Genomic DNA, 248,811 nt, shown 5'->3' with positions numbered 1-248,811 from the left:
CCATAAATAACACAACCAACATGAAAGTGTTTTAAATTTCAATTCATTACATATTTTATGCAATTACATGCTGGAAGACATGCATATGATAAAGCTTGATTTAGTATACATGTCGTAATGGAGACCCTGTAATTTTTCATGAGCTATGTCATCATGTTATATTAAAACAAAAATCTTCACTAAAAAAAGTCAGAATAATACTTGTTCATACATTAATAAATCGCTTACTAAATATATCAGTGTTGTTATCTTCGTAACTTGTTGATTAAGTTCCTTCCTTTACATAACAAACGATAGAATATCGAAGGACATCATTGAATAGTAGTTTCAGCGTAAATATGATTGATGCAGCATCTAGCCTTTCCCCATTTCGTATGGGATTTTATGAAAGATCTTAGCGAAACTTCCAGGTGTAAATAATCACACCAATCTACAGTTGGTAGAATTTACGTTATATCGTCTCTGAATCTTGAGGCCATAACACACCATAATACAGGCCATTGTTACATTCCCTGTGCCTTTTCATTAAGTTGTGGTACATATCGATCAGGAACAGTTAGCAGGTCATATACATATTACAAGCTCGACATAATTATTTGCTACATTTTGCGTTATTTTCGACTGCTCTGTTTTTAAAGGCATTCATCAAAAATATTCATGTTCATATACAAGTATTTACTCTTTCATCAGACAAAATTTATCATTTTTAGTAGTCTTTCTCTCAATATTTACTTTACCATGTTACGTGATTGCCTTTCCAACTGTTTATTTTACCATGTAACGGGATAACCTTTCTCACCTTTTCTCACCTTTATAATCCCTATTAATCGAATAATTTGATAAAATATTTTGAACTGAAATGAAATAACCTGTCATAATGTTTACTTTACCAGATTTCGGGATAACCTGTCTCAATGCTAACTCGACCAGGATACGGGATTGCCTGTCTCAATGTTTACTTTACCAGGTTATGGGATTGCCTTTCTCAATGTTTACTTTACCAGGTTACGGGATTGCCTTTCTCAATGTTTACTTTGCCAGGCTACGGGATTGCCTTTCTCAATGTTTACTTTACAAGGTTACGGGAATGCCTTTCTAAATGTTTACTTTACCAGGTTACGTGATTGGCTTTCTCAATGTTTACTTTACCAGGTTACGGGATTGCCTTTCTCAATGTTTACTTAACCAGGTTACGGGATTGCCTTTCTCAATGTTTACTTTACCAGGTTACGGAATAGCCTTTCTCAATGTTTACTTTACCAGATTACGGGATTGCCATTCTCAATGTTTACTTTACCAGGTTACGGAAAAGGCTTTCTCAATGTTTACTTTGTCAGGCTACGGGATTGCCTTTCTCAATGTTTACTTTACCAGGTTACGGGATTGCCTTTCTCAATGTTTACTTTACCAGGTCACGGGAATGCCTTTCTCAATGTTTACTTTACCAGGTTACGGGATTGCCTTTCTCAATGTTTACTTTACCAGGTTACGGAATAGCCTTTCTCAATATTTACTTTACCAGGTTACGGGATTGCCTTTCTCAATGTTTACTTTACCAGGTTACGGAATGGCCTTTCTCAATGTTTACTTTACCAGGTTACGGAATAGCCTTTCTCAATGTTTACTTTATAAGGTTACGGGATTGCCTTTCTCAATATTTACTTTACCAGATTACGAGAATGCCTTTCTTAATTTTTTACCAGGTTACGGGATTGCCTTTCTCAATGGTTACCTTGCCAAGTTAAGGGATATCTTTTCTCAATGTTTACTTTACCAGGTTACCGGATAGCCTTTCTCAATGTTTACTTTACAAGGTTACGGGATTGCCTTTCTCAATGTTTACTTAAACAGGTTACGGGATAGCCTTTCTCAATGTTTACTTTACCAGGTTACGGGAATGCCTTTCTCAATGTTTACTTTACCAGGTTACGGGATTGCCTTTCTCAATGTTTACTTTACCAGGTTACGGAAAAGGCTTTCTCAATGTTTACTTTACCAGGTTACGGGATTGCCTTTCTCAATGTTTACTTTTACCAGGTTACGGAAAAGGCTTTCTCAATGTTTACTTTACCAGGTTATGGGATGGCCTTTCTCGATGTTTACTTTACCAGTTTACGGAAAAGGCTTTCTCAATGTTTACTTTACCAGGTTACGGAAAAGGCTTTCTCAATGTTAACTTTACCAGGTTACGGAAAAGGCTTTCTCAATGTTTATTTTACCAGGTTACGGGATGGCCTTTCTCAATATTTACTTTACCAGGTTACGGGATGGCCTTTCTCAATATTTACTTTACCAGGTTACGGGATTGCCTTTCTTAATGTTTACTTTGCCAAGTTAAGGAATTCCCTTTCTCAATGTTTATTTTACCAGGTCACGGGATTGCCTTTCTCAATGTTTACTTTACCAGGTTACGGGATTGCCTTTCCCAATATTTACTTTACCAGGTTACGGGATTGCCTTTCTCAATATTTACTTTACCAGGTTACGGGAATGCCTTTCTCAATGTTTATTTTGCCAAGTTAAGGGATTCCCTTTCTCAATGTTTATTTTACCAGGTCACGGGATTGCCTTTCTCAATGTTTACTTAAACAGGTTACGGGATAGTCTTTCTCAATGTTTACTGTACCAGGTTACGGGATAGCCTTTCGCAATGTTTACTTTACCAGGTTACGGAATAGCCTTTCTCAATGCTTACTTTATCAGGTTACGGAATTGCCTTTCTCAATATTTACTTTACCAGATTACGGGAATGCCTTTCTTAATTTTTTTACCAGGTTACGGGATTGCCTTTCTCAATGGTTACCTTGCCAAGTTAAGGGATATCTTTTCTCAATGTTTACTTTACCAGGTTACCGGATAGCCTTTCTCAATGTTTACTTTACAAGGTTACGGGATTGCCTTTCTCAATGTTTACTTCAACAGGTTACGGGATAACCTTTTTCAATGTTTAATTTGCTAGGTTACGGGAATGCCTTTCTCAATGTTTGCTTTACCAGGTTACGGGATGGCCTTTCTCAATGTTTACCTTACCAGGTTACAGAAAAGGCTTTCTCAATGTTAACTTTACCAGGTTACGGGATTGCCTTTCTCAATGTTTACTTTACCATGTTACGGGAATGCCTTTCACAATGATTATTTTACCAGGTTACGGAATAGCCTTTCTCAATATTTACTTTACCAGGTTACGGGATTGCCTTTCTCAATGTTTACTTTACCAGGTTACGGAATGGCCTTTCTCAATGTTTTCTTTACCAGGTTACGGAATAGCCTTTCTCAATGTTTACTTTATAAGGTTACGGGATTGCCTTTCTCAATATTTACTTTACCAGGTTACGGGATTGCCTTTCTCATTTTTTTACCAGGTTAAGGGATTGCCTTTCTCAATGGTTACCTTGCCAAGTTAAGGGATATCTTTTCTCAATGTTTACTTTACCAGGTTACCGGATAGCCTTTCTCAATGTTTACTTTACAAGGTTACGGGATTGCCTTTCTCAATGTTTACTTCAACAGGTTACGGGATAGCCTTTTTCAATGTTTACTTTGCTAGGTTACGGGAATGCCTTTCTCAATGTTTGCTTTACCAGGTTACGGGATGGCCTTTCTCAATGTTTACCTTACCAGGTTACAGAAAAGGCTTTCTCAATGTTAACTTTACCAGGTTACGGGATTGCCTTTCTCAATGTTTACTTTACCAGGTTACGGAAAAGGCTTTCTCAATGTCTACTTTACCAGGTTATTGGATGGCCTTTCTCGATGTTTACTTTACCAGTTTACGGAAAAGGCTTTCTCAATGTTTTAACCAGGTTACGGAATAGCCTTTCTCAATGTTTACTTTACCAGGTTACGGAAAAGGCTTTCTCAATGTTTACTTTACCAGGTTACGGGATTGCCTTTCTCAATGTTTACTTTACCAGGTTACGGAATTGCCTTTCTCAATGTTTACTTTACCAGGTTACGGGATTGCCTTTCTCAATGATTACTTTGCCAAGTTAAGGGATACCCTTTCTCAATGTGTACTTTACCAGATTACGGAATTGCCTTTCTCAATGTTTACTTTACCAGGTTACGGGATTGCCTTTCTCAATGTTTACTTTACCAGGTTACGGGATTGCCTTTCTCAATATTTACTTTACCAGGTTACGGGATTGCCTTTCTCAATGTTTACTTTGCCAAGTTAAGGGATTCCCTTTCTCAATGTTTATTTTACCAGGTCACGGGATTGCCTTTCTCAATGTTTACTTAAACAGGTTACCGGATAGTCTTTTTCATTGTTTACTGTACCAGGTTACGGGATTGCCTTTCTCAATATTTACTTTACCAGGTTACGGGATTGCCTTTCTCAATGTTTACTTTACCAGGTTACGGAATTGCCTTTCTCAATATTTACTTTACCAGATTACGGGAATGCCTTTCTTAATTTTTTTTACCAGGTTACGGGATTGCCTTTCTCAATGGTTACCTTGCCAAGTTAAGGGATATCTTTTCTCAATGTTTACTTTACCAGGTTACAGGATAGCCTTTCTCAATGTTTACTTTACAAGGTTACGGGATTGCCTTTCTCAATGTTTACTTAAACAGGTTACGGGATAGCCTTTTTTCAATGTTTACTTTGCTAGGTTACGGGAATGCCTTTCTCAATGTTTTAACCAGGTTACGGAATAGCCTTTCTCAATGTTTACTTTACCAGGTTACGGAAAAGGCTTTCTCAATGTTTACTTTACCAGGTTACGGGATTGCCTTTCTCAATGTTTACTTTACCAGGTTACGGGATTGCCTTTCTCAATGTTTACTTTACCAGGTTACGGAATAGCCTTTCTCAATATTTACTTAACCAGGTTACGGGATTGCCTTTCTCAATGTTTACTTTACCAGGTTACGGAATGGCCTTTCTCAATGTTTTCTTTACCAGGTTACGGAATAGCCTTTCTCAATGTTTACTTTATAAGGTTACGGGATTGCCTTTCTCAATATTTACTTTACCAGGTTACGGGAATGCCTTTCTCAATTTTTTTACCAGGTTACGGGATTGCCTTTCTCAATGGTTACTTTGCCAAGTTAAGGGATATCCTTTCTCAATGTTTACTTTACCAGGTTACCGATGGGATAGCCTTTCTCAATGTTTACTTTACAAGGTTACGGGATTGCCTTTCTCAATGTTTACTTTAACAGGTTACGGGATAGCCTTTTTCAATGTTTACTTTGCTGGGTTTACGGGAATGCCTTTCTCAATGTTTACTTTACCAGGTTACGGGATGGCCTTTCTCAATGTTTACTTTACCAGGTTACAGAAAAGGCTTTCTCAATGTTAACTTTACCAGGTTACGGGATTGCCTTTCTCAATGTTTACTTTACCAGGTTACGGAAAAGGCTTTCTCAATGTTTACTTTACCAGGTTATGGGATGGCCTTTCTCGATGTTTACTTTACCAGTTTACGGAAAAGGCTTTCTCAATGTTTACTTTACCAGGTTACGGAAAAGGCTTTCTCAATGTTAACTTTACCAGGTTACGGAAAAGGCTTTCTCAATGTTTATTTTACCAGGTTACGGGATGGCCTTTCTCAATATTTACTTTACCAGGTTACGGGATGGCCTTTCTCAATATTTACTTTACCAGGTTACGGGATTGCCTTTCTTAATGTTTACTTTGCCAAGTTAAGGGATACCCTTTCTCAATGTTTACTTTACCAGGTTACGGAATTGCCTTTCTCAATGTTTACTTTACCAGGTTACGGAATTGCCTTTCTCAATGTTTACTTTACCAGGTTACGGGATTGCCTTTCTCAATGTTTACTTTACCAGGTTACGGGAATGCCTTTCTCAATGTTTACTTTGCCAAGTTAAGGGATTCCCTTTCTCAATGTTTATTTTACCAGGTCACGGGATTGCCTTTCTCAATGTTTACTTAAACAGGTTACGGGATAGTCTTTCTCAATGTTTACTGTACCAGGTTACGGGATAGCCTTTCGCAATGTTTACTTTACCAGGTTACGGAATTGCCTTTCTCAATGTTTACTTTACCAGGTTACGGAATTGCCTTTCTCAATATTTACTTTACCAGATTACGGGAATGCCTTTCTTAATTTTTTTACCAGGTTACGGGATTGCCTTTCTCAATGGTTACCTTGCCAAGTTAAGGGATATCTTTTCTCAATGTTTACTTTACCAGGTTACCGGATAGCCTTTCTCAATGTTTACTTTACAAGGTTACGGGATTGCCTTTCTCAATGTTTACTTAAACAGGTTACGGGATAGCCTTTTTCAATGTTTATTTTGCTAGGTTACGGGAATGCCTTTCTCAATGTTTACTTTACCAGGTTACGGGATGGCCTTTCTCAATGTTTACTTTACCAGGTTACAGAAAAGGCTTTCTCAATGTTAACTTTACCAGGTTACGGGATTGCCTTTCTCAATGTTTACTTTACCAGGTTACGGAAAAGGCTTTCTCAATGTTTACTTTACCAGGTTATTGGATGGCCTTTCTCGATGTTTACTTTACCAGTTTACGGAAAAGGCTTTCTCAATGTTTACTTTACCAGGTTACGGAAAAGGCTTTCTCAATGTTTACTTTACCAGGTTACGGGATTGACTTTCTCAATGTTTACTTTACCAGGTTATGGAAAAGGCTTTCTCAATGTTTACTTTACCAGGTTACGGAAAAGGCTTTCTCAATGTTTATTTTACCAGGTTACGGGATGGCCTTTCTCAATATTTACTTTACCAGGTTACGGGATTGCCTTTCTTAATGTTTACTTTGCCAAGTTAAGGGATTCCCTTTCTCAATGTTTATTTTACCAGGTCACGGGATTGCCTTTCTCAATGTTTACTTTACCAGGTTCCGGAAAAGGCTTTCTCAATATTTACTTTACCAGGTTACGGGATTGCCTTTCTCAATATTTACTTTACCAGGTTACGGGAATGCCTTTCTCAATGTTTATTTTGCCAAGTTAAGGGATTCCCTTTCTCAATGTTTATTTTACCAGGTCACGGGATTGCCTTTCTCAATGTTTACTTAAACAGGTTACGGGATAGTCTTTCTCAATGTTTACTGTACCAGGTTACGGGATAGCCTTTCGCAATGTTTACTTTACCAGGTTACGTGAATGCCTTTCTCAATGCTTACTTTATCAGGTTACGGGATTGCCTTTCTCAATATTTACTTTTCCAAGTTACGGGATTTTGATTAAAAAGGTTGATTAGTTAGATAAATGTTTCTCAACAAAGACTTTGGAAAAAAATCAGGCCTTTATGAGGTTGCAAATAGGTATACACTAAGGTTTGATAAGAAATATGTACATATTAGCATATCAAGTCATGCGTATGGATATCAAGGTACGTTTATGATACTATGTATATTTTTTTCAATTTGCAATGATTTCTAGATTAATATTTTTCTGGTAAAACATTTTACTGATCAATGACCATGTGGTTATCTGTATGTGTATATGTGTATTTGTTTCAATACATTGTAGAATGCGTTCATTATCAAAGGGGCACAACTCTATTTTTCATGACAAGATTAATTTATCTCTTATATTTCTACCTAGAGGATAATAATTTCTGAATAATTTCTGAACAAAATTGTGTATTTATAAATAAATAGTTAATTAGCATATGATTCACGATAGGATTCAAATGATAGAAAAACGAGTTAAAAGACAAGAAAAGTAAAGAAATATAATTAATCAACTTCTAACTTCAAAATCTTCTAAGCGCATTTCTATATACCTATCGATGTTTTAGCAGACTACGAGTACACGTGCTCGTTTAAGAGGTATCAGAGGGGTATTCTCTACTTATATATTATTGTCTTCTTTTGAGGGCACTATGCTCTTATAGTGTTGTCGAGGAATGGCATAGTATCCGAGCCGGAAGCTTGCCAGCGAATATCGCAAATAGCGACAGCGACGTCATTTTTGTCAATGTGACGTACGTAACAAAAAGCGCGCCAAACCATAGGCCTGGGTCTATGGCTAGATAGTGCCTGGGGACGGAACCAATGAAAACGCGAGCAAAAGTCGCGTTATGAACTAAGTATTAGTTCTTCGCTCTTTTGCAGTTTTTGTGTGGAATGGAGTATACATTTCTACTGTAGTAGTATGTTTTTATTTTGGAAAGGAGAAGCAGCAGTAGTTTGAACATTGTAAAACATTGAATAAGATTTACCTGGTGATCATCCAGGTGCGTAGAAGTACATAGCCTAATTTTAGAAAAAAAACAAGCATAAATTTACGTGTTCTCCTTTCAATATGTATTTTTGTCGAAACTGTACATATTTAAAACAAAGTTAAGTGAGGATAACTTCATAAGGATCATCGATGTTTAGTTTGTAGAGCATTCATAAAAACACAATGTGACTAAAAGAACCCATGAAATGTTAAAATGTACGCAAGTAGCTCAGCGCTGCCAAACTGGTATCTTTCAAGAGAAATATGACTTGAGAGAACTCAACGATATCAACGAGCCACAATGCTATTAAAAGAACAAACTACATTATTGTATTGTAAGAGCATACGATTTATCAATGTGAGTGAGCGTACAATGTATTAATATAAGAACATAGTTTCACATATATGAAGATCGCGTCACCATTTAGTTCTCTATGAGACATTAATTTTAATGTCTACGCTTTATATATTGTAGATTGTAAATATGTAAAGCCGCTAATGCTTAATGTTGTTGCTTTCACCAATAATATTTTCAAAAAAATATTTTTTATATGTTTTATAACCACTTCAAACCAAGACATTTCAATGATTTTGTAAATGTTCTACATAAATCATCTTCAGGCCAGCCACCATTTTCATAACATGGAACAATTTGGTTTCTTCTTATCCTGTCAAGCTTGTTGTTCAATCACACAGTTTGCAAACAAAATGACTTTCATAACCTGATGACGTTGAAAAATAGTGACATCAATGCTTATAATTAATTTTTCATACTATTTCACAGTATAAAACATGTTTAGACGTATGATTCCATTGATTCTCTAATGGATTATTTTTTGTATAAATCAATACGCAATGTTGACGTCTCTATTGTAACGTCGGGTTTTCGGATTTTTTCTTCATAGTATATGAAAAAAAAGGGTCTGCCAATTAGAAAGTCGGATATAGTATGAAAACAAATAAAAACTAATTATATGAATTTGAAAGGAATTCGCATTTTAAAATGAGTTTTAAAAAGTATATTACTATCAGGCTTAGGTTTAATTAGAAAACAAGTGTATTAACTATTAAACTTTTGACTACTGTTTTTTACCATTGTACTTATAGACCATGTACGAATGATCAATTATTGCACCTCTTTAATGTGATCAGGGTAGTTCCGATCTGGTATCAAACTTACATCACTAGTCATTTCAAATATCTTTGCTATCTATAATCATCGCTTTGCATTTTTCTACCAACAACAAATGCATACTCTTTGTAACCCATACCCTTAGCATTATGAATTCCAGCATTCCTATTAGCAAATAGGTTTGCTATATATATATATATATATACATCGTTTGGAAAAAAACCTCAAACCCTTCCAGGAAATCCCGAACAGAACTTTACCCAACACATTCGGAATAACCTTGACACGAGACTACCAAAACGGTGAGCGATGTGTCAGACTGGAGAAAACCCTGACTAGTATTAAAGCATCACTTTTACACTTTCTAACTTGATTGAAAATCTTAAAGACATGTTAATTCTCATTTAGTTGATGGTACACGTCAAAAAATATGTAAATTTAAATATAAAACAATATTTACATATAGCCTAGCAACCACGGTATTCGTTGTCACCACCTTTATTCTGACTAAATCCAAAACAGGTGATTGATCTTCATTTTGACTGTGTATAACAACATATTCACTTATAGGTGCTGACGCACTCCAAAAATATGTTCGTTACCAACTGCGTTCATATAACCGTATTCGCATTCAAAGTGAAAATAAATCCTTAAAGCTAACAAAGCAAGTGAAAAAGCATGCATTTGAAATTAAAAAAAAATATAATGATTTTTTTTCAAAAATTGATTCTTAGATATCCCCAGTTATGACAGTGTCGTATCCAAGGAAGTGGCAGCAATTTTTCTTTTCCTCTACTTAGTAACCTTCACTGGCCAACCTCTCTATAAAGCACGGGACTTGACACACGTGCGTCATTCTAAACATATCTTGTCTCAGATACACATGCCCCGATATTGCAAATAACAATGTCAAATTGAAAGTAAACACTGCACTCACCTGACAAATTGTCCTTGAAGTATTACATGAATGACTTTATTATCAGCATGATCCCAAAATAGGCCAAATACGAGCTAATAAAACACACTAAGGTTTACACGTATATCGACACGTGTGTGTCCTTGGTACTTGTCGCTCGTTCGGGACAGGTACGTAGTCACGTGTACATCGTCAGCTGAGTGCATCGAGTAAGGTGATATACGTGGAGATATGTATACGGAATATTGTTTGGATTTTTATTCACTTTTGTTGAAATTTTTTAGAAACATCTAAATGACAGCTTATAGGAGTTGACATGTTTTCTTGCTAAAACAAGCCCCTACAGTTTTACAGGTATCGTGGCTTTGTTTACCTATTTCTAAGTGATACACAGTGGACTGCTAGGTGTATATGTACATAACTGAGCGCACATGTCGATTCACGCGCTTTATATAGGGGTCGGTGAGTCGTCGGATTGTAAAACAAAAATGGCTGTCCTTGACAGGGGAATGTCTCATAAACGATTCTTGAAATACAAGTATATACTTATTTTTTTTTAATCACTGTAATAATTTTTAACTTGCATTGTCAGCTTTAAGAAATGAATATGGAAATATGTTCTTATCTTTTATTTTTAATAGATCTTTAAGCAGTGACACTTTTTAATAATTGTTTGCATTATTATCATGGCTATTCAGGTTAACCGATTAGATACTTTTATTTCAACTCTAAGGGATCCTGCAGGTAGAGCGTAAGAATTGTATCTGCTGCCCCTATTGAATGATGGTAAAAGGCGATTAAATTAGTGATCTTATCTTTTTTTCTTTCTACATTATTTTCTTATTCCAAACGTCTCCCTTGACACCACCTCACTTTTGACATTTGGTTGAGAAGTCGCCCCTTTGAGGAAGGCGTTGGGTTCTGTCCCCTAGCGGAGTCACACCATGGTCTTTAAAAGTGGTAGTTTTTACTCCTGTTTAGCACTCAGCATAAAGAGAGTGGGACGACTGGTTGTCAGTATAATGTGACCGGATGGGGTTTGTTGCTTGGTGTCTTCGGCGGCATGCTTCCGTGATATAGCACTATAAAAGGGCGACAGTTGCACTATAGAAGAAGACACAACACGAACATACCACAGTCTCCTAAAACACACGCTAAGCACTGCATACATGGGAGGTCGTCCTTACATTAACCTGGATGTTAATAAGACGTTAATTAATCAAACAAACAAACAAATGAATATACCTTTTGTTGACTTTAAGTCAGTAAATAAAACTCGAAGACATTAAATCTATGTGTTTTCTTTATTACATTAACCAGATTAACCAAATACGAATTTATGGACGGATTGTCAGTTCTCATTGTAAAAAGGCACTTCTAAAATTAAATGATTTCTCGACAACCTACATATAAAGTACCCTGTGACAACTAAGATTGGTAATATGTAACTTTATTATACCTCAAGTGAGAATCCTGCTTTCTGATTGGTCGAGAGATATTTGGTAATTTACACTATCACACGGCAGGTAACATTAGAACAATAGGAAACAATAGACACGTTCGTAGCAACCCCCTAGCAACGGGTGATAGTGTATTTTTGACAGTGCAAAATATTAACCGCTCGAAAAAGATGTGCACTCGTTTTTTTCCCGACGCGCCTCGGGTGACAGTGATATCCTCGGGGTGACACTAGGCACTGTCACCCTCTAATGCAGGTAGTATTGGTATAATATATACATGTAACACAGTTTCCTTGTTTTACTTTTTTATTATGTTTTCTAAAAAGGAATAGAAAGTTGATATGGTGTCAACCTAGCCGAGGCTTTACCCTTGACAAACTGCACTTAAACAGTTAGCATTAAATAAGTACTCCGAAAATACGCATACGGTAATAAGCTTTAGTCGTCATTTGCATTCACTACATCGTATATAATGGCCGAATGTATGATTTATCACTATCTAAATGATATTGATTATTTTCGTTCAGGAAAATAACGCGTAGTTTCTATGCAAAATGTTGATGTTCAACATCAACAAGTGGTCTCCTATACGTATATCTATTTAATTTTGTTAAAACTATTATACACGGATTTAAGTTTCTCCGTCAATTTTATATTACTCACTCAATAAGACCAATTCAATGACAAAGAGCACGAACTCATACACGAAGTAGCTCTTGTCGTACCGCCGTGCTAATGTTATGATACATAAATCATAACACTAACTAGTCATTTTACAGAATACTATAATGAAAGGTAGTCTATGTTTTCAATGATAATATTCATAAAATCGTAAAAATGTTTAAAAAATAGACAAAGGTCACTAGACATCGCTTTCAAAGTGTTGTAAGTAAAAGACTGTGTTAATTATTCATAAGACTTGTTATTTCTTATTATGTGAAAATTAATGATTGAAAAATAAAACCATTTTTGATATTTCCGTTACATCAACACATTTTGTAAAAGCTTCAATAAATAAAAAATAGAAATAAAAGAATATTGAAAAGAGGGAAAAACCACTTTTAAAGCTATTATATTTTGCCACATAAAAAGATTCTTTATTAAAATAAAGATACTGAAATAAAAACGACCCGTGAGAGAAAATTATGGAATCAAGACAACGAAAACAAATGAAAATATCAGAATAAAATGTAAATTTAAGATGCTCTAAGTCTGATAAATAGTATTTTGTCTCTATCAAAAATAGGAGCTGACGAATAAGTACCTTTTTAAGTTTTAAAAGTTACCTACTTTACACCATTACCGCTATTGAAAAGATTGAGCTTCTTTACTACGAGAGAAAATATCCCATATATTGTGCTGATATAGCGGTTGTTATTCTGCGGCACTATGCCCTATATAGAATGAAGTAGTGATTGCACATGCATCAAAAGCAAAATAAAATATTTTATATTACTTTTGTGTTAATTAGACATATATAATCACGATTAAACACCAATTATTGTTCAAATAATGAGTATCGTTTATGTTCTGTCGGTGGTGGAGCATCTTTCATAAAAGTTACAAACTTTACCGCCTTTTTGATGTTGTTCTTGTAATCCATACAGATACAATATACCGTATATTGATACCATTGAAAGTCAGGTGACGATACTAGAAACAAAGTTGATATGAATTCCAGATTTCAACGCCATAATGCTTTCAAAATAATGAAACGAATTAGACTTTTAGTAGTATGTTTCTCTTTGTGATCCAGCACTGCATAGTTTTACTGTATTTAACACGTGTTTTCTCAGTTTGCATATGTGGCCCATTCAATACCTTTAATATCAGTTTGGCTTTTTTGGAGGTCTTTTTTGTTTTGAGAGTTCCCCGAACTGGAATTACTGAAAACAAAAACAAAAGCACAACTATCAATGAATTATTCTAACATCAGACACAACCATTTTTGAAATTTTAGTCATTTTGACTATCATAGGCTCCATCCCTCTTGATAAGACAATTTATTGGATATAATAACAAAATGTAAACTCGGACAAATTATGAAAATTGTCATAGTTACTATTCAGCACCTTATATTTTGTTCAGGATAATTATTGAGAGTATGGTCGATATAAACTGAAAATTATGCTCATATACATATTAAAAATGTACCATTTTGGGTAGCGTACCCATTCGAGTAGAGTCACGTGTTATTTAATTGATCAAAATAGTACTTTCGTGTTCATCGTCAAATATTTTATGAATTTTTTCAAAACATCCATACCCAGGCTTAAGCTTCTCCAGTTGTTGAAATGGGCATTTCCAGTGAAATCTGCAAGAAGGGTAAACTTATTGTTTTTGATGAACACCTCCCATCGGAGATTGTTTTCCTCTCCCAATACTAAATAGTTGGGGGCTGTATGTTGAACACCCCCCTCAATACGGACCCCGGGTAAAAGTTCAGTAGTGGTGTTCGTCGATCTTCTAAACAAGATCCGACTGATGTACGATTTCCTCCTTCGGCCGGACCCGGAAAAGGTGTAACCTATACTGACAGACTCGCCTGAAATATGACAAGAAAAGGAACTTTCATAATACGTGTGTTAAGAGATATGCTTCTCTACATAATTTATAAGAATCATCAGCACATGTGTGAGCCCGAAAAAAAACTTTATATAAATGACTGACACGGCGATGCCATGTCGACTAAAAAAAGGTCTACTTCTCATTCGCCTTTGTGTTGCTGAAATCAAATCAAATAATGTTTTGGTATCTTATAATTAGACTAAAGAACAAAAAAGGAAACAAAAAATGTCATGTCCCCTTCTTCAGTTGAAAACACAAGAAAAACGAATGTACCGGTATCTGGATTCCTTGTCAGGTTGTACATTGTAGTTGTGTCTACAATCGGAGGTCCAGGGTTCTTAAAGCAGAGCGGCTTATCTACACCATTAACGGAGACCAGCGTGTAACCTGTAAACCAATACAAAATATATAGTTATACAAATAGAGGACAATCTGATCAAAAAAGTTATTGGAATAAATACACGTATAGCAAATGCCAAAACGGAACAAATGCTTAATTAGGCAATTATGAAAAACAAGAGGCGAAAGGGCCTTAACGGTCATCTGACTACCTTGGCAATAGTAAATTCAATTTCATATGGTGTCACTTTGTCAGGACCATGTCAGGATCATTTTCAATTTCTTTCAACAAATTTTCTTTCAAACAAGCGGCCAAAGGGCCTTAACATGTAGGAAGTTAATTAGATATAGTGTCACGGTAGCCATCTTCGATTTGGGATCAACCAGAGATGTAACAATTTCGGATCGACCCGAAAAATAACAACACTTTGTCGGGACCATGTCAGGATCATTTCATTCAAGTTTCAGCCAAATCGCACCGGTAGAACTTGAGAAGAAGTTCAAAATGTGTTTTCAAGATGGCGGCCATCTTGGATTTCGGATCGACCCGAAAAATAACAACACTTTGTCGGGACCATGTCAGGATCATTTCATGCAAGTTTCAGCCTAATCGCACCGGTAGAACTTGAGAAGAAGTTCAAAATGTATTTTCAAGATGGCGGCTGTGGCGGCCATCTTGGATTTCGGATCGACCCGAAAAATAACAACACTTTGTCGGGACCATGTCAGGATCATTTCATGCAAGTTTCAGCCTAATCGCACCGGTAGAACTTGAGAAGAAGTTCAAAATGTGTTTTCAAGATGGCGGCTTTGGCGGCCATCTTGGATTTCGGATCGACCCAAAAAATAACAACATTTTGTCGGGACCATGTCAGGATCATTTCATGCAAGTTTCAGCCAAATCGCACCGGTAGAACTTGAGAAGAAGTTCAAAATGTGTTTTCAAGATGGCGGCTGTGGCGGCCATCTTGGATTTCGGATCGACCCGAAAAATAACAACACTTTGTCGGGACCATGTCAGGATCATTTCATGCAAGTTTCAGCCTAATCGCACCGGTAGAACTTGAGAAGAAGTTCAAAATGTGTTTTCAAGATGGCGGCTTTGGCGGCCATCTTGGATTTCGGATCGACCCGAAAAATAACAACACTTTGTCGGGACCATGTCAGGATCATTTCATGCAAGTTTCAGCCTAATTGCACCGGTAGAACTTGAGAAGAAGTTCAAAATGTGTTTTCAAGATGGCGGCTTTGGCGGCCATCTTGGATTTCGGATCGACCCGAAAAATAACAACACTTTGTCGGGACCATGGCAGGATCATTTCATGCAAGTTTCAGCCAAATCGCACTGGTAGAACTTGAGAAGAAGTTCAAAATGTGAAAAGTTAACGCACGGCGCACGGCGGACGGCGGACGGCGGACGGCGCACGGCGCACGGCGCACGGCGGACGACGACGGACGAAACATGACGACTATAGGTCATCCTGACCCTTCGGGTCAGATGACCTAAAATCATCTAGTTTTTTTTACCAGATTTGTTGATGCCATTCTAATTAGTGGGAATTTCAATGATTGAAATTTCGTTTCTCTCCTTTAAACTCTGTTTCCATTCCTATGTTAAAGGCTCAGGGTTTGAGAGAAAAAGTAAATCAAACCATGTTCGTATAGCCTTAAAGTCCCGAGGGTCAGCACAACTATTTATATTTTACCCCCGCCATATTGTACTTTTTATTACAGTTATATCCAGGTCTCAGTTTTTAAAAAAAATCAGCCCTAGGTATGGCCCTCAAACTGAACAGAGGGTCAGTCAAACCGTTTGTACAATTTTGATTCCCTAACCGAAACTAAAATTACCTATGAAACATCAGACATATGCGTTGATGTATTTAAAAATGCATTGATATCAACACAACCATCTTCTTTTGGTCATATCCTTCAGTAATTCGAAAAGCTAATGCATTACATTGTAATACCTAAGTTCCATGACCTTCTATATTATCAAAATTATGATACGGTGGTATCCGCAAATCGAATTGTCAATCATTTTCACACCCTTAAATATTGATAATCTGATACTATCAATCATTCCGTCAAAGCATTACAACACAAAATTGTAAATTCACCCATGCGAGACTCACCTGACGCCTTAATCCTGCTCCGAAGCAGTTTTCTGCTGAGCGGTGCTCTTGTTGTGAGTTGAGTGGAGCCGACGGTAGGAGAACTATGCGTTGTCGTTGATGAAGGAGAAACACTCGGGGTTGCTGTTTGTTGAACTATTCGAGTAGTTGTTGGTTGGAATACCCCTGTGGTAGTAGGTAGGCCTGTGCTGGTGGGTTGGGTCGTGGTAGGCTGCGGTACTCTAGTTGTCGTTGTGTGGTGTGCTCCCATTGTGGATGGCTGCCTCGCTGTTGTGGTGATAGAATGGCGTGTGCCAGTCGTTGTAGATTGTGGAATGGTGCCTGTCGTTGATGTGAAGAGACGTAATGACGGCATAATGGGGGGTAATTGTGGACGCAGGTACGAGAATACGGTATCGAGATCGGAATCAATATCCATAGACGACAGGGTATCAATGCGTTGCGGCCTCGGCCGCCGCCGTCTACTGAACTTTGCTCGTCGTGATCCTGAATCTGAAGAAACCAGTCATCTATACAGTATAAAGCATTACATAACAGCATCGTGAAATATCATGACGGAATTCAAAGGCTAAAATAAGATTGATTTTCTCCCGAATGGATCTGGTGTGAAGGAACCAATTATAAACATGACTGATTTTTAACATAGACTATACATTACGAGGTATCGAACCACGATCCACTTGACCACATTTCTAAGAATGCCCAAGTTTAGTAATTCCAACCGAACTAAAGGAAATAATCTATTTGTTTTGTTTGGTTCAAAACTATTTCTGTTATCAAAGAAAAAATATGAAGTTTTTACGAACATCTTATATCTATCCTTTGTTATCATGCTAAATCCGACTTTCTGCTTGGAAAATTATTTTCCTTCAATAAAATAAACAATCCGAGAATGGCGCAACACCCGACGTTATCGTGACTTCACAATAGAGATATCAACATTGCGTATTGATTTGAAAATCCCTTGGAAAATCAAAGGAATCATATGTTTAAACGTACACGTATATCATTTTATCTAATAAAGTAGTTTGAAAATTGATCATAAGCACTGATGTCACTATTTTTAATTTAATCGGACTATAAAAATCTTTGTAACCTTTTGTGTGAAAACACTGATACGCTATGCGGGTTAACATAGTTTGCCAACAAAATTTAAACAAAAGTCATGAATAGACTCTTGTCAAAAGTCCAGATTAGTATAATTTACTCATTTATTTAATTAATATTTCATATGATAATTTCATTCGATATCGAAAGGGTGATGTTAGAATGAAAACATTTTAATATGTGCTGATAATCGTCTTGTTTCAGACATAGGAAATGAGGAATACACAGTTAAAGAATTCAGGTAAACTGAAAACGTGCATGAATTATGGAAATTGGTCTACACATGGATTGGCTTCATTTTTACATACTTTGTTTTCCGCTATTCATGTGCCTGCTTGTTATGTTCTTGTTATTACATATGATTCATAAGTAATGCATTTTATATATGTTTGTTGTTAACTTTTTACATTTTAATGTTTTGTTTTTTATGCCTAACGATAAATATAAATGTAATTTATTCAGCCTTAATTTTTATTTATAACATCATCATTATGTTTTAAATTAATATTTATCCTTTGCTTAGCTGATTGTGATCTTTGCCTGCAAATCGTATATATTATTCCTCTTAGGTACTAGGTATGATGCTATATAACATAATACTTGTCGCCATGATAGCTCATATTAGCTATGTGTGTTTATGTATTAGTTGTTAATTATATGCGACTCTAGACATCATTGTATTGTATCTTATGATACTCAATTGGCATACTGTCTTGCACAACGAAATCACTAATCTAACGAAGAGAGATAAATAGGATATCTCCATACATTGAAGGTACACTGAGACATCTCTACCCGAGGAGTAGATTCACGACTGTTTAACCCGAGGCTTGCTAAGAATTAGACTGTCATGAATCTCCTCCGAGGGTAGAGATTTTAAGCAGGGAATGATCCTTTTTCTGCCCCTGAAATCCCTCTCCAACCCCCCAACCCCCCCCCCTAAAAAACACCTACATACCTGTTTTCCAAAAAGAAAAAACGAAGACAAATTTTGATGTACATGTACTAACTTCAAAGAAATATATTATTAACATACAATCTATCAAAAGCATTTAAATATAGTCATTTGTATGGGTAAGCATCAATAGTCATTTTTATGGGTAAGCATCAACGAAATATGATTAGGTAGGTTGTTGACTTCCGAATGGGATTATCATTAGGTCAAAGTTCACGCGCGTAAAGCATGCGTCCGAGGTGATATGGATTATCAAATTGAACTGTGCAGATTAATGTTTATTTGCATATGGTGTTTTACAACTTCCGGTCTATCATGCGAAACTGTTTTAAGCGTGCAGACTGCCTTTCCCTGGATTAACCAGAGAAATCTTCATCAGAAGTGCAGATATCCCTGTCTGATGGGGTAGAATATAAAATCTGAATTACTGATTCCGGTCAGTATACAGATTCAGCAACAAGGCTACCTATAACATACATGACACTGCGAGATTGTCACTCCCACACCCCCGATAACGGAATGTTAGATTACATCGTACTAATTATGGCTGTTGTATGATTAATCATTGATGTTATAAGCTTGCTAAATGCACTTACTTAATCGTCTACCAGGTGTGTTGTAGGTAGGGCGCGACGGAGGCGGAGCAACGCCCTGTGACCCATATACTCGTCCTCTGGAAGATAACTTCGGCTGTGGAGATAACATATGACTTATGGTATCCTCTTCCAATGCTGTAAAGTTACAAATATATACATTGCCAATTATGTTCACAAAGAGATTGATTTAAGTTAACAAGTCAAGATGATAAAGAAATTTCTACCACAGCGACGATTTCGGTTGGTCAGCGCGAGGCTTGACCTGGATAAATTTGACTACCAAATGAGTGAAATGGCAATCACTTTCTTGAAAATTATTTATCAAATATGAATTGTGTTTTTAAAAAACGTTTCAATATTTAGCATACAAAACTGTATTTATATTAGTCAGAAGAAACAATACAAACTGGTGAGACCCTATTCTGTATTTGCACATCACAGAATTATCTGCCCTTGCGACTAGGTATCGATTGTGGAGTCATATGTTTGCGAGTCATATATTTCGGAGAAAAATGACGCGAATTCTGCTCACAATAATGACGTCACAATGGATTCCTACTCGTAAGGGAGGAAATTCTGCGATACACAAAGACGGAATAAAATAATGATTACAACATAACGTTATATCATGTAATATTGTTTATGTCAGTCGCATATCCCGTCATTGCATATTAGTTATCTTCATTGCTGTAGGTATCGTTTATTATATATATCATTATTTAATGAAAGAATCTGTCGTCGTTTGCTACGAAAATTGTAAATTTACTCTGGCAAACACATGACGTCATAATCAATATCTACCCGTAAGAGCAGATAACTATGTTGTATAAAAAGACAGAATTGAATGGAGTTTTAAAAAATGTCCGTTTGTAAAACAGGCATAAGTCAGGGATAAGATTATTTTATATACGTCCCTTTCAGAGACACTGCGCGGTATTAGGACGACGCCTTGAAAACATCATTTACTTGTTTTCCCATTCTTCACAGGTTTATTCCGTGCTTATTAGGGGAAACATGCGCTAGACAATTACGTGACGTCATCAATACATCCAGCCTAACATGTATTGTCGATTACGTCATCAATTTTGACGCATAACGAAGTTCTTTTGTTAATGGTGCGTTGAAAATTCTGGACAGTAACTGAAATGTCATAATTTTTGTTGGAAATATGGGAAAAAAGAATTTTCATGGATATGTAAGGTGGACAAGGATATCTCAACCCCCGTGAAAGATTTTGGCCGCCAATCCTATTTAAGACTCAGGTTGACAATCTAAAATCTTTCACTCGGGTTGAGTTATCCATGTCCACTTGACATATCCATGTTAGATTCTATTAATCTTTGTCAGAGATAACGATGAGAAGGGTAGCAAAAACAGCAAGCTAATGATTTTCTGAAGTCTTCAAAATTATAAATCTCATTTTATATTTACCTTAACAAAAATCTCAAGTCGTTTTGGTACGGTACATTGTGCACTTGTGCTTTTGTAAGAATTAAAATGTTACACTGGTTTGTGATGTTTGAATTTCAGATCATCCTTTGATATACCGGTACCTTCAGTTAATAGCTAGTGAGAAATTTGTACATTAACTCACCTAGTTCATCGTCCACAACTTCTACCGGAGACACCTGTAGTTCGTCAGGTAGAGTAACAACCATAGATGTAAACTGTGTCACAAAATGGTACTGAAACGGTAGACATGTATCGAATGTAAACTGAGTCACAAAATGGTACTGAAACAGTAGATATACATTATAAATATTTGTACTATCGCGATAATGTAATGTAGAAGTCAGAGTAATGGTTGATAAACAATTTAGATATATCAACTTTAAATCAGTGATTATATAAACATTAAAGTATCAGGAAATTGTATGACTTGACAACGTTCCAAAACGTTACTGACACTAACAATACCGGTATATTGCTGGCATATTGTGTTATTGCAGGTCGAGTTATGTAAATGTGACTTTGCCGAGATAAGTATGCTTACTAGTCGAGTTATAACACGACTTATTGAAGTCGAGCAGTCAAGTTTTAACACGATTTATTGAGATGTCTATATCCTAGACAGTTGACCTACCTTATTACCACAAGATTCATGAAAGTCAGTCACTGTAGTGTAAGCCGACTTTCCAATATCAACATGTCGATAAGTTGTGTTAACTCGTCTTACCGACATCAAAATCTTAACCAATTGTATCATAAACCGACTGGTCGACTTAATTATCCTGCCAAAATCAAGTTATCGTAAAGGGACCTACAATAACACCATGACAGAATATACAACGGAATGTAAAAGCAGTAATGATAACAGCTATTGGTTCCACTAGTCAACATGGGAGTAATATTTTTGTTGTAAAATATATAAGTTACAATATGCATTTTATAAAGATAACATGAAGGTAATTTATACCTTTAAGGCCATTTCAGTGATGTTCTGTTTAAATTCCTCCTGAGATTGTTCATCAGTCGCAGCCTCCATTTGTCGAGTCCACTGTTTTATCGTGAGGTAGGCCCAGAGTTTCTCTGTGATATCAATAATATCCGAGTCTTGGATGATATCTAAGTTTGTGGTGATGGCACTGTCGGGCACCACGAAGTCCACCGGACCATTGGCACCAACACCTCTGATACGGGGCTGTAGGTCAATCACGTTCTCGCCTGTCATCTTTCCAGCAATGACTACCTCTGACCCAGAGTGATAATATTCACCCACATCACAAAATAGGATACCTCGAATAGGCCTATCATTGCTCAGGTATTCATATGTTACGTCTTTTAGAACGACCGTTGATACTTCAGAATAAAAATTAGATATTTGCAGACTTGCATCTGAATCCTCATATATTCTCCTACCGAAGCCGTTGTTCTGTACTGCCATTCGTTTAACCAAGTTAAAGTCGGCATTTTGGCCAAATGCTAGTGAGAAAACAGGTACCTGGTCCTCATTCCGTTGTGCTACTCTTGATAATATCCGTGAGGGATCGGTTTCTCCACTTGTGGGCTCACCATCTGTCAGGAAAATAATGACAGCAGATCGATTTCTATCAGCCCGGGATTCCAACAGCGATATCCCTTCTAGCATGGCAGCCTGGATATTTGTCCCTGGTGACAGAATATATACACATATGTACATACCTTTGTTAATTATTACTGAAAACCAACTTATTCTCCCGCGCGATTGTATTTCACGTATATCGCGGACGATCAAAACTCATGAAGGAAGACGGCTAATTTCCAATCAGACTCTAAAGTATCTTTTACTTTAGACATTGTCAAGCAAATATACTAGGTTAACTATGAAATTTTGTAAAATATTTACAGTCAGTGATGAATTGATAGTATAAACCCCATTGATTTCAACCTAAGGATACTAAGTATTATTTTTCGATAAATTGAGTATGTCACGTGCAGTTTGGAGCCACGCGAATGAATATGTATATGATGATCCGCATCAGAAACTGTTAGTATTTTCAGTACCGATCGTACGACCGAAGAACATTTTGAACACATACATGAACGTTTGTTAATACAAATGTAGAGAAGTTAAATTGTTTATTTTGCTACCTTATCCCTTTCAGCAATGCTTTCGCGCATATGATAAATGTAAAATGTTGTACAATGTACAGTTTTTCACATTCCGATGACGTGGCAATGTTTACATCTTATGTCAGCAACACTGTGTCACAGACGCCGTGTCACAACTATGTTAAATATCCTGCCACGCTATGAACTTTGGAAGTGTGGGTAATCACACTACGTAAACGTCTAAAATCAAGTTGAATTGCACTGTGGAGGTTGTTTTTACATCAGATAAATAAAAAGACTTATTTTTCATCTGACGGAACTGATTTTATTTGTATGTTCATTGATGAATTGATTGGCGGGAACGCCCTCGACTTCGAGAGGCTGTTGCAAATGCCTGTCAGAGCAAAACGATATAATTCGATTTCAATCTTTAAAATGTCATAAACACTAAATATGGTAAATATTGAGCTATCAAAATAACAGTTAAGACTGTAAATATACGATGGACTGTTTCATGGACCAATTCGCTTTTCATTCCAAGTATCATCTACCCTACTCAACTTCGTCCTTCCAAAAAGGCCACCAGAAAGGTACTTTAACCTTAAAAATAATAATAAAACTCACCGCCATTCGCGCGTATCCTATCCACATATTGTTTTGCATTTTGAATATATTCTTCAGATGCCGGCAATAAATCTTCCCCTAGCCATCTACTTATTCTGCTGTCAAACGATATGATGTTGAAATTGTCTTCTGGGTTCATCTCGTTCAGAATAGTAGCCATAGCTTCTTTCAATTGCCGTATTTTCGTACCACTCATTGATCCGCTTTTGTCAAGAACGAAGACGATGTCTTTTGGTCTCGGTTCGAGACCACTTGGGGCGAAGAAATGAACGAAGTAACCATTGACTAACTGCAAAAATACAATCACTACAGTATTTAGTCTTAATGTCATAAATGGGACAAAGAAGTAATTCTAACAGTGTTGTCTGGATAATGGCGAATTTTCGAGACGATCTGCACTTTGTTTAAGACACAAAAAGAACTAATTGAATGTATTATGGACGGTAACGGATGTTCACAGAACATACAGACACATTACAGGGACAATGAAGATGTGTATTGTCTGGATAATCCCTTCGATGTCGGTATAATTAGTTGTTTATCTAATAAAAGCCATATTAAAATGGTGTGCAGTTTAATTATAAATTAGAGATATATATAATTTATAAAAATGTATATATCATTTTTATGTAAGTACATTATATGAGATATCATATATGAGATATCATTTTTATGTAAGTACAGTATATGAGATACTTCATGTTAATAGTAATACATATTTATCCTACAACTGGCTCACATACTGACCGAGAAATACTGCCAGATAAACTTGTGCTTATCAGTCAATACGAAATGCTTTATCCGTCAATACGATCAAGTGAATTTATACCACATTTGAAGGAACATTTGTAAAGTAATTCTTTGATGGAAATTATTGTTTTTTGTGTATTTTTATATTGTGTCAGTGATATTACATACTGAATATAATTACTGATACTGTTTGCGAATGCGCTTATATATTTCCTAAGGTAACGTTAGTATAAAGGAAAGCCAAGATGACTCGGCGAGTCCTAAGTCTTTCCTAGGCACCAAAATAAACATTGTATTGTAAGAAATTAACCATGTATTATATATAAACCATGTATTATATATAAATATTATCTGTACGCGGGAGATCATACTTACTAGTACATCTCCTCCATCGCTATGTCGCTCTACATCGTATGAGACCCTGAACTGACCATCTATGCCCATTGGAGTCTGTTGTTCCAGAGATGGCTGGTATCGTATGTGAACATTACGGTCAGATAGACGCTCAATGACCGCCAGATCGTTTGTAGCTTTAATAAAAATCGATAATGAAACATGGCTTTTTAAAGTTAAATTTAAGTATCTATTCCCATTTTTTGTTAGAATGCAATTAAAATGCAGATTAATTAATGTTGACATGCCCCCTCCGCAAAAAAAGAAGATAAAAACAATGTTTAAAAAAATCAACACAGCAGACAAAATAGTTTACTAACACTGCAACTGTAAGAGTTGATTACACCGAAAGTATATACTTACAACTAGTGTCGATACTGTTGAGTAAGTCATTCGTGATTGGAGGTACTTTGAGATCAGTTATCGCCCTTGACTCAAAGATGTCTACATCTACGCGCAGGTCCGCCACGGGTTCTCCTGGTTTAACGTATATCACGTGATTGTAGGCACTCAACTTCCGCTGTAACATTTCCTGATAGCGAAGTTCAAATGTGATTTTTTCCTCTGCCGCTACGTTTACATCAATGTTGAACATGTTTGTTTCCCTTGGCCTACAATAATAAAGCGTGCAATTCTTATGACATATTCTATACAATTGCTTTATATAAGAATTTTAATTTCACATCAAATTTTAATAGACGAAACATTTTTTTTACTGGATTGATTAATATGCTCGTTCAATATTGTATGCGCTTATTTTGAATATTAACAAGCACCCGTTGTCATAATCTATCATTTTTCACGTAAACTGATCGTACCAGTTGATTTCATGCATAACTAATTACTTTGCAGCATTCCTGGGTGTTTATACTTACCTGACAGCTATATGGGCCGCTGTTCTCCCCTGTGATACCGCCTTGTCGTACTCTTGACGGGCCACTTCCTTTGTCTTAACCTCGCCAGTGTAACTCTGGTTCCTCACAGTTCTGAATACATAATATCAATAATACACAAATCACCTTTTACAAATTTTAACCACGAAGTAACATCATTTTGCATCTCATTAACCGTATACCAATGGAATTACGACTTGATACTGAACTCTTGATACGACTATGCACTTACAATGTAAAGTAAGTGATGGAAGCTTCATTACGGAGAGTGACACAACTGTGTACTTACAATATAAATTTAGTGATGAAGGCTTCAGTAGGGAGAGTGATAACAGAACTGTATACTTACAACGTAAGGTTAGTGATGAAAGCTTCATTACTAAGAGTGATACAACTGTATACTTACAATGTAAAGTAAGTGATGGAAGCTTCATTACGGAGAGTGACACAACTGTGTACTTACAATGTAAAGTTAGTGATGAAGGCTTCATTAGGGAGAGTGATAACAGGACTGTATACTTACAATGTAAAGTTTGTGATGAAGACTTCATTACGGTGAGTGATACAACTGTGTACTTACAATGTAAAGTTAGTGATGAAGGCTTCATTACGGAGAGTGATAACAGGACTGTATACTTACAATGTAAAGTTTGTGATGAAGACTTCATTACGGTGATTGATACAACTGTGTACTTACAATGTAAAGTTAGAGATGAAGGCTTCAGTAGGGAGAGTGATAACAGGACTGTATACTTACAATGTAAAGTTAGTGATGAAGGCTTCATTACGGAGAGTGATAACAGGACTGTTTACTTACAATTTAAAGTTTGTGGTGAAGACTTCATTACGGTGAGTGATACAACTGTGTACTTACAATGTAAAGTTAGTGATGAAGGCTTCATTACGGTGAGTGATAAACTGTGTACTTACAATGTAAGGTTAATGATGAAGGCTTCAGTAGGGAGAGTGATAACAGGACTGTATACTTACAATGTAAAGTTTGTGATGAAGACTTCATTACGGTGATTGATACAACTGTGTACTTACAATGTAAAGTTAGTGATGAAGGCTTCAGTAGGGAGAGTGATAACAGGACTGTATACTTACAATGTAAAGTTTGTGATGAAGACTTCATTACGGTGAGTGATACAACTGTGTACTTACAATGTAAAGTTAGTGATGAAGGCTTCAGTAGGGAGAGTGATAACAGGACTGTTTACTTACAATTTAAAGTTTGTGGTGAAGACTTCATTACGGTGAGTGATACAACTGTGTACTTACAATGTAAAGTTAGTGATGAAGGCTTCATTACGGTGAGTGATAACAGGACTGTATACTTACAATGTAAAGTTTGTGATGAAGACTTCATTACGGAGAGTGATAACAGGACTGTATACTTACAATGTAAAGTTAGTGATGAAGGCTTCATTACGGTGAGTGATAACAGGACTGTATACTTACAATGTAAAGTTTGTGATGAAGACTTCATTACGGTGATTGATACAACTGTGAACTTACAATGTAAAGTTAGTGATGAAGGCTTCAGTAGGGAGAGTGATAACAGGACTGTTTACTTACAATGTAAGGTTAGTGATGAAGACTTCAGTAGGGAGAGTGATAACAGGACTGTTTACTTACAATGTAAGGTTAATGATGAAGGCTTCAGTAGGGAGAGTGATAACAGGACTGTTTACTTACAATGTTAGTGATACGATTGTATATTTACAATGTAAAATTGGTGATGAAGGTTTCGTTAGGGAGAGTGATACGACTGTATGTACTTACAATGTAAAGTTTGTGATGATGACTTCATTAGGGAGTGATTATACGACTACACATGTATGTACTTACAATGTAAAATTAGTGATGAAGGCTTCATTAGGGAGAGTGACTTCAAATGTAGTCTGATGAGCCTGATTGGACGGATTGACGATCTTACTGGTAACAAGCGTAGTGGCGAATCTGTATCGGATGTCAGACTTGATGTGAAGGTAGTAGATCTTTGGTCCGACGTGGTGGTCAACAAGGTTAAGGTCAAGGTCAAGGTCAAGATCAGGGATAATTGGACCTCCTGATACCTAAAATTACCCATTATCTAATAAATAAGATTTTTCATATCATTGTCAACATCTTTCTGACGATACTTGAAAGCTACAAATTGTTGTTTATTGTTATTAAATTCTAATATTTATGATAATACTAATCTCAGAACTGAATCATTCGGTAACTGACTTGCTACTTTACATTCGGCTTACAGCATGACCGTGGATATGGGAATATGTTTGCATGTGCTCGAGAATGCAATGTTCAACACTCTTTGAACTAGGCCTGGTAGCATTGGTTAGCTTCCTTCTTAGACAATAATTGTAGTGGAATCTGTAATTTCTTTTCCATCTTCGACGTTTCATTATATGGAGAAAAAAATTGTAATGTTTTATAACACAAACTTTATTAACAATAAACCGTCATATTTAAATTCAATATCATGTTTTCTAGTTTTGTGTTTCATTACTCTTATCTTACAGGCTTGCCATGATGTAATATTTGCATTAAAACTGATTAAAATTTATTAAAATAACATTTATGCAGACAGTTACTTTAGCATTTGTCCTTCCCAATGTTTAATTTGATCGGAAGGATACCCTGATATGCACTAGTGGTGATTAATGCATCATGTGACAGAATACTGGATTCTGATTGGCTTCACACATGGATACTAATTGCAATATTGATGTGGCATGCTATTTGATGTAAATATATTGTGATGGTGCTATAACATAACGACATCATATAACGTTGTGCTTCGACCAAGACGTCCATCGTACAGATTGTGTTGTACGAGGAAGAAAACACTTCTACAGAAGATACTTTACTAGCCCAATATTTATCTACTTTTCTACTGTTTAGTTAATAAACTAAATTTCGTTTAAAGAAACATGTTTTTGAGATAATTTTTGTAATATAACCACGTTTAATAACATGCTGTGGAAAAGATGATGGCTTTAAAAGGTTTCCTTTGGGGTGTTTCTTTTACGATGAATTGTTAAAGGTCCCATACGCATGTCACGGAGATGTACCATTATGGCATGGTCTAGAGGGCACTATTACCTCATAACATTGTTTCATCATGGAATAGTCTCATCGCCTTCGGCTCGGGCTCTATTCTATCCCTCGAAAATACTATGACGCCATAGTGACCTCGTATCCAGGCCATGATAAATGAATAATAATCATTCGCACTCATTTATTTTAAGATTCCTATACAAACAAATGACGTATGTGTGACCACCCATTAAACTCCATCATAGTCACTTCCAAGCCCGTGTAATGGAAACGAAGGAGGAGATAACACTATGTTACCATAAAGCCTCGAGTAGAGGTTTTAACCTGACTTTAAATCTCGATTTTAAACAACCAAACCATGTCCACATATTACTGAAATTCAAATCCAGAATACTTCTTATCTACTTTTGATAATACTTCTTATCAAATAAGTACTGTTTTAGCTGCTGGAGTATGCGACACAGGTATGGTCACCGCTGCTATAAAAAGTCCAAATATAACAATTGAAAATGTCAAACGAAGGGCAACTAAATGTGTTGACTCTATTGAAAATATCACCTTAATAAAGCAGGACTTACAAGCTCACAGTATAAGCGTAAATGAAATATGAGGTTGAGGTATATAAAATTCTTAATGATATTTTTATACTTACAAACACTCTGTCATGCAATTAAAAAAATTCATGAAACTATTGCCAATGTCCGAAACTTGACCGGTAATTTAGCAGTAAGTAAATACATATTATAAAATTCTTCATTATAATAAACCGTTATTTATTCCAAAGTCAAATCAACAGTATTGGTATCCGTCATGCGAATTACCAAAATTCGATATTGTCTAAATCGTTTGTTTTTCTATGCCTCGATATATTGAACATGTGTTATTGTCAAGTTCAGAGAATTTTATAAATTTGTTTTTGTTTTATTTCTGAAGTGATTTTTGTAACATCTAACTTTGTCATTGTTACATGTACCGTGCTTGTTCGTTTGATATCTTGATCATGGGGAAATATCCCTGATTGCATGGTAAAATCATATTTATTAATTTCTATTTTGTTCATTTCTAGACATACATAAATATAACTATATATATATGTATGTACACATATGCAAGGTAACGTTTTGTGCCGTCTTGTTTTGTTCAATACGATGAATATTGAATAAAAAAAAAAATAAAAAATTTAATTCATTAATATGTTCGATGTCAAAATTAGGAATGACAAGCTTCATTTATTGATATTTATTATCCATTGATGGTTAGTTAAAACGAAATGATGGCGACACATAATTTGTTGATGGTATTTGGAAAGGATCATTATCAATATCATTATATCACAAAAGAACGCCATGATATCTATGCAAATAGCAATGATGATTTTTTGTAAAACTTTAATGTCCGGGAGAGATATGTTTTACTGTTAGTTATGGATATCAAATGATAATGTATTTTAACTTTCACTTGCCACAGATCTGTGTATTCCAAATAAAGGCGCGATTTGTTACTTTTTGAAATAGGAATAAATAACGTAATTTATGTTTATGTAAGTACAGAAAAAATACAACATTGCCGTATTTATAACAAATATGAAAAATCAATTAAAATGGGAGTCTAACTTTGCAATGCTTTCCGATAAATCTAATTTTTGACGTATTTCATAGCGTAATTTAAAAAAAAAGCATATAATTGTAAGTTAAAACATAAGCTTATATACAAACTAAAACATTCCAAACGCAAATTAAATATCCATACTGTAAGTTATCATTTTATAAGGAATTCTGTCATTTTTGCTTATCGACACGTGTATAATTATGTTAATGTATTATGATAAATATCTGCTATCTATAGATATTCACTACATATATCAGCTATCTTTGAAATACCCTTAATTATACAATGCCATGGTTTTTTTTGTTCAGAGCGATAATTGTTTAACTGAATATAATTTCCAAAGACATTATTTTTTCTATGAAATCTGTATAGGAAAAATATCACACTGTATTGTAATGTAAAGAAGAACATTATATGTATGTATAGTAATTAATGAATAACTAAATTATATCCAAAATATATCATTTTTTAGGAAATATCTTAAGAAATATTAACATTATACTATATTGTAATGTACATAGTATGTGTATGAATATATAGTCAGCATTACATAACAACATTGTATCCCTTGTATCCCAAAGATATAATTTATAAAAGTATTAGCACAACACTATATTTTAATGCAATTAGTATGAATATGTAGTAAGAAATGTATAACTTAATTGTACCTACCGTCTGACAAAGGATGGCCAATGTTCCTATCAGGATACGCAGTGGTAAAGACTTTATTCGCTGCATTTTGATTTCCTTCTGAGGACAGACTGACGAATCCTCAGTATTTATACGCTATCCACACCATGGTGTTGATTTAAGAGCACAAGATCAAAGCCAACATTTGGAAAACCCGCGGAAAATCCCAGGAAATTCAAAACAGAAATGTGTGTAAACAAGTATGACCTTGACTTGATTCTCAGCGTCAGTACCAAAACATTGAGCGATGAGTCACCCTTAGGGAGGGAGAATATCCCGTCTATTTCCCAATTTACTCTAGTATAACCCTGATTACCTACGGTTTCATACAAAATAGTTCCAGATGTTTGGAAGTAAGAGATAGAGTCTGGATTTGTCTCTATATTTGATTGCAGTGTATTATAGTTAGTAGTGCATAAATTAAACTAAATGTATTCGTTTTCATATTTATGATTTTGCCTTATGATAGCAATATAAATGGAATTTTTTGTTTTTTTCTTTCTTTAATTTCAATCCCAACTAACCGAGGAGGGCAGGATTTACAAGTTCAGACGCATTTTTGGATCCGAAGTAGACAAGGATTTCATGAAAAGTGCCAAAAAATCTTAACTAAATAAATAAGTGTTTCAGTAATCGACTCCATGATCAGGTGTGAAAATAATTTTATTAGAGTGAAATAAGAAAACTTCTTCTAATGTTTCCCATGTTACAAAAACAGTCTACATCGACAGCTGACACGGATGTAATATTTATGTTTTTTTTATAATTTCAAAAGATAGCATGCTGTTGTGAAAAAGATTTTCCAAAAATATATATAAAGATATATATTCGCAGTTAGTAAATGCATTTTTTATCTGACATTGGAAATTGATCTTCATTCATTGGCTTCTAAAGTCTAGCAATCATCAACGCAATTGCTATGTTAACGTTATTGCGCCAGTGGAAAAACATGTCAATCATTAAAATAAATTATATCATGTATACGAAGTTGTAAATGAAATTATTTGAACGAGACTTCAAACGCCATACACGCAATAGGTCAATTTGGTGTAAGGATTCCTCAGTTCTACTAATAATCTAGGCATAATGATAATAACATGTTGATATAAATAAACTATGCATGCGTACACGGAGGAGGTCGTGGGTTTCTCCAAACCTGGGGCGGGTTACTCTGTAAATAGGTCAGTCGTGCAACAAGAACATTATTAGGTACAGAAAATTGAAGCTTTGTTATAGGCTATGTACCATAAAATTTCACTGTAAAATATGAATTCCGTCTTTAAGACATTAGAAAGTTATCTTCCTTTCGGAAAGGAATCGATTTTGACGTCATGATTTTGTGAGAGAAATTCACGTCTAGTTATCTGAAAAAAATATGTCTTACCGCTCACAAATTGATTTGCCAGTAGCCTTCTTTAAAAATATATCAGTAATGATTAATAAGTCTCAGAATAAAAAAAACACGCTACCCTTACCCCTGCATTTTGAGGTTCCAAATGCATTTTCAGCCATTTTTGCTAATTTTAACCCTTTAAAGAAAAAGTTCTGGTATTACTTTCATCAATATTTTGTCTATCAATAGGGAAAGGGTCGTTCTTTCACTTTTTTGCCCCATAATTTTCTTGTTATTTTTCAATATTTCGGAGTAAAAAATTAACGTGCTCAAATTACAATCAAATTTGAAAAATGAAGTAACAGAAGTGTATCTTTCACACATTAGTTGATGCTCAATGTTTCAATTAGCACGTATGTAGTAAAGATTTGCAGCAAAAATTAGCTCGATACAGCAAAATATATTGGCGTAGTGATGATTTTAGTAAAAACTATTTGAGGTAAAAAAAAAAGAGGTAAAATTATGGCTCTACTCAAAGCAGAATAAGAGGGGGGGGGACACAGCAGAATAAGAGACACATCATGAAAATGTCCGCCAAATGGGCCATTTCTTAAAGATGCTTCACCGCTGACAAATGGTATTTTTTCACTATCAAAACAGGAGCAGACGATTTAGTATTTTTCTTCAGTTACAAAAGTTACTTACTTTACATCATTACTACCATTGAAAAGTTTGAGCTTCTAATTTTCCTTCAAGTTAAAAATATGAAAAATAATTAATTGCATCCCGAAATAAATTCCGTGGCACTATATTCTTTATAGAATGAAGTACTGATTGCGTATGCACCAAAGGCAAGACAAATTATTTTATATTATTTTTGTGTTAATTTGACATATATATACGCACCAACACCAATTGTTCAAAATGTTCAAATGATGAATTTTATTTTAGCACTGTCGGCTGTGGAGCATCTTTACAATCCCCGTTTAAAAAATCTACTAAAAATGGAAATCTGATTGTTTGACCGAATTTGTAACTGGCAACTTGCTACAGATATTGAAAAATTGCATTTGTAAATCTCATTAATTCTTTGATCTTTGTCGAAATGAGACTTCAACTGGACTGAAGCCTCAGAAGAATATATCCGTAACTGTACCCATGATCATCGGAATGAGGGTATTATTACCCGGGTTAATATAATCGTAATAATATAATTATTATAATTTCTTATTCGGATTTGATTTGCTTTTGTTGCCATGAGCTCCTGTTGAATAGTAAGGAGTATGTTGATAACCCGGAAAAACAACAATTTACAATAATGATTTGTATCGTGTGACAAAGAGATAGGGGACACTGAGGCTACCACATCCGTCATATGTCTTTATAATTAAACAAAATGTTATAAGAGATATTCGAAATGGCTCTTCAGCATGTGACAAGATACAAAAATATAACAAACGAACTAGTAATGAACGTAGTATGGTGGTTGTATGGTAAGTACAATGTCTCTTAGAACTAGAACATTTCTTAGACGTATTTGGTAGATAGTAGGTTATCTTAAGTGGAGATATGCGTTTAATGACAGAATAATGATTTATCTAAAATGTGAAATATAGGATCAAGTCGTAAGGATATTTGTATTTAGTATTAATACAACAATAATAATAACAAACAACGCGTACTTACAATAACTAAACAAACAATAATAACAACAACAAACAAACAATAACAACAACAAACAACGCGTATATAAAATAACTAAACAAACAATAACAACAACAAACAACGCGTACCTAAAATAACTAAACAAACAACTAAAACAACAAACAACGCGTACTTACAATAACTAAACAAACAGTAATACCAACAACAAACAAACAATAACAACAACAAACAACGCGTACCTAAAATAACTAAACAAATAATAACAACAACAAACAACGCGTACTTACAATATAGCTAACCAATGGGTTGACGTCTAATGTATCGTTTAGGTTACATTTTTATGTCATTATTACAAAAATCTAATGCATTAGTTGACATATTTAATAAAAGATGACATAAAAAGTGAGTTTGTCATAAAAATTTGATGTGATGCATTCTGATTTTTAACCATAATACCCGAAGGAATAACAGCTTGAATAACGTATGTAGTCATGTAGCAAAACAATTACGCTATTCTACATGAAAGGAAGGGTTATTGTTTGGACAAACACTTATTAACCCTATGGGTTTTAGGAATGCTACTTAGTACACGTAGTCATGCTAGAGTTGCTATCATCAACACTTGTATAGTTTTAGCTAGCTACACTAATGTAGGTGATCATAATTAAAGAGGTTAAACAACAGTTGAATGATAAAAGCTTCAAAAGGCACGAGCTTTAACATATAAACATAATTTAGTCAGGGTGGAAAATGAGCACTTGCTGTGATGTTCCCTATATTACAACAATAGAATTCTACATGGACAGCTGACAGCAAGGCCATGATTTCAAAAAGATTAGATTATGATGTGATAAAAAAAGTATGGTTTTTACAAAAAAGGCTGTTTCCTGTTACATCCGGATATTGTTTTTATCTTTTTTTTTGTTATCTTAAATTAGTGTATAAATGTGTGTGTTAAGTATTTATGTCAATCATACAAAAATACGTATTCGGAACAAAATTGCAAAGTAAGTTATTTGGACACGACTTTGTAAGATATGCACGCAGTACGTTAATTAGGTGTAAGGAATCTTCAGTTCTACTAGTAATTTGTGCATAATGATCATAACACCTTTTGAAGTAAATAAGATGTGCACGTAATACAAGTGTGTAAATGGGGAACATACGTGCAGAGGAGGTCGTGGGTTTCTCCAAACCGGAGGTGGGGTTACTCTGTAAATAGGTCAGTCATGTATCAAGCGATGAATAGGTACAGAAATTTGAAGCTTCCATCAATGTGATGGAAAAACTAGTATGCACTATACATCATTCACTGTAAAAAGTATTCCCTCTTTGTACATTACAAAGGTATCTCCCTTGGAGGATGGTACCGATTCTATTATTTTGCACAATCTCATAAACACACCATGTCACAACCGTTACCTACCTGTAAGAGCAATTTAAAGACTCTTTAAGTCCTACTAAGGGTGAAACTATGTCTGTTACTATAACCGTTAAAATATAATTAATATAAATGAGTTTTTAAAAGTATCGACGACAGTTCATACTCTAATTTGGTTTGCTTTGTTTAGTTTGGAAAAAGAAATATTGAGAATAGGGAAAGAAAATACCGATATATGATAACCACTTGCTTCGAATGACACAGAGATAGGATCCATTTTTAGGCTACCACATCGGTCATATTTCTTTGATAGAGATTTTCGAAATAACTCTTTGTGATATCACACACCGTGATTGAACGGTCCTGATGGTGTAAATAATACTGTAAATATGCATTAATTCAAACAACCGTACATGATAATATTCTCGTTTGTTATAACCTCACACATCGCATGTGAAATATATAAAATTACAACATGTACTAATCATCACAATATAATGGTGTTACGTTAAGTACACGATATTCATTTTTTTTAGAACTATGACATTTACTAGACGTATTTCGTAGTTGGTTGGTTATACTAAGTGGAGATGTAAGCTTTATGACTAAATACTGTTTATCTAAAATGCGAAATAAAGGGTCAAGACAGTCATCAGTGTATTTGTGTTTAATAGCAATACAATTGTTACAACAACAATAAACGCGTACTTACAATAACTAAATAAACAATAACAACAACATTAACACTAACCAATGCATTTGTGAAGTACTGCCATTGTTAAATTGATTTGATGAAAATGGTTCACACTAACATCAAAAACGTTCATCTGCCGTAAAATGACAAAAAATGATGTGACGTTACATTCGAATAACAGCGTATATAATACAATCAATGATAAAGCAAAGCAGATACATGATAAAACGTAAAATTAAGAGAACATGAGAATAATGAGTTTTTAAGAACGCTAGTTGGTGACAGAGTATGCGTGAAACGCTTTCACCAAAAGCGTAACTCGGTCTCAGCTCGGTAGGTATACATAATCATTTACAGTTGTTACAGTTACGGTGAAGGTTGCAAGTTCCACAGAAGTTCAGTTTGGACGACCCAACAATCCATAGTAGTACTAAACACAACTGGTACTGTTATCTCACTTATCCCTCCAGGCTTCTGTACCTTCAGTGAAAGAGTTGATCTATCAGAAGGTAGATTGGAATTCTGAGTATTGCTGATGGTACCGATGATTGGGAGAGCTGAAAAATTATATTATGAAGGTTTGCCTTGAGGAAAATATAAATGAAAAGTATTGTTCTAAGAATACATATTCAAATTGGTTTTTCTATGCAAGTGTAATGCCTATTATGATTCTTGTCAATTGTATTAATAGACCAGATGAATTTGAGAATATATTTCCCATCATCACTTTTAACTTGTAGAGCACGTGTTGGTGTTATTGACGTTAAAAACCATATCATATAACTAAGGGTTTTTTCCCTTCAAATTATTAATTGTACAACAGTCTTAACATTTATAAATAAGCAGTACTTAAGTCTGGAATTATGTCAACAAGCTATTTAATATTAGGGCTAATGAAGCCAAACTTACCAAGTAGTCCATCGATATTTTCAGACACATGTTCTGTGAAATTTAAAGCCACGACCAGACTGTCGTTATTAAGTGACGTCAATTCCAGTTTGATCCCCGAGCCGTGACCTCCTTGGATGTATGTATGATATGTAGAGGAGTTCCAGTCCTGTGTTGAACCATCGTGAGTTATGTGAGTTGGAGATATCTCTGTTACGGTGTTCGCATCAATCGTCACGTTGATAATCCTTGTTTCATTTTGCGAGTGTACAAACCCAACAATAACCAAAGCCCCTGAAATCATTGAACACTACTAAAACTACATCAATATAACAATATAAATGAAACATATCGCATAATATGAAATTCCAAGTCTGCCAAAATTTAGAAATAGAGAAAAGGACACCAAGATAAATTTTGAAATAAAACATGTTTTCCCTGTCACATTATATCTAAATTACCATGATTTAAAATTCATGAATAATAGAGAACGACCGATACTAATTACAGGTTCCATGCGTTATTGGTCTCTATACAGGTTTAAGAATGCGTGAATCATCCAATACTTGACTTTTCATTTCAAAAGAAGTGACTTTTGCCTTTGAAATTTAGTTTGTCAGTGTAAAAAACTCAATTGAATTTAAAATAGCACGCCATGGCTACAAAATGACATGAGCGAGAGTTTTCTTTTTTTTCTTCAAACGTCTGAATGCAGATGATTTGGAATAGTTATCTAATAAATGCAATGATATTACTCGAAATTACGAAAAATAGAACATACTACCTTCGTTTATTTCAGACTTACAGTTGTTTTATTAAGGTATTTGTCTCTCATGCTTAGTTTAAAAGTACTTATACCTACCCGTATCTTTATCCCGTAATAGGGTGTGCGGTTTCGTAACATCCACTTGACGTGGGTTCTGTACACACAACGCTGAATCTATACCTCTGACGCTGACAACTGTATATCCTGTTCAAAAACATGTTAATTATTAGACACTTGTGACACAATCTAACCATCCAATTAAAACATTTTAATAAACTGCAAATACATACAACATATCCTGTAAATTGTGAAGCTAAATATCTTTGCCGTAAACAATATATTATCTTACACTCACCTGTGTAATCCCTCTCCGGTGATGTGTTTCGATGTGGTGTTGTAGTGACGGGTAATTGTGTGGTGCTGGATGAGGGTGTTGTTGAATGTGGAGTTGTGGTGACGGGTAATTGTGTGTTGCTGGATGGAGGTGTGGCTGAATGAGGTGTTGTGGTGACGGGTAATTGTGTGGTGCTGGATGGAGGTGTTGTTGAATTAGGTGTTGTGGTGACGGGTAATTGTGTGGTGCTGGATGGAGGTGTTGTTGAATGTGGTGTTGTGGTGACGGGTAATTGTGTGGTGCTGGATGGAGGTGTTGTTGAATGTGGTGTTGTAGTGACGGGTAATTGTGTGGTGCTGGATGAGGGTGTTGTTGAATGTGGAGTTGTGGTGACGGGTAATTGTGTGTTGCTGGATGGAGGTGTGGCTGAATGAGGTGTTGTGGTAACGGGTAATTGTGTGGTGCTGGATGGAGGTGTTGTTGAATGAGGTGTTGTGGTGACGGGTAATTGTGTGGTGCTGGATGGAGGTGTTGTTGAATGAGGTGTTGTGGTGCTGGATGGAGGTGTTGTTGAATGAGGTGTTGTGGTGCTGTGCGGTTGTGTGGTGCTCTGTGGTTGTGCAGTGTTCAATGGTGGTGTTGTTGTTTGCTGCATTAATGTTGTCATTGGAATTCTGATTGACGACATGGTGATTCCTATGGAGCCAGCTGAGGACATTCCGGAACCAATGTTACCACCAGATCCTGATCTAATACCACCTGATCCTAGCCCCGATAGACCAGGGAAGGAGGGCGCTGGTGGTGCCCCATGTGCCTGTCCAATCATATGACTGCCAATACTCGCTGAAACAGAGTAACATCAATGATATTAATATGATATTTCGCTTATATAAGATATAAGATTGTATTTTTGTTAACTATTAGTAAATAGCCATATTTTGTTTTAATGCACCAGTACATACTGTACCATTTTTTTAATTTGTGGATGATCGGTTTCGCCTGTCCCATATAATTCAAAATAACGATGTAATTTTATCATATAACTACTATATCGATAGAAATATAATATTGCTTTTGGCTCGAATAGAATTAAATATTGTCGTATTCTCATTATCTACATTAATGTAATTGAATATTTTGTGTAATCAGGTTATGTTGGAGAACTAACTTTACATGTCTAAGTTGTATATGACATCTTATGAAATTAGTCTACAATTATCTTTATAAATCCGACTGTTTATATAATAAAAGTCTATATGAAGGGAGCATGTCATATTAATAAATTAAGCTGCCTGTATTTACAAACAACAGTGAAATGAACTTACTTCTCCGAGACATAGAGGGTGCGGACTGGATTTTCGACATTACTGAATTCCCATGTTGGACTGGGAATGATGCCGGCATGGGAAAATTTTGGAAGCTTAAAACATTCATTTCATCCGATTCTATAATAAAACAGAGATGTGTTGATATCCCGCAATTTCATTTCTATATTCAGATTTGACAATATTATATATCTGAATCAATGAATGAGGCATAGAGTCTATCTCGATAATACCTACAAACTGACACTGTTACACTCTATAGCCAGTATGAGTGGAAGTAACAAATGCTTAAAAATATTTGATATTGAGTTAATGGCAGCATTCTAATTGTTTGTAAAACGCCATAATATCTCTTGTTATGATGCATAGAAATACCAGAAAGGTCGAGAACATATTTGCTAAGCAATACAATATTAAATCTGAAAAAATATTTACGAGTCGTATCCGGAAGTAGATCTACAGGTGAGGATTTTAGTTTGTCTGGCAGCGATACCACCATGGAGGTAAATGGCGTCACAAAGTTGTACTGTAAAATAAGCAATGTTATTATATATTATTTGACATAAAAATAGATAAACAGGAGATATCATAGTATTTTGATAAATAAATGTTACTGTACTGTCTTTTGGAAAGTTACTTCGTATTAATTATAAGGATATGATTAGGTTTTTTTTGGACGATAGAGAATACAATCTAGAGCGAAAAAAAGCTCGTTATCGATCAGCTTTATAATCGACAAGAACATCAATTATAATATCACAAGTACATAATATTTCAGTACCTGTAAAGCCATATCTACTACATGCTGCTTCAGATCTTCTTGCTCCGTCTCGTTAGTCGATGCGTCCATCTGTTGAATCTGTTGTTTGATAGTGAGATAGGCCCACATTTTCTCTGTGATTGAGTATATATCTGTATTCTGTGTGACATTGAGGTTTGTCACGCCGTGTGATGGTACATCGAATATTACCTGTCCATTAGAGTCGGTGGCGATCACGTTAGGGTGTATATCATACGTCATCACGCTTGTCAGCTTACCAGCTACAACCACCTCTGTTCCTTCAAACATGTGAGGAACTACAGTTGTGGTCAATGTTGTTTTGTCTACAGAGCCAGGTAGATAATTAAATGTAACATTTTGTAAGAGAACTGCTGAAATTTCAGAGTAAAAGTCTGATATTTGAAGAGCAGCATCCGAATCCTCATAAATTTTGCGTCCAAATCCGTTATTTTGCGCGGCAAGTCTTTTGATAAAGTTGTAATCTGCCCCTCTACCAAATGCAAGTGCGAAAATAGGTATGCTTTCGTTGTTGAATGTGTGGACATCCTTCAGTATAAGGTCCGGGTTTGTTTGACCAACAGACGGCTGTCCATCAGTGAGAAATATAAGCACGGGTGCTCTGGTGTCGTCCGTCCTGTCACCTAGCAAGGTAACTCCCTTCCTCAGAGCACCATCAATGTTGGTACCTGGTAAATAAAGAAACAAATACCTCCCTTGAACGTTTGTGGAATAGGATAGATAATAATAATAATAATATATGTTATTAATGTATTACACATTTTTACACAACATAGAATAAGATAACAGGTTTTGCGACAAAAGTAGAACTTTAACAGGGTGGATCTAAATAATTACCAAGTGATAAATTCTTTCAAAATTATATGCATTATTAGTTTATGTGATGCCTTTCTGTATGCCAAAATACAACTCTTCTCCCACAGGAGATAAGAATTATACGACCAATAAGATTTTTTACAAAGGCCAAATTAGAAAATCATCTAGGGATACTTCACCTGTATTGGGTATACTGACCTCCTCCTGCGTACGTGTTATTGACGTAAGATGTTGCTCGTTTAATATTCGTGGCATTGGCTGGAACAAGTTTTTCGCTCGTTTCCCAAGAGTAGACACCAGAACTGAATGTGATGATATTCAATCTATCGTCGGGTTGTATCTGTGATAAAATGGTATTCATAGCCTCTATCATCTGTACCATTTTCCTTCCGCCCATAGAGCCGCTTATATCGAGTATAAAAACAACATCCTTTGGTTTGGGTGGCAAACCGCTCGGAGCGAAATAGTGAACAAAATATCCATCGACCATCTGAAAATAAAGTGCACATTAGTATCAATACATTTACTTAAACGGAATGAATAAATGTATTTTTTATCTTATTTTTAGTTTTCGATATAAATCATGCAGCTCTGCTGCCTGTAAGTGCGTTCTTTGATTAAATCTGATTGATGTTGTTTTACAAGGTTTCAAAAATAATCTGAAGGCCTTTCACAGAAAGCCAATAGATTTTAATATTCTATTGAGTCCGTTTATTTTTACAAATTATATGGCAACGACATTTTAACAGTTTGACAACCGATCATGCACAGATGTTTGCGTAGTACTCTAAATGAAGTTCTCTTTAAGATTACTTCGGTTGTCTTTCTTTCTTCATATTTCAAACGAGCTTTTTTACAGTTACATTTGTGCACTTTAGTAAGGTACTTTGTTGCAACTTACTAAGAGATCACCACCGTCAAAGTCCCTGTCGATGTCGTATTTGACCTTAAACTGAACGTCCAGTCCGGTGGAGCCGCCCAGTTCTACCTGGGTTTTAAGAGTGGGGCGAAACAAGATGTGAGCACGGTCGGCGGACGGACGGGTAATCGTTATAGCAGCATCTGCATCTATGGAGAAGAGTGGAGAATACGAACATGTAAATTCTCAACATCCATAGAGAAGATGGAAGGAATGGATTAGGCACTACATACTAGTCGAAAAGGTAAAATGAAAAAAGAAAATATGAAAAAATACATCAGCCGATTACAAGTAACTACTTTTAATCAATTTTATTGTATAAGTAACCTTTATTCTTATTTTCTACCACAATCGGTGCTGTTATTCAACTCTCAGGGTATCAGATAAGCAATGCAGCTGTTGATTAACAATTTGTTTATACAACACGTGCTACAACCACTCGTTGTGTAACCTCTATTTAAACAGTGGATGAAATGTTGTATCTAAATCCAGATACATTGTGTAGATGTTTTAATTCATATCTATTTCTGATATTTAAAGCACTTCTGGTATTTTCATTCATCGGAAAAACGACGTTGCTACAGATAATGCACGTGATATTTCGTTATTTTAGTACATTAGTAAAATTCGAGATACTTGATATTACGTGTTTGATATTTCCAATCAATACGTTATAGTAAATCAACTTTCTTATTAATTATTAGCGGTTATTAATTTTCGCGAATTCGAATATATAAAAGTTCGAAAATTATCATTAACGGATTTAAGTCTCGGTAAGGTACTTATTCGGATTGCAAATTCGACACAGTAAATCGCATGCGAAGGCAAATTAGTTTACATTATGTATCTCTATAACATATGTCCTTATTTAATTCATACGAGTTACCTTTCTGATCCTTTATCGTGAACAAATCGCTTTTGATAGGTGGAATCCGGAGATTAGTGATGTTTCTAGATTCATTAATGTCCACCTCTATGCTAAGATCTGCCACGGGCTCCCCTGGTTTGATATAAATCACGTGATTGTAGGCACTCAACTTCCGCTGTAAAAATTCTTGGTAATGAAGCTCGAAGGTTACTTTTTGCTCCGCAGCCACATTGATTTGGATGTTGAACGTATTTGTCTCCCTTGGTCTGTGATCATAAACATTACATGTGTATGAAACTAAGCATGATTTGTTCTCCTACATCAGCATTTCAAATTTTAATAGAATTGCTTAAAGATAATCTGTCATTATACATAAAAATCAAACAAAATGGGAAAAAGGAATTGATAGTTTCAAAATACCGAAGTTTATTACAAAAACTGTGACTTAAGAACTACATGTTTTTATAATTACTCTTTTATCACTCAAGTATATGTGAGAGTTAGCTCCCCTTGTCGTTGATATCAATTTTAATACTTTTTTTTGTGTTCATCATAATCCTTAAAACTAATATTATGGATTGATTAGAAGTTAAATTTAAAAATGTTAAAAAAAGAAGAAAGTACATATTAACAAATAACATTACATAATATGTAACAACTGAATTTATTAGAAGTAAGAAAGCATTTATATCATATTTGTAATAGAATGTCAGAATAGGTGATACGGAGTAGTCTCCCTTCTACCGATTTTTTATATTAGAGTTGTCTCCCCTTACCTGACATATTATATGCACAATGTAAATTAATTATTTGAAATTACAAATATCAATTTATTTTGAATGGATATGAATGATTGAGAGGTAATTATAATTAAATGATGGAATATATCTGTAAATACTGTGAAAGCGGTGAAAGTTTGTGTTCAAGGTTAGAATAATCTATTTATATATGGAAATTTGTGTGCAGGTCCTTCTGTGAAAGGAACATAATGTTATTTATCACAGGGGGCCAACTCAATGAAAATGGATGTTGTCATACATTTTTTTTTTGTATTTGGAGGATGGACTGATGAGTATATATGACAGTCATGTGATTTTTTTTCCAAAAATACGAGATTTGAAAAATTATTAAAAAATCGGGATATTTAGGCCTACTATAAAATATTCTCTGTTTTATAGTAGGCCTAAATATCCCGATTTTTTAATAATTTTTCAAATCTCGTATTTTTTTTAAAAAATCACATGACTGTCATATATACTCATCAGTCCATCCTCCAAATACAAAAAAAATGTATGACAACATCCATTTTCATTGAGTTGGCCACCTGTGTTATTTATATGTCTATTGAATAATTTTATTTTATTTTTCCAAAAAAAAAAAAAAAAAAAATCATGATTTGTTATCAGATCATATACTACTTTTATGGCAGAAAATTAAAGAGACGCGTTCAAACATTGAACTTTGCTACATTGAAATACCATTTAAACATTAATCTGGACAGAGAATTCCATAAAGCGCGCTAGCACTTGATGTTGGATTTGCCTCTGTCCAGTTGGGATTCATTTTGGCTATGGATGCCAACTGAAAGACGTTCAAAGCTTATAATTACATTTGGTTACAATTTTATGGTGAAATAACAAGGTATTTTGCATCTATATTTATTTAATCATTCATTATTCTCAAGGACGGAACAGCCAATGGCCGTTTTCCGTGATCGATGGCACGACAATTGTGAAGTCACAAATATAATGACGACATATATATTAAGCGATTGAAGTTCATATCATATATGACTGCCAATTTCGCTAAATAAAGTACACATAGTGGGACTCCGGTGAAAATGTGAAAATAACTATATGAACCAACATGTAGGTATACTAACAAAGACAATGGCCTATTAATATCCTCTGAAAACTAAATTGAACGTCTTACAATGATAAGAAAGACGTAACAGTTATTAAAAACGACGATATTTGATGTTTAGATGTTTTTAAAGCGTTAATATACTATTTGAAAGATTTTCATAAAACTGATGCAGTATCCAACGGAACATATTATCATGTTCAATATTGTTTATTAGCCATTTCTCCCTTTGGTTGCACTTTCATTTGATGCATCTTCCTGTATTTCGGATATGCTGTATAATTCATATGTAATTTAAAACAATTTGAAACCAGAATTTGACACTTAATTCCATTTGAAAGTTATTTACGTACTTGACAGAGATGTGGGCTGCCGACTTGCCCTGACTTCTGTCACGTTCATACACCTGCTTGGCTTCTTCCTTTGTCGTAACGTTACCAACGTATACCTCCTTCCCGACAGTTCTGAAAACATCAAAAAAGTTAAACATGTTGTAATCTATAACAAATACCAACTAATAGACATACATGTTATATAAGACTAGCGTTATTATTACGATATATGAAGATTTGAGTTCCCGGAGGATTTGCCTAAAACGGTAATGACTTAGGCAGATTATATAGAATATAACAATCGACTTTCCTTCAATCATTTTTCTAAGGAAAATCTACTGGGCGTTATCACCTATTTAATTACAGAAAGTGATATGTTTAATTGAACATTCCGATCGACTGCAAAATCATTAAAAACACTTACAGTGTAAAGTTCGAAATGAAAGCCTCGTTTGGAAGTGTGACGTCAAATGTTGATTCATGAGCTGTAAGATCAGAGTTCGCTACCTTACTGGTAACGACTGTGGTAGCAAACCTGTATCTGACGTCAGACTTGACATGTAGGTAGTAGATCCTCGGCCTCTGTAATAAACATAGCATAGACAGTGATACATAACTTTGAAGCATGTGATATATATCATACTTCAAGACCTCGTTATAGTCGTATATAACTCCCCATATACATGGGTGTCACAGTGATTTTTCCTTTTATCCCAGATACATTATGATATGCTAAGACAAACTGCTGGTCAGGAATTATATTAAAGTCCTCAATACAACTTTTGATAGATAGAAACACATATTGACTTGATATGAAAGAGAGGAGACTATCCTGGTTATCTGGTAAAACTAGTTACAGATGATGTATTGACTGTGATAAATTATTCAGTCCCCTGGGGTAAATCTGGCCATACATATATGGAAATTTTCTTCATTTATATATACATAATGCACTTAATTTCACGCAGCTGAAATTTACAAATCCTGTTATAATATCAATAACTCCTTCCTAATTATCTATTTTCTTATTTGCATATTTATTGCAATTCTGTTCTATTTTTAGTGACGGTTTTGAGGTGTTTCTCATCATTATTATTTTTAATCACCGTTTTATCTAGAAGGACAAAATATCATAAAGTATAATACATTGTGCGACACCATTTCTCTTTGAAGAATACATTTGATGATTTAATTGTCCTATTCATCTATATAATACGTCGCTCACAATAATTTAGAAAATCCATCGAGTCTTTTTGTGTGTTTCTTCCACTATTTTGATGGTTAATATATGTATGTAAATATTATTTTCGGTAAACTTGTTTAATACTTAAATTGTATCTATTTGCGATAACAATATTTCCGCAAATCCCTTACGTGTAATAATTGTAATACATGATATGAAAAAAAAATTATACATAAACATGTGTAGGCTTGTTTTCTGGCTACATACATACCTATAAAACGTTATGATTTATTATAAAACATTATTTACACTATAACAGTTAACTGGAGGTCACGTAAACCACAAACGGTATTTAAACTGTCAAACTTGACAGACACCACCTGTATGTAACTCCCCCCAAATATACAGAAGGATTACTCTAATGAAACCAATCGAATTTAATTTTTATAATGATTAAATTTACAAATTTTATATTCATTAGCCATTCACATTTTTTAAATATTTTTTTTTTACTATTACTATTTCGATTGACATTTAAAAATGTTTTCCGTTATCAAGTTCTTTGGTTTGATCTAGAAGGCCACACTATCTTATAAAAGAAGAAACAACTTTGTGCGACATTTCTTTTATGAAAAAGGTTATTACATGTCTATAAATCTCCCTTGTATCCCAACATGTTTGTTTATTCAGTGTAACAAACAGTAAACATTTCATGAATATAATCTTAATCTAAATTAAAAAAAATATATATATTAGGTATGAATATCGCTTAATGTAGAAATATAAGGGAGGAGAAAATAACTTCGACAAGCAGCACATATTTAAAACATTTTGTTTTCGATTTAACATTTATGTTTCAATTTTAACTACATTAATATGCAAAAGTTATAACAAACATAAATTCTATCTTATATTCTGTCCGCGAAATCTTTTTAAATCAAACATGCTTTAAAACATGTTCTTTTTTTCTTTTACAGATTAATATACATGAAATATTCAATCTGACCTACCTTTGTTTGAGCTTCGATCTTGCTGAGAACAATAAAACAGACTAGGATACTTAGATATAGATGCATCGTCCTGTTGAAGTATAGTGGATAGTTGTATGTGTGTGGGTCTAGAGTTACCTGTCGGTATATATATACACCGACAGGTACATTCATAGGACATGCCTCTGTACTAAAATAGTCTTACCTGGAAAATCTCTGACGTTCTATTGGTCACGATGTTTCTATTCCTTTGAAATTAAACCTGATTTGCATGTTTCCAAAACATTATTACGAATTATATCATTATCATTTTACCGGTAACATAAAAGAACCAAATACATTTATAATAAGTCCTTATTTATGTAATTATGCTAAAACTACAACAGATCATAATGAAGGGAGGAAAAATACTGAGTAACGCCCGCATGCTTTCTCTACAAGCTCACTACACTTCATAATATCTTTCTATGTAAAGAAGAATAATATTTTCAAAGCATATCAGAATATGTGTTCCAGATCGTGTTGGGATGGTTGACAGCGCGTACCATACAGTACCATACTAGTCTTTTTAATAAAGATGGAAGAGTTTTTTTTTGTTTAGTCGTGATAAAATTGTTTGGCAATAATTTTTTTCTTGACGCGCCAATATGATATTTTGCGAAGGCAAGTGACTTTATGAATTTAAACAATTAGCTTTGTTCGAGTGCATGTACGCCACAACAGATGATGCGCTTACAAATCTATCCTCGGGACACCCCACAAAATAACCGTTAACCACTTCTCACCTACATGGATGATTATATATCTGAATAAGATTGATCATGGCAAAGTTGTGTACTAAATAAACACCTTCTCTGAGTATACAGGTCTTTAAATTGTACAATATTGCGTCTACTAAAATTAGATCTAAGTTAGCTTTAACAAATGTTCAGTCATATTATCACATACATAAAACAAATAACGTAATATATATACAGGAAGAGGGTTAAATAATGAACCATTTAGAAATGGATAATATGTATTAATGTACTTATATTTACAATTTACATAATCATGCTTTAGAAATATTAGTATATTATAACGATGCCCAAACAGGCGGGTATATGTTAACGTTGTTGCTATGAAACAATCACTTTGGCTGGAAATAAAATAGAATGACACAAATAATTGCGAGTGATGAGATGGCGTGACGCCATTTTACTATTCTTTGATTTAAATTTCCATGTGAATAACGTACATTGATTTATATCAGTTAATCCACAATTTGGCATTAATGGAATTTTTTCCCTATCAATTCATAATTATGTTGCATCGTTTTGAAAGTTTCTAAGGTTCTTCATGCAGATACACATCAATGTTTCTGGTCACTTTTCCCGCGAATGTCTAGAATATCGTTAATAATGTTTTGTTTTGTAGATTAAAATTCAATACAATTACAAGTATCTGATACTTATATCATAAGACAAGTATTTTTATATTATATTTGTTATATTTATTATACAAGAACAGACGCTGGGAAGAACACGTTTTGATATGTTTTATCACCTGTATATCAGCATAATTGAGATCAATAAATCATTAGATTATATTTATCCCCGTCATTTCATTTCATTGCTGTCGATGCCGATGCACATTCGATATCGATTTTGCAAACAAACTTAATTATGACACGAATGGGTTCAGAGAGTATGTTATGAGGTTAATGTGTACGTGATAAATGGGTCACTGATATATTCATATATGGATAGATGTTCCTATTGTTTTGCATGGAGAATATCATCACAAATTAAAAACAAACTCTTCTGTAAAAATGCATTGTTTATGTTCCATTAATTCCAATAATAATTCTCTATATATAAAGAATAATTCATGTTTGCAAGGCAATTTAAATGAGGTGAAAGCCACAGTTAAAGCACGATTTTTATGATTTGCGAAAAAAATAAATACAGGTGATACAATTGTAAATTGTGAGGACACGTGTGCCTACAACACACGTACCGTCTATCGATGGAATGATGATTTGAAAAATCAGTTTTTGGAAAATTTGGAATTTCATATAACGGAAATTAATAACTCGGTGCTTATTGAAGCTATTGTTATACAAGAAATTATTGATAATCGTGTCCATACACTAAAGCAAGAGATTGCTAATGTTATGTCACATCTACGTCTCGACTCGCTTGCGTCAGCGGTTCACCCAGAACGTGCAAGTGTAGCAGGGCGTGGTAACTGTGTTTTTGAATACACAAATACGTGTACACATAAGACAAGCCATGGTTTGATGTTGAACTAAAAAACAAATGGTATGTGTAGCGAAATGCTTTACGTGACTTCAATATCTGTAAATCACATAATAATCTAAGAAAAATAGGCAATATATAAGAATAGAAGGGGATATGTTGGATAACTTAAGGAAATATAACAATTTTATAAGAAGTTTGCAAAGCAAAAAAGATCGGGACCTCAAATTGTTCATATGATTATTTTAAAGAATTATCAGAAGTTGATGTCAAAAGTGCTGACGATAGTAATTCCAATAATGATCCTGCATTGTATGGTGATAATGAAAATGAATACGATAAACCAGTATACGAGGAATTAGATTTTGAAATTTCTATTGATGAAATCTCTAGAGCAATTCAATCATTGAAATGTGGTAAAGCTCACGGGATGGATGGTATTTTAAATGAATGTTTATTATCCAGGGAAACTTTACTTTTACCGGCACTCTGTTCTTTATTCAATAACATTTTAAATTCGGGATATTTCCCGGCTGAATAATCTAGAGCTGTAATCACTCCGGTACACAAAAAAGGAGATAAATCAAATCCTAGCAATTTCAGAGGTATACGCCTATTAAGTTGTCTTGGTAAACTTTTTACATCGATATTGAATCGGAGATTGCTGAAATGGAGTGAATCCTACGACGTTTTATCAGATGCTCAATTTGTATTTCGTCCTGGAAAGAGTACAATTGATGCTATATTTGCGTTACATTCAATAATTACAAAGTCTTTTAGCAATAACAAACGTTTATACTGTTGTTTTGTTGACTTTCAAAAAGCGTTCGATCGTGTAGATCGTATACTTTTATGGTTTAAATTATCAAAGTTAGGAATACGAGGGCAACTCCTCAAATTGATTAAATCCTTATGTGGGCATGTGAAATCATGTGTAAGTCTTAAGGGTAAAATCTTATCTCAGATTTTTTATAACAAAATCGGTCTCTTTCAAGGAGATTTTCTCTCCCCAATACTTTTTTCTTTATATGTTAATGATTTTGAATCCTTCTTCATATCTCATTGTAATTCGCAATATGATTTTCAACATCTGAGTTTATTTCTGATGCTTTATACTGACGATATGGTGTTATTTTCGGAGAGATAACCTAGGAAGGTACTCTAATAAGTGGAAACTAGCTGTTGATATAGAAAAGACAAAAGTTATTGTTTTCCGAAAAGTTGGTGCTGTACATGCTAACGAGAAATGGACATATCAAGGCAGTGATCTTGTTTGTGTTAATGAATTCATATATTTAGGATTATGTTTGAAATTCAATAATAAATTTCAAAGTATCCAAAGCCAATTATCAAATCAAGGCCGCAAAGCCATATTTGCCCTCTTTAAAAAATCTAAAAATATGAAATTAAATATTGAAACTATGCTTCATCTTTTTGATACATATGTAGGGAGTATCTTAAACTATGGTTGTGAAATATGGCAAAAGCAAATGACATTGAAAAGGTTCATACTCATTTTTGCAAACAAATACTTAACGTTAAAAAATCTACACCAATAATAGGATTTACTGTGAGTTAGGACGATATCCATTGGAATATTACAGGAAATTTAGAATTATCAAATATTGGTTTTAATTAATTAATTCACAAAATTGCATCTTAAAGCGATCATATGAATTCCTTAGAAATGGTAACACAAGGAATTGTTTTAATTGGGTCACTTCTGTTAAAAATGAACTTTTTTCACTTGGTTTGGGATATGTTTGGGAAAACCAGCAAATGTATGCAAATAGTAGTAATAACATTTTGCCATTGATAAAGCTTAGAATGTTTTATCAAGCCCAAGAACATTTACATTCCTTATTGGAGGCATCTCCAAAATGTCATATATATAAATATGTTGTTGATAATATTACCTTGCCTTTTTATCTCACGAAATATATTGATAAACGGTATAGAGTTTGTCTTACCAAGTTGCGTTTATCTTCACACTGTTTAACTATTGAAGCTGGTAGATATAATAATACTCCAAGATTGAGACGTTTTTGTAGTATGTGTGATTCAAGAGAAATTAAAGACGAATATCCTTTATCCTTCAATGTAACAAATATAATAATGTCAGAAAAAAATATTAAGAGTTACTACTGGAAAAACCCATCTGTATTTAAATTAATTGAGTTATTAAGAAGAAAAATATAAAGGAGTTATGCTCATTAGGAAAATATATATACGAGGCAACAAAACTAAGAAATCTATTCAAGTTATTGACTGATATTAATCATTATAATTCATTTATAAGATAATAATACATGTTGTTGTTTTATAGAAAAAGTATATTGCACGGTTATTTTTAGATAACGTTATCGTCGACGTTAACAAAACGCTTAGCGTTTACCTGGCGCTTTGAAACAAACGCTTTTTTTCATGACCTTAGTTTGAAGCGTAACCACAAAAAAGGTGACAGACGACGTTGATTGTTTAGGCAAGGACGTATATGAGAAGGATAAGTCACACTGGGTTTTGGGGAAGTCCAAGGCAGGCGCTTTTGTGTTTGTGCACTGACCGTGACGTTGGGGCGACGACTGATTTTCCTTTGATATCCGCCGGCGCAGCCTTTGATGTAGCTTGCGGGTGCGATGGTTACCGTCTTACTTTCTGAAGCGGGGCCGTCATTTCATGAGCTGTCGATCTTTTTTAAACGAAAAATTTAAGACATATCCTCTAAATATGATGAATTCCTTAGAAATGGTAACACAAGGAATTGTTTTAATTGGGTCACTTCTGTTAAAAATGAACTTTTTTCACTTGGTTTGGGATATGTTTGGGAAAACCAGCAAATGTATGCAAATAGTAGTAATAACATTTTGCCATTGATAAAGCTTAGAATGTTTTATCAAGCCCAAGAACATTTACATTCCTTATTGGAGGCATCTCCAAAATGTCATATATATAAAATATGTTGTTGATAATATTACCTTGCCTTTTTATCTCACGAAATATATTGATAAACGGTATAGAGTTTGTCTTACCAAGTTGCGTTTATCTTCACACTGTTTAACTATTGAAGCTGGTAGATATAATAATACTCCAAGATTGAGACGTTTTTGTAGTATGTGTGATTCAAGAGAAATTAAAGACGAATATCCTTTATCCTTCAATGTAACAAATATAATAATGTCAGAAAAAAATATTAAGAGTTACTACTGGAAAAACCCATCTGTATTTAAATTAATTGAGTTATTAAGAAGAAAAATATAAAGGAGTTATGCTCATTAGGAAAATATATATACGAGGCAACAAAACTAAGAAATATTCAAGTTATTGACTGATATTAATCATTATAATTCATTTATAAGATAATAATACATGTTGTAACTATACATGTATATTACATTCTCTATATGATATTTTTTGATATACAAGATGCAAAAAAAGTACATTTACGACGATTGTCAATTTCATCTTCAGGTTCCTTTTATATGAACCCAATGGGCAAGCAGGCATTGTTTCTTTAGAAATACCATGTTTGTTTAAAGGCCCACTACCTTTCCGAAACGGCTTTTAATTTTTAAAATGGGAATGTAAAACAAGATCAATAATTTTGTAAAGTCTTAATAATTATTAACTTACCGTTAATACTACATTTATCATCACCTTCTGAACGATTTGATTAAAATAAATAAAATGTTTAATTTCATAACGCGGGTCGTATTATGTTTTCCACCGCCGTCCTTAATACCGCGCGGTAGTTGACTATCACTGCGCCAGACGGCAAAACAGCGAATGGACTCGCCACTGTTTTCATATATTACGCAGGAAATCTTGCACATGTTTGGTGTCGTAACCTTATTATAGGTCATCGGTATGCATTTTCTGATGTTATTAATGTTCTTTAAGAAACCTTTATATTTTGCTCCGGAAAGGTTTTGGACCTTTAAAGAAAAATAGCTCTTGAGAACAAGCTATACTGAAAAGAATACCTATACACTGACGGCATAGAGCTGAAGGTCATATAGGATGTTATTTCCATTTAATTCCATGATTTTTTCCCCATTTTGTTCACTTATCTTTTAGATGTAATCATATCTGTGCATTTTAACTAAAAGTGACTATTTTTCGCAAGTGCATTCGTTTATTTCGTCATATAATTGTAAAGCATTGTGCGCATGAAATACTAGTATCTTATTGGCTACATGAACTTTTGATAAACATGATAAACATTTTTGTTGTGGTTACTTTACTGTGGTGCCATCTTTTTATTTTGCTTGAAGTATAGTTGAAAAAAGTAACTACTACTATGAAACAGTTCCCTATTTCTGTGCATTAGTTTTGTAAATATTCCATCGGAAAAGGTAACTATTCCACAGTTGAAGATGAAGCTTATATCTGATGAACAAGTCTTAAAAAGCAAGTTGTCAGCATAGATTTGTTTAATTCGAAAGAGACATCAAGTATGACATCAGCATCTTTCGATCGATTTGGTCCATAATCCATGAGAAAATCAACAATCAATAAAACACATGAGTTTCAAAACTAGAGTTTTTCTATCTTAAAGATTGTATTGAATACAAAGATATTGTTTTACAGTATTTTCAATATGCGTAAATTTCGTGTAATCAGGAATTTTAATGAATAATAGATTAAATGTAATGCTATTTCTATAAGTCAGTTAAAGGGAAATAACCTCAACAATGAATATGAATGTTCATATGTAAGACATGATACGTATATGTGAGACTTATTACTAGGTAAGACACTGGGTTTTAATGATTTTTAATTGATTCAATATTTATAGTAAGGATAATTGATACCAAAAGCTATCAAAAATGAAATGAATAAAAACACATAAAAGAACAAACACACCAACAAAACGCACAAGACCAAAATCATCCATATTAAATGCTCCATCATACACACCATACCTCCAATTCATCTATATTTAATAAAAAAAAAATCAATACAACCATTTTTTCATTGACATATAAAGAACTCCTATAAAGAATTATGTAATTGGGTGGTATTGAACAAAACTCTGTCTCGCAAAAGAATCCTGTTTTTAATTTCAGTTCTACAATGTCATTAGTTTCTGTCATATTTTTTTTCCTTTTCATACTTGAAAGGGGTTTTGACGATGCCAACGAAAATGATATATAATAGCTTCTTCTTTGTGTTTTTTATGAGAGTCATAATGCAAGCTCTTATCGAGCTCATATAATGCATCATGAAAAGATATCGAAGTTTAAAAAGATGATATAGATTTACATTTATCTGGACTTGTCGCATAGTGATACAATTAAGAATTGAATCTTGGTTTAGTCGATTTCATGGGATGATGAATTGCGTTGCTCTTGAAACAATTTGAATGAACTGTGAAGCAGTTCATGTTGAATTTCTTTCAAGACCAACTTAATTCATCACCCCATGGGATCGACCAAAGTAAGATTCAATCCTTATACATCATTGTATTTCAATTCAATCGTATAAGTTTTTGTGATTTTTTTTTATAAACGATTATATTACATTATATTTGTCATTTTACTTTGCTGTTGAAACAACTTGAAACATATTGCGCATGTTTTTAGATGTATTAATAACCCCCTTTGATATCTTCTATACATTTCAATATGTACAACAGCTGAGATATTCAGTTTATACAATCTGCTGGTTATTCCACGCAATTATCGTATCATTTTGTATCAAATTGTGATGCAGATATTGACTTTTGTTATTTTCATCAGGCCATCGACTAGAATGCAGGAACATATATTCATAAGTAATGATTTAATATAAAACAATTGATTAAAATGCATTTGTTTTTTAATACTTTATAACGAATCAAAGTATATTTGTTTGTCTCTAACATCTAGATTATTTAAATAAATTACTGCCCAATATAAAGGTATCTAGAAGTATGCGTACGGCACGATGGCGCCTAGTTCCTATCAACTAATTCGTAAACCATTGCGACCCAAATGAAATCCGTTCAAATCTACCAAAACTGTCTGGTGAATACTCAATCAATACTAAGTATGAAATATAGAGTCAACACACTGACACATCAGGTTTCAACGATAGTTTGTTTATCAAATTGTAGTCATAGCACACCATTATGACATTATTTAGTGGTTAATGATAACGTAATAATTGGTGGGATGACACTATGAAAATAAGAGTATTGTTTAAAATTTCAACCAAACAAAAATATCAATATCAGTACAGTCATTATAACGTATTTTGGATATAACCTTATATTACACGTGTGTATAGTTCGTAATAAATAACATTTATGAAATGTCTTGTTAAATAGGAAATCACGGAAGTCATAAAGTAAAATCTCATATGAAACACAAAAACTTGATGATTTTTAGCAGCATCCTTTTTCATTAAGTTATAATTCAATCGTCGAAGTGTAATACAGACAATCGAGCGGAGACAATAATTTTCTCACACAGTCCTAAAAGGTTGACGCTATCTCGTTACATAGCGTAACAATATACCATGTAGATCAGCACGATGAAGGACACTTGTTCCGGGTTATACTTTAGTAGTGACCTATGCAAAACACGTTTTATGGACAAAGTCAAACGGATTATGTCAAACCTACCTTGTGACCACCTCTATACAGACCACTAGCTTAATAAGATGATAAGACCACTTTGTCAGGGTCACAAATGATCAATTTCAACCAAAAATTCTCTAATATGTATAATTATTTGGTCCCTTAGATGGTCTTTATAGACAGGTTTTACTGTCCACTCCGTGGAATCGTATGTAACAGTGAGTCATGTGATTGTGACGTCACAAAGGTTCACGTTCAATTTCGCGCTAGCTTTACAGATCTCGGATCAAGCACGTCATAGACTTTGCTCTGTGTGCTTGACAGTTGTTTTTATCAAATAGAGGAAGAACACGACAAATGTATTTGAATAAAAGGCTGTATATAGATCTAATTATTAAAAAAAATGGTGATGGTGATCAACAAATGTTATTTTGCACTCGGCCTTTGGCCTCGTGCAATATAACATTTTTATTACCATTACCTCGGGTTAAATATTATGAGCTTGGGCACAGTAACCCATGAAATATTTGTATAATATATTATTATAATAGAATTAGTATGTTTTGTGCAATTCTCTGTCAGAAAAAAATTAACCTCCACATACTTTGTTCATCATAAAAAAATGCGATTTTGTGGTATCTTATGCCAGTGTTAATTTCATTTATATGCTCACAAAAAGTATTTCCATATAACATCTTATCACATAATCCGTCTGATATTTAGTCAGTTCGCCCGTGAAATTTTAGCATAATCCACTAGTGTAATATAAAATGGATCTTTTTTCATTTGCTGGAAATTCATTTTGATGTCAAGACAGAAACAATAATACGATGTTAAGAAAATATGACATTAGGATTTCGCAGGACAAATAGGCAGCCTCCGTAATACACATTTTGACGTGAAATTCTTCGAAATGTTGGTTGTTGTAGTTATATAATAAAAAGTTGTTTTTTTTTGTTCATTGATATGAGATGTTATGGAACTCGTCTCGAAGCTTTAACTTGGTTCGCCAAGGTAAAAAAAAAAACAAAAAAAAACGTCGTTTCATAAAATGTCATATGAAATAAACCCCTATTTAAGATTATATATATACATTTACGTTTTAGGTCTTTATATTTATCGATCAAGAACGACAGAAATCTAGCTATAAGGATTTCAAGTGTTTAATAATACTCTCTATATGCATTATAACATTAGACATTTCTTTTGATACACAAATGTGACATCAATCATGGCGGTCATTTACTCTCTCGGGCAAACAAAATTTAACAATTTAATACTTTTACTTTCAAACATGCAAATTCATTTAATGATAATATAATAGTTTGATATAGAAACATCGATAGTGAAGTTTTCACCGGAATACCTTGCGCAACACTCCTCATATTATGCTCAAATCACTCTTGCAACTATGTAAGTTTTATATGATACGGTCCATTCTGTATTGCATAGTTTTGCACCACATGACCATGTTAAGTATGGGCTATACCAAATACGATGTTATAACATCACATCCAAACAATAATTTGACGTATAAGTTAATCATTAACAATCATTAACTGAGAAAAAAGCAACTATCAATTGATTAACATACAATGACGTTAGGCCTATAGCTTGATTAATACAGATGACACAAATATTGAACTACATACGAATCGGAAAATACGAAAAAAACTCAGGCCAGTCTGCACCGACATGAAAACAAACATTCAATTCATGTATTATAGACTAATCGATTCACTCTGCTAACATCCTCCACTTTAGTTCCATCACCAAGAAAAAATATTTTGATTCTGAAATCACAAATCTGGAATTCAAGTACAGGACAGAATTTAAAACAAACAAACAAAAGTCCAGAGTTAATGTCACACAATTGGTGTCAACATCCAAGGAAGTGTAGACCTGACCACCCAACAGTTCATTATAGAACTCCTCTCTACTGGCATCGTCATCTGTCTAATACTCCCTAGCTTCTTAGTCAGTAGTGACAGCTCCTTAATGTCATTGTTTGGTAACGTATTCAGCGTTGGACTAACTTTAAGTGTACCACTTATCGGAAGAGCTGGAAAAATCAATAAATTAAATTTATTCAATAATATACGTAATAGTTATAAATCAATTGACCATGAAATTTCATGATGAAATAAGATGCAATAGACGATAGAACCGTTATGTATATGATTTTTTGTGTCGAAATGTACATCGGAAAGCACGATGTAAATATTGTTGGTCAAAAATAAGACTCAGGCCAGCATTTTTTGGACAATATGATGAAATATAACTTCAAAGAATTTATGAGGTGTAGTTATGGAAGAAACATTTGTAAATTAAAAGTATACGTAAAAAATTACCGAGAGAACCGTCGATGTTTTGTGATGAATTGTCGGTAAAATTCATCTTGACAACGAGTCTATTGTTGTTAAGTGATGTCACTTCCAGTAAAACCCCTGACCCTTGACCTCCATGTACGTATGTGTAGAATGTGTTTGAGGTCCAGTGCTGTCTTACGCCGTTTTGAAGGATATGAGTTGGGAATAGTTTTATCACTGTGGCGGAAGCAATGGTAAGGTCAGTGATACGTGTCGACCCCTTAGAGCGTGCAAAACCAATATTTACACTTGTACCTGAAAATATATAATAAAATTTATGCATTATTTAATTCAGAATTTAATGTACACAAATGTACTTCTACATTATTTGATATATACCCAATAATAGCATTTGTGTGTTTATACTTTAACGTAATATACCATTTAACGTATAGGTCCATTGCTTGTTGCAAACCTTACATTTAAACGAGTACCTGTTAATATATAAAGGATAATTTTGTAACCAACAATTACATGGGTACCTGTTTTTGTAATATTGGGAAAACTATTATAAAAAATGGCAAATAAAAATAACTTACTGAATTGCTGTATTTATAAAATATTTTGAATTATTTTGACGATGAATCTCCATTGTCAAATTTTTAATTCAATGATTTAGAGTTTACATATATGTATATTTACCGGTATCTTTATCCCTGAACAGTGTATACCGTTTCGTGACGTCAGCCTGGCCAGGGATCTGTATACACAGTGGTAACTCTATGCCTTTTACTCCCACTAGGATGTAGCCTGAAAAAGTTATATGTAAATAATAAATTACATCTTATCTCATTAATTATTTAATTATTTTCATTTTGAAAAAAAAACATCTTCCTTTCATATTAAATCCAACTTTCTGATAGACCAATGTTTTGTCTTTATACCTATTTGAAAACCAAGTTGGATAATGGCGCAAAAATCCGATGTTATCGTGACGCAACCAACATTTTGTTTTATTAACCAACCCGCAGAAATAAAACAGTGATATCAATGCTTAAATGTTACATAACATAACATTTCTTATAAGATTCTGTAATTGAGAATTTAGTGTTCATATGTTTTGTTACAATCGAGTGGTGTATATTATATATATATATAATATGAAAAGCTCCCATGATATTTACTGAACCTTTGCGTTAGTGATAAAGTAAAATACAGTCTGGTAAATTTATTTCAAGATTGGAGATACCATAAATAGCGTTAACATACTCACCTGAAGTACTTCCGTGATGTGGTGTTGTATGTTTCATGTTGTTGCTGTTACTGCCGACATCAGCCGCAACGTTAGCAACTTTGGCAACTGCAGGAAAATCTGCAACTTTAGGAGCAAATTCCACGCTCTTAGCGTTGAACTGGCGAACGGGCGTTGAAGATGGCCTTCTCCTCCGACTGATTGGCGATCCTAAACGTCCTGTGAACGTACCAACTGCAAAAAAACCAGTCATTCGTATGCAAACTTCAGGTTTATCAGTGGCAACTGTAGTTAAAATTCATTGCGAAAGAAAGTTTCATTTTCAATATCACGATACCCATATAAATACACTTATGTTTATATATCTAATTTGCATTCCAACAATGCATTGATAAACCTTAAATCTAGTATACATCAGAGCTAAACACTGATTTATCGGGTTAATGAAGCAGAATCGTCGACATTAAAAATGAAATCATGATTAAAATTTCGAGAGAGTAGTGATTAAAACATACATTTTCGACGGCGTAGCGATGAGCGAATGCCGCCACCCAATGAACGAGGTGTGGCTGCCATTTGACTGATTTGTCGTACACCTTGACCAGAAAATGGCGGTGGAACAGATTCTGAAAAATACAAAAATTAAAATGATATAAAATATCATAACATGGCGTAATCTTTCGCTATGCTGGATTATATTTGACTGATGATGAAAAAATACGCAAATTATAAAGTCAGAAAAAAATTATACCAGAAAGCAATTGAAAAGAAAATAATGCTGACTAGATAAGTATTTTTAAAAAGACGATGTGATGTTAATTATGAAACAGAAAGGATATTTACAAAATCATTAGTTCCAATGCTGCCTCCTTTTGAAATAATTGAATATCAGCTTGAATTTGCTGTATATAGAAGATATATAGTAATCATCACTTATTATTATTATAAAACAAACACATGACTTTGATTTTGAATTGCAAAATAAAAACTGTACATAAATACCGTGACCAAAATTTAACTACAAATCATAATCATCTTTTATCTTTTATATTCATTAGATTATTCTTTTTTAAGGATGTACACCTCTGAGAAGTCAAAATTTTCTTGTATTAAACTTTTTTTCTCATATGGATTTTTGGAAAAAGGAGTTCGTACCATAAAAGAAAATGGAAGAAAAAACATATGTCCGTGTGCTCGTTTTTGAGCTTTTGTCACTCAAAGATACCTAGTTGACAAAATATTGGATTTTATGGGAATTTTGCCGTTTTGACCATATAAGATAGAGATTAAAGCCATAATTTCTGAATGAGGTGTTTGATATGTATGAATGTTTGTAGAATTCATTTTCTAGTAGTCTTCTTTAAAAATATACCAGTTTTGATCAATTAGACTAATATTTTTTCTCAGAATAACAACATATGCTACCCCTACCCCTTAATTTTGTGCTACAAAATGCACCATTTTCAGCCATTTTTGCCAAATTTAACCCTTTATAGAAAAAGTTCTGGTATTAAACTTTTGTTATTATTTTGCATATCAATAGGGAAACGGTTGTTCTTTCTAAATCAGGAAGAAAAATTGGGGGTCCGTGTGCTTACTTTTTTGCCCCATTTGAATTTTTGTTATTTTTCAGTATTTTAGAGTAAAAAATAAAAGTGCCCAAATTACCATTAAATGTAAAAATAAAGTCACAAAAGTGTATTGTTTCACATATTAATGCTCAATATTTTAATTACTACGAACCTAGTAACGATTTGCAGCAAATTTTAACTAAATACAGCTAAAAATGCTGGCGCAGTAATGATTTAAGTAAAAACAATTTCAGTAAAAAATGTTAAAACTGTGGCTCTACTTGAAGCGAAAAAAATCTTAAAATCCCCGTTTAAAAAAATCTACTAAAAATAGAAATGTAATTTTTTGACAAAATTTGCATCTGGCAACTTGCTACAGATACTGATAAATTATATTTGAAAATCTCATAACTTCTTTGATCTATGTTGAAACGAGACTTCAATGGGACTGAAACCTCAGAAGAATACATCCTTAACATATTTGAAGCATTCATTGGAATAATGACTCGATTTACCTATTTGTAAAAACAATTAACTTTCAAATTTAAAATTTCATCAAGATTTTAATAAACAACACGAAATCTACCTGGCGTGTCCGGAAGTAGATCAACAGGTGAGGATTTTAGTTTGTCTGGGAGAGAAACCACCATGGATGTATAAGGAGTGACAAAGTTGTACTGTAAAATAAACAAATGTACGTGAGTATTGTTACATGCTTCATTTTCACCAATAAACGGACAACAATTATAATACCAGTTTCCTATAACCATATTTTACTTTTGTCCTTAATATAACGAAAATAGTTTATTGCATATGAAGCCATCCAGTCTTTTTATCTCATGGGAATGAAAGAAATTTACTAAAGTCTGAAAAAATGATTAACTACGTACCAGTAAAGCCATGTTAATTGTTTTCTGCTTCAGCTTCTCTTGTTCTGTCTTGTCTGTGGAGGCATCTATCTGCTGTATCCATTGTTTTATAGTAAGGTATGCCCATATATGTTCTGTGACGTAGAACACCTCAGCATTCCGTGCGGGACTGAGACGTACCACCCCATCCGTAGGGACATCCAGAGACACTAACCCATTTAAGTCCGTGGCGATAACATTTGGGTGAATATTATACGCCATTTTGTCGGTCATTTTGCCTGCTACAATGATTTCGGTGCCCTGGAACATATTGGGGACTACAGTCCTTGTCAATGTACCATCAACCACAGAGCCGGGGAGGTATTTAAATGTAACGTTTTGTAAGAGAACTGCTGAGATCTCAGAGTAAAAGTCTGATATTTGAATTGCAGCATCCGAATCCTCATAAATCTTGCGTCCAAAGCCGTTATTTTGCGCAGCTAGTCTTTTAATGAAATTATAATCTGCATTTCGGCCAAATGCAAGAGAAAAAATAGGAATGTCATCCTCGTTGAATATATGGACATTTTTCAGTATTTTCTCGGGATCTCGCTGTCTAATAGTAGGTTTCCCATCAGTAAGAAATACCAGGACCGGAGCTCTAGTCTTGTTCCTTCGATTGGTCAACAGATCGATCCCTCTTTCAAGTGCACCCTCGATGTTTGTTCCTGAGACACAATTCAAAAAATATATACACATATTACCAATTGATTAAGGAGCTTGAAATAAATCGTTATGGTATAAACTCCTTATTTATTGTCTTCCCGTTGTCATTAGAATCATATTGAATAATGGAAATTAGTGAGATATAAATATGTAAAAATGCTACATCAGGAAGACAAGAATAAAAGATAAAGAATAAGCGTCTTTGCTTCTTCAACGACACTAGGTGTAAAATTGTAGGTCAAATCGAGGTCAAGTTACAAATTGAAAATCAATAAGTTAATACAGCATCAGAAAACCACGACACTACAATATTTATAACAGACTGTTGAACATACCTCCTCTGAGTCTATAAAGGAAACACGACTATGTCCTGATAAAATCTAATTTCAACCATGCATTAGATTTCTTTAAATCTTCAATGACTCGTATCGCTTTGGAAGCAATTGCAATGTATTTATTTCAATATAAAGATAGCGAAATAGATTACTTCAAATTGTATTATAATAACAATAAAATCATATCCATAACATATTTTTTACCTCCTGCTGCGGTAGTCTTTTGAACATAGTTCATGGCTCTTTGAATATTATTTGGTGTAGCTAGAACTAATTGTTCGTTGTTTTCCCAAAGATGGTTTGTGGAACTAAACGTTATAATATTCAATCTGTCTTCAGGCTGTATTGCGGATAAAATCGTTGACATGGCTTGTTTTAATTGAGGTAGTTTTCTCCAGCGCATGGATCCACTTTTATCTAATACGAATACTAAATCCTTTGGCTTTGGTGGCAACCCACTCGGAGCAAAGAAATGAACAAAATATCCATTCACCATCTGAAATAGATATAAAATGAAAAAATAAGATATTGAAGTGAAATATAACCTTTTCATCAATGGTAAACTTGTCCACCATTTGTGGAGAAATAGATAAAGAATACATAATATATTGATACGAACGTAAAGTTATATAAAAAACACTTCAGGGAGTAATCTACATTAATTTCAAATGAAAATGATTGATAATGGTCTTTTCTTAACTTTCTAAAATTTGTACATTTTTTATCATTTTTCAGTCAACTTACTAAGAGATCTCCGCCGTCAAAGTTCCTGTCGATATCGTATTTGACCTTAAAGTGAACGTCCAATCCGTTGGAGCCGCCTAGTTCTGTCTGGGTATTAAGACTGGGTCGAAACAAGATGTGTGCACTACTTGCCGACGGACGTGTTATTGTTATAGCAGCATCGGCCTCTAACAATAACAACGGAAATATAAACTTATAAATTTATTAGTTTAAACTATCAGCATATAAAGCGTAAAGGGGGTTAATGATCAATGGTCAAAATTGAAAGAACATGTAAACCATTATTACTTCCAAATTGTTCATAGGTTTTCACAATATGATTACATGGATTCATTATTTGGGCTTCAATGTACAAGGATTCCTATTTTAAATATCTCGTTACGAAGTTTTCCGCTGATGTAAAATTGATATTATAAAACATTATCCCAACCGAAGATATATAAACAAATTACCTTTCTGATCCTTTATAGTGAACAAATCACTTTTGATCGGTGGAATCCGGAGATTTGTGATGTTTCTAGATTCGTTAATGTCCACCTCTATGCTAAGGTCTGCCACGGGCTCCCCGGGTTTGATGAAGATCACATGATTGTAGGCACTCAACTTCCGCTGAAGGAGTTCCTCATAACGTAACTGGAAGGTTACCTTGGTGTTAGCAGCGACGTTGATTCGAATGTTGAATGTATTGGTCTCCCTTGGTCTGAAGAAAGAAATTTTTCATGTGAATGTCCCAGTAAATTGTCTGGAAAATGGAACGTTTCAGTAGCAACAATAAACAATCCGTCACAAATCTGACGTGTTTATGAGTTAAAATTAATAAATTGTTTGTAATTTGGATGCGTCTAAGATTGTTTTAACATTTCTAAGAGCATGATTAAATCACAAATTGATAAAAGAATGTAATGGACAGTTAATTTTTCCATCACATGATCTCATGCTATCAGTTTAACAGCTATTGCTTACTTGGCAGAGATGATAGCAGCTGATTTGCCCAGACTCCTATCACGTTCAAAAACCTCTTTGGCTTCCTCCTTCGTCGTAACATTGCCAACGTATACTTCCCTTCCGACAGTTCTAACAAAATAAAATTATCTACTATGATATATTATACACTGTATATAAATTATATATGATAAGTTGACAGCGTCCGGAGATTTTGTTTATTTTATTATTATTGTTTTTAAAGTTAACATCTGCATTTTGCATTTAGTGAGTGTTATCTCTAAATCGATGCATACAAATACTCCCTAATTAAATTTAATTCGCTGTAAACATTTGTCGAAAAAATTATAAACCACCAAATGGCCTAATATGTTGCAAATCAAAAATGTTTTTAATATGGTATCATGCTTACAATGTAAAGTTAGAAATAAAAGCCTCGTTCGGAAGTGTGACGTCAAATGTTGATTCACGAGCGGTACTGTCAGAGTTCGCTACCTTACTGGTAACGACTGTGGTAGCAAACCTGTATCTGACGTCAGACTTGACATGTAGGTAGTAGATCCTCGGCCTCTGAAAATAATGACAAGAATATTCACGTAAATTGAGGACTATTTACCTCTGCTACATTTAACACGATTTTTGTTTAATTTGTAGATGTGAACCATCGTGTGGTTTTGGTGACATCAAATAGTTCATAAAAGTGATATAATGAATCAGGCGCCTGTCATACCGTACCTTATACATACAGGTAGGGCTACAGTTATAGCAGGTATTACGGGACATGTCAACAGGCATTGTTCGGGTTATATGCGTGTGTGCGTTTCATTTTAATTGTTTTGTGTTTGCTTTGATTATATTTATTCACATTTGCGCTGATTTTCTTAAAGCAAATAATTAGAAAAGTATTTTTACGTTATAGAAATAATATAATATATATATGTAAATATATGTTTATAAATTTAGATATAAGGCTCCAATGTAAAGGTAACAAATTAATGTCAAACAACACTTACTTTATATCATAAATCTAACAACATTATATATATTATCTGTTCAAAACCTACATATTTTAACGCTAAAGGATTGCTTTATATTTTGATATTTTACATCTAATATTCACAAGAACAGTTTTTACTTACATTATAGATATCTACGCTGTAAGTCTAGACTAATCATATCACAGGTACGGGCTATAAATTATATCTTACCTTGGTCTGAGACTCGACCCTACCGAGGAGGACAATACATATGATAACGCTGTAGCACAGACGCATGTTCTTCACTGTTCTGTTAATGTATGTATGCTACTTGTACAGTAGGCTCTCGCTATATATACACATCTGACTTCAGGTAAATCCTCTTGTCTTACCTGGAAAATCTGTGACGTTCAGTCGGTCACGAAGTATTATTAATTCTGTCAAAACAATATTCTAATTTACATTCTTCGAGGAATTACATCAATGTTAGTAAAGTATTAAGGACTATTTCTGCGAACAAAATTTAACCAATGTCTTAGATGACGTTGTATTTGGTTCTAATTTTTCAAACTACATGACTTTTACTTATCATTACCACAAAAACTATGAATAGTCAAAATATAAAACAACCATATTACGATGGAAAGCACATTAATTATTTCAAATAGTTTCAACACATCCCCACCTCAAAACTGTATAACATCACTCAAAGCTCCCCGGTGATACATGTATCGGTCATTGTTATTAAAGGACATTTAGTTATCATTATTCAGTTTAATCCTGCTAAAAAGCGATTTGCCGGTTATCTTCAACAAAAATGCGCGTCACTTCCAGATGCGATCAACGGTATTATATAGAACAAGATTTCAAACGAACATTTTGTAAGTATATATTGGAAGCTGAAGGTTTCAATCAAAATCTGCACAAACTTAAGTATGCTTGTCTATTTTTTGCTTATTACAGAGTTATCTGTCCTTGAGATCAGGTATTGATTTTGACGTACTATATGTTTGCGAGCGTAACGTCATACTTTTCGGAGAAAACGACGTGAACTGCGGCTTACTGCGCTCACAAATTAATGACGTTACAATCGATACTTACCCGCAAGTGAGCTAACTCTGTGATATACAAAGTTTGAATATATGATTTGCACGATATGCATCTCAGTTCCTAATTTATCGCCAATATCTATGTCACAAAATTCATCGAGGGCAATATATCTCAGCTGAAGCTGTGTAACTAATCAAGTTTCAAACTCAGAGCTTTTTCTTGGTAATATTGGTAGTTTCACAACGGAGATGACGTCATTGTGATATATTTCGATTGAAAGGATGAAATCCAAAGATGCAGAATAATTTTCCAAATATAAATTTATTAAATTTAACTATTCCTAGAAGTCGGTAGGCGATTTCCGGAGTATCTGAAAATCGACCCGTGCCGTCCAAGCTCTAGACCCTAACTGGTTGCAAAGTATAACACGTAAGATTGCATTAGGAATTGACACAAAAGATTTGACATTCACTACTCGTCTCACTGGTCAGTGGTCTTAAGCTTGCAAGTGGACTAATTAGCGTGTCCATTGTCCTGGGGATACGTGTCATATCTGGTTTGACCAGTGTTCTTTATATAGTTGTACTAGTAGATTTATACCACACGGTATATAGATATAATTACTACAGAGCTGACAACAATAAATCAAAGATTTACGAATAACAATATCAAAAGTAAATGAATTTATCATATAATTTCAGTACAATATTATTACACAATATAAAAAATAATTTAGCGAAAGTTTGTAGTTAAAAGTTTCGAATAACATAATAATCGAATGAACATAAATTTTTAATAAGCACTTTTTCCCTATGAAAGTATGTTTGTCTTTTTTTTATCTCTGAAAAAGTCTTATCTTACAACATCCTTCGCCTCATAGAGAGAGATGGTTTATTTCAACGTTCTTGAAACGGTGTCGATATTTTCGAGTATTAGTGTTTACAGTGGTAGAACTAGATTATAAAAAATAACTTCAGGCCCTATTGTCATACCGCTGGTACGGAAGCCCTTATGACAGCTCCTCCGGGTTATTCTCATACCAAATGCTATCATTTTCCAGGAATGCCGTCCTTTTTAAATGCAAGCCATGTGTTTGTTTTCATGTTTCTATTTTCATCCTTTTTCATTAAGCGTTATTTGATTGGTCCTGACTGGCCAATCGGACGATATGAATGCTATTCCAGTGTAGGTAGGCAGTATACCATATGAGAGCTACCAACGTGCTCTGGACACTGAAGGAAGCAGTTCGATATACAGGTAAGTCATGATGTTGGACTATATGAAGAAGTTAGTATATGTTTCTTGGAAAGTTTTAAAGTAAAACTATATCCTTAACATAAATGTGAGAAAATTAAATAATTATGACTTTTTTAATTAATTATCACATGTGCATTTGTTGTACTAGTTATTTTAGCTACATATGTATTTTTCAAGGACATAGAAGGTCACCATTCCATCATTGGATTTCAAGGTTATTGAGTTAAGCATAAGTGTTTTAGAGATGTAAATTTTCTATGCAGAACTTTCGGAAGGAAATACTAGAGAACCCATGGACAATCCTGAAACCAAGCCCAAGTCGTGGTACCTAATGTCTGTCCAGTGTAAATTGTGTATATATTTATGATTTTTCATATATGGACAGGAAGTCCAACAATATATCAGGAAAGGTAACAAATAGGAACCTGTCTCGTTTGGGCCATATGACCTTGACCGAACTTTGATCTTTGGGCAACGTACGTCCATGCATTTCCCGACCTGTTACAAATGGCGTCCATGTAGGGACTGTTTGTGGTGATTTCTGGATTACCTGTGATTTGTGGACCATCCAACTGTAGATACAGTAGCTACTATATATGTTCCGGAAAAAAAAATTCAATTTTGTTTACTTATATGTGTGTGTGATTTTGAGTGAACCTTTTATGATAGACTGATTATTTGGAAGCTGGTATACATATTGGTGTGAATTTATCGTTGTGGTAGGTAAAAAACTCCAGATATCAATACATAACAAAACAGAAAATGATATTTACTGATTTTGAATTAATTTTATACTTATATTGAAATTTTGTTCAGATTTTGAACTTTGACCTTTGTGAAAGTTGGATCATTATAGTGTCTCAATACTTTATTGAAATCCATTCTATTTTCTTAGTTGTGTGTCATGTAGGAAATAGGTGGATTCGGTGACCTTTTTCATTTAAAAAAAATATAAACTTGCAAATATGTTTGGAGATTAACTGATTTAATTCTTAATAGTTTTCTAGTATTTACAATCATTTTGTTATACATAAGTTACTGTTAGTTGTCAGTAATCCTTTAGGCCTGTCGATTTTTCTTTGAAATTGATCTGCTCAGGACACTTTAACTAATGAGTCAGTAACTTTCCAATTAGGACTTTTAGGTTTTTTTTTCATGTAAGTAGTTAATTCATAAGTTGAATTTAGTATAAATACTTTGTAATGTTTGTGGCTTCCCCGTGCACGACATTTGACATTTACACTTTAACAAATTGACAGATTTTTTTTTTGATTTTTTTTTTAAACTTGTTGAAATTTGACGAAATGTGTGCAATTTGTTCCTGGTTACGGATTTCATAGCCTTTGGGTGTCTTCTCATTCATATCACACCACAGTAGGTGCGAAGGTATGCATTAACTTGACAGGATAATTGAATCGTTTGTTTGTATACATTCATTATACTATATTGTGACTAGCCATATCGTCAAATTAGACCATGGATTTCTCACCGGATGACATTTCCGCTATATGCGACTATTTTAAGGAATTGGTATAAAGCCTACTACCACATCAAAAGATCAGTTTGATAAGTGGCTGACAACTTTTAGGAGTGATGGTACGAAATCGAAGATAAAGTCAGAAGTGGATGGAGCGGTAGGTGGCGCACCTGCAGATAGAGTAGGAGTCCAGACCATCGTAACTCATCATAAACCCAGAATATCCCCATTCTCTGGTTACTTAGGCGAGAAAAATGGCCAGAACCATATGAGATTTATGAAGTACAATGTCTACGTCAGTACGCATCGTTTTCTCCAGACAACATTATTGGAGCAGTACGGCGGTCGCTGAAGGCTGATGCGGCCGGAGTGGTCCGAAGGGTTGACATCCAGATCCTACTAGATAAGATGAACAGTGTATATGGGATAGTGGAAGTAACCCTTGCTTGAGAACTTTTACAGTGTGTCCCAAGTTGTAGGCGAAACAATGGAGTTGTAGATTGGAGGAACTGATAACAGCCCGAGCAATATCAATGGGTGAAGTGCAAGCTTCCGGCACTGGTGATATACTGAGATCAAAATTCTGGAAAGGATTGAGGCAGAGCCTGTGGGATGTGTCTGGACATTAATTTGATAACATTATGGATCATGATTCTATGATAATAGCCAATAGACAGATGGAATTGGACTATGCAGCGGGGACAAAGAATGAATAAAGACAAGAAGAGAAGTAAATACCACAAGAAGAGAAGTAGTCTAATTTCCAAAATCATAGGAAACCACAACAGAGGTGGGAAAACCAACAAACTCGACAAGGAGATGGTGAAATTCCCAGAAGGATAACGCTTGGTGGAGATGTGGTCAAGTGAAACATTTTAAGGTGGGATGTTAGACCATTCCAGACACCCTGGATGATGTGTAAATCCCAGAATACAAAATTGGTAGGGGAAACGAATGAAGTTGTAGTCACAGTATCAGGTGTAGATATCTGAGCATTATTGGACAATTGATCTACGGTATCCACCTTTTACAGAACATACATACAGGACTTAGAACTGCATGAACTTAGAGAGTCATTAGACATTGAATGTGCTTGCGGTACTTCATTACCATATTTGGGGTTTGTGGAGACAGAAATATGTAGGTTACCGGGTATGGATGTAGATAGCTCTTTACTATGATTATTGTTAGTCGTTATAATCTTCATGTACCAGTTCTGTTGGGAACACACATTTTGATACCGTCCATATTAGGCACATTATATAACTAGTTTTTGTTTCCGTGTACCTTAAAATTGCCAGGATGCCCAACATTTGTAATAGAAGATACATTGGCACTGGAGGACGATTAATTGAAAATCAATTAAACATTTATGAGAGAAAAAGCAAAGCGGGTTAAGATTTGACCTTTGTACAGTTTTCTCTTTGTTCATGCATTTGTAAGTATTGGCATAATACAATGTACATAATAGTTTCTTTTTGAAAATTTATTTGTTCATAGCAGGCCATCTTTACTACAAAATTTTCAGTTTGTTGAAATCTACGAAGGCCATCAAGCAGCCATTTTAAATTTAGTTAGCCCAAACGTTACACAGCAGATCTCGATAAAATGGAGGGTCATCGAACGAAATTAGACAATACCCTACATTCATCCAGCTTAATTGTACAAAAAACAGGGACGGATGGACAATCTGATAACTCTATATCCAGTGCAGTGTTCCAGTGGATGTTACCGATAAGGATAATAATCCCTAGATTATAGAGAATGGGCTACCATAGGACACATGTAGGTCGATGTAGAGACTTGAGTATATCCCTGACAAACACCCAACGTGGAATGTCTTTACTGTTACAGTAAGAATATTTGAAAATGAACTCTAAGGACTATGCAAGCTACAATGTACCAGGTTATCTCAAACTTTATTTAAATTGCTTACTAATGTATAATGCTGTATGATAACTTCATGTATTAAAGTCTATTGTTTGACTATCAAATAGACATAATATAGCTTTGATTAAAACGCTTACAGAACTAGTTTTTGTTCACTGCGAAAGGTGTTTACTAAGATTTGTACAATATATAAAAGAAAGAAAGAAATACATATCATATTGTACAAACGCTTTTCTTTATACTCTATGTATAGCTTTTCTTTATACTCTATGTATAACTTATTCATTTTATGTGGTTATTATCATTTCCTAACAAAGTGCACGTGCACTCTTAATCCAGGCCTTTTTTTAAAACGCAAATTAAAAAGAAGATATTCGTTAAAATACTATTGATATTTATGAAAACTGGGCAATCGAAAAATAGATATATCCCTATTTTTACATTGCATCGTTATTTTTAAAAAAAAAAAAAAAAAAAAAAAAAAACCCAACATGTTAAGTCATATAAGAAAGAAGAGGAAACAGCAAACATGGATTTTATGTTTTATTAAAAATATTAACAACTCATTCAGGACATGTTTACGCCCATTACATGAATATGATAACAACAGAGACAAACGATTACTCTCTAGCGCACAAATCAATGGAATATACGTTGATGTATATATAATGCACGTACATATGCACGTCCAAACCGGAAGGACCTCACATAAAACTCAATGGTATAGATTACATCGACCGGACATTCTCACATATCACCTAGACAACAGTCGCTCAGTCTCACTATCTTCTATATCACTCGGTGGTGGCACCACTAGAGGGACCAAGGGGCTACCAGGGGTATGCATGATTATATATCATCTATATATATATATACATAAATATTTGTTGTTCTGTTTTGAGGGATATGAACCTATTTATCTTAAGTAAAAGTCCGAAACGTTATCGGAACTACTGATAGGATATATAAATTGTAAATTACAAGGTGAAACACAAATTTCATGTTAATTACGAAATACAATGCATACAATAACCTGCTTAAGGTAATTTATCATAACATATGACCTTTTGATAATATGTTTACATGGCGCACTGCCGTCATTATGTATATTAGCTCCATGTACATAACCACAAGGAATGACATGCGAATTCTGTTTTACTCTGATTACAATCACAAAGCACAGGAGAGCTAATTATAACTTTACAGTTAAACCTGATGAAACGGAAGGCAAATCATATACCATACAATCCAACCTTATACATGTACATGACTATCATTTATGTAACTAACTCTAACCATTCATTAGTTTTATAAGGAGATAAATGCAATAAAACAATTAGTGATTTCATCATTTGGCACTTATGGTATGCACGAACACCTACTGGATAAATCTATTACGTGACAGTGTGAAATGCACGTGGAATCTATTAATACTCGCACAAAAACACACTTTCAGATGAAGAGTAAGGTATTCTAACTTTTAATATAATGACCATCACCTAAACCTGGCAGGACCCATTCATTCTATTGCTTTCAATTCAACAATCGTTTCATACGCTCCAATTGTATTAGTCTATGAACGTCATATATCCATATATTGTAAAAAAATGTTATACACCACCAAGACATAACAATAGATCATGACAATCACTTTTTGCCACGATATTTCAACAATACAAATGTGCATATCGAACCAGGTGACTAAAACGATGACTTTATGATATCATATACTACTTGTTAAAAGAGTAATCAAGTAAACCACAGTTCTGGTCTGATTATAGCTTGCAACAACCGAGAAGCGATTTATGTATTCAATATTTATAAAACTTATATAGACAATTCAATAACACCGTAATAATACGACTTAATTGGAAAATCATACTTTGGGTTTGCAAACGCCTTTATGTTAAACTTTAAAGTGACGAAAAATGATTAATATTTACGTAAGAAGGCTATGGTAGAATACCTTTCTGTTACATGGTAAGTTAACAAAGTGGTTACGTTTTCAAACGTACTAAAATAACCTTTCTAACAGAAACATATCTATTTATAAATGACTTTTAGTAACCTCAGAAGAAAGTATTTTGAGATCATCGATTGATTCTACATATACAAAATATCTAAAATATACAAGGAACCATCACTAAGGATATTTGATGAATGACAGTGATGTACTAATGAAAGAAATGGAATGTTACCCGCTTTGTAGTAGATCTAACAGTGACTATTCTAGTGTCCAACACTTAACAGAAGTGATGGCCATGGGTACTAGGAAGATGACCATGGATACTAGGAAGAAAGATTGAGGACTTAGTAACGTGAAGAATCCGAAACAACTTATCTCCAGGTTACATTGTAGCCATATAGATCATAACGAATATTGTTTCCATGGTGTGAAAATGGTGATATTTGGCTTTAATAGAAATAGGAAATACTTGCATGCAATGCCGTCTTCAATTACCGCAAAAGTATTCTAAAGTAATGGGTCAATCATTGAAAATGAACATCCACACAATACACAGATTTATTTGAATGTTTTACATTGTTATAAATGTACTTTTATTGATCTTATCTATCATTTGTCGGTTAATCGTCAAACATATTCAAGTAGATCTTTAAAATTCTGATATTATTACGAAATTATAGTTCATATGGGAAATTGATTAATTTTTTACGATATAAATACATGTAAATATACATATCATACCATGAATAATTAGTTTAACATCTCGTCATTCATGTAATTCCAAACTCAACTACAATTCATCTACAGGTAAACTTCTACAATCACTGACCTTGATAGTTGTTTATATATATCCCGATCAGTGGAAGACATAGTAAGTGCATACACCAATCTCAGTAATTATTTTGCACAACCAGATCGAGATGGGTATGTTCAACTTCAAATTGCTGAAATTCCTCGATCCAAAACAATTCTCGGGTGATATCACTAATATAAAACACAGTGTTAAGGTCCTGCCGAGAGGGTAAGTATGCAAAAGAAGATTTTATCTTAATGTTTATAGTTGATACGATTTTACTCTATTACTAAAATCCTGTTGATGATTTTTTGTCCTTCGGACATATTTGATATAAAGACGATAATCAGTTTGGAAGAATCTACAGATTTAACCGGGAATATTTGATGTTAAACACAATACAGAGTAAAAATATTACTATACTATGGTATACTGTAGTATGACTGTGACCATATAGTCCTTTTTAAATCCCAGGTTGAACACGCAATAACGGTAGGGCGACAAGACTCGTAGTGTCGGATATAAGGTGGCGCCTGTGGACTGTAGAACATGTTACTACCGACGTACACAGCGAAGACATTTAGTCACACACGGGGTCAAAGTTCGAACTGTTGTAACCAGGGGTGGTTGAAAATATCACAGATAGCTAAGAAACTAACCTACAATAAATAAATATTAGTTTGCAACAAATTTAAATACACGTACATACCTTTTAATAAAGAAATAATTCCAAATACAGTTTAAGTAATATTTACTTTATAAGAAATAAGTTTGTTTTATGAATCTTACAATCATCTGTTCATATCATAAACATTACAATAGTTAGAATGCTGAGTAATATCTTTTGAAATTTTCAAATTGGAAACATCTATATTCCCCTTTTATGGTCGTAAAGACAACCTTTGTAGTTGCAAAATCTAAGATATATATTTAATTTAAAACAGGAGACCATTTGAATATTCCTACCTGAAAATAATAGTCCGGTTTATCCGAATGAATGGTATTGCCACACCGTCTTCATACCCCTAGGATCAAAACAAAAATAAAACAATCAGTCCCAGCATCATTTCTTAGATCTGTCTTCCATTCTCCATGTATAGTTTTCTGTGATACATGTAGCTATCACGTTACAAGTAACAACCTACGGCAATGAACGCATGGATCTACTAACGACGTTAATAATTCTAACATTGAAACTATAATCAAATAATATTTCACTAGAACAATGCAAAGCATTCGGAGAGAAAGGGTGCGGCTCTCAGTAACAGTGTTAAATAATCACGTGACATCTAACAATCTCACCAAACCGAGATTCCAAGCAACCAGAGAAAGTAGAGAGTCCAATAGATCATTTGTATAAATTCTATTACAGAGTTACCTCCCTTACAGGTAATCGCCAATTGTGATGTCATTATTTTATGAGCGAAAATCTCGTTATTTTCTCTAAAAAGCTTGACATTAAGCTTGTAATGCAAACAAATGACGTCACAATCAATCCCTACAAGCAAGGACAGATAAATCTGTAATACGTAAATAAGGAATATGTATCTTTTAAGTATGCATTTGCAAACATAATACCAATTTAAGCATTTCAAGAGTGTTGGAAACTGCATCCTTTAAAGGACATGGGATCTTTAAAGGACATGGGATATACTCATATTCCTTATTTATGCTGATGGTTTTCTTCACCGTCGATACATATGTACTATGCTGAACGTCTATTCAGAGTGGACTCTCTACTTGAAATGTTAACAGATGATATGGACATGATCAGCTTTGAAAATATGAGTATTTTGAATGTATATTAATTAATCTAATCTATCTATGCTTTTATGGTTCTATTTCAACTGAAACATACATATGATTAACAGGTGAAGATAACTATCAATCTTTATAAAAACCTGCGTTAATAGAACAATATATCTATGTAATGATTCGCATGAAGACGCCTGTTAAGGCAGTAAGGCCTAGCGACGAAGTCTGGTGTTTCCTCTTCTCTATGCAATGCTATATAGAACCTCATTCTGCACGTTGTTTCGCGGATGAAATGTACGTTAGGGAACCACAAACCTTTTTGATATGTTAACCTATGCTATCATGATATCTTAGCATCATTTTAAAGCTAACATATGTTAGTGCCTGATATAGTGTTTCATAAGGTAAATCCATATTGAAAGAATAGAAACACGTAAATATGGTAGTTAAAGATAAGAGTAATAAACCAATAAGCCTATGCTCCCACGTTCTTTTATGTTCCAAAGACTTGTGAATTTCGCTCATTTAAAAGTAAATATTCCTAGTTCTATAACTTTGCTGATTTCCCTATAATTAATAATGTAGTCTACATCTTTGATTATACTTTGAAATTGGATTCATGTAGCACAAAAAATATTTCTGACTTATGCGCACCATTATTTTCTTCCGCAAAGAGATTTACAATTGAAACCAGCCTATCTGAGGCACAACACATACACAGTATAAATATAATGGTGTATGATATCAGGTTAATTTGGCTACAAACGAAATGCAGGTGTGAAATAAGTTTTGTTTATGTATCTGCATATTACAGAACCATGTGCTCTTGCGGGTAGGTATTGATTATGACGTCATTTAAAAAAAATGATGTGAATTTCGCTCACAATATGATGGCATCACAATGGATACCTACCCGCAAGTGAAGTAACTCTATAATATACAAAGACGGAATAAAGAAGCATTAGTTGTATGATATATGCCCGACTGTAATGACGGATTAATGTTTTAGTAATAATAGGTGATGTTTAATGGTTGATGCAAATGAATAAATAGGAGGGTTATTTTAATTGTGCATGGAACATGCATGACTTAGGGCATATCCATGTATGTTAGTGGTATGAAGTCAGAATACAGACAGTGTAGCGTTAATTGGATAAATCTATTCATGCAATTATTTACATTCGTTTTGCTGAAATGAGAATAAATGAAATATTAACAACCAATATACGTTTGTGGTTTTTCAATATATTTACATCTATACGATAACTAATACGCTACGACCAGATAACATTCAGCACAGTGAATGTTTTTTCAGACAGTAGAAACTGAATTAGTAATATTAAGTTTCAATTGACTTTATATACTTTTTAACTAACAGTAAATATTGTTTTCAAAATTAATATGCATCATGATAATAATTACATACCAATGAATAATATTGCATTGGAGGCAAAAAGCCAACATCAGAATAGAACGAAAGGTAAAACAGGAACATATATTAGATAAATAAAACACATCACAGGAAGCAAAATATGGAGTGAGCTGAATTTAGGAAAAATTTAGAAAGTGAAAGTTTGGGAAACAATGGAACTGAGCCATGCTAAAGAATACAGACATGTTTCTGTGAGAACTGGTATAAAGAGAGTGTAGAAACGTAGATTAGGAGAGAGAGAGAGAGAGAAAGTGAGAAAGAGAGAGAATGAGAGAGAGAGAGAGAGAGTAATAGAGAGATAGAGTAGCTTAAAACGCAATAACCTGTTTTCGCTATTTTTCTTAGGGAGGAGCCGATGTGATAGGCGTGCACAGTATTTATTCTTCTTTGAACGGGGGTACAGGAAGTGACGTGCTACAGACAGGATGTGCGACAAACCACTGAAACAATGGACTACTTTACCAGGAGCATGCTCAGACGACTGAAGGTGCATGTCACGTGGTTTGTGTGGCAGAAGAGGCGAAGAGTGAGTCGAAGAGATGTCCATAGACTCAGAAGTAGTTAGTCCTACAGAGCAAAAGTGTAGTCAATATAGACTAACAGGCGCTTAGCGCTGTCTGTAGAAGCTGTCGTCCAATATATTACATATATGGCTTACATATTGTCAAACTTAGTTTGTCAAAAACAAATCCTCTCCCTTATCATTTGACGCGCACATATATTACACTAGGTTTTAGATTACAAACATATTTCTTCTCTCTGCTTAACTAGTTTAGAGATCTTATGTTGTCCATTGCAACCATTTAACACCTAGCTTAATATCCTTATGACTAGTGTTTTTTCCTTACTCATCTTAAATAGGACATATTGTCCATTTCACTTGTTATAACATTTATAGTCCATCACCTTAAAGGCCCATTACCTCTCCGGAGCAAAATATAAAAGTTTCTTAAAAAACATTAATAACATCAGAAAAAAGCGTACCGATGACCTAAAATAAGGTTACGACACCAAACATATGCAAGATTTCCTGCGTAATATATGAAAACAGTGGAGAGTCAATTCGCTGTTTTGCCGTCTGGCGCAGTGATAGTCAACTACCGCCCGGTATTTAGGACGACGGCGGGAAACATAATACGACCCGCGTTATGAAAATAAACATTTTATTTATTTTAATCAAATCGTTCAGAAGGTGATGATAAATGTAGTATTAACGGAAAGTTAATAATTTTTGTGACTCTACAAAATTATCGATCTTGTTTTACATTCCCATTTTAAAAATTTAAAGACGTTTCGGAAACGTAGTGGGCCTTTAAGGAGTTTCCATAAATTTCGTCCATTTGATAATCCTAGCATACACATATCGTCCGTTATAAATTTGTATCAGTGGTTTGTTTACAAACATAACTCAATGTTATAAATATATCATTAACTCCTAATATCTCAACGGAATCATTCACTAGTATGAACAAATAAATACAAACTATCAACTCTTTTGTAGCATAGAACTTAGTCAAAATATTAGTACAGAAACAAAAAAAAGTGTTTTAACAGTAGTTTATTCAGTGAGAACCACATAACTCAACATTGTAGTGATTACAACACGACACAACACCTATAGTGACAACGGTAACTTACTGTCGACATCCGTCAAAGCCCCTAAGGACCTTCTCCGACCGCCTAGCCCATCATTTTTACCACCCTAAATAACAAATCGCCATTGGTGACATATGCAAAATGTAGCTGCTGGAATCGTTGATATATAAGATGCTGATTATGATTGTTATATATCTATTTTAAAAACAACAGCAAAATAGAACTTTGAATCTCTTGTATTGATGGTAGTGTTAATATCGGTACTCGTTCTAACGGTTGAATTATTTCTAAAAGTTATCTCCCTTTAAACACATCTACAACAATTATTCACCAGGAGCTTTTATTTACCTTGTATTATTCACCAGGAGCTTTTATTTACCTTGTACTGTTTACTAGGGGAGTCCCTGCTGCCTCTCGACTGAGCAGGTGACCCAGTACGTATGGTGTTCTGTGACGATCTCACAGTAGGTGGCAGTACCGTAGGTTTCGGAAGTTCTACACCGGTTGTATTGTCATGCTCACGTAATGGATACCAGTGAGGGAGATTGTCAAGGAATCCAGGTACTTGAAAATGAAAATTAGGCAGATTAGAAATATCTATACAATATTTAGCTATATATATTTATATTATCAGAACTTTGACAAAGCTCTCGCTGTGGGTAAAATGTTTTTCATATATATACCAAACTGAATGTCTCCATGCACATGTTTAGGAAGATAGAGTCTGGCCATAATTTTTTTTCATTACTTTTAATACCATTTTAGCAATCATTTTTGAACTGAAAACATATGTTATGAGTGCAAAACTTTATTAATATTTTATTAGAAAACGCAGCAAGTAAGGCACATGCTCCCAAGTGTAAATGATTTACAGCCGGGACTGAGGATGGGTCGCCTAAGAGCGAAATATTACTATTGCTTAAACACCTACCCGACAGGTCAATGATCACCTCCCCCAGGAAGTCGTTAGCTTTGAACCTATCATAATCCCACACGGTGATTTCTAGTGTCTTGTATTGGAGCTCTTCTCTGTGGAGGTCCTGGAAAACCACCGTCTGGTACCACTCCGGGCATAGTGTCTTAGATATGTGTTTCGTCCGCCGCTTGTTTTCAGCACTGTAACAAAACACTATTATTTAAAACAACAACCAACGAACAATACAAGAAAGTCAATAGGATTTATTTAAATTACGCAATAGTTTAGTGTGCCCAAGACACGAAAATAAGGCAATTACTATGGAATTTCCACCTTGCCTTTATATCAAAAAGGGAGAACACATATTTTTTGAGGAACAAGTTTTCGCGATATAAGTAATGTTGCGAGAAAACGAAAAATATAACCGTTTATATTGTATGATAAAACCCAGTGATGAAACGTGTGCTCTAAAGTGTCGTTCATATGAACATGTAACCATTCATGAAATAATGCTACTTACCATCGTCCAGGGAGAAGGTAAACTTTGACGAAAGGATCCGAAAGTCCGTTCATGTCCTGTGATATTAGGTTTTTGGCCGCAATAATGTGTATACTGAGAGTGCTGTCCAAATCGTCGTGACTCAACTGTAGCTGTTTAGGTATACGATAAATGCATTAGTTATCAAAAGGTTTTTACGAATTTATGAAATCATATAACTATACATAAAATTACAAATGCAGGTACACCACGTAACGTTTGCGAATGTATATGCAAATATTTGTATAGTTTACGTCTCTACAGTAAAGTTTTTTGTAGTGCTTTAACTATTTCTTTCTTAAATATTATTAATATATCAATCAATACAATACCTGAATATCACCCATCGTTCTTTCTTTTTCGAACACAGGCTGTAAAATAAAAGGTCATTTATTAGTTATTTATATCGCACAGTATAAAATAATTCACTCGTTCAAGTATACATGTTTCAGCGATACATTAAAATTCAAGCATAAAAATTCCTTCAACTGTTTTTTGTTGTCTCTTTGTTATAAATACAAAGAGGTTCGAAATCGAAACACATGCGTATCAAAAGCAAATCTTTTTACTTTCATTTAATTGGCAATATAATACATCCAAATAAAAACAATATAAACCCCCTTTCTAATCATATGCTAATCAAACAAAAACGATTATTTATTTAAACCTGATGTAAGTCTATATACCTGTATCACATCCTCCTCTATCGGCGGCTCTATGGGCTTTGGAGCCTGTAATAACAAAAACTGATGTAGTTAATTTATATTATCATTTGTTTGTATTTACCACTTGTTCGGTAAAACACATTCAGCCTACCCCAAGTATATCAAGGACTTCGTACATCATGTAGACAAAGGCCATTCATACTCTATAAACCAATACTTATTTGATGTTGCTGCATCATCAGGTAGAATTGAATACTCAACATGTATCACTTTCACAAAAATTGATGGTAGGAATCAAATGTTGATGATAGATTCACCGAACCAAAAAATCACAAACGGAATATCAAATTCAAGGTTCTGAACTTACCACCATTAGCACCGGTCGTTCCTTCTCCGTCGTAGAGTTAAGCAGACCCGGCTTCCGTTCTCTGTCTGTTCCAGTTCTCTCTGTACCGGTTAAGATGCTTGCCTGTCTTTCTCTGTCAGTACCGGTTATGATGCTTGCCTGTCTTTCCCTGTCCGTACTAGTTACAATGCTTGCCTGCCGTTCCCGTTCAGTACTGCCAGGGAGATTGGACTGTCGCTGTCGGTCCGATGACGTTGAGGTAGGATCAGAGCGAGGTGAACTACACGGCGAAGACATACTTGGTGTAAGGAACTCGGGCTGTGAAGAGGAGGCGGACCCAGCGGGAGAATCTTTCTCCTGTATACCCTCCAACTGAGCCGCTAACTGTTTAGGGTCTACACCGTGGTTAGACTTTATACACTTTTCTGAAATTAACATAATAAATCGTATACACCATGGTTAGACTTTACACACATTTCTGAAATTAATATCATAAAACTTAGTGTCAGAATTCAGACTTCTATCTTAAAAACTATTCAAAGAAATTATTTGTAATTAGTAAAACACTTGATCTTTCAAAATATATGATATCTTACAATATTGTTGGATATCCATTTTTTATCATACGAAATTAATAGCTTTAATGACAATCCATTAGCAGGTATGTCTTTTCACAAACGTCACATTGGCAGCATAATACATAAATAGTAAAATATTCTTTCGTGTTTGAAAAATACTATATCTTACCGAAGTTAATATGATAAATCGACTTAAAATTTAAAAAAATCGCAACAGTCCATTCTATTCAATAAACATTTTCGAGATACATCACTGCAAGCAGGTCACGATGTCGGTGACTGGTTCCAAATTTAAATTCATATTTTCACAATTGTTTTTGATATTGACGAAGGAATTGTTTCCACCAAAATTTAATTTTTATCCTTTCGTTGGCTACACTAACCGTATACGTCGTCAGGTACGAACTCCAAATTATCGTAGGATGAATGACAACTTCCGGGGTCTGTCTCCTTGGTAACTAACCTCGGACTCCTGTAAATGTAACCAGTATATAATGTTACCGACGATCCGGCATACTTTCCATTGATTGGTATATTATTATGGTCATAAACATCGTTGTTATTTTGCAAATCAATGCTTTACCCCCTGCAAGAAGTCTTTGCAAAGAGGTCTGTAAAGCTAAAGTATAAATTTATTAACCTCATATTCAATATACAGCATCAACGTCTCTCATGTGACGTTACGTGCTTTTGTTTGTGACAATCTTGCGTGTGGGACATAGTACACACCAATTCGGCATCTGTTTGTTTAGATGACGATGTCACATACAGTGTAGACGGACAGTAATTTCACATTTGACGTCAATTTGATATAGTTCAGTAGTAATTAAATTCCATATGTATCACTTTTTGATATCTCGTATTTATAGTTGTAACATTTTTGGAAATTATAGTGGCAAAAAAAGAATTATTCACTACTTAAATAGTATACACCAGGAGGAGATTCACGACAGTATAATCCTCGGCAAGCCTTGGGTAAGACAGTCGTGGATACCCTCTTGGGTACAGATTTCTCTATCCTATCGTCAAAGAAATGAAAGATCATAATCTTTAATCTTAATCTTTATACTTACGGTCGTACCACCAGCTCTATCTCGCCATTTGGCTGACCAATGATTTGCTGAACTTCCTCGTACGTTTTATATGTCAACTCGATACCATTCCATTCCACTATCTGGTCCCCTGTAAAATGCAATATGACCATGCATGAAGATCTGTTCTACTTAAATTGTATTAGACTTTAATTTAGTTATCCTATGTAAAAGATCATTAGAATTATGCTTCTATATTGATTTTAAGTCAAACAATGTTTTCTCTCAAAAGTAAAACAGTGTTGAAAATGTGGAATATGAAAGCATAAAAATACCATAATACAGGTCATTTAACATACAATATAATCCTAGAGCTGTTCAACTTTTATGTCACGTCCCCTTTGCATTATATGGGTAGTTAATCTACCATCTACCTACCCTTTCGTGCAGTTGTTTAGTGACACCCCTTGTCATCATAAAGTACTACCCCCATACCTCCCTCCATTTTTATCAATGAATAGTTAATCAACCTACCTTCCTGAAGCTCTCCGTGCAGTTGTTCGGCTACGCCCCCTGGGTATATGGCCGTAACGTAAGCTCCCACCTCATTAGTCCAGGGCATCGTTTTACCGCCAACGATTTTCATCCCTATCCCATTACCTGCTTCAACGCAATACCACGTGATAAATCAGTTATGGTGGAGACAAAACATAACTTACATACATACGACCTTAAATTACATGACTATGAAAAAGCTAACACTGTATCTCGGAATATTCACAACCCGTGGGTGGACTAATAGAATCTTACATGGGTCTGTGAAGTGGACAGGGATATCTCAACCCGAGTGAAAGATTTTGGCCGGTCAACCCGAAGCTTGCCGAGGGTTGACTGCCAAAACCTTTCACGAGGAACGCGCCGCAGTTACGCCTCATGTATTGATGACGTCATGCTAACATCCCCCTGAGTAAGATAGAAATATCTTTTCCCTAGCAACCACGAGATATCCCTGTGAAGTATGGAGAATACTAAATCTACGTCGTCAATTTCATTGTCTATTGATTACCGCGGAAAATACGAACTACATGCACAATTGGTTCAAAAACTTAATAAATAAAATGTCTCAATTGAAAAAAAAACCATAGTCAATATAATGAGTCTTAACTCCATTGTTTTCCTTTACAAAAAACAAGGATTAATTCCTAAGGAACCCTAAGCAAAGTAGCAATGCAATTCATAAAGGAATACAAAGTATTTTTATGTGCTGAAAAAACAATTTGTATAGATGGCTAGAGCACGTTTATCTTAAGTACAGGTTCGTCATATGTAAATTCAGCATCATACAATCGTTTTCGCGAAATATAACATTGCGGAGCACATTCTATCGATCACACTTCCTTAATCAAAGGACAAATGAAATACTGAGCTTACTTATGCCGTTGACATGGCAACCATCGACGTTTATACGTCCATGTAACTACATGTAACAAACACAAAACGTAATATTGGAGTTGTAGATTAGGCTGTTAAATATACCTTATCTGGCAGCCAGCTTTCCTAAGAGCAATATAGCAATACCAACATAGCAAATTATATAACCATTCTGTGATGGAAGTGCCATGTTCTACAAAATGCGTTAGAGCTCTGGCAGTGTATCTATGTTTTCAGGAGCGACAAAACACATAATCAATATCGCACAAGACCTACACTTCATTCAGCGATCGGCCCTATCTCAACAATTCCTACCCTATCCTTTGCGCCAGGAATGTGTTTTCTTACTCCGTATTAACTGATAAAGAAGTTATACTGTATATCATTATCACATCACACGATTTTAATAATAAACGCCTAAAAACACGTTCAACACTCATTACGAAAAAGCAAGTGATAAACAACATGTTGTTAACCTATTTCCAATATCGCCGGAATCAAGAAATAGAAAGCGTGTCATTACATATCAAGTATCTTACAAAATCTTCTCCAACCGACATCCATAACAATAAGCAACCTCTTTTAAAATATATCCACCCAATACTGACACTTAGTGTTTCAACCTTGTAAAACATTAGAAACCTAAGTCTTATTATATCAATTTGTAAGATACTAAAATGTGTTAGTAAGGATATTGGGGAATGATATACGTCGTTGTCACACACAAGGCGAGTACCTACCTTTGATAGACCTATCTTTCGGATCTCTGGTCAGCAATATTCGCTTGGTCGGGAAATCGTACTTCTTTGGCTGAGATGGCTTTAACTGTAATAGAAGAAGTATTTGTCCCACTAAACCAAATTGTTTATCCGAATTAATCGTAACATAACTTCAGTTAGCAGTCTAATGACGACGGAACAAATTTTAAAGATAAATGTTCACTATTTATTAGTTTATTTACTGTTCAGAAAGTTATAAACAGAGTAAACGTATTCATTTTTCTTATAAATTGTTTAAAGATAAATGTTCACTATTTATTAGTTTATTTACTGTTCAGAAAGTTATAAACAGAGTAAACGTATTCATTTTTCTTATAAATTGTATATTGTGTATATGCGACGAAACTTGTTAAAGTATTTTCACAACAAGCACAAAACTAATTTATCTAAAATTTAGAAATGAGTAGCTACGTAATTCTTTAAAATTTCCTATTTACATCGAACCTTTTGCAACATGGTTTAGTCGGTTTGGTTTTATTTTGGACAAAGGACAATTTAATTATTATCTCATTAAAGTAAATTTCAGAGTCATCGAAGCGCTAATAACAGAGAATGCAACACAAACGGCATTAAGCGTACATCATTGGTTAAGATGAACATTATTTTAATTTGAAACCAAATTGTTTATCCGATTTAACGATACAGAAACGATACATCAACATTGTTGTCAAACTGCTTTTATTTTAAATAAGTATTATATGTCTCAATACACTCACATCAGACATAAACTAAACACGTTCTTTTTATAAGTCTTTTATATAACATATAACTTTTCCACTGAACATTAAGTATCCTTACCGGTTTCTTCCTCTCCAGCTGCTTTAGAATGGTGACGCCACCTTCCATCATGTGTTTCATGATCGGTTCATCGGCATCTACACTGTTGTCACTCTCAGCTCTGTAGATCGCATTCATCAAATCTACAAGGTAAACCATCAATTTGCGTCATACCATACCTATATTTCAACGGAACAGCGAACGCGTATACTATATATCAAACGCTGAATCACGTTGATTTATGTCATAATTGAAATTTTGTTGACAATCGTAACTATGGTTACTTTATTATTATCAAACTTAAAACATGAATAGACTAACCATCCACGCCTCCGGTGAAGTTGAACTCAGCAGAAACGGGTCTACTCCCGGAACCGATGTCGTGAATAATCTTACGTGACCTGGCTTTGACGTCATCAAGTAATGGCATGGCTGGAGTAGGATCGCTCGGCGGGCTTGCCTCGGTGTCAGAAAATGTGTCTTTAGTTTGATACCCAATGTCCACTGTTCGGGCGGAATGGAGCTCTGGTAGTGTCACACTGCTAGACATGACAGGGTCCCGTATAGGATCAGACTTTCGGAAGTAGTCAGGTTGTTGGATTGTAGGCTTAAACGCATGCGGGTCATCAATGTTACCACTATAAAGAAAAGGACTAGAATAAGCGGAATGCATTTCCTCTACACGACTTCTACGGGAGGTTTCCTGTTTATGTGCTAAGTATTCAGTGGAACTATAATTCGCCTGTTGTTGGAAGTTATCCCACGACCCTTTATCATCATCTAGACGTTTACTTGGATAGTCGAACTCACTTTCCTCGTCGTCCTCTAATGGTTTAATGATTCCAGTAGGTATAGGCCGAGTAGCGGGGTAGGAGTAACCTGCAGTGCGTGGAAGATCATCGTAACTGTGGGCCATAGCATGACCGGTAGTACGGGTCAGGTTAAGTAACTCTGCCTGAAGTCGAGAGGTCTCTTCAAGTTGTTTCTTCCTCTTTTCAATTTCATTCTGCAGTTCTTGTTTTCTGTCCTCCCGAACTTTCATTTCTTCGTCGACTCCAAAGCATGATGGGGAACGAGAAGCCTTCTTCACTTTTTGTGGAATGTGTGACTCTGACCGACTTTTTGATTTTGTTCCAGGAAGAGTGGACTGTTGAGCTTTCGCTCCTTTAGACTCGTCATACGAACCATCGAAAAACATTTTTGCATAAGCTGAAGGTTTAATTTTCTTGTAACGCGCATTTGATACAGGTTCCGAACGTATACTTTCGTTGTCACTCAGCCCTGATTGAGAACTATCGTCCGTTATATATTTCATGTGGGTTTGTTCTGAAGAAGCTGACTTCCCTTTAGATTGGAAATCGGATTCGACGTCTTTGTCTTCCTTGATAGGCGAAAACTTTGATATCATAGGATCAGACGTCTGTCGTTTGTGTCGTGAACGCCTAGGTAACACCTGAGGTGAGGAACGCGCAGACTGAAGCGGTGAAGTGCCGCGCTTTTTACCATTTGATCCTACGGAGGTTTTATTTGTCCTTTGCTGCATAGATCTCTTTAATTGGGATTTGGCATATTCTGAACTTAATTTCAGTTCTCCTATCTGAAGTTGAAGAGCTCTGATTTCTTCAAACTCTTCAATCCTTCTTCGTCTGCCTTCAGTTGCTTTTCGAAGTTCGTCCTGCAGTCGCTTTTTAAGTGACTTCATGGCCTGGGTGATCGGAACACCGTATATGTTAATCATTGAGTCAATCATTTCATCAGTCTCCTCCCTATCTTTGCTCCTTTGGTCGTTCCGTTCGGACACACCCACTGCACCTATCAGAATGTCTTTATCTAGAGGTATATTGGCTTTCACTACCTTCATGGGCTTTTCTTTAGAGGAATCTCCCGCCGTAATGTAGTTACCATTCCGCTTATCCATGGAAGCTGGTTTATCAAGGTCATTCATTCGTGTGTGACCTTTATGGTGATGATTCGTCCACATTGCCACTTCAAAATCATCCTCATTCATGGATTCGTCGCTGGTGGATGACGGTGTTCCGTATCCTGTCCGCTTCCGTCGGTTTTCAGATCTGACGTGCGTGTGATGTTTCCTTGACGACGATGTTTGGCTCTTCTGTTTAGAACTGCTGGAGGCTTCCTCACCTGTAGGGATCGGAGGTAATTTCCGCCTTGTCTTCTTTGTTTCTTGAGACGACACCTATAAATTATAAACATGAGCTATACATACATCAGTTCATCATCTCAGTTTATTCCAGATGAAAAAAGTAATCCATGGTGAAACTTACAATAAATTTGTACATACATTTGCACTATAAACATGTTGCTAAATAAACGCCGTATGTGATAATAGCAGAGAATGGCACAAAATGTATTACTTCATAAAAATAGGCCAGCGACATTAACGGTCATCTGAGGTTAGGAACATACGTGGAAGAAGATATGGATACATCCATCGGTTCCCAAATGTCAGTACAATATATACAAATGTTCATAGTATTAAATCACACTGCTATAACGCGAACTGGCATTTCTCGAATAAACCCGATTCATCGAGCTTATCGCATGTATAAAGTATTTATCATCCGTGGGAAAACAAGAAAACCTAGATCAATGAATCTCACAATTATTGGAGTTTTTTTTAATCATGATCCTCCAAGCAGTGAAAACTATTTGATCTTACCATTTTTCAGAGAAATTATATTGATATTTCTTTTCCCATTTTATCGCTTCGCCCCACATGTCATTGAAGATCGATAGGCCCAATTTGTGAATAATTTTCAAATGTACTGATAATTAGAGCCAGGGTACTCTACATACACATAGCGGAAAAAACAAATGATGCAGAAACACAATTAACCCTATATTAAATTATAGTATTGTTTTATCCCTCCACTTCCAATGGAACGCAGTGCCCGTGGCATTCATCTTATCGTAAAGAAAGGACCTAAAAAACCTTCCACGAACGGTCACAAGACGTTTGACTGACGACTACGGACAAAAAGCGATTAGAATAAATCCCTTGAAACTCACTTACATCGCACTTGCATTATGATTGTTGATATATAAAAAAACGCTGAGTGCTTTGCCATAGCTACCATGATATATAATAACAACTGACGGTCAAAAAAGTACATTGTACACTCGTACAATGAATTTTGTAACAAAGTAAATATCTTGTTTAGTCAAATCACTCCACAATGTCATAACAGTAGCAGAACTATATAGGCTACAGCACTGATTTATTCAGATTGGTATTAAACTACGACGACTATATCATATTTATGGTTTATAAATTAGGAAATATATATAATATACCCATATTTAGAAAGATGAAATATTTTTGAACTGTTGATAGCTAGCATAAATAGACATAATTGTAATTTTAACATCACCTTATCATAGATGTTTGAGATATAAATGTTACACATAGGAACACATTAATTCGACAAATCATCTCTACAATGATAGAAACTCTATAATACAAATATCAATAAGTGACGGCTGTACAGACAATATCAGCAGTATATGATGGTAAGATGCAACCATTTTACCTGCTCAAATTTCTTGATTTTGTCCTTGACCTTCGACTCGGCCAAAGATTTCTCCTCAAAGGACTTACTGAGGTGTGGCAATCGTTTAGATGGAATGGGTTTTTCATACGTGCTATCCTCATCAAAGTCAGTACCCGGTGAGGAGGGTGAATGAGGCTTGGGAGGGGAGGAATCGGAGTCAGGAGGAGTGACGGGCGACGGGAAGGGATAAACCTCCCTATCTGGGGAAGAGGAAGGAGACACAGACGTACTGTCGGAGTAGTCCCTTTTAAGTGAGGAGCGGGACTCCGGACTCGGTGGTGAGTCCAGCACCTTATACTGCGGGGACATGCTTTGTTCCTCTGACTCGATGTGTCGTATTACTAACGGATTAGGTTTTGCTTTCATGTCTTTGGCTTTTTTGCGTTTATCATCCAATTCGCCACCCTTTGCCAAATCTTGCACCATATTTATATTGCTGTTATTGTTATTGTTATTATTATTCGTGTCATTATTTCGCTGAGAAATATCACTTGATTGGGGAACTATTTTCACATAAGAACCAGAAGCAGCGGCAGCACCACCTGATAATTGTGCACTAGAATGATGTTTCCCCGATTTCATGTGTTTTTTCGTATGCGCAGCTATCATTTCCGCAGTTGGTTCTGGAAGCTTTCTCCGTGGTCGTATAGGCGGCTTTGGAGGTTTCCCCGCGGGTTCAATTGGTTTCGCATTTGAAGAAGTGGAATAAGAACCTGATGAGGAAGCAGCACCCTTTTCGGGTTGTTCCAATGAATTAACCCTACTCTGAACTAAACTAACTTTAGGTTGATTATTAGTTGATGAAGATGTTTGTACCTCTGAAATACTAGCCTGACTTTTTAATATCACGTCTTTAGTCACAGACTTCGAGGCTATTGTTGCACACGTGAATGGATGCCCAGTGATGTCACTCACCATGCCACCATCTTCCACAGTCATGCATGCTGCCTCTACAGAACTATTTAAACCATCACTCAAAGTTGGACCGTTGCTTTGTAATAGTTGACATATATTCTCTACCCTATCGTACCGCTTAAGGCCATAATACGATATTTTCTCATCGTCATCCTCTAACGGCTGAAAGTAACTATCATAATCCTCGTCATCGTCATCCTCGTCGTCTTCTTCCTGTGACTCCCTCCTCCGTCGTTCCTCCTCCTGTTTCTCGAACATATCAACTCTTTCCGCTTCTTCAATTGATGGCGATACATCCAAAATGGGTGATAAATCAATCACAGGCGACCAGTCCGTCGAAGGAGGACGAACCTTTTGACGCTTAGAACCCTGATAATCTATTGCTTTAGAAGATGGATCTGCTAATTCAACTTCTTCCAAGTCATCCGACCCATTTTCATAATAACTAGGAGAAATTGGAGATGCGCTTTCAGTACTTTCAGTATCTTGTGAATCTGGGGAAATCTGATCGTGAACAGGTAAAACCTGTAGATTTGTGGGGGACACGGTCATTTGTGTGAGGTTGGCGGTATTACTTGCTATTGTGGCTGCGTACGTAGCTAGATCTATAGCCACTGTATCGGGGAGGTCTATATGACTTGTGTCAAGTTCATGAAGATTATGACACGGCTTGCTCTCGGGCATTTTAAGAAGAAAAGGTTCACCCATAGTTGTTATCATATCATCAGCAAGTTCCTCCGGTGATATTGGTGAAGGTTTTTGAACAACTGGCATAACGGCATAGCCTGCCTCACCGAGGGCATGGGCCTCGGCATACATCTCTTCAACTGATAACTGCCGAACTGGAGGCGATACGTCGTATGTAAATTGCAGACGACTGTCTTTTGGAGACACCGGAGAAGAGGGACGTTTTTTACCGGGATACGAATCCCGACGTTTTGGCGAAAATGGTGGACTCTCTAGACCGGCCCTCCAACTCGGACTTCTAGGGGGAGATGGACTCATGTGCGATTTCAAATCGTCCTGTACATCAGAATCATATTTGTCCATTATTTCGTCCACAGAAGACTCTCCTTTAAAATCTTCCATTTCCTCTGCGAATGCACTAGCCGCTAAGGCTACTCTGGCCTCATTCATAACAGCCAGAGGCGCCAGTCGATTCTCAGTGTCCGTACTCACAGTGCTGTCAGTGGTCTCGTCATCTGACGACGTGGCACTATGAGAACGTGGGATGTTGAGAGACCTCGGCCGGAGTTTCCTGCGAAGTCTACCACTGTCATCCCCACTACTTCCGATGCTCATCATCGAATAGTCATCACTTACATCGTCTGTACTCATGCCATCGCCCTGGTAATAGTGCATAGAAACGTCCTCCATATCCACATCAGACGCCGAGGTCTCCGAATCGCTCCTGGCACCGTGGCCCATTGCTGAAAAGACACAAGATATGTGATATTAAAAAGTATATGTTAAAGTGGTATTTTCACATTTTCGTTTGAGAACATGAAACTTTTTTCTGTAGTCTATTGTTATTCTTCAAGTCGCGTACTTTCATACATTTATTTTTCTTTCTTGATTACGCGTCTTTTTTGTGTGTTTTCACAGAAACTTGAATAACTGCTCACCATTCATTGTTATATATAATAGCATCACTAAGCAAGAAAACACTACTACTAGCTTTAAATTTTACTTCAAATCCCCCTTGATTAGCGTAACGTAAAGTGACAACCAACGAATGTTACATCAGGCATTTAGAATAAATGTCAGAATAGCACATGCCCTATAATATATTACCACAAATTGAGTTACAGCTAATATGATAGCCTCTGTGTCAACTGCTGGGAGAAACATAATTTATGTTTTAATGTTAAAATTAACTTTATTTGAATGTTTCATTCGTGATCATTTTGATTTACATGTTGATTTGAAATATCTGTATAAAATTTATTAGGTGTGTAAAATTGTAATACCTATATGTATTACAAAGATATGCTGACCACAGTATATCTTTATTAGCATTTGAATAACTTATGATATCATAATGTAGCTATGCTGACAAGACTTTTTATGGAAATTTACGTAAAATCCAGCATATACCGATTGTTATATTCTTATACAGAATGAACTGTCGGTTTGAAGAATCAACAAAGCCAGAAAATGTCATATTGTATCCGTGATTGATTTTTATCAATAACATAATAATAACATCAGTCATGATATTCCAAACAAGACCAGCCAAAGGATTTTTGTTCAATAAGATTATATTTCTATAACAGGATACGATGTCCTTATGTCATTATGCAATCATATAGAAAATATCATTACATATCAGTACCATAAGTATGTCATATAACAACACGTTATAATTATAATAAAACATAAATTCAAACAAAACTTCAGAAAAATAATAGACCTATAAGCTGAAAGTAGATTATCATATCTATGAAAATGCACTACTTTCCAAATCAGAATACCATGGTTATATGATATGTATATCAGTATAGACTAATCACTTCAATAAGTATATCTAGTATGATGCAAACACATACAACTTAGCACCAAGTTATCGATTAGTGACCACTTGCTAAAACTGGATCACGAAAAAAACGCATTTAGGCAGAAAGCATCACAAAAAATGTAAAGGAAAGGAAATTGATATCTAAGGATAAAAACTGACAAGTAGTTTTTAGTCAGTAAATTGATCGTGAACATAAGTTTTAAAATGTTTTTATTTTTGTTAATTTATTGCATGAAGAAACGTTACCAGGTATATGATAAAGTAGGTTTGTGTCTCTAGACATTTAAAGTTTATATCTAAGCAAACAATGATACAGATACAACTTTCTTTTGACTTTGATTTAACAACTTATCGATGAAGTGGACTTGCTTAATGTCATACCTGTCCTCTTACTAAACAAATACTACCATTAAAGAACCACTTAGTTCATAACTTGTAATGTTTTGTTACAGCTAAAATGTCTTATCAACATTCCTTTACAGTTGGCGAATTACACAAACCTTCGGATTATTCTGCTTTAGCATTTTACAGAGTTATCTGCCCTTACGGGTAGTTATTAATTGTGACGTTGTGTGTTTCCGAGCGTAACGTCATACTTTTTGGAGAAAACAACGTAAATTGCGCTCAAAAATAATGACGTAATAATCGATACCTACCCGCAAGGGAGCGAACTTTGTAAAATGCAAGACGGAATACGTGACTGTTATAAATAAAAATATATCTGGTGTCATAGCTAGTCTTTTACAAATCATTAAGCAGGACTCGACCCCATATCAAGCTAAGGGCTGAAGATTTGTTGGGTATGATGTATCTGGCTCAAAAGGAAAAGCAATATATTGCCATTCATGTAATATCCAAATCTTGGGTGACATCTAAACGTAATAGTTTGCAAATCAAATTATAATTTTTAAGCATTTCCGCGATTCATACGGAAAAATGTCAATTCGAAAAGTACATTTTTATACGGAACAGTGAAATCATTCCATGTTCCGTCGTATGAAAAACCCATAAAACATATATCACCCAAGGGGAAATAATATTCAGTTCAAATCAGTAGCTGAATTAAACAATAGCTTTGGGTAAAGTAATCAATGGAAATAGTTTTATTATAGAAAGAAAACAATATACATTTTAGGTTTATGAGGTATGAGTGCAATTGTTGTATGTGACAAGGTTACAACTATATTAAAAGCTGCAAGAAAGCGTGTTTCGAAAAGTATAAAAACAGCGGTACTACAAAGCTTAGTCAATATATTTCTGCAGGGAAACCAAATTCTTACACAAAAGCCAATTACAGTAAAAGACCACAGCAAGTCTCTTCTGAATATCAATATTTGACTTTCGCGTTTTATTGTTCAATGGAATAAACATGGCAAAATATCTTTATAAACGACATACTTTAAACTTTTGATCGCATTTACCGTATAATATACAGGGGCTTCGCACGTGTAGATTGTTTGCATATCATCCAGCGCCGGGCAGGAAATCCAATGTCACATCATGACAGAGACAACAAGTAACGTCAGAAAAGTATGATGTGGCAACAAGATTTGATGACGGCGGGACAGAATGGCTACAACCGCAGCACAATTCCATGTTTACATTCTTCGAATGTAGGTGAGTGGTTGTAATTAGGTGATAAACATTTCTTATTCATAAATTTGATTTTTGTTATGAGATGTGATTTTGTGAAGTCGTGTAAAAATTAATTTTCAGTCTCGTTTTATGATCCTATCCTGTTGTCTTACTTTTCGCAACGACTCATTTTCGCATTATCATCGATAATGATTCTTTCGCGGAAATTTATTTTCGTCATTTACAGTTAAAAATTGATATTTGTAATTAAAACGTTTTTGATAACATTAGTGGTATTCAATATATGATAAAGAAGTAAAAATTAAAACGAAAATAAACAAAATTTTATAGGAATATAAACAAAGATTAACTTGTACATTTTATTAATCACCTCGGAGAGTGATATTAATGGCGTGGAACACTTAACTCGGGAAGGCATGAATTGGACAACTACAAGTATGTGCTTATAACTATATACTAAATATAAACTGAAATGTAGCATGCAAAACTGAGGTAAATCTAAGTTAAGGAATACAATGGAGGAAGTGAGCGTTAGGACTGAGTGTAAAGTGTATTCACCACAGCTCCCCACCATAGTCCTCAGCACCCCTGTAACGAACAACATGGACGCTTAGTATCACAGTCTTGTCAGAACGAAACGGCACACGATCAACATGGACGCTTTGTATCGCAGATTTGACAGAAAGAAACGGCACACGGTCAACGTGGACGCTTAGTATCGCGCACTTGTCAGAAAAAACGACACACAGTCAACATGGACGCTTAGTATCGCGCACTTGTCAGGGAGGGAGCACGAGAACGAATTATTGAGAGGAGATTTATCCATTACACAGGCTTGGTAGGGGTGGGTCTGGAACATGGACTTAGCAAGCTGTCATCCTAAGCGGACTTATCTAGGGTGTAAGAAATCCTAAACAACAAATATACACGCTTTAATAGTAAATCCCTCGTAAATTGATCGAGGAGAGATTGTAAACCAACTTATACTCGTGTCCACGTAATTTCGTGTTTTTGTTTCCAGCAATATTTTCACGATGACCAAATTTTCTGGTTTACATTCAAATTAAAGTATATACATGTATATTGTACTTACAACTGACACTCTTCCGCAGCAACTATATTTTTCTCGAATTCATAAAGCCCGCCGAATACGCGAAATAAGTTGGTTTACGGAATCAAGTGGATATATTAAAAGTGGAATTCTTGGATATAGTAATCAAACACACGAAGATCAATTTATCGAACGTGGACTCCAAAAAAGGCTATCGAAACTACATATTCCAAATTCACGAATGTCGTCCACGCTTTTTTGATGCACTTCAATGACGAAATGTCGAAAGTAGATTACAAACAGAAACTAACAAAGGGAAGATTCAAAAACGTACCACTGTTGGTGGCATCTAAATATGACTTATCGAGGGAGTCCAGGCATAACTATCGAGGATGGGGGCGAGGGGGGAGGGGGTCAAAGCATAAACTAACGAGGTTGGAGTCCAAACATATTAACTATCGAGGAAGAATCTGACGAGGCTTGATTCCAAAGAAACACTGACCATGACCAAAGATAGATTCCAAACACAAACTATCGAAGGTGGATTTAAAACACACACTATTGAAAGTGGATTCCATACATTGACTTGCTAAGGGTAGACTCAAAACACGTGCGATAACAGGTGTATCCCAAACATTAACCTTGAGGATGAATTCAAAACATAGGCAAACGAAGAGTGGATTCAAAACATCAACTCTCTAGAGTGGATTACCAACACAGATTTATCGATGGTAACTTCTAAACGCAGGCTTTTTAAAGGCTAGATACAGCAGTGGAATGGTTGAGGAGAGAATAATCAATATATCGGCCTTGACCTTGTATTTGATAAAAACGCATTTTTACGATAGTATAGTTTAATTGCGTGATACGGAGCAACAAGAGGATAGTCTATTTATAAATCGATTCGTTGTGAAGGAATACATGTATGTTGCTCTTTAGAAAAAGGTCAAACACAAGCAAAATGTAGTTAGTTCAGTCAAGTTCGATAGAAAAATTAGAGATAAGATAAATATGGTTATGATCCAGTCCGTACGAAGACAAACACAAAATAAGCAAAGAAAGGAAAGCATTATTGAAACATATCAAAACGTCTCTAATAAGTAAATTTAAATAGGTCTTTGATTAAATCAATTTTCATTCATCATGAACTTGACAGTATAAAGATGTCCAATAATGACTGGATATGAGTCCAGCACTATCATACTGAACTATTACCACTACTCTAGATCTGTGCACCTTCTCCAGAAAATAGCACGGTACATCTACTATGTAAACGTTTTGTGTGAGCAAACTTGTTAATGCCTGTGTATGCCTATACAAGCTAGAGTATGGTTAAATCTACATTCATTGGTCGGCCTATACAAATGTATAAGCTAGTGTATGATTAATCTTCATTAATTGGTTGATGTATACATTAACTGCTCTTATCAGTGGAGGCTAGTGTATGCTGAAGTGCCAGTCGATGATAGATTGGACAGAGGAATATAGCATCTAAGGGCCAAATAGTGTCAATTAATTTTACCGGCGATATGCAAGAAAGATCTGTCATCGTAACAATGGATCTTCAGACCAAACTGTGGCAATTGATTTAACCAGTGTTAGCCATTGATTCGCAATTGTGCCGAGTTCTCATCAATATTTAAAAGCCGAGTTATATTGGGGAACATATTCGATTTTTTTTTCTTTACCGGCAAAGTTTAAACACAAAATTTAGATCGTTTGGTTTTGAAAATAAGACACATTATAGATTAGTTAAAAGTTCTCCTTGATATTTAGTGTTGCACTAATTTAAAGATGCTCCAACGCCGACAGAGCATACACCATACTCATCACTTTAACATAAATTGGTGGTTAATCTTGAATATATGTATCTAATTAACACAAAAATAGTATAAAATGATTAGTTTTGCTTCTGGTGCATGCGCAATCAGTACTTCATTTCGTATAGGACATAGTGCCATGGAATTTTTTCGGGATGCAAATAACTATTTTTAAAATTCTTATCTTGAAGTAAAATTAGAAGCTCAAACTTTTCTGTGATGGTAATGGTGTAAAGTAAGTAACTTTTGTTACTGAAAAAACTACTAAATCGTCTGTTCCTATTTTAGCGGTGGGACATCTTTAAAACAAATTGCAATTTATCAAGCTCAAAATAAAGATAAATCTTTGCCATAATATGAAAGAAAATTTGCCTCCGTCAGCAACTGAAACTGAAACAATTCTTTTCAACTTGTCTTATTTTATTAAAACAACGCACTGAATCGTTAACATATCAACAATGTAAATATAGAATAGAAGCATGAGCTATATATAGAAGAAATATCATTTTAAAGAAGTAAAATCATGCTGTACGTATTTGTCTGATAGCGCTCGCGTGACAATAAACATACCAAAATGGCGAAAATATTATCAAATAAATTAGTTTTTTACCTCGGAGTCTCGACTGCCCACCGGAACTTGACGGTCCATCTTCAGAGACTGGACTCTCTATTAGAGATTCCCGACTTCCGTCCGTGCTTTTTGAGGTGTCCCTTGAGGATAGACTGGGTCTGGATGCCGGGAGTCCGGGCCGAGGAGCGGGTACCGGAGGGTTATTTGGGAGTGAGTGTTGGTGTAGTAGAATTGCTGGCTTTTTAGGGATAGGCGGTTTTGTTCTCACAGTTTCTGGCTCTGACGCTGATCTGTCTAGTGAATGTTTACTACCTCTTTCACTGCGTCCGTTTCCTTTGTCTAACGAATTTCGTCCGTTTAGTTTTTCAGCTGAATTTCGTCCACCTCCTGTGTCTGTTAAGTTTCGGCCATTTGACCTTTCTGCACTACTCCGCCCGTTACCTTTGTCTGCAGAAGGCTTAATACTGTTTCTTTCTGTTTGAGGCTTTCCATTGACTTTGTCTTTGTCCTTAACCAAAACACAAACAACACATCATTATGTCTATACTACGGACGTCATGGCATCCTTAACCAAAACACAAACAACACATCATTATGTCTATACTACGGACGTCATGGCATCCTCTAAATTAATGCAACAGAAATAATCCAAAAATCAAATACTTTTGTTTAAAAAATCATATTTATAGGTTTCATATGATTGATAACAATTTCACACATTCTGATGATGTAAATTAGGATTCTTTCACAATATATGCATGTATGACATTGCGGTTTTAGATACTGTTTAAATCTTTTTTTATGATCCGCTGTCATCTATCTTCATGTTTCACTCTAAGCAGAAGGACGGGTGTGACGAGTTAAGACGAATGCTGTTTTGTTATTCAATATACGACGTTAAATAAAAATTATACCTTGTATCTTATGAAAGTAGTTTATAGTGAAGTATATGATAATAGCATGATGCTGATGGCTCCTTTGCCTTTTATTAATTTTTCAGATATCTTTTTCATAAATTATTTCTACAAATACTAATAAAAGCCATCAAGATTTTTCCAATGATAATAATATTAACTATCGAATGTTACCTTAAAATAGAGTTTTCATCAAAGCTAGCATTTGCAATCAAGTCTGCTTTTAAATTATTACTAAAATGTTGGATTTCCCCCAAAAAGATCATATTTTCTCAGATGCGCATTGCTTAAGTTACCGCAAACGGATTTTACCTTTAACGTTTCCATCCGGGTCTCTATTTGTTTTGATAGTGGTACTTCCGCCGTCGGCTCGACTCCCGGATGCCACATACCGGTACTCAGTACTAACTTCCGGCGTTTTAGACATGCAGTACACACCCATTCCTGCAACTGAGATAAAAATTGTGATTACATTAGCTAGAGCCACATCTCTAATGATGATATGAAATTTGGAAGCATAAAACGATTGTTTCCTCATCCTCGATAATCCAGGAGTTACTATCACTGACATTATATCCATTCCTGAACTATCTCATAGTAAAACTGGAGGCAACAGAAGACACAGGTAATTTGGTCCTTTTGTGTCCATGAAAGTAATTGTATTACAGTACGCTGTGGTTGACGTTTTGAAGTTGGGCGTCACTCTCTCAATCTTCGAAGGAAGTCTCTGCAGACCTGTGTTTGGTATTTTCCTGCTGAACTACATTCAGTTTTAGTATGTGATAGTTCATGGGTAGATATAACGTTAGTGATAGTAACCCCTGGTGTATCGAGGATGGTGTTTCCTCGGATTAAAAAGAAATTCAAATGAATATTCATAATTCACATAACAAATGTTATAGCCTGTTATACAAACATAATGACACAATCATAACATTTCTGAGTTTAATATTTCATTTTGCCCATTACATTTACCAGCAGCAATACGCATCATGCAATCTAATATTGCTGACTCGGTGAAATGGTAATGAAACTCTTCAACACTATATTCCTTGGATACGGGTTGTGATGGAAGGAACACAATTACTGAGACGAACAGATGCACCTTAGTCAGGTTTGCTAACAAGCGGTGTCAATGAAAATGTAATTTACAAGATGCAATTGTCGATCGTATGCGACATAATTAGCAGGCGAAACTCCGCACATGAAAGAAGATAGTGTCGATTTTGTTGTTAAATATTGATTGTACAAAAAAGACACAAAACACATAGCAAGATTGATTAACAGTCATTTATGCCTGCTCAATCTGTACAATAGCAATAGATCAAATAAACTTTACGTTAGCTCCAGACAGGAAAAGACTGAAACGTAGGAATTTAAATTACACTTAACTTAAACCTATAACTAGGAATTGGTACAAAAAACATCAAAATTCATCAATTTGCATACATGAAGAAAAGTTTCATGCAAAAATAACCAAACAAAACTTTTAATAAACAATTATACAACATACGAGAGAGAAACATCCGTGATTATCACAACTATCGATTTTCCAAAGCGTAAATGTTAGCTACAAGATTTTTTATAATGTAACGTTAAATCAGGTTTCTCAGTGCAAATACAGTATAGATACAATATACATTGCTTATTTGAGGAAAGGGAAGGCTATTTATCACATCAAAGACATGTTAATGAGACCCCCATCGCTTTTTCTATGACGTACATTAATTTTGCATTCGCGTTATTCCATCGGTTTCCGATATTCCAGGTTTATGACTACTGCACACGAAAGCCCGATATCGAGTTTTTAGTTATAACATAATCTAGTGGTGTTTGGCTGAACATGTTAGGGATAGCCACGTGCACTGAGGCAGATTAACGCCGCACAATTAACACCGTTATCTGATAATGGTCTGCAATCAAGTGTCAATTTCACAATTGCCCACCTCTCTTCAAATCTAAATCCAAAGCCTAATACCTAAACATGGTGGCACTATTGTAATTGTCTTTGATTCATGCCTATTGATTTATCTGTTGTGTTGTTACTCAGTGTTAGAGCCATTGGAATGATGGTCAGACTGTCCCCGGTCAGGAGTGAGCGCCATCGATCTTACAGACAGTCGATTCGTTAACCATGTTTACCAGTATTGATATATACAGTTATACAAACCGATTTGATGACAATTATATATCTATATTATATCAATCCGCTGCTGTTCCCTGTATCAATTATCAGTTCGTCTGATAACAGCTCAATCAACTTCACACATTCAACCGACACTAGCGTAACATTATTGTTAATTTCTGGTAGTAATATTGCTTTGTTTGGTTTGGTTGGGATCAGTAATATATATAAGTGAGGGGAAAGCCGGGGTACCTAGAAAAAAACACCGCCCAGGTAATGAATAAGTGTTTGATAGATAATTGCGTAGGGACTTATTTTATTTATTTAAACATATACTTATTGGATTTTTGCATTTTCTGAACAAGCCATCGGTTTGACCTTTATAAACACTTATATGACACAACCCAATATATACGGATGATATCACTTGCTGTAGAGTGTCAAACATGTTGAGTAGGTGTATTGTTTACATAATCCAACGCAAACGTGGTATTGCTTTAGATTAAAAAGTAGATTAAAACGGCTCTTACAGAGAAACCAATAACGTGTCATACTGTGTATACATCAAAGGCATATGTAATCAAGAGAGTCTGTGATCAGTTTCACAACTCAGTCCAACATCTATCAGATGTAGCGAGTTCATCTGAGGACAATGGACACGATCATGCTTTCCACATATTGATTTCTAATGGAATTCAGCTTTAACTACAAATCAGCGTTATTTATGTCTGTGTAATCAGGAGAAGAGAGAAGAGAGAGGCACGTGTCACGCGAAACACTTAAACGGGTGTAACGAAATCATGGAGATGGCCAAGGAACAGATATAAAGCCACCACAGAAAGGGTGGAATTAACACAGAGTCAAATAAGGACGGATGTCATGCAAACAGAAAGAGAGGGTCACGTCAAAACGGAGGTCAATGAAATACTGACAGCCATATTGAAATAAGGACGATTGTCAGAAAACTCATGTAGTCAAGCCTTAAAAAAGGATGGGCGTCAATGTAGCCAGGCCTAAACAAGGATGGGTGTCAATGTACCAAGTCTAAACAAGAATGGGTGTCAATGTTACCAAGCCTAAACAAGGATGGGTGTCATGTACCAAGTTTAACCCAGGATAGGTGATAATGTAGCCAAGCCTAAACAAGGATGGGTGTCAATGTAGCCAAGTCTAAACAAGGATGGGTGTCAATGTAGCCAAGTCTAAACAAGGATGGGTGTCAATGTAGCCAAGTCTAAACAAGAATGGGTGTCAATGTAGCCAAGCCTAAACAGGGATGGGTGTCAATATAGCCAAGTCTAAACAAGGATGGGTGTCAATGTAGCCAAGTCTAAACAAGGATGGGTGTCAATGTACCAAGTCTAAACAAGGATGGGTGTCAATGTAGCCAAGTTTAAACAAGGATGGGTGTCAATGTAGCCAAGCTTACACAAGGATGGGTGTCAATGTAGCCAAGCATAAACAAAGATTGGTGTCAATGTAGCCAAGCCTAGATAAGGATGGGTGTCAATGTAGCCAAGTTTAAACAAGGATGGGTGTCAATGTAGCAAAGTCTAAACAAGGATGAGTGCCAATGTAGCCAAGCCTAAACAAGGATTGGTGTCAATGTAGCCAAGCCTAAATAAGGATGGGTGTCAATGTAGCCAAGTCTATACAAGGATGGGTGTTAATGTAGCCAAGCATAGACAAGGATTGGTGTCAATGTAGCCAAGTTTAAACAAGAATTGGTGTCAATGTAGCCAAGCCTAAATAAGGATGGGTGTCAATGTAGCCAAGTCTAAACAAGGATGGTTGCCAATGTAGCCAAGCCTAAACAAGGATTGGTGTCAATGTAGCCAAGTTTAAACAAGGATGGGTGTCAATGTAGCCAAGTCTAAACAAGGATGGGTGTCAATGTAGCCAAGCCTAAACAAGGATGGTTGTCAATACACAAGGAACAAGAGTCAAAGATGGGTGTATCACCAATTATCTGTGCTCAAAGCAAATACATTTTAACGAAATACAGAAAAGCAAGGGTACTGTCAAGATGATATAAATATTTCTTCGTACTGTAAACAATAACATCTTTAAGATCACAATTACCCCAGAAGTAACTCAACACTTACCCTAGTCGTAAGTGAACCTTCGAAAGATCCACATTCCGCACATGTTAGTTTTTCGCAATCCACACAAACGTCTTGACCTTTGCGCATGCCTGATCCGTCCATTCGTAGCTCGTTCTTCATACAGAGGGGACATAGTGGTACGTCCTTGAGGTCCGGTTCTACAGACTGAGCTCGCTGTTCTACTGTTAATGCATAGGCCGTGTAATCCTGTTCTAGGTCCCTGTAAGTAACAAAACGTCCACGTTATAAATAATAAAATAATTCATAGTCCGGGTAATCATGTTCTAGGGCTCTGTAAGTAACAAAACGTCCACGTTATAAATAACAATATAATTTATAGTCCGGGTAATCATGTTCTAGGGCTCTGTAAGTAACAAAACGTCCACGTTATAAATAATAAAATAATTCATAGTCCGGGTAAACATGTTCTAGGTCCCTGTAAGTAACAAAACGTCCACGTTATAAATAATAATATAATTCATAGTCCGGGTAATCATGTTCTAGATCCCTGTAAGTAACAAAACGTCCACGTTATAAATAATAAAATAATTCATAGTCCGGGTAATCATGTTCCAGGGCTCTGTAAGTAACAAAACGTCCACGTTATGAATAATAATATATAATACATAGACCGTGTAATCCTGTTTTAGGTCCCTGTTAGGAACAAAAGGTCCACGTTATAAATAACAATATAATACATAGTCCGGGTAATCATGTTCTAGGGCTCTGTAAGTAACAAAACGTCCACGTTATAAATAATAATATATAATACATAGACCGTGTAATCCTGTTTTAGGTCCCTGTTAGGAACAAAAGGTCCACGTTATAAATAACAATATAATACATAGTCCGGGTAATCATGTTCTAGGGCTCTGTAAGTAACAAAAGGTCCACGTTATAAATAATGTAATACATAGACCGTGTAATCCTGTTTTAGGTCCCTGTTAGGAACAAAACGTCCACGTTATAAATAATAATATAATACATAGTCTGGGTAATCATGTTCTAGGGCTCTGTAAGTAACAAAACGTCCACGTTATAAATAATATAATACATAGTCCGGGTAATCATGTTCTAGGTCCCTGTAAGTAACAAAAGGTCCACGTTATAAATAACAATATAATACATAGTCCGGGTAATCATGTTCTAGGGCTCTGTAAGTAACAAAACGTCCACTTTATAAATAATGATATATAATACATAGACCGTGTAATCCTGTTTTAGGTCCCTGTTAGGAACAAAAGGTCCACGTTATAAATAACAATATAATACATAGTCCGGGTAATCATGTTCTAGGGCTCTGTAAGTAACAAAAGGTCCACGTTATAAATAATGTAATACATAGACCGTGTAATCCTGTTTTAGGTCCCTGTTAGGAACAAAACGTCCACGTTATAAATAATAATATAATGCATAGGCCGTGTAATCCTGTTCTAGCTCCCTGTAAGTAACAAAACGTCAACTTTATAAATAATAATATAATGCATAGGCCGGGTAATTCTGTTCTAGCTCCATGTAAGTAACAAAACGTCCAAGTTATAAATAATAATATAATTCATAGACCGTGTAATCCTGTTCTAGGTCCCTGTTAGGAACAAAAGGTCCACGTTATAAATAATAATGTAATACATATGCCGTGTTCTAGGTCCCTGTAATTAAGGAACAAAACGTCCAGTTATTAATGCGGAAATCGAAATTATGTAAAAGAAGAGACATCTGTATAGTTTATATTGCCCTGTGGAGGAAAACTGTTTGAAAATGTTTTAATGATTTATACAGTACATTCCCACGTTATGTTTTAAACAAATTCAACCTCGGTCCGCATTCTATCAAGTTTAGTGCCACTACAATATACACTTCAATAAGCTGTAGCTGTCATCAAATTAATGGTGTCTAAGAAGAGTAACAGGTAACATCTGAGCATGGAATCAGTTTATTTACACCTGTTGATTAACCAACTCCTTACATTAATTTTACAATCGTCACCAAACAGTAATATAGCTTGAATGCGTGTATCTAAAAGAATAGTGAGACATTGCTAAATATAACTTCACATTTTTATTAAGTTTCTTATTTCTCTCTGTCAATCTCATTTACAATTCCCTTTCAAACGCGCATCATATGATTAGAAGAAATGACATATGAAACTCTTTTTTAAGGATGTACTCCTCAGAGAAGTCAAAATTTTCTTGTATTAAACTTTTTTTCTCATATAGATTTTTGGAAATAGAAGTTCATGCTATAAAAGAAAATAGAAGAAAAAACATATGTCCGTGTGCTCTTTTTTGAGCTATTGTCACTCAAAGATACCTAATTGACAAAACATTGGATTTTATGGGAATTTTGCCGTTTTGACCATATACACAATAGATTAAAGCCATAATTTCCGAATGAGGTGTTTGATATGTATGGATGTTTGTAGAATTTATTTTCCAGTAGTCTTCTTTAAAAATATACCAGTTTTTATCAATAAGACTTACATTTTTTCTCAGAATAACAACATATACTACCCCTACCCTTAATTTTGAGCTTCAAAATGCACCATTTTCAGCCATTTTTGCCAAATTTAGCCCTTTATAGAAAAAGTTCTGGTATTATACTTTTGCTAATATTTTGCATATCAACAGGGAAAGGGTTGTTCTTTCTAAATCAGGCAGAAAAATGGGGGGTCCGTGTGCTTACTTTTTTGCCCCATTTGAATATTTGTTATTTTTCAGTATTTTCGAGTAAAAAATAATTGTGCTCAAATTACCATTAAATGTAAAAAACAAAGAGACAAAAGTGTATCATATCACACATTAATGCTCAATATTTTAATTACCACGAACCCAGTAAAGATTTACAGCAAAAATCACCTCGATACAGCTAAAAATACTGGCGCAGTGATGATTTAAGTAAAAACAATTCCAGGTAAAAAAATGGTAAAACTGTGGCTCTACTCAAAAACGAAAAAAGACACAATTTCAAAATGGCTGCCAAATGGGCCATTTTTAAAATCCCCATATAAAAAAATCTACTAAAACTAGAAATGTATTTTTTTGACAAAATTTGCAACTGGTAACTTCCTACAGATATTGACAAATTTTATTTGAAAATCTCATAACTTCTTTGATCTATGTCGAAACGAGACTTCAACGGGACTGAAACCTCAGAAGAATACAACCTTAACATTACTTTTTATTCCAAATGTTGTCTGGAACTCGGATGTCAAATGAAAGAGACAGTGTACCTCTTGATGCTTAAAATGTATTCTGAAGATTTCAGGATAGTCTGGGTTTTGACAAGAATGGACTTGATAGAAACATCCAGAATTCACGCGATAAAATGCGTGAGTTAACGTTAACAAATCTTTGAGTAGAAGTCACGTGTATGTCGCCAAGGTGACGGTGACATAAGTCCTTATGATTGGTGCCAGACAAGAATGTTGGCACGCGACGACCGGGCGGAAGTCCCTTTATCCCAGCTACATTAACAGCAACAGGGAAGGAAAGCACTTGTTTATTTTAATTATCCTTTCTCGAATATTTCACAATGGCAAAACCTCTTATGTAAAACATTAGGGATCAATGGCTTTGATCAAGATACCGGAGTTGGCACGGAGTGAAAGAGTCAGGACATGCGTACTTGATGAAAAAACAGACTAATCAAATGTACTTGAATCTTAAAGAAAAAGAAAACATTCACTAACATAGTCAGATGCACTGTCATCCAATGCTTACAAGGTACAATTTATGCTGATATTATGGTCTACTTTAAATGATAACAATCCCGATTTGGTTTATTCATCTATATAAGATATAATATTCTTTCATACCTACACGTGTGATACTGAATGGTCTAGGGCAATATACTCATGTCGCCTAAGACTGTATTGCATGGCTACCCATGCAATAAAGCCTTGTCAACAGAATTACTATTTTCTAGGTACAATTTAAACATTTATTTTTTTGAGAAACTAGGATGGATTAACTTTAACAGATACAAACAACGATGAGCAATTTTCATGTATGGAGATTTGACTTGCAGTTGCGTTTTTTTCGAATCTATTTCAAAACGGTCGAGAAAAATAGTAGTAAAAATTCAATAAAACGTAGAGGTATGAGAGAAGCGAGCCTGGGGTTTTACAACATTTTGTGACCCTCGGGTAGAATATCCCTATCCTTCATATCCACATATGGAGAGCTTATAGTATTGGATATATATACATGAACTGAGCTTTTCAATTCGGTATGCATTTCGCATCAATGTTTCGCATCAATGTTGTGTTGCAAAATCAGCTTTCTAAGAAACATAGTAAAATGGTATTAAAATATTACTACGAACTTTGTTGAATACCAACCAATATATCAAAAATGAGACAATATCAAATTTTCAAATACCAAAAATAAACTTGACATACAGTTAGTTTGCTGTGTAACAAATGCTTCAAGCCCAGCATGCATTTTTGCAAAAGAATGTTTCCACGAGATAATGATTTGTGTGTAGCGTGCGTGGGGCTATTTATAACCATTACTTTAAACATTAGAATGGTGGGTTTTGGAGCGGACTGTGATCGCACCACTCAATCGATCGAAACAGCGATTTGTAAGAAAGGGAATTGATTCCTCATCCGGCAAAAGCCAAGGTGGATTTCTGTACAGATACTGGTCACGTTCGGCATCAAGTAAATCCGTATAGTTATGTCACTAACAGAGCAGACATCAAGGTAGGACCAAGTGTACTTATATGTAAACCAATGCTGACAAAATATTTGGCCCCAATTATCAAGCCCCTTGGCTCTATAACGTGTAGGCGATGTAGGTCCCAGTTAAGCCTTGTAAACTACCGTCAGAGAGGTCATTGATATTTACCGGCAAAGGTTACCAATTACGCTTCCCCACCAGCGAGTGAAATGAAGCTTCATATAAAACGGAAACAGACTAATAAGGGAGCCGAGGTGGACCATTATAGATTACTAATGAAAAGCAGTTAAAAAGGAAGTCATTCAATCGCACTAAGTCATGGCTGTAGGTTAACGTTGTGTGATAAATTATAGGTGACGATAAAAACGATCGGAAATGGCCTATCGCACTCACCTTCATAACGACTAAATGGGTACTGTGCTGTTCAGGAAAATTAGGTCATTTTTATGTGGCTCTAAAGAACTGAATATTGCCAGAAATGCTCTTTGCACTAGATATTGATTTAGGATTTTTACTTGTTGTTGTTGATGTTTCAAACATACCATTGTTCCTAATCTAGCCAATTAAAACACGTTGACTACAGTATTCAATAGTTTTAGTTATAATGTACAACGCCGTACCAAAACAAAGAGACAAGAAAATGTTACGCCCAGGCCGAAAATTCAACTCGAGACCGTGGAACACTATATTATATCCGGATGCTCTACCGATTTAACTAGCTGGTCACCGATGATCGACCCAGACAAAGCACACTATCCTAACGTTATTACTCGTGTTTACGTATAACCTTTTCGTACTAAATGGTATTAAAAACAAGGATACTGAATATTATTTACAGTGGATTTCAAATTTATTCCTATAAAGCGTGTGTGTGTTTTTTTTATCCTAGTCCGTATTATGTAGGTTGGACTATACGATGAACGGCCATCCACATTACCGTTCTTGGCACTACATCGCCCAGTAATTACAGCATTAGGCGTTGACCACCAAATCAAAATCTATAGTATTTTACATATTGAGAATTTGATCATATAACAATAACATTAGGCTAAAATATCTTTTATATCAATTGTACCGTTCAGACAGTTGATCTGAGTTCACGCGGTATAGGCTGTCTGGACACGGGAGACGGTGGTATCGGGAGGACGACTGACTTCATATATTGGTATATCGATTACAAACCGGAGAATCGGGCGATGTGGTGTGGACAAATGTGTTACAAGACGATGGCGAGATGCATCAGGATGCTTAGAAATCAAAACAAATTCCATAGAGTAGCCATTTAATGAACAACATTGTCGTATCTTATATTTATGTGACACGATAAAATGACAAAGATGAAAGATAACATCTTATTTATAAGAAACTTTTACAAAACTTTGTGTTTCACGTCTACCACTTACATTTGTCATAAAGGCAGTCAGTTAAGTAATTTACCAATTGTTCCACTGCGTTTCATATATAAAATAAGAACAATTACAGGCTGGGAACTTGGATCAATACATAATACCCATCCATTGAGGACATTATTGATTTGGTTTCTTTTACCTAATAATCATGGGTATAGATTAATAGCTACTTGAGCGGAATCTGCTATTTAAAGATAGCAATTTTATAGCGTTTTCAGGAACAATTTTTAGTTAACTAATTCCCAAAACACTAATGCAATTAAAACTTTAAAAAGTCATCAAACGCACCTAAATATCAACTGAGCAATTATGCAACACTTATACCGAACATTTTAACTATTAGTTTAAGAAATTTTCCATTACTATATCTGTATATATAATGTAATTAACCCTTATTAACATGTGGTAGTGCATACGATATATAGGGCATGATACCACGTGACTCGTGTGTACAACTTTATCAATATTCACATTATGTACAGGATATAGCTCACCTCCAAAAACTGTTCACAGAAGGCGTTAATGTAGTTGCAGCCAGTGTTGATATGTGACTGACTGACAGTTTGATGTTCTGACATGGCGCTTTGTTATATTTCACGATCCGTAATCAAATGTAATGGTTATTAATAGCGGGCTTTTGTTGAATCAGATAATTAATTAGAAGTTAAAAAAGATTAAATCATTAAATCGGTAAAGTTAATGGCACGATCGATGTTTCTGTATAATAAAATCCTATGTTAGATGGTGCTACAGTAATAGCTATGCTCCTTATGTGTTCTGGCTTATCCATCCGCGAACCAATCGATTTGATGACGACAGGATTTGTTTTGATGACTGAATGAAATGTATTTTTCTCAGCATTATATTTTCAGAAAACGCGTAATCTCCGCTTTGTGAGTAAATAGGTACCGTTATTGAAATCATAACGTGTAGAAGTATTGACGCCTCTGTCACACATACTTGTAACATGTATTAACAGATTTCAATATGAGTTTTAATTTAAGAAGAAACTAAAACAACCTACGGTCAGTATCTTGCAACTACCCAGAAGAGACAAATCGTTGATAGTAAAATGCCAAGCAGTTTATTTTAAGCAACTGACATAAGCAACACAAATGAACACAAGTATTTAATACAAATATAACTGTAAATATCTCTTTCCATACAAAGCTATTCACTATTTCGATTGGAGTAATGTATTTAGTAATGACAGTAATATACCGATGTCGTCAGTTTGAAGCCGAACCTATTTTGAATTTCACGAGATTTTTTTGCTATTACATGTATATACATCAATGGACTGGACATCAGGCTACGCTCATTTAAGTCGTTTCCAACTTAGTTTTTAACATATATAATGCATGGGACACAATTGGACAATAGTATATATACCTAATGGTGCTATGTCGCGAGTTACAACACAATGTGTACTGGATTATTATCTGGCCAAGAGCAGGTTTGTGACAGATTCTCCCGAAATAAAGGAGCGTCGAAGAATTTGCACTCATTGCCTCCCCAAACATAACAACACTGTCAACAAATACAAAGCGAGGATTCACAAGGAAATGTCCAATTGACCTGAATAACACATGTTTTATCGATCGGGTCTGTCAAATTGTACTGGACTTCTCCATCTGTTGGAATAGCATAACTTTGTATTTTGTCTTTATTCAGCGTTAATAGCCTTGAGAGGGTAATTATACATTTTTGTCTTAACGTATATTCACGGTACCAGAGATATTTAGACATGTGATTATATTAACACATTATGGTAGACACTGGTACATTGTTTCAAAGATATTATATCAAGTGTACTTCCATATCTACATTGACTACAAGTATTTTAGTAAGCTTTGATGGAAATAACCATATTTAAGTTCAAGTAGTAACACGTTTTTCCTTACATGGTACATTGGTACATGGTGACGAACATCGATATTCTACGAGATATCATATATTTCAGTAACATTTGATCGAGCTATCCATGTACGACTGCATGAGCAGTGTTACTTGTATTAGATAAAATATTGTCTTTTGTTTACACTGTTAACATATAGTAAAGCACAGATGAACTATTTAGATACCCTACGTAGACCAACAATAACCGCCACACGTCCGATGAGACCGTCATTTGTTTCTACCTAAATCACAAGGTCTACGGACTATGAAAAGTTGTTTACAAAGACCATACAGGCCTATGTACATAGAGCTACAGAAAACCCATTAGTAAATGTAGTTGTTATTCATTGAATAAAATAGATTGAAGATTGGAGGAATAAACAAACTGAATGCGAAACAATGGCTGCCTATTGGAAGCTGATTTCTCCGGAATGAGTTACTATTCACTATTCACGTAACAGATGCTGTGTATCGAAGGCTAACGTTCCTGAAATGAGTTACCGGACTATTGATGGCAGGCCCTGGCATGTCAGTTTTTATCAGATCATATCCCATCCATAATTCAGCATGCCTGTCCCCTAACGTAAGCTATATATGTTCATACCCGCTACACGCTATGTCTAACTCCCAATGTACCGAGAGCTCGGCACCGTCACATCAAACAAAAAGCCAATATCCAGCAACGAGTTTCAACACAAATAACCTGACAATAGAAAAGGCAAATATTCTAATTCAGGAGGAAAATGTCGTCCAGGAAAGGCTGTTTCCTGTTCTGGTCACTGTCATTGTCGTCAGACTGCCGGGCTCCAAGTGTGATTATTTTAGAGTGGGAGTTTGGGTAGAGGCTTTCTCGTATAAAAATACGAAATAATCAACATCAAGTCTGGTATCGTCATATGTAACTCGTAATTGTAGATATTACCAGAATGACATCAGCAGATAAGTCGTTGACAGTAAAAGGAATGAGTTTTCTATTTCTAATAAACTAGCATCAACATTCAGTCATAGCGTCATTGCCACAGCGTTTTATTAAATAATCATTTTTTAAATTATATTTACCATTTTTACTGAATGGATCTTTACGTTACGGTATATAATCATCATATATTATGTTAATTTTCTCAACGATTTTAATGATGCAGTAGCATTGCCTTTACCCAGGTAGGATTATCATACGAATGTTAAAATCTGGAATCCGGCTTGGTAATGCGATATAGTTAAGCATGCTTAATTTTATATCAATAGGTTAGAGTAATCACTGGAATGAATGTATGAACTTGATCCTATATTTGAATAGGCTAGAGTAATCACTCGAATGGATGTATGAAACTGAACCTATGTTTAAATATGTTAGAGAAATAACTCGAATGGATGTATGAAATCGATCCTATATTTAAATATGTAAGAGTAATCACTCGAATGGATGTATGAAAATTATTCTATATTCAGAGGTTGGAAAAATCATTCGAATTGATTTATGAAATTTATTCGATATTTGAATATGTTAGAGTAATCACTCGAATGGATGTATTATATTGATCCTATATTTAAATATGTTAAAGTAATCACTCAAATAGATGTTGTGTAGAAACCTTCATTGTTTTCATGGAGAAGTATGAATATAAAAGTACGAATTGTGATTTAAAATATTTTGGTTTTTGTTATATAGCTGTTCTGCAGTTCTGCTAACCACCAATGGTTCTACCCACAGAATGATTCGAACGTTATAGACCACGACAGAAACTGCACTGTATATGAAAATGTATGTTAAACAATAAAGTCAATGACAGAACTATTACGGTACAGAATAAAAAGCCTGATGCGACATCACAAAACTGTTTATTTCTAGGCATAGTGAAAGGTTACAGCTCCATTGCTTTAAGGATTAAAGATAATCACAGCGAGCAGAATGAAAATGCATAAACCAAGTGAAGCTCAACTCCCAAGAGCACGTGTCATACACAAACTCGGTCGATATTAATTCATAAACAAATAAATTGCTGTAATATCAGGATAGCTAGTATACACATTGGTACAATGGTGTAGGGTTCGTTTCGCCGCCAGGAAAACCTCACACTAGTATCAGATATAGTAACCTTCATTAGCATATCCATACAAATGGTAAACTGTTGATATGATATACAATGTTAACAATGGGCTTCACATGTCAATTGATGGGGATGCCAATATACTCATAATGGATTTTATCTCTGTTGCTTCACATCACAATATACATTCCATGTATTAATGTATATCTTATTAAAACCATTTTTATGCATACTATTTCTTGTTGTCATATGTGCACAAGTCCTATTATTCAAAACATTTTATAACGCTTTTAATAATTAATAAGATTCAAATTGGCAAAAATATACTTTTATACGTCAGGCATATTTCGGTCGCCAAGCATATAATGCTTTCATTTCTTGCTTAAAACCTTCCATCATATGATTGTGCTATAATTATTTGCAGATCCATAACATTGTTGATATTGTAAAGGCTATAAATGGAATCTTCAAACATCTTTTGACTAATTGTGAATTAATTAGACGCTTGTGTGAGATGAAATCCAGTCTCCGACCATCGCCATAAGGCACCTGATTGAGACCGAATTGCCCTAATCCGATTGTTCATGTGAGGACGACCTATGTCAGCATCACATCCCTGTATCGACCGTTCTTAACTGTCAAGTGCCTGGAATCTTAATATCACAAATCGGATCAGAGAGGCCACAGAGTGCCAATAGAGGTACGGCTGTGTATGAGACCATGTCTCCATGTGCCCAACACTTAAAGGATGTCGCTACATTGGAACACAGGGTTGTACTGTCAATGATAAAATCGAATTGCGAGCCAACAGATATGTCTACTCAGCGCTTCGTGTTTACATTACATTGTAGGACTTTGTGCTATTGAGGCCCCTAATAGAACATGCTCGCTTTGCCTGGGTAATCAGTATTGATTTTTTCCCCACAGTGTTCTCCGAGTAGGAAGCAGAAAAGAAAGGTATTGGAATCCTTAACAGATTGTGTAAAAAGTAAGTTAAATATTATGAATACTGATTTCCCATGAGGACTAAAATCGATTTTAAAGTACGAAAGATCTTTGATCTTACAACTTCATCAATAATTAACAACAAACGCCTTTCACAGGAGTGAAATGCATTGACAATTCTTTGTTTGTACACGTAGTACGCAACAAGAATACGAGAGAATTGAAGAGCAACTTCGTACAAACACCTTCTTCTTTTCAACGATAAGCTATCGTATAATAATAGTCTATATTTGGAATTAACCATTTTAACATGTACACAATGAAGTGATCAGATTCAAACTGATACAATCACCATTATTACCGACAGCTAGTGCTGTTACATCATATCTTCCTTATTTAGATATTCATTGCACATATTATTAGAACTATTTGTTAAAAGATACCAATGCTTTATATATACTAGACTGTTGGAATGGAGAAAACACCAGAAAACAATTGATCATTTGCAACATAATGCACCTGTTCAATCTTACTTCAAATCAAATTGCTTTATTAGGATTATTGTAGCAAATGATATCCTTTAATAAGCGACTCTACCAGCTATTTTTATATGTCATTAGATGCTGGTGCAAATTGCCTTTGATTATCATACAAGAGAATCTGAAAAGGATGTAGCGTATTAACTTAGAAACACCCACTTACCCATTTACAGCTTTCCATCCGTTTAAGACAATGTCAGTGATGCTTGGGACACACTACAATTGTTTAATACTTGATGTTAGGGACACCATTCAGTTGTTTTGTTCCTCTATGACTAATTTACCTGTGATATAAAGGATTTCATACGGCTTTTTACCTCTAATTTTACGCATATATGATGCTAGGGAAATCATACAACCGGCTTATTCTTCTAGCACAAAAATAGTGATGCAAAGCACATCATATGATGTTCACAAGCGAAATATCAAACATCATACCAAACCTAGATTTTAATGACTGGAAAGATGAAAATGACTTACAACACGATACATCTATTTTGTCCCTATGGTGACATATAGGTAATCCTAGTGACGGAATTTGCTTAGCTTTATTGTGGACTTTTCAGTAATATTAGCGATACAATATGTCTGTCTGTCCTTCTAGTTCTAGGACCCAACACATGGTTCGTACAATAGTTCAAAAACGAATTCAATGACTTTTTAAGGACTTTCAGTTTTTTTCATACAAAAATCAAATGTTTTGTCGGCTAAAACTTCTGTAACAATTCCTGAATTGAACATTTACCATCACGGATGATTATGAATGAGGAAACAGTTCATTAAATGAAGTTTTGGACTGTCTTAATCGGAACGAGAACACGGTCCGGAGTCCGGAAGTAAAAATCTAGATTTCAGGTATTTTCTCCCACAACACTTCCATGGCAAGTTTGATCAAATTTCATGTTCATTTTTACGCTGTAATACAAATATGAATGAAGAATCAAATATTATTTTAGTAAAAATGTACTTTTAGATGATTTATCAAGGCTGTTTGGTGAATTTCAAGGACTTTTTTAGGTCAAACTCTTTATTGAAGGAATTTCAAGGCCAACACATAAGTGCAAGGACTTTTCAATGCCCATCATGCAACAGTGATGCATGTTGATGATTTAAATCAAATAAACCCGCCATGCAAAAGATTTAAAAATGCTCAGTGAGTTCCTGTGTATTTTTCGAATGCGTAAACATTTTAATGGAATTAAGAGGAATGCGCAGAGCAAGTAAACTATAGAATAGACCAATAGTATATACAAACTTCCATCTAAACTGTTGATTGGATTAAACAAGACCATTGAAACCATTTCGTTTGTTTATTATCTTAACCAATATGCTCAATACGGAATTGAGACTTGCCAATTAAAATGAATACGTTATAGAAACTAACAATCAAAACCTGGGAGTGACAAATTACCGAGTACGATATACTATTGGTACCAATATAGCCTGCCAATGTCTACAGAGCAATATCTGCCATCCCTTAAAACTATTGGGGGTCAGTGAGAAGTGTAGCAGAATATTCCTTTTTACCAGGTTCCTTGTGGTGAGGAAAACCAAATCGAAAATAAATTGTGAAATGCATCGTTTGCTGATAGGATTTAAATTTGATATACAAATATAAACAAATTGATATAAGATTATTGATACACGCTGATAAATTCTTATGATAGTGGCATCCTACGGCAGTTAAGAGTGTCAAGCGTTTTGCCAATTATGATCACAAATCAAACTGGGGGGAGGAGGGTATTGAGAAATAAGAAAATCTCAATGGTAAATCAATTTTGTATTTGTTGAAATGTGGAAGTATTTTGGACAAGTCCTCGTATCAAAGTACACAGATAAATGATATTTTGAAGATGATGAAAAGGTACATTAAGGGAAATAATCTGTCTCTTAATTTCAAAGCGACAGGCAAATGATACCATATTGTCCAATTATAACTACCACAAATAACACCCTGGGTTAGCGGTCAACTCGTAAAAACTCCCTACGTGTTAGGGGACACCTCAAGAAAGCTCTCGATCAGTCAGATTGGGACATTTCTGTTCAAGGTAAAATATGAACAGCAAATGATGGAAGAGGAAAATGCGACTTATCACTTCATATGGCATAAAATAACAGATACAGATGAAACCTGCCAATAAATAATGAACAGTCGGGGATTTTAAATGAACACTGGATGTGAGCCATATACGGTATATATAGGTTACTGAGTACAGAATACATAATTAACAGCATAATTGGCACACAGGCAGAGAACATAGAAGTGACTATAAAAGTATAATATTATGAGAGATGGACATGTAAACGAACATGTACATGTAGCAATAGCACGGCGTCACCATCGATACTAATTTTATTAAAGCTTGAAAATGCAGACTCAGCGTTCTTTGAAGAACAGTATTCAGCATTGTGGCGTGTGTACTGCTAACCATCGTCTACAAAAGGAATAGGAGATAACACCATATAACGGTTATGTTCATAACAATGAACATATCAGACACAATAGAGGTCCTAAGTGTATCTATTCAGATAGCCCCCGATAAGACATAATTTTATAAATTTTCTGTCTGGAACAGCATATATATACCATTCTCGTGCAAACCCTTACTTCTACATCAATACCGGCGAATCAATATCTTCAGCAATCCCGACAGACATATATAGGTAATGATTGAGAAGATGATCTTAACTGATTATATAATTAATCAAATATTCATCAAGATTGAAATAGATCTTTCCTGTTGTTTAAAATATATAATACAAAAGCAATATGTATGAAAAAGAACATTGAGGTACAATTTCCTTGATTAAACGTATCAACCCTCAAATTGCAATAATCACCTTTCGGGGACCATACACTTGAAATGCGTTTTACTGAGCTCCTTCACATGGCGTGTACCCATGGATGATATACTGGGGCTGTTCAGTCCTAGTACCCAGCGGCCATTGTTTCAAAGCGGACACGAAACGCCTTCATCACCAAGACAGATATGAATATCACACACGTTTCTATAGTATCCCGATATGCTGACTCCAGTATTACGACCGGAATGGTTCATGCTGTATTGTCTCCTGTTCCTAGAAAATGGGGCACACATTAACATCGACCTTTATACATAGCATTTATACTATACGATTCTGCACGCATAAGCACTATGTAATCCACGTAAACTCATATCGGATATTCATTCACGAAATTTGCGTAGAGATATGCCACCCCTGCGGGATAGTCAGATAGCCATTCTCGATCCCGGCAGTTCTGAAACACGTCTGGGTTCGAGGACTGCCAAGGTGAGCATTGGCATTCACTCCGAATTACAGTACAAGTACCGGGCACAAATGTGCTTTCAATGAAATATTAAAAACAGTGAAACAGCTATATGCAAGGATGATCTGTTTGAATGCAAAATCAATACATTGTATTGTTTTGGTATGTACATCCAAGAAACTACTGAGATACACAAGTCATGTTCGATATGGACAGTTATGGAAAGTGGAAACTACAATTCAAGCGGTCAGAAAGAATTAATGCCTTGTCAGCAGGATGGACGAGCAGACGTGATTGAAGCATTAATATGTAACGCAATACACGTCTGATGATGCAAGTTGGTGAATGGGAAAACAATAATGAAATCCGATGTTAAATCCAGATGCTGTTCATTTCTAGTGATGTCTTATTGTATTTATTTGTCACTTCAAACACATCCCGACTTCGCATAATAAAATACAAAAAGGAAACAGCAACATGGCGCCTACATCATAGTAGGTTAGGTTACCTGTAGGCCTTGACGCACTGCTAAGACGCGGTATGATATGTTCAGGAAGCACACTGTGCTTTATTCAGAACATACTATCTATTTAGAAATATACAAAACTTGACCGACGTTTTTATTTGAAAATACAACCAATTATCATCATAAAGCACAACCTTGAAACCCCACTCAACGATTATCTTAAATATGCTCCACCGCCGACAGAACATAAATGATACCAATCATGTAAACAATGACTGATGTTTAATCGCGTATACATGCGTCAAATTAATACAAAAATACATATAAAATGATAAATTTTGCTTTTGGTACATGTGCAATCAGTTCTTCATTCCATATAGAGCAGAGTACCGTGGATTTTTTTCGGCACGAAATAAATGATATTTTAATATTTTATCTTGAAGTAAAATAATAAGTTCAAACGTTCAATGATGGTAATAGTAACAGTGAAACTAAGTAAATTTCAATTTGTAACCGAAGAAAAATATTAATTCGTCAGCTGTGGAGCATTTTTATGTAAACGTTCAATTATGCTAATTATGGTTTGTTATGTTGTTTTTTTCACTTCCGGAAAATAATCATTGTCTGAATATTGACTTAAAGAGTGGTCTTTCACCAAACAAAACGATGTGCCCTCTTAAATTTCCAACATGACATCATTATGTTGACATTGATGATTTCAAGTATCGTAAGTTTACATTACTAAAACTTTAATTGGTAGCACCCTTCTAATGGGAAGTATTCTTAATGACAAACACAATGCAGTTTTCTAGAACAAATAATGAGTTGAGTTATAATTTTCTATGGGATTAGTTACAGGGAACTAGAAAGTAAACATCCTAGTTTCCTTCTATATACAAATGATGTGTTGATTTTCTCTAGAAAAGATCAGATTTAGATGGAGAGCGTCTGCTTGTCAAAGCTTAGTTCCACCGTCGCCCGCGTGACTGTGTGAAGAGGACGCTAAATCAATAAAAGATAGTTAACGTTTATGTATATGTAGAAGTAATATATGTAGATAGACACAGTGATAAGACCCAGATTTGAACATTTGTCAGAGTATTATGGACCCCGATATACAGTCGTGGAATTTTCCACTCCAACAAACAGATCTCTTATGGGCCATGCTATTGATCTATCGCAGTAACTTCTCGACTCTGGGCTTCAGCTGCTTCCATGTGGTTTCAAGTAATGGTACAAAAACAGCTACAATTGGCAAATACTGCTGAGGCATTGGTAGTTGCGGATGGCTGGTCTTGTGTTACATACCTGTAAGGTGAATGATATCACACAAGTGGACGCCAGTCGTCAATATGACTGAGGTAATGACCGTTTTTATAGAATACAGGCGCATGGTCCAGTCACGCGGAAACTGATATCGTTATCAGAACGAGTCATTCATCACTTATAGGACATCAATAAGCCTTATTTTAACTATACAGTCATTTAAAGCAACCGATCGCTTGTAATGTAATACCCGTATCTATTTACATACTGACAGGGCGCTGCGCACGGGGAGTGTTTTAGCGTGTAAGGAAAGTTAACATGTCAGATAAATACGTCATGGGAAACGTGTTATACGTCATTATAATTTGATGACGCTCCATGGTGAAAACCAACTATGCCTGGGTCTATTTAAAGTTTCCTGAATTGATCAGAGTTATGTGGAGGTAAGAGTAAACGTATGTGGGTTAAGGTAAACTAAATCGTCGCATAAATATACAATTTAAACACTGACTTAAACTTGGTGAGGATAAAGCATAACAAATCTAACACAAACAGGATGACTTATGCGAAGAACATCTTTAGGGCTAACCAACAACAGCTCCTCATTAGAGAAAATGTGATCAAATAAAAGCAGCATGACCTATACTACTGGAATCATTAGTGTCGTTTTAGAACCCAACATATGGAGTAATGCAACGCATATTGTATTGTTCCGCAGACGAGAAGTGCATAAGAGAGGATCCATTTTAAAAAGTTCACAAGAAGATTGAAGAAAACTGACCAAAAAATAAAAGAACAAAAAAATAAGCTAATTATTATCATTTTGGGTTTCTGCAAAATTGAAAAGAATATACGTATTTATATATGTATATGTATTCAAAAATAAGACAAATACTGAATTACTTTTGACAGCACGACAGGACTGATTAAAATGGTTTGTAAATGAGACAGATTGGACAAACATTGAGGGAAAGCGTCATGGGGATTGAGGAAGGTAAAGAAAAGGTGCAAGATCAAATGGTCTCCATATACCAGAATATTAGTCGTCAAACCTACTAAATCAATCAAAGTTCGATTAAATTTTGAGCAAATATTTTAGACTTTTAGGTTTTGATAATGATAGGTGACTTATTGAAATAGAACGCTTGAAATTGTTCAACAATCCATGCTTCAAGAATTTAAAAAAAATGTATAATATCCTTTTTGAAATTGAATTTTGCAAAAATTTTCGACACTAGTTGGACTACTAGTAATTTAACATCAGAGATAGCAAAACAAGCACGACATTACCAGTAAGAACGTTTGATAACGTCTAACAGATGTTTCGTCAGTACCGCTGGGGACTAAGTACACCAACTTGTAATTTCGTCTGTCTAGAACGATTGAAGGGTCACATAATGATTGTTTCGTTTTACTAGACTACGTGTTGTAGATGATACCAAGAAATGAAACTAAACGTAACGGCATATGGACCACATACGAAACAAAAGACCGTGGTATGGAAGGTCACTTTTGACCCCTGCAAGAAAGGAGGTAAACATATTCAGCTTTCTAGATCTATATATTCTGCCCAATACTAGACAATAATACGATTGGCTTCATTGCAGAATGTTCAATAAAGAACGGCATAGGAACATTGATTAGCTGTATTTTCGCTTACTCAGCAAGAAATGATCGGCGTATATGTCTTTATACAAGCTGTGCTTTCTCTATAGATTGCACGATGATGCACTGACGGTTCACAGTTCCCTCTGAAACAATGAGATAGGCTCATTGCTTATGGTGTGGGCCCTACTACTGTAACACAAGTATTCATGTATTCAAACACAATTACTGATTCCCAATACTATGTGGGAGGACGGGTTTAAGAGTTTATACCTACACCAAACAATTCTTTGTAGTGACATTACTTAAGACATTTTCATCATATGTTGTAAGATTTTAGGTCTGAGGATAGGTTAAACTAAGGGAAGAATACAGGTCCATAACTCCAAACTGATTGTCGATACAGGGCAGCGGGGCACAGACATGTTTACAAAGTGTAGTCTGATGATCTAGTGGAAGTACTGTATTTTGATCTCAGAAACAAATTAATTATGCCATCCGATCATGTAGTATGTAGAAACAGCATAGGAAATCACATTTCACCAGCTCTTTTTGAGACTTTCTCTGTACACTTAGAGAAATGGCAATGCTACATCAATTCATTCATAAAAAAATTCCCTACATGCCTAAAGCATATGTCCTACACAGGTGGATACACGATTAATATTCTTCTGCACAGCTTTAGGAATATGTAACCACAAATAATATTAATGAATTATTTACATCGTAAATGCTTTCTCTTGCTTAATACCAATAACAGCTTTAATATTCACAGATTTCCAATAAGGACATGCGCGACCTTGATCAAGCGTCAAGGTAAGGACAAAAGTAATATCCTAATGGACACGAGGATCAATGTGAAAGTTGATCTGAATAGAGGTGAGAGCGATAGGATTCAAGGCATGCCTGGCCTCGGGTAAGCTGGTACAGTGCTGTGGCTGATGCACTGGATTCACACACATAATTCATCCCATTATTGCCCTAGCTAGAAGCCTCTGTTCATGTCATGCCGTTTATAAACAGGGGCAATGCATCATCGATTATTGGTTAGAATAATACAGACATAACAAACATTTAGTGGTTATTATACAACTATTTTTGTAGCGAGGAAATAGCCGCGATCGTGGCATCAGTCCGTCTGGCACACGTAGGACGCAGCTAATACATATATCAAACATGTACCATTGTGACTAATGATACACCGTCATAGTTCCATCTATATATACCACGGAATATATCTTCATTAAAACATATATATGAAAAATTATTTCTTACGTCAATGCTTCATGACGTTTTGGGACTAGGTTATACTTAATAATCATTATACAGTTCTTTCAAAACTGCCTTTTAAAAATAGGCTATTTCCTTGCTCCGGATAATTACTTGTCCTTTGAAACAAATTGATAAAGAGATATTGTGCATCCAGTTCTTTGTACAGTTAGTCTAGATCTGAGGTGATATTTAGCACCATCCAAAGTCAAATTTAAAAAAAATATCGGATAGCTTTACATAATTATACATACTTATACCTTGTGAACAAACAACATCAATATATCCTTATGTCGTAGAGGAGACACTATTGCCGTATTGCTCCAGTAAAGAGTCAAACATCAGTAATTGCATTATCGCGAAAAAGAGCTGTCAGTTTTGCTTTTGTTATCTCGAGTATTACGCGCCAATGGAATAGACATTATCTCGACTACACCATGCGACTCGACCTGGCACTATCTCGAGTATTAAACACTAATATACTCGACTGTTTGTGACATTGACCATACGTAAAACACAAGCCAGGCTGTCTGAACGCCCCGCGTCCCATAGGTCCCAATCGAACGTGCAATGCGCGCTCCATGCCCGTTCATGTTCACGGATCGATAGCACAGGGAGACACCGTAGGCCTTAATGAAATTCTTAGCTTTCAGCTATTCGGACTTGTGCTTTGTTTGCTGAGAACAAAATCGATTTTCCTACTCAAAGACCAAATCAAGAATTTATATCATAATTTGATAGAATATAGCTCTTCAGAGCGGAAAGAAATGTAGGTAATGTTCTGCAAAAAATACATCTATAACTGAATAGATATTCTCCTCGAGTGATAAGGCGAGAACAAGGCGGGAGAGTGATTGGATCTCTCTTTCTTGGCTTTATAAAGGATATGAAATTACCTAACTACATTTTACACATACCTAAAATGTCCATAATATGTCGTCTGAACATAAAGGAAAGCTAACAAGACTATTATACATACTACCACTGGCCTACAAAAGACTAGTGATGACGCGATACAAAGTAAACACAATACGATCGTATCACTTGTCTGTCTGGCTGATAGTGTCACACAAGTTAATGGCTTCACTGGTTCTCCATCCGAAACTCTGTTTACAAAGTATAAAAGTTACTAACAAGTTCATACGACACTCATGTAATTCATTAGCTATCATCAATCACTTTCACGGTATTGTAAAAAGGATACACAAGCAACTTTAAGATTCAGACTTTGCAATACGACTTTTTCATTTTTTAAAGGTGCCAGTGATGATGGACATACCATACTACTTTTTGCTCTTTTCATAAGACTCGTTAGTGATAAGAGGATAGTATGTACATTGTATAACTTTTTCAATCGTCTTAGCGTATTAGGGAGGGGAGCCATACCACTTATTATCCTTCAGGAGCGATTTTAGTCAGGGACACCACACTATTTCTATCCATAAAACTTTCATAAGTGTGAATATGCTTCTCACTTAAACGGCTTGGAAAATTATAGGCAAATAATCGAAAATTAACAAAAGATAACATTTAACTTGTTTAATGTCATCTATGTATCATCAAAATACTATTTTTTTATATTCAAAATCTGTATAAAAACTCATTTATATATATTAATATCATTATAAATTGAAATGGAAGCGCAATGCAATTGAATACATATAATATCAATATTGTATAAAGTTGTCAATTTTGTTGCTTGCATTGTGACTGATGAAGAAAGTTAAACATATAAATATTATGCTATACACACAATTAACTGTTCTATCTATAAAGGTTAAGCATCGTTTCAGAAATATCGACTGTCATCAGACACTGTTAATGGGGTATAACTTCTAGGAGTTTCCTACATTAGCAAGCAGGAATTGGATGTCATCTGTATAGACAGATCTTTATGAGATATGATCACATACGAATAATAGCAAAACAAACATCGTATGACGGAGAAGATTTGGTATCAATATAGAGACAAATGTAACGGAGAGAACATTTACCTCTTACTGAACTTTTCATTTCATCATCTTCACAAAGTTGTATTCTATCATTGCACTAACGTCTTCAGGAGGATCAACTTCACAATTTTTTTTTTAATTTTTTATTACGTGGCGAGGAAAATCGCAAAGCGCTCCTCCGAAAATATCCGAACGTTTCCCTTGCCTCTCTTTTGCGATGGTGCCTTGAGCATGTCGGTTGATATCGCGCGGTCTGATTGTTTAACAGAGATAAAACAAGCATTGATTGTGTCGGTGCCGGTACTCCATCTCCTGATCTCGGCAAACATACCTTACCCGCGAAAGCTCCATAAGGCGAGCAATCAAGATAGATCCACGCTCCGCGCCTAATAATGTTAAGTAGGCATAAAATTTGATTAGATATTTGTCAGAGATAAACCTGATTTACTCCTTATAAGGGCTGATCCTTAATTAACAACCGACAAAACAACATACGCGTGATCAGCAGAAAGCGCGCTTTCACAGACGCTTGGGTTTACATAGTTACATATACATCTTGCATAACCAATCCAGAATATGCATCATACGTCTGTCGTATAAATAGCGGTATAACGAATATCCGTACATAAATTGTATTACACTTTCAATTTAAAGTTTCACATTTTGTTTAATAGAGAATATAAAGAACCAGTGTTTCTTGTGTGAAAATCCTGCAATCATAAATATCATATTTGAAATAAAAACAGTCTTACAAAACAATCTATGTAATCTTAGCAACGATTTACACAAAGACGCTTTTTTTCAAAAAATAGTATCAAATATTTAATCTTATTTTGTAATGTATAATTGATGAATTAAACAATGTTTTCTTATATTGCTGATTACTTTCTATAATTATGGTCATACCCGCACAAAAAAAAGGTTTTATTTGTTGAGAACTGGGGCATTGGATGACCAAAACCAGTGTGTTTTACAAAATATAGACCATTTCATAGTGCTTGTATGGTGTCTCTTGACGTGCAAATACAGCCGGTCTCTTAAAACTGATGACGACATTAGGACATCAATGGTTTTCAATATATTCAAATTATACGTTTATATCATTCATACACCAAAAAATATGATTGCATGCCTTTATATACCAAAACCTCTTTTTTGTTGTTCGTGTATGTCAAAGGTAAAGCCTTTTTGAATGTTTAACATGATTTATGGGACACCCTGAATATGTACCCAGCCTACTGTACTTCTAATCTAAACACTTCATCTGAGTTGTACTATTTCCCTTTACACTAATCACAACATATCGATAGTAGGTTACCTTTGTATATTTATCATTTCTGGGAGATGATATCAGGGAACAATGACCTTGAAAAGCTATTGATGATGTTTCTTTTTCTTTAACGAATGCACACTTCTGAGTCGCGAGTTCGAAGCATTACCATTTCCATATATAAATGACTTCCCTCAATCTCTAAAACCTTAAAGTATTTAATGACATATGTTTTAAAAATATGTACAAAATTCAAATCTATGTGTAATCACATTTTACCGCATAACTCCTCTGTTTGATTGGAGTTGTTATTAAATGTATTGCCCGTTACAATGCACGAGCACAGGTTAGTATTTGAATAGTAACCTGTTTCGGGCATGTGCACGAGTTGGTATTTGGTTATCAACCTGTGTCCGTGCATAGCTGTAGAGTATGGAACATGGTTAAGACATACCACAGTTTGTTACATCGATAGGCTGCATGGGGCCTGGATCACAGGGGCACATAAAATCAACATTGGAGAAACGAACGTTCCTTGCATCATTATTTAAAAATCAACGAAATTTTAGGTGTATTGGCAAACGATATCAAAGAAATAAATACTGACACATTTCTCTTATTCCTCATTCCATGATGAACCTATAGCTGGAATTCATCAAAGTAATTTAACTACCGATCCTTTGCTCAGTGATCACAGCTCTATATTACAACTCAGCAGTTACATAGTATTAAATTATCTAAGGATCAACCTCAATCTAATGTGTATGCTAGGAAGGAATGACAAAAAAATCGCAGAGTTCTCTAAATAAACCGCGAAGTAATTAAATTTATGATGATATTATACTCTGAATTTTGTGTTGTGTCTCCATAATATAAAAGATCTATTCAAGTTAATCCTTGTAATTCAATGTAACCCAATTTCTTGAGGGACCTTTTTTACTATGAAATTATTACACCGGAATTTCAAGCAATCAAAGACAGAGTTACAAAGGGCAGCGTCATTTGCTATGTTATGGAGTAATAACATGACTTTTAAGCCAATGAAAGTGTTTGTTTCTAAAGAAATTGAATTATTTATATGTCAGGCAAACTAGAATAATAAATGTGAGTACCAGCACCTTATGGCAGTATCACGTGTAAGAATTGATGAATAAACCTCCAAGATATGACATTCCATTCCAGGATTCCTTGGAGTCGTGCCCGCGTCCTCTGTATCATGGGAGACAACACGTGTTTTAGATGGGATTTCTTCTCACATCAACAAATCACAACCAACACGACGAGGTCAAAGGTCATCTCTCGTTTCCCACATTTTACCTCGGCTTCTGTGTATGAATGGCCCTGTGGAAGATGGTATTGATCCTTTGCCGTAAAGTATTGGCATCCATTCAACATTTAAACAATACGGGCCAACTATATCTAGCAGAAGATGTGTTTAAGCATTATGTAAGGCAGGCTAAACGTTAAAACTACCCCGCGCAGCACATCCACATCAGTGGCAAGCTTGAAGAGCGAGGCAATATCAAAATTGAATATAATGTAGACAGGTGCTCCGTTTTCTCTACGTAATCAAATTTCCCTGACATGTAACCCCCTCAGTAGGAATATGGACCGGTTACAATTTTATTTGTTTGTGCAATAACTGAGCTCTCAGACAATTACTTCTTCAAACAGGAGGTGGGTCTGTCTTCTATCACGTTAGGTATTGATGATCTAACATAACTTATAGTCAGGCCTAGAGTGTGGTATTTGTATATCACGTCCGAGTCTAAAGCTGATAATACTTAAGAGTGATAGAACTGTTCACTATCAGAAAGTATCTGTTAAAAGTCGTAGATTGAAAAAAAAACAATTAAGCAGAATTTACTTCTCACCCTAGGATAAACGTTATCTTTCTGGATATTGTTTCACATGCAATTATGACTTTCTGAAGTGTATATCATTTTGAGAAGTTTTAATTCGATTGTGGAAAAATCCTAAGATCTCTCTTGTTCAGTATTATATATATTTTATTTGATGTACATGTATAAGCACAGTAAAATAGTGGCAGGTTACGGACTTATGGATCCTTACCATTCATCCACTTTCATAAGAGGTATCTTTCAATACTTTCACACTATTGTTTTTATTTTTTTATTTTATTTTTTCGTTTCATACCATTCCTTCTGTCCATTTATTTTCCAAACTCATGCATACTTTTAGCATTTCAGCTTAGTAAAGAAACATGTAAAACATTATATGGTTTTATGTTTATGTTAAGGAACAAGCCTGTGATGGGTCAAAGAGGCCTCAGGCCTACAAGTTAGATCTTGACGACAGGTAACAGGAAACAAGTTACTGTACCTTTTGCTATTGTTCCCACTACTCAAATTCCACTGTGATCTGTTTATGGTGGTGCATGGTTATTGTCAATTAACGCTTATACCCCTATCAAGCCTCAGATGCTGCTTTCCATATGTAATTTTCCATACTTTTATGTTTATACTCACCTACATGTGACCGATTTTATATCGCAGTAATAAAAGTCTGTCGGTGCCCCGATTAGGATCAATGCTCATTTAACTCTCAATATCAATCAGTTGAAAAATAGACATCATAAGCTGCAAATGATACGATATTATGAGAAGGCTGATGACATTCAATCACAATAAACTGTGATAATGGGTTGGTAAAAACTACCATAGAGCAAGAAGATAGTTCGGGTATTCCCCAGGGCGCACAAAAACGAAACTGTTGATAAAATAAGAAAACCATGATTCAAATCGAAATAAATTAACAATATCAGCATTGAACAGCAATCGTTGTATTATTCAGTGATAAAGAATCATATTTTGAAATTAAAAAGATAAATGAAATATAAATAGGCATGAAAACATACTAATTTCCTGTACATTCTGATGTGATTCGAAATAATATTGTACAAAAGAGATTTAATATAAATTAAAACCTTTCTACAAACAAAACAATATGATGTGTCTTCTACAAACAAAACTAAGGTACAAATTCCAGAGTAAATAAAGTGCCTCAGACAAGTATGAGATCCATGCGACACCTTTCAAAGAAATATAAGTCATGGAAAAACATTGAGTAGCTATTTAGTCCATGGACCAACTTTGTATGGCAGTGACTCAAACATTGTCCTCGTTTGCCTATTATATTGAACGGCGCTGCCTCGAACATTGTCCTCGCGTGCCTTTGCCCTTCCTCGCGTGACTTTATTCTTGAACGGTACTGCTCCCTCCGAACATTGTCCTCGCTTGCCTTTGCCCTTGCTCATGCTCATGTACCTATATTCTTGAACGATATCACCTCAAAATGGCCTTCTTTGCCTATATTCATGAACGGAAACTTTGTCCTCGCGTGCCTTTGTCCTTGCTTACGTGCTTCTATCCTCGAACTGCCTCAAACATTGGCATCACTTGCCGATATCCTTAAACGTCTGTACAGCATAGTCCTTTGTGTAGGACAGATTACCATATTTTCTATTGAAGCTGAACCAAATCCAATGAAACAAATTAGCCTTGAGGACAAAAATTAAATATTAATAACCCCTTCACGATAATTGACAGAGTCTAATTGTGATATCGATTCTTACAAAAGGAAACGGAGTCTCGGGGCAAATATTTCATGTAAATTTCATCACCAAGACGGAATCGTACCGAATCGCACTCCGCTTTGAACGATTAAGCTTGTGGCCTTTTACATTTGTATTAATCTCTCAGTTGAGCTTTGAGTTCTAGTGATGGTGATTGAACATGACTGAATTATTTACATGCGTCGGAATTTAGTAACAGTTGTCTCGTCCGCAGAATGGTTCAGCATTTCACATGTACAATTATAAAAATGTTTTAAGAAGGATTGGATACTCAGAAATTTGAGTTCTTCTTGTCCTTTTTGCGATGAAATACGTTGCATTGACTTTCCATAGCAAATGATGCCACGAAATCATGTTAATAGTTGTACTCCGCTAGTTATTTTACAGTAACGTGCTCTTAATTACATCCCGACAACCAATATAGCACAATAAATGCGGAATAAAGGTGTTACTTGTAGGGATAACAGAAGGCTATGTATCACATAATTCTATATATAGAATAAAATACGTCATAAAATAACCAGACATGACTCGTTTACAATTACGCAATGCCAATAAATTGCAGACAATTGTATTTGGTTAGCTCTGTGCAAATTCTAACCACGCTGTGGCGTGTTTAGGGCATGTCCAGTTTTAGAATATGTTGCAGCTTTAATGCATCACTGCCTTTATGTAACCTTTATTATTTATATTTTTTAATAAATCGTTGCATCAACAGTCGCTTTCATTACTGCAAAAATATGCTTTATCTGAGAATATTAGCATTACGTTAAAATAATATCTGTTAATAGCTGCTATCTATCTTAAAAGGGATATCATTTTTAACAGTTAAACACATATTTAGATCATCGTGCTTAAAACCCATTCAGTGAACTAACCTGATTTTATTACGTAAAATCCATGGCCATTTACCCAGGTAAGCCGAACATGTTGTAATTTACTGGCCGGTAACACGGATTGTCCTAGCCTGTATTATTACACAGGAAACGGCTTCAGAAGAAAAACGTTTTTACAACTCCATCCAGATCAATGGAGCCTGTCAGCTTAAAACCAGGATCAATATAATAACAGTTTCTCTTTTGAACGTAATCTAATTCGGCTTATACCCCGAGGCTTAGATACGTCTGAAGGGACCGGCTGAACATCAATCCCTGTATTTAAGTATGATGCGCTCCGACATCGCCGGACCACTCTCCTCACCGAAGGCCTAAGGAGTATCATTGGCCAAAATTATAAATTTCATGAGCGGTTGAGCAACCATATCATTTCCTAAAACAGCTTCCTTAGCAGTTTTCAAAACCCAGATGTTTGCATTTGTCCAACATGGTACAAGATAGATGGAGTGTGGGCGAATGGCAATTGGCAACTTCTTTGTTTTATGGTAAAACCCAGCAACCCTGCCTCGTGCAGTGATTAAAATATATAGACGACACCATCAAAAACACACTGCTTACAGGGAAAGCCGACATTAAAAGACTATAGCTGTCAATAGGATGGCCATAAACAAACAAACTAGCCAACATCTTGTACCGAAGGGTCATGCCTCGACAGATTTGAGAAACATTATTGTAGCAGGCATTAGCAGCAAGCACTAACTTTAGTGTCATATACGATGATGATGGTCAAAGTAAAGTGTGAAATACAAGTGCTGAACATGACCATATTGTCTGAAAATATGAATAGCATTTTCTTGTCTTTAATCTTCATCCTCCAGTCAAGTCAAACGATAGAGACATGAGAAGTATTCAGGTGGAGAAACTAAACGCTGAAATCTGAGATAAACGAGTCATAACAAACCTCGTTATGCATGATGGTTAAATTTCTGCACAATTAGATATCAGTTTTGAGTACACTGTGCCTTACTTGGTATATTTCGCGGTATATTTCGAAGCGGCAACACTATAGTCATCGTTATTCTCAGCTCTATTTGATATCGACCTCTGTCACACCGACCATAAATATTTCTTCTATAAGCTGATATAACACTAGTTTCTTTACATTAGTAGGATATTAGAAAGCTTGAATTTAACACTGATCAATCGCGGTCGTCTGAGGTCGATTTATTCGTGCCAGGTAATTAGTAAGTATTGTAGTTTGATAGACTTGACAGGTCTATTTCCACTACACGGGAATATACTGGGTCAACCTTTACCATGTAAACGGTACCATACATTACAACAATGGTCTTTTATCTGCGCTAACAAGGTGTGGAATCGATCTGGATACATAACACTGACTAGGTCTATTATTTATTAATACGTGTACAATTGATTATAATAACGGACATAGAATCCGTAAAAATGCGTTTTATTGGAATTTCAATTAAACTGCTCTCTGAATCTGCTGCACTAGATTACGTGATAAAAATATGATATTAATGAAGCATAAGCAATAATTTTTTTCTGATAATCGTTAGCGTTGACGTCTAATTTCCATATAAACCTTTCTCTACCATTCAAATTCTACTCGGGTAATGTTCAGCCACACCAAGTATCCACAAAGTAGAAATATTTCCAGTCGCCCTCTATAATTCATGACCGCGTTCGGAAACGTATTATACGTATTGTCGGTAGAGATCGCGTATCAAACATATTGTTGCTGATGCTGCTTCGTAGTTGCAATGGGGGACTCTGTTAACACGTTACATTTGTAATCTAGTTTGTGATTGGCATTGCTTGCCGCTAAGGAGCAACACAGATGAATAGGATGGATTATAGAGGTATGAGTTTCATATTGCATAACAGCGTAACGATAGTATAGTGTGTGTGCTCAAACAAACGACAACTATCACAACGAACAAAGTGCAAATCCATGAAATACACTTTCTTGCAATCAGTCAAATTTATCACATAGCAGTCTTGGAGCGACCCAAAAAATGGTCATGCGTATATCATACGTATTCTCTTTAAGCATGTTAAAAATGTAAATTTCCTGGTTACACATATGACTGTTGTTGCTTAATACTAAGGCAGGTGTATCTCCTGTTTGGAGTTGCATGCTCAAACCAATATTTTCAATAGAAGAAAATGTGGTAATCGATAAAAGGTAAATTAGCAATAAAAGTGAAAACAGTTGCGTTGCGTATTCAAAACGTGTATTTCAAAAGGACGTTTCTTTGTCCTCAGACCTGTGTATTGAAAACTTAGATGGTCCAATGAACACCAATTAATGAGATGGTATTTGTTTATGGTCGGGGAAACAAGCTGCCGGACAAGACCAGCACTGCAGTTGGACAGGTTATGTATTGTTTACAAAATTCGACAATACGTGGCAATATGAACAGCTAAAGTGTATTATTTCAGATACACAGTGAATAACAAATTACAGCATATCCCCTCGGCACTACGGGCTATATTTTACAACCCTGCATTCTGTCGATAATCAAGTGAAACTTGAATTCCTTCATAATGCATAAATAAGCTCGTAACAATAAAAATGATTTGAAGATCAGAGATACTGAGTCGATGGGAATACCTTCTCTGTATAACCCCTCGCCTCCCTCTCTTCGCTATTGATTCGCCACAGCGCCTGATAGATTGTTATCTGTTGTTTACAACATGACGGTCGTTCTGCTCACACAGTTTGTCGACGTCACGTTCGATCCCACTTCTTTGCTCCCCCATCCCCCCTCTCCATTCCTGTTGCCCTTCGGTATCGATTTGTAATTAAGAGTTATTCAATGACACTTTTTCGCCACATGTCTGATATTTTTATGAGAATTGCTATTGTTTTCATTCCCATTGCCGTTAGCGATGGAGATGGTGAGGATTTGCTTAATCTAAGTTGAGACAGCCGATCATGAAAAGTCAGGCCCTACAGTTTCCAGTTTCACCGGATGCTGTTCTCTATCGGTACGTTTTTTATGTGATCGACAGTGACCATGTTACTACTGATGGTTAGGAAACCACTCTAGACAAAAACAGGGTGGTCTGATTCCCGAATACCACATTTGGTGCGTTTATACATTACGCTGTTTGGGTTTTTCTTCACTCATTCGGTATTTAATTCAAAGCTGTATAACCATGCACTTGATATGGGATTTTGAGACATAATGCATGTAATTTTAGTCTTTAACTTAAATTCATGTCATGGGCAGATCTCCGTCCAAAGAAACGTTACATGCACATTTGTAAAGACCTGTTTATGCTACATGGCAATTATTCCCCGAGCACGATTCATCTTTGCGTTCTGTTATCTTAAGTAACCGTACGCGTTGTATAGTACTGTAAGTATAAGTAGAGGCGGAGCATGATTCCATTCCAGATCGGTAATGTTTTGTACCAGAAAACCAACGTACTGGTGTATAGCGGGGATCGATAACACATTATGTAGCTAAAAGGTAACGATTCCTGTCATTCGCGTTTTCGTCAATGATTGATGGCCCGCGTACTGATTTCGACATAATAACAGTTAATGGTAGTTATACGGTAGTCTTATCCGGTACATCCGGAAAATAGTTCACCTCAGCTCGCCTCAGACACGGAAAACAGTTCGTCTTGTTTCAGACCAGACACGGGGAATTAGTCCATCTCGATTCAGACACGAGGAAACAGTTCGCCTAGTGTTAAGCACTGAAAACTAGTTCTAGTGTTGCAATAACTGTATAACTGCACCAAGAAAAACAGTTACTAAAGTAGAAACCGAAAGCAGGAAAATCATCTTGAGTAAGATCCATGAAAGAGTTTTAAGGTCGACGCAAGAAAATATTGTTCATTGGGTGTTTTTAGCACCAAATAGTTTCAGTAACGTCGTACAAACATGGAAAATAGTTTAGTGTAAACACGCCTAAATGATTCACAGTATGTCGAGTACATTGCATCTGGTGTCACCATTGGGACTTGGTTCTAGTGCAACACTTGGTTAGGAGCTGCAGTGTCATACACGAGCAAATCTCAATGGTATTTATCCAGTATTGTTCAAAGAAAAATAGATTTTTCGGCAATTAACGCGTTATAAGTCCTGCTGTAGTAATACCGGGTACCTAAGGTATTGTTTTTTAATTCCACACACAGCGTACTGAGCAGATGTCATACGGGGTGGTACTTCTATAGAGCAAAACACAGGACCTAATTCAATTAGCGTCAAAAAGGTATTCTACTCGATCCAATGTCTTCATAATATAGGTTTGATCTAAAAGTAAACTATTTAGCTAGTTTGATGTGTATGAAATTAATTCTTCAACGTTTTGTACACGTGTAGGTTTTCTTTGGTGACGTAGAGGGGTTTCCATTGGTTGAATAGAAGTCTGTTACACAGGATCTCCATTAGATAACCATACAAGGCAAGGGAGGTTTAAAGTTTCAGTTCTTTACCATGAGGTGCGTTGCATGTTAAGCGGGGTCTTGAAAGTGTGGATTTACTGCGAACATGACACAGGTAGATCTACACAAATCAGATGTTTTGTGTGGTTTATTTATCTAGAGCTATTTACTCATGTTACCTAAATACGTAATAAACAAACCCACATCTCATGTCCTGGTCTGTGCTTTATAGAGATGGCCACCAAGTTGTGTTTGACCTTCAGTTGACCGATACAACTCGGCCTTATAAACTAAACAATGGCTGCCCGAGACCGAGTAGACAGGTACATGTTTAATTAATCACCGGGTAATTAACTTCTCACTGAAGTACAAACAGATGTATTAGGAACAGGGGACATTACTCGTGGTATCAATAATTTAACAATAATTACTGTGATCCCGAGAGACTCCTGACAATATAAAGTAGGTTCCCAGACCGCCATGTTATAAGGCCTCTTGATTATAGGTAAACTGAGCAGTCAGTAAAAAAATGTTGGTAGTATTTCCTAATCATAAGGTATGTCAGTGGACTTAGCCAATCCCTATATAACACATCCCAATCTAGAAAATATCGATTAGATGAACGAAAGAAAATAAATGAGAAAGTTCTTCGCAGAAAACTCTTCAGAAATATTCTGAACCTGTATTATTTAAACAAACAAAAACATGTTGTCACCTGAAGTATTTCCGAGGAAAGATACTGTATATATATTGAGTTTGTACTCTTCACATTAATTTACGATTAATCCGTTGCTCCGTCATTTTCAGATTTCGCCTTGTGAGGAAGGCTCTAATTTCTGGCCACTGTACCACTAAGCGTTAAATTATATGGGGAGTTTCAATGTCAAGCGACCGGTTTATCGGAGTCTGTGACTTTATAGGAATTCTCTTTCATACAGAATGTCACTAGAAAGAAAGTCATACCATAACGTTTACATATTCTACAGAGTTATATGCTATAGTGACATACCGCCATGATGACACCAAGAAGATACACGTAATACGAGTATACCAGTCTACCAGACTTTTAACATTTAGTAAAAAGTTAACAAATTATAATAAATAAAATTCAAATAATATCTAAAGAAAAATAGTGTCAGAAAATAGAAATCAGAAAATGAATATAAGTTGCATTTTGGTGAAGATTTAGACAGAATTTCGAATCGGTGCACTAGTGAAATTCTACAAATACAGCTCTTTTCCGTGAGTGTCCAATACGACAAAATGATAAGTGGTAGATCTAGTTGTTTTCCGACAAAGTGTCAATGCTGATTGAATGATAACGGATAATAAACGCTCGGAGTTTAGGCTGAAATCTTTTCAGCATAAGCTTTTTATTGATTCAGATGCCAAGGCGAATGGTACATTATTGATCAATATTTTTATTTATCAATGATAAGTAGGCCATTGGTAAGCGGAAGTGGACCATCGTGGCGAGATAATGATGTTGTATAGGGCCATCTGTCCGCGATAACATAACGATTCACACATTATCATCTATGTATATGTGTGACTAAGACCCGACTGACACATGTTGACGAGATTCGGTTTGATTTGGGGACCTTGGTCGTCAAGGAGTGATGAAGACATTTGGGGATAGTGGTATATGGTGATAAAAGCGTCAGTTTGGATGATACTGTTAACATTTTAATTTGGTTTTATTTTGGATGGTTCCTTTATTTATGGTGTTCTCCAATGATTCTATATCAAAACATGTTTTTCTATTGTTCGTTGAAAACAATATATCTATAGGGCATAGGATATAAGACCTAGTTTTTGTGGGGTGCTCGGAAGTCTTGAGGGAATATCTAAATTCGAAAGGTAAATGCGGTACTTGTTCCGAGGATTGTCCCCTTTAGTTCGGAAGTATGTTGGATAACGAATTTAGAAATTAAAGGAACAAGCCATACCTAATGATTTCGTAGTGTTAGGGGGTAAAGAAGGCGACCATGTCGACATTTAGAGGGCTATGGGTTAATCCTGTAGTAATCTGGATTCTGAAAAGAACATCTAGGATTCATTTCAGTTTAATTATCCAGCAGGTGGTTGTAACACGGCCGTGTGTCTGGTAAAATCGATATTGATTACTAATGTCATACGCTGGCTAGGTCAATATTTCTCAATGTGATAGCGTCATCAACCTGTAACCACATGTCATACTGTCTGTGTCCTTGGTAGCAACATACCAATGTATAAATCGGTTAATTAATAGGTGTTAATATCATTTATTTAAAACGCACCTTGTAAATATTGATTATGACGAGTTCAGATTCGCTATACAATTATCGCCTATGAGAAAACACGTACGTGATAGTAACGTTAATCATAAAACGACTTAAAAGGACTGAAAAGATATGGCTGATCAACTCTGAATTATTAAACATTGAAATTAATTCAAAATTAAAGACTTTGGTAAATTAATTATAGGGTCAAACAACTTGACAACTCCTGACGACGTTGGTGGTGGCGTACGTAAGATACATATATACAGATAGACCAATTCTAAAACATTAACCGTTTGAGTCATATCTACATTAACCGACTCATTATCGGACGAGGTGTCATCAAGGAAATATGATCGCCGTGTGAGAGATGTATGGATATTATCAGAAGGTAACATGGAACCTTGGCGGGATGGAGACACGGACGTGACATGTAGCAGGATAAATAACATCCACTGACACCATACCAAACTTAATATCGACTGGTGAGGGTAACAAAAAACTGTAACAATGTGTACAGAGAACAGTGAAAATGAAACGCGGATAAGAACCATGCGTCCAGGAAGTATAAGCGTTTTTCAACTTCATAGATGAAACTCTTCAAATAAACAAATCCAGGAAACAAAATCATCTGAGAATCCGGTACTTATTCATCTTGAAATTAAATTCTGAACGGCTTACAGATTACGACATTTCCCAGTAATCTCCATCAATCTTTCTTCCTTCAATTACTAGTAAATAGTTGACAAATGCCACAGAATCCATATTGATACTTTATAGACATCAAAATAACAGGGCAGAAATTCTGTTTATTCGAAACAGTTCACAAATATCAACAATTACAATTACGTTCTCTTTGACGTTCTCGATATATTAATTGCTAAGGATGAACAAAAACCAAATCAAATTGAAAAACTATTGTCGTCATCTAAATCAACTTTTAGTTCAAAAGAAAAACATTGAGGGCTATAACTACGGACAGACATTGAGGCATTAACTATACGTTACCTGATCCGTTTCTGCTCCTCCTCCTGAAGTTCTTTAGCCCGACCAATCACAGAGCGAATTTGTTTGATTTCCTCCTCGGACAGGTGCGCCAGGTCAGGCTCCGGAGGGTCCGTGGGGGTAGGGAGGCGTGTGGAGGATACGGACGAACGGCGTTTGGATCCGAATGACTGTACGGACTGCCATTCGGAAGTCGGGGTAGTACAATCCGATGGTATACTACTCGTCTCATTACCCATAGTACTACAGACCCACGTGGAAATGACATCGAGGAAAGTATTTATCGCACATGATATAAAACACAGCAAACCTAACAATGCTCTCCGGTAAGATAGGATAAGGTACCACACACGGCAGTGCCATAACGCAAAGAAAATCAGCCGTATAGGGCTTGGAACAACACTTCCATTGGTAGCTTCAAGGACACACGGAAATCTCAGCATCGAATAACACTAAGGCTTATTTTGTAACGAAGGGAATACATCCAGCCCCCAGAAAGCCATCGTTTCTAGTCATTGTCTCCAAAACATAAATCAGACGGACACGAATTGGAACCATTAGATATGCCCCAATAGAAAGCAGCCTCATCCAATAGCGTATACACACACTAAATAATATGATTCTACATCTTCACTACACAACGTGCGTGAATGTCATATCAATAATTAATCCACTCTAGTAAGATCGGGCTACAGACGACATTTACCGGGAACTATCCTTCCCGCGCTATAGTAATCTCTACACACCATGGACAGCTCCGACTGAGAGGAGACCCACAGCGAAACAGCATGATGGTAACGCCAGCTTTGGTCGAGAGCCACTGTGTGTGTATATTGTCTTTCCAAGACTGCGCTGCTGCGGCTTGCAAAATATTCAATACATCAGTGGTCGTCAAACTCGTCCTATATCGATTTGCTAACCCGTGTATTTCAAAGACCAACTTTCACGTAGGTTCGCTGAGGCTTCCGTCCTCCACGCATGCGTACATGAAATGTACATTATACAGTAATGCTAAAAGATTTAAGTCAATAAAAGCTAAAAGCAATAACCTGGTAGAAAAGCGTAACAATAAGGCGCACGATTAGCAGGAAGCCTTAAAGAAGGACTAACGCTGTCTCAACACGACGTTTGTTCATGTAAAACAAAACGGATGTGACCATACCAGTGTGGACTATTGGCTATGCTAATTAATGGAGGACCATGCCACTTGGGCTAGCGTGTTATGTATACCCTTAACAGTCTTGTTACCATCAATATTGTATGAACGTTGCGACAGCGGTCCCCATCAATGGATAAAGCTGCCATTTATAAACATAACCCAATGCGTGTTCATCTTCCCAACACAGCTACAGCTAGCACAAAAAATAGCTTGTTTATTAACACTACATACCTGTATTGGTGTGTAGGTATGACTTTGATATTGACTAGCGAAGGCAATACTCTAGATATGTAATAAGGCGAACTCTCAAGTCATCAAGGAACCCTCTATATGCATTGTATGTGACTGACCCACCAGGGTTATCAGACTCTACCGCAAGTAGCCTACATGCATATGTATGACCTTGACCTTGATCCCTTTTGGTAAAGCTTTTGTGTGGTTGTAAAATTGTTTCAAACAATGTTTTGACAAAATGTTTGTCACTCGAATATTCAATCTGTAACTAAAAAACTTTTTTTATTTTCTTAAGATTGAAATCCAAGATGGCAGCTAAATCTCAGAAAATTACACATCAGTTCTAGACGGCATAGGGAATCATCCTACTTTGAGAAAACAGACAGAAGGACGGACGGACAGACCACCTGATTACTGTAGGACACCCGCATCTCGATGTGGGGTACTAATTATCCTTGCATGTATTCTAGTTAATATATTGCCGCTTATCTGACCTGTGCTTTGCTGCTTTAACTACAGCAATTTACCTAATATAGAGACCGCAGAACTAAATGATTTCGCTATATACGATATATTAACGTTTGCCACTGTCCAGGTTAAATGGAGTTTTCAAGTCTGGTCACCTGTCACTAATTTTGAAGAATACATGTACCTGTGAATAAAAGGAAATTAAGATCTACCATCTTGCTAAACTTTTATGTGGGGGTGCCATCTTATGTTGAATTCCGCACCAAATATTGACCAAAATATTCATGAAATTCCAATTTTGATTACCTCCCCCTGTCAGACACACACTTGACAGAATATCTTTATATATTTTACATCTACATGTATTGCCCAACCCACATATCAAACATTTGAAACTTACGCGCCCTGAATACCCAATCAGCAGGCTCCGAAACATTCACCTCTCTATTTTTGGTTTGATTCAGCGGTCCCTATATAATGGTACACTAGCAGATCTAGACTCGTACACCTCGTGATTAGATCGTTAAAGGCGACAACAATTGATATTCTATCTCTCTTCCTATAACGTCTTCATTGAATCAGCCCTTTTTTTTGTGTCTTTTTTTTTTTGTCTTGTGTTGATATTTCTCTCTTAGACACACCATAGTATAGCACTCCGCACGAAGGGAATCGGACGACTGCATGGTTCGCCCGTTGTCAGTATAATGTGACCGGGTGAAATGTGACGTTTGATGTCATTGGCGGCATTATGGCAAGAGTCTTACTATTACAAGGGGACATAGCACGGGTATATACATGTAGTGATACTACAAAAACGTACCGACATTCTCACACACAACTCATTGGATACAGGGAATCTCGATCTGAAATGATCCTGGTTGTTAATAGGACGCTAATCAACCAACCAATCAACTATATATGTATGCATGTACCATACATGAACAGTTTTTCATGCGACCCTGTCAAATGCCACATAGTTTGTATACTAAAATATATTACTTCGCATAATTCGGAGAAATGTATGTTATTACAAACAAGCTTTGCACGCAGTTATTTAGTTGGGTTGTAATTTGTGTGTCCATTTAAATACTGTTCACAAATTAAGAAGTCTGAATTCCAATCAACATGCGCTATTGACATATAACTTTATAATAATATTCGGTTATACACTAGTGTACGCTCCTCGTCTGTTAATAACAAGAGGCCCAGTGGGCCTGTATCGCTCACCCGGTTGAATATTGGATGATTGTTTCTTTTCTGAAGGAATTTAAAGATTTACCTCTAAATTCCCTGTTGGTCCCTACTCTCTCTGCTGTAGGAAGGGGGGGGGGGGGTAAGAGCAAAAAGTTATACAAACTCTGTTCCCCTTCCCCCAAGGATTTTTCTGGCCAAATTTGTTTAGAATGCATGTGGAACCCTATGACAAGCAGCGTTTTAAAGGAAATGTTGACGGACGGACGGACGGACGGACGACGGACGCCGCGCCATGACATAAGCTCACCGGCCTTCCGGGACAGGTGAGCTAAAAACTAACACGATTGTACATCGTTTGTTAATAAATACAATCATGATTGTGCCTCGTCTGTCAAAACATACAATCATGATTGTGCCTCGTCTGTTAATACATGCAATCATGATTGTGCCTCGTCTGTTAATACATGCAATCATGATTGTGCCTCGTCTGTTAATACATACAATCATGATTGTGTCTCGTCTGTTAATACATGCAATCATGATTGCGCCTCGTCTATTTATACATGCAATCATGATTGTGCCTCGTCTGTTAATACATACAATCATGATTGTGCCTCGTCTGTTAATACATGCAATCATGATTGTGCCTCGTCTGTTAATACATGCAATCATGATTGTGCCTCGTCTATTTATACATGCAATCATGATTGTGCCTCGTCTGTTAATACATGCAATCATGATTGTGCCTCGTCTGTTAATACATACAATCATGATTGTGTCTCGTCTGTTAATACATGCAATCATGATTGCGCCTCGTCTATTTATACATACAATCATGATTGTGCCTCGTCTGTTAATACATGCAATCATGATTGTGCCTCGTCTGTTAATACATGCAATCATGATTGTGCCTCGTCTATTTATACATACAATCATGATCGTGCCTCGTCTGTTAATACATGCAATCATGATTGTGCCTCGTCTGTTAATACATGCAATCATGATTGTGCCTCGTCTGTTAATATATACAATCATGATTGTGCCTCGTCTGTTAATACATGCAATCATGATTGTGCCTCGTCTGTTAATACATGCAATCATGATTGTGCCTCGTCTGTTAATACATGCAATCATGATTGTGCCTCGTCTGTTAATACATGCAATCATGATTGTGCCTCGTCTGTTAATACATGCAATCATGATTGCGCCTCGTCTATTTATACATACAATCATGATTGTGCCTCGTCTGTTAATACATACAATCATGATTGTGCCTCGTCTGTTAATACATGCAATCATGATTGTGCCTCGTCTATTTATACATACAATCATGATCGTGCCTCGTCTGTTAATACATGCAATCATGATTGTGCCTCGTCTGTTAATACATGCAATCATGATTGTGCCTCGTCTGTTAATACATACAATCATGATTGTGCCTCGTCTGTTAATACATGCAATCATGATTGTGCCTCGTCTGTTAATACATGCAATCATGATTGTGCCTCCTCTGTTAATACATACAATCATGATTGTGTCTCCTCTGTTAATTCATACAATCATGATTGTGCCTCGTCTGTTAATACATACAATCATGATTGTGCCTCGTCTGTTAATACATGCAATCATGATTGTGCCTCGTCTGTTAATACATGCAATCATGATTGTGCCTCGTCTGTTAATACATACAATCATGATTGTGCCTCGTCTGTTAATACATACAATCATGATTGTGCCTCGTCTGTTAATACATACAATCATGATTGTGCCTCGTCTATTTATACATACAATCATGATTGTGCCTCGTCTGTTAATACATAAATACATGCAATCATGATTGTGCCTCGTCTGTTAATACATGCAATCATGATTGTGCCTCGTCTGTTAATACATACAATCATGATTGTGCCTCGTCTATTTATACATACAATCATGATTGTGCCTCGTCTGTTAATACATAAATACATGCAATCATGATTGTGCCTCGTCTGTTAATACATGCAATCATGATTGTGCCTCGTCTATTAATACTTACAATCATGATTGTGCATCGTCTGATTATAAAAAACAAACATGATTGTACATCGTCTGTTAATACATATTAACATGATTTTACATCGTCTGTTAATGCATACAATCATGATTGTGTCTCGTCTGTTAATACATACAATTATGATTGTGCCTCGTCTGTAATACATACAATCACGATTTTTCTTCGTGTGTTAATACATTCAATCCTGATTGTTCATCATCTGATAACAATACAATCATGATTGTGCCTTGTTAGCACATGCAAACATAAAGACAAATTTTGCGTTTTATATGCATTGATCTACAGGAATTACTTCTTTTCCTTCGAGATGTCAATATGAATATGGTGTCGTTAGTCTACACCTTAAGATTGGTTTGGAGCTATCACATGATGTAGGAAATAAGCTTCCGATTGTTGCTACACTTTATGACTTCTAAAAGCACAAAAAGTCTACAGACAAGGTCATTGCGGCTAATATCATGTACCATTCGGAAGAGACAGACATGGCCGTACATATCAATGTTGTTTTTGTTATCTGTTGTCAATTCCTCGGTGATAATGTTTTTGGTCAGAATACATGTTTATACAACAGTGATATTCCCTCTCTTAAATCTGTAGTAGATGTCTACATACTCCTGGTAGTCATGTTTGCCTGTCTAACGTAATTGAGCCTATGATAAAATCTTAAATGTACGTCTAAATTGTCCAGCACTACGTCAGTACAGCCTGGTATACCGTGAGTGATGTCTATCCGCTGGTCATAATGATATTACTAAGGATATGTATAATCGGTCTGGTAACGGAAGAAAGACTATCTCTGGCCACCACTAAATCACACAGAAATATCTTGGCCACAGTAATGTACATCCGTTGTTAGTTTCATATCCGCCAGTATCTATACTTTCATTTCCGTGAGACAGGAGGCGAGTGCATTATAATCATGACAATACCTAATCATGATTGGATACCTTAAAAGACGTGGCTCAATCATGATCCTGTATAATTAGCCCAGGCCGTCATGATCGAATACGTATGAACAAAAGGAAAATAATTAATTGACTGACGAGGCGCATTAATTTATAAATGTGTGTGTCAACAGAAGAGGTTTAATCATAATTATGTGTGTACCGATAGACGTGGCACTATCATAATTATGTTTACAAATAGAAAACGCATAATTATGATAATGATTGTTAACAAACGAAGCACAATCATGATTGTAATTAAAAACAGACGAGGCATAATCATGATTATGTTTATACAAGACGAGGCACAATCATGATTATGATTACAAACAGACGAGGCACAATCATGATTATGTTTATAAACATACAAGGCAGTCATGATTATGTTTAGAAACAGACGAGGCACAATCATGATTATGTGTATAAACAGATGAGGCACAATCAAGGGAATGTTTATAAACAGACGATGCAGTCATGATTGTGTTTATAAACAGACGAGGCATTATCATGATTGTGTTTATAAACAGACGAGGCATTATCATGATTATGTTTATAAACAGATGAGGCACAATCAAGGGTATGTTTATAAACAGACGAGGCATTATCATGATTATGTTTATAAACAGATGAGGCACAATCAAGGGTATGTTTATACCAGACGAGGCACAATCATGATTATGTTTATAAACAGACAAGGCACAATCATGTTTATGTTTAGAAACAGACGAGGCACAATCATGATTGTTTATAAACAGACAAGGCACAATCATGTTTATGTTTATACCAGACGAGGCACAATCATGATTATGTTTATAAACAGACAAGGCACAATCATGTTTATGTTTATAAACAGACAAGGCACAATCATGTTTATGTTTATAAACAGACAAGGCACAATCATGTTTATGTTTATACCAGACGAGGCACAATCATGATTATGTTTATAAACAGACAAGGCACAATCATGTTTATGTTTAGAAACAGACGAGGCACAATCATGATTATGTTTATACCAGACGAAGCACAATCATGATTATGTTTATACCAGACGAGGCACAATCATGTTTATGTTTATACCAGACGAGGCACAATCATGGTTATGTTTAAAAACAGACGAAGCACAATCGTGATAATGTTTATACCGGACGAGGCACAATCATGATTATGTTGATAAACAGACGAGGCACAATCATGATTATGTTGATAAACAGACGAGGCACGAGCATGATTAGGTTTATAAACAGATGATGCACAATCGGGATTATGTTAAAAAACCAGACGAGGCATAATCATGATGACATTTATAAGTAGAAGATGCACAATCATGATAACGTTTATAAGAAAAGAAGAGAAAACAAAAGATGCTTTATGCATTAGTTGATTGTAGAGTTATTTTCCCTCATTTCTCTCCATGATTTAAAAGCGGCACCTTCCATCTTGCATTATCGATCATACATATTTCAAGTTTGAATTATTACACAAATTTATATGTGTGGCAACAATGGTTCCTTTTGGAAAGTTAAGTGCCCAGCCATGTGGTTCAGGAGCGAGTTTTACTAAAGGTCATAAACGTAAACGTAGACGTAGACGTAACTTACGACATTTTTGTGTTTTACTAAAAGTAGTAACTTACGTTTACATCTACGTTTACATAAAAAACTACGGGTGCCAGACAGCAGACCTTAACTTTATCCTTAGGTGTAAATATGGCGCCATATTTGTTTTTAGGAACGCATGAGAGAGCGTTTCGCCAAGAACGAGTTTTTCGGGACAGAACCCAGCCATTAGACACCTTTACAGACGTGGAAATGCGGTCAAGGTACAGATTCCCAAGCTTAAGATTAGTCATACTGGAATTGACAAAGTCGAACACCACCAAGAACCCATGACTGGGAGGTCACATTCCATCCCAGCTCAGCTTCAGGTATGCCTAGAAACGTCGTCACATCTAATAAATAAACCAGGTGGTGGTTCTTATAAGTGTAGGAATCCGGAAATATAAAAAGTAATGAAATGCTTTGTCCGATTGCTCCATTTATCTATTTATCATTTACCTACACACCTACCTATCATGCGAAATATTCTTTAAGTGATGTTACTTTACTGTTAGGTAGTGTTTAAAGTTTCACAAGTGTAGGCAGTCAGACAGTGATATAACACTATAATACAACTAGTGCATTTGGTAGTAAAGTTCAGTGGGATTGTACTATAATGTAGCCTTGTGGGTGCCCTGCTAATTGTATTTGCTTACAAATTATTAAAACAGGTCCATTACCAGGTCTCTATAGACCTTAGTTATTACCAAGAAATACTTTAAAAGATTTTAGCCTTTTTGACTCCTGTCACCTTAAATGAAGGTTAAGGTAATTTATTTTAACAAACTTTATAGCCCTTCATTCCGGCATGTCACAGGCCGGTTATCAGGTTTCTAAGCCTCTCAGTTATTTGGTAAAATGTCACTTCAAAAGAATTTAGCCTATTAGACCCCCTGTGACCTTGAGTGAAGATCAAAGCCATTCATTTGAAATCTTTAATAGCCATTCATCCCAGCATGCCACATGCCCAATATCAGGTTTCTAGGACTGTCTTACTTATTTACAAGAAGTTTATAAGATTTTGGTCCCCAAGACTTTAAATGAAAGTCATAGCCATTAATATGAACAAACTTGGTAGACAGTCATTTCAGCATGCTACAGGCCCAATAACAAGGGACCATAGGCCTCTTAACTTGTGAGAAGAAGTTGTGGAAGATTTTAGCCTATTTGATCCATGTGACCTTGACTGAAGTTCAAGGTCATTAATATGAACAAATTTGATAGACCTTCATCTGAGCATGCTTCAGGCCAAATAACATGCCTTACTAGTAAGGGCTCTCTTACTCATTGACAAGAAATTGTTAAGATTTTGGTTTTCAAAGCCCTGTGACCTTAAATGAAAGTCAAGGTTATCCAATTGAATTAATTTGGTACCCCTTCATTACAGAATTTTACTGACGCAATACCAGGGCCCTACGCCTCTAATAGATATTGACAAGAAGTTTTTTTAAGGTTTTAGCATATTTGACCCCTGCAATCTTGAATGATGGTCAAGGTCATTTATTTGAACAGACTTGGTAGCCTTTCACCCTAGCATGCTACAGGCCTAATATCAGGTCTTTGGGTCTCTAAATTATTGACCATTATTTTAAAGAAAACAAATTGAGAGATGAAGGATGCTGTACCATGTCATCAGGTCACTTGCCCTTTGGGTCCTTGTAGCAATTACAATATATAAATGTAATAGCATTTTAATAGCAGCTTAAACTCCTTTGACCTTGAATTCTACAAAACTCACACTACAATTAAAATGTAGGTCAATGTTGAGCCATCAATTTCAAAATTTCAAAAACCCTAGATGAATTTCATGCAATGGGAGTACAATTGTATTTACATACCGAAATAGTATATGAAGCTTAGTACCTATATATATATTGGGCTAGAGCTGTTACAGTATGCTCCACATATAATTCCAAACAAACAATTCCCAAATATCTAAATATAATAATTATTAGTCAGTCAATCATCAATATCTAAATATAATAATTATTAGTCAGTAAATTATCAATATCTAAATATAATAATTATTAGTCAGTCAATCATCAATATCTAAATATAATAATTATTAGTCAGTAAATTATCAATATCTAAATATAATAATTATTAGTCAGTCAATCATCAATATCTAAATATAATAATTATTAGTCAGTCAATCATCAATATCTAAATATAATAATTAGTCAGTCAATTATTAATGTCTAAATATAATAATTATTAGTCAGTCAATTATCAATATCTAAATATAATAATTATTAGACAGTCAATTATCAATATCTAAATATTATAACTATTAGTCAGTCAATTATCAATATCTAAATATAATAATTATTAGTCAGTCAATTATTAATGTCTAAATATAATAATTAGTAGTCAGTCAATTATCAATATCTAAATATAATAATTATTAGTCAGTCAATTATCAATATCTCAATATAATAATTATTAGTCAGTCAATTATCAATATCTAAATATAATAATTATTAGTCAGTCAATTATCAATATCTAAATATTATAACTATTAGTCAGTCAGATATCAATATCTAAATATAATAATTATTAGTCAGTCAATCATCAATATCTAAATATAATATTTATTAGTCAGTCAGATATTAATATCTAAATATAATATCTATTTGTCAGTCAATTATCAATATCTAAATATATCAATTATTAGTCAGTCAATTATCAATATCTAAATACATGTATAATAATTATTATTCAGTCAATTATTAATATCTAAATATATTAATTATTAGTCGGTCAATCATCAATATCTAAATATAATATTTATTATTCAGTCAGATATTAATATCTAAATATAATATCTATTTGTCAGTCAATTATCAATATCTAAATATATTAATTATTAGTCATTCAATTATCAATATCTAAATATAATAATTATTAGTCAGTCAATCATCAATATCTAAATATAATAATTATTATTCAGTCAATTATTAAAGTGAACAGTCGGGCAAGGATGGCTAAAGTCGGTAAAAATGGTGTGAATGTATCCAGTATAATTTCTTATGAAATGGAAAAATAAAATCTTTCGTCAAAATCTGTCTGCGTACGAAGAAATTAATTTAAAGTATGGAAATTCTAAAACGTCCTCCCGGCTCACTATGTCCGTGTTTACATTTCCACGCAGCCTCGCTTTCAATGCTTTCAAATTTTCTTTACTTTAATGGTCAGAACTGGGAAACTAAGCAGAACTTGACCTTCGTATTAATATGTGAGAACTTTTGGAAGGCCAATGAACGCATTTAGACTGGTTTTCTTTGCCCGACTATTCACTTTAATGTCTAAATATAACAATTATTAGTCAGTCAATTATCAATATCTCAATATAATAATTATTAGTCAGTCAGATATTAATATCTAAATATAATAATTATTAGTTAGTCAATTATTAAGCACATAACAAAAATGAAAACGGACTATTTCAAAATATATAAATGTATTGGTATATAAAAACAGCCACAAAAAAAATAATCAGGTAAAAGGTCTTCTTATTTGCACTCGACTTCGTTGATTAAGATCATATAGAGAAGGTCCTGATTTGTCTATTCTAGCACATCCCATACACTCGTCGCCTTGGTAAAACACAAAGAACTGTCCAGGTGTAAACGCACGGCATGGTTCAGGTGTGGTCAATGTCAGAGTCATGTTCGCGTTTAAAGTCAGTTGGCATTCAGACAGAGGATGCACATGCTGATATTTAAACATCAAGTCTACTGGTTTATTGTCATATAGTCCATCAGGTGGGTCACCAATCCAAAAAGGCTGCTGGGTGGTAGCCGAGTTAAAGTACAAAGCAGGATGATCAGTACCAAACACCTACAAAGTCAAAATATAATAACTAAAACTGTTCGGTCAACAATCTTGTGATAGCTCAAAAACCTCTTGAACTGCAAATGAATGAGAAACCTGATTTTGCTTTTTATCAAGATATTTGTTTATTGTGATATCCAATCGAGACAACCTAACCCATTTTAAGAAAAAACAGAATAGTGTGTGTAATTCCTTTAGTTTGGTGAGATTAAATTTCTTTCAAACAACTAGGATCTTTTTAAAATCAAGGTATTGTCAAAAGCAGAATTTTAATCTTTGTACTAGCTTGACAGCTGGTGTTCATAACAAACGTACCACCATGATGTTATTAGAAGCCAAATCTTTTGCAGCTATAAAGGCTTTCTCTCCTGCTTCAAGTCGAGCTCTCTGTCCGATAGTCCATTTGTGGATACCTGTCAGTACAAATCAACATTATAATTAGCAGTAAAGATAATTACAGAGAAACTGTAAAAGTTGTGATATAAAATAAACAACATCTGAAAAACACATCTGCCTCTGAATTTGATCTTCACCTGCAATCATCATGCTAAGAAAGATAACTCTATGTTGATAAGATGAGATTTATTCTGGTTCAACTAGGACTCTAAGTCCTCTATACTAGACTTGTATAGATAAATGTATATTAAATAAGTAAAATACATTTATGATCTATACATATTATACAAAATTATAATTTTCTATGATGTAGAGTATCAAATTAGTATGTAGGTATATTTTGTGTTTAAGATATATCTACTTTAAAAAAATCAGATTCAAACAGGCTTTAAACAAGAACTACATATATAGTGAATAGTATGTCTTTACTTTGTGTCTGTTATAGACTGAAACCATATAGTCATTTTAATTAATTTTACTACATGTATTATTGATTTTTTTTACAAAATTAAGATATCATTTGAATACTATTAGACTCAATCAAGACTCACCATCATGTACTCCTATTCTCTTATTGGTCTCCAGATCAACGTAATAACCTTCATCTGGTTCTAAGTACTGAAATTTATCACAAATACATGTTTATACTAGCTTTATCTGGCTAAATATAATTCATTCTTTAAAGGATACAAACTGTGTACCATATGGGTGAAATAAAAATTAGATACAATGACATAATTAACGACCAGCATAATGTTCACAGCATATACCCACTACTACAAAGTTAGACAAATATTGTAATAAATGTTTGCATACTCACATTTTCAAGGAATGTTTGAAAATTTGTTTTCCCTATATGACATATACCCATACTCTGAAAAAAGAGAGAAATCAATGCTTAATATAAAACCAACAATACAATTTGTTCAATTCAATAATATTGTAGGTGAATTAAAAGGTACTTTTGAGATACCATTTTAGAAGAAATATTCATACTTCTCTCTTTTTTGCAATTCTTTCTAGGCCAGCCTCAATAGCGATCTTCTTCACATCAGATTTCATCATACTCCCAATAGGAAATATAGTTCTTTGAAGTGCCTTTTGTGATAATTGAGAGAGGAAAAATGTCTGGTCTTTGACAGGGTCCAGCCCTCGAAGTAACTTCACATCTGTGAAATATTTCATAATGGGCTATATAGTCTTCTTGTAAATACAGTATGAAATTATGGTAAAATGTAATTCCCCAGATTGGGTGAAAGTGGAGAACAAAATGTCACAACTAGAAATTCCTTGTACCCTAAGTGGTAGGATGTCAGGTCTTAAAGAGTAAGAGATCACAGTTAATATAATGAAGCCCGAGGCTTAATTAAGCTAGCACTAGGTACACTGTACTTTTCACTTCTTCTTCTCTTTTATCCTATTGAATTACTGCTTTTGATATTGTTAAGATTAAACAAATTAAAGAATTTAAATTGTGGAGAGAGGGGAAAGTCAGAAAAGCATATAATTTGATTTAGGTCTTTTCTGTTTATTTAATTATTACTCTGTATTACCAATGTAACATGTGAACTGGCACAACCGTTATACAGGTAAGGTAAAGCCATGCTACTAAATCATGGATACATTTCTTACTTTTGGACAAGTCTGCATTCTCTAAATCATCCTGTATACTAGTCCTAGCATAGTGCCCTGTGGCTAGTACATCAGCCTTCAGCTCATTCATAGTCAGGTCAAATAACGCACCAAACTTGATGTACCGGTTACAGAAGATGTCTGGAACTGAACTCAAACCAAACTGGTGATCGGCCAGAAATGGACTGCAATTAACATTCAACAAGTTATGAGGTACTTAGAATCACATAACTATGCTAAGAAATGCTCGAGTGTAAAGCACAATTAGAGCAATGCATTTCCAATTTCATTAATGTTCCTAAAATAAGGTATTACCAGTTGTTATTTTTAAGGGAATTCCTTAAATTTATCAAACATAATTATCTACTAGAAAGAGTTATATAAACAAACTAAGTTCATGTTAGGATACTATCCTAATAATCTTCTGAAATGCTTTTCTATAGAAAATAAAATTTAAATCAAGGAGTTTCCTTAGGTAAGGGATATTGATGAAACTTATATATGCAAATACGACCTTCTTTCAATGTGACATAGTTTGGCTATATCAGATATTGTAAACATCTACAAACCAAATATCGAATACCATACCTGAAGACATCATTCCAATATTCTTTAACAAAGTTGACTTTGTGAAGTGGCATGTTAAGGTGATTACAAACATATTTGGCATCTTCAAAGTCCTTATCTGCCTGGCATTCTCCGAGCTCATCTAGCTTGTCCCAGTTCACCATGAAAATACCAATTACTTCATATCCTTGTAAAGAAGAAGATTGAAATATTAGTACATGGACAACATTTTATAGGTACAGAGGTTTCAGTATTGTTGCCAATAATTGATATTTTCAAAAGTTTGTGAGAGCCAAATATCTACAACAGGTATATACAGTGGAACTTGGTTGATACAAACTCGGATAATTTGACAACCTGGTTTAATATGAAGTATTTTGCAGGTACGGCTGAATTTCCTTTTTATCTTTGCATGTTTAAAAAATTCTGAAAATTCAAATTCAGTAAACTCGAAAAACCAGATTATACCAACAATTTTTTTGTCCAAATGACAAAAACCCTACATAAAATGCAGTCTTTAACATTAACTTTTTTCACTGCTAGTCCTTTGGACTAGTAAAGCCCAAAATTTTACTAGTCTGGTCATTTAAACACAAGTCTAAAATAAATATACAGCCGTTTTGCTTCTTCACTTTGGTCATCATTAGTTTACGATTTTTGACCCAAAGTACAGTCTGGATGTGTTTGTGAATGATTCATCTGGACTGAAATAATTGCATATAGAATGCACTTAAAATCTGTTGAAAATGCAATTGACCACTACAGATATATTATTTTATAACGATTTTAATTGGGCCGGAAGCTACTAGTCCATTCCAATATTGGACTAGTTCAGTACAATAAGCACTGGTCCGGCCATAAAATTACTAGTCGTGGGCATCTGACTAGTGCTTAAAGTCGCAGACTGAATATGTTGGTATAACTTGGAGTGAGATTTTTTAGACAACTAGATCGTCGAAAATGCTGATTTCTTTTTCATAAATCTGCAGTAGAATGGCGTTTTGTCACTTTTTATTGACTATATATAACTGGTTTGCATTGTATTGTTCCGAGGTTTCCAAAGTCGATCAGATGCTTAGAATAATGTGACTGATGCAAGAGTTTGTATGATACTCCGCTTGAAGTTTACACAAAATGAATGGGTTTAGCACTGGGTAATGTCACTGTTGTTAATTTATAGTAGAACATAGCTCACAGGTATATCTTAGTATATGTTTTTTAAAGGTTGGTGTCACTTATTAAAACAGAAGCATATATGAGACGGTATAAGACAGTAACTTCCAGTATCGCGTGTGCAGCTGGAATCTATGCATACCAGATGTACACAGACCCCACACAAAACATGGAAAACAATAGTGCGAGAGTACGCTCATATTAAATATGCCTAATAATATAGGCAGGTTTAGCAGACTACAGTACAAGGTAATGTCATCTGTCAATCAATATTATATTAATTATATTACTTGAATAATTGTGTATTTCTTCTAAAAAAGATGACATCAAAATGAACATTTTCATACTTTGTCAGTATCTATTGCTTGCATACATACACAGGCAATGGGAGACAACTCAAGTTAATTTGTGATTGATTCAATGCACAGTTACATAATGTAGCAATACAGCGCTGTATTCCCATTAGCATAGACTTGGTTTCGTAGTAATTTTCATACCAACTTATGTCTATTGTGACTGTTGAACTAAAAATTAACACGTACCCTATGAATATATGATTAAGGTTACACGCCACACGGTATGAAAACAAATCTGAAAGTCAATGCCTGAATCAATGTTATCTGGTTATATTGTAAACAAATGTGAAAGAAACCTTTTTTCTTCAGGAGGATGGCTGACACTGCGCTGTCAACTCCGCCAGACATGCCACAAACAACACGTCTTATATTTCGGAACATATTGATCCTCAAAATTATGTCAAAGCATGACGCTGCATAACTTTCTTGTTTTCGTCTGCTTTCATCACTGCCATGCAGGCCATGCTTCTCCTTCCATGAGAGGATTGTCGAAGTAGCCCTGTTACAGCATCAATGATTGGATCACGTATAAAATTCTAACCAATCATAACTGAGGTAATAAATGACACGACTTTCTTTTCGGATCACCTTTGGACCGACCCATAGAGTGATAATAAAACACGAGAGACATTTAAACATGGATGCCGTGCTCAACTAATTTCCTTATTGAACAGAAAGTTTCTTTTTTAATCGGAAGATCTGGAGAGATTTTATCACAATGAATGAAGCATCAGATGAAGCAGAAGCTATAAAACCAGACGACATACATTCTTTGTTAGAACACTGCATTAAGACCACTCACAAAGTGAAAGATGGCGACATACAGGTTGTTTGTTGATCAAAATACAAATGAATCTCTTCAAATTCGAAATTTTGTTACAACTTACACATCTAAAACGAAAAAATCGTGATGCTTTAGATCAGGCTTTCTTGTTAATTGAAACTTCATAAACAAACAGAATAATCATGATCAGTACAAATTTGCGAAACGCTAATACTTTAGGCCTAATGAAATGTCTATCCGCGTAAATATTTACTGAGCTTTTGATTTTCCTGATATTACCACTGGTAATTATTCAATTAATTAGTATTACATGTCCACCAAATAACATCAGTGAAAATCCGTTATATTACCAAAGCCTATTTGACTAGTCTACCTATAGATTGGGCAGATGTAGACTTGTAGATCCCCTTGAATATTGTGTGATGTGATTGCATTATAATTCTAATACATTAGAATCATGTATGAAATACAAGATATATGTATAATACCATAGGCATCACATGTAGTTGTTACATTTGCACATTCTCCCTCACCCTCCAATAAAGATGAATAATACTAATGAAATTAAAAAAAATATGTAACAGGAGAGGGAAAATTGTAGCGGCCAGACCCTCAGAACACTAGCCGAGTGCTCTATCGACTGAGCTATCTAGTCACCGATGATCGACCCATTCCATTCCCGCTACAAATATATAGTGCATTGGGAATCCGAATATAATTGTAAAAATAAGAAGAAATTTACATATGAGAAAAAAGGTCTGATGGCTATTTGGGTGCTAATTTTAAAAATGAAATTGTAATTAATTCTGTTACTTATTATAGTGTAATTGAAATGTAATATGTACTATAGCTAGTTGTATTCATATTTAAACTAAGACCCAATAGGTACCCATGGCGCTTAGATAATTGTAGTAAAGATATATAATAAGGGGAAATTCATAATGATAAGATAATAGATAATAAGGGGAAGATAGGAGGTGGTTAGATAATAAGGGGAAATTCATAATGAAGAGTAGACTATTAAAAGAACAAACCATGAATAATATTATGAGATGTATCATTCTAAATATCTGTTGATAGCATTCTAGATGATTAGAAGCTTCTGTCCAGTCATTCCATAAGATTAATAGATTTTATTGTTCTGCATTTTTTTTTCAGGGTGAATTCATCATGGAAAGGTGTCTTATGCTCTTAGCTAGGGATTACAGATATTCCGTAAGTTTGAATGCAAAATTAAAAACTATATTCCTGAAATTAAATGTATATATGAATTTTTCAAACATATTTTGAGTTTCTTTTCTTTCTCCAGAATTCATTTAAGGTTTTGTCTTGACATGTTGTTTAAATCATTTATTCACAATAATTGGTCAAAGGAGAACCTTAAATTTCGACAATTAATTCATAATTGAAAATTAAAAAACATTATTATATTGTAAATTATCATTATATTGTAAATTATTATTATATTGTAAATTATAAATATATCAAACCATTGCCATGCCGCAGATTCATAAAATGCATTTTCTAAAGTTTGTAAAGTAAAAGTAGTGGTCTTAATCTTTCATTATTTAATCTTTTGTCTAATACGTACAACTATCAGTGTAGCCGATATTCCAATATATACCGGTATATATATACATACATGTATATCAAAAACCTAGTATATATCATGTGATGCATCTGTTGTTGTGTAGAAACTTCTATTGTTTTTGTGGTTGCTGTGAAACCTCAAATATATATATATAACTACAAATTTCGTCTATTATACCATTAATTGTAGACACTATAACTCTACCAGCTAACCATGGTTAAGTCTATATCCACAAATGATATCAAAGACCTAAACCTTGAAATATGAATGTACACACACAAGTATTCCAAGTTATACTTTATACAGTATAGTTTGCTATATATTTTAAAGATTAAGATTATAAACAGCAAGTATTAGCACATGTATTCAAATAAGAATATATACAATTATACAGTATTATCATTTTATGCTCATAATTTTTTTAAATTAAACTATTTTCAGGTGATAACAAACTTTAATGGAGAACTATGTAGCCACTATCCCAGTAAACTGGTGATGCTGGAGTACCAGCTGACTGATGCAGAGAAACAAGCAAAGAAACAGGAAGAGTAAGTATAAGGATTTCATTTTTGGTCATTTCAAAACACTATAAATACCAACTATAGTACCTGGTAAGTTTCATATCTAAGTTATCAAAATATAAAAGCATTCTTTATTAGAACTTTAAAAATGACACGCTCATAATGTGAAGATTACATGACTGTAACTGTCAAACTGACCATATACTACCGGTACATGGTCAGACTTACATCCAATTTTTTTTAGTGGTATTTGTCATTCAGGACTACAGTTATATCTACAGCCAAACTTGTCGATAAAGTCTACCCAAGGGATATTTAGGGCAAAGTGGTCTTCAACACCAATTGATCTTTATACACAGGTCAGATTGACTCATGTGTTATAAATGGCCGTTAGGGGCTCTCAGAAAGTGGTCTTATTAAAGGGACAATTCACTCACGCTAATTCTTTTACATAACCAAGAAGCAAAATATGGCATAAATGTATTGTTCTACATTTCTTATGAAACATATAACATAAGATATTGACAAATTCCACGTCATTGTTTAGTATTTTAATTGATACCGTTGTAATTACAAATCGTTGATCAATACGATTAAGCAGGTACAATATGTACGCTGTACCAATATCCGAGCCAAAGTCACGCACGTTAAACAAATGAACTACATAACCACTGTGGAGGTGATATAATGATTTTTTTAGGCAAGACAATTCACCTAATAAGGTAAACACACTTCTGTCAGAGCTATTTGAGCTGTTCTAGACAAAAGTAGCATTACTCTACGAGCAAGGGACTGGGTTCGGCATACAAGATATTCGACCACAATGTGTAATGGCGGACAGCGAGTGAGTTTGAATATTTCACACGCATTTCACCACCATGGGATTTTCTGACATATCACAGTAAAACCGACTGATCTAATTTGCATTAGAACTGGGGGTTTTCCGATATATATACAAATTTTAATGTTCTCGTAGAATGAATTGTCCCTTTAAGCAGGTGGTCTTTATACAGAGGTGATTATTCAGGTTGGTTTTGTTGTATGAGCATCATGTACTCTGCTTGTTTTATGTATTGTTTGATTTCAGGTGTCAGATGCAATGATTCAGATCCATTATAACTTTTAAGTTGAAAGTATCAGTCAGTCATAAATAAATGATTTTTTTTTTTAATTTTAGGGTGCAAAGCATCTATGATGTAGAAAAGCTACGTGACCTAGTGAAACAGGCGCGTTATGCAAGATGTAGGTCAAGGTTTGCTGTACCCGTCATTCTCTGTGAAGGAAAGGTAATTTCAAATTTTCAAACGTACAAAAGAAGCCAGTTTATAGCCAGGATTTTGCAGCATTTACAACTTGATTTATTCACTACATAGAGAATTAACCCATGGCAGACAGGAAATTGGAATATATAAATTAATAAAAATAATGATATCTGTATATCACATCATATTATAAAGTGTAATTTTATAATGGTAGATATACCATACACTAATTACTATTATAATAATAATTACACAATAACTGTTATAGGTATAATCAAAGCCACGGTCTGTTATAAATTGAAAATCAGTTCTGGAAACTGATATTGATAAACCATCTAAACGTATGTCCTCACAGCTTCATACTCTTTAATATGTGTTTCAGCACGTGTGTAGATCAGCCACCTTATCAAGTGGAGCAGAGATGTATGGCCGACAGGGACTTGACTTTCTATTTTCTGGTCCTCCAGGTAAGCTATTTACCAATTACATTATGCATTCTCAATGAACGATTGCCTCTTTTCAATGAAGCATTTTAATTTATCTTATGTTATCTATAGCTGTAGGCATTGCTGAATGTCACAGGTCATGAGCAACTATGTAGTAGTAAATATTTACTGTATTCATTAGTAAATAGTTGGAGCTAGAAAAAGGCAATAATTTTTGTTTGCAAAATGTGCCCAGATTAAAAATAATACTGTTTTTAAATATGACTGTTAAAAGTGTACCTTCTGTTTATTTCAATAAATTCTTTTTAACTTTCATTTTTTTTTTGTCATCAACATCATAGTTATAGCTACAGATTACATAGTGAGTTTGAAAAAAAAAAATAAAACTTGACTATGATACCCTTGAACATATATGTTACTCAGTGATATTGTCACTATAATATATAACAGGGAGTGAAGCATCGTCCAACCTACCGACCCCGGGCCCTACACCAAGCTCAGGGGAGATGCAGATGTTTGACCGATACAGAGGACAAGATATCAAGCTTCTCAAAGAGTTCTCTGTTGGATACATCTGCGATCTAATGGTGGAAAAGAAAAAAGTCAAGTTTGGCTTAAAGTAAGAGGTTCAGATTCTTTTTAACTTTAAAATTAGAAAAAGCTTGATTAAAAGCCACATTTCCTGAATCATTGTGGTAGCTAGCTAGTACAATGAATGCTAAAAATAATTAGACCAAGGTCTGTTTCATACGCAGTTACAGAGATATAACTCTTGTAAGAGTTGACTGTTTATCACTCATTAAGTCTCGTACTAATAATTACCTGTTATACTCCTTCAATTGGAGATATCACTATCTGAGGATGGATTAAACCTAGACATGGAACTCTTTTTTTGCATCTTTAATGTCATACAACATTTCCTTTTAGTAGGTGAGAGTTGTTAGAGGTAGTTGATTATTTATCTAAGACTGTTTCTTTTGACTGTTTTTTTAGCTTTCCTGTAATTACATAGAAATAATGGTTACTTTCACACTGAGTCTAATGATTTTATATTTTCAGCATCACATCCTCTGAGAAAGTTGATAAGGAGAACAGATATGCAGATTTTTGTATATTGTCAATTCCATATCCAGGTTAGTATCTGTTACTATTAGCCCACATATGAATTTATTCAGATAAAGGTTATTTTCAACAGTAACTACTGTATTAGAGAACATGTATAATACATATTAATTACTGTTCAAAAGAAGTTGTTTGGGTTACAACACAATTTTGTTTTACTGTTTACAATAGATCTTAAAACTTAAGAATTAATATGTGCTACAGTTAACTGTACACTGTATTTCTTTGATCTAGAAACTAATTGTCATTTGATATTTTGCAGGTTGTGAATTCTTCAAGGAATGGAAAGATAACTCTTACTTGGGAGAGACTATGACTTTTGACTGGAGTCAGGTATAGTGGATATTGTGTAGTAGCATGTGTAATATGATAGCTGTAAAGACATACTATGTTGTTAACAAATAAATTAAGATTAAAGTAAGATTTCTGATAATTGTTTTAGTAAATTTGAAAGCATAATCAGTACTTTGAATTAACTACATCCTATGTTGGTCCTTAAAGTGAGTAGTTGGGCAATGAAAACCAGCCTAAATGCATTCATTAGCCTTTCAAAAGTCATTACATATCAAATCGATGGTCAAGTTCTGTTGACATTGTCCAGTTTTGACCATTGAAATTATGGAAAGGCTTTGTGTAACTTTAGCAGTTCTAAAAATAAATTCTGAAAGCGAGGCTATGTGGGGATGTCAACACAGACATAGCCTGCCAGGAGGACATTTTAGGATTCCAATAATATAAATTAATTTCTTCACATGTAAAGTGATTTTGATAGGAAATTTTATTTTTCTATTTCATAAGAAATTACTACATGATATATCCACACCATTTTGACCGACTTTAGCCTTCCTTTGCCCGACTATTCACTTCAATTCCAAACTTTTCACTATGTATTCAGTGATGTGTACACTACTTGACAAATGTGTACTCAGAATTCCAAACATTTCACTATGTATTCAGTGACGTGTACACTACTTGACAAATGTGTACTCAGAATTCCAAACATTTCACTATGTATTCAGTGACGTGTACACTACTTGACAAATGTGTACTCAGAATTCCAAACATTTCACTATGTATTCAGTGACGTGTACACTGCTTGACAAATGTGTACTCAGAATTCCAAACATTTCACTATGTATTCAGTGACGTGTACACTACTTGACAAATGTGTACTCAGAATTCCAAACATTTCACTATGTATTCAGTAACATGTACACTACTTGACAAATGTATATTCAGAAAACATGAAGACCCATGTCTGTATTCCTGTTATCAAACTTCAAGTGAACAGTTTTACTACTAATAATACACAATGTAGATTTGATTTGCCAAAAGAATGTTATATTAATGAAGATGTGATTTCACTTTTAAACAGAACTACGTCGATGCTGTGTTGGACATCCCTGATGACCCTCTGTTGTCACAAGTGGGGATAGACTGGAGGAAATACAGGGTAGGTTTATTTTACTTATATAGGTTATGTCACAGGCAAAGTCCATTCAAATTGCCAACTCCGTTGTACGTCTGTCCTTCCTTTCATCCTTCCGTCCGTTAACAATTCTTGTTACCGCTATTTCTCAGAAAGTGCAAAAGGGATCTTTTTTAAATTTCATATGTAGTTTCCCTAGGGCCCTAGTTGTGCGTATTGCATTTTGGGACTGATCTATCAACAAGATGGCCCACCAGTGGCCATCTTGGATTTTGATAGTTAAAGTTTGTTCCCAAATATCATATGTAGGTTCCCCTAGGGCCTCAGTTGTGCATATTGCAATTTGAGACTGATTAGTCAACAAGATGTCCGACCGGCCGCCATCTTGGATTTTGGTAATTGAAGTTTGATACCACTATTTCTCAGAAAGTATTGAAGGGATCTCTCAAATTCCATACGTAGGTTCCCCTTAGCCCCTAGTTGTGCATTATGTATTTTGGGACTGATTGGTCAACAAGATGGCTAACATCCCGCCATCTTGGATTTAGATAATTAAAGTTTGTTAACACTATTTCTCAGAAAGTACTGAAGGGATCATTCTCAAATTTCACATGTAGGTTCCCCTAGGGCCCTAGTTTTGCATATTGCATTTTGTAACTGATCAGTCAACAAGATGGCCAAACGGCGTCCATCTTGGATTTTGATAGTTACCGCTATTTGTCAGAAATTATTGAAGGGATATCTCTCAAATTCCATGCATAGGTTCCCCTTGGGCCCTAGTTGTGCATAGTACCTTTGGGACTGATCTGTCAACAAGATTGCCCAGTGGCCGCCATCTTGGATTTCACCACTGTTTCTCAGAAAGTAATGAAGTGATCTGTCTTAAATTTCATATGTAGTATGTTTGAAAAAGTTCGAAAAGCAGGGAAAAGATCCCTCTTTCCATTGTCAGACATAGATCATTCTTTGGTGGGCACCAAGATCCCTCTATGATCTCTTGTACATCGAAATAGAATCTGTTTCAACTGGATCTTATTCATTTAGCATTTAGCATTGGTGTGACAGCACATTTATAATTAATGAATCATTTTGTTGCGTTTGGTTACCCACCGATGTGGACTTTGTTGTTTGTTTCATTGAATAAAACTTGATTAAGATTGATATCGGTAAAATTGTACAGATCAGTGATAATTACATACTTAACATGCTGTTATAGTCTGCCGATTATTCCATATTAATGTGAAATGGAAACTTTCTAAATATCCTTGATCATAACTTTTATATTTCAAATTTTCATTTCAGAGCTGGGATCTAATCCGTCTTACTCAGAACTACCTGAAACTACTGCTTCATATCTTGGTTGAAGGTAGGCATATAAATAATCCATATACATTTATTAGTAATTATTAGCTCGCCTATTCGAAGAATAGGGGGAGCTAATGTTGTCACCCCACTGTCGGCGTCGGCGTCCCATTTCACGTTAAAGTTTTTGAGCAAGTTTCTGTTTCGTCAATTGTTTAAGCTTAAGTCATCATAAATGTTTATGATTTTATTTTCCTAATGTGTATGGATGCTGAACGTGATAATACAACCAATTTGGGGGCCTTTAGGGGGTTTTTGAGTCTGTTAATTTGTCATATTTCCATGTTTAAATTGTAAATACTTGAACATCAACTTCTTCTGAAAAGGCGAGCTTTGCTGTTCTCCAACAGCTCTTGTTACTTACAGGCAATACCATATACATGTTTTTATCTCAGTGATTTAATCAAAAGAAAGAAATTAACAAAATCTCTACTAATTATAATATCAATATTGTTAGCTATGAAATCTTCTGAATTAGTACAAGGTGTTATACAAATGTATACAAATTTTGGAACCTTACATTTATATATAGTCTATTAATTATTTAGTAAAGTTATGTCACATGTTTTATAATTATACAATATGTATACAGTTTGTGTTTCTATACATTTCCTTCCAAAAGAAATTATTTATTGATAATAATTTATTTAAATCAGACTGAGTGTACATGACATTGTTTACATGGCAATTCAATGAATTTATGCATTTGTAACAAATAAGACATATTTTAAAAGGTGACACAGGTTTGTTTGTACACTGTATATCTGGATGGGACCGTACACCAATGTTTATGTCTTTGTGTATATATTACAGGTGATACAGGTGTGTTGGTACACTGTATATCTGGATGGGACCATACATCAATGTTATTTCTTTGTGTATATATTACAGGTGATACAGGTGTGTTGGTACACTGTATATCTGAATGAGATCATACACCAATGTTTATGTCTTTGTGTGTATATTACAGGTGATACAGGTGTGTTGGTACACTGTATATCTGGATGGGACCGTACACCAATGTTTATTTCCCTGCTCAGGATCTCCCTCTGGGCTGACGGTGTCGCTCACGCATCACTCACTCCCACAGAAATCCTCTACCTGACTCTGGCCTATGACTGGTACCTGTTTGGGTATGTAACACTCTTTGTTCTCACTAATTCAAAAGACTTTGTTTTAGTCACTTTTAATTATTAAATTCATAATTAAAATATTCTAAGTAATTAGTGATCAGAGTTTTCAATATTGTCAGTGTTTAATTGCTAAATATCTATTTCTTAGAGTCATTACTGCAACACTATTTCTTGTATCAGATAAAGTTTATACTAGAGTAGAGATAAACAATGATCACTGTCTTCCTTTGGTGATATCTCTACGATGCTAATTGTTTTTCAGACATAGCCTACCAGATCGAGTGAATAAAGGAGAGGAGGTAAAAATCACCTTAATTTAAATTACAATTTCGTTATTCGTTAGATCAACATTAATATCCAGATGAGTTTAATAATTGGTTAACAATTTGCTGTATTTAATTTATATTAAGTTGACATTAAATTGAGCTTTTAAATAAATTTTGTAGATTATATTGATTATTTCTTTTAGTCTAAGACTGATAATTCAATGTACAAGATATAAAAAACGTTCGTCAAATGTATGATTGCTGTGTTGTAGTGAGTGTTAGGTGTACAAATTAAACATGTAACAAGTATTACTAGATTTACCAAACGTGTATCACTGATTCATGTTTTATTGTTCCTCTTCAGATTTTATTCTTCTGCTTTAACTTTTTGACGTATATGTCATCTGAAGATTTCTCTGTTTCCAATAGAAGGTAATTGGTCCCATATATAAATGAATGAAATATGTACTGAGCAATATACAATATTATTATAACTGAGTAATAAAAGTGCTTTTTAAACATGTTGTGAAAGGCTTGATTGAGACACAGGTCTATGACGCGCAGAAACCTGTGATTGAGACAAACAAATTAAAAACACTTTGCATTAAACTACTGTAACACTAAAATAAAATAGGGCCTCTACATTTAATATGAGATTGGAGAGTTAACAGGGTTTATAAGTGATATAAGATCAGAAGCTTGCTCTTAGTTTAGAACATTTTTGATCCACCAGACTAGTAATACATGTTCTCTGATGTAATATTAGGAAGCCAAGCCGAACAGATTCCGAGTGCAATATGGAGGGCGTTTTACTAGGTGAGTTGATATTACCTCTACTTATAATAGTCTCATCATAGTATCACTGCTTGATTACATATTTGTGCATGCGAAATATCTCTATATGCCTCATAGATTCATATTGTATTGGGAATTCGGGTTTAAGAAGTATTTAGGGAGCACTTAAAGATGCTCCACCGCCGACAGAGCATAAATGATGTTAATCATTTGAACAACAATTGGTGTTTAATCGTGTATATATATGCCTATTTAACACAAAAAATAATATAAAGTACTATATTTTGCCTTTGGTGCATGCTCAATCAGTACTTCATTCCATATAGGATATAGTGTCACAGATTTTTTTCGGGATGCAATTAATTATTTTTCATATTTCTAACTTTAAGTAAAATTAGGAGCTCAAACTTTTCACTGGTGGTAATGGTGTAAAGTTAGTAATTTTTGTAACTGGAGAAAAATACTAAATCATCTGCTCCTGTTTTTTATAGTGAAAAAATACCATTTGTCAGCGGTGGAGCATCTTTAATGTCTAACCGAAATTTTTCTAGTTTGCACCTATTTAAGCTATATATAGTCTATACACAACATTTTCAAATGTTTCTGATGATGTGATAAGAAATCATGAAATATGACCAATTTTGATTACACATAATATTATTATCTACGTTATCATTGGTACATTTTGTTGTTCTACTCTAACACTTCCCAGCATCATTGACGCTCATCGCAGAAACTGACCTTCTTCATTATTATAATATCATATAAGCAATAAAACCATTTATTATGTACATTATATATAATTGTTCATTGTATGATTGTAGAAACTGACCCTCGTCGCCATAGTTACCGTGGCAGTAACACAAGTATCAGTAGTGTAGGTAGTGCAGGCCAAGACCATCCACAGGTGTCCTTTAACCTTAACTCTGAGGAAGATACGTTTACACCAGGCATAGCGTAAGTAACATTTGTTTCCCTTTATTTCACAGGTGTTTTTACATGTTGTTGCTATTTTAGAAAAATTATCATAATTTTAATGCACAAAGATATTGTGATAATTAGACTGTCATTCAGATGTTAATTCTGAATGGGGTGATCGGATGGTGTAGTGGTTAAGCCGCTCGCCTTTAACCTAGCCGGCCTGGGTTCGATCTCCGGCATGTACATGAAAAGTTTAGGGGGTCACCTGCCCGATCACGTTAATTTTCTCCGGGCACTCCGGTTTCTCCCACTCTAAGACCCCTCGTGTGCTTACATTCGGGCTATCGAGAGTGATTTGCATTATTTGTATACCTTGTTTCGTAATCAATGTTAAGGAAATAAAGTTTAAAGATATTAATTCTTGATATCCTTTTACAATTAATGTATTTTTAATTTGTAATAAATTTAATTAAAATTATTGGTAAAGAATGAATGAAACTACTGTTGCTGCCATTTGTTTTAAAAGAATCATCTCCAATTATTTGACACAAGTATGCATTGTTATTGCCCTTTGTTTTAATTATCTTTCTTTCAGGAGTCCCACAGTTGTAATGCCCTCCCACACGAGACAGACCCCCCTGAGACCAGGTGTAGAGGGGGCGGCTGTCCACTTCCATGTGTCCCATCCTTCGGCGTCCTCGTCTAGTCCCGTAGCTGTGCCTAGTAGTGTCAGGAATCTATCAGACTCTGGCAGGGCTAGCTCTCCCGCTTGTGGCAGGTTTGTTTATTTTATTGTTACCTCTATATATTGATTAATCTTTCAGCTAAGCATGGATACCAATTCACATATTTTCACCACAGAGACTGTGCCTGACAATGTTATCATATTGGAATTTCATTCAAGAAGTCAGAAAATTAGCAATATAAAATGCAGTTTTATCTGTATGAAGTTAATGCTTAAATTTAATACACATCAGAATTAAAGATGCTGCACCACTAACAAATGATTTGTTTTCTCTATCAAGAACAGGAGCAGACAAATTAGTATTTTTCTTCAGTTACAAAAGTTTTACCATTACCAATACTAAAAAGTTTTAGCTTATAATTGTACTCCAAGATAAAAATGTCAAAAATAATTAATTGCATCCCAAAAGAATTCTGTGGCACTATGTTCTATATGGAATGAAGTACTCATTGCACCATCCTGGATACTCCAGGGGTTCCAATCTCTTACTATCTCTACACCCCTGGACTATCTCACAGTAACTGAAGGCACCAGAACAGAACAGGTAATTTAGTCCTTTGATGTGCATCAAAAGAGCCATATAACGGTACACTGCGGTTGGCTGTGTAGCTTTGAAGTTGAGCGTCTCTCTCTCTGTAGTCTTCAAAGGTAATCTTTGCTGACCAGTGATTGGTTCAGAATATTCCCCCGAGATGCCTTCAGTTTTACTATGAGATAATTCAGGGGTGTAGAGATCGTAAGTGATCGGAAGCCTTGGAGTATCGAGGATGTAATTGTGCATACACCAAAGGCAAAATAAACGATTTTATATTATTTTCTGTATTAATTAGACATAAACGATTAATCACAAATTATTGTTTAAATGATGAGTATACTTTATGCTCTGTCAGCAGTGGAGCATCTTTAAAGAAATATTAGAGATATAAAACACATACAATTCTATTGATTGACTATAGTAGTATTATTAGTTTTGAAATTATCTTCTGTTTACTGATAAGATATCTTTAACCTGTCATCAATTTGCAGTACCTTGCATACCAGATATAGTACATGTGATCGTATATGTTTTAACCTGTATTCCCACAGTTGGCAGGTGATCTCCAGTACAGGAAGTCTGAGAGGCTACGCTACCTCTAGTGATTCTCCACAGTCCTTTGGTTCTCTCACTGACAGTTCAGCATCCAGTAGTAGACTCAGCTCGTGAGTAATTCTCAATTCCTGATGTGCAGGAGTAATGTGTTACAATTAGTATTAGCCACAGATGATTTAGAAAATTTCATTGTCACATAACTGGCCCGTCCAGCCATGTCATACAACCATGTCATAAATATCGTAAGACACATGTGTGATAACACTATTGTGACGTCACAGGTAGTTTTGACGTCATAATCTTTATAAGACGTTGCATGATTGTTTCAGGAGACAGAAATGTCACAATCAAGCCAGATTTCTAGTGTTTTATATAGAGATGCAATTTTAAGTTTTACTTATATTTCTATAAATGAAATTGATGTGATAAATAAAATCGTACACTCGTGACTATGTGATATGAAATTTATCAAGATCGTTAAATAATTTGATATGCCACTCTCCTAAAGGCTTGTGACATGTCAAATTATTGAACTCGGATCATTTGATTAATGTCATATCACATAGTCACTCATGTAAGATCCTCTATTTATATATGAAAGTACAGTATTTTGAAAATTTGTGAGGTAATGTATTAATTAAATGACTAATTGAAGAATTAATAGAAAGACTAAAATCTGACTTGCAACGAAATACTCTCATCTTAGATACCAGGTAAATCAAACAGGTTCTCACATGAGTAGTTTGCTTTTGTCAGGAAAGAGGTCTGTATATTACTAACATAAATGTATATCAAGCATACAATACTGCATTCAATTAACAATTAAATGATTGTAAGATTGCATTTGTTGGAGATATAAATGCAATCTGGGTGGCAGATAAATAGAATAGCGCCCGTTAGGGCGCTATGAATATTTATCTGCCACCCAGATTGAATTTATATCTCCAACAAATGCAATCTTACAATCCCGTAATTGTTATATTTACATTTTACTTTCTAGTTCAAAGTAAAACATAATTTAGATGCGAGTAAGCATTTGAATTTCCCGCTTCAGCCATTTAAACTCAACATCCAACTTCAATGTGATAAAAAATAGTCACTATAAAATATTGAAAAGATAACAAAATTTCAATGTTTTTTTTGGTAGCTTTTCAGTTTACTTTCAATTATCCAGACTTTTAAAAGATTTTAATTCAACTATAATGTCAATTTTCCCGCGCGGACTAACATGTTGTCAGTAAACAAGACTCACATCCATTTATGTAGATATCACTACACCAAGTCTAGGCTGCATTTATTGGCTCATAATGCAGATCATGATTATCATTAGAGTAATGGGAGTCGCTGTGGCAAAATGTAAATATTGACATATATAGAGAATACATGGTTAGTATCTTACAATATAAGGTTTATTTTGGTGCGAAACTTAGGAAAGCCAAGATGACGAGGCTTTGCCGAGTCATCTCGGCTTTCCGTGTCGAGCACCAAAATAAAACTTGTATTGTAAGATACTAACCATGTATTCTGTTTATCCTGCAACTATTATGACATTCAAAACACAGAAATTTGCCAGTTATTTACTTGGTTTCGCCCAAAGCGAGATGCATCTTTGATGCAGAGGAAAATATTCATTCACTAAACTGAATGAGTGTGTACTCCTTTTTACTGTCCTGGGAAATATATAAGCGCATTCGCAAACAGTACCAGTAATTCTATTCAGTGTGTAATATTACTGAAACAATATGAAAATACTCAAAAAAACAATAATTACCCATCAAAGAAATACTTTACAATATATACCTTTGCTGTGAGTGAAGAAAAAGACGACACTGCCATGCTAGATTTTCGATATTGTAAAAATGACGTCATCCCGGTAAATGTGACGTCACTTTTGAGCGGGACTGAATGACGTTTCATTCACGGAAATGTTAAAGTATGGGGTCAAATTAGAAAATGTTCCGTCAGATGTGAAACAAATTCACGTGGTGGTATTGACGGATAAAGCATTTTGTAATGACGGATAAAGCACAAGTTTATCCAGCAGTAGTTATCTGTCAGTATGTGCGGCAGTTGCAGGATAAATAACCAATACAAGGACATTAAAAAACCACTTGTAATTTAATCCTTGTACAGTAACATGAGTTTATCAAATAATAAACAATGATTAATTGTAAACATTATCAATTACTATCTATAGATGCTGTGAAGCTACAGAAATTCAGGAAACCACGAGATGGAAAAAATTGGACTCTGTCAGGAAAATATTCCACAATGCTTACGCTAACAAAATAGTGTGCAAACAAAGTCGTGATCCTGGCGGGATTGGAATGCTACTTGACCAATTTGCTGAGAAAGTTGGTATCCGTGGTAACAGAAACAGTTTTGTTTAAGTGCTGAAGGAGAACAAGAGTGCTATTTGTATGTGATATTGACTTTGAAAGACTCCATTTTAATTTATTGCATGAATCTAGAAACAGATTTTTAATTCTGTATGTTTCGAGATATTATTTCTTTAGTTTATGTGGGCTATAAATTTGAGTGTGTGGAAGACTTGGGTGTATGATAGCCATGACGAGTTTTAATACAGGATATAATTTGGACACTAATTATATATCTTAGTCCATGTGGTATGGGAGACCTACATTTGTTAATGAGAGAGGACCAGTCTGTGTTCCTGTATGTTGGTGTATGATACCACAGGTAACTGTGAGTATATCGGCTGTATAACAGAACAATGATTAATTTAGAGTATATTAATACCAATGATTGTATCTGTCTGTGACCTCTCATGTTAGCCTTTTGGTAAGTTCTTCCACCTTTAGAGCTCTGAATGAAGATATGTTTTACATGATTCACTTTACAGTACACTGTCTGGTCATGTTTTAACATGATTCACTTTACACTGTCTGGTTAATTTCAATAATTTTCTGTTTCAGTAATTAGCAATTTTAATCTGCTTGAAATCATCTGTTCATGGCTTCTTTTACGAAGTACTAGTATAGGCAGCAAAGATAACCAACTGTCTAGGAACAGATGATCAGATTGTCATATCGATGGAATAATTAAACCAAAGGTCCAACATGGAAGGTCATTGAATGCCCTCTACAAAAAGTGATGGTTGTATGTTACTGTTATTATGTGTATTGGGAAGTTTGTAGGTAAATGTGGTCACAATATGTTTAAATGATTATATCGTAAATATTGAAGTGATTCGTGTGGGATCAATTTGTATATTACATGTTCTGCTGTCTTACAGATAAACAGTTTTAACACAGTTTTAGCTTTATAATTTTGTGACTGTGATCAAATTTATGTTTTATTTTAAATTGTATAGTATTTATTTAATAATTATGTAATATGAACCTGGTATATATTTTGTTGATATGAAATATGTCAAGTGCTGTACCTTATTTAATGAAACCATTTGACAAAAGTTCTGCAATTTCTAAGTTTTCTTATTACATTGTATGTCCATAGATATGTTCTCTCTTAGGTTTTTGTCTGTGCAATGACATCATACAAGATATTCGTAACCAGTCAAGGTAAAATGAACAACAACCTTGACGCTATTTTCCACTTTAGTTCTTGTTTGTTATGTCATAACATATAGACAGCAACACCCTACACACAAAATACTGGCGATAAAGACCGTATCTATGGTTACTAGGTCCTTAAGCTTGTTCATTTGCTTCCTTTGTTTGATGGCTGTGAGACTGAAGGTTGTAGAAACTACATTAACCTCTGTTACAAATCAATTAACAAATGAATAGGGCACGGAATAGCTTGTTTAGTTATAATGTTTAATATATGTGCCAAATATCTGTGTACTAGATAAAAGTGAGACTACAGAATAAAGTCCTATAAGGCAATGTAACTGTCAAATACTTAACTATTATTAAATAACTGTAGGTGGATTTTTAAGGAAAGCTTCTCACTTAACTATTATTAAATAACTGTAGGTGGATTTTTAAGGAAAGCTTCTCCGACTAATAAGAGGCAGTTAAAATTTGAGTTTAACTTATTTATCTAATAGAAGAACAGATTCCTGAAAGATAAATCACCCATCATTAATTTATTTCTATTCTACATTAGGTTCGGGGAAATAAATCATTCAAAAAATATTAAAATTTTTATTTTTATTTTTCTATTATTTCCATCTGAAACTATGATCCCTCTGCAAGCAATCACAACACAAACATTAACGATTGAGACATTTTTTTACTACATTTTACAACAAAAACTTGCCTTCAAATTATCATCATGATCATATCGAGAAGTCCTTAGTGTAAAAAATAAGATTGATTTTGATTACACAGTTAATCACACACAGAAATTAACTTAAAAGTTATTTCATTATCATTGAATAAATAAGAATTTCTGTTATGATAATTTCTATTTCAAAACTATATCCATGTACAATTTCAGACAGAAATATTATTAGATAATTACTTTCTGTTAAACTAGTACCATATATTATTTTCTCCGATAAATTAGATGTGTCAGGAATGTTTTTGTTTTACACTAAGAGAGTGTGGATAAAAGAAAGCATTGCATGTGTATGGAATTTGAAAGATCATAGGTTTTTTTATTACTTTCCTTTGAGTTTTAATATTGAGTGTTATGAACCACCAAATAAAAGTACAACAATCTGGGAAATTGTTACAAAGAATAACTATAATGTCAATTTAATGCATTAATTTATTTAAAGTTATTTCAACTGTCTGACAATTACTAGTAATTTGACATGGATTCAATGTCAGTTTCAAGATACGAAAATGACATTGGTGACGTACAACTTTACTTATTGTCAATTAGTCCCACTTTCTGGTGATCATATGTTACAATACGGGGGTTTTGAGATCCCAAAACGATGTGGGTAAAGTATTTTTTACTGTCAATTAGTCCCACCATCTGATGATTATTACATCATAAAAACCACGTCAAATAATGATGTCATAATCATCAGATGGTGGGACTTAACGGCGGTTAATTGTACTTTACCCACATCATTTTAGGATCTCGAAGCCATCTTATTGCCAGAAGGTGTAACTGATTGTACTCAGTCAGTCATTTTAAGATCTCAAAACTCCCATATTAATCTCCCCATGTTCCCATGTTATCTATGTAGATAAGAAATAGGAACTTTGATAGTTAACTTTGTAATTGAGAAATTCAAAATTTTATGATAACGAAATAAAGAAATTGGTAATGAGTCCATATGCAAGCTTTTGACTACTGGTTACATACTCTAAAGAGAATCCTGGCCTTTGCCTGTAGAAGGGTGACAAATAACTTGAGGAAAACACAGAAATGTCCGTTATTACATGTATGTATATATATTAAAGAATATGATGTACATACTAAGAAGTATTAAACTATCTTTATTGATGACAGATGAAGTGTGTTGAGTTTTGTTTATACCATCAGGAAATTATTATTAAAAAATCGGGATATTTGCTGAAGTACATGTAAATAAACCAATTTTTTTCTTCTTTTTTTTTAATTCAAATCTCGTATTTTCTGAAAAAAAATCACATGACTGTAATATATACTCATCAGTCCATCCACCAAATACCAAAAAATGTATGACAACATCCATTTTCATTGAGTTGGCCCCCTGTGAAATAATGGTCTTAAATAAAAGTGATTAACAGTCACACATCATGTTTGCGCAAAAGAATTACTCGCACTGGTAACGCTTTTTCCTGTTTGATAGCACATACAGTATTACTTGAAATGTATGTTTATGCAACGTGATCAAATTTACGTGTGAGTATCGGTATGTGTTCACATGCCTAATACAATATGGCAATGTATAGATGTATCAATAGTTATATAAACAAGAGGCCCAGAGGGCCTGTATCGCTCACCTGGTTTGTAATGTCAAGTAATGTTCAGAGTACAGATTCATTGTTCTTTCCTGAAGAAAAATTGAATATTTACGTCTACTTCCCCTATTGGGCACCACGCACCCTTTCTGCTCCCGGGGGGTCAGAGCCAATATTTATACAAAGTCTATTCCACTTCCCTTAAGGATGTTTCTGGCCAAATTTGGTTACAATCCATGCAGAACTCTAGAACTACATGTAGTAGCGTTTTATAGGATTTATCTCTATTTCCTGTATTGCACCCCGCCCCTCCTGCTCCCGAGAGGTCAGAGCCAAAATATATTCAAAATCTGTTCCTCTTCCCGAAGGATGTTTCTGGCCAAATTTGGTTTAAATCCATGCAGAATTCTAGGACTAGTAGCGATTTATAGGATTTACCTCTATTTCCCCTATCGGGCCCCACCCCTCCTGCCCCCGGGGGTCAGAGCCGAGGTTTACACAAACTCTGTTCCCCTTCCTCCAAGGATGTTTCTGGCCGAATTTGGTTTCAATCCATGCAGAACTCTAGGACTAGTAGCGATTTATAGAATTAACCTCTATTTCCCCTATTGTGCCCCGCCCCTTCTGCCCCCTGGGGGCTCAGAGCCAAAATTTATACAAGCTCTGTTTCCCTTCCCCAAAGGATGTTTCTTACCAAATTCGGTTTCACTCCATGCAGAACACCAGAACTACATGTAGTAGCGATTTATAGGATTTATCTCTATTTCCCCTATTGGGCCCCGCCCCTCCTGCCCCCGGGGGATCAGAGCCAAAGATTATACAAGCTCTATTTCCCTTCCCCAAAAGATGTTTCTGGCCAAATTTGGTTTCAATCCATGCAGAACTCTCGGACAAGTAGCGATTTTGGGATTTCCCTCTATTTCCCCTATTGGGCCCCGCCCCTCCTGCCCCCTGGGGGCTCAGAGCCAAAATTTATACAAACTCTGTTCCCCTTTCCAAAAAGATGTTTCTGGCCAAATTTGGTTTCAATCCATGCAGAACTCTAGGAAAAGTAGCGATTTTGGGATTTACCTCTATTTCCCCTATTGGGCCCCGCCCCTCCTGCCCCCGGGGGCTCAGAGCCAAAATTTATACAAACTCTGTTCCCCTTCCCCAAAGGATGTTTCTTGCCAAATTTGGTTTTAATCCATGCAGAACACTAGGAGTAGTAGCGATTTATAGAATTTACCACTATTTCCCCTATTGGGACCCGCCCCTCCTGCCCCCCGGGGGTTAGAGCCAAAATTCATACAAACTCTGTTCCCCTTCCCCCAAGGATGTTTCTGGCCAAATTTGGTTTCAATTCATGCAGAACTCTAGGACTAGTAGCGATTTAAAGGAAATGTTGACAGACGACGGACATCGGCCCTTCGGGCCAGGTGTGCTAAAAATCAAGAGGCCCATGGGCCTTAACGGTCATCTGACTATTAGCACAATACAATGTAATCGTTTAAAGATTTTAGCATATTTGACCTCTGTGACCTTGAATGAAGATTAAGGTCATTCATTTAAACAAACTTGGTAGCTCTTAATCCCAGCATGTCACAGGCCCATTATCAGGTCTCTAGGCCTCCTAGTTATTCTCAAGAAGTCGTTTAAAAAATTTAACCTATTTGACCCTGTGACCTTGAATGAAGGTCAAGGTCATTCATCCCAGCATGCTTCAGGCCCAGAATGAGTATCCTGGGCCTTTCTGTTCTTGAGAAGAATTTGTTTAAAGATTTTAGCCTATAATTGACCCCTGTGTCCTTCATCTTAGCATGCTGCAGGCCCAATATGAATATCCTGTGCATTTAGGTTCTTGAGAAGAAGTCGTTTAAAATTTTTTGGCCTATTTGACCTCTTGAATGAAAATCAAGGTCATTCATTTGAACAAATCACACTGCCACCGGGCACATACATTGTTTAATTATACCTAAAATTTGCAATTTGCTACTGTTGGTTAGATATATTTTAAATTCGCGACGACTGTGGTGTTACACGGAGTTATCTCCCCTTCTCAATGTACAACCATGACGCTTCGACCGTCATTTTGGTACATCCACCCAGTGTAATCAGGGTCGTTTTCGTTTATTCGGAACAACCGGTTCGACCATTGATTTAAGTCATTATTTCAAGTATATAATTTGACGGACCTGCAGTTTTCGATACAGGCCTGTGAGGGCTTTGCTTAGGCTCGTCTGAAAACAATGTAAAAGCCCCAGGTCCGTCTTTAATTAATAAACGAACACTTAGGTCCAACCAGTCAAACCGTATAATCGAAAACGGCCCAGGTGGAATAAGACCTCATACACGTGTAGATCTCCGAAAATATACTGCAATGGTTTGCCTGAAATTATAATGTTGCTGTTCTAAATTACAAAACATATCTCTTCTTTTTGTATTAGTCTATTTATTTATTAAACACATTTTTTTTAAATCAATGAAACCAAAGATTTAGAATAAAATTAGAAAATGCCGCGGAGTGCCAGCGAAAGGGAGATAAATAGTTGGCTGTGGGCGCTCTTCAGCGTTTAAAGTTATAAAATGGTAACCACTTCCGGTGTCCAAAAAAGACGCATGCAATAACAATACCAATGCGACATTTACTTAATTATAGCTGTGATTAAGATATTTCTCGTGTTGAAAGCTTACCAGGATGTCTGCAAAGGTCATAAGAAATGAACTGTACCCTGATTCGACTGTGACACTGGCGCTTTTTAGAAATGTTGACAATGCGAAAGAGTTAAGACAATGTGTGATGACTGGGAAATTTGAAGCAGCACTGTTAAAAACGTCTATGGTAAGAAACAACAATATCATTATTGATGTTGATTGATAGAAACCTTCATATTTAGATGTATTCTAAGATTATACTGATTTCAACAACTCTAGCTGTTTGTAGTAATCAATAAGTTATAATTACCCAAATGTGTAATTCTGTGACAACACATAATGTATTGATTACTCAAACAGGTAACTGTTGCTCAAATGTACCCATGTGCAGGGTTGTGCCCAACCTGTTAAGGCAAAGCCTTGTAAGAGCGCAGCTCATAAGAAGTTGCATACAATACCCTTGGAGGACCAATATTCGTCAGGGTAATCAAATACTCTCGGATATCAACAAACCAGCAAGAAATCAAATGTTCCAGTTTTATCAACACAAATATAAAATATTTTGTCTTACTTGTACAACAAGTTGTCTATCAATTCGTTATTTATCTATCTCAGTACGGAAGATTTCTAACCGCTGGTCACTGGGTAAAGACCGACACAATAGGGACCTATTTTCGTCAGGGGGGCTGTTTCGCTTATTAAGAAAATTGAGATCACTCCAAATAAATGATGAGCAACAGACACTTATGAGATCGTATTTGAGCTGAAAATTTCTTGTACAAATGTAGTTACATCAATTTTAAATCTTTATACCTATTGGTCATGGAAAGTGGCAAAACCCTGTTTACAGAGAATAACGTTATGTATCCAACAGTACTTCACCAAAAATTTCGGGTAAGTTGAATCGCCAAAATAATTTGTAATAACCCAAAATCTGTTCTATGAATCACATGATCAGACAGATGACTTCCGTTACTTTGTTGACATACTGCTGATCAGTGCACACAGACAGTCAAACACTGACGGTATTGTTTTGAAGTTTCATTTAAAATGGACTTAAGAAAATACCTTCATTTGGGGTATATTGCTACATCATATTTATAAAATCACTTGGTTACAATACATACTCGCTTTTAAGCAAGACCAATCTTCCTTGATCAAATTTGCTTTGGCAGACGACACTCTTTATGAAATCACGCGATAGTTAATGAGATATTTCCAATTTGTAAACATGACGAAAATAGGTCCCTGATGAATTTAGGGCACTTGACCATATATGGTAATACTGTTTTCCTGCGTGTATCTTCATATTGTTTACTGAAGACCCATATAAAATTTTTACATGGAGAAATTTAGTGTAGTTTGCGTACGATATACATGTACATTGATATACATGTACAGTGACTTTATTCATTGAAGAGTGGAAATCAGTAAATGAGATGTGATAAATAGCCTTGTAATATGAAATAATATTTGTAGTGGAAAGTAACTATCAAATATAGCTGACTACATGTATTTGGCATGATCCTTAAATGAAATGAATATTCAATTTTTCCTCAATGCTTGTACATATGTCATCAGTGAGTACATTGTATTGATATCATTTTAGATAGTTGACCCAATCCAGGTGGTTATGGCTGCAAACAGAGCGATGCATTTAAATAAAGTCAGCAAGATGATGACAAAGAATGTTCACACAGAAATCCTGTTCAGTTTATCACCAACAAAAAATGTAAGTACATGTATATATCAAAAATAATTTCTGTTTAAGGTTTTTTTAATCCCCGCTTTCTCCGAAACGAGGGATATTAATTTGGGTTTGTCTGTATGTCTGTCTGTCCGTCTGTCTGTAACACTTCGTTACGTGCAATAATTGTAACAAATGTAAACCGATTTTCTTCAAAATTGGTGACAAGATTAAATGCCCTAAGGGCTCGGCCAAGTTTGATCCCGACTGTCGATTGGCTTTATTTAGCGGAGTTATGGCCCTTTGAATTACTAAAATGTCATTTTCTGCCATTTCCGTGCAATAAGTGTAACAAATGTAACCCTATTTTCTTCATACATAGTAACAAGGTTAAATGCCTTAAGGACTCAGCCAAGTTCGATCACAATTTTCATTGGACCTTATTTAGCGGAGTTATGGCCCTATGCTTAAATAAAAAAAAGTCAGCTTCTGCCACTTCCGTACAATAACTGTAATAAATATTAATCAATTTTCTTCAAACTTGGTAACAAGTGCCTTGCCAGGTTCGAACAACTCTTTCAGCGGATGTTATTTTTCAGAGTTATGGCCCTTTAATCTACTATAAATGTCTTCTTCTTTTTTCTGCAGTTTCTGTGTAATAACTAACAAATGTTAAAACTAATATTGTTAAAAATTAATAACAAAGTTAAATGCCAATATGTGTGTCTGTGTGGATGTGGGAGTGAGGATCATGTTCGTAAATGATGGTGATGATGATTATGATGAAGAATGGTAATGACGATGACTATTATGAATGATGATGATGATGATGATGAATGGTGATGGTGAAGATGATGTGTGGTGATGATGAATGGTGATGGTGATGACGATGATGATGATGATGATGAATGGCGATGATAATGATGACGATGAATGGTGATGATGATGATGATGATGAATGGCGATGGTGATGATGATGAGATGATGTTGATGATGATGATGATGATGATATGATGATGATGATGATGATGATGATGATGAATGGTGATGATGATGATTATGATGATGATGATGATGGTGATGATGATGATGATGATGATGATGAATGGTGATGATGATGATGATGATGATGATGAATGAAGCTGGTGCAGCAGATTATGATGATGATGATGAATGAAACTGCTGTGGCAGATGACGATTGATGATAATCTTTTGTTTTGTATTTGTAAAAATGCTTTGGAAAAATAAAATAATTATAAAAAAAAAACAAATGTTAAAACTAATATTGTTAAAAATTACGAACAAAATTAAATGCCTTAAGGGCTTAGCCAAGATCGATGGCCATTTTTGGCAGATCTTAATTAGCAGAATTATGGCCCTCCGATTTATTTTCTGCCACTTCCATACAATAACTAATAAATATGAACCGATTTTCTTCAAACTTGGTAACAAAGTTAAATGTCTTAAGGGCTCAGCAAAGTTCGATCACCACTTGCGACGGACCTTTTTTAGCAGAGTTATGGTCCTTTGATTTATTTCTAAAAAAAAGTCATTTTCTGCCATTTCTTTGCAATAACTCTAAAAAATATTAACCAATTTTCTTCAAACTTGGTAACAAGGTCAAATGCCTTAAGGGCTTGGCCAAGATTAAACCTAACCTCAATAATGTTTACCTACAATATATCCTGAAATTCCACGAATTTGCTTGTTTTTCAAATTCTAATGTTCACATTTCTGTATTTTGTTAGTGCACCAACTTTCTTTAGAACTTGTTTATTTTCTAGCTAAATCAAGATTTCAATGTACTCCCTGACTAAACTGTTGCTTTAAGAGTAATATCACTCTGACTGTAGAAAGGATCAAATTAATATATTGTTTTACATGCATTTGTTTCAGATCAAATTATTATCACATATTGCTTACCACGTTGTACCTGTAATTCATTGTCAATTTAGATAGTGTTGATCAAGATTATGGATTGGTTATTCAAATCGCCTTTCGTCCGTGGTCCGTCGTCCGTCCGTCCGTCCTTCCGTCCGTCCGTTAACAATTCTTGTTACCGCTATTTCTCAAAAAGTACTGAAGGGATCTTTCTCAAATCTCACATGTAGGTTCCCCTAGGGCCGTAGTTGTGCATATTGCATTTTGGGACCAATCGGTCTACAAGATGGCCGCCAGTCGGCCATCTTGGATTTTGATAGTTAAAGTTTGTTACCGCTATTTCTCAGAAAGTACTGAAGGGATCTTTCTCAAATCTCACATGTAGGTTCCCCCAGGGCCCTAGTTGTGCATATTGCATTTTGGGACCAATCGGTCTACAAGATGGCCGACTGGCGGCCATCTTGGATTTTGATAGTTAAAGTTTGTTACCGCTATTTCTCAGAAAGAGCAGAAGGGATCTTTCTCAAATTTCACATGTAGGTTCCCCTAGGGCCCTAGTTGTGCATACTGCATTTTGGGACCAATCGGTCAACAAGATGGCCGCCAGTCGGCCATCTTGGATTTTGATAGTTAAAGTTTGTTACCGCTATTTCTCAGAAAGTGCAGAAGGGATCTTTCTCAAATTTCACATGTAGGTTCCCCTAAGGCCCTAGTTGTGCATATTGCATTTTGGGACCAAACGGTCAACAAGATGGCTGACTGGCGGCCATCTTGGATTTCGATTGTTTGTTACCGCTATTTCTCAGAAAGTACTGAAGGAACTCTCAAATTTCAAATGTAGGTTCCCCTAGGACCCTTGTTGTGCATATTGCATTTTGGGACAGATCGGTCAACAAGATGGCCGAACGGCGGCCCTCTTGGATTTTGATAGTTAAAGTTTGTTTCCGCTATTTCTCAGAAAGTACTGAAGGGATCTTTCTCAAATTTCATGTGCAGGTTCCTGAAGGGGTCTCGTGCATTTTCGAACTTATCGGTCAGCAAGATGATTGACAGGTAGCCATCTTGGATTTTGATAATTGAAGTTTGTTACTGCTACATATCTCAGGAAGTTCTGAAAGGATCTTTCTCAAGTTTCATATATAGTATGTAGTAAAAGTTTGAAAAGCAGGGAAAAGATCCCTCTTTCTGTTGTCAGACATAGATCATTCTTTGGTGGGCGCCAAGATCCCTCTGGGATCGCTTGTTTTAGATACATTTGTATTATATGTAAAAAAAATAGTAATGTGAAGCCTATATATACAGTATGCAAGATTAAATGCCGTTTTGCTAAAATGCTACAATTATTCACCAAAACTTATCATATACTTCACAGATATCGGAATCTTTTAGAAAATTTGGCCTAGCTGACACTGACCGCAGTGTTATGGTGGCCATCACGGATGATAGTGATGGGTCTGTCTTCAAGTCTATCCTCCCCTGTGTACAGGGGGACCTCATTGATGTGGCAGAAGTGGCTGGTTTGTCAGACATAGCATTGATCAAAAAGGTAAAACATCATCAATTCATTATTGTTAGTGTTGGATCTTATTGAATTTTCAATGTTAAAGATGCTACACAACCAATTTATTTAAAATCAAAGATGTAATTCCGCTCTACTAGGATACTCTACATTACGCTCAAATAAAAGATGTAACAAGTTCTTGTTCGGGGTCACCTCAGCATGACATCTGACCTAGAATCGGAACATCTCGGGACATACTATATATAGCTAATAGCCTTTTAGAGTTCAGAGAGAATTTACCATACTGACGATTTCGTAGGCGACACACTGTTTGGCTAACCATTGGGGTCATACTTATGTGACCCTGAACTGCCCTTGTTAGATCTTGTTTTGGAGTGTAAGTGTATAAAGTATCGTACTGGAGCAGAATTACAAGTCTTATTTTAATTAGATTGCTACACTGCTGGTGAATGGTAATTTTTCGCTATCAAAAACAGGAGCAGAGGAATTCATATTTTTCTTCAGTTACAAAAGTAACTAACTTTACACGATTACCACTATTGAAAAGTTTGAGCTTCTTATTTTACTTCAATATTTTAAAAAAGACTGACTTGAAACACAGGTCATTGTTCCCGTATGGCCATATTTAATATATTGCATAGACCAGCAGTTATTTTGAAATTGATCAAAACTATCAAAAATCAATACCATATGTAACAAAATTAGATAAATATTCTGTAACAAAACTAGATATTATATGTAATATGTTTTTTTTTCCAGATTTACAAAATAACTGATGCTGAGTTGACTATATCCTCTCTTTGTGATGCCATCCTATCCAGAATCTCCAGTAAAGACATTGTGATTGTATGACAGATACACAAGGATCATTGGCTGACATTTCACATGTGTTGTGGAGTACAAGAAATTTTGATCTATCTGAGTTACTTCCCTTTGTTCCTCTCCATCATTACTGAAGTAACTCAGATTGGAATGTGGCTTAGACGGATCAAACTGTTTCATCGACATTATAGGATATACTGCTTAGCCAGTTGTTTTTGCTGGTCAAAATTTTCATGATTTGAACTAAATACAGAAAAATTAAGTTTTACTGATTTCAGATTTTTGTGAACCTGGCTATCAGGGAATCTATGATGCAACCATTTCTCAATATTTTGCGGATCAAATTTTCATAATCATAGCAATGATTTGCAAAATTATTAAAATATCATACCTGCGAAAGTATATATATATACCACCAGCTCTATGGTATTATAAGACAGACATTAATTGAATCTTATCTTTTTGTGTCCGTAAGTGTTTTGCCAGATTCTCCAGTGAGGATGTTGTAATTGTATGATAGACACGCTAAGATCACAAACAGACTTTTTTCTAGCAAATATATCAACAGAACCATTAAATCAGCACACCCTGCTCTATGTTGTTGAGTCTAAACAGGCAGACAGACATTAAAAGTTTCTGTTTTTGTGTGTCATATTACTGCAACTGTCCTTGGGATATGCACTCAGTGTCATTTCAAAATTATTATATGATCTTAGTTGAGATTTCAACTATAATTATAGTTCTTAGGCTGCTTTTAGATGCCAAGTTTAAGAAACTCTGACCTGATAAATAAAAGTGGTAAAGAAACATCAAGAATAGTAAGTATTGATTTATTATCATTAAGGAAGATATGAATGTTTTGATATACTTTAGACATTCCAGATACAAAACTAATATGAGTTACTTCCCTTGAACCCTTTAAAAATGACTGGAATTACTTTTCTGACCTAATTTTGCTCAAATAAGCTCAAAGGGAGGACAGTGAAATTAAATATATTATTGTGCATGTTTTTAGGAAACCTTTCACGAATGAATTTCAGTAATGACCCATAAAATGTGCATTACAACATCTGACAATTGCTTGAACTGACTATCTAAAAGATCAGAAAACAAGATTTAATCAGGATCCACCAGGATTCAGTGAGAAAGACAAGCCAAACAACCGATGACAGAGTTATCGGGAGTCAGTTAAAAAGGCTGATACATGGTAAACAAAGGTTAAAAGTATAATAAATGGGTTAGCAGGTAACATAAATTAGCCCGATCCAATGACTTGGTTAGCAGGATGTCCAATGACTGACTGAGAAAGACTTTGACTACAAAACCAATGACTTGGTTAGCAGGATGTCCAATGACTGATTGAGAAAGACTTGGTCTACAAAACCAATGACTTGGTTAGCAGGAAGTCTAATGACTGACTGAGAAAGACTTTGCCTACAAAACCAATGACTTGGTTAGCAGGACGTCCAATGACTGACTGAGAAAGACTTTGCCTACAAAACCAATGACTTGGTTAGCAGAACGTCCAATGATTGACTGAGAAAAACTTTGCCTACAAAACCAATGACTTGGTTAGCAGGACATCCAATAACTGACTGAGAAAGACTTTGCCTACAAAACCAATGACTTGGTTAGCAGGACATCCAATAACTGACTGAGAAAGACTTTGCCTACAAAACCAATGACTTGGTTAGCAGGACATCCAATAACTGACTGAGAAAGACTTTGCCTACAAAACCAATGACTTGGTTAGCAGGACATCCAATAACTGACTGAGAAAGACTTTGCCTACAAAACCAATGACTTGGTTAGCAGGACGTCCATGACTGACTGAGAAAGACTTTGCCTACAAAACCAATGACTTGGCAGCAGTTCGCCCGCTAGACCCATAGCTTGATAAGCAAAGTTCCTTCACAAGACAAATGACTGGGTTAGACGGGGATGGCCCGCAAGACCAATGACTAAGTTAGCAGGAGTTCACCCAAAATACCAATGATTTGGTTAAAAGGGTTATCTGAAAAGACCAAATGAAAAGATTAAGGGAGGCTGCCCAGAAATATAAATGGCAGCGTCAGTAGAGGTTAGTCCGAAATACCAAGAATTGTTTCTGTATACGTTGTTACATGTATGCACGTGCACCAATACCCAATAGACCACTCTGAATAGTGTCTTTACATTGATGTATGCATACAATATTTACTTTACTGGTATTTTGAAACGTTACTTTTCACATGTTGAAAACATTTTACAAAACGGTGTTTTAAACAAATAAGACTTTTAATAAAGCAAGCTTGTATTTATAAAAGAATATAGAAGAGCAAAAACAACATTAATGAAACAGTAACTTAAAGCATTAAACAGAAACTTAGAGCATCCTAAAATGTCCAATTAATGGAATTCTTTCCGAGGATACAGGTGTTTGTGTTCAGGAACATCTAGTTTCCCAGATTCCCGACGTTTACGACCAACAACGGGACCATTGCCAGTGTAGCTTGGTGGGGTGGCTGTCATTCCGTTCGGATCTACAACGATTAAACATTTTATGACTAAAATTGTACAAGAAGATCCATTATGAAACATAAATTGCATACATGAAACACTACAGTAGCTCACACATTGTAATATTGTCGCGTGTTCTAACGCAATGGTTTTAGTGATTAAAATGCATAGGTTCAATTTTTTTTATTTAGAATATGCAGAAAAAATAAATGCTTCAATCTATGCATTTTAAATTAATGCAAATTCAAATGTTGTCCAAAATGTCGGCCAAAATCGGATAAAATCATTATCTTAACTAGAGATCGGATAATTATATATGCAATGACGAACATTCAAAGATGATGTAAAGAAGATACTGTCAACATGATCTAAATGCCAAGAAAAGCATACATACGAGTAGCGGATTGGTGTGGAGCACTTGTCCCGTGTGACATAGCTGCAGCCTGGCTAGCATAGAGATTCTGTCGATATGGTGACGGCGGGAAGTCATGACAAACAGGTAAGCCCAATGGAGGAGTTGGATGCAATGGATACGAACTATTAAGTACCATCTTCATACCCAGTGTCGCATGATACTGAATGTGGCAATGCATGATCCAAACCCCAGGGTTATCAGCCTTGATCCTTACAACAGCATATCCACCACTAGGGATGATCAATGTGTCTTTGCGAGGGGCGTTCTTCAGCTCGAGACCAGGGATATTATTTCCGAGCCAGCTCGAATCTCTCCACGTGGCGCTATTACAGTAACTCACGTCATCCCCGCCACCCCTACAGTTGATGTCTTTGTTAGGAGATATATATTTTGCTGTTGTCATGTTGTAGGTAGCATATCCCATTTTCAGTACGTAAAAGGAGTAACCATGGAGATGTACCGGATGTGCATCTCCTGTTCCTATCCCCATATTCATAAACACCAGCTGCACGACGTCATTGTGATTAGTTGCAAGAGAATGCGTGCATGTACATGTTTTATCCTCACCACAGTCAGTTTTATCACACGAGGTTTCGATCTCGAACGGTTGCGTTAAAACATTAACTGTAGGATCTTCAAACTCTATTCCATTGATTGACGATACTTCGGTAGGTAGAGCGAAATTCAGGAAATGTTCTTTAAATGTATCAGCAGAGGTTGGTTCTGGCGCAGGGTCGTTATTTGTTGCGGACCTAAGGTGATCAAAACGTAAGCAGTTTGTATAGTCAGCTACCGGGTAATCTGAGAAAGGGCAATTGACAACGAGACATTTATCCGTCGGTGTGCAAGTTCTTCGTGATGATGTGGGTTCCACTTCCGGCGCCCCTTGGTAGCGAAGAATAGCTTCCACCCTATGTAACTTGATTTCAAGTGTTTCCGCTCGTATCCAGTAGTTACCAACAGTCTGGTTTGCGGTAATGATGAAGTCGTATCTTTCACCGGGATTAATAATGAACGATTCTGCGTCGACAGGTTTGACATCATATCCGTCTGAAGCGACTATTGTCAGAGAATGATCGTCTACCGAAACTCTTATGGGGTATATAGCACCAACGTTGATCACCCTAAACCGATAACTATCTCCTTTATCTACTTGGAATACCGACAAGGGAGCGCCGTTGTTTTCTCCAGTTGTTGTGTTGGAGTAGTATCGCCCTCTACCGTTAATTAGAACAGAGGTTGCGTAAAATGGGTCAAAGAAGCCGCCATCCACAGACATCCTCGTTTTCTCTGGTATTCGGTTCCAGAAATCGCCATACTTCAGCTTCAAGTGATCCATGTCTGCGCCCCAAAAGTGGTTCCAGTCTTGGACCGTCATGATATGCTCCTTCATGACCTGGTTCCGCTCCCGTATTACGAAAGCTCCATTGATTCCTTTGGTCCTCTGGTTGCCAACGTGGGAATGGTACCAGTAACTCCCAGATTGTTCAGGTGTAAAATCATATGTGTACTTCTGGTTGGGGAGGATTGGACACTGTGTGACAAAGGGGACGCCATCCATCCATGGCGTTCCCCTTTGGTGCAGACCGTGCCAATGTATGGTCACGGTGTCTGAATAAAGCTTGTTTATAACATGGACAATCACTCGCTGGCCCTTGTACACAATGATCGGGGGACCGGAGAGAGTTTCATTAGCGACCACCACGAGCCTGTTCTCTTCCCAGCCATCAGCTGTCATGACTTCCTCAGTAGGGATCGGTGTGGCCTTTTGGGGATCAACTACATCGTATTTATATATTTTACCGTTGTAAGGGTAAACCTGGAGCTCTACATCATGCATCATGGTCAGTTTCTTTTCGATCACCAGGGTTGTTTCACACACTGACGCTGTCTTATCACACTCGTAGGCATGGCTTGAGGCGAACGTCATTCCAAATATGGCGAGAAATGTGAAGAGGGCCTATAAAAATCAATTATATTGGATAATCAGCTTCAAAATTGCTTTGTTTGGAGTTACATTAATGTAGTTAAATGGGAAAATAAAGAAGTGTATTAGAGATTAGAAAAAAACAGCGGTAAAGGTGAGTGATCAAATAACTAAGAAGGACAAACGACGGAAAGGAATCGCAAATAAAATTTGCTAGTTAAAAAATTAATGTGCAATGTAAACAAGTTTGAATAATAATGACTTAAAACAATGTCGATGTACAAGTTATCCGCGAACTAACTGGAGCAGGTGCACCGCGAAATTAAATCCCCGCGAATATGTTACGTAATCAACACCGCGAAACATTGACCCTGCGAATTTAAAGCGCTATACAGTACTGTATGATCATACAATACGTTGATAAGGAAAATTGATTTAGTGTTTATAGAATCAAGAATACAATTACCAGAATGGTTACAGAAATATTAAAAACAAATCCTTATTAATACATATTGTCATAAAAAATGAAAATCGGTAACCATTTATTTAAGATCACGAATGTGGTTTCAAAAATAGTAAATCTTGTACCATTAGTTAACTATCTTTACAAAAGACCTCTGTACCCAGAAAAAAAAGATGGCTGAAAAAAGTGATCTTATTAAAGGACAGTCCAAAAGGGATACCTAAACCTCAAACTGATAAGAGCTCTTGTTAAGTTTCAATGTCCTCAATATATCTGAAGTTATGAACTTTTTTTTGTATATTATTACAGTGTATGACCTTGTCTAGTTTATACCCGCATAGCTGTGATCCCCTCTTTTAGTGGTATCTTTTCACCACTTGACTACCATGATATGCAAATGACAAGCCAAATGCACTTACGCCATATGGAACATGCATGGAATATATATGACCTTGTGAGGAAGTAGCGTGCACTTGCACTAAAGTAAAGTTCCGTACCATAAATGCACTCGTGATATACTGATACAATATCAATCATCCATCACGCAAATAACATTGACATTTCAAAAATAATTTTTGATTAAAGTGAATAGTCGGGTAAAGAAAACCAGTCTAAATGCGTTCATTGGCCTTCCAAATGTTCTCACATATTAATACGACGGCAAAGTTCTGCTTAGTTTCCCAGTTCTAACCATTAAAGTAAAGAAAATTTGAAAGCATTGAAAGCGAGGCTGCGTGGAAATGTAACCAAGGACATAGTGAGCCGGGAGGACGTTTTAGAATTTCCATACTTTAAATTAATTTCTTCGTACGCAGACAGATTTTGACGAGAGATTTTATTTTTCCATTTCATAAGAAATTATAGTGGATACATTCACGCCATTTTTACCGACTTTAGCCATCCTTGCCCGACTGTTCACTTTAACAAATTTAGAACAACTAATGCATTAGGAGAATATTTTCTCGGCATTTGTAATGTCTTTTGATTATTAATTTTTATCCCACCACCATCAGATGGTGGGCTATTCAAATCGCTATTTCTCGGAAAGTAGTGAAGGGATCATTCTAAAATTGCATATGTAGGTTCCCAAGGCACCTAGATGTGTTAACTGCCAGGCAGCCATCTTGGATTTTGATAGTTAAAGTTTGTTATCGCTATTTCTCAGAAAATATTGAAGGGATCATTTTTAGATTTCATATGTAGGTTTCCCTATGGCCCTAGTTGTGCATATTACGTTTTGGGACCGATTGGTCAACAAGATGGCCCCCAAGCAGCCATCTTGGATTTTGATAGTTAAAGTTTGTTATCGCTATTTCTCAGAAAATACTAAAGGGATCGTTCTCAAATTTCATGTACAGGTTCCCCTAGGGCCCTAGCTGTGCATATTGTCATTTGTTAACCATTTTTTCCGAATTTCGAACTATTTTAATTACAGTCGTGGAGAGCATGTTTGCTTTTTGAACATGTTTGGTGAATGTTATGTAAGGAATACCAAACGTAATCTTAATGATTAAATTAACTAAACTTGGTTTTATTAATTTCAGAATCTAGTCTATCTGTGCAGGCCTTAATTAATTCAGCGCAGCATTTTAGCCTGATGTTTTATTTTTACCACTTTAAGTGCCAAATTAGTGAACAAACGAAAAATGCACATTTACAGTCATTCTTACCAAGTCTAGATTATACTCTTTTCACCAATACCTTGATATTTAAAGCTTACAAAAACTGCCAAAGTTTTGTCGCATGTGTATTTGCAAATAATTCTTCTTATTTCCATGTTTTTAAAAATAAATATTTTAGTTACACTTAGCCTCTGTATATTTGTTATTGTCAATAAATATTTTGTTACTTTAGCTATTTCCATATAAATGACTTGTTCCCTGAGTCTAAACATTGAATATCACTCATTTTGTATAAGTCGCATCTTTAAGGGGTTGGGATTAAAAATTGTACTGATGATTGGGCTGACCCCCAGGGGCATGATGGATGGGGACAAAAGATGTCAGTTTCACTATCTTCATATCAATGACTCGATTTTATATTTCGATGGTAGCGTATCTATGCGGATGAGATTCATAATTGTTCAGTTCATTGGTTCAAGCCTCTAAAATCATGTTCAATTAAAATTTTGTCTCTGAAGCTAAGAACCGGGGGACTCCAATTGTAATACAAGCTTTCTAGGCCTCTTGTATATTGTCCAACTAACAAATTTAACAATTGTGGTGAAGCTCCAAAATCGAAAAAAAAAATCAAAATGAAATTGATACATTCAAAATTAAAAAAAAATAATTCAAAAATATTATATCCCTGTATTTAAGTCGTAATTACTCACCATGGCTGTTATCTAGATTCACGTGTCCCCGGTCAGTCAATGATGAAGGGGAACACAGTCGTTTGACATACTCAGTATACCCTGGGCTTTATATACGTCCCTTTCAGTATGGGACTTATCATTTCATCTTATGTCAATATGTTTATGTGTGACTAAGACCTGTAAGGACGCTTTCCACAACACGTTTAGATATTTCTATGAGCTCTAAATATGGTCCTCCTTCCTATTTTATTGACGATTTTATAAGAATCTAGGTTTAACTTGATAATTTAGTATAAGTCATTATATGGTGAAAATAATCATGGTATGAAGATATACGTTAAGGAGATTGCAAATAAATTCGCCTTTTAAGCATTACCCATTCAGAATTTGAAACAATATCGTTTCAGCATTATCATCAATATTTTGTAGCGAGATTCATACCGAACTTCCAATCGAATTTTGCCTTCTTTATTCAGAAATGAAATAGAAAGTGTATACAATTATATACCCATGGATACCTGCATTTTGGTGAACACATTTTAACACTGGAGAGGTATGTTTATATATATGAAGATTGTCTGGTCATTCGCATTAATTTAACTTACAACAAATCATATAATTAAAATTATCTAAGAATCCATACAAAAACCAATCGTAGCACTTAAGTTCATAGGAACGCATTTATAGAAACGTATTTGCTTTTGAAGGTTATTGTATTTTTCGGTGAGTCAATAAGGTTTTATTTTCGAGTTACGTTTTTTTTTTTAATAACGATACTCAAAATTTCTCTTAAATAGGTATAGCTATCCATATTTCTTGATTTCATAACATAAATTGTTGTTATCGCTAAGAATAACAAACAAGAATGAGACATGAAATTTTCCTGTCTCTATGCATTATAGATAAGATGTTACACAAGCACAAAGCGTCAAGTTTTCCCTACGTACGTCTGTCGTGGATAAAGAGATGTGAAACATATCCGATCACTAAAAGGCATGCTATAAACTACAGGATGTCTGCCAATTTTGAACAAGGCCTATTATATCAATATAAAAATTATAATTATTTTGTTCGCAACATACCCTGCAAGTTCCACGGAGTTGATTAGACGTTTTAAAGGAACAGTTGAGTAAGGCTTATTCTGCTCCCTATACACGAAGCGAATTATTTCACAAATCGATTGTTCTACATTTCTTTTGAAACATATAAAAAAATACTAACTATCCCAAATTCCACTAAAATCTATTTGTTTCCGATAAATACGCAAACTTTACGGGCTAAATTGTCCCTTAAATGCTGATTATTTTAAGCCGTTTTTAGCTCACCTGGTCCGAAGGACCGAGGTGAGCTTATGGGATACCGCAGCGTCCGGCGTCCGTCGTCCGTCGTCCGTCAACAATCGACTTCTTCTCCATAACCGCTGGTCGGATTTCAACAAAATTTGACTGGTAGCATCCTTATGGGCTACTAACTGAAACTTGTACAAATGATGGGGCTGATCCCCCGCGGGCCTGAGGGGCGGGGCCAAAAGGGGTCAATTTGGCTATTTCCATTTAAACGACTTCTTCTCTGAAACCAAGCAAGAGATAGCACTCATAATGCAATGGTAGTATCGTTATAGGGTGGGGATTAAAAATTGTACAAATGATGGGGCTGACCCCCGGGGGCCTGCGGGGCGGGGTCAAAAGGGGCCAATTTGGCTATTTCCATATAAACGACTTCTTCTCTGAAACTAAGCATGGTATAGCACCCATAATGCAATGGTAGCATCCTTATAGGGTGGGGATTCCAAATTGTGCAAATGATAGGGGCTGACCCCCCCCCCCCCCCCCCCCCCCCCGGGGGGGGCTTGAGGGGCGGGGTCAAAAGGGGTCAATTTGGCTTTTTCCATATAAATGACTTCTTCTCTGCAACTAAGCATGGTATAGCACCCATAATGCAATGGTAGCATCCTTATAGGGTGGGGATTCCAAATTGTGCAAATGATGGGGCTGACTCCCCGGGGGCCTGAGGGGCGGGGTCAAAAGGGGCCAATTTGGCTATTTCCATATAAACGACTTCTTCTCTGAAACTAAGCATGGTATAGCACCCATAATACAATGGTAGCATCCTTAAAGTGTGGGGATTCAAAATTGTGCAAATGATAGGGCTGACCCCCCGGGGGCCTGAGGGGCGGGGTCAAAAGTGGTCAATTTCCATATAAATGACCTTTTCTCTGCAACTTAACATGGGATTACGCTCATAATGCAATGGTTACATCCTTATAGGGTTTGGATTCAAAATTTTGCAAATGATAGGGCTGACCCCCCCCCCCCCCCCCCCCCCCCCCCCCCCGGGGGGCCTGAAGGGTGGGGTCAAAAGGGGTTAATTTAGCTATTTCCATATAAACGACTTCTTCTCTGCAACTAAGAATGGAAGAGCACTTATGATGCAATGGTAGCATCCTTATAGGGTTGGGATTTGAAATTGTACAAATGATAGGGCTGACCCCCGGGGCCTTAGACGGCAATAGATGCGAGGTCAAAAAGGTCAATTAGGCTACTACTTCCTATGTATTGGATAGCATATTTGTATGGTATCAATAGCATCATTGTATGGTTGTGATTCAAAATTAAACTTTGAGACTCAATTTTGCTTATTTTTTTCTAATTGTCAGAGTCTTGTGATAATTACTAACAAAAAACCAGGTGAGCGATACAGGCCCTCTGGGCCTCTTGTTTACATAGTACTACATTTGTCCTAGTGTTAACTGTCCGTATTTTGAAATAGTCTAGTCTTCATTGTAGAGCTATTGCATATTTGTAATGAATGGTTTAAAGTGTTTGTGTACATATTGAACTATTTTGCATATTAAATTGACTGTGATATCAATTATTGCACATATATGTGTTGCCCCGTTCTGTTGGTCGACCTTTGGAATAGACAAAAACTGTATTTGATAGACGTGAACTAATATAGCTCGACGATAAAATGTAACCTAACTGTACTCAGCCTAACTGACTTTGTAATCTTACATAAATCCATGCCATAACGAGGTCTTTTTAAACGCAAACGAAATGCGAATTCGGGAACGTTAAACATGTCAGTACTACAATGCGGAAATGATTCATAAGTGTTTTTATTCGACACTGAAAATATGGTTAACTTAACATCAAAAGACCGGATCAAAGAAATTTATCATTTTTTTTTTTTTTTTTTTGGTTTTATGATCATTTTTAAACCTGATTACAGCCAAAAAAAGTAATCGGTTCGTTATCCGATAATTTTCTTCTAAATTTCATGATTTCATGCACTGCATCACTTACTGACGACAGAATATGATAAGATTTGCCACTACAACAATTGTGGTTAGACAATATTTCACTTCAATGATATTTTATTATCATACTATACAGTTGGCATGCGTCTGTTTAGGGTTACCCGACCGACCCTAGTTTTTTACCCATGACCCTAATTTTTTTCCACTTTTCTACGAAAAAATACGGGATTTCGATCTCAGACTCCGAGTGAAAGATACTAAAAAATCCTCTCGACCTACCGACCCTATTTTCCCCTAATGTAACCCTAAACAGACATAATAGTTTTTGGCCTAAGGTCTAAGCAATCTTTAAAAATAAACATTTGTATGGGTTACCATATATAATCGTACAACTACATTTTCCCGTTGACGACTCGAACGGTGTGTATAAATATACTGTCAATATTCGGTTACTTCCGTCAAAATACCCCGAGGTTAAATACGCTACACCTGTACAATTTTTGTTTTGTAATGAGTCCAGTTACACTGGCCAACCGATCAAAATACACGGAAAATAGAAACATTGAGGATGTTTCGTCGACAAGGGCCTATACTACTATTAGTAATTTGTTTGTCACATTTATCCACATATTTTTCTGTATAAGTTATCCAGTAGAACAAGAATCGTGATGTCAGTCACCACACACTTCCCCGCATTTGTACTAACTTAAGAGAAGATCTAGGAACGGAATTTTGTACCGAACTATTTCGGGTAATAAGCTAGGTCTCTTCTGAAATGTTGCTAGAAGTCCCAAAGTAAACAAATATTTCTATGCGACATACAATGTATACAACACAGGTAGTGCAGCCAGTTATTAGTACACGCATTCATTTCATTTGTATCTAAGTGGTTACTCTCTACTTATACATTTTTGAATATGCCATTTGTCAAAACTGAACATTGGAATATTATCAGACCAAGGCACACACACATGTTCAGCAATATAATCTTTTTAAAGGCTTGCCTTTTCTGTGTCATGGAATTTCGTTTTAAAAAACAATGGAATTCAGTTGAAAAAAAAATAGAATCAAAACTCATTCTTATTTGCTTTTATATACTTATTTAGTATTATCATAATTTCGAAGATAAGTGTATTTGTTGACAACAACACAGTATATTCCCGAAAAAAGACTTGACAACGTTTTATGATAGGTCATGTTTTAGAAATTCTATTTCCGAAACTTTGATATATATTTTCAACATCACTGCAATATTCATTTTTGACAATACGCATTGTCACTTCAATGTATGTGATTTTAGGTTTACTGTAACGTACCACTTCTACGTTACTTCTGGATGTTAAGGGACAATTTTAAAAGGAGATCAACTTTATACATGATAGTGGTGCCCAGAGGTAAAAAGGTATCTGTATCTGTATACATACATAAATGCATTATAATTACACGTGGATATATATAGCACACCATGGCCAAGGCAACCACGCGAAAACTGATATTTAACAGCGTTGATGGACACCCAAAAATATTTACATAAAACTTTGTTGTATGTATATTTCATAATTGATTATTCCTTTTTATTGGATTATAATTTTGTGTTTATATTTAGTCTGCACCAGATCTGCCTTGCACCCGTCACATGGATCGAGATTCCCTGAAGCGAATCGCTGTAACAGGTCAACTCTCTCGCCATACAGCTAACGTGTATTAGGATCAGTGAGGAAATAGCTTTCGTAACACTCGGGATCAGCACAGGAAAGGTAAGTTTACCTCCAGTTGATCTAATATAATATCTCCTAATTAATACATTTATATACGCTTTATATCTTAAATTATTTTAATTGATACATAAACAGTAATTTAGACTTGGTTGCATAAAGATTAAATGGAGATTTGTTGTTGGAATATGTACCTAAATGTTTTCAAGGTTTACAAACCTCGAATCACCGTAATCCATTTTCTTCTTAGTGAGCACGTTTGTCAATATTGTTCAGATAAAGATATACTCGTTTGATGGAACACTAAATAGTTAGGTTATGTAAGTTAGTGTATCATTTGGATGTATGCTTAAGCGTTTAATTTTCTATTGTGTTAATATACTTGTGGAATATTTTTTTCATATGGACGACACTTGACATTTTATGTCTTGATATTTTCCTTTTTCTCCTTTTTTATTTCTTAAATGCTTGTCAACTCGCGCTAATGACTCCAAACCAGACGAGATAAGACGAGAATAAGCAATTGAGCTATATATCAATTATGTTATCGCTTACTATTACAAAAATGTCAAATTTATCACTTTTTGATGGGATATACGACATACAAACACAAAAGGATAAAGCTTTAAGCAATGAGGGATTTGTACAGTTGAATACCATGAAATTCCCGCTCTTTCTTATATAACCTCTCTGTCCACAGAAACTTTGTTTTATGCACTGATGAAAAATGACATCAGGACAGTCTTCAGGAGATTTTATTGTAACACAATCGTAATTTACACTTAGTATGTAGCAAATGCACCCACGATATCCTAGGGGTTACTATCAATGTTTTTATATCCACTCTTTAACTATGCCATAGCATAACTGGAGCCTCTGTGTGAACATCAAAATAACCGAATAACAGTACACTGGTTGACTGTATGGCTTTGAAGATTGGCTTAAACATAATCTTCAACGGAAGACTTTTAATGGTCAGGGTTTTTTTTTTCTCCTGAAAAGTCTTACGATTAACTTTGACATAGTCCAGGGGATGATAAAACGACAGTGATAGTAATTCCTGTAATATTGAGGATGAAGCATATTCAGTTCAGGATTTTGAATAATGACAGTTTCTATTCTCTATTCCCATACCAGGTTTTCCTAGCAATGCATTAAACGTGTGCCCAATAACTCTACTTTACATTACACGTGTGCGCATTAACTCTACTTTACATTACACGTGTGCGCATTAACTCTACTTTACATTACACGTGTGCGCATTAACTCTACATTACATTACACGTGTGCGCATTAACTCTACTTTACATTACACGTGTGCGCAATAACTCTAACTTACATAACATGTGTGCACAATAAATCTACTTTACATTACACGTGTGCGCATTAACTCTACTTTACATTACACGTGAGCGCAATAACTCTAACTTACATAACATGTGTGCCCAATAAATCTACTTTACATTACACGTGTGCGCATTAAATCTACTTTACATTACACGTGTGCCAAATAACTCTACATTGAACGTGTGCCCAATAACTCTAATTTACATTACACGTGTGCCCAATAACTCTAACTTACATTACACGTGTGCCCAATAACTCTAACTTACATTGCACGTGTGCCAAATAAATCTACTTTACATTACACGTGTGTCCAATAACTCTAACTTACATTGCACGTGTGCCCAATAACTCTAACTTACATTACACGTGTGCCCAATAACTCTACTTTACATTGAACGTGTGCCCAATAACTCTACTTTACATTGAACGTGTGCCCAATAACTCTAACTTACATTGCACGTGTGCCAAATAAATCTACTTTACATTATACGTGTGCACAATAACTTTACGTATTAGAAACTAAATTAGTTTTAATCCAATGTCTTGGAAGCTAACAGTTAGATTTGGATGTAGGGGCTATCAAAAGGGAAAACATTAAAATACTGCAAATGACGTATCAGAACTTTTGTTGAATTTAATTATATTTAATGTCAAATATGAATTACCATCTGACTGAAACCACAGGGACTTCATACGAATGGTCAATATATATTGTATACAACTATATATGTATCCATAGAAACCATTTGACTAAGACCACAGGGACTTCATACGAATGGTCGATATATAATGTATACAACTGTATGTATCCATATATACCATCTGACTAAAACCACAGGGACCTCATACGAATGGTCAATATATAATATATACAACTGTATATATGTATCCATATACACAAATGTAAATATATTTGACCGATGGTTGTAATTCGAGACAAGTCCCTGTGACTTAAACAACAACTTTATTGTGATTTGTATTTGAAGAGCTATGCTGAAAACCACGAAAATACTTCATTAAAAAGGAGGTATTTTTGTTAATGTATACTTGACCTTGAAGTGCTCGCTTTATCACCTCGATTCTCATATTGTGGAAATGGCATAACACAGTTTTATTAAAGGAAGCGCCTTAATTCATTCAAGGCAGCTGTTGGAATTTTTTTTCATCGATAACTAAGCAACCTACAATGTCTTTTCATACCAATTATTGTTAAATTTTTAAAAAAAAATTTTTTTGTTTGTTTTCCTGTTCTAACTTCTATTGTGAGTACTATCTTTCAATACTACCTGGTATGTTCGTACTTGATGGTAAATGTTTACTTACATTATCATGTTATCCCCATCTAAAGGTCGTTTAATCAATCAATAAACGACCATCAATCTGCTAACAAAGAAAACAATAAATGATCGATACATTGACAAACAACATAAGGAAGTAAGAATACCTTATATATAGGATTGTGATTTTATGATAGTTCTTTTTATTGTAAAGTATTGAAGCATTAAATGTATTGTTTTTTCCTAGTTAGGGCGATCGGGAATATGTTATGCTCTATAGAGTGATTAATATACGTAGTTTCAAGATATGTTTTTTTCGCTTACAATATTACGTTACATAAAAACATCAAAAACAGTGACCATATGGATAGTAATACCTTTTTATTCTTACGTATACAGTATTGTTAGGGTTTGTAAGTGTAAAGCCGATTTATGCTTTCCTTAAATGTCTACATCTAACACAGAAAACAATAATTTTAACGTCATCATTTTTATCATTGAATATTTAAATTTATAAATATCCAATGATGTTTTCAACAGAAACAAATTATTTGCTTCTTTAATGCGTAAAAACACATTTTTCATATATTACTACATAAGATAACATCACTAAGAATTTTTGGGGTTCCATTTAAAGGCTATTGGATACCACTAACACTCAACTGGAATTCATTTTCACCTTTCATCTTTATATCTTATAGCTTACTGAGAACTCTAGGTTCTAAGGACTTCACTCGGGTAAATAGGATCTTATTATGAATTGGACGGGATTGTTCAATCACCATAATATTAGTTATATAGTCAGTTACTGACCCCCTATAAAGGCATAGAGGGTCAGTAAGATTTATAGGGGGCGAGGGCGTAGCCCGAGCCTCCTATACTTCTTACTGACCCTCTGTGCCTTTATAGGGGGTCAGTAACTGACTATATAACGAATTTATCGCATCGAGGACCATTTATTTGTTTTATTAATTCTTGGTTTCCTATTTGTTTGGTCAAGAATCTGAAATCAAACTTAAATCATACTGGCACGAATGATAACAAACAATATCCACTTTTAGAATAATTGGCCTAGGCTAAATATTTATCTATGTATTTCTTTCAAGAATTTTCAAATATACTGTATAAGGAACCTGCAGAATAATAATGAATAATTCATCAATCAACAATAATTTCGACATTCCTATGTGCACAGTCATGCAGTAGGCCTACCTCAATACGACACCAGACCGTCTGTATATTGAAAGCATCACAAACAAGAGTGACACAAACGTCCATCTAACATTTTAAAAACAATCTCCTTGATCATCTGTGCATTCTCGCTGAGATAATCACTTGAAAGTGATGCCGATAAATTGATTGTAGAGTAGAGTGCAGATTGGTCTGTAGGTACGAACACCTCCATTTGTTTATAATCACAGTCTAGAAAACGCTTGAATTGTTACGTTTGACTTTCGCCGCGTCATCAACTTTCAAACTGGCGTAGGGGAAGCAACTCGTATTTAAAAAATGCATTTCAGTATTAAAACGATTAAAATTATTTTTACACAAAAATTAACAAGTAATATATAGTTTTACGGTAATGAAGTGGTATATTTAGATTGTTACATTAACGAATAACAGAAAGGAGAAACCAGCAGCTAAATTCAAAACACAATTTAATTATATATACAATATTATACAGAGATGGTTTACAATATCTAAAGTAATTGGTGGTGGTACAAGACTAGTACGATGATTTAAAGTGTTACTTATCTGTATGCGAATGTCCTGGTATAATCCTTGATCCTTCCAGGTTTCAAATTAACAATAATCACAAATCCACAAGGAAATTGAATGTCCACCGATGATTTGTAAAGTTCCAGGCAATATGAAAAAATCCACACACAGTGTTGTAATAATCCACAGATAAAGTCACAATAGCTCTCCCAATAGAATCTAATATGGCACTGTACAATTCTTGATATGTCTCATTACAGGTCTCATTACAGTTCTGATTAGCCTTGGACAGCTGGAGTATATATAGCTAAACCGTAATTCAAGAATATTGGAGAACCTTCTACTTCTAGAAATATCTAACTAAAAACAGTAAACAAGTAAACACACATAACTTTCTGGAAATAGATCATTCTAGATCTCTACTTAAAATCAACATGTTTACAAACATATTTGTTTATACATGATTAAATTCTAGAAAGTTCTATAACCTAAATCAATGATATGACCTTCATAGGATGTATTGATAAAAAAAAACTATAGGAGTTATCTCCCTTATCTCATAACTACATGTATTTAGTGTCATACATAACACACCCCTCCTTAAAGAAAAGAAAGTTTTCTTGAAAAGGAAACTTTCTTTACATATCAAGTAATATTTAAATCCTTGATAAAGCATCAGCTAGAATATTGTCTTTCCCTTTGGTATGTTTGATGTCAAGATTGTACTCTTGCAAAGTCAAACTCCACCTGAGAATTCTTTGATTTTTGTTTTTCATTTTCCCAATGAATGTCAAAGGGTTGTGGTCGGTGAAGACCAACACAGGCACAACTGTAGTGCATAGATACACATCAAATTGGTTTAAGGCCAAAATCAATGCTAAACATTCTTTCTCAATGGTGGAATAATTTCTCTGGTGTTTGTCAAACTTTTTCGAGAAATAACAAATTGGATGGTCAATTTGTTCAGTACCTTCTTGCATCAAAACAGCACCAACACCTACATCGCTGGCGTCAACAAACAGTTTAAACTGTTTATTAAAATCTGGAGCAGTCAGAACTGGTGAGTTTGATAGTATGGCTTTCAATTTCTCAAAGGCAGACTTACATTCGTCTGACCAGACAAATTTGACATTTTTCTTTAACAAAGCAGTAAGTGGAGCTGCTATAACAGAGAAATTTTGACAAAATTTTCTGTAGTATCCAGCCATACCAAGAAACCTCATCAGCTCTCTCTTGCCTCCAGGAGCTGGAAAATCTATAATTGATTCTACTTTGGCCTGAACAGGTTTAACCTGCCCCTGTCCTACAACATGGCCTAAAAATTCAACAGTTGCATGACAAAATTCACATTTCAATAAGTTTACAGTCAATTTCATGGTAGTGAGTCTTTCGAAGAATTCACGAATCCCGCGTAGATGGTCTTCCCACGTGTCGTGGTAGTTGATGACGTCATCAATGTATCCATCACAGCCTTCCAGGTCTGATATCACGCTGTTAAGAAGACGTTGAAATGTTGCCGGGGCATTCTTCATACCAAATGGCATAACTTTGTACTGGTACAAACCTTGCGAGGTTACAAATGCCGACACTTCTTTAGCTCTTTCTGTTAATGGCACCTGCCAATATCCTTTCAACAGGTCAAACTTGCTTACGTACTTGGCTTTGCCAACTTTGTCAATACATGAGTCAATCCTTGGAATTGGATAAGAGTCTGTTTTACTGACAGAGTTTACTTTTCTGAAGTCAGTACAGAACCGGTATGTCTTGTCTGGCTTTGGCACCAGAACACATGGAGAGCTCCATTCACTTTTGCTTGGTTCAATAATATCATTGTCCAACATGTATTGAATTTCTTTCTTTAAGTGTTCTTCTTTCAAAGGATTGACACGGTAAGGATGTTGCTTGACAGGTGGCGCATCGCCTACATCCACGTCGTGATAGATAGCATCTGTTTTGCCTGGTGTATCCGGAAACAAATGTTTATACTCAAGTATCAAATCTTTAAGTTCATTGCGTTCTTTTTCCGATAGATGACATAGTTTCTTGTCCAAGTTCGCGAGCACATCTGAGTTCCGTAACTTAACACCACAGTCTAAACCTACATCTTGTACACCACCATCTAAGTCTAATTTACAAATATCAGCTGTACTTTCACTTTGTGATGGTACAGAGGCCAAAGTAGCAATAGGTTGAGAGGTCTTGCTCTCTTCTCTATCTACATATTTCTTAAGCATATTAACATGACATAATTGAGTTTTCTTGCGCCTCCCTGGAGTTTGTACAATGTAGTTAACATCATCGACCTTTTTCTCAACAACATAAGGTCCAAAATATCTAGCTTGCAAAGGCTGACCCGGTATTGGTAATAGAGCCAAAATTTTGTCACCTGGATCAAAACTTCTTGCACGGGCATCTTTATCATACCATGTTTTCATTTTGGTTTGAGTAACGGCCAAATTTTCTTTTGCCAGTTCACATGCCCTTGTCAACCTTTGCTTAAAGTTAGACACATACTCTAAGAGATTAACTTTAGAATCTTCGTCCAAAATTTTGTCTTTCAAAATTTTCAAAGGACCACGTACAGTATGTCCAAACACAAGTTCAAAGGGACTGAAGCCAAGAGATTCTTGTACAGATTCTCTAACGCCAAACAACAACATGTGTATACCTTCGTCCCAATCTCTTTTGTTTTCAAAACAATAAGATCTCATCATATTCTTCAATGTCTGATGAAAACGTTCTAAAGCACCCTGAGACTCTGGATGATAAGCACTAGACTTATACTGCTTGATCTGGAGCTGGTACATGACTTGTTGAAAAATACCAGACATGAAATTCGAACCTTGGTCCGATTGGACAGCTTTTGGAAGACCAACCAATGTAAAGAATTTAACCAAAGCCTTGACTATGTTAGGGGCTTTAATATTCCTGAGTGGAATGGCTTCAGGAAAGCGTGTGGAAGCACACATAATAGTTAAAAGATACTCATTCCCAGACTTAGTTTTGGGTAGAGGACCTACACAGTCTATAATGACTCTACTAAATGGTTCCTCAAATGCTGGAATGGGGTGCAAAGGTGCAACAGGGATTTTCTGATTAGGTTTCCCTACCACCTGACAAGTATGACAAGACCTACAAAAATCAGCCACATCCCGTTTCAACTTGGGCCAAAAGAAGTGATCTAAGATCCTGTTATAAGTCTTGGTCACACCTAAATGCCCTGCCATAGGTACATCATGAGACAAACTCAGAATATCTTGCCTATACCTCGGTGGGACAACTATTTGATTGACAACCTTCCAGTCTTCCTCGGGAGACACATCAGGGGGGCGCCACTTGCGCATCAACACACCTGACCTACGGAAGTAACAAACCGGGACTTTCTCCGCCTCTTCCTCACTCAAAGCCCGATTACACAATAAGGAGATTTCAGGATCTTTTTTCTGTTCTACTATAAGCTCCTCTCTAGACAAAGATGATTTGCTCATCATGTCAGACAAAGAAGTACCCTTGTTAGGAACAACTCTATCACTATCAAAGTCTACAGGATTGCTCAAAAGATCACACTTGCTCCCGACATCCTCTATATCATGAGCCAAGAAAGTGTCACCTAACCCTGGACTATAATGATCCTCAACTACTGCAACATCAGAAACCTTCTTACTCATTGAACGAGTTACAGCACAAGAAGGGAAAATACCAGGAAATTCCTGTTGAATAGTCTCAGCATCATCTGTTTTATCAGGGATACTGGACACTAAGGGATCTACCCTAACTTTCTCTCCAGCCAAGTCATTGCCTAAAATGAGCGACACGCCCTCTATGGGAAGTTCCGGTCTAACACCAATGGTGACAGGCCCAGTAACCAAGTCTGACTTTAAATAAACACAATGGAGAGGCACATTAACAAAACCTAACTCTACACCTTGAAGCAAAACACTACTACCAGATGAGGTCTCCTCAGACAAAGGCACTACGCCATCTAATATCAAAGAATGAGAAGCCCCAGTATCTCGCAAAATCTTCACAGGTTTCAAGTTGGTAATATCACTAGTAAGTGAAACAAAACCTTCAGAAATGAAGGGAGAGTACTTCTCCAAGACACTATCAGACTCTGAGCTCTTAATCTCAACAGACACTTTAGAATCTTCCACAATATCACTAAGTTTCTGACTAGGCTTTGACATAGCTAACACAGAAGGAACTGACTGTTTACGCCTTTGCTCCTTACGCTGGAGAGAATAACATTCAGACATAGTATGCCCTACTTTCTTGCAGTAATTACAAACAGGACCAGAAGGAGACCCCACACCTGCCCTATGATCTGTTTTAGAATCAGACTTAGTCTTATCACCTAATTTAGGTTTGTCGTTAGAAGGGCCACTAAAGGTTGGGTTCCTAGGCTGACCAAATTTACTAGTACCTGTGGTACTGTTTTTGTCTTGAGAACTGTTTTTAACAAATGAGCCTTTGTGGGTGAGAGCGTAATCATCAGCCATTGTAGCTGCTTCACTAAGTGTTTCAACTTTTCTCTCATCTAAATGAGTTTTTATGTTTGTGTGGACACAACGTTTAAACTCCTCTATCAACAATAATTGCCTCAATTTACCGAAATCCTCATCAATTTCTTTAGAATCACACCACCTATTAAATAATTGTTCTTTTTCTCTGGCAAATTCTACATGAGTTTGTTCATCTCTCTTTCTCGAGTTTCGAAATTTCTGGCGGTAAGCCTCAGGAACTAACTCATAAGCTTTCAAAATAGCTTTCTTGACTACTTGGTAATTTGAAATCTCATCTACAGATAAAGAAGAATAAATGTCTCTAGCTTTACCAATCAAGACACTTTGAAGAAGCATTGTAAGCTTATCTTCAGGCCATTTCATACTATCAGCTATTTTCTCAAAATGCAGAAAATACTTGTCAACTTCTTTCTCTTGAAAAGGAGGAACTAACCTAATGTTTCTACTGACATCAAAACCTCTGTTTCCTTGTAAACCCCTAAAAGTTAGATTTACTTGAACTGTCTTGAGAAGCTAGCTCTAATTCTTTCATTCTAAGTTCTGTTTCAGCTTGAATTTTCTGCTTCTCTAGCTCTAACATCTGATCTCTCTCAATCTCTTTTTCTTTTAATTCTCTTTCAATTTCTTTTTCTCTTAACTCTTTTTCTATTTCCATTTGTCTTAGTCTCATTTCATGTTCAAGTTCCATTTGTCTAATTTGAATTTCTGAGCTGACTGTTTCCTCTATACTATCTAATGCACTAGAGTCAAATTTGTCATTGTCAACAAAATATCTTATAATTACATTCCTAATTTCAGCTTTCCTCAAATTAGTTTTGATAGTAAGGCCTAAATGTTTACCCAATAACAGTAAATCCTTCTTACTAACTTGCAAAAGAACTTCCAGGGATGGCGCTTTAACAAACTGTTCTACCTGCATAGTAGTCATATTTATCTAGCTTTTGGTTTCAAATGTAAACTCAAAGTTTGTACACAAATTTTGAAAATTTCTTAATTAATTTTTCAAAGTTAGATTTCACAAATTGAATATCGATCCCGGACGAGCCCCCAATTCTGTTACATGAACGAATAACAGAAAGGAGAAACCAGCAGCTAAATTCAAAACACAATTTAATTATATATACAATATTATACAGAGATGGTTTACAATATCTAAAGTAATTGGTGGTGGTACAAGACTAGTACGATGATTTAAAGTGTTACTTATCTGTATGCGAATGTCCTGGTATAATCCTTGATCCTTCCAGGTTTCAAATTAACAATAATCACAAATCCACAAGGAAATTGAATGTCCACCGATGATTTGTAAAGTTCCAGGCAATATGAATAAATCCACACACAGTGTTGTAATAATCCACAGATAAAGTCACAATAGCTCTCCCAATAGAATCTAATATGGCACTGTACAATTCTTGATATGTCTCATTACAGGTCTCATTACAGTTCTGATTAGCCTTGGACAGCTGGAGTATATATAGCTAAACCGTAATTCAAGAATATTGGAGAACCTTCTACTTCTAGAAATATCTAACTAAAAACAGTAAACAAGTAAACACACATAACTTTCTGGAAATAGATCATTCTAGATCTCTACTTAAAATCAACATGTTTACAAACATATTTGTTTATACATGATTAAATTCTAGAAAGTTCTATAACCTAAATCAATGATATGACCTTCATAGGATGTATTGATAAAAAAAACTATAGGAGTTATCTCCCTTATCTCATAACTACATGTATTTAGTGTCATACATAACAAGATGAAGAGAATGTGTTTAAATTTTGAAGCGAGGGCGACAGCCGCCATATTGCACCATAATAAAATTTACTGACCCCCTATAAAGTGTTAGGGGGTCACCACGTGACGGCTCTCCGCCAATCATTTGGGGACATTTCTGTCCGAGGTGCGATAATGATGTTTTAAGGTTGTTTACAGTAAGAATGTAACCCTAACCTTGGTAAACTGAGAACTAAATGTAAATATATGGTACGAGACACACATATACTTGATCTTTGTCGGAGATATATAGTAGAGTGTTCTGTTACAGCCTGTCAAACAACCTTCACTGTCGTGGCCTGTTTTACTTTGTTGAGCTACGATGTAAGAACCGGTTTAAACCCTTGTGGTACTGACTATCTATATAACACATAGTCTTTAATTATACAAAACACTTAATACCCAGTGATTTCGCACGTGTAATGTTTTTGCACATGTTACTAAAGTTGTATAAACTAAAACGTTTTTATTGGCTCGAAATTCGTTGTATATATAGGATCTTACATGAGTGGTAATTTCATATTGGGTTTTATGAAACGAGTCTAAGAAGTTTTTTTATTTGCAAAAATTAAAACTTCGAGACGAGTTTCAAAAAATCTCATATGAAATGAACACAAATTTAAGATACTTGTTATCACATAACTACAAATACCTACCTAACAAAGAATTTCACGTCATCTTCGTAATCCTGACGTCACATTCTTTTTCCAGACGTCATTTTATTGTTTCTGTCTGACGTCACAATGAATTTCTAGCCAATGAAAATCACCCCATGTCATATAACATTAGTGACATACGCAAACATATTACAGGGGCGAAATCACTGGATATCAGGCGGATTATGTGATAAATCGTGATAAGACTCTAGTTTAATAACCTGTTTTTTTAAATTTCGTTAATCAAATTGCAACGTGTATGGTATTACTCTTATATTGGTTCAGGTATTTAGTTGGGTTAATGACGTTTCCAAGTAGAAAACCGTATAGGTAAATCGCCTTCTCCAAAGTTATGCACTTATTTGATAATCACACAGGATACTTATCAGTAGTTTGTAAGAAAACAGGCGTTACGGATCTCGAGCACCAAAGGAAAATAATGCATAAAATACTGAATTAGACATTGAAATATTGCACGAGTGTTTATTCGTGAACATCTTATCAGGCAAGTATGAAGTTTAATCGCTTGTTAAGCACGAAAAAAAGTTATACATGTACAAGGTACACTGTTTAAAAAAACATTTTCTAAAGTTAGCTTTAAAATTGATCCAGACAGACAGCGTGTTGTTGTGAAACAGACTGGATCGTGAAGAACATCAAAACTGTATTGACCTAAAAAACAATCTTAGTATACAAACAGTATTCGTTGATGTTACATTTTGTGCTGTGTGAAGCATTCTATCATACATGCATCAACAAAATAGCTATGTTCTTTGTGAATGTTAACGTTATCTTCAGAAACTTGACTGGTTTTAATATAAAGAACCCAAACCCATGGGAATTGCGTTAAAATAACATGAAATTTCCGAGATCTCAAAATGACGAGTTTAAAGTACAATTTACCGTCGAATTCATGTGATCGTATTGACAGATCAAGCACAATTTATCCGGTAGTAGCTATCGGTTAGTATGTGGGGCAGTTGAAGGCTAAAAAATTGTATACGACATATATGCAATAAAACAAATGCAATTTTTTAAATGAAAATTACAGGAGTGTAAACAACACTTTAAACAACAATTCGGGATGCAATTAATTATTTTTAATATTTTTATCTTGAAGTAAAATAAGAAGCTTAGACTTTTCAATGGTGGTAATGGTGTAAAGTAAGTAAATTTTGTAACTGAAGAAAAATAGTAAATCGTCTGGTCCTGTTTTTGATAGAGAAAAATTATCATTTGTCAGCGGTGGAGCATCTTTAATAATTTTATGTTTAAACATTTCCAATCCTAATCTGTCAACTTGACTATGGTTGTATTACAGATGAATAGTTTATAGATACATGTAAATACATTGTAAATACCTTCATGAAGATGAAATCTTACAGCCAATTCAAACTTCATTTTATGCGCATCAATGCACAGAAGATAAGCATAGAGTGCGTTCTTTCATGGTCAAAAACTTACTGCGGTACACAAAAAATCATATAAGATGCATAAGAAGAAAGCTGAAGTTTTGATTTAAGTCGGCACTTTTGTGTCGAGAAAACAAAATTAACACAAAACTCGACTAAAGTTAAAAATATTTTCACATAACTAAAAGTTTTGACGAAAGTCTACACTTTCGTTTCGCGAAATCGGAGTCTAGTGTACAACACGTTATATTTCTGGGGGTATGCACGGGACATGTACTGTATTAACTTTCAATATACTGCAGTCAGAATCAACGATGTAAACATATTACTCCATGGATTTCCAGTGAATCAGATTTTTGTCATGGTGAGAATTTCGTGTTCTTATGTATTTATTACAACCTTTTATAAACGCTCAATTGGTGTAGTTTGTGTTGGAAAATCCATGTCATTATCTGTCAGACTATAATGTAATTGTGCAATTGAACTTTCTGGACACTTATTTAACATTATCTATTGAAATTAAAAGAAAAAAGATATAGAATCGAAACTATTTCACACACAGTCAATAGACGATTCAACTTGGTTACATGTACTGTTCAATATTTAAGTAAGAAGAATGACAGAGGTAAATTTTAGTTTCTCTATAGACAATGTATTATTGTCATACGATCAATTTTATGCGCTGACATCAAACAGAAGATCGACCGTCAGCACTCTCTCTCTCTCTCACTCTCTCTTTCTCTCTCTGGACGTTGTTAATGCTTTTGCCTCGTTTTACTATAGTAGAGTTAATTTTTTTTCTTTATTTCTATTTCTTTTTGTTTTTTGTTTGTTTGTTTTTTTAAACATTTGTGTATTTCTTTCACAGATGGGATCCTTGGTGTTCCTCCTCGTTGGCCTATTGGTGTGTGTTATACCTATCCTGGGATATGAGTGTGACAAGTCCGCAACTGTGTGTGAGACTACACTAGTTATCCGCCATAGACTAACCATGATGCACCCGACAGAACAGCAGGTCTACCCATCCAACGGTAAGCTGTATAAATACGACGACTTGACGCAGTCTACACCCATTCCAGCAGATGAAGTTATGACGGCTGACGGATGGGAAGATAACAGACTCGTGGTTGTTGCAAACGAAAGTCTTCCTGGTCCTCCGATTATTGTGTATGAGGGACAGAGACTTAAGGTTCACGTCATCAACAAAATGGCGTCGGATACGGTGACCATGCACTGGCATGGAATTCCCCAAAAGCGGAGTCCATGGATGGATGGTGTCCCCTTTGTGACGCAATGCCCTATACTTTCGGGACAAACATTTACATATGACTTCATCGCGGAACCAAAGGGGACCTACTGGTACCACTCGCATGTTGGTGATCAGAGAACGAAGGGGATGAACGGTGCCTTCATTATTAGAGAGCGCACATCAAGCATCAGAGAGCACATCATGACAGTACAAGACTGGAACCACCACTGGGGTGCCGATATGGATCACCAAAAGTTACTTCTAGGGACATTTGTAAATCGTGTTCCTGAACCACTGAGGAACTCGGTTGATGGAGGCCTGTTCGACCCATTTTATGTTACTTCCGTTTTGATCAATGGGAAGAGTCGTTACTATGATAAATCTGGACAACACAATGGTGCGCCTTTATCAGAGTTTTCCGTTGACAGGGATGTGATCTATAGGTTCAGAGTAATTCACGTTGGAGCTCTGTATCCTATCAGAATATCTGTTGACAATCATCCTTTGACTCTAATTGCATCAGACGGTTATGATTTCAAACCAGTAGAGGCTGAATCTTTTATTATCAATCCTGGCGAGAGATATGACTTTACCATCACTACCGACCAGGCTCATGGAAACTACTGGATACGGGCCGAAACGCTTGAAGTAAACCCACACAAATCAGAGGCGGTATTGCGTTACAATGGTGCAAATATAAACCAGTATCCTTCGACCTCAAGAAAGACATGTACTTCATTTGACAGGTGCTTGGTAGTTAACTGTCCTTTTACAACTTATCCTGTCGACTACTACACAGACTGTCTAAGATTTGATCATCTTCAAGCTGCAGTTGATGACGACCCTGCTCCAACAGCGACATCTATGGAGACATTCAAAGAACATTTTCTGAATTTCGGCCTTCCCGATGAGGTTGCATCTGTAAACGGAAGGGAGTTCAGGGTTCCAACTGTGTCTGCCCTTACTCAACCGTTGGAGATATCTACCACTTGTGATAAGGAAAATTGTGGGGAGGATAAGACGTGTTCCTGTACATATTCACTTCCGACTTACCATGATGACGTCGTGCAAATGGTGCTGATGAATATGGGTGCAGGAACGGGTGATGCACATCCGGTACATCTCCATGGTTACTCCTTCTACGTACTGAAAATGGGGTATGCTACCTACAACATGTCAACTTCAGAGTTCATTTCTCAGAACACTGACATCGATTGTCGCGGGAATGGAGATATGACAACAAGCTATTGTAACGATGCTACGTGGAGAAACTCAAGCTGGCTAGGAGATAACGTTCCTGGTTTGAATTTGATCAATCCTCCGCGCAAGGATACATTAATTATTCCAAGTGGCGGATATGCTGTTATACGTATTAAGGCCGACAACCCTGGTGTGTGGATGTTTCACTGTCACATCCAGGTGCACGGGGTGTTCGGGATGAGGATGCTTATAAATAGTTCATATGGCATGTACCCGACCCCACCCAAAGCGTTTCCGGTCTGTCATGAGTTTCCGTCTACTTTCCGTGAACAGTATGAGGATCAGCGCCAAATTACCCCAACTGTAGAAACATTTACACGGATCGTCCCAAATGGCATGTATCATTTATAAGGTCAAAGGCCACTACGTCTTCATCAATCTTTATAGTAACTTAAACACCATAAAATGTTTAATATATATGCAGACTTAAATAGTGATTCCCTTCTGTAATTTTAATTCCCCTCACCAGCTGTGGCAAAACTTAAATTGATTGAAATGTTTAAGAGTTTAAAAAACAAATCAGTCAAAAAGGAGCGTCTTAAAACAATAATTAAGTTATTTCCATCATTTAGCGCACATTTATTTTTTTTTATTTAACTCCGCATTTGACTTCCATTTGTTTTAAGAATTCGGGGTCAGGTAAGGATTCCGATAATAATTTTATTACTTTGTTTGTTTCAGATGATGGTTATGGAATGAAGACATTCTGGGTGATGTTTGCCGTAATGGTTGTCATTATCCTATTGTTGATCGCCTATAACCTACACGTGCGGAACGAACTGAAACATTACAAAGAGATTGTGGAATCGTCATCCTCAGAGACAAAGACTGGGAAAGATAACAAAGTCTTTTCCAAAATATGACGTTTTTTATTTCCATGCTATCGTTACTATGTGACATGTATATTTGCAAGCATCATTGACCATATATATTTAAGTAATCGTTCACTTCACAGGCTAAATGTCTGGTAAATTTCATGGTCAATTTCAGGGGATATGTTTCAGGTCAAATCAACCTTCAAAAACAGAGTTACTTCAGGTCAAATACTTGAAACTTACCTGAAATTCATATGAGAATGATCTGAGTTTCATGTGTAGAATTTTACCTTAGTGCACATGAAGGATTTTCATGTGAAATTTACCTGAAATTCATGAGAAAATTTTGACCTGATTTTTAACATGAATGTTTTTCATGTTAAATTCAACTGAAATGTCCTTTATGTGAAATTGACCTCAATTTCAGATCATTTTAGGTGAACTTCATGTCAGGATTTCTCAGGTTCAAATTACCTGAACATATATTGCCAGTGTATTTCTTTGGATGTTTTTTACATTCCTTTTATATGGATGGAAATATTACCTAAATAATGCAAATACATCTCCAATAACCTAATTATAGAATAATATCTCGTAAACTAATATTGATGTCAGGAACCAAACCTGTTAACTTTTATAATGGAAAATGGAAAATAGAGTAATATGTTATTTACAAAACTACATTTCATAGTTTTGTAATTAACATTTATTTCTATTCCCATCATCATCATTACAAAGGATAGAACACATACTGTGTTGACTGTAATCCAAAGTATATATTGCTTAGTTGTGGTGATAGACATTGTTCAGGTTTGGTTTTCTGATGAAGATGAAGGTGACACATCATACTAATCATCGAAACATCAATTATAATACTCACTGATTGTGTAACAATACCACGATACATAAACTAATTATAGGCGTTTTATAATATACACTAGTTTCATTCAAGTGATTGATTTGAAGAAATGATATATTTCTTTATTCAAAAAAAGTGTGGGAGGTATTACCTCATGAGATATATATTATATTGAAAGTGTGTTCTGACGTTCATTGTACGAGTTTTCATCAATTTCACAAGTCGAACGATTGAAAAAGGTTATAAAGATAACCAATCTGTAAACGTGAAAATGATGAACAGGTAAACTTTTCGGCGATTTGCGATTCAAATTCAAAATCATTACGCTATAGAAAACTATATGTCTCTGTATGTAAATAATATTTTCGTTGTTTTGCCTATCTCTTTAGCTTTAAAATCAAATGATAATGATCGTAACGCGATATTAAATTTAATATTCCGTCTTTGCATTTTATAGAGATATATGTATCTATTGTGACGTCATAATTTTAGTATGACGTCACATCAATACCTACCCACAAGTACAGAATAGTCTATCGATGTATATATCGAAAGCGAAGAATACGTGTATGTAATGTTATTCATAAAACAATAATATTCATCCACAAATAATAATTGTCTATGTGTTTCTGCAAACATTCGTCTCTCTGGGTTTGACATATTTGATATTATGATGATAATGTATTTATCCAGGAAAAAAATGCATAATAAAACAATTATTAAAAAACATAATAAAATACTACTAAAATATCTTTATTCTTTTTGTTTAGCTGTTGTTGTTTTTCTTTCATCACAATGTTAAAACAAAAGAAAATTCTATATCGCATGTTACTCATTACAACAAAATAGATAATTGTATAGGTCTCCATCTGTTTCATAGATATGTTGCTTTAATTAGTTACATTTGTTTTAATTGATTTTAAATAAATATCTTCTATATATAAAGATATAAGCACATCAATGACTGTATTACAATAAAGACTGACATAACATCATCAGATATAGCAATAAGAATAACAGAGTTACCCCCCTTTGACGTTAATTGGTACCGAGTTAAAGCCGATATTGTACGTATGTTATCTCTCTTCATATAACTAGACGTATGAGACATCAGTCAATTAGTGATCTTGTACAAATACGACACTTTGGAAGACGTGGCATGGATATTTCATTAACATATTTCGTGTTTGAACATAGTTAAGCCAATATACAAAGTTTTAAAACGTTTTCAAAATCCGATATTTACGTTTCCGATTTTCTTTGCTACTGTATATAAACTTACCAACTGGGAAATCGTTTACACATGTGTGAACGCAGTCGGTTGTCGTGCAAGAATACATACACTGGAACACTAACTTCCCCAAGTAGTGTTAATGCACATTAGATTTGGCTTATATTGTTTCTCTGTATATTTAATTCTTCAATTAAACAATTTGAATGTAATATCTTGAATTATTTTTTTTCAGAAAATGATTTTTTTTTAGAAATATTGCCTCACTGAAATGAAAAAGATAGCGTTATCGTAGGACTATATTTTGTGTACTATCTGAACTTGACAACTTTTTCCGCCAAATTGGAGCCAGCTGTTCTGGAATTTCATTTGCTGTCAATTTTAAATCCACGAAAATCAATCTCCCCGAAAAGGCTTCGCAGCGGAAATCGTGAAATTCAGCAGCCGCGAAAGAAAGGTATTTTACAGTAAGTGAATGGTTGTTCCTTTCAATTATGCTGTATATACCCTGTGTCAATCTAACAGTTATAGGTACCGTTCACAACAGTTTACAGTTGAAGTGACTGACTGATTTAGGTAGCTATCATTCCACCTCTTGTCCTCTGAACATTGTATAATTCTCCAAAATATTGGCTGTCAACACGGTTTTTCTCCTGTAAGTCAGGACTTTTATTCGCGACAGTATAGTTGATATGACCATTTAGTTGGTAATGGAACACATCCCTAATCATTCGGTGTCTTCTCACTTGGCCAACACTCTGAAGTGAAGAGTTTTACGTACCGTGACGCTATATAAAACGTTTCGGGGCACGAGCCAACACTCTGAATTTACTTTAAACCGCTTTGTGCAGGAAGTCGGAAACCTTTTTAAGCGGCAAAACCGACTTATTAAGATTTTGTCATTTTTGTCGGAAAAATTCTCAGCCAATTTGAAAGATATGCCCCTGAAAATTGGCAGTATTGTAGACTTTCATACCAATTACAAATATGCAATTCTGTTATTTATTTCCTCAAAATTCGTAATCAATGTGTAAATGCAGTCTTGTTCACCGCTAATTAACGTCTTCGACATCTTTTCACAATCAAATTCAAAGGTATTAAAGGTATTAAATTATTTGCAGTCAATTTTAAATCCGCGGAACTTGATCTCTGCGAAAAACTTTGCAACGAAAATCGTGAAATTAAGGAGCCGCGAAAGAAAGATGGTTTACAGTACAATCCAACTAAGTGAATACTTGTTCCTTTCAATTATGCTGTATATAGTGGACCCTCGATAATCCGGACACCTTCGTTCCCAGCCTAAACCACAGGGACCTGGCACGATTTTTTAAAACTAACAGTATACATATATATATATTATAGTATAATATATATATGTATACTATTGGTTAAAAATTTTCGTGCCAGGTCCCTGTGGCCTAAACTGTCCGCATTACGAATTTTTCGGTCTGCCGAATTTCGTGTTCTTAGTCAATTTTAAAAACATTTCACGGACCAATGAAATTGTTATTTTGTATATTAGTATTTTTATTGACAATATCCACAAGTCTTTGCTTTCTGACTTACAGACGTTTTGTAACACCCACGTGCACGTTCACGTCTAACTTCCGTTTAATATAGACTATGAATGAAAATTGAAATAATTATTAATTTTGTGAGTAGTATGCTAGTATCTCATTTAAATCAAGGATTTATAAGTATAAGTCATTGTTTTATTGTACCAAAAACATAGATACATGTATACTATCTACGTCGCTCACAGATTGTACCCATAACTCGGAGCGATATATATTACCAGTAGGATATATACATGTGTATATCGTATGTACCCAAGCTCAATCTGCATATTAACCCCTCTAATTTTCGCCACCGATAACGGAAACAGTGGTTTAAATAGGTCCGTGATAGTTTGACGTGTTACAATGATGACGTATGATAATATTTTGTTGAACTTATATATGATGTATGGAGAATTAACTCAAAACCTTGATTTACATTTTATCATAAACTGTTTCAAGAGGAAAAAGTATCGACGAGATACATGTACGAATCATTACACATATACACCAAAACCAAAAAGCATGGCATCTCACAGAAGTCTTAATTTTGTGAGATATAAATCAGTGACAGTAAAGATGATAAAACAATTATATAATACACCAAAGACACCAATATCCACCAACAACAGGGACGATGAATCGGTAAGGACACCATGTATAACCCGGTAATTACTGATACTTTTGAACCTCAAATTACTTTAAACTATTCAGAACATATAATCTGTGTAATAAGTCCTATGATATGGACATAGACGCTGTCATATGTAGGTAAAATCATACTGTACATATAGTGCTAGACCCTAAAATGCCTTAAAATGCTCTATAGGCACTCTGGTGGGTTCATGACTATATATGTATATGAACTGTGACTAATTCTCAGTTTATGTAGAGTTTGATTTTTTCCCGTTTTTTTTTTATCTAGACCTCAAAAACGTCTAAAAATGGTCTTAGGTAACTCAGGTGGGTCCATAATTATATAAATTATAACTAATTTTCATATCCCTGCGGTAACAATTACTGTAACAATTAGATATAGTCTCGGTCTGTGTATAAAGTCTAGCAAGTGGTTGAAGGGAGACAACCCTTACTTTTTTAACATAGGTGGCAGTGTACAGTAGATTTGAAAAATTCAGCAAAATAAAGTGCAGGCTTTAATTATGTACACACAGCTTTTTAACCTCATATAACATCTATATAAAAGTATATATATTTTTAATCTACACAACATTTGCAATAGTTATGCAGAGTTCAATTTTGGACAGGTCCGCTTTTTGTGGTTTTGTGAGCCTGTAAAAACCATGGTAACCAAATTAGTTTTTTTGAAAAAATGCAAAAAATTGGGATTTTCAACCCAAAATTACACCCCCTCTAGGAGAATTTTTTTCTTGAACATAGTTTAAAACCAAGCATCACTGCCGTGATAGCGGAACTGAGCCTATTTCGACATAGGTATATCATTAAACTTTTGAGCAATCTTACCTCGTACCCCAGCTATCAATTTTTGCTGCTACAGTATTGAGTTTTTCCATCTTAGACGCACATTCGGATACCCTCTAAACCATTAATCTCGAACCCATTTTGGGGAATTTCTTTATGCAAATGTGAAGCCTACATATAATTCTCTAGATTGAATTCACCAATTTTAGCACATATACATTTTTCAATTTTTTTATGCATATAATAAAACAAGGGCTTTCTGCTTAATAAAAATCTCACGGCCATTCGGTCTTACTGTACACTGCTACCATAGGTTACCGCCTAAAGAAACAATCAATTTAAAGGCCTTGTTCAAATCTTCACATTTTTTAACGAAAATGCATAAATTTAATATTCATGGAAATAAATATGTAAATGTGTTTTTCTGAAAAATCCTTTGACTACAAGCCCCGGCTGATTTAGAACCTGTTGTATTTTTCAACCTCATTACAGATTTTACGTTTTACTACTAAATTCAGTAAGCCTATATGTACTGTACCTGGCGACTTGAAATGCGCATTTACGCAAAAGAGTAAAAGGATGTTTAAAATGATTTTAGTGTTTTATCATATCGTCAGTCTTGAAGATTCCTGTTAAAAAATAAGATCATGAGTTGCCACCAATAATACATATATCATACATATGTACATATGTAATATCTACAGATCTGTTGTAAAAGGTGTAACGTGCCACACCGCTCGGAATTTTTCGATATTTTTTGGATATTATTCCGTCTTTATCAAACGACTGATTAAAAAATATGTTTAATCAACATCATAATGTGCCAACAATATACTTCAGTATGCCAATCGCCTGTTGTAGTCGGAAACGAACGAGACCTCGGTGAACACGTGATGTAGCTATCACGTGACCGCATTGTTCCATCACGTGAGTTTTCGCGGCGCTTAGTTACAAAACTGCATCCGGTGCTGCACACACGGTTTTTTTTCTACAAGTTTACAATGGATAAATCTCGATATAAAGTCCCGGAAATCTTGTCTTTTGGAGACAGTGAGTACATATGACTGTGTTGTGTTTTATCTGTAAACAAAATAACCCAGTTGTTGTAAATTATTCCAAAATTTAGTTGCATCTGCCAGGCTTACTGACAGTCATACTGATAATTTGTCCAAGAGAGTTAGGCCTAATATTGTATTGTTACCTGTTGCTTTTCTAAGATAAATATAAAAAATACCCGAATCCTTTTGATGTTAGGCCAAATTGGTTTCCTTTTGGATGATTTTATAAATCCCACATCCATTTCTTTTTCGATCCAGATCCGGCAAGAGAAAGAACGAGTGAATACAGACGTCAGAGGGTAAATTGATTTAAATGATTAACAGTTATTGCTTATGTTTGGTGCCAAACTATTTTTGTCACAGTTTTGTACAATTTGATTATAATTTCAAGGAGATCATAAAATGTTTGATCTATACTATTTTACGAATTCCATCAAAACTACAAGATCCTTCAATTTCCAATTGTAGGCATATGTCCCTACAGCAGAAACAGAACAAAGATTGAAGACCATATCTGGAAAACTCAATGATTGTTGTAAGTTTATAACTTTTCTTATTGTACTTAGTTGCTAGCTTCAACATCCTCAGTATTTTATATATAAGTTTATTTACTTGTCAATAGATATCATTTTTAAAAAGTTGTTATTAGAATTCAATTTTTAATTTACATCTGCTAAACCTGACTATATCTTAAGCTATATCGTTTTGGCTTTGGATAAAAGCCTAATAATATAGGCAGGTTTAGTGGATTATAATTAACTATGTACAGAAGCCCAAGCAGTCTGTTAAATATTATATTTCCATAATTGATTTAATTGCTGAATTATAATCACTAATCAGTGTGATGTACTTGGAGTTGTTTACATGTATGCTAAAAATGTCTCTACATTCTACATCATCATACTAATTACTCTGGTTTTTCTTTGTAGTGTATGATAGTTACAAAAGGGAAATTGACACACTCAGGGTAAGTTGATTTATTATATTATTTATACACTCTGAATTTGTTATTTATACCAGTTGCATGAATATCAAAACAGACTTTTCTTTAAAAGAAGGTTCCTGTCATCCTCATTGTGTTCATCTGTTTAAAATAAAAACCTCCTGTCCACTTTAAAATTTGTATAAAATGTAGTAACAGTAGTTTCATTCTATCACAGCCCAATGTGGACATTGACAGAGAAATGGAGTTATTGATAGCTGCTGAGGAGGACTTAGAACAGTCCAGACGAAGTAAGTTCACAACAGATTAGGAAGTTATCTGTTTCACCTTGTATGTTATCATAAAATCATAAAGTATATTGAAATGTATATGTACATTTGTTCATATCTAAATTGGAATCCTTATAATCTTGAGTTTGGATATTGGCAATACCGTGTACATGTAATCACGTACATGTATATTTAATGCACTTCTGATTTACATTGTAATGTACAATAATGTAATGTACACATGAAATGTTGCATGAACTAAATTGTTGTTGGACAGTAACTAGTACCATCTAATCTATATTGGAAGTATGTGCACATTTTGGTATGGCTGTATTCAATGATTTTATAAATGTCTATACATTTCTCTTTGATAACTTTGACATTTGACAGTGACTAAGTATCACTTATTAAAATCATATTTCTTTTGATATTGTAGACCTCAGAAGGCAGGCACTAAAGATTTGTCGAGTAAGTATACAATCCTTCTAGCTGCTTTGCCTTTCCTTCATTGTTTGTGACACCATAAAAATCTGACACATACTGTAGTTGTTCCCCTTTACTTCTGGTCCACATTTTGACAAACAGTTGTTTTATAGATGTCAGAATATGAAGTTGTGGTAACAAAGTTAGAAGAAACTTCTACATATCTACATATTTATCCTCTCCAGAAAAGATTGCAATTCTTAAGAGTACAAACAATTTATTGAAATAAGAAAATATTACAATGCCCAGGAAAAGATTAAAATTTCCTCCAGAAATGATTATTTACTTTCTGTATTTAATTTCCAGTCAAATGGCCCATCCAAGCAGGAAGAACAAGAGCTCAAAACATTGAACAAAAATTCTATTCAGAAGATGTATGGTAGGCTTGCTATGAAATAGATTACTTTAATTGCTTTAATAAATTCAAGAAGTGCATTTAGACATTGGAAATAAAAGGTAATGGTTAAATCTACACATTAAATGATTAACAGTCAACAGAATAATGTATTTTAGGAAAGAAAAATAATATTTTGAGAAATACCATGGCAACCATGTTTCCTTTTATTTTCAGAATTAGATGATTTCATCAGAGATTTTGATACGAAGGTAATTCAATAATTATAATATATATTAGGTAGTTATGTGTACATATGATAATGGACACTTATACTTCTTTTTATACAGTTGCCAATTGTGTTCAAATAATATCAATGAATGCTTTCAAAATATGTATTCACTGTTATATTTAAGCTCACGAAGACAAAATGTTATAATATTTTCTTCACTGAAAAAATCTAATGCCCTTTTATAATGCTTTATAATATTTATTATATTTCCAGCCATACGTTGCTACTGAGATGGTAGATGTGAGCCTTGAAAGAATTGTGGACAATATTCGCAAGAGACAGCGAGGTAGGTTTTCTATGTTTGGGTTATCTCCCCTTGTTAGTGTTGGAGGTTCCATTTTTATGGATTAATTCAATATTATCAATTTTTTATTTCATTCTCTGGCTCTTATATAATATTTTAACACATTAGTCACTTGGTGTGTATATGCTTTGAAATTATTTTTTGAAATCTTCTACTTTCAGAACTGCAAAATCTCAGAAAACAAATCTATGAAGTAAGTTTTTTAAACAAGATTATCCATACAGATAGATGGATACTATGTACATGTATATATATAAAGTAAAAGTCAATGTAGACTAGAATGGAACAAAATAATTAGATCTATACTTACATGTGTAACAATCAGCTAGTTCATGTTGTACAAATGTAATCCTTTCACTCATAGAGCCACATTTGAATTCTTCTTAGACTGTGTTTATAATGAATGAGCAACCATATAAAAATAACACACTCACAAAACAATATCACATGATGTCTTTTCTTCTGTTATTGTAGGATTCAGTACTCAGAGTTGCAGGATATTACATGAAGGCTACAGGTAATGGTTTTTACCATCATTTATCTTGAAATACATGTATCAGCATATATCTAGATATGCTTAAATACTTTATGGTATAAACAGTACAAATATTATCATACCAAGTACAGATATTATGGGAATAGGGGTTTAAATGAGGGAAGCATTTAGGAGGAATTTTACACATTAATTGATATCTTTATATTAAGCTGAGTTAACATGATGAATTATAATTTGTTGAATTAAAAAAATTAAAAAAAAAAACAGACATTTTTTATAAAATAAAATTATAAACAAAAGTGGTTTTTTTTTCAATTTTAGAACAAAAGAACAGTTTTAGATCTGCTTCAGAAAGGATTTTCCTTGTACCAAATGTGGAGAAGTTCAAACCCAAATCTAGCAGCTTGAGTGGAAGTGATACAGAAGGTGATGAGTCGTATGCTGAAGTGAAAGAAATTTACTGCAAAGAGAAACTTAGACTTGAAAAGAATTTAGAAACATTCAACACACTGCTACAAGAATTCATTGACTCGCGTTCAAACCCAGCAGAGTTTGGGGAAGAAAAACCCAAGAAAAAGAAGAAGAAACATCAAAATGGTGGGGGGAAAATTGAAACAAAACAAAACTCAGCTGAAGCTAAACCTTCCAACATTGCCAAGATTGAAACAAAAGCAGTCAAGTCCCCCAACAGTAAAACTGCTAAAACTATCAAGTCTGACACAAAAACAGCCAAAAACAAAGTCAAACCAACTAAAACATCAAAATCAGACTCCTGGATGGACAAAACCAATGTCAGAAATGCTAAACCACCGATACCTAAAGAAAAGGTTACTAAAAAGTCACCAGAAGTGAAAATTGTAAAACAAGCAAAATCAGTCAGCAAAACTTGGGGAATGTCAGAACCTGAGTCAGACATGGAGGTACACAAGTACACATACCGCAAGTCCATGGCAGATATCCAGGCCTATATAGATTCTTGTGACTTCGAGAACGCAGAAAGTAAGTTTGTAGAGAGACTGGACAAACATATTTGGCTTGAGGTTTATGATGGCAACCAGATTGACAAGGAAGCCTTTGGGAAGGTTTCATGATCTCTGATTTTATAACTTATATAATGGATCTTGTTAAACAAATCCATGTAAAGTCATACCTATCAAAATTTTAAGCATTCATTAAAACATTAACTACTGGCGTAGCATTAAAATTCAATAGGCAGGAGACACAATTTAATGTCTTATTATGAGTATCAAATTATCTTTAATGTGTAACAGTGAAATTATTTTATTTGAAATTATTTGTGAACTTTGAACTATATATTCATTCACAGAGCCGAAACTCAAGAAAATAAAGAAGAGCAAAATTGACACAAAATTGGAATTTCCATCACTCAGCCAGAAGGGCTGTGATGTTGAAGCAAGTAAAGTGCACAAAGTTCAGGAGCCACTATGTGAACCAAAGCTAAACACAAGGACAGTATTCAAAGTCCAGCAGACAAACCGACCAATGAGCCCTGGAATGTCTGAGGACAGTGAAGAGGAAAATGACCAACAAATGAGCAGGATGGCCGTGGTCAAAGTCCAGGAGACTATCCGACCAATGAGCCCTGGAATGTCTGAGAACAGTGACGAGGAAAATGACCAACCAGTGAGCGCAATGCCCATGATCAATATCCAGGAGACTGACCGTCCAATGAGCCAAATGTCAGTGGACAGTGTCCAGAAGCCATTGCCCCTTCCAACATTAAAGCCTATGCCCAAGTACATTGACAGTAAGTTAACATATTATCATTAGATTTGATGTTTGTGGATTATATTGCTAATGTTAAAAGGAAGCATTTATGATTTGTGAAATACATTTGTAACCATATTATATTAATATAAACATTGTTTCCCTATATATATATATATAACCTCATTTTCCATGTTTATTTTCAGATTTCCAAGCAAGCTGTGTCCTGACACAACTATTTTCCAGAAGGTGTGTACATTAGATGATAGATACTGTGGTATCCTAGTATAAATCAAATTAAACGATTAATTAATATTCAATGGCTTAACTATTTTGATACATTCTGGTATTGTTATTTATGGCTTTTGTATTTAGGATTAACAGAAAAAAGCATATTTTATAATGAACTTGGTTTCAAATTTAAAAATTGTGCGATGATAAAAGTATTTAACAACTAAAATTTCGAACAAGATTCTCTGATATTGGAATTAAAATTGGTAATTACATTTTATTTACTATTGGATTTTGAACAATTGATCATTTTAAATTACAGGGATGACTATGATGAAGATTTTGAAGAAGATTACATCATTCCTACCTACGAAAGCGAGCAGTGGTTCTAAATGTTGGAAAATTCCTCCATCTCTATGAAAGGCCCCAGTCGATTCAAATATTTTATAGGTTTTAGACATTATTTAACAATATTTATTATATAAAAGTTCACAAGAAGAACTTGTCATCCGTACTGCACTTATACTATATATATACGTTATCTCTATCTACATTTGTTATACAATGGTTGGTGCTTTTGAATTATTAAGTTTTATTCATATACCAACATTTACATATTAACCATGTAGTATAATATACATTGATTGTACAATACTTTTAACTATATTTACCATATACACAAAATTTAACATATATTTTTATTACTTGTTTTATATATAACATTGAGTCACAAATAATTCTGCATCAAATTTCTATTCATTTTCTCTTCTTTTTTTGCAACATTATGAATTTTGAGCAAGTTAATTATCTTCAAATATTTACCAAACTTTTACCCCAGGAGATTACTAATACTTGTCTGGTGCTTATTTTTTACACTTATTTAAAAGTAGTACACTATTTTGGAAACATTTTAACATCATAGGTTATATGGCTGACAATCACAAAAATCAGTATCGTGTAAAACCATTTGGTGCTTTATATAGAGGAAATAATGTACAAATATTTCTTAATTGTAATTTATTTATTTACCTATTAATTTATGACCAAATATGTAATCATATTGCTCAGTTTGAACTTAATATCAACAGATAGTAATTCAAATCGCCTATCACCATTGTCTCTCTAATAGTCCCAAGTGGGCCTTTCTGGCAAGCTCGGAACAGCACTTCCACGAGTGCCGAAATGTCTGAGTGGTACATTTTCTGATTGTAGTTTCTGTTTCTCTATATTTCACTTTGGAATCAATTGAAAAAAACAACATGGCCAACAGTTGGTCATGTTATGATCATTTATTATTTTGACTAATGAAGTTAGCTTCATCTATATTTCTATTATTTCATAAATCACCGAAAGTCCATTCTGAATAAATACAATCGCTTTTCATTCATGGTCTCCATTTGTTCCAAGTTTACCTCAATCGGAAAACCTCATGAGCCTTTCTGCCAAGCTAATGGAAAAGCACGTCCGTGTTTGCCGGAAATGTCTGAGTGGTACATTTTTCGATTGTAGTTTATGTTTCTATACAGTTTTCATACATGGTCTCTCTTATAGTCCCAAGTTTCCTTCAATTGGAAAACCTCATGAGCCTTTCTCGCAAGCTGGAAACAGCATTTCCACGTGTGCCTAAAATGTCTGAGTGGTACATTTTCAAATTGTAGTTTCTGTTTCTTTGTATTTTACTTTTCATACATGGTCTCCCTTTGTCCTAAATTTGTCTCAAACGGAAAACCTCATGGGCTTTTCTGGCAAGCTTATGGAAAAGCACGTCCATGCTTGCCGGAAATATCTGAGTGGTACATTTTTCGATTGTAGTTTCTGTTTCTATATACATGTAGTATTCATACATGGTCCCTCTTATATTCCCAAGTCTCCTTCAATTGGAAAACCTCATGGGTCTTTCTGGCAAGCTTGGAAAAGCAGTCCATGCATGCCGGAAATGTCTGAGTGGTACATTTTTTAATTGTAGTTTCTGTTTCTCTATATTATTTTGAGATCAGTGGTATAGTAACATCACCAACAGTTGACCATTCTTTATTTTGAATATTGAAGTTGCAACAGCTATTTTTCATAAAACATCGTAAGATTCATTCATTTTCATTAATGGTGTCCTTTTGTCCCAAGTTTTCCTTAAAGGAAAACCTCATGGGCTTTTCTGACAAGCTCGGAATAGCCCTTCTATGCGTGCCGGAAATGTCTGAGTGGTACATTTTTCCGATTGTAGTTTCTTTTTCTCTATATTCCACTTTGGAATCAAGTGAAAAACAACATGGTCATCAGCTTATTCACATTTCTTATTCGCCAAGGTCTCTTAGTGTCTGGTCTCTTGTTGGTAATTTATTTCTCGAGTTTTATTATTATTTATTCGTTAATTCTGATACAATGTTTAATAATGCAATTTTGTAGAGAGTAATTAAAACCTGAATTTTGGTCAAAATAATCTCAGACTAATTATTACACACGATTTTGTTTGTTTTAATCCATTACTGGTTCATGTTGCTTTTGGTATATATAATACAAAATTGTTGGTCTAAATTTTGATATAAGTTTTATTTTTGTAGCATTCATGTTATTCGATATACTATATTTCTTGAAGAAATATATAACTCAAAAGTCATCATATATTTTGTCTTAAAGACAAATTTGTCGGAACATTTGATTTTGGTTTTATAAGGTTGACCAACTGTATCGATTAAGACTCTTTCGTGTGCAGTGCACCATATAAATATAGAATTGCATTTCTGTTACTTCTGTAATCAAGTATGGTATTTATAAGCAATAATGTTCTTGCCACACAATTTTATTCATTTTCAAACATTTTTAAAACCTATGAAAATAAAGCTTTTATTTGTTGAATTTGATTTTCTGGTTTTTCTTTTCTTTCAAGATTCATGTACACGTATCCACATGTAAATATTACACTTTAGAATGGATCACAAGGATGTGGGAATTAGTTACAGTCTACAAACCTCATCTTCATGAAGTCAAAAGGACTGTGATGATAATACCAGTTATTCCAGTTAGGTGAACTTGGCTACTTTTGTCAGGACCATCCAATTATATCGAATTACATAAAAATGGCCTTAGTGTCTTTGAGAAATACGAATTCGAATTAATGCGGTTCAGCTGTATTAGGACATATCCTTGTAACTATAGACAGTGTAGCATACGGATTTTTTACTGAATTCTAAGACCACTAAATTAAATGGTCTGAAAATGTTTTAAAGACCTTGGATATGTCCAGATAGCCTGTCGCTAATTCCCAGATCTCTGCTAAGGCAATTGGCTGGGCTTAATTAGCTTGAAGCCTTCATTGATGAAATTCTGTAAACCAGATCGACAGAAATCAACGTCATTGATTCTTAAATTTCTTGAAATTGATTGTCGGAACCTAACGTCCTTGAAGAACCAATGACTGAAATTTATCATCGAGTTTAACACTTTTGATTTAATAAACACTTATGATTAAATGGTTTTAACATCCTTTAGTTATTGTGCTGTCTTTAACTAGTATAATGGAGATCAAACCATTGTCTGATATGGATTATTGTCATACGTCTTGACTTATGGGACTGACTCATTTACTGATAGAAATTAACCTCTTATTTAATGATTCTTCGCCCATGGATGTCGAAACTTATTTGGTGGATATTTCAGTGTCCTTGAGTTTCGGAGCTGAACGCCCATATAGATGTTGATGAAACGTTTAGATGACGATGCTTAAAAGTCCATGATTGGCAGAACATTACGTTTTTGGATGCTGAAGTGCGAACCTAGCGTCATTTGCAGTCAAAGCTTTACCTCATCGATTGGCTGAGCTTTGCACCGATGGATGCCTAAGCTTTAAAATGTCCTTGATTTTAGAGCTAAAAGTCCTTGATTGGCGCAGTTTTAATCCTGGATTGGCGTAACGACATTTAATGGCGATTATTTTAACACCAAAGTCCTTAATTTGTGAAGTATATCACTTATATAGATGTCATTAGAAGATCTTAAGTATAAAGCTTATATCAACATTATTAACTTACATGTACATGTATTTCGAGGTTCTGCATTAAAATGTAAAATTAGATCAGGAAAACCGTATATTTTACGACGATATACTTAACAAGATTGAAATAAGTGACGTCATTTATTGGCTGACTAACCACAGGTGCATATGTTTAGTTTTAATAAAGATATTATAGCAGATGCCTTGGTAATATTCTCGGATATCAAGGGTGACAACTAGGTCACGTGACTGATGACACTCCCCACTTCACTTTAAGCAGCTAAAACACGTTGATACCAAATAACATGTTACAAACTATACACGACCGTATTTTGGAAATGTTTATATTTCTTTTAACGAATCACTCATCGCCAACACGTGTATACAACTGGAGATATCTGAGAAAACATCGTCAAATTCTGTCAATTTTCCAAACTACTATAGCTACCCGTGTCCAAAACCCATTAGCATCACAGGGGGCCAACTCAATAAAAATGGATGTTGTCATACATGTTTTGTATTTGGTGACTGGACTGATAAGTATACATGACAATCATGTGACTTTTTTTTTCAGAAAAATACGAGATTTGAAAAATTATTAAAAAATCCTTTGTACTTAGTAATATATAGCCAGTGGTGTCTTACAGGGAAGAGAAGTTGGACCTACTTTTTCAGATACTTACGTGAAGTAAACAATTAAATGACAAGCATTTGTGTTCGTTAACAAAAAGTTTGAATTATTGGTTGACGTTTTCAGGTAAATAATAAAAACGCAGGGCACACAAGATACAGCACTCGTAGACTCTTTAATTGGTTATGTCAGTAAATTGCTTTCTATAGGGTTCAGTATTTAACGTTTTAAAGGCGTTTAATGAGTACCTTTTATTATTATAATTCCTTGAGGAATTTTTTCTTTCACGCTGTTTCATTTATTGAATCTACATTGTATATTACTTCTGGCACTGGGTTAGTCCGCTAATGTTATTTAGAACAAATGTTCTTTTAAATACATGTAGCTTAAAGTGAAGAAGAGTGTCGTAGATCACGTGGTCTACTTGCTAACCCTGATTATATATTATACTACCAAGACATGCTGTCAGAATATTTGTTTTAGTCTTTAAATGCCCGTGGCCTGAACTTATAGAATCTGTCACCCTCTTTGGGGGATACAGGAGAATTTCAACTCGAGGGGAAAGATTCTTTTAAAGTTGTCAAACATGAGGTTTTGCCTGAGGGTTGGGATATCCAGTCTCACCAAAAAAGAGGGCGATAAATTCTTTTTCTCTTACCCTTTGTAAGCACGTACGGATATCTCGTGTAGCTTTCTCTACCCTAGAGTGACATGGAAAAATCTCGCACTGGTAAAGTATTGCGGATATCCCTCAACGTTTTAAACGTATTCAACGTATTAAAGGCGTATTATCCTATGATGAAGAACGGTTGTAATTCCTTGGATATTTTTATCTAATGTTAATTGTTTCAACTATTGAACTTATCTTACTTCTCGCACTTGGTAATTCCGCTAAATCTGTCTATGTTATTAGGCTTCTTCCCTAATATACATGTACATTCATATATTAGACAAACAAAAACAAATAATGATATAAACAAGTTTAGAAGACTAGCACTTGATGAATTCAAGTTGTCAAAATTTGAATGTTTTCAGTCTTCTCAACTTGAGAATGTTCTATAAATGGTTTTAGTAGAAGTAGAGAGTAAAATTGCGACCCCTCCTTGTAACAAGGTAAAAAGAGATAACAAAATGAAGAAAGAAAGAAAAAGGATAAAATATTTTCAGATAAACAAAATTAAACTCGCCTAAAATGAAACATTGAACTAAAATAAAGTATAAGATTTATTCAAATGGTATACAGTGCAGTATATGTTAATGGTACAAGTAAAGTGAAAATATCAAAATATTTTTAATAAATATATACTTGTGTAGACTATTTGTGTTAGCAGTGTAAAAGATGTATTAGCTAGACATTACATTTCAGGAGAAATATATATGTATTTGTAAGTGTACTGTACATTGTACTGTACAATACATGATATACAATTATGTACTACATATACATGTACATGCTTTGTATATGGGGCACCGTAGCCCGAGATACTCTGGCCCTGACACCGACTTAGACATTATAACAGAGAGATGTCTGGTGTATGCTAACCAGACATCTATATATATACAGGGTGTCCCAAAAAACATGTCCCGAGTTTGACGCTTTATAAAAAAGGTTTTGATAGACTGAGGAATTTGATCTATATACCATTAGAAAGGTAGTGATCTGCTCTGTACAATGATATATAACAACCTGGAGAAATATCTTTTTGTTAATACTTACATTTAAAATCGAGAGAAAGTCATATTTCGTTAATTTGCATTTTGTTCAGAAAATCAATAACTATCAGTTAAAGAAAGGGCGCGAGGTGTCCGCCCTTCTTTTCGATGACATGAGGCATTCGGTCCCTGAAATTCCTCACCACCTCACAATTCTGTAAATCTGCTTCCTGGAGATGAACAACATAGTTGGGTGACATTTTCATAACATTTCATTTACTAAAGTAGGGGATTTTCCGACCGCATTGTAGATTTTAATAACTTCAGCCTGAATTTTCATGGTGCTAGAAAGTCATCAAAATGTGACATCATCGATGATGTCATCATTTCTATTATGACGTAATCACACATAATGACAATGTAATCTGTACATTTTTACCCAATTAAGTTAAATTTGGATACTCCTGCTTTCCAGATTATTTTAAATTTTCAAAAAAAGTTTAGAATTCCAAAATTTATTACCCGTCAAAGTCGGGACGTGTTTTTTGGGACACCCTGTATATATATGTATAATGTCTACGTCTGGTATCAGGGCCAGAGTATTTCTGGCTAGAGGCGCCGTTATACTGTTTTCTCCGCTTTTTGGATATTCAAAATTCTAATTCTTGATATCCAAAATTTGAATTCTTGATATCCAAATTTCGATTCATCAAGAATGATATCAAGGAGTTCGAATTTTGGATATCAATAATTCGAATTACGGATAATTTAGACTAGCAAGAATTCGAATTTTAGATATCAAGAAATGTTTGTTATTTTTGGATATCCGAAAATAATGTATTGATATCCAAAATTCGAATTCTTGGTATCAACAGAGATTTAAATAGTACTATTTAAATCTCTGGTATCAAGAAAAATGATTGTATTTTTGGATATCAAAAAATCAAATTTTGGATATCAATTAAGAAACTGAATTCAATAAATTCTCCCTTGTTTTACTACGAAACTTTGTACTACCATTTAGAAGGAAAACAAAGTTCTGTTGTGTGCAGTTTTTATGATTTTTTAACATCAATTTAAACCCCACTTACCGGTACATGTAACTGACCGTTACAATACACTCTACGGTGACAGTCGGAATATCGATATCCGTCATCGTGGTTTCCATTTTAGTCTGTTTCTGTTGTTAACGTCATCGGTATATGTGTACACATACGCATGTTGCAACATCCCAACTATGGATGGAGTTAAACTTGAAAACTCGGTACATGGTAAGTTATTTTATCATCTGAACATATTTAACCTTTAAATTGGTAATATCATGTTTCATTGTACTTGGATTTATATGAAAGATTTGATGTTAGATCATATACATTGACAGAATGTTGGAAAATATTAGACCATCTGGCACTGATCTGGAATACTTAACGTTACACTGAAAGTGAAACAGGCCGACATTTTTGTAGGACATGGGTCGGTTAAAATATTTAACGGGGTTATAACAACCTATTAAACATTTGTTTGGGAGTTATATAAGGTTAAAAGTCCATAAGATATTATTCTCTTATTTACCATTTTATTCTGTTCTATTTTATAATTAGTCTATTCAGGCACCGAAAGCAGACCGATGATTGACAGGCAGCTATATAGGCAGCAGGTGAACGTTATGGCTGATTTAACACTAAATTGTAGGCCTATAGCCATACTGCCTATCAATCATTTGTATAGACCTTCAAAGTTACACTGTAGATACATATACAAGGAAAATGACTAGCAGTTACTGTAGATTGATAGTAAAATATACTGTGTAGAGGAATATTTAAAAAAAAAATGTTGGATATACCACAGGAGTTCGACGTTCTATCAATAATATAGAGAATGAATATATAAAAAAATATCCCTATACTATGTATTATTGTACTGTACATGTATACAGTACAATACAAAAGATACATCACATCTAGATCTGTAGGCATGAGTTAAAATGCACCTTGTGTGAAAAAAATGTGAACAGTAGCCTCACCTAGGATTTAAGTCCCAATATCCATATCTGTCGTATTTATTTCATGATTTAGAATAATTTTGAAAAAAATCCTGTTTTAAATCATGCACAGTCCGGACTAAATTTAAGTCTAATTGAGAGATAATAATAAGGAAACTTTTGATAAAAAAAATCAAATAAATATTGATCATTATTAGGCTGGTCCCATTTAGTAAAACAATTTTAAGCCAAAGTTAGCCGACATTGTAACATCATTGCCTTAAACGTCATATGACTACACTATCTATGTAAGGTCTGTCCGAACTCTACCGAGAATGGGTCATGAACTTTCCGACTTCCGTTTAGCATTAATCCTAACTTTTATGGCGACCAGTTTAGAATAAAGGCATGTTTACAACTGTCGACTTTCATTAACTGCTGTATCAAAATTATTAAGAAATCAATATAAATATTCTTTTATGTAACTTTATTTCAACTACATCTACAAATACTAACAATATTGGGGTCAAATCTTTTTGTTGATAGTTACATATAGTGTGACTGATATAGCACATATGTTTGTCGGAATGTCCACAGGAGTTTAAGACTCTATATCAATAAATGTCAATCTACTGTGGTTTGTCAAATGCAAGTGATGAGTATATGGGTGGTGTAGTGGTTTTTCACCTAGCCGGCCGGGGATCACTGCCGGGGTTCAATTCCCGGCAAGGTCGTGAAAAGGTTAGGGGACATCTGCCTGATCCAACGGGTTTTTTTCGGGCACTCTGGTTTCCTCCCACATTAAGACCCCTCGCACTCTTACATTCCGGCCATTAAGAGTGATTTGCATAAGTTGAATAACTTGTTTCGTAATAATTTTATAAAGTTTATCTTTTTTTAGTATATATTTGCACAGGAGTGTGAAGATTGTCAAGTACATTTGCATGTACTTTATATATTGGTTGATTGATATACAATATTGTATACCATTTATGATTTTTAGTAGAATGTTAGAAAATAATAATTGCTGAATTTATTTAATCCTTCATTATTTATTTGTTAACAAGTTACCCGGTAGATATTTGTACTAAAAAATAGATTTTCATACTTTCCCCATTGATCTATGACAATGGTTAACTATATATGCTAACAAAATCATTTGAATCAAGTAGAACTGTCACTGACTACTGAAAAAGATGTTCATCAACTACAATGGCATTCTTATTTGTTCTCTTCATTTTACTCTGTCAGTACGATTTAGACATTTCTGATTGATAAGAATATGCCATTATGGTCATTCCAGAGTTTATGTACATGACTGACAATGTATTTTATAATCTACGAATTTGTGGAAGGATATGTTGTAACGGATCACTGGAGACTTTTGTTCTTTTCCATTTTTGTTTTATTTTCCATTCAACATCTATAAATCCAGTTCACAATACGTTCACAATATCTAAATATCTCTTATACTCAAAGGTTTCTCTCTCTTCTGTTTTGTATCTCTTAGCTCCAATTCTCTGTTCTTACTCTCTGCTCTTACTGCTCTTCCTGCTCTTATTGCTCTAGCTCTTACTGCTCTTACTGACTCTTCTGTTCTTACTGACTTGCCACACCTAAATTTACATATATATAAGTTCCTGGTGACCCTCAGAGAAGTCACCCCCTAAGGCTACCTACTAAAACCCAGGCTGACCCCAGAATCCACAACACTGTGTTTCTTATTAAACTTTAAACCTAATTCCTGACAAAACCAATAATGATATTTAAAATCTATAAACTATCATCCCTAGAACACATTATCTAGATTATAACCATATCAATTTAGTTTTACTTTAAACACATCCTATTTACTTAATTTACTCATTAATTACTTTTACATACCTCAAATGACATATAAACTAATACAGTGCTCAAGCTACCGCATTGTTTAAGATAATAAAAACATCTTCATAAACTGTATAACTTACTCTTTCAGCTGATATCTATCTTATTCTCTAAATAGTTATTACTAATTAGAAATAGTACATTTAATCTACTAAACAAAAACAACTATTCATAGAGGTAGAGTGTCAAGCCTTATCTTGACCCAGTGGGATGTCTGACCTAGCTGACCATCCTGATGCTGGCACAGTATGACACTTCCCTTCACAACCCAAATCGCAAGCACTTACATAATATACCTGGCTAACAGGATTTACACTACTACAGATATATTAGCTGAAGTTAGGATGTTATTCTCATTACAGATTGTTATTAAATATTGCTTGTTATGCATACTGTATTACATGTACATTTTGTATATATACTTTTCAATATGTGAAATCATTTTAAACCTTCGATTTAGAGAAGACAACAACTCTAATTTAAGATGTAATGGAAATATAAAAACATAAGAGAATCCTTGTTTCTACTTTCAAGGCACCAATTTAATGGTATTGATTTTGACTTTATTATGTAGTTTGTACTTGATAAGTGATTGTGCTGGTGTGTATAATGTTTCATCAGGATATTTTGATACCACGTGTACAAAAGCTTGAACAGGAGAATCTGCAAAATTAATTTGAATGTAACATATATATGTACTTAGCAAAATATTTATTATAAATAAATATATGGCCATTTCCGAATGGTGCATGCCTAAGTGGGCAAAATATTTGGCTCCAAAATGCAGTCTGCAACTTTAAGCACTAGTTCAATGCCCACGACTAGTAATTTTATGACTGGAATAGTACCAATTGTAATGAACTAGTGGCTCCCCACCTGATAAAATTTCGTAAATACTATTACAAGAGCGATGGTCAATTGCAACATATTTTGAGTGCGTTCTGTATGTGATTATTTCAGTCCGGATGCATCATTTTGTGTGAACTTGCATCCACAAATGCATCCAGACTGTAATTTGGATCAAACATCCTAAACTGATCACTGAAGTGCTGAAGCAAAACGCCTAAACGGCTGTACATCTAATTTGAACTAGTGATTAAATAGTTGGACTAGTAAAAGTTTTGGGTTTAATAGTCCAAATGACTAGCAGCGAAAAAAATTAATGTCACAGACTGAAAATGCACAAGAGAAAAGGTCCTGATGATACATACTTAGTATAGACTGATTTCTCGGTTAAATCATCAATTTTAAATAATGTTTATATACTTTTTCTTGTAATATTGAGACAAGTCAACTGTTGGAGTGGTCATGTTGAAAACAGTTCAAAACTGTTGAAGTGACTTCATGTACAATATACCAAGTACAATATTCAGTGTCATTGATATTTTCTATTTATTATAGCTGTACCAGAAAGAGTGACAGCTGCACAAGGAGATGCTGATCCTGTTGGAGATATAACAAAGGATACATCAGTTGTTCCTAATATCAGTAATGAGGAGGGATCAAAACAAGAAATTGACACAAATCCTGTTCCCCAGGAATCAGAAGATGCAATGGAAAGCGAGTTGTCAGACCTCGAAGGTCAGATATATGTAGTATTCTCAAGAACATACTGGTTCTTGTACATGTGTATTGTAGTAACCTGTCAAATATTTAGAAAAACCATAGATTATATATAAGGTTTCATTGACTGAGTTGTTTTAAAAGGTCCTCTAGCAAACAAGGGATCACTACTCTTTGGGTTACAATTAAAAGTTAGTGACACATGTAATGGACAATTACTGGTCATGACATTCATATTCAAGATTATAATGTTTTTCTTGATAACTCCAGCTTCCCTTCGCTGCTAAATCTGCAACATCTTTTCTAAACAAAGAAGCCAAATTTATATTCTGGTAGGTTTTATAGGTATGAAAACAAATTCAAACAAACAAATCCTAAAGTAAAAATAACACTCCAGGAAGTATTTTTGTACCGACTTCCAAGAATGCTATCAAATACCAGCCAGATGTTATTGATTAATTGTGAAGTTACTTCATAGCCCATGTGAGGCAGTTACCAGGAACTAATCATAATGTTCAGTGTTGTTTTTTTGTCTATTGTCATCATGCACCGTCCATCTGCCGTGCGCCGTCTGTAAACTTTTCATTAAAACGACTTCTTTTCAATAACCGAAAGGCCCAGAGCACTGACAATTAGCCTGTAGCATGCTGGGATGAAGGGCTACCAAGTTCGTTAAAATAAATGACATTGACCTTCATTCAAGGTCACAGGGATCAAATAGGCTAAAATCTTTAAACAACTTCTTCTCAAGAACCAGAAGGCCCAGGGTACTGTTATTAGGCCTGTAGCATGCTGGGATGGAGGGCTACCAATTTTGGTCAAATGAATGACCTTGACCTTCATTCAAGGTCACAGGGTTCAAATAGGCTAAAATCCTTTAAACAACTTCTTGTGAATACATTAGAGGCCTAGAGACCAGATATTAGGCCTGTGACATGCTGGAACAAATAGCTATCAAGTTTGTTCAAATGAATGACCTTGATCTTCATTCAAGGTCACAGGAGTCAAAAAGGTTAAAATCTTTAAACAACTTCTTCTCAAGAACCAGAAGGCCCAAGGTTCTGATATTTGGCTTGTAGCATGATGGGGTGAAGGGCTATCAAGCTTGTTCAAATGAATGACCTTGACCTTCATTCGAGGTCACAGGGGTCTAATAGGCTAAGATATTCGAGGTCACAGGGGTCTAATAGGCTAAGATCTTTAAACAACTTCTTCTCAAGAACCGAAAGGCTCATGGTACTCATATTAAGCCTGTAGCATGCCTGTATGAAGGGCTACCAAGTTTGTTCAAATGAATGACCTTGACCTTCATTCAAGGTCACAGGGGTCAAATAGGCTAAAATCTTTTAAACAACTTCTCCTCAAGAACCAAAAGACCCAGGATACTCATATTGGGTCTTCAGCATGCTGGGATGAAGGGCAACAAAGTTTGTTCAAATGAAAGACTATGACCTTCATTCAATGTCACAAGGGTCATAAAAGCTTTTATCTTTAAGCAAATTCTTCTCAAGAACTGTAAGGCCCAGGATACTCATATTGGGCTTGCAGCATGCTGGGATGAAGGGCTACCAAGGTTGTTCAAATGATTGACCTTGACCTTCATTCAAGGCCACAGGGGTGAAATAGGCTAAAATCTTTAAACAACTTCTTCTCAAGAACCAGAAGGCCCAGGATACTCATATTGGGCTTACAGCATGCTGGGATGAAGGGCTACCAAGTTTGTTCAAATGAATAACCTTGACCTTCATCTAAGGTCACAGGGATCAACTAGGCTAGAATCTTGAAATAACTTCTTGTGAATAACTAAGAGGCCTAGAGACCTGATATTGGGCCAGTGATATGCTGGGATGAAGGGCTACCATACTTATTAAAAAAAAATGACCTTGATCTGCATTCAAGATTGCAGGGATCAAAATTGCTAAAATCTTAAAATGACTTCTTGTGAATAACTAAGAGGTCTTAGAGACCTGATATTGGGTCTGTGACATGCTGAGATGAAGGGCTACCAAGTTTGTTCAAATGAATTACCTTGATCTTCATTCAATGTCACAGGAGTCATTTAGGCTAAAATCTTTAAATGACTATGCTGTATAGTCAGATGGCCGTTTAGGCCCATGGGCCTCTTGCGCTTGTTTTCATTGTTCTCTGGACTCACTGACTTTTCTCCACCTCATAAACCTGGCACATTCTTAACAGATTTTGACTAAAATAGGATATGAAACAAAGGCTACAAAAAAAAAAAAAAAAAAAAAACACATATTACTCAAGAGAGATAATGGCTGAATTGTATGTAATTGAATGGTTATTGATTACAAGCTGTACTTTTATGCAAGACAAGTAAGTACAGTATATACACATGTGCTGTTATATTTAAACCTTACTGAAAATTACCAAAAAGTATTACCCAGGTATTCTTATTACCACTAAGGTCTAATTACATGTCATTCATTTTTGAGTAGGAGAAACTAAAGAAACTTAAAAATCTGTGCAATGTATATATAAATATCATATGTTACCTGTAATTTCGGATATGACATTTACCATAGTTACAACTTCCTTGTACAAGTGTCATACATGATAGAAATTTTACAAATATTACAAGATAGAATGTCACTACAGGTAAATCCAAGTTGTTCACATGCGCTGCATTTCATAAATTGATGCTATATATGTGTGATGTTTATATTTGTGTATATACACATCTGTTGGTAATCTTGATCACAAATCTGTTTGATGTTGTAATGGCAGTGTCATTGTTGTTTAAAAATACTCATATGATCCAACTAGAACAGCTTAGGAATTCTTCTGCTTCATACTTAAAAGCAATTTTGTGTAAAATTTTGAAAGTTTAATATAGAATCGGGATACCATGCCATACCAGTGAGAGTATGTTTATTGATAAATGTCTCCATAAGTCTTTCTTTATAATTGATTAAATTTCATGAATAAATCTGCTCATGAATTAGATGTTGATGGATAAATATATATGTATACTGTATTTGACTCACTAAGCACCCAGGATGCTTGAAAAATTTTAAAAAATAAGGTGATGCTAAATAGAACTAATTTTTTCTTAGCTTTCCATTAAATTATTACAAAAACTATTATAGCTTTAAAAAAATCTTTTTGCAAAAATTCAGTCTGCATTTATTCCGGGTCAGTGAAAATGAGGCCTCGATAAAGAAGAGGGGTGCTTATAGGAAAGGGGGTCAAATGCGGTATTACCAATACTGGGAAGCTTTTCCAAATTATGAACATGTTCATTTACCGTAAATGGGGATATTTTGGCGTCGTGAAAATTTGGCAATTTTGTATCAAAATAGGGTGGTTAAATTTTGGTGCGTTTAAATTTTGAGTTGCCCTATGCCATGTAAAATTCTGGAGCATAAGTTGATTTGATAAAAGAAAAACATTGTGAAGAATTACTATGCCTATGCACATAGATCCTGTAACAATGAAAAACCGACGTGATTAGTTTTGAGAACCTTAGCAATACAAAGACAATCCTTTGAAATAATGGTCTTCAATAGAAGATATAGATTAATAGTCACACATCTGTTAATTTACATGTTTGCACACAAGAAAGACTCGCACAGGTAACATTGTGTTTTTGGTTGCCAGCACATACCTTAATGTAACGTGATCGAGCAATAAACCGGAGAGTATGTGTTCACATACTGAATAAATGGCATGTAGATGTATTGACCGTTATATACACATGAATACATAGCCAAATTTTGGTGTGTTAAATTTTAGCGGCGCCAAGTAAGCCAAAATGTGACCACATCCAAAATATCCCAATTTACGGTAATACATGTATCTGTATGTCTATCCTAAACCTGCCATATTATTGCATGTCCATCATCATAAATCTTGAATCTATATTCATTTTTTTCAGAATCTTTGAAATTAAGATTAGTATGTATACATTATAATATCATACAGTCACCAATACTAGAAAACCTGACACCATTTTTTTTAAACTTAAGGATGTAATACGACAAGTGAATAATTATCAACAGATGATGACGATGAAGATGATGAGGGAGAGGATACCGGAGATGAGAGTGACATTGAGGACAATGATGAAGATGAAGCAATCCGAGCCAGTAGAGATCCCAATCCTTCACTCCCTGGTACTGTCACTATCCTGTCTAACAACACGGAGATGAAAGTCTACCTGGTCGGTACGGCCCATTTCAGTCATGAGAGCCAAGCAGACGTAGCTGAGGTAAGGATTACTCCCATGATATTTGAGTTCAGATGATGAAAAAGTTATAATACGACAGGCATTGCTCTTAAATTGGCTAACAAACGAAGGACAGCAAGCTTACAATTATCGAAAGTACAGAAAAATAGCTGTGTGTGTGGGGGGGGGGGGTGGTCTAATTTGCAGACAATCCCTCTTCGAATGAATGATAAAAAAAACTGTATAGGAACTTATTTGCTAACAATTATAATTTCCGGAAAGTTGTAAAATAGGTGGAGGAGGGTGGGATGCCTTATTTGTGGTGGGAGCTTTATTTGTGGAAGGGGTCATGTGTTTGAGGATGGATACAGTTAGATAAGGAACACAATCTATGGCAACCGTGTAATATTTAGAGGTTATTATATGACAATTATGATATCACACCCTTTATCAGCCCGAGACCGCCATATCAGCCCAAGGGCCGCAGGCCCGAGGGCTGATATCAGGTCAAGGGCTGATAAAGGGTGCGATATCAAAATTGACATATCATAACCTTTTTATCACACATTTAAAAAAAAAAAGAGAAAGAAATGTTCAACAAAATGCGGCAAAGCGGGTTCATTTCAGAATGATCAGTCACATATTTTTGCAGAAAGTGAAAGTAGAAGCATCCTGTGTTCAATAATGTTTTTCTTGTTATAAACTCAATGCCAGTAATTCAGCAAAGCTATATGATTAAAGATGCTCCACCGCCGACAGAGCATAAATGATATTCATCATTTGAACAATAATTGGTGTTTAATCGTGTATATATATGTATAATCAACACAAAAATAATATAAAATAATTTACTTCGCCTTTGGTGTATGCGCAATCAGGACTTCATTCCATATAGGATAAAGTGGCACGGAATTTTTTCGGGATGCAATTAATTATTTTTTTATATTTTTAACTTGAAGTAAAATTAGAAGCTCAAACTTTTCAATGGTGGTAATGGTGTAAAGTAAGTAACTTTTGTAACTGAAGAAAAATACTAAATCGTCTGCTCCTGTTTTTAATAGTGAAAAAATACCATTTGTCAGCGATGGAGCATCTTTAATATGATAATTAATAATTATATAAATTGTTTCTAACAGTACAGTTAGTCAGCGCACACAATAAGCAATAAGAACAAAACATGTGTCAACATCAATAAGATTGATGGGTAAGGGGAGATTACTCTTTCGCAGTTAGAAATCCTTTATTTACCTGGCATATTTTTTATCCCCCACTTTCTCCTAAACGGGGGATATTAATTTGGGTTTGTCCGTCTTTCCATCCATCTGTCTGTCTATCTGTAACACTTCATTTCCGTGCAACAAACTGTAACAAATGTAAACCAATTTTTTTCAAACTTGGTGACAAGGTTAAATGCCTTAAGGACTCTGCCAAGTTTGATTGCGACTTTCAATAGACCTTATTTAGTGGAGTAATGGCCCTTTGCTTAAATAAAAAAGTCAATTTCTGCCACTTCCATACAATAACTGTAATAAATATTGTTGAATTCCTTAAGTGCCTGGCCAGGTTTGATGAACTCTTGCAGCGGATATTATTTATCAGAGTTATGGCCCTTTAATTTACTACAAATGTCATTTTTCTGCAGTTTGTGTGTAATAACTAACTAATGTTAAAGATGCTCCACTGCTGACAAATGGTATTTTTTCTCTATCAAAAACATAAGCAGACGATTTGGTATTTTTCTTCAGTTACAAAAGTTACTTTACACCATTACCACCATTGAAAAGGTTGAGCTTCTAATTTTACCTCAAGTTAAAAATATAAAAAAGTGTTTAATGGCATCCCGAAAAAAATCTGTAGCACTATATTCTATATGGAATGAAGTACTGATTGCCCTTGCACCAAAGGCAAAATAAATTATCTTATCTTGTATTATTTTTGGTGTTAATTAGACATTTACATACACGATTAAACACCAATTATTGTTCAAATGATGAATATCATTTATGCTCTGTTGGCAGTAGAGCATCTTAAAAACTAATATTCTTAAAACTTGGTAACAAAGTTAAATGCCTTAAGGGCTTAGCCAAATTTGATCGCCACTTTTGGCAGATCTTAATTAGCAGAGTTATGGCCCTTTCTTTAATTGCAAAAAGTCATTTTCTGCCTAAAAGCGGGGGATGGAAATTCCACAAATTTGCTTGTGATTCATTAACAGTTAAAAAAAAAACGAACAAAAGAATGGATTATCTACTGCACTCTCAGATAGGCTTTGCCTAAAATCATATTAAAATTGACTTTGTGTTTCCAAAGAATACAAAGATAGAAAAAAACAGCTTGGTATTAAAATTATCAACCTACCAAAGATCTCCAGGCCACAGGATAATGAAACAATTTTAAGTCCAAAACTGTCTTAAGTTTAGAGTTATCCAATCAAGGATGACTTTACAAAAAGTAACATCATTTCTGACTGGCTCAGTCAAAACTTAAGCCTAAAATTGTTTCTTGATCTGGTAACCATGTCTATAGCTATATACATGTAGTAGCTAGTGGAAAATCAAGAGTTATCTGATATAAATGTGGATCTGATCCATGTGTTGGTATGATAACATTACCTATTCCTTTGTCAGACTATACAGAAGACCCAGCCAGATGTTGTCATTGTGGAGCTGTGTGATAGTCGCGTACACATGCTGCATCTAGATGAAAAACTGCTATTAGAGGAAGCAAAGAACATCAACTTCCAGAAAATCAAAGAAACCATCAGTAAGGTAAAGGACACTTTTCAGGCTCTTGTTTTTAAGACTTTAAAATTATATGTATAACCTTTTGATGTTGAATTTTTCTGAACTTTGAAAAGCATATTATAAAAAATGATATTTCAAAATCCTGCCTCCCCACTTTTATGGTAATTCTCAGGATCATCCAAAAAATAGTGAAAATAAATATAATAATAAATAAATAAGATTCCAAGTAAAGAAAATTGTCCAGGACATTCCTGTAGATACCTATAATGAATGAATTTCATTTTTCAGGGACAATTTTTTCATGTCTATAATTATTGCATATTTGAGCTATGTTACCCTTTAAAATAAATGTTGGATAAACTATATTTGTTACAGATAGGATATGTACAGGGTATAGCCTACCTCCTGCTACTCAGGATGTCTGCGCACATCGCCAAGGAGCTGGGTATGGCTCCTGGAGGGGAATTCCGCCAGGCATTCAGAGAGGTTAGTCTGTGGAGTAGCATGAAAAAGAGACAGTTTTGTATGGAAGGAATCAATTATCATCACAAGACTACTAATTGTTCAACAGAAAATATGAAGAATAGTCTTGTGGCCTTTCTTTAAATTGATTTGCTAGAGAATGTATTCCTAAAGAAATTTTTTAGAAATGTCATTTTATTTTAAATGTACCTATTTCCTGATGTAAAGCAGTATTATTTTTTATCATAGATGATATCTAGAAAATTACATCTCACTTTGATGGAAAAAATCTCAGATTGAATACATGTATGTGCATTCTGTGTCATTTATAAAAGTTTGTTAACTGCTTCTGTATTCTCAGGCCAAGAAGGTACAGGTGTGTAAGATGATCAAGTTAGGAGACCGTCCTATTCAGATCACTATGAGACGCGTCCTCGCCTCCCTCTCCTTCTGGCAGAAACTCAGACTGGTGTGGCACCTACTTTTCTGTATAGATTATAAATTTAGGTCAGTAAAGTGGTTTTAATGAGGAGATAATTCCTGTGGAGTAAAACTATATTTTCTATATTTTATATTTCAAATATTCAGTATTTGCGTAGCACAGAGTAACATATATATTGGCCTTGCAGGTAGGTAATGATTGTTATTTCTCCCAAATTTCACTTATTTGTCACAGAATTTAGCCGTGAGAGATTTCTTTGTCAACCCCTAGGGTATGACAGATTGTGTGTGCTAACCTTTTGAACCTGTAGACAATTATATGACCTCATGACTTCATGTGGTGTAACCGTGGCGTGCATTGTTGATGACGTCATCAATATTGACGTGCAGTGGACAGAACCATGTTCAGGTCAAAGTGAAAATGCTTCTGTTTTGGCTATTATCTCTTCTCTTTTTTTTGTATGTGGGAGAAAAAGAATCATTCCCTAATATGAAGGTGTGACAACAAAATCACAACCCTCGGGGAATTCCTAAATGTCTTACCCTTGGCAAGCCTCAGGTTGGACGTTCATGAATTACCCCACAGGTTGTGATTTTGTTGTTACACCCTCTAGGTAGGGAAAGATCCTAATAGTCATATTTCTATGAGTGTAACATCCTATTATTAAAAAATGTAATTTTTGCTCTAATTATGTCAATCAATACCTATAGCTACAAGTGAGATAACTCTGTAATATGCATATTATCGTAATATACATGTTTATAATGAATCATTAACCATATTGGTTACGTAGCAACACAACTAATGTTTGTATAAGAAAGGAGGGGGAGATAACTCCCTCTAGTTGAATATGTTTTTTGGTATGAAAAAGAATATGCAAGTAACTCCTTGCTTCCCACTTTATAACAAATAATTTCTGATTACCAGTATTTTGTTGTGTTTAGAACTCGTTAGTTAACATTGGTAGTAGAACTGTTAATAGTAATTTAATGTAGCTATCTTTGTTTCCAGTAAAGAGGATATAGAGAAATGTAAGGACAGAGACCTTCTAGAACAGATGCTAAAGGACATGGCTGGTGAGTTCCCTGCCCTTGCCAAGGTTGTGGTTGAGGAGAGGGACACCTACCTGGCATTTAGCTTGAAGAATGCTGCAGTCACTTTTCGAGACTATCAGCGGAAACGCGGCAATGAGAACGATTCAGGTAATACAGGAAGAACAATCATATAAATTTATTGAGATTATGATAAAAATGTATCTTGTTTTATTATAGGGCTTTGATATAAAATGTTTCTAACCATGTAATGAGAGAAAAACAGGTTTGATGAAGACCTTTCATCAGGAATTATGTTTATGTAAGAAGTATACATATGAAGTATTCCATATATTCTATATTTCAGCTCACCCTGTAGTGGTATATGTTTATGTATGAAGTATACATATGAAGTATTCCGTATATTCTATATTACAGCTCACCCTGTGGTGGTAGTATATGTTTATGTATGAAGTATACATATGAAGTATTCCGTATATTCTATATTTCAGTTCACCCTGTAGTAGTGGTCGGTGTGGTGGGGATAGGCCATGTACCTGGTATTATAGCTAACTGGGAACAGTACAGACACAACCTTAAAGAAATCACTACGTAAGTCACACAGAGCTTCCTATTATAATCATATACACTGTACATGTTCAGCAGTATTAGGGCTTATTGGGCAATTTGTATAGAGTACTGTGGGGTTTGCATTATTAAAGTGCATAGTCGGGCAATGAAAACCAGTATAAATGCGTTCATTGACTTTCCAAAAGTCCTTACATATCAAAATGACGATCAAATTGTGCCTACTTTGTCCAGTTTAGACCATTGAAATTATGGAAAGCCCCATGTAAATTTACCACTGTTCTAAAAATAAATTCTGAAAGCGAGGCTGTGTGGGAATGTCAACACGTATATAGGTAGCCGGGAGGACGTTTTAGGATTCCTTTACTATAAATTAATTTCCTCGCGTTCAGAGCGATTTTGACAGGATATTTTATTTTCCTATTTTATAAGAAATTATACTGGATATATTAACACCATTTTAACCGACTTAAGCCTTCCTTTGCCCGACTATTCACTTTAACAAAATCTGTCACGCCATTAAATGACCATAGCCATTTTCAAAAATAAAACAAAAGCATATCAGCAAATACTAGTTTAATCCAATAGAAATAAGTTTTTGTTCATTCATCAGCGTTCATATCACATATGTACCTACAAATTAAAGGGACAATTCAATGAGGCTAATTCTGTTACATAACCACGAATGAAAATATGACATAAATATATTGTCCTACGTTCTTTATGAAACATATAACAAGAAATATTGACACATTGTTAAGTATTTTGATTGATACCTTTGAAATTCCAAATCGTTGATCAATACGATTAAGCAGGTACAATATGTACGCTGTACCCATACTCGAGCCAAAGTCACGCATGAAAAACAAATGAAATACATAACCATTGTAGAGTTGATGAAATTATTTTTAGACAAGAACATGCATCTAATAAGGCAAACACACTACTGTAAGAGCGATTGGAGTAGTTCTAGGCAAAAAATTCTTTACTAAACTGACAAGGGCCAGGGTTCAGCATACAAAACATCCAACCACTATGTGTAATGGCGGACAGTAAGCGAGTTTGAACATTTCACATAGATTTCACTACAGTGGGCTTTATCACAGTAAAACCAACTAATCTTTTTTCCATTAGAACTGGTTTGTTTCCGAAATATGTGCAAATTTTAATGTACTCAATTTCTGAATTGTCCTTTTAAGGAATACAACAGAGTAGAAAACAACCTCTAGACCAAGGATAATGTATTATAAACTATCTGCGAAAACAGGCACAGTTTCATGAACATTCCTTGAATAAGGGAAATTCCTGAACTTTAAACTAAATTCCTAGAGGAAAGCATTACAGCATTACAGAACCTATTCCTTAACTTTAAACTAAATTCCTAGAGGAAAGCGTTACAGAACTTATTCCGTAACTTTAAACTAAATTCCTAGAGGAAAGCATTACAGAACTTATTCCTTAACTTTAAACTAAATTCCTAGAGGAAAGCATTACAGAACTTATTCCTTAACTTTAAACTAAATTCCTAGAGGAAAGCATTACAGAACTTATTCCTTAACTTTAAACTAAATTCCTAGAGGAAAGCGTTACAGAACTTATTCTTTAACTTTAAACTAAATTCCTAGAGGAAAGCGTTACAGAACTTATTCCTTAACTTTAAACTAAATTCCTAGAGGAAAGCATTACAGAACTTATTCCTTAACTTTAAACTAAATTCCTAGAGGAAAGCGTAACAGAACTTATTCCTTAACTTTAAACTAAATTCCTAGAGTAAAGCGTAACAGAACTTATTCCTTAACTTTAAACAAAATTCCTAGAGGAAAGCATTACAGAACTTATTCCGTAACTTTAAACTAAATTCCTAGAGGAAAAAGATACAGAACTTATTTCTTAACTTTAAACTAAATTCCTAAAGGAAATAGTTACAGATTACAGAACTTATTCCTTAACTTTAAACTAAATTCCTAGAGGAAAGCATTACAGAACTTATTCCTTAACTTTAAACTAAATTCCTAGAGGGAAGCGTAACAGAACTTATTCCTTAACTTTAAACTAAATTCCTAGAGGAAAGTGTTATCGAACTTATTCTTTAACTTTAAACTAAATTCCTAGAGGAAAACATTACAGAACTTATTCCTTAACTTTAAACTTACAGAACTTATTCCTTAACTTTAAACTAAATTTCTGGAGGAAAGCGTAACAGAACTTATTCCTTAACTTTAAACAAAATTCCTAGAGGGAAGCATTGCAGAACTTATTCCTTAACTTTAAACTAAATTCCTAGCGGAAAACATTACAGAACTTATTCCTTAACTTTAAACTAAGTTCCTAGAGGAAAGTGTAACAGAACTTATTCCTTAACTCCAGATTTTCCTCTTAACTGAAGTTTGCTTTCATATCAGAAAGTGGAGGAAATTCTATAAGTTTTGGAATGTTCTTGAAACTGAGATCAGATTACTTTCCTTGAAGTGTATATTCAGGGAGAGGGCTTATATAGGCATAGCCTGCTGCCCAATCCCTATTAAATCAAATGATTTAATAAAATATTTTGAAATGAAAAAAAAGTGTATACCCATTCAGCATATTGAGGTTGATATCTTACATTTTTCAATATTTTTTCCTTACAGTGTCCCTGATCAGCCTATGTCTATCATCTGGAAGACATTTGGCTGGGCTTTCAGAATATCCTTGGTAGGAGCCATGGGGCTCGGCTGTTATAAACTTTATCGATGGACACTTCCTATGCTGTTATGATTGAACTTACGGAAGCAATCCACACTGGTCGTCTCATAATGGAAAACTGATATGGCATGTCACTCTCAGAAATTTTTGTCCAAAGACTTGAAGAGTCTTTGATTTCCTAGTCAAAATGTAATCACCCCACATGTACTGTACACATAGTGTTGTGTGATTTACTCACTGATGTTAATCAGAGCATGTTACAACCCTGTTGGAAAGGCTTTAAAAGGTAAACTTGGATTGATATTATTTTGAATTATGGAGATGCAGTTGATCTCAAATTGAAACATACACTTGTTCTGATTGTGTACAAACACTAGAAGGGCTTTAAGATATTCCATTAATCTTTGCTGAACTTCACGCTCAAATCTAATAACATCTGAATTGTCCAAGCTCAGAACGTCTGATAACTGATAACTACACTGGCCTAGCTATGGTTATGTTAGCAGCTCATCTGTATTCATCCTCAATACTCCAGGGGTTTTATAGTAAAACTGGAGGCAGTTCAAAAGAAAAAAAACTGAACAAGGTATGCAAATACTTCCTTTGACGATTTCAGAGAGAGCAACACTCCACTTCAAAGCCACACAGTCAACCACAGTTTACCGTTATTTGATTCTTTTGCTGTACATTAAAGGATCAAATCACTTGTGTCGACTCTGTTGCCTCCAGTTTTACTATGAGATAGTCCAGGGGTGGATATGACGTCGGTGATAGTAACCCCTACAGTGTCAAGGATGATCTGTATTGTGCGTAGGTATACATTTGTATTATAGAAAACAAATGAGTATTATTCATAAATATTTACAATGTCATCTCAAAAAATATATTATACACAAGAAAAATCTAAAATATCTGTAACACATTGCACAGGTTAGAGTGGACCTACTTTCTTCACTCTCTTGGTAGTGCTTACTGACTTTCCTGTTACCCAGAGTTACCTCCCCTTGTGAGCAGATTGTACATTTAAAGGTGTTTCTTCTTAAGGAAAAGAAATTCATTAACATGAATCTTTCATAGAGATTTCATTAGAAAACTTTTGAGTCAACAATCTGAAATGCATAATCAAATACATGATGAATTTCTGGGTATTCATATTTGATCTTAGATCATAATACATAAAATGCAATGTGATGTGGAAAAAATTAAAGCTTCAAATATCAAAAAATGCAAAGGGATTGTTTGAATCAGTGCTTTACATGTGTCAAATTCCGCTGAAAGAATAATTTGTCTGCTTTGTGAAATCATGCATACATACTTAGCAAGATCATGAAATTTGCAGTCACAGATATTGGATTTTCTTATTTTAGCAAATATTGTTTTAAAAAAAAAAGACCTGCATAAAAACCTTGATGGTAATATAGCATAGTGTGTGATATACATACCATATACAGAGGTATGAATTCAGAATTTAGGAAAAGACTTTATAATAAGTATTTTCAGAGGGAGATTACTTCAGTTATACAACAGTTACAGGATTAGGTACATCAGTGTGTGAACAGGTTATGTGTTAAATGTTTGGTTTAGGGATCTCTATTGGTGCTATTCTCATAATATTGTATACAAACTATTGTATCAGTAGATGTTATATAGTGTTTAAATATTGGTGTATACATGATTGAGTGAAAGTTGTTTGATAGAATGTGATGAGATGGAAGTTGTTTGAAAGAATGTGATGAGATGGAAGATGTTTGATAGAATGTGATCAGACGGAAGTTGTTTGAAAGAATGTGATGAGATGAAAGTTGTTTGATGGAATGTGATGAGATGAAAGTTGATTCTTTAATAATGTGTTGGTCTTGCATTATAACTAACCCACTGTAATAATGTCTTGTTTTTAAAAGCTTTCTTGATACATTGCTGTATTGCTTTATTTATTGTTCTCTATTTTGCTTAATTTATTGACTTACGGTATATTTCTTTACTGATAAGTAGAAGTGCATGATTTAAATATGAATTTCATTGTGAGTTTATCGTATTTTCATAAGTTAATATAATTGCCTTTGTATCATCGTTCATATATATCTTTAATTCACCAATATATGGTCACATTTCGATCTGTCAGAATTACTTCCCTTTTGACATTGAGTTACTAACGTTCACTATTGGTATTGGTGGAGTGGCTATACTCTGACAGATCAGAATGTGTGAGGAGGATTTGATTCATTATGATCTAAGAGGTTAGAAATCACCTTTATCCTGAATAAGATTGTATCTCGGTAATCTATCAAGAGGATGCCTGAAAACCAACAAGTATAATTAACGAACATGTATATAAAAGTCTTGTCCTAAAATCATAAAATGAAATAAATCTTGTTCATGTATCTAGGTATCAAAAAATATTTTGCCATTGATATTCACTTCATTATTTCTGGGGTTTTTTATATTTTAGTATGATAATAATAATATGATATAGTAATATAATACTTCTGTAGCTTTTATATCAAAACTTTGTTTCATGTGGATTCATTGTTTAATAGATATGTGCTGTTTTGACAATGTACTTGCATTTGTATGGTTTGGGTTTCAGATATTTGTTAATATACAGTTAATGAATCTGTTAGTTTACTCTTATGACTTGTCTATGTTACTGTATATTCAAAATAAAAATATTTCATTGCTTTAAAAAAAACTCTATATCTCTCTTTGTCAAAATGGTTTCACAAAATTAATGTAAGATTATACAGAATCAATCATTACACTAATGATAATATTATTAATTTATCCAGTTTTGATTGGTGCAATTAAGTAATAATGAAAAAATATAAAATCAGTGAATCAATACTTAAGTAACAATTACTTTATTTATCATGAATTTATAGTCAATTGATAAATAAGGTAAATGATTTCATAGTTAGAAATTTAAGGAATACATATACTGCAAACTTTTGATTGCAGTCAAATTTTAAGGCAAATGAGAAAAACTGACGTTATGATTTATTAGTCTGGATACACAGAGCAATTTGGTGGTTCTATTGTGGATATATCCTTTTACAAAATTCATCACTGTATATGAATTGTGCTTCAAAGACAGAGCGAAAAGCAAACCAGTTACAATAATAAAATGTGTCTGTGACCAAGGTGAATGTGTCCCTCACAATAATAAAAATGTGTCTGTGACCAAGGTGATGTGTCCTCACATATATTCTGATAAATTGTCTGTACAAGGTGAATTTGTACAATAATAAAATGTGTCTGTGACCAAGGTGAATGTGTCCCTCACAATAATAAAATGTGTCTGTGACCAAGGTGAATGTGTCCCTCACAATAATAAAATGTGTCTGTGACCAAGGTGAATGTGTCCCTCACAATAATAAAATGTGTCTGTGACCAAGGTGAATGTGTCCCTCACAATAATAAAATGTGTCTGTGACCAAGGTGAATGTGTCCCTCACAATAATAAAATGTGTCTGTGACCAAGGTGAATGTGTCCCTCACAATAATAAAATGTGTCTAAAACAATAATAAAATGTGTCTGTGACCAAGGTGAATGTGTCCCTCACAATAATAAAATGTGTCTGTGACCAAGGTGTGTCTGTGACCAAGGTGAATGTGTCCCTCACAATAATAAAATGTGTCTGTGACCAAGGTGAATGTGTCCCTCACAATAATAAAATGTGTCTGTGACCAAGGTGAATGTGTCCCTCACAATAATAAAATGTGTCTGTGACCAAGGTGAATGTGTCCCTCACAATAATAAAATGTGTCTGTGACCAAGGTGAATGTGTCCCTCACAATAATAAAATGTGTCTGTGACCAAGGTGAATGTGTCCCTCACAATAATAAAATGTGTCTGTGACCAAGGTGAATGTGTCCCTCACAATAA

General features: G+C 35.0%; 11 protein-coding genes across 18 annotated transcripts; 5 read left to right on the top strand and 6 right to left on the bottom strand.

The window, feature by feature from the left end:
- Positions 1–11,503: 11,503 nt before the first annotated feature.
- On the bottom strand, positions 11,504–31,091 carry LOC138336181 (inter-alpha-trypsin inhibitor heavy chain H3-like). The gene is made up of 13 exons (XM_069285526.1): positions 30,908–31,091; positions 27,416–27,642; positions 25,547–25,657; positions 25,035–25,282; positions 24,654–24,808; positions 23,529–23,817; positions 21,790–22,481; positions 20,968–21,058; positions 19,374–19,508; positions 16,716–17,207; positions 14,515–14,628; positions 13,940–14,218; positions 11,504–13,559 (listed from the first exon to the last, which is right to left on the bottom strand). Exons 1-13 carry the CDS (start codon positions 30,971–30,973, stop codon positions 13,393–13,395), a joined length of 3,066 nt encoding a protein of 1,021 aa, XP_069141627.1. The 5' UTR covers positions 30,974–31,091; the 3' UTR covers positions 11,504–13,392.
- Positions 31,092–35,956: 4,865 nt separating this feature from the next.
- Positions 35,957–47,193, bottom strand: LOC138336209 (inter-alpha-trypsin inhibitor heavy chain H4-like). Its single transcript, XM_069285586.1, has 13 exons — positions 47,102–47,193; positions 45,333–45,490; positions 44,930–45,040; positions 42,732–42,979; positions 41,828–41,994; positions 41,125–41,416; positions 40,093–40,778; positions 39,747–39,837; positions 39,312–39,431; positions 38,008–38,829; positions 37,749–37,856; positions 36,908–37,180; positions 35,957–36,555 (listed from the first exon to the last, which is right to left on the bottom strand). Exons 1-13 carry the CDS (start codon positions 47,165–47,167, stop codon positions 36,365–36,367), a joined length of 3,333 nt encoding a protein of 1,110 aa, XP_069141687.1. The 5' UTR covers positions 47,168–47,193; the 3' UTR covers positions 35,957–36,364.
- A 9,833-nt stretch (positions 47,194–57,026) lies between these two features.
- On the bottom strand, positions 57,027–65,918 carry LOC138336208 (inter-alpha-trypsin inhibitor heavy chain H3-like). The gene is made up of 13 exons (XM_069285584.1): positions 65,815–65,918; positions 65,019–65,176; positions 64,628–64,738; positions 64,117–64,364; positions 63,665–63,831; positions 63,125–63,416; positions 61,902–62,587; positions 61,598–61,688; positions 59,956–60,066; positions 59,462–59,674; positions 58,891–58,998; positions 58,231–58,503; positions 57,027–57,941 (listed from the first exon to the last, which is right to left on the bottom strand). Exons 1-13 carry the CDS (start codon positions 65,878–65,880, stop codon positions 57,745–57,747), a joined length of 2,721 nt encoding a protein of 906 aa, XP_069141685.1. The 5' UTR covers positions 65,881–65,918; the 3' UTR covers positions 57,027–57,744.
- Positions 65,919–71,787: 5,869 nt separating this feature from the next.
- LOC138336179 (protein piccolo-like) lies at positions 71,788–138,984 on the bottom strand. 5 transcript variants are annotated; one of them, XM_069285524.1, is made up of 22 exons: positions 137,791–138,984; positions 103,048–103,267; positions 99,130–99,267; positions 97,943–98,411; positions 95,020–95,049; positions 89,412–91,777; positions 86,182–88,057; positions 85,882–86,003; positions 85,045–85,129; positions 83,408–83,536; positions 82,916–83,024; positions 82,226–82,314; positions 81,286–81,689; positions 80,940–80,984; positions 80,586–80,624; positions 80,236–80,366; positions 79,731–79,915; positions 79,179–79,363; positions 78,842–78,905; positions 77,666–77,770; positions 74,983–75,041; positions 71,788–74,675 (listed from the first exon to the last, which is right to left on the bottom strand). In XM_069285524.1, the coding sequence occupies exons 1-21, from the start codon at positions 138,228–138,230 to the stop codon at positions 75,034–75,036; spliced, it is 7,239 nt and encodes a 2,412-aa protein (XP_069141625.1). In that variant the 5' UTR covers positions 138,231–138,984; the 3' UTR covers positions 71,788–74,675; positions 74,983–75,033. The 5 variants fall into 5 exon arrangements, with proteins under 5 accessions (XP_069141625.1, XP_069141622.1, XP_069141626.1 ...); XM_069285521.1 differs by having other exon boundaries at positions 74,983–77,770; XM_069285525.1 differs by lacking the exon at positions 77,666–77,770.
- Positions 138,985–148,875: 9,891 nt separating this feature from the next.
- LOC138336178 (mitochondrial tRNA-specific 2-thiouridylase 1-like) lies at positions 148,876–153,902 on the bottom strand. Its single transcript, XM_069285520.1, has 8 exons — positions 153,689–153,902; positions 151,885–152,050; positions 151,297–151,481; positions 150,661–150,833; positions 150,485–150,538; positions 150,216–150,282; positions 149,584–149,681; positions 148,876–149,274 (listed from the first exon to the last, which is right to left on the bottom strand). Exons 1-8 carry the CDS (start codon positions 153,771–153,773, stop codon positions 148,930–148,932), a joined length of 1,173 nt encoding a protein of 390 aa, XP_069141621.1. The 5' UTR covers positions 153,774–153,902; the 3' UTR covers positions 148,876–148,929.
- Positions 153,903–154,009: 107 nt separating this feature from the next.
- On the top strand, positions 154,010–172,252 carry LOC138336177 (phosphatidylinositol-3,5-bisphosphate 3-phosphatase MTMR14-like). 2 transcript variants are annotated; one of them, XR_011210400.1, is made up of 19 exons: positions 154,010–154,218; positions 155,335–155,391; positions 156,209–156,315; positions 157,466–157,574; positions 157,933–158,017; positions 158,447–158,615; positions 159,056–159,129; positions 159,381–159,451; positions 160,494–160,571; positions 161,850–161,913; positions 162,880–163,042; positions 163,305–163,341; positions 163,673–163,740; positions 164,075–164,124; positions 164,928–165,060; positions 165,620–165,802; positions 166,856–166,969; positions 169,057–170,768; positions 170,819–172,252. XR_011210400.1 is itself a non-coding variant. In XM_069285519.1 (18 exons), exons 1-18 carry the CDS (start codon positions 154,111–154,113, stop codon positions 169,247–169,249), a joined length of 1,863 nt encoding a protein of 620 aa, XP_069141620.1. In that variant the 5' UTR covers positions 154,010–154,110; the 3' UTR covers positions 169,250–172,252. The 2 variants fall into 2 exon arrangements, 1 of the variants encoding a protein (XP_069141620.1); XM_069285519.1 differs by having other exon boundaries at positions 169,057–172,252.
- Positions 172,253–175,240: 2,988 nt separating this feature from the next.
- On the top strand, positions 175,241–182,051 carry LOC138336176 (EKC/KEOPS complex subunit TPRKB-like). The gene is made up of 4 exons (XM_069285518.1): positions 175,241–175,508; positions 176,931–177,053; positions 180,262–180,435; positions 181,171–182,051. Exons 1-4 carry the CDS (start codon positions 175,365–175,367, stop codon positions 181,261–181,263), a joined length of 534 nt encoding a protein of 177 aa, XP_069141619.1. The 5' UTR covers positions 175,241–175,364; the 3' UTR covers positions 181,264–182,051.
- A 1,454-nt stretch (positions 182,052–183,505) lies between these two features.
- Positions 183,506–189,042, bottom strand: LOC138336175 (uncharacterized). Its single transcript, XM_069285517.1, has 3 exons — positions 188,870–189,042; positions 184,127–186,107; positions 183,506–183,755 (listed from the first exon to the last, which is right to left on the bottom strand). Exons 1-3 carry the CDS (start codon positions 188,870–188,872, stop codon positions 183,622–183,624), a joined length of 2,118 nt encoding a protein of 705 aa, XP_069141618.1. The 5' UTR covers positions 188,873–189,042; the 3' UTR covers positions 183,506–183,621.
- Positions 189,043–193,720: 4,678 nt separating this feature from the next.
- LOC138336204 (uncharacterized) lies at positions 193,721–211,480 on the top strand. 2 transcript variants are annotated; one of them, XM_069285578.1, is made up of 3 exons: positions 193,721–193,867; positions 207,408–209,382; positions 209,730–211,480. In XM_069285578.1, exons 2-3 carry the CDS (start codon positions 207,408–207,410, stop codon positions 209,909–209,911), a joined length of 2,157 nt encoding a protein of 718 aa, XP_069141679.1. In that variant the 5' UTR covers positions 193,721–193,867; the 3' UTR covers positions 209,912–211,480. The 2 variants fall into 2 exon arrangements, with proteins under 2 accessions (XP_069141679.1, XP_069141678.1); XM_069285577.1 differs by lacking the exon at positions 193,721–193,867 and having other exon boundaries at positions 207,125–209,382.
- A 4,352-nt stretch (positions 211,481–215,832) lies between these two features.
- LOC138336752 (myosin-2 heavy chain-like) lies at positions 215,833–223,927 on the top strand. The gene is made up of 15 exons (XM_069286305.1): positions 215,833–215,999; positions 216,266–216,306; positions 216,476–216,542; positions 216,937–216,974; positions 217,168–217,240; positions 217,656–217,687; positions 218,009–218,081; positions 218,274–218,308; positions 218,542–218,614; positions 218,794–218,825; positions 219,107–219,149; positions 219,450–220,127; positions 220,456–220,896; positions 221,063–221,105; positions 221,410–223,927. Exons 1-15 carry the CDS (start codon positions 215,951–215,953, stop codon positions 221,477–221,479), a joined length of 1,788 nt encoding a protein of 595 aa, XP_069142406.1. The 5' UTR covers positions 215,833–215,950; the 3' UTR covers positions 221,480–223,927.
- A 4,626-nt stretch (positions 223,928–228,553) lies between these two features.
- Positions 228,554–248,434, top strand: LOC138336173 (traB domain-containing protein-like). 2 transcript variants are annotated; one of them, XR_011210399.1, is made up of 10 exons: positions 228,554–228,630; positions 232,629–232,808; positions 236,813–237,021; positions 239,607–239,747; positions 240,099–240,209; positions 240,547–240,692; positions 241,639–241,829; positions 242,171–242,270; positions 244,874–248,066; positions 248,192–248,434. XR_011210399.1 is itself a non-coding variant. In XM_069285513.1 (9 exons), the coding sequence occupies exons 1-9, from the start codon at positions 228,597–228,599 to the stop codon at positions 244,998–245,000; spliced, it is 1,239 nt and encodes a 412-aa protein (XP_069141614.1). In that variant the 5' UTR covers positions 228,554–228,596; the 3' UTR covers positions 245,001–248,107. The 2 variants fall into 2 exon arrangements, 1 of the variants encoding a protein (XP_069141614.1); XM_069285513.1 differs by lacking the exon at positions 248,192–248,434 and having other exon boundaries at positions 244,874–248,107.
- The last annotated feature ends 377 nt before the right edge of the window (positions 248,435–248,811 follow it).

The sequence above is a fragment of the Argopecten irradians genome, chromosome 12 (genome assembly GCF_041381155.1).
Source record: "Argopecten irradians isolate NY chromosome 12, Ai_NY, whole genome shotgun sequence".
Lineage (NCBI taxonomy): Eukaryota > Metazoa > Mollusca > Bivalvia > Pectinida > Pectinidae > Argopecten > Argopecten irradians.
Note: the sequence above shows the minus strand (reverse complement) of the source record. Positions and strands in the feature narration are given on the sequence as shown.

Bases quoted from the DNA above. Each gene is read 5' to 3' on its own strand.
- LOC138336181 (XM_069285526.1), bottom strand. From the start codon at position 30,973: ATGCAGCGAATAAAGTCTTTACCACTGCGTATCCTGATAGGAACATTG. The intron at 23,818-24,653 runs GTAAGTATGATC...GTATTTTTGCAG, and splicing joins GCGATGGAGGAGATGTACTA to TTAGTCAATGGTTACTTCGT. The intron at 17,208-19,373 runs GTAAGTGCATTT...TGGTTTCTTCAG, and splicing joins CACACCTGGTAGACGATTAA to ATTCAGGATCACGACGAGCA.
- LOC138336209 (XM_069285586.1), bottom strand. From the start codon at position 47,167: ATGCATCTATATCTAAGTATCCTAGTCTGTTTTATTGTTCTCAGCAAG. The intron at 41,995-42,731 runs GTAACTCGTATG...TCTTCTCCATAG, and splicing joins CACGATAAAGGATCAGAAAG to ATGCAGATGCTGCTATAACG. The intron at 40,779-41,124 runs GTCAGTATACCC...TTTATTTACCAG, and splicing joins TAACACGTACGCAGGAGGAG to GTACCAACATTGATGGTGCT.
- LOC138336208 (XM_069285584.1), bottom strand. From the start codon at position 65,880: ATGCGTCTGTGCTACAGCGTTATCATATGTATTGTCCTCCTCGGTAGG. The intron at 64,739-65,018 runs GTAAGCATGATA...TTATTTTGTTAG, and splicing joins TTTATTTCTAACTTTACATT to AACTGTCGGAAGGGAAGTAT. The intron at 62,588-63,124 runs GTAAAAAATATG...ATTGTGTCTCAG, and splicing joins AAAGACTACCGCAGCAGGAG to GAACAAACATCGAGGGTGCA.
- LOC138336179 (XM_069285521.1), bottom strand. From the start codon at position 138,230: ATGCTGAGATTTCCGTGTGTCCTTGAAGCTACCAATGGAAGTGTTGTT. The intron at 95,050-97,942 runs GTAAAAAACTAA...TGTTCGTTACAG, and splicing joins TGGGCAGTCGAGACTCCGAG to GGGTGCTGAGGACTATGGTG. The intron at 80,985-81,285 runs GTAAGTTCAGAA...TTGTTATTACAG, and splicing joins AACGACCGGTGCTAATGGTG to GCTCCAAAGCCCATAGAGCC.
- LOC138336178 (XM_069285520.1), bottom strand. From the start codon at position 153,773: ATGTTCCGAAATATAAGACGTGTTGTTTGTGGCATGTCTGGCGGAGTT. The intron at 152,051-153,688 runs GTTTCTTTCACA...CTTCTTTACAAG, and splicing joins CATCCTCCTGAAGAAAAAAG to GATATGAAGTAATTGGTATT. The intron at 151,482-151,884 runs GTATGGTATTCG...TGTTAATTGCAG, and splicing joins TATTGGAATGATGTCTTCAG to TCCATTTCTGGCCGATCACC.
- LOC138336177 (XM_069285519.1), top strand. From the start codon at position 154,111: ATGAATGAAGCATCAGATGAAGCAGAAGCTATAAAACCAGACGACATA. The intron at 154,219-155,334 runs GTTGTTTGTTGA...TTTTTTTTTCAG, and splicing joins TGAAAGATGGCGACATACAG to GGTGAATTCATCATGGAAAG. The intron at 159,452-160,493 runs GTATAGTGGATA...ACTTTTAAACAG, and splicing joins TGACTTTTGACTGGAGTCAG to AACTACGTCGATGCTGTGTT.
- LOC138336176 (XM_069285518.1), top strand. From the start codon at position 175,365: ATGTCTGCAAAGGTCATAAGAAATGAACTGTACCCTGATTCGACTGTG. The intron at 175,509-176,930 runs GTAAGAAACAAC...ATATCATTTTAG, and splicing joins CACTGTTAAAAACGTCTATG to ATAGTTGACCCAATCCAGGT. The intron at 180,436-181,170 runs GTAAAACATCAT...TTTTTTTTCCAG, and splicing joins ACATAGCATTGATCAAAAAG to ATTTACAAAATAACTGATGC.
- LOC138336175 (XM_069285517.1), bottom strand. The intron at 183,756-184,126 runs GTATGTATGCTT...TAATCGTTGTAG, and splicing joins TCCACACCAATCCGCTACTC to ATCCGAACGGAATGACAGCC.
- LOC138336204 (XM_069285577.1), top strand. From the start codon at position 207,156: ATGACAGAGGTAAATTTTAGTTTCTCTATAGACAATGTATTATTGTCA. The intron at 209,383-209,729 runs GCATGTATCATT...TGTTTGTTTCAG, and splicing joins TACACGGATCGTCCCAAATG to ATGATGGTTATGGAATGAAG.
- LOC138336752 (XM_069286305.1), top strand. From the start codon at position 215,951: ATGGATAAATCTCGATATAAAGTCCCGGAAATCTTGTCTTTTGGAGAC. The intron at 220,128-220,455 runs GTAAGTTTGTAG...ATTCATTCACAG, and splicing joins TGACTTCGAGAACGCAGAAA to AGCCGAAACTCAAGAAAATA. The intron at 221,106-221,409 runs GTGTGTACATTA...TTTAAATTACAG, and splicing joins ACACAACTATTTTCCAGAAG to GGATGACTATGATGAAGATT.
- LOC138336173 (XM_069285513.1), top strand. From the start codon at position 228,597: ATGGATGGAGTTAAACTTGAAAACTCGGTACATG. The intron at 240,210-240,546 runs GTTAGTCTGTGG...CTGTATTCTCAG, and splicing joins TCCGCCAGGCATTCAGAGAG to GCCAAGAAGGTACAGGTGTG. The intron at 241,830-242,170 runs GTAATACAGGAA...TCTATATTTCAG, and splicing joins CGGCAATGAGAACGATTCAG to TTCACCCTGTAGTAGTGGTC.